General features: G+C 36.1%; 1 protein-coding gene across 1 annotated transcript; it reads right to left on the minus strand.

The window, feature by feature from the left end:
* Window positions 1–3,166: 3,166 nt before the first annotated feature.
* Window positions 3,167–157,988, minus strand: LOC131802040 (uncharacterized). Its single transcript, XM_059121385.1, has 2 exons — window positions 157,882–157,988; window positions 3,167–4,035 (listed from the first exon to the last, which is right to left on the minus strand). Exons 1-2 carry the CDS (start codon window positions 157,986–157,988, stop codon window positions 3,219–3,221), a joined length of 924 nt encoding a protein of 307 aa, XP_058977368.1. The 3' UTR covers window positions 3,167–3,218.
* Between the last annotated feature and the right edge of the window lie 121,994 nt (window positions 157,989–279,982).

The raw sequence follows: 279,982 nt of genomic DNA on the forward strand, positions 1-279,982 counted from the left end.
AATATTTAAGGAGTTATGAGCATTTTAAAATAAGCTATTTTGCCTCTTTAAGAAACTGCAATTTAAAACATGCTAAAAACCCCGAAATGTCAATATTTAAGGAGTTATGAGCATTTTAAAATAAGCTATTTTTCCTCTTTAAGAAACTGCAATTTAAAACATGCTAAAATCCCCGAAATATCAGTATTAAAGGAGTTATGAGCATTTTAAAATAAGCTATTTTGCCTCTTTAAGAAACTGCAATTTAAAACATGCTAAAAACCCCGAAATGTCAATATTTAAGGAGTTATGAGCATTTTAAAATAAGCTATTTTGCCTCTTTAAGAAACTGCAATTTAAAACATGCTAAAAACCCCGAAATGTCAATATTTAAGGAGTTATGAGCATTTTAAAATAAGCTATTTTGCCTCTTTAAGAAACTGCAATTTAAAACATGCTAAAAACCCCGAAATGTCAATATTTAAGGAGTTATGAGCATTTTAAAATAAGCTATTTTTCCTCCTTAAGAAACTGCTATTTAAAACATGCTAAAAACCCCGAAATGTCAATATTTAAGGAGTTATGAGCATTTTAAAATAAGCTATTTTTCCTCTTTAAGAAACTGCAATTTAAAACATGCTAAAATCCCCGAAATATCAGTATTAAAGGAGTTATGAGCATTTTAAAATAAGCTATTTTTCCTCCTTAAGAAACTGCTATTTAAAACATGTTAAAAACCCCGAAATGTCAATATTTAAGGAGTTATGAGCACTTTAGTATAAGCTATTTTGCCTCTTTAAGAAACTGCAATTTAAAACATGCTAAAAACCCCGAAATGTCAATATTTAAGGAGTTATGAGCATTTTAAAATAAGCTATTTTTCCTCTTTAAGAAACTGCAATTTAAAACATGCTAAAATCCCCGAAATATCAGTATTAAAGGAGTTATGAGCATTTTAAAATAAGCTATTTTCCTCCTTAAGAAACTGCTATTTAAAACATGCTAAAAACCCCGAAATGTCAATATTTAAGGAGTTATGAGCACTTTAGTATAAGCTATTTTGCCTCTTTAAGAAACTGCAATTTAAAACATGCTAAAAACCCCGAAATGTCAATATTTAAGGAGTTATGAGCATTTTAAAATAAGCTATTTTGCCTCTTTAAGAAACTGCAATTTAAAACATGCTAAAAACCCCGAAATGTCAATATTTAAGGAGTTATGAGCATTTTAAAATAAGCTATTTTTCCTCCTTAAGAAACTGCTATTTAAAACATGCTAAAAACCCCGAAATGTCAATATTTAAGGAGTTATGAGCACTTTAGTATAAGCTATTTTGCCTCTTTAAGAAACTACAATTTAAAACATGCTAAAAACCCCGAAATGTCAATATTTAAGGAGTTATGAGCATTTTAAAATAAGCTATTTTTCCTCTTTAAGAAACTGCAATTTAAAACATGCTAAAATCCCCGAAATATCAGTATTAAAGGAGTTATGAGCATTTTAAAATAAGCTATTTTTCCTCCTTAAGAAACTGCTATTTAAAACATGCTAAAAACCCCGAAATGTCAATATTTAAGGAGTTATGAGCACTTTAGTATAAGCTATTTTGCCTCTTTAAGAAACTGCAATTTAAAACATGCTAAAAACCCCGAAATGTCAATATTTAAGGAGTTATGAGCATTTTAAAATAAGCTATTTTGCCTCTTTAAGAAACTGCAATTTAAAACATGCTAAAAACCCCGAAATGTCAATATTTAAGGAGTTATGAGCATTTTAAAATAAGCTATTTTTCCTCCTTAAGAAACTGCTATTTAAAACATGCTAAAAACCCCGAAATGTCAATATTTAAGGAGTTATGAGCACTTTAGTATAAGCTATTTTGCCTCTTTAAGAAACTACAATTTAAAACATGCTAAAAACCCCGAAATGTCAATATTTAAGGAGTTATGAGCATTTTAAAATAAGCTATTTTTCCTCTTTAAGAAACTGCAATTTAAAACATGCTAAAATCCCCGAAATATCAGTATTAAAGGAGTTATGAGCATTTTAAAATAAGCTATTTTTCCTCCTTAAGGAACTGCTATTTAAAACATGCTAAAAACCCCGAAATGTCAATATTTAAGGAGTTATGAGCACTTTAGTATAAGCTATTTTGCCTCTTTAAGAAACTGCAATTTAAAACATGCTAAAAACCCCGAAATGTCAATATTTAAGGAGTTATGAGCATTTTAAAATAAGCTATTTTTCCTCTTTAAGAAACTGCAATTTAAAACATGCTAAAATCCCCGAAATATCAGTATTAAAGGAGTTATGAGCATTTTAAAATAAGCTATTTTTCCTCCTTAAGAAACTGCTATTTAAAACATGCTAAAAACCCCGAAATGTCAATATTTAAGGAGTTATGAGCACTTTAGTATAAGCTATTTTGCCTCTTTAAGAAACTGCAATTTAAAACATGCTAAAAACCCCGAAATGTCAATATTTAAGGAGTTATGAGCATTTTAAAATAAGCTATTTTGCCTCTTTAAGAAACTGCAATTTAAAACATGCTAAAAACCCCGAAATGTCAATATTTAAGGAGTTATGAGCATTTTAAAATAAGCTATTTTTCCTCCTTAAGAAACTGCTATTTAAAACATGCTAAAAACCCCGAAATATCAGTATTAAAGGAGTTATGAGCATTTTAAAATAAGCTATTTTTCCTCCTTAAGAAACTGCTATTTAAAACATGCTAAAAACCCCGAAATGTCAATATTTAAGGAGTTATGAGCATTTTAAAATAAGCTATTTTTCCTCTTTAAGAAACTGCAATTTAAAACATGCTAAAAACCCCGAAATGTCAATATTTAAGGAGTTATGAGCATTTTAAAATAACCTATTTTTCCTCTTTAAGAAACTGCAATTTAAAACATGCTAAAAACCCCGAAATGTCAATATTTAAGGAGTTGTGAGCATTTTAAAATAACCTATTTTTCCTCTTTATAAAACTGCAATTTAAAACATGCTAAAAACCCCGAAATGTCAATTTATTTATTTATTAATAATTATATTTATAAGTTAGATTACAAATATAATAAATTGTAGTAGCTCTAGCTGCTGAGGCTTTAAGCTAAAAGTAGTATATACAAATATAATAGTTTCTATAGAATAAAATTCAAACAAGTTTATAAATAGCGATGTATGGCAGTTTGTTTTATATAATATAAGAATTGAGTATACTGAATGATTACTAATTTATTTTAAATGTAATTATAAAGGTTGCTTCTTTTTAAAAAGTTTATTACTTCCACAAGTTTTGTGGTATCAAGGTTTTTTAATGTATCAATTAAATTAATATTGGGGAAAAGTGATTTTATATATTGTTTGACATGTTGACAATTTGACAGTAGGTGATTCATATCAAATGTGGTAGATTTGCAGAAAGTGCATTCCTTTTGTATGTCTTTGTTAATGATATGGTCATGCGTTGCGCTAGAATGTCCTAACCTTAGGCGAATGATTTTTATTTGGTCACGTCTTGACAGTAGTTTATTATTGTGAATATATGTTTTGATATTTGTTTTGTTATTGCTTATGGATTTATACCAGTCAGAGCAATTGTTCCATAGAGAATTTCTTTCACAGTAAAACTGTGTTTTAACAAAATTCTTGATATCTTGTAAATTTAAATTATCAGTAGTAGTAAGTGGAAAATTGAAAGCTTCCTTTGCAACTAAATCTGCGAACTCATTACCTTTTATGTTGGAGTGTCCCGGAACCCAGACTAGTAAATGTTTTTCATAGTTGATAATGTCCCTTATCAGCGATGCATAGATGTTGTTATTATTGGGATTAGCAATACAATCTAATGCTGACAAAGAGTCAGATACAATGACAAATTTACCTTTTAAATATTTGGTATAATTAATTGCCTCATAAATGGCTATTATTTCTGCGGTAAAAACGGACGAATATTCTGGCAAAATCGAATGTTTTATGATTGTATCTTCTTTTACAACACTGTAGCTGATGCCTCTTTGTGATTTTGATCCATCGGTGTATATAAATTTATATTCTCTATATTTTTCTTGTATATTGTAAAATTCATTGGAATAAATTTCGATGTTTGTATTTTCTTTGTTATACTTACAAAGAGAAAAATCTATGGGGTATGGGTAATACTGACAAAAAGATTTATTACATAATGGTGTTTTGCGGTTGTATGGTAAGTTGTATATATCGCAAAAACTTTTTATGCGTTTTAGCGATGAATTCATGTTAAAGAATCTTTTGTTTTTCACACTTTTGTTAAAAAGATTAATTACAGGAGAATTGTCATTTAGTAGTATAGCTTTGAAGAGTTTTGCTGTGGAAAGGTCTCTGTAACTTTCGATAGTATTAAGATTTGCTTCCCATAACATATTAGTTATTCTAGTTGTTCGATGCGCTCCTAGAGCAGTTCTTACAGCGGAATTAAAAATGGTTTTAATTTTATTTAAATTTGATTTTGTTGTATAACCGTATAGGAAAATACCATAATTGATTTTAGATACAATGATGGAATTAATAACAGAGATCAATGTAAATGTGTTGCATTGAAATTTTCTGTTGGATAAACATTTTATTATGTTAAGTTTATTTTGGAGAGAGAGGCATAAACTATTAATATGAGAATTCCAGAGGTATTTTTTATTGAAAGTAATGCCAAGAATTTTCAAAGTTTCTACTGGGGGTATAGAGTGATTATTATTTATAAGTTCTGGACGACAGTTTCGCTTATGGCATATGTGTAAATGTTTACATTTTTCTAGTGATAGTTGAGCACCTGAAAATTTACACCAGTAATCTATTTCTGAAAATACATGGCCAACATTGATTGTCGAAATTTTCTGCTTAGACAAGTTTCTAATTATTATGAAATCATCAGCATAGGATACAAATTTGATCTCACTCTGAGACTCTAATATTTTTGCAAGTTTGTTGTAGGAAATTAAAAATAAAACTACAGATAGTGGCGAACCTTGGGGGATTCCATTATAAAGGGATTGTGTGTCTGAAAGATAAGAGTTAACTTTAACTGTTATCTTTCTATTATGCATATAGTTCCTAACATAATTGTATATTTTTGGACCTACGCCCCATTCTTCAAGTTGGCTGAGAATAGCATGAACGCCAATCTTGTCGAATGCTTTTGAAAAATCGAGAGATATGAGGGAAATGTGTTTTTTACATTTAAGAGAGTTGTTTATGTGGTAGTCTAAGAAGATTAATGGGTCAGCAATTGACTTATCCTTTTTAAATCCAAATTGAAAAGAACTAAGAAGTTTGTTAACAGTTACAAACCACCATAATCTTTTAGCAATGATTTTATCGAGTAGTTTGGAACAACAGGTATTAAGAGATATAGGCCTATATGCCAAAACTGACGTTTTATCAGAATTGGGCTTTGGAATTGGTATTACGAGGCTGCTTTTGTATATGTGAGGAATATAGGTGTTCAGAATGTTATTATATAGCAAGACAAGACGTTCTTTTGATTTATTACCGAGGTTCTTAATCATTTGATAGTTAATTCTATCAAAACCTGGAGTTGTGCCTTTAAGTTGATTGAGAGAACATTTAAATTCAAATAGAGTTATGTCATTTTCTAGAGAGCTGGCATATTTGTTCGAAACTAGAAATCTGGGATTTTGAGAATATTCTTTCTTATGGTATTGAAATACATCAGGGAAGTTACTATCTTCAGACAAAGTAGACCAAAAAACACAGAACCGGTTTGCAATTTGTGAAGGGTCAAAAATCTTGTCACCATTAATATCCGAAAAAACCCCGAAATTTCAATATTTAAGGAGTTATGAGCATTTTAAAATAAGCTATTTTTCCTCGTTAAGAAACTGCAATTTAAAACATGCTAAAAACCCCGAAATGTCAATATTTAAGGAGTTATGAGCATTTTAAAATAAGCTATTTTTCCTCTTTAAGAAACTGCAATTTAAAACATGCTTAAAACCCCGAAATGTCAATATTTAAGGAGTTATGAGCATTTCAAAATAAGCTATTTTTCCTCTTTATAAAACTGCAATTTAAAACATGCTAAAAACCCCGAAATGTCAATATTTAAGGAGTTATGAGCATTTTAAAATAACCTATTTTTCCTCTTTATAAAACTGCAATTTAAAACATGCTAAAAACCCCGAAATGTCAATATTTAAGGAGTTATGAGCATTTTAAAATAACCTATTTTTCCTCTTTAAGAAACTGCAATTTAAAACATGCTTAAAACCCCGAAATGTCAATATTTAAGGAGTTATGAGCATTTCAAAATAAGCTATTTTTCCTCTTTAAGAAACTGCAATTTAAAACATGCTAAAAACCCCGAAATATCAATATTTAAGCAGTTATGAGCATTTTAAAATAAGCTATTTTTCCTCTTTAAGAAACTGCAATTTAAAACATGCTAAAAACCCCGAAATGTCAATATTTAAGGAGTTATGAGCATTTTAAAATAAGCTATTTTTCCTCTTTAAGAAACTGCAATTTAAAACATGCTAAAAACCCCGAAATGTCAATATTTAAGGAGTTATGAGCATTTTAAAATAAGCTATTTTTCCTCTTTAAGAAACTGCAATTTAAAACATGCTAAAAACCCCGAAATGTCAATACTTAAGGAGTTATGAGCATTTCAAAATAAGCTATTTTTCCTCTTTAAGAAACTGCAATTTAAAACATGCTAAAAACCCCGAAATATCAATATTTAAGCAGTTATGAGCATTTTAAAATAAGCTATTTTTCCTCTTTAAGAAACTGCAATTTAAAACATGCTAAAAACCCCGAAATGTCAATATTTAAGGAGTTATGAGCATTTTAAAATAACCTATTTTTCCTCTTTAAGAAACCGCAATTTAAAACATGCTAAAAACCCCGAAATGTCAATATTTAAGGAGTTATGAGCATTTCAAAATTAACTATTTTTCCTCTTTAAGAAACTGCAATTTAAAACATGCTAAAAACCCCGAAATGTCAATATTTAATGAGTTATGAGCATTTTAAAATAACCTATTTTTCCTCTTTATAAAACTGCAATTTAAAACATGCTAAAAACCCCGAAATGTCAATATTTAAGGAGTTATGAGCATTTTAAAATAACCTATTTTTCCTCTTTATAAAACTGCAATTTAAAACATGCTAAAACCCCCGAAATGTCAATATTTAAGGAGTTATGAGCATTTTAAAATAACCTATTTTTCCTCTTTATAAAACTGCAATTTAAACATGCTAAAACCCCGAAATGTCAATATTTAAGGAGTTATGAGCATTTTAAAATAACCTACTTTTCCTCTTTATAAAACTGCAATTTAAAACATGCTAAAAACCCCGAAATGTCAATATTTAAGGAGTTATGAGCATTTTAAAATAAGCTATTTTTCCTCTTTATAAAACTGCAATTTAAAACATGCTAAAAACCCCGAAATGTCAATATTTAAGGAGTTATGAGCATTTTAAAATAACCTATTTTTCCTCTTTAAGAAACTGCAATTTAAAACATGCTAAAAACCCCGAAATGTCAATATTTAAGGAGTTATGAGCATTTTAAAATAAGCTATTTTTCCTCTTTAAGAAACTGCAATTTAAAACATGCAAAAAACCCCGAAATGTCAATATTTAAGGAGTTATGAGCATTTTAAAATAAGCTATATTTCCTCTTTATAGAACTGCAATTTAAAACATGCTAAAAACCCCGAAATGTCAATATTTAAGGAGTTATAAGCATTTTTAAATAAGCTATTTTTCCTCTTTATAAAACTGCAATTTAAAACATGCTAAAAACCCCCGAACCCCGAAACTTTCAGAATAACCCCATAACATGTTCTAATTTATTTCACCCCCACATTTTCGTCCAACATTGTGCTAACATCTGTAAACTGGAGGGAGATATATGTTACGATTAAAATTTCATGAACATAAATATATTTCCAATATTATCGTATTTTAAAAGCATAAAAAAGCTATATATTCTGCCGGGAAATGCAAACCATACACTTTCTATTTGCCTTGATTTTTTGTTGCTGTTGTTGATGTGTTGCAAAGCCATTTACAAATATTTTCCAAAACTGTTTGAAACTTTTATTTAATAAAACTTAACGTGGTGTTTGTTTGTGATATCAAAAACATCGGTTACAACAGTCAATACAGCACACACACACGCATACATACATGTGCACTTTTACACAATTTTATATCCGATCACAATACAGACATAAAAGAGGTACACACATATATGGTGGCATGGAGGTTTATATTTGTGTTTAATCAATTTCCATTGAATTGGATGGCAAACTAGTTGCCTTTATTGGTGCGGGTATGTGTGTGAATGGGTGTTTGTGTGTTAGGAACGAGCTGGCGATTGTGAGTGCTGGTAGTTTGGAGGTTGAAAGTTTTTTATGGGGAATTTATGTTAAAAAATATGAGAAAATCTCTAATAATAATCATAATACTGGCAATAGTTAGTTATTGTTGTATTTCACATGCACGCACATACACTCAGAGGGGGTTCGCCTTCGCCTGCCGCTCTCTCTATATGAGCATATCAAGTGGGTGCTTTTATGTTCGGTTAGCTTCAAATAGCCGGTTTAGCAACATCGACTGGTTGTTGAATTTTTATGGCCCAAATAACATCAATTCAATCATAAAATTATTTATGCATACATACACACACACTCAAATATAAATACACAATTTAAGCCAGGACATCGAAGGGGCTTATTTCTAAAATCAGGCATGTCACTTATTCGGCCATATCTATTCGAAGTGTTATTTAAGTGGGTCCAAACTTTAATTGAATGATTATGTTAAATAGCCAGAAAAATGTTCACATCAATAATTTTTGGGGGAGAGGAAGGTTTATGTTTTTTCGTGACTACCGCATTGGAATAGAAGCGGCAATTGGCTGGGCTAAACACAATGTGGTAGCAGCAGTGGTTGTGGTGAGAGTCTCCATAAAAAGATAATAATTTAAATACCAAATTTGATATTTCATAGAGGAAATGGTTGTTTGCGTATGTTTTAACAACAGAATTATGTATTTTAGTTTAGTTCTTTTTTCGGGTATTTTAAAAAGGATTTTAGCTTATATTTTTTTTTTTTTTTTTATTATACCTGTACAGTTTTGTAGATAGGCTGAACGTACACCAGAAAACAGCCACGGTTGTCTTCTTCCTAGAATACTTAAATGATTTTGTTACATGTGTAGTCTGTTTGGGTCAGTCATAAATATTGTATTGATGATAAGGAAATGTCTCGCCCAACTAGTTGTCTTAAGGATAAAAGGTTTTATTACCCGCCATGCTGTGTGTACGTGGGGTGCATTTATTACCCCTAGCATTTATGACTGCATTGTGGGAATTTACTTTAAGGTAGAGTGTCTAGGTACAGCATGCATCCTAATGGCTGTTGAAGTATTTGTTATGTACTCTAATAAATAAGTGTATTGGTATTTGTAGTTTTAGTGATAGTTTAAAGATATGATAAAAAATAAAGTTAGTTCCCTTAGAACATTCAAAGAAACGACATCGAGCGGTTTTATTTAAAGTTTCTCCCCCTAACAAATTGGTGACCCCTAGATTTAAACACGCGCCGGAAATAGTAAAAAAAAAGTGCAGTGCAGTAGTGAAGTTAAAAATTATCGAAAAAAAAGTGCAGTGCAGTAGTCGAAAAAAAAATAATAATAATAAAAAAAAAAAATAATAAAAAAAATAATAATAAACAAAAAAAATAATAATAAACAAAAAAATAATAATAAACACAAAAAAAAGTAGCAGATTAAAGTCGGTAAGTCCAATTTTTGTTTGTTAATTGTCTTATTATTGTTAGGAAGCGATCCAAGAAAGCTTAGTTCACTCGCTGAAAAAATGGAGAGTTTAAAGACAATAGACAGACAACAAGTTTTAGGCCGTGACTTGACACTATTGTATAATGAGTTGCAGGTTTTGTTAAAAAAAACTATATGGGGAGAAAGTGTAGGACAGCGAGTGGACGAAATTTGTAAATCTTTCTTGGAATTTAGTGCCGAGTTTGAGGCAAATGACAAGGGACTCCAATCACCATCCCATGTATTGAGTAAGAACGATTACTTTACAAGTTCGTTCGTTACTCAAGTAAAGGATGTGATTGAAAAATTTGCGATACAATATCGGGAAATTAGTGGGAAGTTAGAAGAATTTAGGAATTTAAGAGGTTCCACATTAACGTTGAACCAATTTCCTGGCGCAAGTGCTCTTCCTGCTAATTCTGATACGAAGCGTTTATCTCTAATGCCGTCAAATTCGAGTAAGGGCATGGAGAATAAAGAAAACGATGCAGAAAAAAAAGCATCGCCGGAAAAAGAAATAAATTCTAATTCTAAAATTCTTGAAATTCCGGTATTTAATGGAAAAATGGAAGAATGGGAATCGTTCAGGGAATTATTCGAGCAGCTTGTACTCGATCAGCCAATAACGAAAACACAAAAAATGTGTATGTTAAAGGCGAAAGTAAGTGGCGAGGCACGTAGAAAAATATCTAAATTGCCCGCTACAGAAGAATATTTTGAAACGGCATGGAATATATTGAAGGATCATTACTCTAACAAAAGAGCTACTACTTCGATATATTTCAGATCCATCATAGATGCTCCTTACGTGTCATACAATTCACACAGTGTGAAAAAATTTGTAGACATGGTGGGGGAAAGTTTACAGGCGTTAGAAGCAACACGACTTGATGCAGAAGAAATGTATCAAGGATTCGTGTGCTATTTACTGCAGAGAAAACTGGATGAACAATTAAGAATCCAGTTTGAGCAGTCTGTAGGAGCACAGAAACAGCTTCCAAAAGTTGACGATCTAATGAAGTTTCTGAAACAAATGCAGTACTCATTAGAAGCGAGTCAACAATTCACTGGGTATTACGGTAAGCAAAAATCCGTAGACTCAACATATATAGGGGGGGATATGTCAAAAACGCTTTCACAAAATGTGAAAGAGGGGCGTTTTGACAGAAAGACGAAAGGGCAATACGGACCAAAGGAAAAATGTCCTCTTGGGTGCCCAGTGGCGCATGTGCTAAACAAATGTTCCAAATTTCGCGTCCTTCCCGTGGATAAAAAGTGGAACATTGTTGTAGAAAACAACATTTGTTCTCGATGCCTAGCTAGTGGGCATTACAAAAAAATATGCACTAGTTCTATAAATTGTAGAAGTTGTCAAGGCGAACACAACTCCTTGTTACATAAGGAGAAAGTTTGCTCTAAAAGTGCGGTCGTTAACAATAGGCATAAGGAGAATACATGCGTATTGTTAGCAACGGCTACTGTCTTGATAAAGGACAAAGAAAATAAATGGAGAACTTGTAGAGCATTATTAGACAGTGGCTCTCAAGTCTGTCTGATAACGGAAACGTTAAAAGACAAATTAGGATTAACTGGAACTAGATCTCAAATTGAAATTGAAGGTTTATCCAGGAATAAATGCCTATGCCAAGAAAAGGTAGATATACAAATGAAGTCAAGAACTTCAAAATATAATATCAATATAGAAGTGTTGGTAATACCAACCATATTGTCAAACGTGCCAGAAACTAAAGTTGTGGAAGAGAACTTTCCGCAGGGAATGACTCTAGCAGACCCCAATTACAACATACCAAATGGAATAGATATGTTGTTGGGGGCAGAAATATTTTATGACGTACTGGTGGATGGTAAGATTAAATCTGGGACTAGTATCCTAAAAAATACAAAATTAGGATGGTTAGTTAGTGGTCCGGCGGTTATCGACACATCTACCAAGGATATTAAGGTCGTAGCAACAATTCAGACGTCATGCGACGAGGAATTGCGAAAGTTTTGGGAGATTGAGGAGATCCCCAAAATGGTAAAACTTACATCAGAAGAAAAAAGATGTGAGGAATTGTTTGATAATGGCGTCAAAAGAACTCCAGATGGCAAATTTGAAGTTCGACTGCCATTCAAGCAAGGCACAGACATGTTAGGCGATTCAAAAATAGTGGCAAGGAGAAGGTTCATGGCATTGGAGAGGAAGCTGAATAAAAATAGTGAGCTTAAGATGCAATACCATGAATTCCTTAGACAGTATTTAGAGTTGGGACACATGAGCCTGGTGAGGAATCTACGTGATGTAGAAGGTGGTTATTATTTACCTCATCATTGCGTCCTCAGACCAGAGAGCTCAACAACAAAATTGAGGGTAGTGTTTGACGCATCGTGTAAGTCGTCAAAAGGGTCTTCGTTAAATGGCGTGCTCCATACTGGGCCAAGAATACAAGACGAGCTGTTTAGTATTCTGCTCAGATTTAGGAAGCACAAGTATGTGTTTTCTGCCGATATAGAAAAAATGTATCGGCAAATATGGGTTGCAGATACAGACAAGAAATTCCAATTAATATACTGGAGGTTTAATGCGAATCATGAAATTAAAACATATTCATTAAATACAGTTACCTACGGAACTGCATCTGCTCCATATTTAGCGGTAAAATGTCTGCAAAGAATAGCAGATATAAAGGAAAGGTCACATCCTTTAGAGTCACTGGTGATAAGAAGTGATTTCTACATGGATGATCTCATGACTGGTGGAGATAGTCTTCATCATGTCATACAAATGAGAAAAAATATCGCAAGAATATTGGATGAGTTTGGCATGCCACTAAGAAAATGGGGTGCAAATAATGATGCAATTTTAGAAGGAGTAGAAAAAAATAATATCGAAGAGATACTCGATATTGAAAATGGAGAACCATCGTTGAAGACACTAGGAGTCAGATGGTCTCCAGAAAGTGATGTATTTTCTCTCAAGTACAAGGCCACAGAGGATACAAGAATTTCGAAACGATCCATATTGGGTGAGATCGCGAAGTTATTTGATCCTTTAGGGCTCGTTGGTCCAGTCATAGTGACTGCGAAGATTTTGCTTCAAGATTTGTGGAAGCAGAAAATAGATTGGGATGATGAAGTTCCACAGATTATATGTACCACCTGGACGAAAATTCGGAAGGAGTTACTAGAACTCGAGAAAGTAAAGGTTAAGCGCCACATAATCTGCCAGGATCCAGAAAGAGTAGAACTGGTAGGGTTTTCTGATGCTTCTATGAGAGCATATGGTGCTGTGGTCTATTTGAGATCTATAGACAGAGAAGGGAAAATTTCGGTGCGGTTGGTAGCTTCCAAGTCGAGGGTAGCACCAATAAAAATAGTTACGCTACCAAGATTGGAACTATGTGCTTCAGTATTACTGGTAGACCTAATGACAAAGGTTAAGGAAGCCTTAAGAATGGAAGTTGACGGAGTTTACTATTGCACCGATTCAGCAATAGTTCTAAGCTGGATTAAGCTTGATCCAGGTAGGCTGCAGATATTTGTCTCCAATAGAGTGAATGAAATTCAAACCAAAAGTATGGTAGAAAATTGGAGACATGTATCGTCGGAAAAGAATCCTGCAGACTTATTATCGAGTGGCGTATTTCCAAAAGAAATAATTGGAAATTCACTTTGGTTTGAAGGCCCAGACTTCTTAAGGGAAAACTCACTCATGGCGAGGGAACCGGAACCTTTAATAGATATACCGGAAATTAAAAAGGCGGCTAAAGTTAACGTGGGGTTAAAAAAAACACCTGTGTGGGAAATGGTAAATCACCGAAATAAATTTTCGTTTTTAAGAAATGTGATGGCCTGGGTGTTGAAGTTTATCAACACAACAAGAAAGGGTTCCGCGAAGTCGTATGTGGTATATAGAAAAGAGGCGCTTCAATTAATATTGAAGGATATTCAGAAGGACTTGCTTTTCCCACGAAATATCTTGCTTAAATAAAGAAGATAAAATAGCCAAATCTTCAAAGATAAGGACATTGTGTCCATTTGTGGATGAAGCAGGAATTTTAAGGGTAGGTGGAAGACTACGAAATAGCAATTTGTCTTTTGAAGCCAAACACCCCATATTGCTGCCATACAAAAATAAGATAGTGGAATTAATGATGGAAGAATTACATCAGGAGAAGCTTCATATCGGACCTCAAGGGTTACTAGCCATATTTAGGCAACAGTTTTGGCTTCTACGTGGTAAGCAGTTGGCTAAAAAAGTGGTGAGCAAATGCTACAGATGTTTTAGGGCAGAGCCTAGGAATTTACATCAATTGATGGGTAATTTGCCTGAGGATCGAGTTATTAGAACCCGACCCTTTTTAAACACAGGGATCGACTTTTTAGGACCACTGACGATACATCACAAAATTAGAGGGAAGCGAACGGACAAAGGATATGTATGTGTGTTCGTGTGCTTTGCTACAAAAGCTGTCCACTTAGAGGTAGTATCCGATTTGACAGCGGCAGCGTTCATTGGGGCATTGAAAAGGTTTGTCGCCAGAAGAGGTTGTCCACTAAAAATTTATTCAGACAACGGAACAAATTTTGTTGGGGCTGCAAACAGTTTGCATGAAGTGTATAAGTTGTTTAAGAGTAGCAACCTTACGAAAGATATTGACAGGTTTTGCACATCAAGGGATATTGAGTGGGTTAATATTCCGGCTAGATCTCCGCATGTAGGAGGTCTGTGGGAAAGCTGCGTCAAGTCGGTAAAAAGGTATTTACATAGAGTAGCAGTTGGAACCATGACATTTGAAGAAATGTGCACGCTCATGGCACAGATAGAGTCCATTTTGAATTCTCGTCCGTTAATACCATTGTCAGACGACCCAAATGATTTCAATGTTTTGACGCCGGCCCATTTCCTGATAGGAGAAGACCTTTCAACGTTCATTGACGCAGATTCGAATAGAAGCTATCAAGGGATGCGGGGACATTGGAAAGACGTGCAGGCTAGAACAGAGGAGTTTTGGAAGAGGTGGTCCGGTGAATACTTATGCGAGCTCCAAAGAAGGTATAAGTGGGCTGACAAGTGGGAAAATATAAAACCTGGAACCCTGGTTCTATTAAAGGAAGATAACCTTCCACCCCTTTCCTGGAGGCGCGGCAGGGTCATCCGAACTATAATGGGTTCGGATGGATTGTGCCGTATGATAGACGTAAGGACAAGCAATGGAGAAACGAAAAGATCGGTCCACAATGTTTGTCCTTTTCCTATCGACGATAATGATATTGATCATGATAAAGCGGGAGCAGTCAAAACAATTCCCGTAATGAAAAATAATGGTGGCTCGGTCGAATCGGCCACATCAATTAAAGATAAGGGTAGAAAATTCAAAGCAAAAGATCTATTCTTATATATTTTATTTATGCTAACAATATGTAACCCAGTTAAGAGTCAAGTAGAGGTAACTAATTTTGAAGATAGGGCTGGCGTGTTTTTTGAGGAAGTTGTTGCTGTCGGCCTGACTAAATCATCTTGGAATATTGTGGCGCACGTGAAAATGACTGAGTATACGTCTGGGATAAAGGCGTTAGACGAAGCAGTAAAAAAATTCAACGAGGATGTGATGAGAATACCCGAAATGAAGCAGTTAAAGTGCATTCAGCGGTTGCAAGAAGCCCATGACCGCATGAGGAATCAACATGACGTTATAATGTCGTCAGCTCCAGTTCAAAGAATTAGAAGGTCGGCGGTGCCGTTTGTTGGTAGCATATTTCGCTCGCTATTTGGCTTGATGGACGAAGAGCATGCTGATGATCTGGTCAAGAGAATTACAATGGTCGAAGATAACCAAAAATCCTTGGTAGAGTTGTTAGACAATCAGACATCTCTCCAGGACATTACGACCAGAATAATAAAGGAGCAGAATCAGGCCGTGTTTACAAACATTGCAAATTTAGATGAATCTCTTGGAGAGCTGAGTAAAAAAATCGACGAGATCAACAGGAGAGAGAGAGCGTGGCTATGAAGGCGACGGAAGCGTTGTGTGCTATCCAAGATGTGGAGATCGTACAAAGAGATCTTATTGAGGCAATGGTTAATGTTCGGGGTAGCTTTCTTCATGAAATTCTTCCCGTGAAGGTCTTCAAGCAGCAGATCCAGGTCATAAAATCATCTATTGGAAGAAGATTACACCTGCCAACCGAGTCTCCGATCGAGCTAGCAAAAATTGCTGATGTGTCGACCAGAACAACTGAAGAATATATGTTGTTCAATATCCGCCTTCCTCTGATAAACACTGATCAATTTACCGCTTATGCAATACAGTCCTATCCAGTCGTACAGGACGGGTTGTCTGTTCAGTTAAAGGCTCACAGCAATTACCTATTGATAGATGAAAAGAAAACAACATTTTACGCCCTCACAGAAGACGACTTTGCCAGATGTCAAAAAATGGACAGAATGATCATATGCCAGCAATTGCATCCCATCTATAATACAAGAGAAGCCACTGAATGTGAAGTTAGGTTGTTTTTAAAACCGAACCAAATGCCTGAGAGTTGTGACTTCGCCATTACAAAGTTTCACAACTTCTGGAAGCAACTTCGAACACCCAATATGTGGGTATTCTCAGTTACGAGCGGTACCGTCACAGAAGTCAAATGTGGTGGTAAGCGACAAAATACTAGAATTCGAAATCAAGGATTACTAAGAATGCAGCCGGGTTGTACGTTAGAGACTGAAGAGATGAAGTTGTGGGCGCACGAGAATTACCGCAGTGAAGTCAACTACGTTTTTCCGCAATTCAACATTTCCGCATCCCTGCCATCTCTCACCCATCTATCTTTGAAGAATAAAATCGAAGTCTACAAATTACCTGACATTCCGCAAGTTAAACGGTTTCTGGGTTTTCCTGTTCATCTCGATACGCATCACCTAATGCACTACAGTCTCAACTTTACAACGTGCCTTTTCATCGCGGGTATCATTATTGCGCTGTACTTGGTTATCCGAAGGTTGTATCATCTATCCAGCCGTTACCTGCCGGTGTCTATCGCCCTTCCTCAAATTAGATAGGGTAGTTGTATATAAAAGTTTGATGAATGTAATTAGAAGATAGTTATGTTTATATCTGTATATTATTCTGAATAATTAAAAGAAATATATATCGGGAACTAAAGTGTAACAGATACTATTAACATATATTAGTCAAATAATCAATCTTCCAAAAATGATAATGTATAGTAACGGTTGTAAGATAAGGAATAAAGAAGATCGCTAAAATTAAAATAAATGTTAGAACTTAAGAATTTGATAAAGTCATTTTCATATTAAAACTTTCATTGTCATGGGTATATTTTTTAATATGATGTAGTTGCTCTCCATGTTATGTTGCTTTGAATTGTGTAAAATTAATATATTGACAACTAAAATAATTGGTCAAGTACTGCATTGCATATTTACAAGATACAATCTCTTATTTATAGGTTGTTGGAAAATTACAATCTTCCAAGGCCGGGAGCATGTACAGTTTTGTAGATAGGCTGAACGTACACCAGAAAACAGCCACGGTTGTCTTCTTCCTAGAATACTTAAATGATTTTGTTACATGTGTAGTCTGTTTGGGTCAGTCATAAATATTGTATTGATGATAAGGAAATGTCTCGCCCAACTAGTTGTCTTAAGGATAAAAGGTTTTATTACCCGCCATGCTGTGTGTACGTGGGGTGCATTTATTACCCCTAGCATTTATGACTGCATTGTGGGAATTTACTTTAAGGTAGAGTGTCTAGGTACAGCATGCATCCTAATGGCTGTTGAAGTATTTGTTATGTACTCTAATAAATAAGTGTATTGGTATTTGTAGTTTTAGTGATAGTTTAAAGATATGATAAAAAATAAAGTTAGTTCCCTTAGAACATTCAAAGAAACGACATCGAGCGGTTTTATTTAAAGTTTCTCCCCCTAACAATACCATTATATTATCATTATTATATAAAACAAGTTAAAAAGTATCAACCCTCAGCAATTGTTCGATTATTTAAATATATTTAGACTTCTGTTATGATTATTCGAATTGTTGACCCTCTATTGAGTGGGTTCTGGGGGAATGGGCCAATATTGCCTATTTCGTATTGGACCTAAATACAAACGACATGAATATGGGGTAACTTGGTAATAGGTTGGTAGCTTCTCTCACTTTACATGATACATGTGATAATTTTTAGAAAATGTAAACAAGTGCGTGAGGTACCAGATATAGTCGACCGAAATATTCCATTTTCATGATTGATCTAATACATATAAAAATATTGGCATTGCAAATTTACAGGAAAATCAAACATTTTTATCCAATTTTATGCGAAGTCACAAATTCCACATTCATCACAGGTTTTTGGTTAAGAGAAATATTTAGATATAGCAAGTTGTAAAGAATCGCTGAATTGTTTCGAAAAGTTATGACAGATAAAAGTATTGAAAATTGTGACCCTTTGTGGGTGAGGTACAACAGATCTGTATAAGCAAAAATGTTTGTATGTGTGAAATTTGAAGAGAGTTGGATGCTTATTTCGAATTTTTCTGATCGTTTCGTTATTCAAAATCTTAAACCCTATGTGGGGCAGGTAGCAAAATAAATGGTCCGATCTCTATCATCTTTATAATAGATCTTGTGTTGACGGAAATATTGAGATATACAAAGTCTGTAATGGAATCGGATGTTAATTTCGCTTTTTATGAGCTTCATGGTCTTGTGTTAGTAGAAATAGTGTGAAATGTAAAGAGTACCTGGTGCTTATTTCGCGTTTCATGACCTTCATGGATTTTCAAAATTTTTACCCTATGTTGGGGAGGTACCAGAAGGAACGGTCCGATCGCTACCACCTGTATAAGAGATCCTGTGTTGATGGAAATATTCAGTTGTGCCAAGTCTAAATGGAATCGGATGATAATTTCGCGTTTTATTATGGATGGTCACAATTTTGACGGGGAGGTACCAGAAGGAGTGGACCGATACATTCCATCTTAACGCAAGATCTTGAGTTTATAAGAATATTGGGATGCGTGAAATTTGAAGATAATTGGGCTCTTACATCGCATTTTATAAGACCTGTAATTATTCAAAATATTTAACCTTTGTGGAGGAAGTACGTGATGAAGTGGACCGATATTATCCATTTTTGCACCTGACAGAGAACTGAGGAAAATATTAGGATTTGCAAAGTTGGAGCAACATCGGATTATTGCTCCCTTTTCTGTGGAGAAAATATATTTTTTGAAAATCTCGACCTTTTGTGTTGGAGGTACTAGAAAGAGCAGACCTTGGGTTAATAAAAATATTTGGATTCCTGAAATTTGAAGACAATCGGATTCTTACGTCACATTTTATAAGAGTTATAATTATTAAAAAAATTGATCTTTTGTGGGGGAGGTCTTTATAGAGTGGACCGATATTGTCCATTTTCGCACCTTACCTAGACCTGACGTAAATAGTAGGATTTGCAAAGTTGGTGCAAAATGGGATTATCGTTACTCTTTCTGTACAGAAAATATATCATTTTGAAATTTTCGACATTTTGTGGGGGAGATACCAGAAGGAGTGGACAGATATTGCCCATCTCCGTACTCGATATAAGTGTACCAAAATCGGATACTCCCTTCCAGAGATGTCGTGAACACCAGCCAGCCAGAGAGGCAGGCGGACGGACACAACTAGATCGACTCCAAATATCATGAAACGGATTTGGTCCAAAGAGACGTAGGGTCTAAAACCGTTATGACGACTAGTTACTTTTTGACCGTATCAAATTATATATACCCTCTCTAGCCATATAGCTGAGGGTATAATTAAGGTCCTCTAACCATAATTCTGGTGGTAATTATCAGTCAAAAAATTTATTTGTAATGTCATATCTTCATTTTTATTAAATATCAGATCAAAAATCTTCCAAAAATTGAATTTTTCTTGGAATACAAAAATGACACATTCCTTTATGTTCTTACATATACACGTCGTCAATAAGAGTCTAGAGCTGACATGTCAAAAGACTTACAGTCCTGAGGAATTTTGTTACTTCCTTATAATTCTCTCTTGGATTTAAAATTGGCGAATATTGGAATTGTTTGTTAAATAAGACCACTAGAATAAAACTGCTTGAAAATTTGCTTTAATTTGTGACTTCAGCTAACAAAAGATACTCCATGACCTATACAATCCATTTTTTCTTCTGCTTATATTTTATACATAACAAAACCAATTCCCTTAGGCAATCCTGTGTCCTATTGCCTAACCTCATACATTCCCTTTCGATTCTTAATAACCTGCCCGAAATAAACTTCAACAAAACTTATAACTGTCAGATTTGAAATCCTTGCCTTTTCCACAAAATAACTAATTACTCTCCTGGCTAATCACATGTCAAATACCAAATTTTCGGATTAAACGACGCAGTAATATCATAACAATCTAACAAAATTAGAGATTTCAATAATATTTAATTTATTTGAAATTTTACAACAAATCTCATCCTGTTCTTCCCCATCCACTTCTGATTATTATTTTCTGCTCTTTTCCAAATAAACTTTCCTTTCAAAAGTTGAAACAATCAAAATCCAGTAGTAATGCCCTGACTTTAGGTAATTACACAAACTAAATCAGCTTAGTTTACTGAAAACTTGCCAATAAATTCAAATAGACAACCAGATATGGCTAATGCCAGTCAGAAGAAGAAGTTGTCAGAGTTTGATTCACATCCCAACTTCAAAGCCCAAACGGATGTTATCTACATGTGTGTGTGTGAGAGAACATTCAAATATTATCTAGAAATGTAGTTGGGTAATACAAAAGCTGTTAGTTTCAGTCTGTGCATGTGTTGTAATGGCCATATGTTAGTTATGCTCCAGTGGAAAGTGTTGAAACTTGTGATGCTGAGAAAAATTTTACTAAATATAACTAATGAAATTCAATATGCAATTACACATATGTAAGTGAATATACACAAACACACACACACATGCACATTTCAATTCTGTGAGTACTTGGAAATCTAGTCGTAATCATAATCATCATTGTCTATATCATGTTGAAATTGGTGGGTGTGTGTGTTTGTGTTTTAAAGTGAAATTTGAAAAATCTCCAAATATATATTATCTTCACCTTTGTGCAACAAGAAAATCCCCTAGAAATAATGATGATATAAATATGGGCAAAGTATTCCATGTCTGTATTCGTATTTCTATAAAGATTTGTGCATCTCTTTCTATGCACATGTATGATGATGCATGTGTCCTGAAAATGCTTATTTGATTTATAGGAGTTGTACTGTGAGTTTGTATACCCTACACCACAAGGTGGTCAGGGTATTATGTCTTTGTGCATTTGTTTGTAACATGGAGAAGAAAGAGAGATAGACCCATAGTTAGTCTTGAGGATCTCCATAGAATCACTTTCTGAGTCGATTTATGCATATCAGTCCGTCTGTCCATGTATTCTTGAGAACAAAATGCAGGTCGCATTTATTATCCGATTAAGATCATCATTTGTTTGGCCCAAGGACGAACCCTATTGAAATTGGAAATAATAGGTCAAAATTTAGATATAGCTCCCATACATATCTTCGTCCGATTTGCCTTTTATTGTGCACCAAACGTGTAATATCAGCCCGAATAGTATGGAATTTTGTACATACAACCAAATTAGGCCTGAAAATAAGGATGCCAAATTTGATCGAAATCGGTTCAGATATAGCTATAGCTCCCATATATATTGTTCATCCGACCTGTTATTTTTGTCCTCCGCAGACGTAATATGCACTCTGTAACAACGATATTCAGGGAAATATATCAAATACAGCTCAGAAATACCTTTGCTAAATTTTCGAGATCGAGATCGAGATCGGTTCAAATTTGGATATAGCTCCCATAAATAACTTCGTCCAATTTACCTTTTATTGTGCACCAAGTTGAATTCTCCCATAAAAACTTTTAATTGTTATGTGGAGCTCTACTAAATTAGCAAAGTGGTGTAGGGTATCATAAAGTCGGCCCTGTCCGACTTTAGGACTTCCTTTACTTGTTTAATAACTGAAGTAAGTTTACCCTACACCGACAATGGGTGTTGCATACATTGAAATGGGTTTGATTTTGAAAACATTAGAAAAAAAATGTTGAACATTTAAGGAGTTTTTAGTTTAGCAAATATGTAAAGGTTCTGGAACGATGCAGTTAAAATGTGGTGCAAGAGACTTGGAATTATTTATAAATCCCTAACGTTTTCCCCCATAGGCTTGACTTCATATTACTCAAAATCTTAGAGATTTTTGTATATGTACGAAGAAAATCAACGATATGCGATAATAAACTCAAAAGATTTGAGGAATACATGTTCCGACATTCAATAAAAAGTTTATCATTCTCGAAAATGAATTACTACATCTCAGCCAAAGTACCGCAGTGGAGCATTCGGGCAGCTTGTTACTGTTTTCTTGCAAAGGGTGACCAATTCGAACAAATCTTAACTTATTCTAAAATTTGATGCTATTTCCGACATTTTTTTCTTTCATTCAATTAAATTTAAGAATAAAAAATGTAAAAATTATGGTGTTCTGGTGTTCTCATCCTGTATACAAGACCCAGGTTGACCTTTGGAACTCGAAATTGTCCTATATTACTCCCTGAATATACGTTTTCTGTTACTGTTGAGATCTAGTAGTGTAGGGTACTATGCAATCGACCGTAATTTCTCAGAACATACATTCAAGCCCACAAAACGGGATACTTTTATCAGTCATATATTTCATTCCATTGAGGGTCAAATTTTCGAATAATCATAACAGAAAGCAAAACATGTATTTAAATAATCGATCGGGTATACATCTGTCGGTAACACCGACTGATACTTTTTAAATGTTTTTTATCAAATATTTTACAAATACAAAGAATGAGACAGGTGCTGGAGTTTACAACTTTTGGGTTCCTCGTACTCCGTCAAGTCCTTTAAGAATCCATATCTTTTAAGGCTTCAGTGCTTTGATGAGTCCGTTTCTCATGCAATAGGGGGCTGACAATTTTGTCACCGGCGATATTTTGACGAATACAACAAATAAAAAATAGAATTAAATATTTTCAAACCTAGATATTCCCTGCCTTACCCCCTGGTAAACATTACCATCGTTTTCCACTCATAAACAAACGTTGTTTTTATAAAAACAACAATAATGGGATTTTGCCTGACGATTTTGCAACAACAAAATACTATGGTATCCCAAACAAGCAAGCCAAACACTGTTCTATTTTCAATATCAATTTTCATGTAATTTTTGGGAAATAAAAAAAAATCGGTGGGTAATGTGTGTAAAAAACTGCAGCTTCCTCCTCTTTTGGTCCAACCGTTAAAAGGCTTGTAAGGGTGAGATAAAAAAAAAACTACAACAAAGTCAAACGCCATAACTTTTAAATTTCTTTCTTTTATTTTATTGAATAAAAGAAATAAACCTATCGGAAATAGCATCAAATTTTGGAATAAGTTTAGATTTGTTCGAATTGGTCACTTTTGACACGAGTTATGGCCTTCAAACGTCCAATTAAATCGTCACACGCTGTCCGAATGTTGTTCTGCGGCCTTTTGGCCCATTCCCGGCGAAGAGATTGCTTGAGGTGATTTACACTTTGGTATTTTTTTAGTGTCAACCTTGCTTTCCAAAATACTCCAGACACAACGGATTGGTATTCGCAGATTTTGGTGGCCATTGTGCGCTGGAAATGAAGCGAAAAACCTCATTTGTTACCATTCTTGGGCGGCGCGTGCTGAGTACGATGGTGCTAAGTCCTATTGGAATGTCCAAGGTCTGCGGCCAAAATGTTTGCATGCCCATAGCTTTTATACCCACCCCAGAATATTTTCGCAATAATATTCGGCATTCATGCCGATGCCACTGTCACCTTATATGAGCGGATAGCGACCATCGTCTGTTTTGGCGGTCCACACCATCACCATGGCCGGCGCTTGAGTTCTGGTGTCCAACCGAAGGTACACATTTTCAGCTGACCTCTTTGGCAAGTAAACACGATCATTTTGGTTGCTTACAAACTGCTAGAAAACGAATGTTTTCTCATCGGAAAACCTCCAAATTCGGGAGCTCACCACTTTCGGCCAAGCAAAGCAACTCTTTTGAGTCTATGTTCTTTCAAATGCGGTGTAAGTTCTTGCACTTTTTGGAATCTCAATGACTTTACCCCGAGCTCATTTTTCAATATTTTCCGAATGGAATATTGCGATATGTCCAGCTCACGAGCTACTATTTTGGTCAAGTCGCTTCTTTACTTTTCGAACCATTTCTGCTGATGTTGCTATTTTCTTCCCTCCACTTCCTTGACGTCCGGCTACGCTACCAGTATCACGGTAACGAGTGATGATACGAGACACAAAAGATTTATTCACATTTAAATGCTGGAGTGCTCTAACGATAGCCACTTGTGGTTTCCCAGCCAAATGTAAAGAAATCAGACTATCACGCTTGAATTCCATCACGTATAACTTTTTTCTGGAAAATTCTCACCAAAATGCTTTTGTGTGCTTGTAAACAATATAATGAGCTTTCACTGGAATAATTGTAACAGCTGTCGGACGAGTGGCTTAGAAATGACAGCAGTCTGAAGATGTTTGCAGTTTTTTCATTTCACCCTGAATTTATACATATCTGGTAAATGATGGTACCTGCCAATTTTTTCTCAAAGTTGGTATTTAGATATCACAAGGGATACCATTTTTTCTTTCAAATAATTGTTTATTGAGGGTAAAGTTCTCGTTTTCGGAGCCGTCGAACTTACTACTTAAAAAATAATATTAAGATAACTATGCTTGGAGGGCTGGTAAAACAACCTGTTCTAATTTTGTAAAAAGTGTACCTTAACTTTTGATTGCCAGTGTAGTAGCCTTAAACTTCTGCATAAATGCATGCAGCGTTTAGTCGACATTGTTCATATTGTTCCTTTAGGTGAATGCATAAACATGTGTTGTTGATGTTGCAGGAATCCATGTTTGTTGGTTTAGCAACACTGCACACCTAGCAAAACAGAGAGACAAACGGACAGACACACCGACAGATACCCTGTGGCATAGCCTCTGTGCTAGGTGTAACGGTGTCTAATCATATTTAATGATTATGGTTTCTAATATTGGTAGTAGTGCTGTGTCGTTGTCGTTTGCCATATTGTCGTCATCGTCGTCATCATTGGGTAAATGTTGGAGGAGAACAACACAGGAGATGCTAGCCTCCATCTGTTGTTCCTGCTGTTCACATTGTTTGTGCTATCACCTGTTTCAAGTTATCATTCTTGTGACATAAGAATATCTTCTGTGTGGAGTAAGTTTATTTGTTTAGCTAAGATTCTAATGAATCGCAGAGGAGATGAAGAAGACGAGGCGGGGCAAGTAAATGTAATATTGCAGATGATATACTTATGAATGTTTGCACGTCATTTTCAATTTGAATTATTGAATGTGGGCAATAAGTATATAAGGAAGAAAATAAGATTTTTTCTATATTCAGATAATATTCCAAGTAAAAGGTCAGACGTTTATGGAAGAGTTCTAAAACTTTCTTAAGAAGACGGTGTTTAGAGGAGTCGCTATTAAGATGTAAAGGGGTACAATGTAAAAGGTCTTAAAAATAAATAAGACCTATACAAGTTATTCAATGTATGGGAAGTCCGTTTACTAAAGTTCTGCCACCCGGATTTTATCACTCAAAGCCCTTAATAAATGTTATATTTTAACATGATGTATGGAGGACCAGCAATAAGTTTTATATCCACGTCAGACTCAATAAAAAGACCTGATAATACGCAAATGAAACGTATTCTATTCATAGAGGCCCTGTGAGATATTTTCTTCATAGAAGACCTGTGAGACTTTTTCCGTCTATAGAAGATCTGTAAGAGGGCTTCCACCGCTTTTGTCCATAGAATAGCTGTGAGGGGACATCTATTCGTAGAGGATCTGTGAGAGGTCTCCTGTTCAGAAAGGACCTGTGAGAAGTCTCTTATCCATAGAGGACCTGTGAGAGGTCTCCCATTCTTAGAGAACCTGTGAGAGGTATTTTCTTCAAATAAGACCTGTTATACTTCTTCCGGGTATAAAAGACCTGTGAAACTTCTTTCTTCTATAGAAGGCCTGTAAGCGGTCTTTCATCTGTAAAGGACCTATGAAAGCCTCCTATTCATAGAGGACCTGTAAGAGGTTTCATGTTCATATAGAACCTGTGAGATGTCATTTATGCGTAGAAGACCCTTGTGGGTCTCTCGTCCACAGAAGACATAAGAGACTGCTTCTGTCCATAGAAGAACTGTAAGGCGCCATCAACTCGAAGAGGGCCTATGAGAGATGTTCTATTCCTATTCACAGAGGACCTTCGGGAGGTCTCCTATTCATAGAAGACCTGTAAGAGGTCTCCCATCATAGAAAACCTGTGAGAAATCTCTTCTTCAAAGAAGACCTGTTATACTTCTTCCGGCTATAGAAGACCTGTTAAACTTTTTCCGTCTATAGAAGATCTGTAAGAGGTCTGTCGCCCACAGAAAACATGCGAGACTGCTTCTGTCCAAAGAATTCCTGCGAGAGGTCATTTAGAGAATCTGTGTAAGGTCTTCTAATCGGAGAAGACCTGTGAGAGGTCTCCTATTCAAAGAGACTGAGACTTCTTCCATTTATAGAAATTGGGAAAGAGGTCTTTCATCCGTAGAAGACCTTTGTGAGGTATCTCGTCCACAGAAGACCTGTGACTCCGCTCTCTATTGGTAGAGGACCTGTGAGGGGTTCCTATTTCTAGAGGATCTGTGAGAGGTCTTTCTGCTCAGAAGAACTGTGACGCTTATAGAGATCTTTATTAGGTCTTTCATCTATAGAAAAGCTTTGAGAGGTCTCTCGTCCATGGAAGACATGCGAGACTGATTCTGTCCACAGAAGACCTGTGAGGGATCCTGTGAGTGCTCTCTTAATTAAAGAGATCCTGTGATGGGTCCCCTATTCATAGATGACCTGTGAGACTTTTTCTGTCTATAACAGATATCTAAGCGGTACTTCCTTTGAGAGGACTTTCATCAACAGAAAACCTGCGAAACTTTTTTTGTCCACAGAAGAAATGTAGAAGATTTTCTATTCACCGAAGACCTGGGGGAGGTCTTTTGCCATAAAAGTTCTGAGAGGGGTCTTTTATCCAAAACAAGACTTTTGAGAAGTCTTCCACCATTAGAAGATCAGTGAAAGTTCTTCTATCAATGGAAGACCTGTAAGACGTCTTCCGTTCATAAAAGACCTGTGAGAGGCCTTTTCTACGAAAAAGGCCTATGAAAGTCATTCTGGGCATAGAAGTCCTGAGACAGGTCTAACCATAGGTCTGCATTGCAGACCTGTGAGAGCTCCTCCACCTATTGAAGATCTGTGAAAGGTATTCTATCCAAAGAAAACTTGTGAGAGATCATGCATCCCATAAAGGATCTGTAATAGGTCATATGACCATAGAAGACTTGTGACAGGTCTTCTATCCAAAGATGAGGTCTAGAAGAGGTTTTCCATCCTTAAAAGATCCATCAATAGAAGACCTCTTATATCTCTTTCAATGGAAGACCTGCAAGAGATTTGTAATCGATAGAATACCAGTAGGAGGAATTTTACCCAGAGAAGCTTTGAAGATCTTCTAACCACAAAAAAAAGCCTCTGAAATGTCTTCTATCCATGGAAAAGCTGAGGAATTTTATAAGATTTCTGAAAGCCACCCCCCCATATTTCCTCACCTCACACTCAAGTATTTCAGAATTATCATTATTTCTTTCGAAAAAAAGTTTCAAATGTGCAATGTTGCCAAAAGAAATATCACATTAACAGACAAAACAACTTAAAACTTTTTTATTTGTCTTTGTCAAAGTATTAAAAGCTTTGCTTTGAGATTTAATTTTATTCGGCGAAAAAGAAGAAAAAAAAAAACGAAAGCAGAATATCTTAAGCTTACCTACAGCCAAAAAAGAGATGAAACATATGTTCCGTCGCTGTGCCTGGCTGTTCTGCCATCTTCGCTTCAGGATTAATTTAATGACGATTTTATTTGTGTTATGCAAATAAAATTAATTACATTAAATCTTTTTGGCAATGGCAACTTTTTATTGATATTCAGTGTTGAACTTAATGGCTTAGGGGGAAAGAAACGCTCGTGTGTGTGCAGGCGAACAAGCTTATGACTGTTGGTAGGCCCCGAGACAAACAAATACGAGACGAACGAATGAACGAACGAAAGAACATTAAAATATGCTGTCAAACTTTTGACTTGAACTCATAATTTCTGCACTTGGTTGGTTGCGTTTTTGCCGAGTTTGTTGTTGTTTTTTAATTTGTATTCAGCTTTTCTGTGGAAATTGTAAACTTTTGTTTGTGTACGACGAGAGTTGGCAATTTGTTCTTTTTATTTGTTGTCACCCTCAGTGTTTTCGTTGTTGTTCTTTCATTCGTTCGAAGCGTTCGTTTGCAGTCACGTAATTGCAAAACATTTGTCGGTAAGTGTATTTATATGCGTATGTAGGTGTTTGTCTGTGTGTGTGTGAGAGAGACTTCTCTGTTGATTTTATAAAATACAAATTGTTTCCTCTGTAAAACTTTATTACGTTTTATTATTTTAATTTTTTAGCTTTTTTGTTTTGTTATTTATTTTTGTTTGCAGAATAACACTTTGTCGCCAGCGAAACGACGAGCATGTGAAACAAAGTATGAAAGTCACACATACACACACCCATACATATCACACCACGAAAATCTGCATGAACATACTTTCGAACAACAATCATAAAATGCTAATTACAACAACATGTTACATATGTATGTATGTTTGAGAAGGCTTAAAATAGGTAATTTTGGTGGCTTCATTTTTGGAATTAAGAAATTCAGTTTAATGGGATGGTGTTTATGAATGATATTGGATTGTACAATTGTAATTTAACAAGACAATAAGAGGTTGAAGTCCTTTTATCCAAAATAAGATAATAAGACTTAAGATTTAAGGTCAATGGTAAGGCGTTGATAGGAATATTTTCTTTTACTACTGGGATATTTTCTAAAAAAAAAAACAAGTTAAGTTAATCAGCCATTGTTCAATTATATATATATATATTGACTTCTGTCATGATTATTCAGACTGCTGACCCTCTATGGAGTGTGTTCTGAGGGAATGGGCCAATATTGTCTATTTCGTAGCGGACCTATATAAATACGATATAAATATTGACTTCACTTTTTACAATAATCTTTAGAAACTGTTAACAGGTGCGTGAGGTACCAGGTATAGTCGACCAAATTATTCCACTTTTATCCTTCATCTAATACATATAAAAAATTTGGTATGGGAAATAATAAACAAACAAGCCACACTGTTCTATTAATAGACAAGGCATGGTCGACGAAGGGGTTTTTGTTGTAACAGACAAAACCAACTTACATGGTTATGCTACTTCGTTCAGGTTGAACAAAAGCATAACAAGTGGAGAATGATGTAAATGTTTATAAGTGGGGTTGTAAGATTTAGAAGACTTTCCAAGAGAATTTTAGTTTTATTTAATTCTTTGGTTCCTCTTCTATTGAGCTTACGATCTCGTCACTTGGGTAAAAAATGTTTTTGTCATAGAAGTTATTTTTTAAAACACCTTCTGGGGAGAATATCTCAGACAAAAAACAAGGGAACTGATGAGGTATTCCTTGCCTTACCTTCTGGTAAACATTACCATCGTTCTCCACTAATAAACAAACGTTGTTTTTATAAAAACAACAATAAAGGGATAAAGCCTGGCCATTTTGCAACAACAAAATACTACGGTATCCCGAACAAACAAGCCACACTGTTCTGGAAATAATAATTTCCATATTCATTTCAGGTTTTCGGTTGAGATAAATATTTAGATATAGCAAGGTGTAAAAAATCGCTGACTTGTTTCGTAAATTATGACAGATAAAAGTATTGAAAATTGTGACCCTTTGTGGGTGAGGTACCAGAAGTGGCTCGAAGATACAGGGTAAGATAAAAACTGCAAACAACTTCTGACTGCTGTCATTTCATTTCATTATCGTGAAAATATTCAGGAGGGTGTATTAAAGCCTTGGGCACGCAAACATTTTGGCCGCAGACCTTGGACATTCCAACAGGACTCAGCACCACCGCACTCAGCACGTGCCACCGAAGAATGGTTACAAAATGAGGTTCCTCGCTTCATTTCCAGCGCACAATGGACACCAAAGTCTCCGGATACCAATCCGTTGGACTATTATGTTTGGAGTATTTTAGAAAGCAAGGTTGGCACCAAAAATTACCAAAGTGTCGATCACCTCAAGCAAGAGCATTGCCGGGAATGGACTAAAACTTCGCAGGGAAGGTCAGGGTGTGACGGTTTCAATGGCCGTTTGAAGGCTAAAATTCGTGCCAAAGGTGACCAATTCGAATAAATATAAAATTCTTCTAATATTTTATGGTATTTTCAACATTTTTTGTTTTCATTCAATAAAATCTTAAAAAAATGGAGTTTGGCTCCGTTGCAGTTTTTTTCCACCCTGTCTATAATCTTCATAACAGACCTTGTGTTATCAAACAAATCTTGTGTTGATGAACATATTGAGATATAGTTAGTCTGAGTGGAATCGGTTGTTAATTTCACTTCATTGACCTTCAAAATTTTGGGCCTTTGTGTGGTAGGTATCAGAAGGAGTGGCCCGGTATATCCCATCTTCACAGTAGATCTTGCGTTTGTAGAAATAATGGGATGTGTAAAATATGAAGGGAAATGGATGCTTATTTCGGATTTTATAATCGTTTTGGTTATTCAAAACTTTGACCCTTTGTGGGGGAGGTACCAGAGGGAATACTTCGACCTCTACCATCTTTATAACGAATCTTGTGTTAATAGAAATATTGAGATGTACCAAGTCTGAATGGACTGGGATGTTAATTTCGCGTTTTATGAGCTTGATGGATATGAAAAATTTCGACCGTTTGTAGGGGAGGTACCAGAAGGAGCAAAACCGATATATTCTGTCATCACAAATAAATAATAAAAATATTGCGACGTATATAATTTGGAGACAGTCGAACTCCTACATCACATTTTATGAGAGTTAAAATTATTCAAAATGTTGACCCTTTGTGAGAGACATACCAGCAGTAATGGTCCGAAATCTACCATTTTTATAACATATCCTGTGATGATGGAAATATTGATTTGTGGGGAGGTTCCGGTGGGAGTGCACCGATATATTCCATCTTCGCACCTTGGATTAATAAAAATAGTAGGATGTGTGTAATTTGTAATCGGACTCTTAAATCACATTTTTTAAAAAAGTTATAATTATTCAAACTTTTGACACTTTGTGGTGAGGTACTTGATGGAGTTTTATTATTATTTTACCGATGAACTATTTTCGCACCTGACCTTGCACTTATGCAATTATTAGAATTTATCAAGTTAGAGAAAAATCGGATTGATCTGTTTTTTCTGTGCAGTAAATTAATTTCTTTGAAAATGTTGATATTTTGTGGGGGAGGCACCAGAAGGAGTGGACCGATGTTGGCCAACTCCGAGCTCGATCTAAGTTTAACAATAATATTACGATGTACAAAGTTTGGATCAAATCGGATACTTCCTTCGAGAGTTATCGTGCGCTCAAACCAGCCAGACAGACAGACAGACAGGACGGACATCGCTAGACCGACTCCAAATGTCCTGAAACGGATTTGGTCTAAAGTGACCTAGGGTCTAGCACTGTCATTTCAATGAGGCACGTTTTAGTCTTATCAAATGACATATGCCCTCTGTAGCCATATAATTAAGGCAATGTGCTATGTTTGGTATTTATCGTGAACTTCCTTGGGAAAGGGACACAAAGGACACACGTAAAAAAATTTCGGCCAGGGTTTCTTTAGAATATCTGAAGTTATGTTAACTTCAAATTATAAACAACACAATAGCTTATTTTTATTCCTTGGCAACATTACTTACATACACCTTGCTTTACATACATTTCCTGTGCATTCATTGAATTTCTAAAAGACTTTAAAATAAAATATTAAAAAACGTTTATAAACTGTATTTTTATCCATCCCTTTCCGTCTTCTATGCATTGCCCTTTTGCTTTGGCAAGTGATCAATTCATATCACGATTCTCAACTGGCTTAATTGGCCATTGAATCTTGTAAATGTTTTACGCACTGCTTTGTATGTTATACGCCTACGAAGTGTGTGTGTATTTAGTCAATTTAAAAACAATCAGTTAAATCGCTTGTATAAACAACAACAGAACAAATAACAACAGCAGGAACGAAGCAGGAACATCGACAGAAACAACAATAACAAGCAAAGGCAATAAAATTATGCAAATGCAAAAGTAATGTATAGTTGCTATTTACATTTTTATAGAAAATTTACATAAACAAATTAAATATCAGTGCAAAGCGAGGGTGGGGAGGAGAGAGTTTTTGTTTTGTAGGGGGTGTGTGTGTTGGTGTACCCAGTTAGTATTTTTCTTTAAAAACAAACAATTTTAATAGAAAAAACAAATGTAAAAAATTAGATTTATAAATGAATGAAACTCTAAGAAAATCAATTTAGAGGCTCCAAAAAAAAAAAAAAAAAAAAAAAAAATCAAAAAATAAAGCCCAAAATTGATCCCACAAGAACATTAAATATCCCATTTAATGTTTTCAAACTTATGATATACGGGGTGAGATTTTTTTTTAAATTTTATTGAATAAAAGCAAAAAAATTCGGAACCAGCATCAAATTTTAGAATAAATTTAGATTTGGCACGAATTATGGCCTTCAAACCGTCACAAGCTGCCCGAATGTTGCTCTGCGGTATTTTGGCCCATTTCGGCGAAGCGCTTGCTGAGGTGATCGACACTTTGGTATTTTTAGTGCCAACCTTGCTTTCCAAAATACTCCGGACACAATAGTCCAACGGATTGGTATCCGGAGATTTTGGTGGCCTTTGTGCGCTGGAAATGAAGCGAGGAACCTCACTTTTGTAACCTTCTTGGGTGGCGCGTGCTGAGTGCGATAGTGCTGAGTTCTGTTGAATATTTTCGCCATAATATTGGGAATTAAGTCTAAAGTCACGGTCGATTAATGCGAGAGGATACCTACCATCAGCTTTTATGGCGGCCCACACCATCATCATGGCCGGCACTTGAGTTCGTGTGGCCAACCGAAGGCGCACATTTTCAGCTGACCTCTTTAGCAAGTAAGCACGACAAACTGCTGGACAACGAATATTTTCTCATCGGAGAAAACCAAATTCGGCAGTTCATCACTTTCGGTCAAGCGCAGCAACTCTCTAGCTGTTTTGAGTCTATTTTTTTTTCTATTGCGGTTTAAGTACTTGCACTTTTTGGAAATTCAATGGCTTTACCCCGAGCTCATTTTTCAATATTTGCCGAATGGAATATTGCGATATGTTCATCTCACGAGCCATTTTTCGGCCACTGCGACGCGGGTTTCAATCAAGTCGCTTCTGAATATTTCAAATCATTTCTACTGATGTTGCTGTTTCCTTCCGTCCACTTCCTTGACGTCTGCCTACTATATCAGTATCACGGTAACGCGCAATGGTACGAGATAGAAGAGATTTATTCACATTTAAATGCTGGAGTGCTCTAACTATGCCCACTTGCGTTTTTCTAGCCAAATGTAAATAAATCGCACTATCCCGCTTGAATTCCATCACGAATAACTTTTTTTGTGGAAAATTCTGCCCAAAATGCTTTTGTACGCTTGTAAACGATCTGTCACTGGAATAATTTTAACAGCTGTCGAACTAGTGGCTCAGAAATGACAGCAGTCTGAAGTTGGTTGCAGTTTTTTCATCACCTCTCAAAATTCGAAGTAATTCAACTTGATTATGTCAAAACATACCTCTTTTTAATGTTTTAGGACGAGGTCTTGTATGTTGCTTATTTTAGAGTAGCAAAACGTCGGTAGTAGATCGATTGCAAAAGCTATACAAAATACATGCATGATAAATCTTTTTATAGCCTAAATTTCATAGTTTCATCTCTCAAATTGACAGTTACAGTTTGCAATTGTGCCGAACGATGTTTCCTGGGACACAAGGAAATACATGTAGAATTACATATGTGATTGAAAATGTTTAAGTTTGCATTTGTGTTTGATGCGTTTGTGCTTACATCATTTGTACATCATTTTTATAGCCATTGTTGTAAGTGACAGTAAAAAATTCAACAAAATTTAATTGCAACAAAACATGTAATTGGGATAACAATTTAATAATTTTGTAACAGAACTCATGCTACGTTATTATTTTTTCTACAACCCTTTATCGATTTGCTACATTTTTTTAATGGGAGGTCAATAAGTGCTAAAACTTAAAATTTTAGATATTAGACCATTATTTTCAAGTAACTTCTAAGGTAACGCCTTGACCACTCATAGAATTCCGCACCTTTGCACAAGAATTTTGAGGTACAAATCTGGAAATTTGGACAAAATTAAAGCCAGGTGTTTAAGTCTTATAATTAAGGCGTATTATAAGTCTTCAAAGTATAAAGTATGAATAAATATTAGAAAGCATCGGTCTTTGGTGGCCATTAACATTTCGAGTACATGCATAACTTCACGCACTATAAGTCGGCGTCATTTTTACTTTATATGTCCCTTAGCTCCTTTAATATAAATTCAGAATGTAATTAGCAGAGACGCGAATCATAACGCAGTATTTTAAAATCTACATGGATGCTATTAGTTTGGAACCATTATTAATATTTTACAATATTTTTGATAGAAAGAACTTACAAATATTGTTCGCCTTCTTATTTTGGCCAACATTTTCAGATTACTTATATTTTGAAAGTATTAGTAGGTTTACAATCATATAGCTTATTATAGTCTGGACTATTGTACTATCAAACAATGTTAAATTTTGAAACCTTTTGCAATTTTTTTTCTTTTTGTACCCTCAGCCTCAGGATATATATCATTTGATACGGCTAAAACGTGAAGCATTGAAGTTATCTTTGGACCAAATCCGTTTCAGGATATTTAAAGTCGATCTAGGGGTGTCTATCCGTCCCGTCCCTTCGTATGTCTGTGCTCAAGATTGCTCTCGACGGGTGTATCCGATTTGGTTAGCCCAAACGTAGCTCATCGTCTCATTATCAAACTTAGATCAAGTTCACAGATGGACAATGTAGGTTCGCTTCTTCTGGTGCCTCTTCCACATGCATTAGCGATAGGTCAGGTGCAAAAATGGGCAATATCGGTTCACTTTATCAAGTACCTCTCCTACAAAGGGTCAACATTTTTTCTTTTTCTACCCTCAGTCATACGGCTATAGAGGATATATATAGAGAATATATATATCCGATTTGGTCCGTCCAAACGTAGTTCATCGTCACATTATCGTCAAACTTAGATCAAGTTCACAGATGGACAATACCGGTCCGGTTCTTTTGGTGTCTCCTCCACATGAATTAGTGATAGGTTAGGTGGGAAAATGGGCAATATCGGTCCACTATATCAAGTACCTCCCCTACAAAGGGTCAACATTTTTTCTTTTTCTACCCTCAGTCATACGGCTATAGAGGATATATATAGAGAATATATATATCCGATTTGGTCCGTCCAAACGTAGTTCATCGTCACATTATCGTCAAACTTAGATCAAGTTCACAGATGGACAATACCGGTCCGGTTCTTTTGGTGTCTCCTCCACATGAATTAGTGATAGGTTAGGTGGGAAAATGGGCAATATCGGTCCACTATATCAAGTACCTCCCCTACAAAGGATCAAAAATTAATTTATAACTCTTATAAAATGTGATGAAAAAGTCCGATTGTCTTCGAATTTCACACATCACAATGTTTTTATTATCCCAAGATCTGGTGTGAAGATGGAATATATATCGGCGAGTCTTTCTGATATGTCCCCCACAAAGGGTTAAAATTTTAAAAATCCATGAAGGCGAAATTATCCGATTTCATTTCAGTATTTCTATCAACAAAAATGTGTTACGAAGAAGGTCCATTCAAGGTTCAATATTTCGAATAACCAAAACGATCATAAAACCCGAAATAAGCTTTCGGTTCTCTTCATATTTCACACATCCCATTATTTGTACTAACACAAGATCTGCTGTGAAGATGGGATATATCGGTCCACTGCTTCCGGTACCTCCTGCATATAGGGTCAAAATTTTGAATATCCCTGAAGTTCATAAAACGCGAACAGTTCCATTTAGGCTTGATGCATCTCAATATTACCATCAATAAGAAATCTGTTCTAAAAAATGGAAGAGATCGGACCATTTTTTCTGGTACCTCCTCCACATAGGGTTTAAGATTTTGAAAAATAAAACGCTCAGAGAGAGCAAAATAGGCACCAAATCTCCTCAAACGCAAATATTTTTGCTAACACAAGATCTGTTGTGAAGATGGCATATATATGTAAACACCTTCTCGTACCTCACTCACAAAAGTCTGAATTTTCGTAACTCGCGAAACAAGTCAGCGTTTCCTTACAACTTGCCATATCTAAATATTTCTCTGTACCAGGATGAATATGGAACTTATGATTTCGCATAAAATTGAATACAAATGTTCGATTTTCTTGTAAGTTTTCCCATAGCAATATTTGTATCTGCATTAGATGAAGAATGAAAATGGAATACTTCGGTCGACTATATGCGCACATTTGAACATTTTCTAAAAATAATTACGTATCTCGTATTGTAGAAAGTGAAGAAAGTAATCAATATAGTCAAATTCTGACACGTCGCAATATTTTTATTATATTTATTTAGGTCCGATACGAAATGGATAATATTGGCCAATTCATTCGGAACCTATTCCATAAAGAGTTATTTAAATAATCATAACAAATATAAAAATATATTTAAATAATTGAATATTGGCTGAGGGTATACATCTGTCGGCAAAGCCGACTAATACTTTTTAACTTGTTTAGCTCTACAGACATAATCTGCTGGTATTTCCCCGTAATTGTTGAAAAAAATTGATTTTTGTCGCACATTTGCTAAGCACGCTTCACGCTCTTGGTGTGGTTGACACTCTTTGCTCCCGCTCTTAACAAACTCTGCTCGCAAGCTCCCTGCGATTAGCATGATCGAAGTTTATAGTCGGCTTCATGCCTGCTCCTCCAAACTTAATTCTTCCAAACTGAAACAACATCAATAGATCCGAGCTCACACCAACCTGATTAGGCGAAATCAATGCGAATGCTTCTTAGTCGAGAATAACTTATCCAATTTACTCTGAACCAAAAGAAACACAGACAGCGACTTGTCTTACCTCAGCCCTAGAACAAACCACTTGATATAAAAATTTTGTGAGAGTATAGCGGTAGAAGTAGAGGGCTTATAAAAAAGTGAAATCTGTCGATCTGGGAAAATGGCAGTTCCTAAAGTAGAAGTAAAGGGCTTATAAAAAAGTGAAATCTGTCGATCTAAGAAGACGACAGTTCCTAAATCAACAGAACCTGCAAAATAATAATAATAATAATGTCGATATCTTTATACGTAAAACTCCGAAAACTGTTGCGTACGCTAAAGCTCCCGGAAAAGGAAATTTTATCCAAATTTTGCGATTTGATTTTCATAAGTTTTCATTCAATCAAATCGATTTTAAATCTTGAACACTTTCTCCGCGGATCGCGTTAAAGAATTTGTCAGTCTATTACAAACAGAAAACTACAAATTAAAATGAAAAGTAATACAAATACAGCTATGCACAGTGCGTGTATTACTACAAACCTACCGGACCTGCTATGGGTGTCTGACATTTAAATAAACTAAAACAAAAACACACATATATTTGTGTTTAGGTGCGTGTGAGTACCATCCACATCTGGTAGATTCTAACCCTTGATTGTGTTGCCGTTTGCTGGTCATGATCCTTGCATTGGAACACGTATACGCCAAGAGAGGGAGATACACGCAAACGACACATAAACATATGACCTATTTCCGCAAATGTGGTGGCTCGTTGGCTAGATATGGCTGGCTGTCAGTTAACTATCACCACTACTAATGCCGAACCGAAAACCACCAAACAAACAAATAAGGCTACGCAATTACTTTGCCTACAACATCAACACGAGCCATCGACACTCTGGGCCACTCAGTCCTGCCACACAGCCATGTGTGGGGCAAATAATGAAGTAACAGCAGCAACAACAACACCAACAGTTGTGGTGTAGACCATGGATAAAGAAAACAAAACCCATCATTGAAGAAGTTGTTTGTGATGGAGAAGAAGAAAAAAAAGAGTAACGAATAAAAAAACGACAACAACAACAACATGCTCCTCATGCAAAAATGGCACGCACAGCATATGTGGTGCATCATTAAAAATAAATTTACGCTTGACATAATGGTTTGCATAGATCCTGAACGCTGAGCCATGAGCTGATGAGCAGAAGCACTAACAGAAGGAGAAGTTGAAGTTGAGTAATTCCAGTTGGAGCCATCCTCGCCTATGTACGGCAATATCAACGAACGAACCGACGAGCACTATAAAGAGGCCATCACTTTAAAATTGCTGGAAGGGTGTTGTGCTATGTGCCACAACTGCCACATAAGTGGAGGGTATCTCCTTTTCCCCCCACTTTTCGTGTTGGCATTCCTTGTGGTGTTACTATCCTACAGGTGTGATGGAGTTTTCATAGTCCTTTTTTTTTGAAATGAAAACTTTAAACAGTGGTTCGCAACGTCTCTGTCACATAGTGCATAGGTCCGTTACGATAAATTCCGAATTCAACTAAAAAAGTAACAAACCACATATTTAACATAGACGATAACAGAGCTCTGTTAACGTTAACAGAGCTACAAGAAAATTGTTATTTCTTTAAAATTAATCATTTTACATGCTTTTTATACCTTCGGCCATATGGCTACAGAGGTTATATATCATTTCATACGGCCAAAGCGTGCCTCATCGAAATACCGGTTTTAGACTCTATGTCTCTTTGAACCAAATCCGTTTTAGGACGTTTAGAGTCGCTCAGAGATGTCCGTGAGTCTGTCTGCCTAGTTGACTGGTAGGCACTATAACTCTCGAAGGGAATATTCGATTTGGTCCAATCTTCGTACATCGTAATATTACTGTCAAACTTAGATTGAACTAGAAGATTGTCAAAATCGGTTTACTCCTTGTTGTAGGTACCTCACCCCCAAAAAAGGTCAACATTTTCAAAGAAAATAATTAACCGTGTAGAACTAGAAAATATCATCTGATTTTGTTTAAACTTTGAAAATCCCAATATTTTTGCCAGTGCTGGCCGAGGTTTGAAAATGGACAAAATCGGATCACTCCATCAAGTACCTCCCCTCACAAAGCGTCAAAATTTCGAATAATTATAACTCTCATAACATTTGAAAAAAGTCCGATTGTCTACAATTTGTACACATTCAAACATTTTTATCGACGCAAGATCTGGTGTGAATGTGAAATATGTAGGACCGGAGCGGAAGGAACATATCCACCACAAAGGGGTAATTTTTTTAAATAATTATATCTCTCGTAAAATGCGTAACAGACACCCGATTCTCTTCTAATTTTACACAACCCAATATTTCTACTAACTTGTGTGAAGATCGGTCCATCCTTACTGGCACCTCTCCCACAAAGGGGCTCATAATTTTTAATAATTATATCCCTCACAGAATGCGAAATAAGCATCTGTTCCCTTCTAAAGATTTCGAGTGAAGATGGGATGCATCGGTCCATTCCTACTGGTACCTTTCCCACAAAGAGGATCAAATTTTGAATAATTATATATTTCATAAAAAGCGAAACAGGCAACCGATTCCCCTCAGATTAACTTCAGACTGCTGTCATTTCTAAGCCACTCGTCCGACAGCTGTTAGAATTATTCCAGGGATATCTCATTATATTGTTTACAAGCGTATAAAAGGATTTTGGTAAGAATTTTCCTGAAAAAAAGTTATTCGTGATGGAATTCAAGCGTGATAGGGTGATTTCTTTTTTTTTTTTTGGCGAGAAAACCACAAGTGGCTATCGCTAGAGCACTCCAGCATTTAAATGTGAATAAATCCTTTGTGTCTCGTACCATCGCTCGTTACCATGATACTGGTAGCGTAGCCCGACGTCACGGAAGTGGACGGAAGAAAACAGCAACATCAGCAGCAACATGGTCCGAAAAGTAAAGAAGCGACTTGATCGAAACCTGCATCGCAGTGGCCGAAAAATGGCCCGTGAGCTGAACATTCGGCAAATATTGCAAAATGAGCTCGGGGTAAAGCCATTGAAATTCGAGAACTTACACCGCAACAGAAAAAAATGGGCTCAAACGAGCTAAAGAGTTGCTTCGCTTGGTCGAAAGTGGTGAACTGCCGAATTTGGTTTTCTCCGATGAGAATACATTCGTTGTCCAACCGTTTGTAAACAAACAAAATGACCGTGTTTACTTGCCAAAGAGGTCAGCTGAAAATGTGCACCTTCGGTTGGCCACCAGAACTCAAGCGTCGGTCATGGTGATGGTGTGGGCCACCATAACAGCCGATGGTCGCTCTCCGCTCGTAATTCCGAATATTATCTCGAAAATATTCCAGAGGGTGTATTAAAGCTTTGGGCACGCAAACATTTTGGCCGCACACCTTGGACATTCCAACAAGACTCAGAACCATCGCACTCCGCACGCGCCACCCATTCATTCATTTCCAGCGCAAAATGGTTATAAAAATCTCCGGACACCAATCCGATAGACTATTGTGACTGGAGTACTTTGGAAAGCAAGGTTGGCACTAAAAAATAAAGTTTCGATCACCCTCATGCAAGCGCTTCGCCGGTAATGTGCCAAAATACCGCAGAGAAACATTCGAGCAGCGTGTGACGGTTTCATTGGCCTTTTGAAGGTTACAATTCGAGCCAAAGGTGACCAACTCGAACAAATCTAAAATTACTCTAAAATTTGATGCTATTTCCGACATTCAATAAAATTACAAAAAAAATAAAAATGTAAAAATAACGGCGTTTGATTTTGATGCAGTTTTTTATCTCAGCCTGTAGTCCTAATCTGGCACGTTGTAATCTTTATATCAGACTCATGGATAATCACAATCCAAGTCAATATGTATTTGAATATAAGGAAATAGCCTGGGGGTATACAACTTTCGTCAAAACCGACCGAAATGACCATATAACTCGGAACTGATATCTGTTTCCTACCTGTTTTATAATGCCAATGGATAGTACTTTCCATATTGGACAGAGAGAATTGTCCTGGAAGGCATATTGACCGATGCAGTTATCCTGTTCAAAGGATTTCTCCAGAAATTAGCATATACCTCGGAATTGATGACAGTTTCCTATCCTTCTTATTATGCCAATGGACAGTACTCTTCATGAGCTTTCCATGGTACCAGCAGAATTGTCCTGCAGGGTACTGTGGCCTGTCATCTTGTCCTGTCACATAAGTTTGTGATACGAGTTAATTGGTCTGTTTAGCCATAAGTCTTTGGAACATTTGGTAGGAAATAACCGGTAATGCTTTTAAATATCCGTTGACAGAGCTCTCTTATCTTCTATGTTAAATATGGGGTTTGTATCTTCGCTAGTTAAATTCGCAATTTATCGTAGTGCATGTGGGTTCTAGGTAATCCCTATTAATAAAAGAGTGATTGAATAAGAGGACTACATATGAAGGTCCTTCCTACATACGTGATCCATACGGTCTTCTCTTGATAGGCTGACTTCTATCGCTCTCCAATCTCAAATTTTTAGACACATCTCCCCACTGTGCTCATTTACATTCTAAAGTTTAATAGGGTTTCACAGTTTACCCAGTCACCCCTAACCACCACTCGAGTCCACGCAAGTGTTGTTGCCCGAGTGCGTATTGTTAGTGTGAATATCTACAGCTCTTTTTTTGTTTTTGTTTTTGCTATTTGAGGAAAAGGTGAGCGATGTTATTTTTAGGTTTAATAGTGGCTACGGGTAACATTTCACAGGTGTTTTATCATCGTTGTGTGTGTGTGTGTGTGTGTGTGCGTTAATATCCTAATGAGTGCAATGAGCTTACCCAACAAAAGGCCAGCCAACTAAACGTACACCGTTACCGACACCATCTTTACTTTACTTTACTGCTGCCACCACCTCCGGCTATGACAAAAATAAGGATACCACTTTAACGTTACAAATACTAACATCCGATTTCATAATGAAGCACACACACGCATACACATGTGACTGGATGCATGTATGAGTGTGGCCACCTAATACTCCATACCCTGGTAGCATTTTAAAGGGACAAAAAGTAGAGAAAAAATATCGTTGAGCAGGGATGATGGTTTGGATATTTTTTAAATTAACATAATGACAGCTCAAGCACATGCAATTACTTTGGTCGCGACGGGCCAAGTGCATGTGTGTGTGTGAATGTCTATCAATGTGTTGGATTTCCTATTGTGGATAGGAGAATTGAGAGAGTGTGTGTGTGGGTGAGTTAGTATCTGCACACGAGATTGAATGAAGTAAACTACCACATCATTGCAGAAAAAGAGAGTCGAACAACCAACCAAACCGACAAACCAAAAAGGAAACTTTATTAAAAACACATGTGTTTTTAACAAAAGGAACAAAAACAATAGGAATAACAAACAAAAACAACTAGGAAGAGTAAGGTGAATACTCATACACGTATTTAGATAGAGTCTGGTCGATCCACTATGGGGCACGCATTTATATTTTAGGATGCATAGAAAAAAATGCACTGCACATTTGTAACAGACTTATATCAGGGAAATAGAAAATATAAAGACATATCCGGTAACTCCTCCAAAAAGGGTATACATTTTGAATAATTATAACTTCTTAAGATATGATCCGGAGAATGGATATGAATATCCACACCTTCGAGTAACTTTTACACAGAATATACTGTAGAATATTCACAAGATAAATAATCCAGATGGGATAGACCGGTAAAAAATAATAAAAAAAAAAATAATAATATGTCTTGAGCAAAAATAGACAATATCGGTTAAGCTTTCTGGGCATAGAAGACTTTTGGAAGGTATTCTGTACATATACAACCTATAGAAGATACTTTGCGCATAGTGGACCTAAAGAAGGATTGCTGCACATAGAAAACCTATAAAAAGTTTAAAGACTTACAGAAGGTCTTCGCCGCACAGAAGACCTTTAAGAGGAACTTCTTGCAACAAAGTCTCCTAGAAAGTCCTCTGCCCATGGAAAACCTATAGGTCTTTCGCTCATATCAGACTTTTTAATCTTGTACGCATGGAGGAGCTATATTAGGACTTCTAGACACATATAAGAGATCCTTCGTGTAACGAAGTCTCCTAGAAAGTCCTCTGCCCATAGAAAACCTATACGTCTTTCGCCCACTCAGATTTTTAAATCTTGTGTGCAAGGAGGAGTTTTATTTGGGCTTCCACGAATTGATAACCTATTGAAAGGGTTGTATGAAGAGAAGACCCATTAACGATTTTTAAAAGGTATTCGGTACAAAGAAGGCCTTATACAGGCCTTCTTTGTATTTTGAGCATGGTGGACCTATAGAAGGTCTTCAGCGCATAAAAGACCTACGTAGACTTATGGACCGTATTCTGCGAATAAATGATATATAGACGGACTTCTGCATATAAAATACCTATATAACGATTTTCGCGTATAGAAGATTTATAGACTTATGGAAGGTCCTCTGTTCAGGGAAGTCCAATAGAAAGTTTTCTACGCATAGAGGTCTTCCGCGCATTACAGACCTTTAAAACCTTTTCAGTGCATAGAGGTCCTCTACAAAGGTTTCTTCGAATGGAGAAGCTATATTAGGACTTGTGCGCATAGAAGACCTATTGAAAGTCTTCTACGGATATAAGGCCCATGAGATTTCTTCTGTGCATGGGCAACCTGTTGAAAGTCTTCGGTACATAGGAGATGTATATAAGGTCTTCTGCGCATAGGAAACATATGGAAGGTTCTGTATGCAACAAATGGCCCTAGAAAGTCCTCAGCGCAAAAAAAAAGACAGCGCAAAATCAGACATTTAAAGTTTTCTGCGCATGGAGAACCTATATAAGGTATTTTGCGCGAAGAAGACCCATGGGAAGGTATTTTCCACATAAAAGACGTATAGAAGGTATGTTGGACATAGATGACCATTTGTAGATCTTCTGCGAATTGCAGACTTATAGAAGACCTTCTGCGCATTGAAGACCTACAGAAGGCAATCAAGACCCATAGAAAGTCCTCAGTTTTTTCGCGCATAGCATACCTATTAAGCTTCTGCACATGGAGGACCCAGAAAGTCTCTTACGACCAATAGAGGGCCTTTTTCACCTGGAAAACCTTTAGAATGTCTTCTGCGTATCGAAGACCTACAGAAGACTTTCTGCTTCTGCACATGGAGGACCCAGAAAGTCTTTTACGACCAATAGAGGGCCTTTTTCACCTGAAAAACCTTTAGAATGTCTTCTGCGTATCGAATACCTACAGAAGAGTTTCTGCGAATTTCAAACCTGTTGAGCATAAAAGACCTATAAAAGGTCTTCATCGCATATTAGACCTTTGGAAGGTCTTCTTCGCATATGGCACATATGAAAGGTCGTATAGAAGAGTTATAGAAGAACATCTCTGCATATCAGACCTTTAAAAAGTCTTGGGTGCATATCAGACCTTCTGAACATCTTCAGAACATATGTAGAAGGTCTTCAGCGTATAGGAAACTTATAGAAGGCATTATGGGCATTTAAAACTTATAGAAGGTCTTCTATATAATGTTTTCAATGTTCGGTGATTTTCTTATAGAAAACTATGAAATTTATTTTATCGACGATCTTCTGCATAGAAAACGTATTGAAATACCTCTTTGTGGCGGCCAATAAAACATCACCCATCCAAGGAAAAACTATATAGGGCTTTCTACGCGTAAAAGGTTTCTTGTTCCGTTGGAAGACCCATTCTCTACAAAGTTCGCTGAAATGAAATAATGATTATTCCCTTAATTCATCAACAAAATTTTAAAATCGCTGTGGCACGGGTTGGCCACCACCCTATGTCAATGATAATGGAATACGCTGACACCCATGTTACTGTTGATATTTGGTGTTCAAATCATATCACAATGTTAAAACTTTAATGAAGCTACAATGAAACAGAAAAAGAAACAACAACAAAATTCTGAAGTGAAAAAAGTCCTTCTCATAGCTGGTGGTGGTATTGCATTCACGCCAGCCACACTACGGATGTGTGCTGTAAAGTACATTTTGTTGTTAGTTTTAACCGCTGATATTGTTGGTGTTTTGTTGAGCTCGTGTCCGTGTCCCGGTTGTTGTTGTCTCTCTGGCGGTAATTTTATGTTAATGCTTTTCACTCTTCACCATTTGTAGCTAGAGGAGAATAACTACAGTTTTTTTCCGTTGTGGAATTTTTTTCTTTTTTGCTATTTGTTATGCCATGGAAGCCAACAGAAGAAAAAACTGCAACCAAACAAAAATCCCAAAGTAAAAAGCAGAAGAAAAAAAAAAGCAACGCAAAACACAACAGCTGCTGTAAAAAAGCAATAATTGTGTAAATTATATGTTTCACCAACACTTTGTGGGTTAATGAGTTCATTTTACGTTTTTCCTCATTATTTTTTTTTTGTTTTTGTGTTGCTTCTTTGCTTTTTATATTTTTTGTTATGTTTTCAATAAAACGCACGCTGCTCCCAGCTGCAATCGTAGGGGGGTAATAGTGTAATGGCGATATGAGCTCTGCTTGTATTATGGTTACATGTATGAGTAGCCCTGATATTGTTGTATATATGAGAGTGTTTGTTTTATTTATGCCATTTAATTAGGTGCAGATTAAAGTTAGGAAGTTAACATAAGGCAGACATAAATAATGTCTGTCACCAAAGGGTCTCCTGCACGACTTTTTCCATTCAAGCATATTAACTTCACTGATTTTTAACAAGGAAACAAGGTTATACTGTCCTCATGACAAATAAGGAAAACTGTTTTCTTAAGTTATTTCATAAGAAGAACGAAATCTCTACAAATTAAAAGAAACAAATAAAAAAGCTGTAAGTTCGGCAGGGCCGATCTTTGAATACCCTCCACCATTTGGAACGAATTTGGCATTTTTCAAAGAAGATTATCTTCAAACTTAAAAATACTGAATGTAGCCGTTAAATTGGGGTCTATACAACGACGTGGACATGCATAGGCAACTTTTGTAATAAGCCATGAAAAAAATCGGTGAATAATGTAGCTAAAATCATCAAAATAACGGCCCCTCCCTTTATATTGGATCTATACGAAGACATAGGCTGTAGCACCCATTACGAACTTCAAATAACAAATTAGAAACAAATCCGGTCAATAATATCGCTAAAATCATCAAAATACCGAATATCGGGAGGTACCGTTATATGGGGGCTATACGAAGACGTGGACCTGCACAGCTAATTTTCTGTCTTAGGCTGTGGTATCCATTTCGAACTTCAAACACCAAAATTGAAACAATTCCGGTTAATAATGTCGCTAAAATCATAAAATACCGAATATCGGGATGTACCGTTATATGGGGGCTATACCAAAATGTGGAGCTACATAGCCCATTTTCAATACCAAAAGTCATGCAGACATAATAATCATTTGAGTAAAATTTTATCAATCTACCTCATTTCGTTCGGAACCTAGAGGGATTTCCACAGACGGGTGTGGGTAGGTGTTGCAAAGGTGGAGGGTATAACAATTGCCGGAAAATGTAATCATTCACTTTGATTGAAGAGAATTTTTGAGGTATAGGCTATATGACGAATGTAGGGTAACGAACAAATATTTTAGGGTTTTTTTAAAGGAATATGATGCTGTATTTCAAGTTGGGGAATATCAGCCACTTGTGGTTTTTCGAGGAAAACTCAATAGAACCAACTTCATTCTATATTTTATAATGTCTTATAATGTATATATTCTATGAGAAATTGACTGATTTACTGACTGACTGTTTCCTCAACCCCTGGCCGAAACGGCTGAAACTTTAATCTATAAAGTAAAAGGCAGCACCCTACCGCCACCCCCCCCCCCAAAAAAAAAAAAAAAAAAACAAAAAATGTAAAAAAAATCCGTCGAAAAATACCGCTTAAATTAAAACCGTTATATTTGGGGCTATGCGTAGACGTGTACCAGCATAAGTTTTTTTTTTTGCGTCATAGGCTGTAGTGCCCACTACGAAATTCAAATTCGAAATTTAAAACCAATCGGATAAATAACGTGGATATAATCATCAAAATACCGAAAATCGGGAGGTATCGTTATATGGGGTTATACAAAAACTTGTACGCAATTTAAATCTTGTGCGCATTTTTTGTCCTAGGCTGTAGTATCCATTACGAACTTCAAATACTACCATTTAAAAATTTCCTTAAAAAGGGTAAGGAAAAGTCAAAAGAAGGGCGAGGCCGACTAAATGATACCCTACAACACTATGCATATTTAGGGGAGCTCCCGCAAGAAAAGAAATTAAAGTAGTTCAAAAGGAAAATTAAAGTAGATCATCAGCCAAATGTCCAGGATTTGGAGCAGTTATAGTTTTGTTTCAGAGGGAACTAATATATGGAAGACATTTCCAGTTCTAAATCGATTTTCTTTAAAGGATTATATTAAAAAAATATAGGTGTCGGAGCCGAGTTCCACAAAATGAAAACGTACGTCCCGAAATTCACTCCATTTGGGCTGATATTAGCCATTATTTGCATAATAAACCTGAAATCGGATTAAGGATATATATGAGAGCTATATCCAAATCTTAACCATTCTCGATAAAATTTGGCAAAGGTATTTCTGAGCTCTATGTATGATATATGGTACCAAGTATCATTGTTGTCGAATCCATATTACGAATGTGGGATTTAAACACCAAATCGGATGAAACATATATATGGGAGCTATAGCTATTCTTCTAGACTGAATTCGGTCGGATGTACTAAAATTTAGGAATTTTTGACAGATATCGGCCATTTGCTGCACAATTAACCCCAAATCTTTGAAAATATATATGGGAGCTTTATCCAAGTCCGATCTTGACAAAATTTGATGCACTTATTTCAGAGCTGTATCTGACATCTGGTACCAAAGATCATTGTTTTTGTAGGCATATTACGAATGTGAGGGACTTTAAACCCCAAATTGGATAAAACATATACAGGGTGAAATTAAAAAACTGCCAAAAATTCAAACGCCATAGTTTTCACACTTCTTCCAAACTTTATTGAATGAAAGCAAAAAAAAATGTCGGAAATAGCATCAAATTTTAGAATAAGTTTAGATTTGTTCGAATTGGTCACCTTTGCCACGAATTATGGCCTTCAACCTGCCAATGAAACCGTCATACGCTGCTCGAATGTTACTCTGCGGTATTTTTGTCCATTCCCGGCGATGCGCTTGCTTGAGGTGATTGACACTTTGGTATTTTTTATTGCCGATATTGCTTTTGAAAATACTCCAGACACAATAGTCCAACGGATTGGTATCCGGAGATTTTGGTGGCCATTGTGCGCTGAAAATGTAGCGAGGAACCTCATTTTATAACCATTCTTAGGTGGCGCATGCTGAGTGCGATGGTGATCAGTCGTGTTGGAATGTCCAAAGTCTGCCACCAAAAATGTTTGAGTGCCCAAGGCTTCAATACACCCTCCAGAATATTTTCGCGATAATATTCTGTATTTTTTTTTTCGATGCCACGGTCGGAGAGCGACCATCGGCTGTTATGGCGCCCACACCAGCACTATGGCCGGTGCTTGAGTTCTGGTGGCCAACCGAAGATGCACATTTTCAGCTGACCTTTTTGGCAAGTAAACACGATCATTTAGTTTGTTTCGCATCGGAGAAAACCAAATTCGGCAGTTCAATAATTTCGGACAAACGAAGCAACTCTATTTTCTTTCTGTTGCGGTGTAAGTTCTTACACTTTTTGGAATTTCAGTGGCTTTATTCCGAGCTCATTTTTCAATATTTGCCAAATGGAATATTGCGATATTTTCAGGCAACGAGCCATTTTCGGCCACTGCGACGCGGGTTTTGATAAAGTCGCTTTTTTACTTTTCGAACCATTTCTGCTGATGTTGCTGTTTTCTTCCGTCCACTTCCTTGACGCCGGACCAATATCACAGTAACGAGCGATGGTACGAGACACAAAAGATTTATTCACATTAAAATGCTGGAGTGCTCTAACGATAGCCACTTGGGGTTTTCCAGTCAAATTTAAAGAAATCACACTATCACGCTTGAATTCTATCACGAATTACTTTTTTTTCTGGAAAATTCTCACCAAAATGATTTTGTATGCTTGTAAACCATAGAATGAGCTGTTACTGGAATAAATTTAACAGTTGTCGGACGAGTGGCTTGGATATGACAGCAGTCTGAAGTTGGTTGCAGTTTTTTCATCTCACCCTATATTGGGTCGTATATTCCACGTTAAAGTACAGCCCTCATATAAAGGTACCTCCTAATTTTGCAGGTTTTTGCCGCAATCCCCAACTAAATTAGATGAAACTTAACAATTGGAGTTCTCGTGAGGTATGTTCTCTCCATGCAAAAAATGTTCGATTAAGTCCCTTACATATCATTGTTTTTAATAGTTGTATTGAAAGTTTATTTTTATATCCAAAATATAATGAATACACAATAGTAAAAACAACCTAATGAACAAATCTTATGCTTAAAAGTTAATAAAAGTTCAATAAGAACGCCTAACAAAATTCGGTAATATCAGGAAATTGACGTTTGGACTCAAAATCGTATTTGGTGTCATAGTGTCCTGAGCCTCTTTTTTTACCAAAAAAGCACGGAAGATTCATTACTTGTCGTACATCGTAGCATTCTTCATTAAATGCCAAAATGCCACAAGGAGCTAGTATTCGAATTTCTCAAGGACCCCTTCAATGGTTTTGTAATATGAGATAAGTAAGCGCATACTGTTGTAATTCGATGGCAATATACTGTATATGAACCAATCGTTACGGGCCAAAATTCTCGAAAATTTCAGAACCAACTGACTACAGATTCTGGCACTAGATCTAATTTGAATATCAGTAAAAGATTACAGATGTTTCACAAGAACTTCCCATAGGAGAATTTGCCATGATGAGGTCGAAATAGGACTAAGGGGAAAATGGAGAATCAATTCCAGTAACATCGTGATAAGGGAAACTGTTCTGCTTTATTATCTTTTGCCCTGAGAAAATCGTCTTCAAGGATTGAAAATTTCTAAGACGTATCACATTAACATATCCCATCTCATACATCCTTACCACACGCCATCCAAAGGCTATAGACCACATATTGGAAAAAAAGGAATAACACATATATCTCTAATGAACTCATACAACTTGTACTTTCAATTTCGAATAAAACTTTCATGTTCTTGACACTAAAAACTCTAAATGCATGAATGCACAAATGTCGGCTGTCATTTCAATTTCTAAATAAAAATTCCGAAAAAATACTTCCCTTGTTCTTTTTTCCATTAAACTCATTCAAGTGATAACCCAATTTGTGTCTGCAGTTCTGTTTGCAGATATACATTTAAATTGAATTATTTCTAGGTTATTTGTGTCTTTTAAAGAAGATCTCAATAAGAGATTCCATGCAACAGACGATTAGAGCATTGTTGAACGAAAAATCTGATACAGGAAAACTCCATAACTCTTTGACATAGCTCCTTTGTAACTTGAAATTAAGATAGTCTTTGGTGTAGACAATTGTTATTTGTGACTAGACACACATATATAGGCACATATACACACACACACAACACCACATGCACATTTCAGTTCACAACTATTAGAATTCTAATGGGAATTTAGAAAATTATTTAAACATTTTCAATTAAATTCATACCAGCAGCTGCTACTCCTGGGCTGGCTGCTGTTCTCCCTTGGCCATATTTCTTTGAAATTGCACATTTCTGTGGACGACACTTTGGATATGGATATGTAAATTTGCTGATAATTAATTTAAGAATTTCTCCAAACATCAGTACAAACACCAATACTGACTGGCTGGCAAGTGGCTCGAGTGAGAATAACAATGAAATTAGTTTCAATTTTTCAATCAAATTGAAATGTAAATTTTCCAGTTAATAAATCATCGTTTTCAATTTTACAAAATTGGCCAGCTACATAAAAATTGAAATTGTTTTCTAATTGCTGATGAATGACAGTATTTTATACGCTTTAAATGTCTTTGGCTAAGGACAGGGAAAAAAGGATATGAGCATAAATGTATGTCATTTAATGTGGTTGAATTCGAAGTTGATTAGGCATTTTTGTTGAATTTATTAAATATTCATTATACGCCCAAGTGCACTCGATTATTTGATTTTTTAGGTTACAATTCCATGGCTGTGTTGGTATCGGCTGTGAAATATTTATAGGCAATCGTATGAGGATGATTGTAATAATTTTGGGTTTATATAGAAGGGAATAAACATTTTTCCAGTTGTGCAGAGTCTAACTATTATTCAACCAAGTTAAAGAGTATCAGTCGGTTTTGCCTACAGATGTACACCCTCAGGCAATGTTCGATTATTTAAATATATTTTGAATTTTGTTATAATTATGTATATATTATTGTTGATCCTCTATGGATTAGGTTCCGAAGAAATGGCAAATACTGTCCATTTCGTATCGAACATAAACAAGTAAAATAGTATCAGTCGGTTTTTCCGACAGATGTATACCCCCAGACTTGAGTTATCATAATGCAAACCGTTGACTTGTTATGGGGTAGGTCCCGAAGAAGTTGGACAATATTGACCAATTCGTATCTGACCTAAGACTGTACTTTTTATGAGATATGTGCAAATATTTGGAAAATGTGCAAATATGCGTGAGGCAACAGATATAGCAGACCAAAGTATTTCCATTTTATACTTCATTTAATATAGATAAAAATACTGATATGTACAAACTTTGAAGAAAATCGAACATTTATATCCAATTTTATACGAAATCATAAATTCCGATAAATTACGTATTCATATCAGATTTCTGGTTAAGAGAAATATTTAGACATATCAAGTTGTAAAGAATCGCCGACTTGTTTCGCAAGTTATGACAGATATAAATATTGAAAGTTGTGACCCTTTGTGGGTGAGGTACCAGCAGAGGTTGGCAGATGCATATCATCTTCAGAACAGTTCTTGTGTTATCAAAAATGTTTGTATGAGGGGAATTTGAGCAGATGGATGGATGGATTTGCATGTTTATTTCGCTTTCTTTAAGCGTTTGGTTTTTCAAAATCCTGGGTCCTGTGTAGGGGAGAAAACAGAGGAAATGGTCTGAACTCTACCGTCTTTATAACAGATCTAGTGTTGATAGAAATATTGAGATGTATCAAGTCTAAATGGAATCGGATTTTAATTTCGCGTTTAATGAGCATCAAAATGTTGACCCTTTGTGGGGGAGGTACGAGAAGGAGCGGGCCTATATATTCCATCTTCACAGCAAATCTTGTTTTAGTAGAAATAATTGGATGTGTGATATATGAATAGAACCGGACGCTTATATCGGATTATATGATCGTTTTGGTTATTCAAAATTTGAGCCTACCAGAAGAAATTGTACGATATATTTCGTTTTTATAACAGATCTTGTGTTGATTGAAATATTCAGATGTGCCAAGTCTAAATGAAATCATATATAAATTTCGCGTTTTATGAACTTAATGAATTTTCAAAATGTTGACCTTTTGTAGGGAAGGTACCACAAGAAGTGTACCGATATATTCCATATTAGCACTAGATCTTGGGTTTATAAAAATATTGGAATGTTTGAAATTTAAAGACAATCGGATAATCGATTTGGTTATTCAGAAGGTACTGGAAGGAATGGTCCGATCTCTACCATCTTGATAACATATCTTGCGTTGATGGGAATATTGCGATGTACCACGTCTGAATTGAATCAGATGTTAATTTCGCTTTTTGTAACCTTCATGGATATAAAAATGTTGACCCTTTTGTGGGGAGGTACCAGTTGGAGTGGACCGATCTTTACATCTCTTGTGTTGATAGAAATATTGAGAAGTGCCTAGTCTGAATGGAATCGGAAATTAACTTCGCGTTTTATGAGGGAGGGCCTGTGGGGGAGGGACTTGATGGAGTGCACCGATATTTTCCATTTTCGATCCTGACCTAGCATTGATGCAAATATTTGGATTTGCAGCAAGTTGTAGCAAAATTGTATTATCCTTTCTCTTTCTGTGCAATAAAATATTTTTTTTTAATTCGACCTTTCGACCTGGGAACTTAAAGAAGGAGTGAACCGATATTGCCCATCTCCGAACTCGATTTAGGTTTGACAATAATATTACAATGGATCAAGTTTGGATAAAATCGAATACTCCCTTCGAGAGTTATTGTGCGCACCAGCTAGCAGATAGACAGACGCTCGAAAGGACATCGCCAGATCGACTCCAAATGACCTAAAACGGATTTTGTCCAAAGAGACCTAGGGCCTTAAGCCGTTATTTCGATGAGGCTCGTTTTGACCGTATCAAATGATATACACCCTCTCTAGACAAGGTAAAACCAGGCGAGACATCAAGCCTCACTAGAGTAATGTCTCAATGTATCAATCTTACGTCAGTGGGTTATACGACGCCTAGTTGACCCGAAACAACAACATCTCAGGGACAATAAACGTAGTCCCCAGCGAGATTACATTTTCGCTGTCCTCACCAAAGTCATCATCAGAGTCGCCGTCAGAGCACGGTACTCCACCGCTGTCTCCCGAAAAGCAACCTATACCGCTGCACCTTATGCCACATCTTGCTGTTCCAATTCCGGAGTGTGCACAGTGCTTTCAGTTTAATTGCATCAGACTCCGAGGTGATGATAGATGAGATTATGTAACTTATAAATCGGAGGAATATTTGAACTGCAGCGGTGCAGAAAACCAAGTTTGATAAAAATGACCTACAATGTTGTAATAGTTACAATGCATTGAGGAAGGATCGCAGCTGAAGTGGAGATGGGGGCTTAAAGTTCCTCTTCAATACATATCTATCCCGCTTCATCCGGTTTCTAGTTACCCATACATAGAATGTATGGTAGCCATCCACATCGTTCCCTAAGACGTTAGCCACCCACATGGTTTCCTAAGCCCGCTACTGAAGCCAGGTAAGGAAATCAGCTTTTGCCGCCAGGCTGTACTCCTCCTCAGCATTTGAGGGAGCATCCCAATTGCTAGCCATGAACACAGATTCCGTCCACAACATAGTACCACAATAGCATTGCACGCCATATCCATGCATGATTATCGGAGACACACTGAAAAATAGGAACATGGTCCTCAAGGCCCTAGCCGGTAGAACTTCAGTACGGAGAAGAACCTTGTTGACCTCACGCAATTTGTCCATCTGTGGTTAGCTATGCGATCCCGGTGTGGTCTAAGAATACACCTGCTACGCAGTTGAAGAACATCCAGACCTGCTGACCTGATAACTGCGACAGAGTGCCTCTTCATAACACCACTGGAACATCTACATAAGGAGGCGGAAGTCTTTCCCGTACGTCAACAAAACCATGTGCTTTCGTTGCAGTACCTGTTTGGGTGCTATCGTGGGAGTTATCCAAACCATCAACCATGGATAAAACTCCTCCAGCCAGGCGTGTCAGGAAGGATATACAAATTCTAGAGAGAGAGGCCTGAGTGGCATTCGCACAGAGGCAATCATAGATGCCATCAGCAATTACAGTATGAATCCCGTCCTCCGAGTCCACCCCCCATTCATTGTAGCTGGACGTTGAGGATGGTGCAGTCGTCTCAATTCGCACTGGCCACGAATTAATAAAGATATGTAAAACGTTTGCCCGGCGTGTGATACAAGTCCGCACAATGCTCTGCACCTCTTTTATTGCCCTGACAAATATACCCCACTCACTCCAGAAGATCTTTTGTTACAGCCCGAATTTTGAAAGCTAGAATAAAACCGGATTAGTAAAAAGCAATCAACCAATCAATGTCAATCATGTATATCTGTTAGAACAAGAGTAAAGTAGGGCCTTGATAAAGTAAAGACTACCTATTTTATAGAATGTGAAAGCAGATCAATGATTGTATATAGCATTTTAATAAAAAATCCACTTTAGGATTTTATAGCTGAAGAAAATCTGTAAAATATTTTTTTCTAAAAAAAAAAAACATTGAACGTCTTATATCAAAATTTTTTTAATTGTGGTACAAGGATTCAAAATATGTCGCTGAACAGCTTATATCTCTGTTATCATAATTCAGTCAAATGAAATTTGAATTAACTTTTAATTCATTTGAGAGCTAAACCCCAAAATTAGTAGACCTCCTTCCTTAAACTTTCCCTTTCAACCATGTTAAATATTCACTTTCTCCTTATTATTTAGCCATAAACAGTCCCCGATTACCCCTAGTGCCACACATATGACTATCATATTTTAAGTTTAAGGAGTTTCACCCACTATCGCAATTGTTCGGAAATTTGTTTACAATTTCTTTCTACTGCCACACAAAGAAGAGGAAGTCGTCGAAATACGAAGAGTTGGGGAAGACCAACACCCTTCAACCTACCATGACACAAATTTTGTGGTATATCAGGTGTGCCGGGATGTGTGTCATGGCTGTCCAACTAACCCAGAATTGGCAGCTGTTGTTTTTCACAACCAACGAACAATTTGCGCTGGCAGAGCAGCGGCCACAGCCGTAGCCACAGCAGAAGGAAAATTGGCGTTTAGTGGTGTAATTTGCCTGCCACAAATAAATATTATTTGCATTTTAGAGCAGTTTGTTTTCGTTGTTGTTGTTATTGTTGCTGCTATTTATACTAACATGCTGAATGGAGAAGTACAACGACAAAAACATAACAATTGTTCTTCAATTCTTTGGTAAACAATTTTAAATAATTCTATTTTCAAATAATTTCTAAGAATTCTTGTTGCTTTGTTGTTATTGTTTTAGAGTCTTTTGTGTTGTTATGGTCATTGATTAGAATCAATTTATGTTTTTGAAATCATGTCACTTGCATAAATTTCCTATTTAATGTGGGATAACAATTATAAGTTGGATTTTTATAAATCTATTTTAAATTATTTAGAAGTCCATAATTATTTGGATAAAAATGTTAACATAATTGCTGGCTGCTTTAAACATTTAAATATGTTTTAAAATAAATAAATCAGGAAAAATATTAAATACAGGGTGAGATCAAAAAAAAAAAATCTAACGCCACAATTTTTATATAGTTTTTTTTTAAATTTTATTGAATGAAAGCAAAAAATGTCGGAAATAGCATCAAATGTTAGAATAAGTTTAGATTTGTTCGAATTATGGCCTTCAACCGTCCAATGAAACCGTTACACGCTGCCCGAATGTTGCTCTGCGGAATTTTGGCCCATTCCCGGCGAAGCGCTTGCTTGAGGTGATCGACACTTTGTTATTTTTAAGTACCAACATTGCTTTATACATTCAGTAATCGAGATCAAATTTTAATGGGAGTCTCCGAACATGAGAAATTGCATAGCAAAATTTCATTTGTAGAGAACTTCAAGAATCATTGTATAAAAATGGGTCATGAAGGTACCTGACTGATTTCCAGTATTTTTATACCCTCAGCCATGTAGCTTGATATTTTGATACGGCCAAAACGTTCATCATCGAAATAACGGTTTTAGACCCTAGGTATTTTTGGACTAAATCCGTTTCAGGACATTTGCAGTCGATGTAACGATGTCCGACCGTCCGTCTGTCTGGCTGGTACGCACGATAACTCTCGAAGAGAGTATCCGATATAGTCCAAACGTTGCATATCGTTGTTATTATTATTAAATTTGGATCGAGTTCAGAAATGGGAAATATCGAAATGTCGAAATTTTGAAAGAAAATATTTTATCGCACAGAAAGAGAAAGGATGATCCATTTTTGTTCCAACTTTGAAAATCCTTATATTTGCATGAGTGCTAGGTCAGGTGAGAAAAGGGACAATATCGGTCCCATCAAGTACCTCCTCCACAAAGGGTCAAAATATGGAATAATTATAACTCTTATCAAATGTGATGTAAGAGTCCAACTGTCTTCAAATTTCAGAAATCTCAATATTTTTTTAAACCAAAGGTATGGCGTTTATATGGAAAATATCGGTCCACTTTTTTTGGTACCTCCCCCACAAAAAGTGGAAGTTTTCAAAAAAATATTTTCTGCACAACTTTGCAAATCCTAATATTTGCACGTATGCTAGGTAAGGTGCGAAAATAGACAATATCGTCCCACTCCCGCAAGTACCTCCCCCACAAAGGGTCAACATTTTGAATAATTATAACTCTTATAAAATGTGAAATAAGAGTCCGATTATCCTTAAATTTCACAAATCCCAAATCCCAACAAATCCCAAAGTCTGGTGTAAAGATGAAACATATCGGTCCACTCCTTCTGATACCTCCCCCGCAAAGGGACAAAATTTGAATATCCGTGAAGCTCTTAAAACGCGTCCGTTTCAATTCAAACTTGGTACATCTCAATATTTCTATCAACACAGGATCTGTTATAAAAATAGTAGATATCGCACCATTCTTTTTGGTAGCTCCCCCACATAGGGTTCAAGATATTGAAAAACATGATGAGGATTGGCTCTATCCGAAACCTAGGTATTCCCTTCCTTACCCCCTGGTAAACATTTTTCCATCTTTCCCACTAATAAGAAAACGTAGTAAGGATTAAGCCTGACTATTTTGCAAAAAAATCTGATCTAGAAAAGAGTGGTCCGATATTTCCCAACCAAAATATATCTTTTGTTAGTACTTTTTCAGATTTTCAGATTGTTACCTCAAAAAAGGTTAACATTTTAAATATTTTTTTGCATTTTCGTCCAAAAATGTTTTGTTTTATAGTTGTTGTAGCAGCTCATACATCCGTGTCCGTTCGGTGTCTATTTTCTGACTCAGTTCAATCAGGTTCTGCCTCTAAGTCCAGTCTCAAAAAGGAAGCAACCTGTATGGGTTGTGTTCATAACAAGACTGGAGTTAGGTGAGTAAGCTTGGCTGGGCAGCGAAATAGGTGCAGCGTGTCATGTGGGCCTGTGCCACATGCTGGGCAGATGTTCTGCACGTCGCCGTTAATCCGGGCCCAGTAGGAATTTAGGCGGCTGCACCATCCGGATCGTAATTGAGCCAAGACTACTCGGGTTTGTCGGGGCAGCTCTCGTTCTTCAGCTGCGACGGGAGGGGGATGGTCTCCTAGCACTCTATTCACTCTATATCCTTCAATGGCTTCTGAGACCGCATTAGAGTGAATACTATTCAGTCCCGCTTAATAGGCTTGTTGATCTAGAGGCTCTCTCTTATACCTCTGGGCGGAGGTTGCCTATCCACAAGATGGTGATTTGGATGGCTTTGTCTATAACACCCAAGCAGGTATTGCATTGACAGCATTTTGTTATGCTGTCGCACCGGTAAGACCTTCGCCTCCTCATGTAGGTGATCGACAGGTGTCATGAGAAGGCACCCTGTTGCGGTTCTAAGGGCGGCATTCTGGCAGGACTGCACATTTGTCCACTGCGTAGCACTGATGTTGGCGGACCACACCGGAGCCACATAGTTTACCACAGACCGGCCTATCGCGTTGTAAGAGGCGAACAAGGTTTCCTTATCAGCTCCCCAAGTACTGAGAGACTTGAGGACCTTGTTCCTACTTCTAATCTTGTCGCAGATAGCTGTGGTATGCGCGGACGACTTAAAAAGGCTATCGAATGTGACCCCTAATACCTTGGGGTAGTTGGTGGTCGGAATAATAGCACCATCGACCTGCACATTCAAGGATAGCCCCATCTGTTTTATCGTTGTATCTGCTGAAAATTGTTTTTTACTTTTGTAAGTGCTAGCCCAGGAGATCTTCCTATATTGGCAATTTTTCCCCGATTAATTTCAAATGATTTAATATTATTTTTCTTTGGTTCATGTTTTATGCGTTTAAGATACGCGGGCGAATCACACACTAAATTCTTGCCACAAACAAATAAGTGTTCTTACAACCACCTCAAAAACAAAAAGTTGAAATCCTTTCTTAACGAAGATCAGCGCTGCCATAACATTGTAAAATTGCCACTTGAAATTCATCGTAAAAATCGGATTTCGATGCAACTCGAAATTCAACGACTCAAGTCGGAGATGCAAGTCGCAAGTCGAGGAATATTTATTCGAAAATTTGATAAGAATGTGAAAGTGACGGTAAAGGCCCCCCCTTCTCAATTTGGTGACCTAAATTGTGAAGTATTTGTAGCTATAATTTCATAATTTGCTGGATTTTTTCCTGCAAATATTTCTGGCAGTGCCTAGAGTAATCTTAAATATTAACGCATGGGCCGACAGTGGCTGCGAAATTGTACACTTTTCAGACTCTAAAAGGAGGCAACATGACACGATATTGATCAAGTTTTAACTTTTAGATCATCCGATATATATATATATATATATATATATATATATATATATATATATATATATATATATATATATATAAATATATATATATATAAATATATATATATATATATATATATATATATATATATATATATATATATATATATATATAACGATACATGGGGCCTATACGAAGACCTGGACATGCATAGACAATTTTCTGTTACAGACTGTAGTTCCCATTACGAACTCTAAATACGTAAATTGAAAACATTCGGGTGAATAATGACGCTAAAATCATCAAAATACCGAATGTTGGGAGGTACCGTTATACAGGGGCTATACGAAGTCGTGGACCTGCACAGACAATTTTCTGTTGTAGGTTGTAGTATCTATTACGAACTTCAAATGTCAAATTTGAAAAAATTCCGGTAAATAATGTGTCTAAAATCATCAAAATACTGAATATAGGGAGGTACCGTTATATGAGGGCTATATGAAAACGTGGACCTACATGACCCATTTACTAACTTAACCTGCCTACTGGCAGGTGTGCAAAAGTTTAGCCCTCTATCTCAATTCGTTCCAAATATACCGTGATTACAGCAGACAGACGGACATCGCTAAGTCGACTTAGAATTTTACGCTGATCAAGAATATATATACTTTGTTGGGTCTGACATGAGTATTTCGAGGAGTTACAAACGGAATGACAAAGTTAATATACCCTCCATAGTATGGTGGAGGGTATAAAAAACAAACCTCACGACAGAACTATTTATGGTAACTAGAAAAGGATTGTCTTTTCTTTTCTAGTTACCATAAATTGTTGTTAACGTAATTTTCATTTGAAAAAATTCCCCTTTTTCAATTTTCAGTCCCATTTCACCATCTACTTCATAAATCTCCGACAGCTGTTGTTGCCGCTGTTAATAACTTTATTTCTTTCACAAACTTCATGCTCTTCTGCTTCGGCTTCTTTAATTCAATAATAATTAGAATAGTTTATTAAATTATTGCCATTTAGAAAATATGTCTTACTTAAACTTATTACAACCGGCTGCAGTGTGGTTGGCCTAATTGTAAAACGGTTGCTAAACCCACACTACCTCAAGCAACAACTTTGACCTTCATCTCGCCCGCCTCTCTTCCAGCGCCAACATTTGATGAATAGTTCAAAAAGTACCACACCAACAAAAACAAGAGGCAAACATTAAAGAACTACTACTCAACTCTTTGACAAAGTTCGAAAATAAATAAAAGTGTTAACTGGAAATGTAATTATATATGTGTGTGCGAGTCTGTGTGTGAAAGCATAACTAATTTAACTGACTGTGAAAATCTTTTGAGGTTTTTGCAACATTTGGTGCCACACCTCAGGGAGGCAGGTAGGCGTCTCTATAAAGTTTACCATCACGTTTGGTTTATGGCAAATGAAAATTCACTTTACTCTTTAATTATTTGAATAAATGCCTTTTTAAATGGCATTTCCCCCCTCGGTTGAGTGGGAAATGTCACATCAGTCAGGGGCGTAGTTATGTGAGTCGAGAACAATTTAATTCGACATTTATGAAAAATATTATGATTTTTGCAATATAATTTGTAGTTTTCATCTATTTAAATTTAAGAGATAGTAGATATTAATCCCTGGCAACTACGCCCATGGCAATGATAGTTTAATGGAATATTATTTCATTTCAAAGAAAACACAGATGCCTAGCTGTACTTAGTACTTCGGTTGAGACCTGATAGTGAAATGAGTAACTTTGAACTTAAATAATATTTTCAAATGTAGCAAAGTGTCAAAAATTCACATGCTTGTCTAAAAAAGTTGACAGATTTATTCATTCGTAGGTATGCAGAATGAGCACAAATTAAAATGCATTAAGTATATATTCTAAGGTTTTACCTAAATAACAAACACCCAAGTTCATCAAACAAATTTATTCAAAAAAAATCCCAAGGATCCTGAAAAAAATCGGTTTAGGATTCTTTGGAAGAGCATGTACTTAAAATGTTAGAAAAGGAAGTGCGGGAAAACAATATCACTATACGAACATAGTCGAGTTTCCCACCACAAATGATCGATAGTAATAAAGATCTATTTTAAAATAAACTTGCCAGTTTGTATTGTTACTGAATGTCGGTTACGGCTTTGGGGCAGTTTAAATCTGAAATCGGATGGAAGACGCGATTATAGAAGCAATATCTCAAACTGAACCGATTTTCTCCTCTTTTAAAAAATCTATATTTCTATGGCTAGTCAAATGCATTCCCACGTATCTTCAATGAGCGTAATTGTATCTCCATACACACACATACACACACAATCGGAAATATTGAAAAACAATGCAAATATACAGGGTGAAATAAAAAAACAGCAACAAAGTCAAACGCCATAGCTTTTTCTTTTTTAATTTTATTGGATGAAAGCAAAAAATATCGGAAATAGCATTTTGTTCGAATTGGTCACCTTTGGCACGAATTATGGCCTTCAAACGGCCAATGAAACCGTCACACGGTGCCCGGTGCGCTTGCTTGAGGTGATCGACACTTTGGTATTTTTTAGTGCCAACCTTGCTCTCCAAAATACTCCAGACACAATAGTCTAATGGATTGGTATCCGGAGATTTTGGTGGCCCTTACGCGCTGAAAATGAAGCGAGGAACCTTATTTTGTAAAAATTCTTGGGTGACGCGTGCTGAGTGCGCTGGTGCTGAGTCCTGTTTGAATGTTCAAGGTCTGCGGCCAAAATGTTTGCGTGCCAAAAATGTTCACGATAATATTTGGCATTTATTCTGATTCCACGGTCGATTAATACGAGCGGAGAGCGACCATCGCCTGTTATGGCGGCCCACACCATTAGCATTTCCGGCGCTTGAGTTCTGGTGGTCAACCGAACGTGCACATTTTCAGCCGATCTTTGGCGATTGCATCCAACTCCAGACTACTGTCATTTCTAAGCCACTCGTTCGACAGCTGTTAAAATTATTCCAGTGACAGCTACTTATATTGTTTACCAGCGTACAAAAGCATTTTGGTGAGAATTTTCCAGCAAAAAAGTTATTCGCTATGGACTTCAAGCGTGATAGTGTGATTTCTTTATATTTGGCTGGAGAACCACAAGAGGCTATCGTTAGAGCACTCCAGCATTTAAAAGAGAATAAATCTTATGTGTCTCGTACCATCGCTCATTACTGTGATACTTTTAGCGTAGCCCGACGTCAAGGAAGTGGACGGAAGAAAACAAGAACATCAGCAGAAATACTTCGAAAAGTAAAGAAGCGACTTGATCGAAACCCGAAACCGCGTCGCAGTGGCCGAAAAATGGCTCGTGAGCTGAACATATCGCAATGTTCCATTCGGCAAACACTGAAAAATGAGCTCGGGGTAAAGCCATTGAAATTCCAGAAAGTACAAGAACTTACACCGCATCAGAAAGAAAATAAACTCAAAAGAGCTAGGCCGAAAGTGGTGAACTGCCGAATTTGGCCTTCTCCGATGAGAAAACATTCGTTGTCCAGCAGTTTGTAAACAAACAAAATGATCGTGTTTACTTGTCAAAGAGGTTAGCTGAAAATGTGCACCTTCTGTTGGCCACCAGAACGCAAGCGCAGGCCATGGTGATGGTGTGGGCCGCCAGTCGCTTTCCGCTCGTATTAATCGACCGTGGCATAAGAATAAATGCCGAATATTATCGCGAAAATATTCTGGAGGGTGTATTAAAGCCTTGGGCCCGGAAACATTTTGGCCGCAGACCTTGGACATTCCAACAGGACTCAGCACCATCGCACTCATCACGTGCCACCCAAAAATTGTTACAAAATGAGGTTCCTCGCTTCATTTCCAGCGCTCAATGGGCACCAAAATCTCCGGATACAAATCCGTTGGACTATTGTGTCTGGAGTATTTTGGAAAGCAAGGTTGGCACTGAAAAATACCAAAGTGTCGATCACCTCAAGCAAGCGCTTAGCCGGGAATGGGTCAAAATACCGCAGAGCAACATTCGGTCAGCGTGTGACGGTTTCATTGGCTGTTTGAAGGCCATTATTCGTGCCAACGGTTACCAATATATCTCACCCTGTATTTAAAAAGGCATTACACATCCTCTGCTACATTTTTATACCCTCCACCATACTATGGAGGGTATATTAATTTTGTCATTCCGTTTGTAACTCCTCGAAATACTCATGTCAGACCCAACAAAGTATATATATTCTTGATCAGCGTAAAATTCTAAGTCGATTTAGCGATGTCCGTCTGTCTGTCTGTCTGTCCGTCTGTCTGTCTGTACGTCGGTCTGTTGTAATCACGCTATCTTTCGAATGAATTGAGATAGATGGCTAAAATTTTGCACACATGTTTATTTTTCCAGTAGGCAGGTTAAGCTCGTAAATGGGCCATGTAGGTCCTCGTTTCAGTATAGCTCCCATATAACGGTAACCCCCCTATATTCAGTATTTTGATGATTTTAGCGACGTTATTCGCCGGAATTGTTTCAAATTTGGTATTTGAAGTTCCAAATGGATACTACACCCTAAGATAGAAAATTGTCTGTGCAAGTCTATGTCTTCGTATAGCCCCAATATAACGGTACCTTCCTATATTCGGTATTTTGATGATTTTAGCGACATTATTAACCGGAATTGTTTAAAATTTAGTATTTGAAGTTCGTTATGGGAACTACAGTCTGTGACAGAAAATTGTCGGTGCGGGCCCAGTTTCGAATTTGAATATGGTAATGGCTTATGACAAACAATGCATATGTATGTCCACGTCGTATAGACCCCAAAAAAACGGCTAAATTCGGTATTTTTAAAATTTTAACAGAATTTTTTAAGGATTTTATTTTTTGAAAATTTCCAAATTCGTTGCAAATGGTGGAGGGTATTAAAAGGTCGGCCCGGCCGGCTTTTTAACTTGTTTAAGTTATTGAGTTACAGAGGCCCAAACGGCGACATATCGGTAATTGGGATCATCTGATGCGATACAGCCGCGATATTTCCTTCGGTTTGCACTCTATGTAAGCGTGTCGGTGGTGTCATGGCCAATAATGTAAATTTGGTCACAACAGCCGGAATAGCCGCTTCAGTGGGTCGATTAAACATATGGAAGAAGCGCGTCATGAAATGTTTTAACTGAGCAGGCATTTTTTTACCTCCTTCATAGCATGGAGGTATATTGCGTTTGTCATTCCGTTTGTAACACCTCGAAATATACATTTTAGACTCCTCAAAGTATATATATTCTTGTTCAGCATAAAATTCTATGGCGAACGAACGAACGAATTGAAGTATATTGTTAAAATTTTACTCAAATGTACATTATGTCTGCATTACTTTTGGTATTGAAAATGGGCCATGTAGGTCCACGTCTTCGTATAGCACCCATATAACGGTACCTCCCGATATTCGGTATTTTGATAATTTTAGCGACATTATTCACCGGAATCGTTTCAAATTTGGTATCTTCGTATAGCCCCCATATAACGGTACCTCCCGATACTCGGTAATTTGATGATTTTAGCGATATTATTCACCGAAATTGTTTCAAATTTGTTATTTGATGTTGGTAATGGATTTTACAGCCTATGACAGAAAATTGTCTGGGCAGGTTTACGTCATCGTATAGCCTCTATATAACTTTACCTCCCGATATTCGGTACTTTGTTGATTGTAGCGACATTAGTAACCAGAATTCTTTCAAATTTGGTATTTGATGTTCATAATGGATACTACAGCCTATGACAGAAAATTGTACCTACAATTTTCTGTCACGTTTTCATATAGCCTCTATATAACTGTAACTCACGATATTCGGTACTTTGTTGATTGCAACAACATTATTAACCGGAATTCTTCAAAATTTGTTATTTTATGCTCGCACTGGATACTACAGCCTATGACAGAAAATTGTCTGTGCGGGTCCACGTCTTCGTATAGCCCCCATATAACGGCACCTCCCAATATTCGGTATTTTGATGATTTTAGCTACAAAAAATCGGAGAATTTTTTTTAAGTTTCGCATTTGAATATTGTAATGGCTTATGACAAAAGTTGCCTACGCAGGTCCATGTCGTCGGATAGACCCTAATGTAACAGCTACATTCGGTACTTTTTAAGATTTTAACGGAACGGATCTTAAAGGATTTTATTGTTTTTGAGAATTGCCAAATTCGTTGCAATTGGTGGAGGGTATTTACTATTTACTGTTTTTGTAAGAACAAACTTATACGAAGTTGCCAGCACATGCTACCTCATACACATGTACTTTAATCTTTTCATAATTATTTTCAAGGACATTTAGATGGTTAATTTTATAACGACACAAAAAAGATAAGCGTCGAAATCACTCTACACGAATTAGGCATGTTTTTTAGCTTGTTATTAGTGAAACGTGATGAGTTTAACGAAAAGATATCACCTGTATCTGAATTCTTTTTTTCGAAGGAGTATCACCCACCTATGGACTGGGGTGAAAATGTCGACAATATATTTTCTTTATTAGAATTGTTTGTTCGTCGAATGGAAAGGCAAAAAATGTTAGCCATTTGCGTTGGCTGGCACAAGCTGTCTCTTACTTCTTTCTGTTTTTGCTCAGATCAGTTTCGTGATTCACGTGTCGCTTTCAACTTTTGTCACGGATCATAAAATATGCAATTTTTATGCCTTCGCGGTCACAGCATCGCGTACTTATTTGCATAACTCGTTTTACCCGCATTGAATATAAATTCTTCCATTTAGCTCTGTTTAGAGGTGAATTAAAGATGACTTCATTTAAGAAAAAGTTTTTAATTATTTCGCACATAAAGACAATTTGTGGCAGAATTTTGAGGATTGTAATTGTAATTAAATGGGGAAACTTGATGGTGTATATGTGATACGCGAATGGAATATTAAAAAAAGGATTGTAAAGGTTTTGGGAGGAAATAGCATAATTTGAATTTGTATTCGACTATAACTTTTATATATTGTAGTACCGACAAATGCATCCAAACTTTCTAAGATCTATAAATTTAATAAAATTTAAAATTTTCTATTTTTCTGCCATCAGTTTAAATATTTGTTGCTTCTTTTCCACAAAAAGAATAAAGAAAATTATTTCCGCAACTCCACCACCTGCCTAATTTTGGTGGGAATATTTCTTATTCTTCTTCGTTCCTATAGCCGAATCATCAACCATCAGCATCAGTTTTGCTAGTTGTGGTATTTTCACATTCGATTTCCTTGGGGAAATTAACGCCAAATATGACAGCAACAACTTCCACATATAATTTATGAAATATTTCTATCGCGCATATGAAGCCAACACAAATGCGTGCTTATGTATCGGCATATGTGCTAAGGCAAATTGGCAAAAAAAAAAAAAAAACAAAGTATCTCCTCTCGGGTGGTTCTATGAATAGCTTTAAAGCGTAACATTGAAATAGTGGCATAGGAAAAAAAGTAATTTGCATTCTTAATAGTTGACGCATTGATGATGAATTAAACGGAAATATCAGAATAAAGGATTTGAGGACATTGTTTTCCTAAATGAATCGCTTGGGCAATTTGGGTTTCTGTAAGGACGTGAAAAGATCTAGTGCGCTATTTTCTGGCTTTTGGTTATTAATTTTGGGGCTTGGAGCACATAAAGAGTAATTAAACAATCCCATGTGTAAAATAAAGAATAAAGTCTCTGAAGTTTGGATCAAATCGATTCAGATACAGCTATAGCTCCCACACATAGAGGGTAAGATAAAAAAAACTGCAACAAAGGCAAACGCCATAATTTTTACATTTCTATACCCTACAACACTACGTGTTGAGGGTATTATAAGTTTGATTGGAACAAAAATTATGTAACACCTCGAAATAATGTACGTCAAGATAAATTTAAATTTAATTAGCAAAGACAGAAACCAAGGCGATTTTTCCCCGGTTCGCAAAGGGTTAAGAGAGAAAGAGAGAGGGAGTAGTAAACCAGAGAAAAATTAAAGGGCTAAGGGCTGGGCAGAAGCCTTACAATTTGTATGGTCATCGAATAATAATTAGTGGGTGAAATAGACCATAACATTTGTGTTAAATAAAATTCAAAATGTCCATTAAACCGCGAATATTTTTAATCCCGGCGAAAATACAAATAGACGAACAGGGCAATCCTTACCGTTACGTAAATGCCGATAGTAAATATATCGGATATATATAGCGAAATATCTACAATGTATATATACAAAGGAAGGGGGTGTTAGCTAGAATGTTTATATCTCAAGAATGGCTTGACCGATTTTGACAATTTTTATAAATTCAGAATGCCCTCTTGACATAAAAGAATAAAATCTAGAAAAATCGCATAAAGAGATGCCAAACGCATGCAATTTGACTTATAATATTGAAGTATATATTTTGTAATATTTTTTCACTTTAAAAAATTGGTTGAAGTTATTATATACAGATTGTAATTATCATCCGATTCTAACGAAGGGCTAGGACTATTCTTTTTAAGGATGTTCACAATATATTTAGGTTGAAATGGACCAACAACTAAAAATGTTCCTGATTATGCAGCCATTCAAAAGGTCACAAATAGAAACCAAAGGAGACGAATTCTCGCATGAAGTTAGAGTTTAGGCCAGCGGGTAGAATGGACCACTACTTTTGTGTGAAAGAATACCAGCATTACTTACAGACGATATCCGAAATACACAAAAGGCGAACCTTTTTTATGCTGATTTCGTTGACGAATATAGCCAAATATCGTAGACAAGCACATGTTTGGGGGTTCCAATGAACCAAAAACAGAAAAATTTCCGGATCACACAATGAACAATTCTTGCATTTTGGATGGATGGATATTAAGCTGTAAATGGACCACAGCAACTAACAGCATGACGGAGTGCGTAAGTATTGGGCAAATGTCCCTGGATTTGGAGATAAGGGGGCTTCTAGCATCTAGAGCGTTGTAGGGTGTCACATGGTCGGCCCCGCACGACTGACGCCTTTGCCTATTTCTTTTTAGTTTTATTGAATGAAAGCAAAAAATGTCGGAAATAGCATCAAATTTTAGAACAAGCTTAAATTTGTTCGAATTGGTCATCCTTGGCACGAACCATGGCCTTCCAACGGCCATTTGCTCTGTGGTATTTTGGCCCATTCCCGATGAAGCGCTTGCTTGAAGTGATCGACACCTTGGTATTTTTTAGTGCCAACCTTGTTTACCAAAATACTCCGGACACAAGGGTCCACCGGATTGGTATCCGAATATTTTGATGGTCATTGCGCACTGGAAATGAAGCGAGGAACCTAATTTTGAAATCATTCTTGGGTGGCGCGTGCTGAGTGCAATGGTGCTGAGTCCTGTTCCAACAGGTCTGCGGCCAAAATGTTTGCGTGTTTTAATACAACCTCCAGAATATTTTCGGGATAATATTTGGCATTTATTCTGATGCCACGGCCGATTAATACGAGCGAAGAGCGGTCATCGGCTGTTGTGGCGGCACCATCACCATGGCCGGCGCTTGAGTTGTGGTGGCCATCCGAAGGTGTACATTCTCAGCTAACCTCTTTGGCAAGTAAACACGATCATTTTGTTTGTTTACAAACTGCTGGACAACGAATGTTTTGTCATCGGAGACGGAGAAACCCAAGTTCGGCATTTCACCGCTTTCGGCCAAGCGAGGCAACTCTTTGCTCTTTTGAGTCTATTTTCTTTTTGGTGCGGTGTAATTTCTTGCACTTTTGGAGCTCATTTTGCAATATTTCCCGAATATCTTTAGCTCACGAGCCATTTTTCGTCCACTGCGATGCGGGTTTCGATCAAGTCGCTTCTTTACTTTTCGAACCATTTCTGCTGATGTTGCAGTATTTCCGTCCACTTCCTTGACGTCGGGCTACACTACCATTATCACCGTAACGAGCGATGGTACGAGATACAAAAGATTTATTCACATTTAAATGCTGGAGTGCTCTAACGATAGCCATTTCTGGTATTAAAGCCAAATATAAAGATATCACACTATCACGCTTGAATTCCATCCCGAATAACTTTTTTTCTGGAAGATTATCACCAAAATACTTTTGTACGCTTGTAAATAATATAAGGAGCTGCCAGTGGAATAATTTTAACAGCTGTCGGACGAGTGGCTTAGAAATGACAGTAGTCTGAATTTGGTTGCAGTTTTTTTTATTTCACCGTGTATCCCATCGAAATAGCGGTTGAAGATTCTATGTTTCCTGGGCCAAAATACGTTTTAAATTATTTGACATAGATGACTGTATTCCTCTATATGATGGTATCTGCATTGATCCAAACTTGATACATCTTAATGTTTCTTCAATAGAGTCCGAAAATGGAAAATGTCGGCCCACTACTAAGGTCAATATAAAAAAAAGTAAAACATATATCAAACAAAAAGTGGAGGGGGTACATATTTTGATTGAAACTTGGCACATCGAAATTTTTGGCATAAGAAATGGATAATATGGGTCCTTCTGGTATCTCAATCAGATATTTCAACATATCTGGAAATATAAAATCTAGTATAGAAATAGTATGTGTCGGTCTATTCTTTGGATACCTTGCCCTACAGGGCAGTAAACTTTTTTTTGAAAATTTAATTTGTGAAATGATTTTCCGTTTTTTAACTCTGCGCATTCTAGGATTTCTAACGACAATAGGTTATACCCACCGCAAAAAAAAAAAAAAAAAATCGAAAAAATAAATATATCACATAGAAGTTAAAAGAGTATCCGAACGGTGAAAATTTGTAACAACATTAGACCAGGTACGAAACAAGTAAAAAAGCAGTAAGTTTGGCCGTGCCGAACTTTGAATACCCTCCAACATTTAGAACGAATCATCAAAATACCGTACATAGGGTGGTACCGTTATATCGGAGCTATACAAAGACCTGGACCTGCATAGACAATTTTCTGTCACAGGCTGTAGCTTCCATTACCAACTTCAAATACGACATCTCAAGCAAGTTCGGTGAGTATTGTACCTAAAATCATCAAAATACCGAATATAGGGAGGTACTGATATATGGGGCCTTTACGAAGACTTTGACCTACATAAACAATTTTCTGTCACAAGACTATAGTTTCCATTGCGAACTCTGAATGCGTAATTTGAAACAACTCCGGTGAATAATGACGCTAAAATCATCAAAATACCGAATATAGGGAGGTACCGTTATTTTGGGGCTATACGAAGACTTGGACCTGCACGGACAATTTTCTGTCTCAGGCTGTAGTACCCCTTTCGACCTTCAAGTGCCAAATTTGAAACAATTCCGGTGAATAATGTCGCTAAAATCTTTAAAATACCGAATATAGGGAGGTACCGTTATTTTGGGGCTATACGAAGACTTGGACCTGCACGGACAATTTTCTGTCTCAGGCTGTAGTACCCCTTTCGAACTTCAAGTGCCAAATTTGAAACAATTCCGGTGAATAATGTCGCTAAAATCTTTAAAATACCGAATATCGGGAGGTACCGTTATATGGGGGCTATATGAAAACATGGACCTACATGGCCCATTTACTAACTTAACCTGCCTACTGGCAAAATAAACATGTGTGCAAAATTTTAGACTTCTATCTCAATTCGTTCGAAAGATAGCGTGATTACAACAGACAAACAGACAGAGAGGCAGGCAGACGGATATGGCCAAATCATCTTAGAATTTTACGCTGATCAAGCATATATATATACTTTGTTGGGTCTGACATGAGTATTTCGAGGAGTTACAAACGGAATGACAAAATTAATATACCCACCATAGTATGGTGGAGGGTATAAAAAGATAAAACTACTCCACATTTTTTGTGTACCTGTGCCACAACAGGTCAAAATTATCCAAATTTGATACAAAATGATTTTACAAAATTCCACACATTTTACTAATTTCTCCACATCTTTTTAAATCTAGTGAACATTAATAAATCATAAATAACATATAAAGCGAACGAAATCCGATTTTCTCTAAAAAATTGTATCAAAAAAAATTTGACAGTTGTAAAAATGAAGAGAACATTCCTTCAGGTCACTTCTTCTTAAAGGATTAAAAGTTAGACTATTAATATCTCGTATAATTATTTTCCACTTAACATCATAATTGGGGTAGGTCAATGACTGCCAGATGGTGTATATGTCCCAAATTTATGGGGACCTAAATTTTGTAGAATGTGCTCTGAACCGAAAAATATTTAACAAGGCGAACTCAAATATAGCCTATTCGAAAACTGCAGCAAACACCATAAGTACTCAACCAAAACAAGCCATCTAAAGGAAAACACAAAGAAATTTAATTTTCATTTCTAAATATCAATAATATTTAAATACGACATTTTTCAATATTTTTGATAAATTTTCATTTTCTTGGCTATTACTTTCAAATTACTGCAACCAAAATCCAACAACATCCAATTAACTTCAATATTGCGAAACTCAGAAAAAACACAACTACACATATTTTCCTGTTTCAATCCTGGAATCTTGTCAAAAGATATAAACCAGTTTTAGCCAAATCCCCCCAAACCAAAATGCATTCTCAACGCCAATGCAATAAACCAACCACGGAAAAATGTGTCAAACGGGAATATATTTCATTTGTTTTGGTTCGAACGGCAAGGCAACAAAAGCTTTTTTTGTCACATCATTGAAGATTGAATTCGCAGCAAAGCTCTCAATCGGGTTGAGTATATAATATAGGGGATATGTGTTCAATATGATTTGAATGTGAGCGGGGCGTTGCAAAGTATATTCGTTGGTGTGTTTGTTTGTCTGTGTAGACGAACAAATGTGTCTGCTTTGAAGTCATTTGTCAAAGAGTAAACATTTCGCTGGCGATGAAGATGTTCCAGGGCACAACGACACACACACACACGCACCCATCACCTTAAGGTTTAACTCTTTCTATTTTGAACTAAGCGCAAGGTTATCTTCAATGTGAATAAGGGTAAATGTATCAAATGTAAAGGATAACAGTGGGGGAATTGGAAAGGATTTAATTCAGTCAAATTTTTGGCTACAGAAAGTATAAAAAATTGTATACGGCCAAAATGTGACAAATTGATATAACATCTTCACACAGATATTTCAAAGAATAAGATTCTAGAATCTTGAAATTTTGCAGAAATGTCAGTCTTGGGGTGTAGGCAAGTGAAAAGGATATGTTTTTGAAAATTCGTACTAAAATTAATTAAAAATCGAATACTTTGTGTTGGACAAACCGAATGACCTAGTATTCTGAAATTTGGAATGAGAGTCACAAATGGAGTGCAGGGTAGATGTATCAAACAGGTTTTGGAAATTTGAACTTTAAGGTTACGAAAAGTTCTAAAATAGTATTTAACTTCGAAAAGGGTGCCATACGGTATTATGTGAACGCATAGAGCTAAAAACTTGAAACTTAATATGAGAATGAAGATTGGAACGTAAGTTCGATACATGAAGGGGGTTTTTGAAAATATGTACTAAGTGTGCGAACTGTACAAAATGTTACTAAATTTGGAAAAGTTTAGTTTAGGGTGAACATATGAAGCTGGAATTTTGAAATTTTGTTTTGGGGTCACTGTTGGTGGGAGGTTTGTGATAAAGAGGGGGATTTGGAAATGTACCAGTACACGAAAAGTAGTAAATAGTACCACGTTTGGTACAATTTGGCTTTTGGTGAATAGATAGTGCTAGAAATCTGAAATTTGATATTAGGGTCGCTAATCATGTGCAGGCCTGACATATGGAGGTGAATTCGGAAATGAGTACTATAATTGTACTAAAAGTGCTAAATGGTACTTTATTTAGTAGAGATAAAATTCTGAAATTTGCTATTTTGAATATAGATGGTATTTGTATTTGAGGAAATACGTCCTATATTTTTTCGAAAAGTACTAAATGGAACTAAATTTGGTGAATGAACGTGAAGAGATAGAGCTGGAATCTTCAAATTTGATTTTCAGGAGTCTGTTGGTATCTTGAATTGACATATGGGTGTGGTTTTGGAAATGTGGACTAAAATTGTACGAAAAGTATTTAATAGTGCTTAATTTGGTTTGAGTGATGGGTATGAGCTAGCATTCTGATAATCAATATTGAGGTGTTTGTTGGTATCTGGAATTGAGATATGGAGGTAGTTTGGAATTCGTCCCATATTTGTACGAAAAGTACCAAATGGTACTACATTTGATATTGGTTGAAAGTATAGGGCTGGAATCCTCAAATTTGATATTGAGGTGTCTGTTGGTATCTGGAATTGAGATATGATGGTGGATTTGGAAATGTGTGCTATAATTGTACGAGAAGTACTAAAAAGTACTACTAAATTTGGTATTAGGTGAAGGTATAAAGCTTGAATCCTGAAGTTTGATATAGATGTTACTGTTAGTGTCTGTGGTTAAGAGAAGGAGCTGGTATTGGATATGCGTACTATAATTGTACTGAATCGTATTAATTTTGTATTGGATGATGGGAAAGGGCTGCAAACCTCAAATTTTATATTAAGATATCTGTTGTTACCTGGAATTGGCATATAGAGGTGGTTTGGAAATGCGTCCTCTATTTGTACGAAAAGTACTAAATGCTACTAAATTGTTTGAAGGGAGAGAGAGCTGGAATTCTGAAATTTTATTTGGATGTCACTGTTAGTATCTGTGATTCAAAATGGAGCTGGTTTAGAATATGCGTACCATATTTGTAGGAAATGGTACTAAAATTGGTATTGGGATGGAATCCCAAAATTTGGTATCTGGGATTGAGATATGGAGGTAGTTTTGGAAATGCATCCCATTTTGGGTGAAGGGATGAGGCTGGAATCCTATGGGATGAGGCTGGAATCCTATGGTACATAAGGTTGAGATATGTAGTTTATTCTGAAAGTCCGTACTCAAAGTGCGCAAAAATAAATAAATAAACTAAAAGTTACTATATTTGGTATAGAGTGAATGTAAGCAGCTGGAATCACGAAATTGTAGGTTGAAGTTTCTGTTGGTTTATGTGGTTGAGAGAAGGAATATGCGTACTATAATTGTACTAAATGGTACTACATTCGGTAATGGAAAAAATTACAGAACTGAAATCCTAAAATGTGATACTTAGGTCACTGTTGATATCTGAAATTGAGATTTCTAGACTGTTTTAAAAATGCGTTTTATAACTGTACGAAAAGTACTAAATGCCACTAAATTAAGTATTGGGTGAAGGGATAGAGCTGGAATCTTAAAATTTGGGCATATATGTACTATAATTGTAGTAAATGCTACTAAATTTGGTAATGAGGGAGACGTTGAAATAGTTTTGGACAGAAAAATTGGATGTGGTTCAATTGAGCAATGGTTTTACTTATATCCTTCTCGATAAACTTTAAAATAAAAAAAATTATTGATTTTTAGGTTTAAAAGGTAAACATTTTCCTATTATTCTTTCCGAAAAAGCAAAAACTTGAATAAAATATAGAACCTTGAAAGTCTGAAAGTTAAGATACGATGTATTAAGGTTTGATTAAAAACTATTATCAAGCTGATAAATTGGGCAGAAACTGGAGCGATTCTAAAATTGTAAAGCGGACTTTTTCCTGTCGAAGTAAAGCTATGTGCTTGTACAGATAAGCCCGATTACGGGAAAGAGAATGGCAAAATTGGAGTAAGAGGATGGACCACATGAGGTAGAATCGCGGTCATCATCTTCATCTTCGCATGAAAAAATCTTCAAATATTAGATTTTATGGGCCGTACCAAAAATTCAAATGAAATATTTCACGTATTTTCTGATTGTTTAACTTTTTGAAAACATTTCCTACTGCTCTTAAAATATTTGCCTTTGTTTCATGCAGCTATTTATTTTTATTTTTATACCCTCAGCAATAATGCTAGAGAGGGTATATATCATTTGATACGGCCAAAACATAACGGTTTTATACCCTAGGTCTCTTTGGACCAAATCAGTTTCAGGATATTTGGATACAATATAGCGATGTCCGTCCGTCTGTCTGGCCGGTGTGCACGATACCTCTCGAAGGCAGTATAAACTTAGATCTAGTTCCGAGATGGACAATATCGGTCCACTCCTTCTAGTACCTCCCAAACAAAATGTCAATACTATCAAAGAAAATAATTTACAGCAGAAAAAGAGAGAGAATAATCCGATTTTGCGAATCCTAATACCTGCGTCAATGCTAGGTCAGGTGCAAAAGTGGATAATATCAGTCAACGCCCTCAAGTACCTCCCCCACAAGGTGTAAAAATTTTGAATAACTATAACTCTTATAAAATGTGATGTAAGAGCCCGATTGTCTTCAAATTATACACTTCACAATATTTATCTTAACTTAAAGTCTGGTGGGAAAATGGCTCTCCTCCACTCCTTCTGGCACCTCCCCCACAAAGGGTCAAAATTTTGATTATTCATGAAGCTCATAAAAGTGATGTTAAAATCAGATTCCATTCAGACTTGGCGCATTCCAAAATATCAATCAACACAAGATCTGTTATTAAAATGGTAGAGATGGAACCATTGCTTCTGGTTTCTCCCCCATAGAGGGTCAACATTTTGAATAACCAAAATTATCATAACATCCGAAATAAGCATCCGGTTCTCTTCAAATTTCACACATGCCATTATTTTTACTAACATAATATCTGCTGTAATGATGAACTATATCGGACCACTCCTTCTGGTACCTGCCCCACAAAGGGTTAACATTTTGAATAACCAAAACGATCATAGCATCCGGAAATGAGCATCCGGTTTTCTCCAAATTTCACACATGCCATTATTTTTACTAACACAATATCTACTGTGAAAATGGGATATTTCTGTTACTTCCACCCCCCAAACCACAAAGGAACAAAATGTTGAAAAATAAAACGCTCAAAAAAACGAAATTTCACATATCCAAATATTTTTGCTAACGCAAGATCTGTTGTAAAGATGATATACAACTGCCAACCCTGGTCAACTAATTCGAAACCTCCCCCATAAACGGTCAAGAATGTGAATAATCATAACTCAAGGCTGGGGGTATATATCTGTCGGCTAAACCGGCTGGTACTGTTGAACTTGTTTTAATTTAAACAAGTAAAAAAAAACAAACTTTTAATACCACCCACCTTAGGGTAGAGGAAACATTAGAGCCCATTACGACCCACGTATACCACTTTTTAGACATATTCGTGGGAAAATGTGGCAAAAATCGTCAAAATGCCGAATATTGGGAGGTACCGTTGTATGGGGACTATACTAAAACGTGGACTTATACCTACAATATTTCGCAACATGAACTAGGACCCATTATGACTTACAAATACCAATTTTTAGAAAAATCCGTGAAAAAATGTGGCAAAAACCATTAAAATATCGAATATCGGAAGGTACCGTTATATGGGGGCTATACCAAATCGTGGACCCATACATGCAATGTTTCGCCACCGGAGCTGGAACCCGTTATGACCTACAAATACCATTTTTCAGACAAATCCGTGAAAAAAGTGTCGTAAATCATCAAAATACCGAATAACGGGGACTATACCAAAACGTGGACCGATATGTCTCATTTTCAATGCCAAACATCCTAGACACAATACAAATTGCTCTGCTAAATTTTGGCGCACTACGTCAAATAATGTGGGCTGTATCGTGATTTCAACAGACAGACGGACAGACAGACGGACATCGTTAAATCGCATCCATGAATCCGCATCCTGAGATTTGATGAAAAAAAATCCAACTCTATATACAAACGAATGCCTTTACCTAATTCTAATTTCCACCCACTGTGCTTTGTCTGCCCTCGTTTGCGTATGCCGTTGCCTTTGCCATCTTTGGGACAACCTGCTGCAGCATTGAAAAGGGATGCCTTTTAAAGTCTTGTTCGCATTTTTCCGCTGAAATGATTGTTATGTACTTGAAGCTGAAAGCCATCAGTTCTTGTCGCTCACTTTGCTTTCTTAATAGAATCCATTGCAATGCTCCGATGATTGAGTGTGAGGAGGGGATGGAAGGTATGATGGTGGAGGTTTGATGTCTTTGTTGTGATCATGCTGATTTGACAGATTTTATTTTATTTCATTTTTTTTTTTTTTTTTTTGTCAATGATTTGCGGTGATGAAATTGAAAGAAAAAACGAACGAACGAAAACTGAACGAAAGAAAGAAAATGTTTTGCTGCCAGCTTTGACATAGTCTTTTGGCATAAAAGTGATGTATGCAAAAGATAAATTTGAAATATCTTCACAATATTGCTCTAAACGTCACTCATTCACTCCGGTTTGATGCCCGCCTAGCAGAGGGGGGAAAACACATATATAGCTGCCTGCCATTAACATTTGGTGGTAGGATAAAACTGTAACACTGCCATTTCGCCGCTACCCCACCACGCCCTTCATATCTAATATCATGGATTGTTAGTCAGTGGAGTGTGGTCTCGTCTATGCCACTACTTCTGCTCCATTTGAGCTTCTACCACTACAACTGCTGCTGCTGCCATTGCCATTTGATGTCATCTACCAAATGCAAATTTGACATGCTTGTCACATTTTATTGAATTCAATCGATTTTAAATCGAATTGAAATGAAAATGTTTCATTTTTATTGAATTGATTTCAAAGGGAAAACTTTTGTCAAACCAACTTCACAATTGAAGGATGCCAAACTTGTGTTGATACATATATGGCAAATAGCTGTGTATATATGTATGAGTCAGGATTTTATTGATATGTGTTTGTATGTATGTGTGTCTATGTAATTTCCATAAAAAATATTTTTTCTAGGTGATTTATTCTGCAAACCACGCAAAGGGAGGGGAGATATTTGCCTTTGGCTGCCAATCCAATAACATTGAGGCAAAGAAAGAGACAATGTGAATATATTTTTTGATTTGATATTTCTCAACATTGTTTTAAGGATTGACAGTTTATTATATAATAAATCGAGGGGCAAAAGGAAGTTTTGAGAATTTCATTAACAATGTTGCCCAGAAGTCTTGCCAATATATACACAGCAAATTATTTTGTTTATTAAGTTGGCTTCTGATATTTAAAAAAAATAATATGATGTGAGGTAACATGCCAATGTAAATAGAGGGGGCAAAAATATGAAACTCATTGGTCTTGAGATTGCCAAATTAAAGAAATCATAACAATACCAATAATAACAATACAAACTAATTTTAAAAATTTAATAAATTGATCAGTGCTTAGTGTCATGCCACTGTGTTCCATACTTTTAATTTTCTTGTTTTGAAAAAAAAAACAGCTTCAAGTCTATCTCGCATTGCTAAGAGCAAGACGCTGGAATGAAACATATAGTGGTTTTTAAGGGCATAATTTTCTATACCCTCCACAAAACTTTGAACGGGATATTTACTCCGTCATTGCGTTTGTAACTCCTCGAAGTAATCACGTTAGCCTCTAGATCAGCGTAACATTATATGTCGATTAACAATGTCTGTCTATCTATCGTAAGTTCTCTATATTTCGAATGAATTGAGGTATGGCATTTGTGTATTGTATCTCGTTTCATATAGCATCTAACGGTAACTCCCGACATACATACAGGGTGAGATGAAAAAACTGCAACCAACTTCAGACTGCTGTCATTTCTACGCCACTCGTCCGACAGCTGTTAAAATTATACCAGTGACAGCTCATTATATTGTTTACAAGCACACAAAAGCATTTTGGTAAGAATTTTCCGGAAAAGTTATTCGTGATGGAATTCAAGCGTGATAGTGTGATTTCTTTATGTTTGGCTGGAAAACCACAACTGGCTATCGTTGGAGCACTCCAGCATTTAAATGTGAATAAATCTTTTGTGTCTCGTATCATCGCTCGTTGCCGTGCTGCCGTTACTGATAGCGTAGCCTGACGTCAAGGAAGTGGACGGAAGAAAACAGCAACATCAGCAGAAATGGTTGGAAAAGTAAAAGAGCGACTTGATCGCCCGGGTCTAATGGCCGAAAAATGGCTCGTGAGCTGAACTTATCGCAATATTCCATTCGGCAAATATTGAAAAATGAGCTCGGGGTAAAGCCATTGAAATTTCAAAAAGTGCAAGGACTAACACCACAAGAGAAAGAAAATAGACTCAAAAGAGGTAAAGGGTTGCTTCGCTTGGCCGAAAGTGGTGAACTGCGGAATTTGGTTTTCTCCGATGAGAAAACATTCGTTGTCTAGTAGTTTGTAAACAAACAAAATGATCGTGTTTACTTGCCAAAGAGGTCAGCTGAAAATTTGCACTTTCGGTAGGCCACCAGAACTCAAGCGCCGACCATGGTGATGGTGTGGGCCGCCATAACAGCCGATGGTCGCTCTCCCCTCGTATTAATCGACCGTGGCATCATAATAAATGCCGAATATTATCGCAAAAATATTCTAGAGGGTGTAATAAAGCCTTTGGGCACGCAAACATTCTGACCGCAGACTTGGGCATTTCAACAGGACTCAGTACCATCGCACTCAGCACGCGCCATCCAAGAAGGGTTACAAAATGAGGTTCCTCACTTCATTTCCAGCTCACAATGGCCACCAAAATCTCCAGATGCCAATTCGTTGGACTGTTGTGTCTGGAGTATTTTGGAAAGCAAGGTTGGCACTAAAAAATACCAGAGTGTCGATCACCTCAAGCAAGCGCTTCACCGGGAATGAGCCAAAATACCACAGAGCAACATTTGGGCAGCGTGTGACGGTTTCATTGCCGTTTTGAAGGCCATAATTTGTGCCTGAGGAGACCAATTCGAACAAATCCAAACTTATTCTAAAATTTGATTTGAAAATGTTAAAATTATGCCGTTTGACTTTGTTGCAGTTTTTATCTCACCCTGTAGTAGACATTTTAGGATCTCAGCTCAATTCCTTCATCCAATGCCAAATTTAGTACTTTTGTACAAATATAGAAAAAATGTCCAAAACAATCTCCATATCTCAATTCCAGATACAACTGGAGACTTCAATGCCGAATACGCGGATTTCAGACCTAACCCTTCACCCAATACCATTTAGTACTTTACGAACAAATATAGGTTGAATTTCCAAATCGCCAAATCTCAAACGCAGATACCATCTGACATCTATATCAGAATTTAATCTCTATCCCTTCTCCCAATACCGAATATAGTACCATTTAGTACTTTTTATAGACTTATAGCATACTATATATAGTACTTTTCATAAAATTGTAGTACCATTTAATACAATTTGCATGCTGTGTACAGGTTTAAAAAACCACTTTCATATATCAAATTTACTTTCTAAACCTGATGCTCATATCGAATTGTTAGCTCTATCGATTCACATAATACCGAAATGTACTACTTTAGAAGTTTAATACCATTTTTGGAATTTTTCGTAACCTTAAAGTTCTAATTTCCAAACGTTTTTTGGTACATCTATCTATTTTTAAATTCGAGTTCATTCTATTTGTCAAATACAGAGTATTTAATTTTTATTTTTAGTATATTTTAGTAATTTCGTGACCTTTTAGTACGACTTTCCATTTGCAAGAAAGAAATTCAAATCCTATATATATCGTAGGTATACTCCCCATTATATTCATATTGAATTTATATCAATTTAATTGAATTTAGATTTCGCATAAACTAATAGTCAACTGTAATGGCTCTACATATTTTATATACAAATGTTTATATATTTTAAATTTTTTAATACTAAGGCACCTTATAGTTTTTCTTTCACTTGATTACGTGGTGTAATAAATCATTTATTAACAACAAATTTCAAGGAATTCTTTATTTCTATACTTCTGTTATGTCAGCTGTTAAAATCCGATTAGCACATATTTTTCGAAAGAATACTTTTGTTTACATCGTTTGAATTTCCTACACGTTTTGGTGGAATAATAACAATTTAAAGCCTTTAGCTGTGAAAATATCAGCCCTTTATAAAATTTCGTTATTTTTCACATTAAGACAGATGTTATTTAAAAATATAATTCACAGCTGAATGGTTGATCAAATATCTAGAGTATTGGCTTAAAGCAAATTTATGTTTAGTTGAAAGTGATGTGATTACAAGGGCAAACGAAGCAGATATACAGTGGTTTAAAAGGTGGGGGAAAATGCAGCTTCCATTTCTTTCTTTTAAAAATTCAAAATAGATTTCATTTAAAGTTTGTTATATTTTTGAAAAATAGTTAAGCTACAGCGCCTTCCGTTCTACAGGTGATATATTATTAAGTAACTACCTTTAAATAAATCTACAAAGGCATATCGCCTGAAAAAATTAATTATTCTTTGGCCACCAAGAGTCAGCAAAATAGTAGTACACGGCATTTGTTTTGTTTTTCGAATTACTGACCTATTTTAACATAATCCTTTTTATAACCTCCACCATACATAGTATGGAGAGTATATTAAGTTCCTCATTCTGTTTGTAACTCATTGAAATAATCATTTTAGACCCAACAATATATATATTCTTGATCAGCGTAAAATTCTAAGATGATTTAGCCCTGTCCGTCCGTCTGTTGTAATCACGCTACAGTCAAAGCGAATTAAGATAGGAAGCTAAAATTTTGCACAGATCTCTCTTTTATCTGCAGGCAGGTCAAGTTCGAAGATTTAGCCACATTTTTCAATGCAATTGTCTGAAATTCCACATAAGGAGTTCCTTGTAAGTACTTTACCCCCTGAGAGAGAATTATCCATTTAGGTCTACGATATTGTATATCCCCCATATAACGTTACCCCCCCAAAATTCAGTATTTTCATGCCTCATTTTCCAATGGAATGGCCTGAAAATCCACACAAGGAGTTCGTTATCCCTTGGAAGAGTATGGAGTTATGGGTCCACGATATCGTATAGCCCCCATATAAGGGTATATTTATCTATATTTGTCTATTTGTCCACAATATCGCATATCCCCCATATATCGGCACCTTCCGATATTAGGTATTTTAAAGATTTTAACAGAATTTTTAATGGATTTTATTTTATTTTATTTATTTATTTTTTTTTTTTGAAAATATTCTAATTCGTTCCAAATGGTGGAGGGTATTCAAAGTTCGGCTTGACAGAACTTACTGCTTTTTACTTGTTTCAACTCTAATAGCTGCTGGTATTGAACTTCCCAATCTTCTGAGTTGTAGCTAAATCCACTTCAGCATTAAATGCAGAAGGAAGTTAGTTTTCCGTACCTTTTAAGGTTTTTATACCCTGCACCACAGTATGGAGGTTATACTAAGTTTGTCATTCTGCTTGTAACACCTCGAAATATACATTTTAAACCCCATAAAATATTACACAAATGTATATTACGTCTGCAGGACTTTTGGTATTGAAAATGGGCCATGTAGGTCCACGATTTGGTCTAGCCCCCCATATAATGGTACCTCCCTATTTCCAGTATTTTGATGATTTTTGCGACATTATTTACCGGAATCGTTTCAAATTTGGTATTTGAAGTTCGTAATTGATACTACAGCCTATGACAGGAGATTGTCTGTGCAGGTCCACGTCTTCGTGTAGCCCCCATTTAACGGTACCTCCCGATATTCGGTATTTTGATGAGTTTAGGGATATTATTCACTGAAATTGTATCAAATTTGGTATTTGATGTTCGTAATGGATACTACAACCTAAGACAGAAAATTGTCTATGCTGGTCCACGTCGTTGTACAGCCACCATGGTACCTCCCGATATGTGGTATTTCGATGATTTTAGCGACATCATTCACAGGAATTGTTTTAAATTTGGTATTTGAAGTTCGCAACAGATACTACAGCCTATGACAGAAAATTGTCTGTGCAGTTCCATGTCTTCGTATAGCCCCCATATAACGGCACCTCCCGATATTCGGTATTTTGACGATTTTAGCGACATTATGCACTGGAATTGTTTCACATTTGGTATTTGAAGCTCGCAATGGATACTACAGCCTAAGACGGAAAATTGTCTGTGCAGGTTCACGTGTTCGTATAGCCCCATATAATGGTACCTCCCGATATTTCGAATTTTGATGATTTCAATTTTGGTATTTGAAGTTTGTAATGTATACTACAGCCTATGACAGAAAATTGTCTGTGCTAAGATTTTAACAAAATTTTTAACGCATTTCATTTTTGTGAAAATTGCCAAATTCGTTTCACGTGGAAGAGCGTATTCAAAAGTTGGCTTGGCCGAACAACTACTTGTTTTTTCTGAGTAATATAATTTTTATAATTTACAAATCACTGTACTATAAGAGAAATATCTCCCCCTTCACACCCCGACTCATTAACATATCTTCTTGGATCTATGCTAGGCTAGTGTATCATACACGTGTCTATATATATTTATACATACGATTATGACAAATTTCCATTTGAAAGAGAGAATGTGAAAAATGTTTGCCGAGAATTTTGTTAGAAAGTAACAACTGTACCCCTTCCCCCGCTCTTTGTGGAATTCATCAAAATAGCTTTACATTGGCTGGTTGATGGTGGTGGCGAGGATGACGATGATAGGTTGAAATATATGAAAGTGCGACAGGCAGACAGACAGACAGACAAAAAGACAATATGAAGAACCCTCTTAAAATTAATTACCCCATAAAGTACAGTATTATTAGTTAATTATTTTTACTAACATTCCTGCATACAGCCATAATTAAATAGTTATGTAAATAAGCCTTCAGCCCCAGCCGCAACCGTTCATTAGTTACAAATATGAATGTGTAAATGTATGTGTGAATGTACGTGTGTGTGTGTATGTAGGTATTTAATTGATGCCTCTTTCGGTGCTTTTCTGTGTGTTTTAAATGCTAATGTAATGGGAGGTGAACTTCCATTAGCCGTTAATGGAACTGATGCATGTGAGACGTGTCCTAGCTGAAAGCATGTCTCTCGGTGTCCCTGAGAAGCTATCAAAAGCATACATTTTTGGTGTCATCGGTACCTTTGTACTGGGGTTTCGGTCTAGTAATTATGGTGTGGGTACAGTGTCTCAATGGCAAATTTGAGAAGATTCATAAAAAAAAATATTAGATTTTGAGTACTTACCAGTGGTTCTTTTTCTGCAAGGATTGGGGAACGCACATTGTTCGTTCTATCAAATCACCATAAGGAATACTTTGGAATGAATATAACGGCAATAACTATTCACAAACACTGTGTCAAAACATCAGCCACACGCAGAGATGTCAGTAATTGAATTGGAAAATGAAAAGGTGCCATTATTAGAGGGAATATTAATAAATTTGCAATGGAAGAAAATAAATATATTTTTTTCATAAACGACTGAAGTTTCACAAATTTTACAATTTTGTGTTAAGGTATGGTATGTAGAATGTAGCTCACACATTTGTGTCTCTTTTAATGGAGGAAGGAAAACTCCATACACAATTCATAAAAATTTAATTTGTTTAATGTATTCCAAAACATTTTAAAAATTATCAATCGGTTCTACCGACAGACGTATACCCTCCGCCAGTGTTCGAATATTTAACTATGTTCAGACTTCTGTTATGAATATTCACATTGTTGACCCTGTATGGAGTAGGTTCCGAAGAAACGGACCAAGATTAGCCATATCGTATCGGACCTAAATAAATATGAAATAAATATTCCGACGTGTCTGGTTTGGATTATATCGACTACTCTTCCCTCACTTTATGTGATAATTTTTAGAAAAGGTTAATATGTACGTCGACCGATGTATTTCATTTTCATAGTTCATATAATACCGGTCAAAATATTGGTATCGGCAAAATTAAAAGAAAATCGAACATTTCAATCCAATTTAATGGGAAATCATACATTCCATATTTATCTCAGGTTTCAGGTCGAGAGGAATATTTCAATAAAGCAAGTTGTCTGCCTAGTGCCAGACAGACAGACCTAACTTGTTTCGCAAGTTATGAAAGGCAAAAATATTGAAAATTGTGACCCATTGTGGATGAGCTACCAGAAGGGATTCTTATATATAATAATCTTTATAAGCGTACAAAAGCATTTTGGTGAGAATTTTCCAGAAAATAAGTTATTCGTGATGGAATTCAAGCGTGATAGTGTGATTTCTTTATATTTGGCTGAAAAGCCACAGGTGGCTATCGTTAGAGCACTCCTGCATTTAAATGTGAATAAATCTTTTGTATCTCGGACCATCGCTCGTTACCGAGATACTGGTAGTGTAGCCCGACGTCAAGGAAGTGGACGGAAGAAAACAGCAACATCAGCAGAAGTGGTTCGAAAAGTAAAGAAGCGACTTGATCGAAATCCGCGTCGCAGTGTCCGAAAAATGGCTCATGAGCTGAACATATCGCAATATTTTATTCGGCAAATATTGGAAATGAGCGCGTGGTAAAGAAATTACACCGCAACAGAAAGAAAAAAAGACTTAAAAGAGCTAAAGAGTTGCTTCGCTTGGCCGAAAGTGGTGAACTGCCGAATTTGATTTTCCCCGATGAGAAAACATTAGTTGAGAAAACATTAGCAGTTTGTAAACTCAAGCGCCGGCCATGATGATGGTGTGGGCCACCATAACATCCGATGGTCGCTCTCCGCTCGTATTAATCGACCGTGGCATCAGAATAAATGTCGAGTATTTTTGCCAAAATATTCTGGAGCCTTGGCCACGCAAACATTTTGGCCGCAGACCTTGGGCATTCCAACAGGACTCAGCACGCGCCACCCAAGAATGGTTACAAAATTAGGTTCCTCGCTTCATTTCCAGCTCACAATGGCCACCAAAATCTCCGGATACCAATCCGTTGGACTGTTGTGTCTGGAGTATTTTGGAATGCAAGGTTGGCACTAAAAAATACCAAGGAGTCAATCACCTCAAGCAAGCGCTTCGCCGGGAATGGGCCAAAATACTGCAGAGTAACAGTCGGGCAGCGTGTGACGGTTTCATTGGCCGTTTAAAGGCCATAATTCGTGCCAAAGGTCACCAAAAATTAAAAAAAAATGTAGAAATTATGCCGTTTGATTTTGTTGCAGTTTTTTTTATCTCACCCTGTATAATATATTTGGTTCCCCAGTATTTTGAGATTTCACAACATTTAATATAGAGCTTCGAAAGTCCATTGAGAGCTTTCCTTCAAGAACTATTGGCTTTTGAAAAGAGTCGGTCCAATTTTTATTATGAGGATAGAATCTGATTTCAAGTATTTTTTACGTTATCAGTAATATTGCCGAGGATATTCTCTACCTAAAATGCATGGATTCCAAGAAATCTTAATCCGATAATTTCAAAAAAATTACTCTAATTTAGTTTATTGTGGGATATACTTTATTAAAACGTATCTTCTACTTCTAGCTCTACTTTCATAATCTGCTGAGTTTCTCCTGTAAGTTTTTTATGTTACACAGAGTTATAGCTACTCGCCACTTGTGGCTACTTAAAATCCATATTTTGTTTCAAAAACCTCGACATATCTGTGAAATATGAATCCTCTCTTTTAAATTGCCAAACAATATTGGCCATTGTTTTATTGCCTCACTTACAATTGTTTACACCTCCTTTCAATTTTCGTGATACAATAAATTTTATTTGCGTTTATTGCTTCATTTGGTATTGTCCTTTAACCAACTGCTACTACTGCTACTTCGGTGCTTGTGGTGATTTAAAAAGCAGCAAGGACTTCCTGCATGCATGGAACAGCAAAAAAAAAAAAAACGAAAACAAAAGAAAAAAAGTATGGCCACAAAAGAAGTACTACCAACACACAACGAGAGAACAATTTCATTTTTCTTCTCACATAAATTCATTACATTTATAAAACAATAAAACGTTCAATGAAAATATAGTGAACTTGGCAATTTAACAAATAACCATAGATCTTCTTAAACGCATTTAATGGTTTTTTGGTGTAGTTGTTACTTTGTATTGTTTTTCTTTGTTGGTAGTGAGAGGTGTGATGGTACCACTCACTTCTGCTTGGCAATAGTAATGGGTTTGCCGTTATTGCCAGTTTAGTGCCAATATTTTTGCTAAAAGAGCAATAAACAACTTCCGATTTCCGCAATAGTGGATTTCGTTCTTTTTTAAATGGTAAAGAATGTTAAAGTTACACTGTACATTGTTAAAGGTACAAGGAGTCATTTTAAGTACAAACCTTAAATGCAAACATCGGTAGGAGAGGTTTAAGTATCAATTGCATGCATCTTCAAAAACTTAAATCCGAAGGCCAACATAGTCTTCTACGCTTTGTCACTTATAATGCCAAATTCTAGCAATTTTACATAGTAACACGAATTTCGCTAGAATTACCAACAATTGGCTAATAATGTCGTATTTGGTCAATTGCAACTTATATGAGTTGAGAATCTTAACAAATTGGTATACCCTGAGTTTTGTGTCTTCAGAGCGACCATATTATTTCATAAATATTAAAATAAGGTCTTCAAATTTCTCACATCCAGGTATTTTTGATAACCAAGGTGTGACGATGGAATACAGGGTGAGATAAGAAAAACTACAACAAAGTAAAAAAACCATAATTTTTACATTTTTTCTAAATTTTATGTCGGAAATAGCATCAAATTTTAGAATAAGTTTAGATTTGTTCGAATTGGTCACCTTTGACACAAATTATGACATTCCAACGGCCAATAAAACCGTCACACGCTGCCCGAATGTTGCTCTGCGGTATTTTGGTCCATTCCCGGCGAAGCGCTTGCTTGAGGTGATCGACACTTTGAAATTTTTTTAGTGCTTGCTTTCCAAAATACTCCAGACACAAAAGTCTAACGGATTGGTATCCGGAGATTTTGGTGGCCTTTGTGCGCTGGAAATGAAGCGGGGAACTTCATTTTGTGACCATTCTTGAGTGACGCGTGCTGAGTGCGACGGTGCTGAGTCCTGTTGGAATGTCCAAGATCTGCTGTTTGCATGTCCAAGGCTTTAATACACCCTCCAGAATAATTTGGCGATAATATTCGGTATTTATTCCGATGCCACGGACGATTAATACGAGCGGAGAACGACCATCGGCTGTTATGGCGGTCCACACCATCACCATGGCCAGCGCTTGAGTTCTGGTGGCCAATCGAAGGTACACATTTTCAACTGACCTCTTTGGCAAATCACCACGATCATTTTGTTTGCTTACAAACTGCTGAACAAGGAATGTTTTCTCATCGGAGTAAGCCAAATTCTGAAGTTCACCACTTTCGACCAAGCGAAGCAACTCTTTAGCTCTTTTGAGTCTATTTTCTTTCTGTTGCGGTGTAAGTTCTTGCACTTTTTGGAATTTCAATGGCTTTACCCCGAGCTCATTTTTCAATATTTCCCGAATGAAATATTACGATATGATCAGCTCAAGAACCAGTGCGACGCGGGTTTCGATCAAGTTGCTTCTTTACTTTTCGAACCATTTCTGCTGATGTTGCTGTTTTATTTCGTCCACTTCCGTGACGTCGGACTACGATACCAGTATCACGGTAACGAGCGATTGTGGGTTTCCAAGCCCAGAAAAAAATTGATGAAATAAGGAAATATTTTTTAGGGTTCTTTCTTGATATATAATGAAAACAAACATTTCTTTTCTATTACCAAATTTGTTTAAACATAGCGAAGTCTGATGAATAATATAGTTGTCTTTGGCGCCATTCTTCTAAAATCGTGCATTATCATAGAAACTTTAAGACGCCGATACACCTGTCTTATATTTGTGTAATACTTTCCAATTAACCTTCCCTTTAAATTCTTAAACCACAAAATTAGTTTTAAATTACCTCTAATTCAATTAAAATTACCTGACAATAAACTGAATATTGTTCCATGTCATACATACTTATCTATTTCTTTGGGATTTGAAATGTCTGTCAGATTTCAAATCCCAAACATTGAAACATCTCTCAACCAACTTGAGACACAACAGCCTTTGAAGCTGCCTTCAACATTTTGAACCTTAAACTCTTTGCTTTGTCAATCATGATTTTGAAAATCCAGTATTATCATTATTACAACAACAACGGCTTCTATTGCCACTTCTTCACTCCCGATAAAGATCGTGGTGGTGTGACACAGAGTTCATTGAAATGTTAGACAGCAGAAGCCCAACAAATGTGAACTGTGCGTTTGAAAGATGCCATTGTCTTACATGCCACAACAAAGTGAGTCAACGATAGCGCAACAACAACAAACATCATCTGCACGCCCCTACCCATTGCTAGAGAATGAGTCACCAACGAGAATTGCCTATTATTATTATTATTGTGGCCATGCCAAGTGAATGGAGTCTTCCAGACTCAATTGAGTTGCTGATGCATAAACAATCTAAAATCAAGTCAACAACAATGCAGTAGACATTTTCATACTCGAATACAACATATCCATATACAACAAGAAATATGTGTGGAGAGGGCAAGACAGGCAGACAGACGGCATTTGTACAAGAGAATTTTCACCATGCACCCCTATCTCCACACCCCCAACGACAGAGTCCTCAACAAGTCTTAGCTACTTACAGACGTGTTAATGATGTGCAAAATATGTTGCTTTTACTATGCAAATTCTTTGCTGCAAATAAGTAGAAGACAATTGAGCGGGGCAGGGGTGGAGGGGCAGAGTGTGAAGCTGACAAAGCAAACAATAATGACAAGTGTGACATCAATAGCAGCGGCAGACAGAAACGCTTAAGCGGCGTCGTATCTATGCAACCCCAAAAAAATAAATGACAGACAAATCTTACAAAGGCTTTAACAAACATACAGATGCCCTCTCCCACCCACATCACTGCAAAAATATTGGGAAAATTGGGTGTTATGCGAACAAAAAAACCATAAAAATTATTGGAAAAATTTTATTAGCGGTTGGAGGGAGAAAGTGTTTAAAGATGAAATATTGTATGTTCCTTTTTTATGAGTACTGAAATACAATTTTAAAAGCGTGCAGAAATAATAAAAATAATAATAATAATAATAATAATAATAATAATAATAATAATAATAATAATATAATAATAATAATAATAATAATAATAATAATAATAATAATAATAATAATAATAATAATAATAATAATAATAATAATAATAATAATAATAATAATAATAATAATAATAATAATAATAATAATAATAATAATAATAATAATAATAATAATAATAATAATAATAATAATAATAATAATAATAATAATAATAATAATAATAATAATAACAATAATAATTATAATAATAATTATAATAATAATAAGCATTTACAAGATTGAAACTTTGTTTACATAATAAGGACCATAGGTAAGGGTTAAAAATCACACAAATAATTTTAAAGAAAACCAGTAAAGAAAGGGCCATCTTTATGATACCCTACACCACTTTGCTAATTTAGTAGAACTCCACATAACAATTAAAAGTTTTTATGGGAGAATACAATCATACACGCTATGATTACAATTATAATTTAAATGCATGCAGAAATAATAATAGTAATAATAATAATAACGATCTCCATAAAATTTAGCAAAGGTATTTCTGAGCTGTATTTCACATATTTCCCCAAATATTGTTGTTACAGAGTGCATATTACGGCTGCGGAGGACAAAAATAACAAATCGGATGAACAATATATATGGGAACTATAGCTATATCTGAACCGATTTCGATCAAATTTGGCATACTTATTATCAGCCCTAATTTGGTTGTATATGCAAAATTCCATACTATTCCGGCTGATATTACACGTTTGGTGCACAATAAAAGGCAAATCCGACGAAGATATATATGGGAGCTACATCTAAATTTTTACCGATTATCTCCAATTTCAATAGGGTTCGTCCTTGGGCCAAAAAAATGATTTTTGCACAATTTCATCTGGATCGGGCAATAAATGCGAAATGTACTTTCTTCACAAAAATACGTGAACAGACGGACGGACGGACATACATATATCGACTCAGAATGTGATTCTATGCACATCATCAAAAGGAACTATGGGTCTATCTCAGACGGACGGACGGACGGACATACAGACGGACATGCATAAATCGACTCAGAATGTGATTCTATGCAGATCATCAAAAGGAACTATGGGTCTATCTTGTTTCCTTTAGCCTGTTACAAACAAATGCACAAAGACATAATACCCTAACCACCTTGTGGTGTAGGGTATAATAAATCAGAAAGTTTTTGTCGGATTGTCAAAAGATATATATAAGCAATATTTGTCTCAATTTATGAGTAAAGCACATATTTCACAGTTTTCCTGTCAAAATGCAAGTAGAAGCGTTAAATCAGGAATAGTTATCTTTTGTATCGATTTTTAAAAATCTATCTCCGTCAACTATTAAGTGCCGGTGACTTTTGAAGCTCGATTTTAAGTGTTTTTTATACCCCGAGCCATATGGCTACAGATAGTAAATAATATTTTATACGTCCAAAACGCGCATCAACGAAACAACAGCTTTAGACCCTATATTTATTTGCACCATCTATTTGCATCTATTTGCACCGTTTCAGGATATTTAAAGTCTGGCTGCTGCGCACGATAACTTTCGAAGGGAGCATCCGATTCTTGATACTTGGTACATTGTAATATTATTGTCAAAGTTAGATCTAGTTCGGAGTTAGACAACATCGGTCCACTCCTTCTGGTACCTCCCACACAAAATGTCAACATTTTCAAAGAAAATAATTTACTGCACAGAAAGAGGAAGGATAATCCGATTTTGCTCCAACTTTGCGAATCCTAATATTTGCATTAGTGCTAGGTTAGGTGCGAAAATGAACAATATCGGTATATTCCATCAAGTATGTCCCCCATAAAGGGTAAACATTTTGAATAATTATAACTCTTATAAAACATTTTGAGTAATTAAACTCTTATGATGTAAGTTTCCGATTGTCTTCAAATTTCACACATCCCAATATTTTTGCTAATCCAAAGTCTGATGTTAACATGGAATATATCGCCTCACTCTATCTGTTACCTCCCCCACAAAGGGTTAACATTTTGAACATTCATAAAGCTTATAAAACACGAAATTAGCATCTGATTCCATTCAGACTTGGCACATCTATATACTTCTATAAACACATTCATAGATGATTCATAGATGATATATATATATATATATATATATATATATATATATATATATATATATATATATATATATATATATATCTTTATACCTTGCTATATCTAAAAATTTTTCTTAACCATAAATCGATCGGAAGTAGTCGATATAGTCCAAATCTGGCACGTTGTAATATTTTTATCAGTCTTAGGTCAGATACGAATTGTTCAAAATTAGCCAACTGTTTCGGAACCTCCAACGGTTAACAGTTTGTATAATCATAACTCAATGCCGGGGGTATAATTCCGTCGGCAAAACCGACTGATACTATTTTACTTGTTTTTTATACTTGGGTAGGAAGTGCTTTTGAACTGCTTCATTCTGATCAGATAAAAATGAGAATCTTAACAAAGAATACTTGGTAACCCTGAAATGTAATCCTAAAATGTTGAATCGACAGAGTTTCCTTGATGCACACAAAGGGCCTTGGCTTGTTCGAGCATAAGTGCACAATAATAGGTTTTAACCATTTTCCACCATTGTTTTTGCATTTTTCAGGAGTTCTGGTCACTTCAAATAAAAATTGCGATCGTTTGTGGAAGAGGACTATTAAAATACGTTAATACTTTTTTATAATTTTTTTTTAATATATTATATGGAATATGTGTATTTTTGGGTAAAAATCTTTTGTTGCAGTTTTGCTTTCGTTTAGGGCGCTCTGTTATCTGGCCGATTACCCCTAATGATAAATGTCGAGTTTTATGTCTTCGTTAATTACATTTGAGAGGGGCTGAAATTTCGGCCCTCTTTCTCTTGAGTAGGGCCTTAAACGAATTATCAATGTGTGAGGGAAGATGCCAGTTTCCATTCCGACATATACCATTTCGTTCTTCGCAGCTCTCGACAGGCAACCAATATTCAGAAGAAGTATCATTGATATCTTATATTTTTTTATTTTGTCAGTCTCTTTACAATCTACTTTCCTGTAGTCCAAAGTGATATATCGCGTTAAAAATGCCTGTGTTCCTTTCCCATTTATATATGTATATGATATGTCTTGTGATAATTTATGCAGATTTCTAATATATTTCTATATCCTGTAGTCCCATGGATCGCAAGTAGTAACAATATAATGTACATCCTAAACTTCGTGAATCAGTAGGCACATTTTGCTAATTCTATCGAGCACTCACTGTATTTGAACATTATTTAAACAAGCTATTCATGCGTTAACCTGTAAGAATAGTTTCGATTAACTACCTCCTTGGCTATGTCCTTAAGATTGGAAATTGAAAAACCGACAACAACAACGACAGCAGTACTCCCTGTAACTTCGCACAACAATTTCATTTTGCCTCCAAACTGTTTATTCTCTCTTATTCTTTCTATTTCGCTCTCTTCCTCGTTTTACGGAAACATTGAAAAGTTTTTCATTTTAAGTCTAAACTAATTTTGAAGTTTTACTTCAGTTTAGCAACGAACAAGACATGCATCGAACTTTTGTATCCTCAGCTCATAATCACATCCTCATACATGCGAGTTGGTTGGAAAGTTTACTCTTAGATTTTGCTTTTCTATTTTTGCCCCACGTCTCCTCTCATTCGAAGCAGGGGTGGGGTGGGTGGTGCATCAAGCAGCACATGTGTGAGTTTTTTTTGCTCCAATCATACTCTCCATTCTCCCTCCCTCTCACTCATTCTCCCTCCCTTCTAAGTTTTTAAATTTTCCATTTTTCTTCTTGCCGGGAAATGCATGTGTTTTCACTTCAAGTACGTGCTTTATTGCAGAAAAATTCCCCATTGATTTTATGAGGAGAGCTTGATGGGTAAATGATTCAGTTCGCACAACGGCCCATTGCACTTGCATCAGGAGTATTATCAAATAAATAGTTTAATATAACCTTAAAATTATTCAATATAACATATTTGACTCTTCCTCTCTCCTAGTTTTGTGGTCCTTGTAAGCACATACAGGGTGAGATAAAAAAACCGCCACAAAGGCAAATGCCATAATTTTCACATTTTGTTTTGTATTTTGTTGAATGAAAGCAAAAAATGTCGGAAATAGCATCAAATTTTGGAATAAGTTTAGATTTGTTCGAATTGGTCACCTTTGGCACGAATTATGGCCTTCAAACGGCCACAGGCTGCCCGAACGCTGCTCTGCGGAATTTTGGCCCATTCCCGACGAAGCACTTGCTTGAGGTGATCGACACTTTGGTATTTTTAGTGCCAGGCTCAATTGTCCAACGGATTGGTATCCGGAAATTTTAGTAGCCATTGTGTCCTGGAAATTAAGCGCTGAACCTCATTTTGTAACTATTTTTGGGTGGCGCGTGCTGAGTGCGATGGTGCTGAGTCCTGTTGGAATGTCCAAGGTCCACGGCCAAAATGTTTGCATGCCCAATGCTTTAATACACCCTCCAGAATATTTTCGTGATAATATTCAGCATTTATTCTAATGCCACGGTCTATTAATACGAGGGGAGAGCGACCATCGGCTGTTATGGCGGCCCACACCATCAACATGGCAGTCGCTTGAGTTCTGGTGGCCAACTGAAGGTGCACATTTTAAGCTGACCTCTTTGGCAAGTAAACACGATCATTTTTTTGTTGTTTACAAACCGCTGGATAACGAATGTTTTCTCAATGGAGAAAACCAAATTCGGCAGTTCACCACTTTCGGCCAAGCGAAGCAACTCTTCAGCTCTTTTGAGTCTATTTTCTTTCTGTTGCGGTGTAAGTTCTTGCACTTTTTGAAATTTCAATGGCTTTACCCGGAGCTCATTTTTCAATATCTGCCGAATGGATATGTTCACGAGCCATTTTTCGGCCACTGCGACGCGGGATTCGATCAAGTCGCTTCTTTACTTTTCGAACCATTTCTGCTGACGTTGCTGTTTTCTTCCGTCCACTTCCTTGAGGTCGGGCTACGCTACCAGTATCACGGTAATGAGCAATGGGTACGAGACACAAAAGATTTATTCACATTTAAATGCTGGAGTGCTCTAACGATAGCCACTTGTGGTTTTCCAGCCAAATATAAAGAAATCACACTATCACGCTTGAATTCCATCACGAATAACTTTTTTTCTGGAAAATTCCTACCATAATGCTTTTGTACGCTTGTAAACAATATAATGAGCTGTCACTGGAATAATTTTAACAGCTGTCGGGCGAGAGGCCTAGAAATGACAGTAGTCTGAAGGTGGTTGAAGTTTTTCAATCCCACCCTGTATTTGACTTTTCCTCTCTCGTTCCTCGTTTTCTGGTCCTTGCAAAATAATTGTGAAAATAGTGTATGCATAAATCTAAGCACATATACCGCGAAAACAAATTTTCGATAATCCATCAATCATAATTTGACCTCAAAATTGTGCCCAAGGTTAATGTGTAGATTAACTGTTTTTGTTGTTCGTAAATCGGCAATATTCACATCAAGTTGATCATTAACAAAAGTAAACAAAGTTTTCCATTTTTTTTGGTTTCTGTAAATTAATTTCAAAGTAAACTTTTGTATTTTGTGTTTTTTGCTGATTTTTTTTTTTCAACATGCGCTGCGTTTTCCATCCATCCAGTGCAGCAACTTGACATTGTTGCTAAACTCGGCAGCTAAACTTTTTATAGCATCTGGTTTTTGTGTGCAAATTAGATGAGATGTTAAAAGTGTGGCAATTAAGTTCATGGTCACGCAATTTCACTACTTAACGTCTAAAATGCTAAACCAAAACGAACGAAGAGCAACAACGACAACAACACCAACAGCAACAACAGCAACATGTGTGGTAACCTAGAAAAAGCCAAACAAACATTTGTGGCCATGTCTAATGCAACAGAGTAAGCAGCCCGGCATTCGCAGCAAACAGTCTAATTGGCACCGGTGTGGCTGGCATAAATTAGAGCAATAAGCCAGGGTGTTAACAAGGTATTAGAACTTAGTTTGGTATTGTAGCGTGATTGATAACATGTTTTTGTTGCCAGACAATTTGAATGTGGTTTGGTTGGTTATTTGGGGCGTATAATTAATGTTATTTGATTCGTTAGCAATGCGCATACGTCATATAGAACACTTGTGTGGGAAAGGAGAGGAATTGCAGTAAAATGTTGTTTTACAATAATATTGCATTAAGATACCAGAATAAAGTATATCTCGACATATGATCTAATTCGACCAAACTTTCTGGTTGAGAGAAACATTTATATATTGCGAGTTGTAAAGAAAATCTGAACTTTTTCGCAAGTTATGACAGACAAAAGAATTGGAAATTGTTACCCTTTGTGGGTGAGGTACAAGAAGGGGTTGATAGGCTATATATCATCATCACTACAGATCTCGTGTTAACAAAAATGTGTTTGGTTATTCAAATGTTTGAACCTTTACTGGGGAGGTACCAGAAGGAATAATGCCATCTCTACCCTCTTTATAATAGATCTTGTGCTTATGGAAATATTGAAATGTATCAAGTCTGAATGGAATCGTATGTTATTTTTGCGTTTTATGAGCTTAATGGATACTCAAAATGTTTACCCTTTAAAGGAGTGGGCCGATATACTCTATCTTCAAACCAGACCTTGGGTTAATAAAAATGTTGTGATTTGTGTGATTTGAAGAGAACCCGATACTTATTTCGGATTTTATGATCGTTTTGGTTATTTAAAATGTTGACTCTTTGTGGGGGAGGTACCAGAAGGAATGGTCCGATCTCTACCATCTTTACAACAGATCTTGAGTTGATGGAAATATTGAGATGTGCAAAGTCTGAATGGAGTCGAATGTTAATTTCGTGTTTTATGAGCTGCATTAAATTTCAAAATATTGGCCCTTTGTGGGGGAAATACAAGAAGGGTGGACCAATATATACAATCTTCACACCAGACCTTGGGCTAGTAAAAATAGTGTGATGTGTGTAATTTGATGATAATCGGACTCTTACGTCACATTTTATAAAAGTTACAAGTAGTCCAAATTTTGACCCTTTGTGGGGGAGGTACTTGATGGAGTGGATCGACATTGTCCACTTTCGCACCTGTCCCACCACTGATGCAAATAATAGGATATACAAAATTGGAGCAAAATCAGACTATCCTTTCACTTTCTGTTCAGTAAATTATTTTCTTTGAAAATGTTGGCATTTTGTGTGGGAGCTACCAGAAGGATACCCTTCTCCGAACCCGATCTAAGCTTGACTATAACATTACGATGTACCAAGTTTGGATCAAATCGGATACTCCCTTGGAGAGTTTTCGTGCCCACCAGCCTGCCAGACGGACGGACTCCCCTAGATCGACTCCAAATTTCCTGAAACGGATTTGGTCCAAAGAGACGTAGGGTCTAAGTTGTTATTTCAATTAGGCACATTTTGTCCGTATCAACTGATAGCCATATGGCTAAGGGTATACACGGTGAGATGAAAAAACTGCAACCAATTTCAGACTGCTGTCATTTCCAAGCCACTCGTCCGACAGCTGTTAAAATTATTCCAGTGACAGCTCATTATACTGTTTTCATGCGTAGAGAAGCGCTTTGGTGAGAATTATCCAGAAAAAAGTTATTCGTGATGGAATTCAAGCGTGATAGTGTGATTTCTTTATATTTGGCTGGAAAACCACAAGTGGCCATCGTAAGGCACTCCATCATTTAAATGTCAATAAAGCTTTTGTGTCTCGTACCATCGTTCGTTACCGTGATACTGGTAGCGCAGCCTGCAACAACACTGAACAACAGCAGCAACAGCAGAAATGGTTCGAAAAGTAAAGAAGCGATTAGATCAAAACCCGCGTCACATTGGCCGAAAAATGGCTCGTGAGCTGAACATATCGCAATATTCCATTCGACAAATATTGAAAATGAGTTCGGGGTAAAGCCATTGAAATTCCAAAAAGTGCAAGAACTTACACCGAAACGGAAAGAAAAGAATTGCTTCGCTTGGCCGAAAGTGGTGAACTGCCGAATTTGGTTTTCTCCGATGAGAAAACATTCGATGTCCAGCAGTTTGTAAACAAACAAAATGATCGTGTTTACTTGCCAAAGAGATCAGCTGAAAATGTGCACCTTCGGTTGGCCACCAGAACTCAAACGCCGGCCATGGTGATTGTGTTGGCCGCCATAACAGCCGATGCTCGCTTTCAACTCGTATTAATCGACCGGATATCAGAATAAATGCCAAATATTATCGCAAAATTAATTAATGCCTTGGGCACGCAAACATCTTGGCCACAGACCTCGGACATTCCAACAGGACTCAGCACCAACGCACTCAGCACGCGCCACCCAAGAATGGTTAGGAAATGAAATTTCTCGCTTCATTTCCAGCGCACAGGGACCACCAATATTTCCAGATACCAACCCGTTGGACTATTGTGTCTGGAGTATTTTGGAAAGATAGGTTGGCACTAAAAAATACCCAAGTATACCCGGGAATGGGCCAAAATACCGCACAGCAACATTCGGGCAGGGTGTGATGGTTTCATTGGGCGTTTTGAAGGTGCCAAAGGTGACCAATTAGAACGAATCTAAATTTTGATGCTATTTCAGACATTTTTTGGTTTCATTCAAAAACATTAAAAAATGTAATGGCGTTTGACTTTGTTGCAGTTTTTTTATCTCACCCTTTGTGTTACCATTGAAGAGGAGTTTTTCAAAAAAAAAAAAAAAATAATAATATCTTGTTATTGTTGCCAATGATATTTTAAGTAACTTTTAGTACAACAAGCAAGTCTCATGTAGACAAGAACCAAATTAAGATTTTAAGTTCGCTCCGATCCCAAAATATCAATTTTGAGTACAATTTGGTATTTATGAATCGTTTTAGAACGATTTGTCTCTTATATTGAAAAATGCAACGCAACAATTTCGAACTCAAGCTCTAACAGATCTTTTATACCTTTATGTATTTTTTCTTTCGTATTCTTATTACCATTATATTTCGAAAAACGACGATCATTCTAAGTTTAACGCTTCTAACTTCCGTTTCGTTTATGCATAGATGAATTACTAAATGAGACATAATTGAAACTTTTCATACTACTTTCACTTCAGATCAAAAGCAAAGAAATTATCAATATATGGCTGCTTAAACCAACGAAAATAATGTCCATGACCCACTGAACCCATAACCCGTAGCTTAATACGATTTGTCTTTCTTTCTCTCATACTTCCCAACAGCCACATCGCACATCAATTTTAAAAGATTTTAATATCTCAGTTATTATTCTTTTAAAGTACTTCCACACAACCACAAATTGCATGCACGGGAGAGAAAAAAAAAACTTCCATCTTCTTCGCATCTTATATTTCCAAGTAGACGAATAATTAATACTTGCACACTTTTAATATTTTTAAACTAGTTTTTTTTGCAATGCTCCCTCTCAAAAAAGGAGTTTCTTTGCTTTATCTGGTTGCTCTTTAACGGCTTAATATCCGGCAAGCAACTCCACAACGTCAGCCTGCCTCTCTTCCAAGAAGAGCGAACACCACTTAACATGCATCATTACTTGCAGATGCAACTACTTAAGTGGCTGGTTGCCACATCAGCCTGATTTCCACTTTTATGGCTTCGAGAGAAAAGTGGAAAATTTAATGCGGGTGTGTGTTGTGTTGTTGTTGTTGTTGTTGCTATAGCAGGAAACACGTGTTGAAAATGTAGATGTATTTCTTTCTTTTTTGGAGGTTCAAAAATCCCATTCGATGCATTTCCGAGAAAAAGAAGCAGAAGCTATGTGCAAATTTAAAACACCTTTATTGAAGATGATGTGCATTTGCCTCAGCGCAAAGTGAATATTGCCGCAAGAAGGCAAATGTGTGCTGCCGAACCGCACATTTGCAACCACAACCCCACGAAACATAAATAATTATAATAAAAGTTGATGCAAGTTTCTTGTTGTTCTCTAAGACGTTTTTTCTCTGTAGAAGCCAAAATAATTGGTTAAGGTAGGGAGATGCTAATGCATGACGAATTTAATGCACTCTTTGCAGCGAGAAATAATATAGATAATTATTTTTTTATTGGTCCGATTCCTTAAATAGATATCTTCCAAAGGACAAACTATAAAAACCAAGAATTGCCTTTGGTGTGATAATAAAACTATGCAAAAGTAAAAAAAATCTCAGAAAAAAATCCAGTAGATTTTAAAAATAGACCTTAAAGTAGAAGACACTTTGAAGTAACCTAAAAAGGGAGGGTTGGGGAAAACACCCGAAGAATTTTTATACCAAAAACTGTAAAGATTTCAAGGAATTTTTCAAAATGCCTATCAGGTGTCTTTTATTTTTAACACTCAACGGCCAGACGAAATGGCTGAAGCTTAAATTTGGAAGTTTTGCGAAATGGTGCCTTGGTGGGTAGACATATGATAAGACTAGGATTTTTTGGAAATTCGGAATAAAAACTGAAGACTGTGTATTTCAAAAATCGGAGTGAGGTAAAATTCTGAAATTTGGAATGAGAGTTACTAATGCAGTGCGGAATAGATGATCAAAGAGTTTTGGAAATTCGAACTTTAAGACTAGGAAAAGTTCTAAAATGGTACTAAACTTCTTCAATAGTACCATTTGGATAGAACTAAAATTTGAAATTTGACATAAGAATCAAGGTTGAAAACAACTTTGATACATGAAGGTGGTTTTGTAATGTGTACTAAGTGTGCGAACTGTACTAAATTTGAAACAGTTTATGGTGAAAGGATGAAGCTGGAATTTTGAAATTTTGTATTGGGGTCCTTGTTGGTGGTTGGTTGCCAATGTGTACTGTAAGTACACGAAAAGTACTAAATAGTACCATATTAGTATTGGGTGAAAATATAGTGCAATTTGGTACAGTTTGGTTTAGCGTGAACGGATGAAGGTAGACTTTTGGTAAAGAGATGGCTTTGAAAATGTGCACTAAAATGGCACGAAAAGTACTAAATATTAATATATATTTGGTACAATTTAGTACTGGGTGAAGAAATTTGGTATTTGGGTAGGTATTCATGAGTTTGGCTTCAGATATGGAGTTTGTTTCGGAAATGTGTACCATTATTGCACGAAAAGTACTGAATGGTAATATTTGGTATTGGGTGAGGGGATATGGCTGATATCCCATGGGCCATAGAAGACCTCCAGCTCTTCTATGGGCCAGAGAAGACCTCCAGATTTTATATAGGCCAGATAAGGCCTCCAGCTCTACTATTGACCAGAGAAGACCTCCAGCTCTTCTATGGGCCATAGAAGACCTCCAGCTCTTCAGAAGACCTCCAGCTCTTCAGAAGACCTCCAGCTCTTCAGAAGACCTCCAGCTCTTCTATGGGCCATAGAAGACCTCCAGCTCTTCAGAAGACCTCCAGCTCTTCTATGGGCCATAGAAGACCTCTAGCTCTTCAGAAGACCTCCAGCTCTTCTATGGGCCATAGAAGACCTCTAGCTCTTCAGAAGACCTCCAGCTCTTCTATGGGCCATAGAAGACATCCAGCTCTTCTATGGGCCATAGAAGACCTCCATTTCTTCTATGGGCCATAGAAGACATCCAGCTCTTCTATGGGCCATAGAAGACCTCCATTTTTTCTATGGGCCATAGAAGACATCCAGCTCTTCTATGGGCCATAGAAGACCTCCATTTTTTCTATGGGCCATAGAAGACCTCCATTTCTTCTATGGGCCATAGGAGACCTCCAGCTCTTCTATGGGCCATAGAAGACCTCCATTTCTTCTATGGGCCATAGGAGACCTCCAGCTCTTCTATGGGCCAAAGAAGACCTCCAGCTCTTCTATGGGCCAAAGAAGACCTCCAGCTCTTCTATGGGCCGAAGAAGACCTCCAGCTCTTTTATGGGCCGAAGAAGACCTCCATTAGTACCATTATTGCACGAAAAGTACTGAATGGTAATATTTGGTATTGGGTGAGGGGATATGGCTGATATCCCATGGGCCATAGAAGACCTCCAGCTCTTCTATGGGCCAGAGAAGACCTCCAGATTTTATATAGGCCAGATAAGGCCTCCAGCTCTACTATTGACCAGAGAAGACCTCCAGCTCTTCTATGGGCCATAGAAGACCTCCAGCTCTTCAGAAGACCTCCAGCTCTTCTATGGGCCATAGAAGACCTCTAGCTCTTCAGAAGACCTCCAGCTCTTCTATGGGCCATAGAAGACCTCTAGCTCTTCAGAAGACCTCCAGCTCTTCTATGGGCCATAGAAGACATCCAGCTCTTCTATGGGCCATAGAAGACCTCCATTTCTTCTATGGGCCATAGAAGACATCCAGCTCTTCTATGGGCCATAGAAGACCTCCATTTTTTCTATGGGCCATAGAAGACATCCAGCTCTTCTATGGGCCATAGAAGACCTCCAGCTCTTCTATGGGCCGAAGAAGACCTCCATTTCTTCTATGGGCCATAGGAGACCTCCAGCTCTTCTATGGGCCAAAGAAGACCTCCAGCTCTTCTATGGGCCAAAGAAGACCTCCAGCTCTTCTATGGGCCGAAGAAGACCTCCAGCTCTTTTATGGGCCGAAGAAGACCTCCAGCTCTTCTATGGGCCAAAGAAGACCTCAAGCTCTTCTATGGGCCAAAGAAGACATCGAGCTCTTCTATGGGCCAAAGAAGACCTCCAGCTCTTCTATGGGCCAAAGAAGACCTCAAGCTCTTCTATGGACCAAAGAAGACCTCCAGCTCTTCTATGAGCCATAGAAAGACCTAGAGACTCAAGGTCCTTTATAGACAATAGAAGACCTCGAGGTCCTCTATAGACAATAGAAGACCTCAAGTTCCTCTATAGACAATAGAAGACCTCAAGGTTCTCTATAGACAAAAAAACCTTAAGGTCCTCTGTAGACAATATATGACCTCAAGGTCCTCTAGAGACAAAAAAGACCTTCAGCTCATCTTTAGACAATAGAAGACCTCAAGGTCCTCTATAAACAGCAGAAGACCTCAAGGTTCTCTAAAAACCTTAAGGGAAGGGATAGGGCTGGAATCCTCAAATTGCATATTGAGGTATCTGTTGGTATCTGTAGTTGAGATATGGGTGTGATTTTGGAAAGATGTGTTATAATTGATCAGTATGATGGCATTTAGATGTCAGTAAAACCGAGAGACACGTTCTAGCTTCTTATGTAAGTGTTTTTCTGTTATTTTAGATAAAAATCTAGCCCGTCTTCGACAGATCTGGTTAAGAAGAAATTGATGTTACTTTAATAGCTCTCAAAATAAATAGCTTCCTGGTCAATTGGTACCTAAAAATAGGCACTTGTCACATTCTCCACGATACAAATTGTATGCCGGTTCTTGGCTAGAATATTATTGCCACAGCTATTTTTGGAAAGTGGCTGTAGAAAAAATAATACATTTTTTTCCTTAAAGTACTTATTGTTGTTTGCTCCGTGTGAACACAATTTTTATGTGAGGGGTTATTACATATGTTGCCACTTGAGCCCTGCAACAAAAAGTCGTTAAAAAGTTACCACCTTTCTGACGCGGATGCTGCTGTGCCACCGCCGCATAACAACGCGTTAAAAACTTAAAAGGTAAACACTGTTACCCATCAACTTTACAAGCGGATGAGTGGTGCAAGCCATGCCAGCAGAACGTAAAAAAAGTAAGTCAGCGAAAGAAAAAAAAAATACATAAACAAGAATTGGAATCCTTTTCTTCACGTGGCTTCTGATGAGACTTTATGGATGGAAGTACTTGCCATGTTATTCTTAACCCGCGCACACACACACAAAGTAAAACACACACACACATGTTGTAAGGGAAATACCACTTTGTGAGTGTGTGGTATCTTCTTTTTTTTGGTTTCCATTGCCAATGGCTATATGTCTTATTTGTCGTCGTTGTAGGTTAAGTAGCCAGACAAGCTTAAAAGGAGTTTTAAGGAAGTTTTGTTTCGTTTTTGGTTTGCTTTATTTTCTGGTGGTTACCACTCCAACAATCTTCAGAATTGTTTCATTTGCTTCCTTATTGCAGCTCCGTTGCTGTTGTCGTTGTTCCCTGCGTAGACTATGGCTACAGTTATGCCAAGTGGGAGCTGGTTGAGAGTAGGAAATAAATTAGGAAATAACTTGTCCATGTCCCAATATTGCTATTTTTGTCGTTGTTGTTTTTGGTCGTTGCTTCCAATTTGACCACATGTCCCATAGCTGTGGCCTGACTCACCAACAGCATGCAGCCGTTGCAATTGAATGAAAAGCAATGGCTTGTGGAAGTTGTTTTGTCTTGTTTTTAGTTTTTTTTGGACTTTCTTTCATAGATCTATGTTGCGGTTCTATTGCTACGTTTTTTGTGAGGGAGTTCCAGAGGCCTCAATGACCTCGGAGCTCTTTGGTCAAGCAAAAACCAAAAATACGAAGAGAAAAACCAAACTTCTAAACAAGAAAAAAATAAAAGTCAACAAAATAAAAACAATTGATGACATACCATGGCTTGATGGCAGAAAAAGTAGATTGAACTCATCGGAATTTCCCCGGCCATGTACATGTGTGTAGCGAAATTTCCAATCACCATTTATCTCTTGTCTGCCGGAGGGACGTAAAAGATAGGAAAAAATTTAATTTTATGTTTTTTTTTTTCGTTATGTGAATTTTTTATAATTTTTTCTTCCGAGTTCACAATATTTAATACAAAAGCTTAGAAATATTGGCTACAAGATAAAACAATTGCACTTCGGAAAGGGAAATCTAAATAAAAAATATAACAGAACAGTGTTGGCATGTTTGTTCGGGATACCATAGTATTTTGTTATTGCAAATTGGTCTGGCTTTATTAGTGGAGAACGATGGCAGGAAATACCTAGGTTTCGGAAAGAGCCACCAATCCTCATCAGCTCCCTTGTTTTTTTGTCTGGAATATTCTCCCCAAGAGTTATTTAAAAATAACTCCGATGACAATTTTTTTTTTTACCCAAGTGACGAGATCGTAAGCTCAATAAAAATATAACACTTAACTAGTTTTACAGAAATTCTATTTTTTGGAAACAGAATCATACATGGACTTTGTACCACAGACTTGTTCACAACTATGAAGCGCGAAGAGATGAACATCATTTGTATCTTTATAAGTCTGCGTCAGATAGAAGAAATGTTTTGGTGTTTCATGTTCCCACAGTAAATCAAAACAAAGTCGAAGGTATCTATCGATTTTTCCGACAGATGTATACCCCAGCCTACGAGGTTCGTCGCTTCATTTCCAGCGCACAATGGCCACCAAAATCTCCGGATACCTATCCGTTGAACTATTGTGTCTGGAGTACTTTGGAAAACAAGTTTGGCACCAAAAAATACCAAAGTGTCGATCACCTACAACAAGCGCTTTGCCGGGAATGGGCCAAAATACCACAGATCAATATATTTTGACCAGCGGTATGAATATTCAAACTGATTCCGAAGGAGTGGGTCGATATTGTTCATTCCGTATCTGCCCTAAGTTTGATATATACAGGGTGATATGAAAAAAAGCTGCAACCAATTTCAGACTGCTGTTATTTCTAAGCCACTCGTCCGACAGCTGTTAAAATTATTCCAACGACAGCTCATTATATAGTCTACAAACGTACAAAAGCATTTTGGAGAGCATTTTCCAGCAAAAAAAGTTATTTGTGATGGAATTCAAGCGTGAAAGTGTGATTTATTCATATTTGGCTGAGAAATCACAAGTGGCTAACGTTAGAGCACTCCAGCATTTAAATGTGAATAAATCTTTTATGTCTCGTACCATCGCTCGTTGCCGTGATACTGGTATTGTAGCCCGACATCAAGGAAGTGGACGGAAGAAAACAGCAACAGCAGCAGAAATGCTTCGAATAGTAAAGAAGCGACTTCATCGAAACCCCCGTCGCAGTGGCCGAAAAATGGCTCGTGAGCTGAACATATCGCAAAATTCCATTCGGCAAATATTGAAAAATGAGCTCGGGTAAAGCCATTGAAATTCCAAAAAGTGCAAGAACTTACACAGCAAAAGAAAGAAAATAGACTCAAAAGAGCTTTCGCTTGGCCGAATAGGATGAACTGCCGAATTTGGTTTTCTCCGATGAGAAAACATTCGTTGTTCGGCAGTTTGTAAACAAACAAAATGATCGTGTTTACCTGCCAAAGAGGTCAGCTGAAAATGTGCACGTTCGTTTGGCCACCAGAACTCAAGCGCCGGCCATGGTTGTTGTTGTTGTAGCAGCTCATACATCTGTGTTCGTTGGGTTTCCATTTTCTGATTCAATTCAATCAGGTTCTGCCTCAAAGTCCAGTCTCAAAAAGGATGCAACCTGTATGGGTTGTGTCCATAACGAGACTGGAGTTAGGTGAGTAGGCTTGGCTGGGCAGCGAAATAGGTGCAGCGTGTCATGTGGGCCTGTGCCACATGCTGGGCAGATGTTCTGCACATCGCTGTTAATCCGGGTCCAGTAGGAATTTAGGCGGCAGCACCATCCGGATCGTAATTGAGCCAAAACTACTCGGGTTTGTCGGGGCTGCTCTCGTTCTTCAGCTGCGACGGGAGGGGGATGGTCTCCTGGCATAGTATTCACTCTATATCCTTCAATGGCTTCTGAGACCGCATTAGAGTGAATACTATTCAGTCCCGCTTGATAGGCCTGTTGATCTAGAGGGTCTCTCTTATACCTCTGTACCTCTCTCTCTAGATCATGAAGGTCTTTCCTAACGTGCCTGGGCGGAGGTTGCCTATCCACAAGATGGTGATTTGGATGGCTTTGTCTATAACACCCAAGCAGGTATTGCATTGACAGCATTTTGTTAGGCTGTCGCACCGGTAAGACCTTCGCCTGCCGGCCATGGTGATGGTGTTGGCCGCCATAACAGCCGATGGTCGCTCTCCACTCGACCGTGGCATCATGCCGAATATTATCGCGAAAATATGCTGGAAGTCTTGGGCACGCAAAGAATCAGGTTCCTCGTTTCATTTCCAGCGTACAATGATCACCAACATCTTCGGATACCAATCCGTTGGACTATTGTGTCTGGAGAATTTTGGGAAGCAAGATTGGCACTAAATAATACCAAAGTGTCGATCACCTCAAGCAAGCGCTTTGCCGGGAATGGACCAAAATACCGCAGAGCAACATTCGGGCAGCGTGTGACGGTTTTATTGGCCGTTTCAAGGCCATAATTCGTGCCAAAAGCGAAAAATTCGAACAAATCTAAACTTATTCTAAAATTTGATGCTATTTGTGACATTTTTTGCTTTCATTCAAAAAAAAAAAAGAAATAAAATAAAATTAAAAAAAAACAAATATATGTAAAAATTAGGGCGTTTGACTTTTTTGCAGTTTTTTTATCTCACCCTGTATTCAGTATTTTTAGTACATTTTCCGTAAAGGAATCTTTACATTACATTCTTTTAATGACTAAAATCCATGTCGAGAATTGTTACGAATATTGCTCTTGAAACACATTTTTGTACGATTTTTCAAAAACGTCCGATTCTGATGCCTCTTACCAGATTTATGATTATAACCCTAAAATCATGGAATTTAAGTCCAGAAACCACAATTTTTTAGAGCATTTTAGTACGAAATTCAATAAACCAGCCCTTACCTACCACGCCGAATTTTTTCTGGCGTAGTATTTTACAATTGTACATAAATGTAGGAAAATACTGTAATCTATGTGTATTCAAAACAATATATATTTGTGCAGGATAATGCTGCAATAATACGTTTCACATATAATTCTACAAAGATAATAAGCTGTAGTATTCCAAGAAAATGCTTGTTGCCAAAAAATTTCCACCATTATCCTTCCATTTAGTTTATTTGCATTCTCCGTCCAAGAAAATTACAACAACAACAACTCCAACTTATTTGCAATTATTTCGCCATTCTCTAAGTCGTGAGCTGTTCTTGTTCTAAATTGTCATGTCATTGAATAAAGACATTAATTTCAGAAAACAATTATTTTCCACATTAAAATGTTGTATTAAATACACAAAGTGGATGAATGGGGGGTAGGGGGGAACAAAAACAATTATTTGGCAAAATTACAGCTCATATATCTCTAAGCTGACTAGCTTCTATGGGGGCTTCACATGTTTTCCATGGAAGTAATTTTTCAAATAAATTTATGGGTCACCTAACACTTGGAAGGTTGTCCAAGATGACAAATAAAAAAGGACGAGTAAGCAACTGACACGTTCATTTAAATATATTGGCAGGAGGGTAGGAAAGGAAGGAAGTTTTTAAGTCAACCCAGAAATATGTTTACCTTAAATTTTAGTATTTCGGATTTTGGAAAAACTGTACCAGCAGTATGTTTGTAATTGTTAAAAAGACCTCTTGAAAAATGTTAAATATTTATCCCCTATGTTTGGGGTTGTGATTTGAAATTTTGATATTCAAAATACCGACGGAATTTTGGGGCATAGTCCACTTTTAATTCCAAAAATCTTAGGAATCGTATTAATGTCACAGACATATCTAAATCGAAGCTGATCATAATATTTATATATAGAGAAAATAACTAAAATTACTGATTGACGAACCTAGAATCAACGTTCAGACAAAACGGCTGTAGCTAGAATGTTGAAATTTTTGTCTTGGTACTAGGCGTGTGAAACACCAGGTCTTTGGAAATTCGTGCTAAAAGGGTAGCTGTATCAAAAGGCTTTTGGAAATTCGAACTTTAAGGTTAAGAAAAGTTCTAAAATTGTACTAAACTTCAAAAATGGTATCACATAGAGGCAAAAGCTTTAAACTTGGTATAGAAATTAATGTTGGAAGGTAGGGTTGATTTATGAAGGTGGGATTGGAAATGTGTACTAAGCGTGCGAACTGTACTAAATGGTATTATATTTGGAACAGTGTGGATGAAGCTTAGTCTAGAGCGCACAACAGGCCTATACTGGCTTAAGTGTGTGCCCAACAGGGCATGCGGCGAATTGCTTCGCCCCTTTTTTCAACCTAACCTAACCTTGGATGAAGCTGGAACTTCGAAATTTTGATACTGGAATCCTTGTTGATGCCAAGTTTATTACAAAGAGATAGTTTTGAAAGTGTGTACTACAAATGTACGAAAAGTACTAAATAGCACTATATTTAGTACAATTTGGTATTGAATGAATAGATAGTGATTGAAAGCTGAAAGTTGGTATTAGGGTCGCAGTTCATGTGTACCTCGACATACGGAGGTGGTTTCGGAAATGTATACTGATTGTATGAAAAGTAGTATTTCGTGAACAGACAAGGATAAGATTCTGAAATTTGATATTAACGTTACTAATGGTACCTGTATTTAAGATTTGCCTGTGGTTTGGAAATGCGTCCTACACTTGTACGAAAAGTACTAAATGGTACAAAATTCAGTATTGTGTGAAAGAATAAGGCTGGAATTCTCAAATTTTATATAGAGATCTCTGTTGGTATCTGGAATATGTTGTGTTGATGGAAATATTGGGATGTACCAAGTCGTGAATGGAATCGGATGGCAATTTCGCTTTTTATGAGCTTCATGGATATTCAAAATTTTGAGCCTTTGTGGGGAAGGTATCAGAAGGAGTGGACCGGTATACAACATCTTCACAACGGATCTTTTATTAGTGGAAATAATAGGATGTGTGAAATATGAAGAGAACCTGAAGTTTATTTCGGATTTTATAAACGTTTTGGTTATTTAAAACTTTGACCCTTTGTGGAGGAGGGAAATGGTCCGATCTCTACCGTTTTTTTTTTTTAATTAGACCCTGTGTTGATACAAATATTCAGATATAACAAGTCTAAATGGAATCCGATGTTAATTTCGCGCTTTATGAGCTTAATGGATATTAAAAATTTCTACCTTTTGTGGGGAGGGTACCAGAAGGAGTGGATCGATATATTCCATCTTAACACCAGACCTTGGAATGATAAAAATATAAAGATGTGTGAAATTGGAAGACAATCGTATATTTTATGAGATTTGCAATTATTCAAAATTTTGACCATTTGTGGGGGAGGTACTTGATGGAGTGGACCGATATTGTCATTTTCACACCTGACCTAGCACTGACGCAAATATAAGCATTTCCAAAGTTGGAGTAAAGTCGGATTATTGTTTCTCTAACTGTGAAAAAAATTTTTTTTTTGTTTTGAAAATTTCGACCATTTGTGGGAGAGGTACCAGAAGGAGTGGACCGATATAGTCCATCTTGTTTTAATATAAATATTGGGATGTGCGAGATTTTAAGACAATCGGATTCTTACATCTTACCTCGTACATGCCTCTACCTCTTCATACATATGCACTAATTTACATTATGCCCCATTATTATAATGTCATTATTACGGAAGAACTACGTAGTTCGTTCGGACATTACCATAATTCCTTAAATTTAATTTCAAAAAGAGTTGCCATAAATGTTCGTGTCTGTAAAAGGATGAACACGACCACCTATTTAAAATGTCATTTATATTCATCCATAGACGTAAATTCTAATGTCATTAAAGTCATTCATGTGGACCTCATACATAGCTCTGTATGTGGAACTTTTTAGGTGACAGACATTTGGCCAACAGAGAAAATAGAATAGAAATGACAGACAAACTAGGCAGCAAATGAATTCAGCCAAGTTGCCGCAGAAGGTGGAGAGAGAGCCAACAACAAGTCAAATAAATGCTCTCAACGGAATGTTTAGTAATTTGGCTCTCATTCCGACAAATGTTTATGTTTGTCATTGTTTCCATTTGCGTTTTTTTCGTCTATCTTCTTTTCTGGGCTATGCAGTTGCTTTTAATTAAATGTAATTAATTTTAAGTATTTTAATGTCACTCCAACTAATGTTTAGGCGAAAGGAACACAATATTATGGGCCTCCATATAATTCCCTATGTCATTCCGAAGTGACTGTGACACTCATACATCACCACACTGAAGAAGTATGCAATTGTTGGCATGAAATTGCTTGGCTCTTTTTACCGGTACCTAAATACCATTTTCCTGTCACAGTCACTTCGGAATGACTTCAAGTCACTTTGATAAAAGGTGTTTGATGTTCTAGTTAAAATGTAGTTAAATTTTATTTTCTGGGAATATTTGCAAAATTCGTTGTGCTTTGTTCTTCCTTTACATTCATCACTGTAATCATCATCAGCGTCGTCATTTTTGTCATCTGAAGAATGTCTTTCATTGTCTGTGAGAAATTTTTATGGATGATACAAATTATATTTAACAATGTAAAAATGTTCTTGAAAATATGGCAAATGGCCTGTCACTGGCTCATTGTATAGAACAGGACATTAAATAATTTTTAATGATCATATTCTTGCATTACTACTGATCTTGAGGAAATATTATAGCAATTGTTGTGTAAAGTGGAACAAGGAAGAATCTTTGCAAATTATAAACCCTGCCCCCACTAGGCCCGAATGGAGGAGACTATATTTTATTTGTTTGTAACAACTTGATATAGAATAGTTGATTCCCATGAAGCTTACACTTAAAGCAATAATGAGAAATAGGAAGATTCAGGAATTCATTAAAAGCTTTAGAAAATAAAACCTAGCCAAAAACAAAACCTAGTTTAGAAGAATTAAGAGAATAAGAATAAAACTATCCAAAGAAAATAAAGGGTGTTTTTTAAGCTAGATAGAACTTAAAATTGTAAAAAGTAACACAAAAAATTAAATTTTGATGGATTTATTTTTTTTATTTGTTTCAGTATACTCTGACAAATCATCATGAATAGACTCACGCTTGAACAACGCTACGAAATTATCCAAATTTACTTTGAAAATCAGGCTCTAGAGCAGTTGGCGAATGTCCCGTTGTTTCATCGCAAAATTGTGTTCAGCGATGAGGTGCATTTTCGGTTTAACGGGGTTTGTTAATAAGCAAAATTGCCGGATATGGAGTGAGACCAATCCACAAGAGACCCTACAGACTCCATTACATCCAGAAAAATGCACCGTATGGTGCGGTTTTCACGCTGGTGGCATCATCGGACCTTATTTCTTCAAAAATAAGGCCGGAGCTCGCGTTACGGTCAATGGAGATGGTTACCGCACCATGATCAATGATTTTTTGTTTAAAAATATGGATGACATTGATCCGGAGAAGATGTGGTCTCAACAGGATGGCGCTACGTGCCATACGGCGAACGCAACCATCGCTTTAATGAAATCAAAATTTGGCGATAAGTTGATTTCGAGAAGTGGACCTGTCAATTGGCCTCAAAGGTCGTGCGATTTGACACCTCTCAATTTGTTCCTCTGCACACTAGGTCAAATGACCACTTTTTCTGTGCGAAATTAGTTGCAACTGAAATATTGTACCATTTCAAACTAAAATGAAGGCAAGCGTTAAAGAAAGTGTAAAATCATTAAATTAAACAAAAAATACATGACATAACATTCATAAACCAGACTTTTCCGCCAAATTTTTTAAATAGTCATAGTGATAAATTTAGGTGCTCGTGTGGTATTAGAAGACATTTTGCAATCACTTTGATTTTTGACACAAGTTATTAACCGATTTTTTCTACCACAACTACATTTTACAATGCCAGCAGTCATCTCCCCCTCCCCCTTAAAATTAATCACATAATCACGGTCTTGAGTAAGTAATGAGAAAAGTACTATAATTTTTTTTGTTTGAAATATTTGTTTATTCTTCTTCTAAATAGCCATTTATATGTAATTCATTTTCTAAACATAAGTTAAATTGACATTTTTTAGCCTGTATCATCTTCATTGATTTCGTCGCCTGTCTCATCTTCATAAACTTATTGGGTTGGATAAAACGAAATTATCATTTCAACAACTTCAGGTGGTAGTTGCAAAGACTTTTGATGTTGAATACATCTGCTTAAATATTTTGTAGAAATCAGTGGAACTGATGTATCAGCAGCTCTGTGAAAAATATCTCGGAGACTATTAATGCGGTCATTCGTACGTGCATAATGTAATCTGTCTGATTTATACATTTTATGTCGCGATTCAGCAGCACTGTCTCCCAAAAAACCCAACGGCAAAACAGAACTATCAAATATCTCCTTTGAGGGTATAAAAACCTTATGTACAGTGTACAATTTTTGAATAAATTCAGCTGTGGCAAAGCAAAAAGTTTGAAATATCCTTTTCCTTTTTTTCGCAACTGCTTCTTTGTCTTCATCTGTTCTGATCTGCCATTTTTGTAGGTTCAGTTTGTAGCCCAAATGCAAAATATTCTCAAATACTAAATTAATACTATTCTAATATTCTACTAAATTTGTCAGCATTCTTCCCAATTTTTCGTATTTTGATGTGAAAGATTTGCAGAACAAACGCGTTTTTTTCTTTCAAGATTTTCATTGCATCTTCGGAAATATCGTCAGCACCAATTTTGTTCACGACATAGTCGACAACCTTAGCAAGATTTTCTTCTTGCGAACATTCATGCAGTCAAACTTCAAACAACTCGCCTTTTGTTATAGCATGGTAACTTAGGAAAAACGATATTTCTTGAAAAGCGCTAAAAGGTGCGGTTTATAGTAAAGTAGAATCAATTAACTACATCTTAATTGAATCATTTCTTTTTACTTTTTGTCTGCCGACAATCGCCGAAATTTGTAAAGCTTACATGAACTCGTAATTTAAAATCACTCAAACAAATTTGAGGTTATGTAAATAAGTCAGCATTTATGTTTGTAAATAAACGATATCTACACTTTTTATTAACTGGGACATAAGTACTCACTTATAATTTTGTCTTCCATTTCAAAATTTCCGTCATTTATTTCCACTGAATAAAAAACAAGCACTTGAAAATTTAGAAAATAACAGGATGCGCAAACATTCTTTCAATAACATGTTACAAGTGTAACTTTGATTGATTGCTGTCAAACGGTGTTTGACATTTTACAAAAACAAAGTGAAGTCTATGTTATTTTGGACTATTCCCTACATGGTAGCAACAATGATCAGTCTAAAATCGCCCTTGTGAAATTCGACTTTCGCACAGAAAAAGTGGTCATTTGACCTAGTGTGCTCTGGGGCTACGTGAAGTCACTGGTTTATGCTGATACTCCAGCAACAATTGACGCCTTGGAGGCCAGCATTGTTCGTGTTATTCGTGACATACTGCCAGCAGTGCTCGAAAAATTGGACGTCCAGAATGCACTTCGTGAAGAACAGCCGCGGTGCCCATATGTCCGAAATCATTTTCAAATATTAATGTCACGTATTGATTTTTTGAATAAAAAAATTTTGATTAAAGATTAATTTTTTGTGTTATTTTTTAAAATTTCAAGTTCCATCAGACTTAAAAAAAAACAACACCCTTTTACTAGTCATCTTGTGGTCAGACGGCAAAATCCACAACATTGTACTCAGAAATCCAAACTACAGAGCCTGAGAATATCTGCTTGGGATATTTTAAAATTGTTTGAGTTATGGATATTTCCATGATAGCTCCCATATTTAAACCTGATCGATCTCCATGCTTCAATGCACCGGACATAATTTTTACATTTCAGAAGGTATCTATTTTTTTATTTAAAATTTAGAGACCATTTAGGCAATATGTGAAGTGTAAAATGGGAGAATCCAATTGCTTTATACAAAAATTTATATTTTTTGAAAATTTTCCAAAAAAAATTGGCAGCGTTGCCAAATGTAACAATAAAAGGTCGTAGTAGAGCTACAAGCTGATTATAAAAGGTATTCTTCCGAATTTGTGTTTGTATTTACTATATTGAAAAATAAAAACAAAAAACGTTTAAAATTAATGGTTGGAAGAAATGCACATTGCAGAACGCGCATTAAAGATTTTAACCAGATTTGCCGTGAAATTGAAATATTGAACTGTTTTGGATCAAATTCTTGACAGAAAATCCTGGCATTTCATTCAGCTTTTGCGCTTTATGAAGAAATATGTCTTTGAATAGATTTTGACACCTTGTGGGGGAGGTACCAGAAGGAGTGGACCGGTATATCCCATATTCACATCAGCCTTTGGGAAGAGAACCAGATGCCTATTTCGGATTTCCTGATCGTTTTGGTTATTTAAAACTTTAAACCCTTATGGGGGAGGTACCAGAAGTAATGGTCCGATCTCTACTATATTTTTAAAATATCTTGTGTTTCTGGAAATATTGTTTCGATGAGGCACGTTTTGGCCGTATAAAATAATACAGGGTAAGATACAAAAACTGTAACAAAGCCATTTTAAATTGTTATATGTTTTTTATTTAAAGCAAAAAATGTCGGAAATGACATCAAATTTTAGAATAAGTTTAGATTTGTTCGAATTGGTCACCTTTGGCACGAATTATGCCTTCAAACGGCCAATGAAACCGTCACACGTTGCCCGAATGTTGCTCTGCGGTATTTTGGCCCATTCCCGCCGAAGCATTTGCTTGAGGTGATCGACACTTTGGTATTTTTTAGTGCCAACCTTGCTTTCCAAAATACTCCAGACACATGAGTCCAACGGATTGGTATCCGAAATTTTGGTGGCCATTGTGCGCTGGATATGAATCTAGGAACCTCATTTTGTAACAATTCTTGGGTGCGCTTAGTGCGATGGTGCTGAGTCCTGTTAGAATGTCCAAGGTCTGCGGCCACAATGTTTGTGTGCCCAAGGATTTAATGCACCCTCCAGAATATTTTTGCGATTATATTTGGCATTTATTCTTATGCCACGGCCGATTAATACGAACAAAGAGCAATCATCGGCTATTATGGCGACCCACATCATCACCATGGCCGGCGCTTGAGTACTGCTGGACAACGAATGTTTTCTCGTCGGAGAAAATTAAGCAACTCTTTAGTTCTTTTAAGCCTATTTTCTTTCTGTTGCGGTGTAAGTTCTTGCACTTTTTTAGAATTTCAATGGCTTTACTACGAGCTCATTTTTCAATATTTGCCGAATGGAATATTGCGATATGTTCAGCTCATGAGCCATTTTTCGGCCACTGCGTTGCGGGTTTCGATCAAGTCGCTTCATTTCTTTTCGAACCATTTCTGTTGATGTTGCTGTTTTCTTCCGTCCATTTCCTTGATGTCGGGCTGCGCTACCAGTATCACGGTAACGAGCGATGGTGAGAGACACAGACAGATTTATTCAAATTTAAATGCTGGAGTGCTTTAACGATAGCCACTTATGGTATTCCAGCCAAATAAAAAGAAATCACACTATCACGCTTGAATTCCATGACGAATAACTTTTTTCTGGAAAATTCTCACAAAAATGCGTTTGTACGTTTGCAAACCATATAATGAGCTGTCACTGAAATAATTTTAACAGCTGGCGGCCGAGTGGCTTAGAAATGACAGCATTCTGAAGTTGATTGCAGTTTTTTCATCTCACTCTGTACAATTAACAAATCTATATATATAAAAGAAAGTTGTGTTAGTTACTACGCTTATAACTTAAGAACCGCTGGACTGATTCTAACGATTCATACAAATTCGGAATTGTCTCCTGTCCGAAAAGGATAATATACAAAAAAAAAAAATCGCGTAAAAATGTGATATATTAACATTTTCATTTTGACTTTTGAAATGTACAATAGTAATGTCTTATTTTGCATGATTTTTTCCATTTTGACTTACTTTTTTCTAATGTACATTTGTAGTGTTTTTTGTATTTTATTTTTGAATTCGAATATTAATACCAATTTATTTAATTGACTTGATTTCTTGAGAACTGAAATTGATGGCGGGTTACATGGAAGTGTAGTACCGAATTATGTGGTGGCGTAACGGAATAGACGATATCGAAATAATTTAACGCGGTCACGTCAAAGTTAAAAAATAAATTAATTTTCAAAATCGCTAAAAAATCAAGAAAAAGAGATCTTATTGCAAAAACTCTCAAATCGGGAATAAATCGAAAAAAAATTTCTATGGAATCGAATTTTAAAATAATAGAACATTCTATTGACAAACTTAAGGAGGATCTTTAAACATTTGCTGTAAAAAATCAGAAAACAAGTTGAAGATTTTTTCAATTTGTTATTCTTCTTTTGTCAATTTTTTTCAATTTGTATTATCATATTGAATTCAGTGGATTTTTTGTGAACAAAATAATGATTTCTATCCTTCCAGAAATTCTTCCCAAACATTCAAGATAACTTAAATCGCTTTTGCAGGTCATGATATCGATCATAACTCACGGATACGGGTACAAACCGATTTCATATTTATATATCCAAAAAAACATTTTCAATGGAATCGAATTTTAAAGTAATAGTACATTCTATTGACAAACTTTGTAAGGAAGGATCTTAAAACATTTGCTGTAAAAAATCAGCGAAAAAGTTGAAGACTTTTTCAATTTGTTATTCTTTTTTTTGTCAATTTTTTTTTGTGAACAAAATAAAGAATAATTTTTCACTAAAAAAATTAAATAAGTGCGAAATAGGATGTTAACTGACATCTACCTTTCAACTCCAGGGCCTACATCGTGGGTTAGCTGGAAGATGCGAACACGTTTAAACAAACAAAAAATGACCGAAAAAGCTTAATGGGGCTCATTTCAAAGCGTGACAATGATCCGTCCAATGAGAGCTCAAAATGCAAAATTCTTTGGGAGAATAATAAGTAATATACCAATATTGAAATAAAAGGTGCAAAATCGTAGAGCGAATGGGACTTTTAGTAAGAAAAGGTTTTATATCCTTCCAGAAATTCTTCCCAAACATTCAAAATACCTAAAATCACTTTTACAGGTCTTTATAACGATCATAACTCATGGATAAGGGAACAAACCGATTTCATATTTATATAACCATCTATGATTTAAGTTATTTTTGGGGTCTTGGCCGGCCACTTTTTTCATTTTTTGGCCCTTATTTGACATTTTTGTTTCTAAGGGGGTAGATAACCTCTTCGCATAAAATTTGAAATTTTCAGAGTAGGGCCCACATTGGTATTGACCACATTCATCAATTGATTTGGCTAAAAAATTTTATTTATGCCACCCTGGGGTAGGGAACCATCATACAGATAATTGCCACATAGGAATTTATTTAAGTAAAGTCCCCACATTGGAGTATCCCCAAGTCCACTTTCACATCTAATGTGTGGTCAGAAAAGAAAATTTTGTATTCTATTGAATTTTTAACCCCCAAGATAATATTGGTTGGGAACGTAGATTTGGGATGTGCATCCATATGAAATAAATTGTGGAAACATGAACAAATTACAAATATAAGAAAGTAGCACGGGACCGAATATTTGTTTAATCATCATTGAATTATCCTATTATGAAAATATGGACTTTAAGGGGTCTCCAACTTACAATTTAAATGGCAAATAAAATTAATTCCCATCTTATCATTCTGCCCGCAATTATGAGGTGGATAAAACTATTTTTACTTATTTAAATCACGCGAAATGCTATGACATGCTATATTGTTCTGCTATATTTTTGATTTGGCCTCTATTTGTCATCTTGGATTATAAGGGGTAGAAGAAAGTTTTCAATGTAGGTCGATGTTTCGGAGTAGTGCCCATATAAAGAAGGTACCTCCTAATTTAACCACATTTCAAAGAATTTGGCTAATAATGCGTATTAGGGGGGTGAAAAATTTTAGAATTTTTATCCATGTTATAATACCCTCTCAAGTCCACCTTTTGGCGGACAAACAGACTGACATGGTTAGGGGGACTTATGAGGACTCTAATGCACAATCTAAGTTGCTAATGAGTTTAAAAAAGTAATTAACTTTGGCTATTCTTAAATCATTCAGCCCTCAATTATGTAGTATACAAAATACAGGAAATTCCAAATTACTGCTCATTTGACTGGAAGATTTTGCTACGATTTTTACCATATTAAAAATTAATTTGATCCCTTATATGGCGATAAGATTGATATATACTTTTTAATAGATTTGATATATACTTTTTAATAGATAGCACATCCACACAGTTGAAGCCCACGGTTTAAATATTGAAGCCCACTGGTTAAAAATGGGTACAGGTATTTTAAAACACTTTAAATCGACATGTACGTGAACACTTATATCAGTCATATCTGTGAATAATTATGCTTGGGAATATATGCATAATAGACAAAAACTACGGGCCGGCAACGCGGACCGGGCCAGCTAGTTATAAATAATAAGATTTCACATGAAACAACGTTGTTATTAAAATTTTAAAATTTTAAAAATTTCCATTTATATTTTTTTTATCTGCAAAATTTTGGGTTCCGAAAACATTTCGCAACATTTGAACAAGTCATAAACAATCAGCAATTAACTCTTTTCGTTTTTGTTGTTTAGTGCTGCATTGTAGTACCAGTAGTAGTGGTGGTAACAAAAGTTTTCCCCATTACAACAGCAACAACAACATCAACAACATTTGTATTAACTGTTAAAATTAGCAGCGACAGCAACGGCAACAGCAACATCAGAACATAAACTGCAACAACTTTTTTTAAATACCGAAATTTAGCACAGATTTTTACGTTACAACTTGACTTAGACCATTCCTATTTGTGTTTGTGTGAACGTGTGGATGTGTATGTATGTGCGTCCTGTTGTGGAAATTGCATACAAACAAATGGGGGGTACAACTACTGATTCGGATTCCGAAATCATAACAAGCTTCCAATGGACAACATAACAAGTTCGAGAGTTGCAAAACTTTCAGCAATGTTGTGCAACATTTAATTTTGAATTATGTTTTGATTTAATGTTATTTATGTTGTTGCTTAGCAGCAGAAGTAGAAGCAGTAGCAGCAAAACATGAGAGAAAACTTTATTAAAAGTCCGGAACAACTAGTACCGCAAAAAATATGTAATAACAATGAAACGCAAATAGTTTGTAAACACGACGGATTGAAGCTGTTTGACCAATGGTCACACGCTACAAATTTTGGTTGGATATAAGATACACCCAACCAAAATATGTAGCATGTGAGGAAGAGGGGTTAGGGGCAAGCAGAATGAATAACAATGGAATTCTGGGGGACGAACTACCGTGATTTTTAAAGAAATGAATTCAAAGGTTGAATACAGCTACAATTTTGGGTTTTTAAAGTACTTATATAAACAATATTCTTGAAGGACTATAAGAGCCAAAATCCTCGATGTTATCAGGACTACAAAAGTTCCTATATGGAATTTTAGGAATAAATTTTCAAGAATTATGGAACTTAAGGATGAATATTTTCTATTATATTTTTGAAAAATCTAGTTTAAACGGCTCACGCAAGGTTCGTGTATTGTTTTACCGTCGAACACCTTCAATTTGGTCTATAATTTAACCATAAATCGTCTTACAAACGAAAACGCTTTCAAATCACTATTTTTTTTTTTAAATGCGCTGTTAAGAAAGTTTATTGTGTGCTTCTTCCAATCCACGACGAAGCCTTTTTTCGGTAATATTGTCGATTTTGGAGTGAAGTTCCGCCAGAAGCATTGCAAAATCTACCAATGCATCCAAAAAACATGGCAGTTTGTTGCGATTTATGAGCTGGTGGCATCATTGCTTCGTACTTTTTTAAAAATATTGCGAATCGTAAAGTAGCACACAATTGATGATAGACAACATTGAAACAAGTATTCGTGAGATACCAGTCGAAATGTTGGATGGAGTATGCTAAAATTGGATTAAGCTGATGAACCATTTGAAGCGCAGTCGCGGTAACTACTTGTTTACATAATCCTCAGATATTAAATACATATTCAAAAATTCAAAAAAAAAAAAATCAAAATTTTTCTGAATTCTATTTCTTTAATATATTTTTTTGAAAATCTTTATTAAAGCTCTAAAAAGGACGCTTTATAATCGAGAATTTTTTCAAATATTTTTGAAGGCCTGTGGTATCTAAAAACGTGGATTTTAAAAAATATTTTGTCAAGGACTTAGACATAAAATCGTGAATTTTTATAAATATTTTTCAAGGACGTAGGAACCATAGTCGCGATTTTTAAGGATTATTACAGTTATACTTAGGATTTTTTAAGAATATTCTTCCAAGGACATTTATTGCTATATACCTGGATTTCTAAACAATATATTTTTAAGGACTACAAAAAAACTTATTAAGAATATTACTTCAAATGTTCTTAAAACCACAAACGTGGATTTTATTATGGTTATTTTAAAGGGCATAATTGTAGATGTTGTAAGAATATTTATTGGGGATCTAAAAGTCATGGCCTATATAACATAATTTATAAACGAATATTTTTTTCCAAAATAGTAAGACCTATAATCCCGGATTTTTAAAAAATAATTTTTCAGGGCTGTAAGAGCCATTATCATGTATTTTAAGGACTATAAAAACTATTTGCGAGGACTTTTTCAGAATTATGTTCGAGAACCATAAAGCCAAAATAAAAAGAATATTTTTTTAAAGACACAAAAATTTTTGCATTTATTTACAGGGTGAGATGAAAAAAACTGCAACCAAATTCATACTGCTGTCAGTTCTAAGCGCATTATATTGTTTACAAGCGTGCAGAAGCATTTTGGAGACAAAATTTATTCGTGATGGAATTAAAGCGTGATAATGTGATTTCTTTATATTTGGCTGGAAAACCACAAGTGGCTATCGTTAGAGCACTCCAGTATTTCAATGTGAATAAATATTTTGTATTTCGTACCATCGTTCGTTACCGTGATACTGGTAGCGTAGCCCGACGTCAAGGAAGTGGACGGAAGAAAACAGCAACATCAGCAGAAATGGTTGGAAAAGTACAGAAGCGACTTGATCGTAATCCATTCGGCAAATATTGAAAAATGAGTTCGGGGTAAAGCAATTGAAATTCCAAAAAGTGCAAGAACTTACACCGCAACAGAAAGAAAAAAAACTCAAAGGAGCTAAAGAATTACTTGGCTTGGCCAAAAGTGGTGTACTGCCGAATTTGGTTTTCTCCGATGAGAAAACATTCGTTGTCCAGCAGTTTATAGACAAACAAAATGAACGTGTTTACTTGCCAAAGAGGTCAACTGAAAATGTGCACCTTCGGTTGGTTACCAGAACTCAAGCGCCGACCATGGTGATGGTGTGGCCGCCGGTGGTCTCTCTCCGCCCGTGGCATCAGAGGGTGTATTAAAGCCTTGGGCACGAAACATTTCGGCCGCTGCCCTTGGACATTCCAACAGGACTCAGCACCATCTCACTCAACACGCACTACCCTAGAAAGGTTACAAAATGAGGTTCCTCGCTTCATTTACAGCGCACAATGGCCACCAAAATCTCCGAGTACCAATCCGTTGGACTATTGTGTCTGAAGTATTTTAGAAAGTAAGGTTGGAACTAAAAAACACCAAAGTGTCGATTACCTCAAGCAAGCGCTTCGCTGGGAATGGGCCAAAATAGCAAAATTCAGGCAGTGTGTGACGATTTAATATTTATCGTTTAGTTAATATTTAGACTTTTGATGTTTTCTGGGTAGAATCTTATGACAAATAAATTTGTAGAATATTTTGACAGGCTATGATAGCATTTAAAGTGAGATTTAACAATACTTTAAAAACAGGACCAAAAATACATCTTTGTTGACTCGCTTGAGGGTTAAAGTTTCTGACCAAAATAACCCTTGTATTGTCACCTACAATATTGCCGAAGGCATTATATACCTTAAAGGAAAAAATTCTAAGGAATCTTAATTCAAAAAATTTCCAAAAGTATGGAAGTGGGGGAAGTTCTTCATTTTTAAGGGAACTTTGCGGATTAAACTTTCAAATCCCCAACACACGTGTCTTCTATTTTAAGCTCTATTTTTTTATAAACTGGTGGAATTGTCCAGTAATTATTGAAAAACAAGTAAAATATAGCTACTTTCGGCCGGACCGAACTTTTAATACCCCCCACCATTTATAAGGAACTTGAAAAATTTCATAAAAATCCCTCGTAAAATAGGGCTTAAATAAAAATCGTTATGTGGTGGCTATACATACGAACACGTGGACCTGCATAAGACATTTTTTGTTAGAAACTGTATTACCGATTTCGAACTTCAAATTCCGGCGAATTTGGTATCGTTGTATTAGGGGGTATACGAAGTCATGGGCTTGTACATGTAGTAGCTGTAGTACCGGATCTTCAAAAAGGAAATTTGAGACAATTTCGGCCTATAATCTCGCTAAGGTCATCAAAATACCGAATATTGGGAGGTGCCGTTCTATAGGAGCCATACGAAACGGTGGACCGATATGGTCAATTTATGAACTTAACCTGCCTACTGGCAGAATACACATGTGTGCCTTCAATCTCAATTTATTCCAAAGATAGTGTGACGACAACAGACAGAGGGACATCACTAAATCGACTCAGAATTTTACGCTTATCCAGAATGTATGCACTTCGTAGTGTGTATCATGAGCATTTTGAGGAGTTACAAACGGGTTGACAAAGGAATAAAAATGAATTTACACGCACAGTGTAAACGTGAAGTTTCAAGAAAATTTTCAAATCTATAATCATGAATTTTTTTATGGACATTTAAATTACTATAATATTTCAGTTTCTGGAATTTTTAAGGTAACTTTTTGCATTTCATCATAGTTTTTAAAAACTAAGGACTATAACATCAATAATCACGGATTTTTCAATGACTCTCTTAGGATTTTTGAGAATTCTCCGCGCAAGATGGGATTTTGGGAATAATTTTTAAGAGATATAAAGCCAATAATCCTGGATATCAATGATTTTTCTAGAACAATATGATCTATAATCCAGCTTTCTTAAGAATATTTTATTCTAGAGCTACATACAAGCCTGGATTATTATGAAATATGGTTCGAGAACTTTAAAATCATATATTAGATATGATTCGTATATTAGATTTTTAAGCTTACCGAACACTGAAACACTTCCACCATCTGACAATAACCTGAAAAACCAATAACAAAACAAACATAAATTATTCAATTAAATTTCAAATACAATTTAAAAAAAAAAAATTAAATTCAAACTATTTCCAAAAGCTCTCTATCTCTCTCTCACAAACATTGCATGGTCAAACACGTGTTTGCGTCGCCTTTCAATGTCGGAAATTGTTCAATTTCATCGCATCGCCTTTGTTTTATTTTTCACAACTATTTTATGGTTAATTAAAAAATTGTTTTACTATCGGAGCACGTCAGTTGTGAATTAGTTGTGGGGCGCAACAAACAACAAACACACGTTTGCCAAACCAAAGAACAAAACTTTTGCCAAACACAGATACATACATTCGTCCATCCATACACACAAACACATTTATCTAAATATAATTAAAACAGACCCATTAGTCAATGGCCAGGCCAATACCAAAGTCATGTTATTGTTGCAAGTCCAGATGGGAAACGACTGCCCACACTTCGATCTCCTTCTCTAACAAAATAAAACATTTTCCAAAACTTTAAACAATAATTAATAATTGAATTTCTTCTCTCTCTTTCTCTGTGCTGTTGAAATGAGTGGTTGTTCCAAATGAAGAAAATGTGGAAAATATTAGAGAATAGAATTGAGAATTGCTTTTGGCCTACCACCAGGTCATGGATAATTTACTTGACTGGTTTTCTATTGAAACATAAAGAGTATTTAACAGAGTATTAGTTACTTTTGCAGCTGTTCGGGTGGCTACTCTTCAACAACAATAAATGTGGGCTAACGATGGAACAACTTGAGGTTGGGAATTCTAAGACAGTGGTGTTTGGATTTATTCTCAAATTAAAAAGCAATATACTTAATGATGCAAAAATTATAAAGAAGTTCCGATATGTCGTAAATGTTTCAAAACCTATAAGAATTCTACTACCCCAGTCTTATTTTCGGAAAATTAGCAACTTTTAAAATAAATGTAAGATTTAAATATTAACAAGTAAAAATATATTAGTCGGTTTTGCCGACAGATGTATACCCTCGGCCAACGTTCGATTATTTAAAAATATTGTGACTTCTGTTATGATTATAAAAATTGTTGTCCTTCTAAGGAGTAGGTTTCGAAGGAGTGGGGCAATATTGTCCATTTCGTGTCTGACCTAAATAAATATGATATAAATATTGCGACGTGTCAGGTTCGGATTATATTGATTACTTCTTTAACTTTATATGAGATATGCGATAATTTTTAGAATTTAATAGATAATTATTAATTTTCACACCTCATCTATAGAATATTGGTATGGGAAAAATTACAAAAAAAAATCGAAAATTTTGATCCAATTTTATGCGAAATTATAAAATCTATAAAGAAATTATAAAGAATCGCTGACTTGTTTAGCAATGTATGATCGATAAAATTATTGAAAATTGTAACCCTTTGTGGATGAGGTACCAGAAGGGGTTCACAGACATATGTCATATTCAGAACAGATCTTGTGTTAGCAAAAATATTTGGATGTGTTGAATTAGAACCGAGTTCGAAGCTTACTTCGCTTTCTTTGAGCGTTTTGTTTTTGTGAACCCTATGCGCGTGAGGTTCCAGAAGGAGTGCGCCGATATATCCTATCTTAACAACAGATCTTGTTTTAGTAGAAATAATGGGATGTGAGAAAATTGAAGAGAACCGGATGCTTATTTTGAATTTTATGATGGTTTTGGTTATTCAAAATGTTCACACTTTGTGCGGGAGGTACCAGAAGAAATGGTCCGATCTCAACCGTTTCTATAACAGATCTTGTGTTGATGGAAATATTGAGATGTGCCTAGTCTGAATGGAATCGGATGTTTATTTCGCGTTTTATGAGCTTCATGGGTATTCGAAATGTTGAACCTTTGTGAGGGAGGTACCAGAAAGAATGGTCTGATCTCTGCCATATTTCTAACAGATCTTGCGTTATCCAAAATGTTAAGATGTGTAAAATATAAAAAGAACCAGAAGCTGACTTCGGATTTTATGATCGTTTTCGCTATTTAAAATGTTGACCCTTTGTGGGGGATACCAGAACAATTGGTCCAATCTCTACCATTTTTATAACAGATCTTGCGTTGATGGAAATGTTGAGATGTTCCATGTCTGAATTGAATTCGATGTTAATTTCCCCTTTTATGAGCGTAGAGGTTATTCAAAAATTCGACCTTTTGTGGAGGAGGTACCAGAAGGAGTCGATCGACATATCCAATAAAAATATTGTGATGTGTGAAATATGAAGAGAACCGGAAGTTTATTTCGGATTTTATGATTATTTTGGCTTGACCCTTTGTGGGGAAGGTACCAGAAGGAATGACCCGATTTATAACAGATATTGTGTTGATGGAAATATTGTAGATGTGCCAAGTCAGAATGAAATCGGATGTTAATTACGCGTTTTATGAGCTTTATGGATATTCAAAAAATTTAACCCTATACGGGAGAGGTTAGAGAAGGAATGCGCCGTCATGTTCCATCTTGACACCAGACCTTGGGTTAATAAAAATATTGTGATGCGTGTAAATTAAAAACAATCGGAGTTATAAGAGTTATTGTTATTCAAAATTGTGGCCCTTTGTGGGGAAGGGACTTGATGGTGTTGACCGATATTGTCCATTTTCTCACCTGACCTAGCACTGATGCAAATACTAGGATTTGCAAAGTTTGAGCAAAATCGGATTATCTTTTCTCTTTCTGTGCAGTAAATTATTTTATTTGGGGGAGGTGTCAGAAGGAGTGGTTCGATATATTTTATCTTAACACCAGACCTTGGGTTAATAAAAATATTAGGGTGTGTGAAATTTGATCGAACCCTTACATCACATTTTATAAGAGTTGTTATTATTCAAAATTTTGACCCTTTATGGGGGAGGTACCAGAAGGAGACATTGTCAATTTTGGCACCTGACCTAGCACTCACGCAAATATTAGGACTTGCAAAGTTTGAGCAAAATCGGATTATCGTTTCTCCATCTGTTCAAAGAATACATTTTTTGAAAATGTCGACCTTTTGTGGGGTAGTACCAGAAGGAGTGGATCGATGTTGCCCATCTCCCAACTCGATCTAAATTTGATAAAAATATTACGATGCACCAAGTTTGGATTTTTTCAGATGACTATGATTTTGTTAAGCTCCATGCAAATTGTTTGAGATCGCCCAAGAAATTTTCGCAAAGCTCGGTTATAACCACTGTCCTCTATCATAACACAATCATAGCCGACATTCATTGAAAATTTGTTGATTTGTTTCATTTTCGATTTTTTCGCTCTCTCTTTCTCTTCTCTATTTTGAAAAGAAAAAAAAAAAAGCATAAACTTTTCTAATGAAATATGAAACACATGATTAATGATGCGGGACGAACGTGATGGCTCGTTTCAGACTCGATGGTTGGTGGTGGGCATCGAGCAAAACCAAAGAACTCAAACACAAACCCAAGCAGACACGAGTCGAGTATTATCAAACTCCACACCTCGAACCGATACTTTTACAAACAATAACCAATTACATTGAAACACTGCTGGGAACAGGAACAACAATACAGATATGATTTGATAGAAATGCCTGGTCAGGTCGAGACACACACACACAGACGTAGAGACACACACACAAACAGAAAGCACAGCGAAAACAAAAACTGGAAAAATTCAATACAAAAGAACAACCACACCACAACATCCGATTGATGCGATTTTATTTTGCCAGAATGTACCGAAAAGAAAAAACAAAAACAAACGCCAATGTATAGGAGGTTTGTATGGATGTAATTATTTAAAGAATGTCTGTTGCTATGTATCAGCGAGATGCCCGTTCTGCTGATTGGAAAGGAGAGACAGCGAGACCCAGCAAAAACAGGCAATTAATTAAAACACAATTAAATGCTATTACAAGCAAATGTACAACAAGTTCGGTATTCAATATATAGTAATCAGAAGTGAAAAAGAGAAAATGAAAAGGAAGGAAAAGCACGAGTGAAATGGCCAACAAAATTTCCATCACCAACGATGAGAGGCAACTGTTGGTCTGGTCATGCCAGAATGTTGTTGTCGTGTTTTTTTCTGTTGACGTTACAGATGATTAGCATGACGTCGAACAAATAGGCATTCATTAGGGCTCAGAGAACATTCATAAAATTCTCATAAATATTTATGGCGAAAAAAAAAAACAAAAAAAAAAAGAAAATCAATTCATTGATTCGTTTCCGTTTTCTCCAGACGTCCAGCGTTTTAATTAGCAGGAATTTGGCCATGTTGTTGTGATGACCAACGAATATTTAGCTGGAGTCCTTCCGTTCAATTATGCTGTCCTAAATTTTTAATTTGTTTGAATATTTAATTAGCAATTTATGTATTATTGGACATTCATTGTTTATTAAGATTTTATAAACGGTAATTTGAAGACTGGAGCATTTTAAACACATAGGCTGAGGATGGATTTTTTGTTAGTTGAAAAAGGTGTCTGTTAGCGGTGGGGATGTAAAATAGTTTCAAATGGTATTTTTCTAAGAGCTTGTTGATTGGAAATTTTAATAACACATGCTATTATTTGGAGGTGTTTTTGGAAATATGTACCAAATGATACTTAATTTAGGTTATAATTTAATATCACGAATCTGAAATTTGATATCGGATTTAATATGTGGAAGTGGATTTGGAAGTACTAAAATGTATTAAATTTGATATTTGAGGAAGAGAAAAAATAGAATTGGAAAATTTTGAAATTTGGGTCACTGGTGGGGTGAGGTGTACAAAAAAAAAAAAATACTAAAAGGTACTAATTTGGTACCATGACGTTTCTTTTTTAACGGAGAGAGAGAGAGAGAGAAGAGAGCTTAAATCTTGAATTTTTACATTGGAGTCAATGTTGGGAAGTATGCCAGATGTTTCAGATGTATACCCCTAGTCTTGCGTTGTAATTATTCAAAATGTTGACCCTTAATGAGGGGAAATTTCGAAGAAGTGAGTCAATATTGTCAATTTCGCATATGACCTAAGTCAGATATAAATATTACAACGTGATTTGGCCGATATGAACTATTTCCTTTACATTTTATGAAATCGGTGCACTGTTTCGCAAGTTATGAGATACAGGGTGAGATGAAAAAACTGCAACCAACTTCAGACTCTTGTCATTTCTAAGCCACTCGTCCAACAGCTGTTAAAATTATTCCAGTGACAGGTCATTACATTGTTTATAAGCGTACGAATGCATTTTGGTGAGAATTTTCCAGAAAAAATTCGGGATGGAATTCAAGCGTGATAGTCTGATTTCTTTATATTTGGCTGGAAAACCACAAGTGGCTATCGTTAGAGCACTCCAGCATTTAAATGTGAATGAATCTTTTGTGTCTCGTACCATCGCTCGTTGCCGTGCTGCCTTTACTGATAGCGTAGCCTGCCGTCAAGGAAGTGGACGGAAGAAAACAGCAACACCAGTAGAAATGGTTCGAAAAGTAAAGAAGCGACTTGATCGAAACCTGTGTCGCAGTGGTCGAAAAATATTCCATTCGGCAAATATTGAAAAATGAGATCGGGGTAAAGCCATTGACTGCATCAAGTGCAAGAACTTACACCGCAACAGAAAGAAAATAGACTCAAAAGACTTAAGAGTTGCTTCGTTTGGCCGAAAGTGGTGAACTGTCGAATTTAGTTTTCTCCGATGAGAAAACATTCGTTGTCCTGCAGTTTGTAAACAAACAATATGATCATGTTTACTTGCCAAAGAGGTCAGCTGAAAATGTGCACCTTCGGTTGACCACCAGAACTCAAGCGCCGGCCATGGTGATGATGTGGGCCGCCTTAACAGCCGGTGGTCGCTCTCCGCTCGTGTAAATCGACCGTGGCATCAGAATAAATGTCGCATATTATCGCGAAAATATTCTGGAGGGTGTGTAAAAGCCTTGGACACACAACCATATTGGCCGCAGACCTTGGACATTCGCACTCAGCACGCGCCACCCAAGAATGCTTACAAAATGAGTTTCTTCGCTTCATTTCCAGCGCACAACGGACACCAAAATTTCCGGATACCAATCCGTTGGACTATTGTGTCTGGAGTATTTTGGAAAGCAAAATACCGCAGAGCAACATTCGGGCAGCGTAGGACGGCATAATTCGTGCCAAAGGTGACCAATTCGAACAAATCTAAACTTATTCTAAAATTTGATGAGATTTTCGACATTTTTTGTTTTCATTTAATAAAATTAAAAAAAAAATTAAAGTCTCACCCTGTGTTTTACTTGATACATGGCGAGAATTTGTAAATACCTACTAAAAAGTACGGAAATTACTAAATAGCATTAACTTTGGCACTTGGGGAGAAATAGAGCTAGAAATCTGAAATTTGGAATAGAAGTCGAAATTTTTACAATATGTGCACCAGAAGTACTAAAATGCACTAAATTTGGTACAATATGGAATTATGTAAACTTATAGAGAAAAAAACCTTGAAATTAGAATTATATCAGAATCAAGTCTGAAAAATGGTGTTGATATATATATTTTGGTATATGCGGCATGCTGCTTGAAATCTCAAAGTCGCCATTAGGGTTTATGGTTGGGAGGGGTTTTTGAAAATTTGTGCTACAAAAATTGCGAAAAATACTAAATAGTACGAAATTTGGTATTTGGGAAGGGATAGAGCTGGAAATCTTAAATTGATGCGTATTGAAATTAGTCATCCAATTTATAACTTGATATAAATAAATTGTTGTATATTATTGAATACATACTTGATATAAATTCCTTATTCCGCATTTGGAATAGGGGGCACTTGCTAGTTCAAATCATAAATGCCGACTTATAGAATATTTTTTCGGATTCGACCCTAATACAAATTTCACAATTCTAACCACTATGGCAGTAGAGTTCTGGGGACCGTCAAATTATTACCAGAAATAAAAATTGTATTATTGCCCTTCCCTCCCCTCTTGAAACATTTCTCAACTTAAATATGCAAAATATCAAAAATTAAAATCAATTACATGTTTCGATAATTCTACATCAGCTGTAAAACATATGAATTATGAACAGCTGCAATGAAATAACAAAACAACAATTGTTAATTAAAACACATTAGTTATTATGGCGTCGCGCCATCTAAATTAATGTTGTCGTATCCTTGTCAACGTGTACGTTTGGGTGTGTGTGAACAGCATGTATATATGTAAAGTTATAAATTCTAAATTGAAATGTAAATACCAACATCGATGTTTTGCAAACAATTCGTTTACCGGGGAATAGGAAATTTTATTTGCCTCCTCTTTCAGCAAATTATGAGTATTTTTGAAATTTGAGTTTGACGGCAAAGAGGAAAAACATAAATCGTTGCCTGAAATTCGAAGGGGGTTACATTTGAATGATAAACAAAATGTTAGACATGATTTTGTTATTTCCCTGAATCCTCTGTGAAAATAATAACATTTTCCGAGTAATTTATTTTCATTAAAATTTTGATTATAAATTCAATTTTAGTTATGTGTGCATGTATAGGTAGGTGTGTATGTATTTGCAGTCATTCAAGGGAAATTTATGTGAGATATTAGTTGGAAATTAATTTTGCGGATACTTATACAGAGATACATGGGTTATCCCCGAGGCAACCATAGTATGTTACGTGGTGGTAAAATAATTGTAAATTGAATTCTCCTAAAAATGGTTAGCAAAAATATATATGTAAAATTTGAACATTGAATTAATATTGATTTGAAAATTTAATTTTTATTGGCATTGATAAGCGGTTCTACCTCTATTTTTTTACCGAATACTTCAACCGCTCATTATGCCGACAGACTTTTGGATAACTAATCGACATATTTTTATGAAACCTATTGTATTTAAAGATGGTTGCCTGCTTCTTTCACCTATCACATAAATAGGCAAATTGCCCTCCACAACTTTAGCGGAAGATAATAAAAAAATAAAGAAAAGGACTTTTACCGTTGGTACGAATTGGGTGTTTTGTACGTTTGCTTACACACAATCAATATCAAAATACAATACATTTGGACATTATAATGACCACATCAAATAATTCAACTAACAACCTTTATTAAGGACTTTACCATTTCCAATAGAAGTCCTCATCTCATCTCAGCACCTATAAGCCTTTTAGTACTTTTTTGTTCCTCTACAACTCTACGAACCTTTGAGTATGTATTTCGAAAAATCTCTCCATATTTAAAGCCGTCTTCAGAATGTAAACTTAAGAGCTCTGAGAGGTTGCTCTATTGTGCTGCATATTTTCTAGGATTTGATACTTTCAGCAATCTCATAAAGGGTGAATTGTTAAGAGATTTAAGAAGGAAGTTTTTCAGAACAAAATACAAAATTCAGGTAAATGCATGAAATCATTATTTGAATTTATTTAACGATAACATATCCCCGCAAAGGAAGTCCAATGGAGTTAAATCGGCTGACCTAGGCGGTACCAAACGTGAAATTAAATGTTTACCAAAAATCACGTTTTACTCATCCAATAGACACCGTCACACATTTTTATAGCTATGGCTTTTATTGGGAATTCTATAACAAAATCTTACCATTTTTTAACCTCCTTCACCCCGATTAACTCTCGTGCCAAATTTTACATTTAGAGTGCTCCATAATAGTATGGAATATTTTAGAACCTTTTAATAATTATCGTACCCTTTTAATCGGTGTTTTGCAAAATATGATAATTCTGGATGTACAGATCGTTTGAGAAGAAGTACCTTTAAGAGTACCGCTTTGTCCCCTTGAAGTATGAATTTCCTATATTCAGACTTATTTTACCCCTTTGCAGCAAGGTTGTACATTTCAGGACTTTTCGTACCTCTGAAGTACGATGTTACAAAAATACTCTCTTCTCCCGAGAAACAAAGTTACAATGCATAGAGGTGGCTGGAAGCAGCGATGCTTCTAGAATTTTTTAATAGCACTACGATCTGAGAGTACCAGGAGAGAGTTGAAGAGAAATAACTTAGAAAAGCCTCGTCCAGTGCGAACTGTGATATTATAGGCACCAATAAAAGTTGTAGGGAAAATCTTCAGGTTTGTCAGGCTTTCTGAGCTAAGCGAACATAGGCTTTAAGGGGAGATTTAGGAAACCTTTTAGCCAAGGACCCTTCACAGATTCTAGATTCAATCTCTTCCCTTTTTTTTTTTTTTTGAAATTTTGGAATTGCTATTAACTGGAATCATTGAAATTCAGGATGGTTATTTTTTCAGAACCGTTTTATACCCTCCACCATTCTATGGTGGGTATTCCGTTTGTAACTGCTCAAAGTTTTCAAAATAAATCCTACAATGTGTATATATTCTGGATCAACGTGAAATTCTAAGACGTCGCTAGATCGTCCGTTTAGTTGTTTGTCTGTCTGTCAGTCTGACTGTCTGTTGTAATCGCGCTATTTTTCGAACGCATTGAGATAGAAGGCTAAAATTTTGCATACATACAAAGTTTACCAGTAGGCAGGTTAAGTTTGTAAATGGGACCACGTCGGTCGGTCTTCGTTTTCGTATGTCCCCCATATAAAGGTACCTCCCGATATTCGGTATTTTCATGATTTTAGCGACATTATACACCGGAATTATTTCAAATTTCGCATTTCAAGTTCTTAATGGTTCTTATGACAAAAATTGTTGTATGTAGTTCCACGTCTTTGTATAGACCCCATATAACGGTACCTCCCGATATTCAGCATTTTGACGATTTCAGCAACATTATTCACCGGAATCGTTTCAAATTTCGTATTGGAAGATCTTAATGAGTACTACAACCTATGGCAAAAAATTAAGGTCAACGTTTTCGTATGTCCCCCATATAACGGTACCTCCCGATATTCGATATTTTAATGATTTTAGCGACATTATTTTCTGGAAATGCTTCAAATTTCGTATATGAAAAAAATGCGTAAGCAGGTCCACGTCTTCGTATGATCTCTATATAACGGTTTTCATTTAAGTTGTAGTTTTCAGAATTTTTTAAATTCCTTCCAAATTGTGGAGGGTATTAAAACTTGGCTGCTTTTTTACTTGATTATCCTCAAGGCCCCATATTAAAAAGGTACACCCAAGATCCTCTCAATCTGGAGGTATATTTATAAAAGGGTTGTACCAAAGCGTGGGCAAATATTGATGATTTATACATAATCAGAACTCGAAATACCCAAAATTGTCGAAATTAATTGAAAAATCAGAATAAAACGTAAAAAAATACTTGAAACTATTATCAAGAAGAGGATCGACTTTCCCCAATTTTAATACAATAACCCCTTAAAAATTTGACATAAGAACCCGAACTCTTTTTGGGAGTTTGATCTACAAGCCAAGTACTGCCAAATCCACTTGGAATTTACCAAAGTCCAGATTGGCTTTGGACAGCGAAGTTATAGAAGATCTGTCAGGGAATTCAATAGTGTTGCTAAAAATTGCAAAGGTTTTTGTATAGACCAAAATTTATGCAACTTTTTCATGGTATCTATTAAGCATATTTCTTTGGTTCTGAGACTTACATTGAAATTTGATCAAGAGTATTTCTTTTTTCCTCAAGGCCAATAAACGTGGATTTTAAAAAAATATTTTCTCAAGACCAATAAACGTGGATTTTTAAAGAATTTCTTTCTCAAGGATCTCAAGGCCAATAAACGTGGATTTTTAAAGAATTTTTTTTTTTTTTTGAAGGATCTCAAGGCCAATAAACGTGGATTTTTAAAGAATTTTTTTTTTTTTTTGAAGGATCTCAAGGCCAATAAACGTTGATTTTTAAAGAAATTTTTTCTCAAGGATCTCAAGGCAAATAAACGTGGATTTTTAAAGAATTTTTTCTCGAGGATCTCAAGGCAAATAAACGTGGATTTTTAAAGAATTTTTTTCTCAAGGATCTCAAGGCCAATAAACGTGAATTTTTAAAGAATTTCTTTCTCAAGGTTCTCAAGATCAATAAACGTGGATTTTTAAAGAATTTTTTTCTCAATGATCTCAAGGCCAATAAACGTGGATTTTTAAAGAATTTTTTCTCAAGGTTATCAAGGCCAATAAACGTGGATTTTTAAATAATTTTTTTCTCAAGGATCTCAAGGCCAATAAACGTGGATTTTTAAAGAATTTTTTTCTCAAGGATCTCAAGGCCAATAAACGTGGATTTTTAAAGAATTTTTTCTCAAGGATCTCAAGGCCAATAAACGTGGATTTTTAAAGAATTTTTTCTCAAGGATCTCAAGGCCAATAAACGTGGATTTTTAAAGAATTTTTTCTCAATGATCTCAAGGCCAATAAACATGGATTTTTAAAGAATTTTTTCTCAAGGATATTAAGGCCAATAAACGTGGATTTTTAAAGAATTTTTCTCAAGGATCTCAAGGCCAATAAACGTGGATTTTTAAAGAATTTTTTCTCAAGGATCTCAAGGCCAATAAACGTGGATTTTTAAAGAATTTTTTCTCAAGGATCTTAAGGCCAATAAACGTGGATTTTTAAAGAATTTTTTCTCAAGGACCTCAAGGCCAATAAACGTGGATTTTTAAAGAATTTTTTTCTCAAGGATCTCAAGGCCAATAAACGTGGACTTTTAAAGAATTTTTTCTCAAGGATCTCAAGGCCAATAAACGTGGATTTTTAAAGAATTTTTTCTCAAGGATCTCAAGGCCAATAAAAGAGGATTTTTAAAGAATTTTTTCTCAAGGCCAATAAAAGAGGATTTTTAAAGAATTTTTTCTCAAGGATCTCAAGGCCAATAAACGTGGATTTTTAAAGAATTTTTTCTCAAGGATCTCAAGGCCAATAAACGTGGATTTTTAAAGAATTTTTTCTCAAGGATGTCAAGGCCAAAAAAAGAGGATTTTTAAAGAATTTTTTCTCAAGGATCTCAAGGGCAAAAAAAGAGGACTTTTAATAAAATTTTCGCCTAAGGATCTCAAGGCCAATAAACGTGGATTATTAAAGAATATTTTCTCAAGGATCTCAAGGCCAAAAAAAAAGATGACTTTTAATAAAATTTTCGCCTAAGGATCTCAAGGCCAATAAACGTGGATTTTTAAAGAATTTTTTCTCAAGGTTCTCAAGGCCAATAAACGTGGATTTTTAAAGAATTTTTTTCTCAAGGATCTCAAGGCCAATAAACGTGGATTTTTAAAGAATTTTTTTCTCAAGGATCTCAAGGGCAATAAACGTGGATTTTTAAAGAATTTTTTCTCAAGGATCTTGAGATCCAATAAACGTGGATTTTTAAAAAATTTTTTCTCAAGGATCTCAAGGCCAATAAACGTGGAATTTTAAAGAATTTTTTCTCAAGGATCTCAAGGCCAATAAACGTGGATTTTTAAAGAATTTTTTCTCAAGGATCTTAAGGCCAATAAACGTGGATTTTTAAAGAATTTTTTCTCAAGGATCTCAAGGCCAATAAACGTGGATTTTTAAAGAATTTTTTCTCAAGGATCTCAAGGCCAATAAACGTGGATTTTTAAAGAATTTTTTCTCAATGATCTCAAGGCCAATAAACATGGATTTTTAAAGAATTTTTTCTCAAGGATATTAAGGCCAATAAACGTGGATTTTTAAAGAATTTTTTCTCAAGGATCTCAAGGCCAATAAACGTGGATTTTTAAAGAATTTTTTCTCAAGGATCTCAAGGCCAATAAACGTGGATTTTTAAAGAATTTTTTCTCAAGGATCTTAAGGCCAATAAACGTGGATTTTTAAAGAATTTTTTCTCAAGGACCTCAAGGCCAATAAACGTGGATTTTTAAAGAATTTTTTTCTCAAGGATCTCAAGGCCAATAAACGTGGACTTTTAAAGAATTTTTTTCTCAAGGATCTCAAGGCCAATAAACGTGGATTTTTTAAAGAATTTTTTCTCAAGGATCTCAAGGCCAATAAAAGAGGATTTTTAAAGAATTTTTTCTCAATGATCTCAAGGCCAATAAAAGAGGATTTTTAAAGAATTTTTTCTCAAGGATCTCAAGGCCAATAAACGTGGATTTTTAAAGAATTTTTTCTCAAGGATCTCAAGGCCAATAAACGTGGATTTTTAAAGAATTTTTTCTCAAGGATGTCAAGGCCAAAAAAAGAGGATTTTTAAAGAATTTTTTCTCAAGGATCTCAAGGGCAAAAAAAGAGGACTTTTAATAAAATTTTCGCCTAAGGATCTCAAGGCCAATAAACGTGGATTATTAAAGAATATTTTCTCAAGGATCTCAAGGCCAAAAAAAAAGATGACTTTTAATAAAATTTTCGCCTAAGGATCTCAAGGCCAATAAACGTGGATTTTTAAAGAATTTTTTCTCAAGGTTCTCAAGGCCAATAAACGTGGATTTTTAAAGAATTTTTTTCTCAAGGATCTCAAGGCCAATAAACGTGGATTTTTAAAGAATTTTTTTCTCAAGGATCTCAAGGGCAATAAACGTGGATTTTTAAAGAATTTTTTTCTCAAGGATCTTGAGATCCAATAAACGTGGATTTTTAAAAAATTTTTTCTCAAGGATCTCAAGGCCAATAAACGTGGAATTTTAAAGAATTTTTTCTCAAGGATCTCAAGGCCAATAAACGTGGATTTTTAAAGAATTTTTTCTCAAGGATCTTAAGGCCAATAAACGTGGATTTTTAAAGAATTTTTTCTCAAGGATCTCAAGGCCAATAAACGTGGATTTTTAAAGAATTTTTTCTCAAGGATCTCAAGGCCAATAAACGTGGATTTTTAAAGAATTTTTTCTCAAGGATCTTAAGGCCAATAAACGTGGATTTTTAAAGAATTTTTTCTCAAGGATCTCAAGGCCAATAAACGTGGATTTTTAAAGAATTTTTTCTCAAGGATCTTAAGGCCAATAAACGTGGATTTTTAAAGAATTTTTTCTCAAGGACCTCAAGGCCAATAAACGTGGATTTTTAAATAATTTTTTTCTCAAGGATCTCAAGGCCAATAAACGTGGACTTTTAAAGAATTTTTTCTCAAGGATCTTAAGGCCAATAAACGTGGATTTTTAAAGAATTTTTTCTCAAGGATGTCAAGGCCAAAAAAAGAGGATTTTTAAAGAATTTTTTCTCAAGGATGTCAAGGCCAAAAAAAGAGGACTTTTAATAAAATTTTGGCCTAAGGATCTCAAGGCCAATAAACGTGGATTTTTTAAAGAATTGTTTCTCAAGGATCTCAAGGCCAATAAACGTGGATTTTTAAAGAATTTTTTCTCAAGGATCTTAAGGCCAATAAACGTGGATTTTTAAAGAATTTTTTCTCAAGGACCTCAAGGCCAATAAACGTGGATTTTTAAAGAATTTTTTCTCAAGGCCAATAAACGTGGATTTTTAAAGAATTTTTTTCTCAAGGATCTCAAAGCCAATAAACGTGGACTTTTAAAGAATTTTTTCTCAAGGACCTCAAGGCCAATAAACGTGGATTTTTAAAGAATTTTTTCTCAAGGCCAATAAACGTGGATTTTTAAAGAATTTTTTCTCAAGGATCTCAAGGCCAATAAACGTGGACTTTTAAAGAATTTTTTCTCAAGGATCTCAAGGCCAATAAACGTGGATTTTTAAAGAATTTTTTCTCAAGGATGTCAAGGCCAAAAAAAGAGGATTTTTAAAGAATTTTTTCTCAAGGATCTCAAGGCCAATAAACGTGGATTTTTAAAGAATTTTTTCTCAAGGATGTCAAGGCCAAAAAAAGAGGATTTTTAAAGAATTTTTTCTCAAGGATCTCAAGGCCAATAAACGTGGATTTTTAAAGAATTTTTTCTCAAGGATGTCAAGGCCAAAAAAAGAGGATTTTTAAAGAATTTTTTCTCAAGGATCTCAAGGCCAAAACAAGAGGACTTTTAATAAAATTTTCGCCTAAGGATCTCAAGGCCAATAAACGTGGATTATTAAAGAATATTTTCTCAAGGATCTCAAGGCCAAAAAAAAAAAAATGACTTTTAATAAAATTTTCGCCTAAGGATCTCAAGGCCAATAAAAGAAGACTTTTAATTAATTTTTCGACTAAGGATCTCAAAGCGAATAAACGTGGATTTTTAAAGAATTTTATATCCCAAGGATCTCAAGGCCAATAAACTTGGAATTTTAAAGGTTTTTTTTTCTCAAGGATCTCAAGGCCAATAAATGTGGATTTTTTAAAGAATTCTTCTCCCAAGGATCTCAAGGCCAATAAACTTGGAATTTTAAAGAATTTTTCTCCCAAGGATCTCAAGGCCGATAAACTAGGAATTTTAAAGATTTTTTTCTCAAGGATCTCAAGGCCAATAAATGTGGATTTTTTAAAGAATTTTTTCTCAAGGATCTCAAGGCCAATAAACTAGGAATTTTAAAGATTTTTTTCTCAAGGCCAATAAATGTGGATTTTTTAAAGAATTTTTTCTCAAGGATCTCAAGGCTAATAATTTTTGATTTTTAAAGATTTTTTTTTAAGGATCTCAAGGCTAATAATTTTGGATTTTTAAAGAATTTTTTCTCAAGAAAAGAATTTTTCGCTCAAAAGCAAAAATTACGTCTAAAAATATTTTAGTTAAATAATTGCTGCTAACCACATCTAATTTTTAAATCTCCCTGTACCACACGTTTTACATTTCCAAATTTATAAATATTACCCTATTGCATTGTCTTAGAGCTAAAGAAGAACTATGGGAAATTTTGACTTAAGCGTGAAATCACTTAATGATTTTTGACTGAATGAAAGCGTGTTAAAGTAGCAGTAAGAACTATAAACTCATAATTTTCACTTATTATGTGTGTACAATTTCCAATGTAATTTTCTTATAAACCTTTAAACCTGGATAAATAGTATATTCTGATATTTGTAGTGAAAATTGTGAAAATAGAAAATTTCTCCTTTTTACACTTTTTGGCTAAAACGAAATTTAACACTGTACACCTATAACACAACTTATAAAAATCAACTTCCCTTAAACTAAAATAAGTAATGAAATTTAAATATAATAACCGCCACCAAAATAACTCTGCCATTTTCGTTCAGTTCAACTACCATCCACCTATATTCGGAAATATTACCATCTCAACATGCAGTTTTTGTTACGATCAATTACTGCTATCATGACCTGGTGCTAGCAAGCAAATGTTTCCCCACCAATAATGTACAAACTACAATTGATTGTATCTTTGGCGAGTATTTCAAGAACTCTGACATTTGGTCCCTTGACCATTTGTTCAACGAAAAAGCAAAAAACACAAAAAAAAAACTCCAGTTGTTCTAGCCAGACGAGTTGTAGTGGTAGTGTTCACACCAACGTTAACCTCAATGTTTCATCTATAGATTCGGCGTTTTGTTTTTCAATACACGTGATACTTCTCTGTTCTGTGTTTTTTTTTTCTCTCTTCCGTTCGTTTACTCTTCCAATGTTCGCAACGTTGTTGAGATAACCTAGAACGCCGCTGTAGATTGCATTGTTCCGCTCCTCGAACAGCAGTAATTCAATTTGTTCGACGGGCTAATCAAATAAAATGCGCCAAAGGTAAAGGTGATACAAATTAAATAAAACACAATACACCCGTGGGAAATACGAGGGAAAATGCTAGTAACAAAAATAGGAAACGAATATGAAATAAAAAAATGGGGAAGTAAAGGGAAAAACTTAATGGTTTTAGTAACAGCAGATATGGTGATGTGGTGTATGGATGTAGATGCTAAATTAAATTTTTAGTTGAAATTCAATTTTTGTAGAACCATAATTTAACTAAAGTTAATGTGTAAAACATGAAAAAGAATAGTTAATTTCCAGATGTTCAGTTTAATGGAAATGAGATACTCTTTGGATTTAAAATAGTGGCGACTCAATAGAACTTAAATTATTTAGTCTTTTATGGAAGACCAAAGTAGTCTAATATTTATTTTCCACTGGGCTCGTTGCCTCATCTCTTAGTATTGTTAACATTGACTTCGCCTTGGAGCTCATTGGCGTATGAGTGTTGAAATCATTCCCCATACATATAACTCATACGCCACGGGGATCTGATATACATTTTATATTTAACAAACAATTCCCCAATGTTTTGTTAACACAATTTATTTACATGGTTTCCTAATCGACCCTTATCTAAGATTTCAACACAATATTTAACTTTTTTTGTTTGTGCCTTGCCCACAAAGCATTCCATAAACTTAATTTTACGGCCGTAAAGAAAAACCTTTTTTAGATTTCGATTTCTTCTTTTTTCTAACTCGGCAAAAATGTGATATACACACACCAAAATTGTTTGTATGCCGTAAACATAAATAATATCCATAAGCATTTATTGGTTTATATGTATGTATGAGTATTATTTTTTAGGTTTTGTAGGATGTGTAAGTGTGTGTGCGATGAAAGCTAAGCATCGGTATGCCAATCTTAAAAATCGTATAAACACACAACTAACAAAGCAACAAATTTTTATGTCTTTCGCAATTATGTTGTAAGACTCAAGTAGGTGGTCGTTTCAAAAAACGGCCAACAATGAAAGAGAAATTTTGAGATTAGTTAGAACAGTGGATAAAAAGGAGATCTCATTCAGATTTTGATGGAAAAAAAATTTAGCATATCTACTCAAATGTGTATATTTTATTTCGCAAAAAAAAAATGAAGATCGAAATCATAGCCACTGGTTCCACACAAACTTCTGAGTATGACTGGTCAACTTTCTTATCACTTTCGACTCTGCCCTTGAGTTTTACAATGGTTATTATACCAAAGTAATCAGGTAAAATATGTTATTTCCATTCACTATACTTGGCATTTATTTAATTTTTTAGGAATTTTCGATCCATTTTCTGCGGCGGTATCACACGGTACCAATTTTATTTACATCTATTATTATCGAAGTAATATGTGGAAAAAATTGATTGGACAGAATGGGTTAAAAATTAATTTTTTCCCAGCGGAAGATGTGCCTCTTTAATAATGGATTTAGACCCTAGGTCTCTTTGGACAAAATCAGATTCAAGAGATTTCGAAGCAATCTAGCGGTATGTGTCTATCCATCCGTCTGGCTGGTGCGCACGATAACTCTAGAAATGAGTATCCGATTTCGTCCAATGGTACATTGATACATTATTATGAACTTTAGATCGAGCTCGGAGATTGGCAATATTGGTCTATTCGTTCTGGTACCTCCCTCACAAAAGTTCAAAACATTCACAGAAATCCTAGTCACAGAATGCTAGTTGACGTGAGAAAAACCTACTTCTTCTACATTTAGCCAAAAAGGGTCTGAATAATGATAATTCTTGTAAAATGTAAAATAAGAATCCGATTACCTTTAAATTTCGGGCATTGCAATATTTCTGCCAACTCTAGATCTTGTGAGACCGATATATATTTTTAATTTTTTTTTTTTTGTTTTACGTTATTGAATAAAAGCAAAAAAAATGTCGGAAATAACATCAAATATTAGAATAAGTTTAGATTTGTTCGAATTGGTCACCAATGGCACGAATTATGGCCTTCAAACGGCCAGTGAAACCCTCTCACGCTGCCAGAATGTTGCTCTGCGGAATTTTGGCCCATTCCCGGCGAATCGCTTACTAGAGGTGATCGACACTTTGGTATTTTTTAGCGCCAAGCATTCTTTCCAAAATACTCCAGACACAAAAGTCCAACGGAACGGAGATTTTGGTGGCCATTGTGCGCTGGAAATGAAACGAGGAACCTCATTTTGTAACCATTCTTGGGTGGCGCGTGCTGAGTGTGATTGTGCTGAGTCCTGTTGAAATGTCTAAGGTCTGCGGACAAAATGTTTGCGTGCCCAAAGCTTTAATACAGAATATGTTCGCGATAATATTCGGTATTTATTCTGACGCCACGGTCGATTAATACGAGCGGAGAGCGACCATCGGCTGTTCGGGCAGCCCACACCATCACCATGGCCGGCGCTTGAGTTCTGGTGGCCAACCGAAGGTGCACATTTTCAGCTGACCTCTTTGGCAAGTATACACGATCATTTTGTTTGTTTACAAATTTGCTGGACAACGAATGTTTTCTCATCGGAGACGGAGAAAACCAAATTCGGAAGTTCACCACATTCGGCCAAGCGAAGCAACTCCTTACCTCCTTTGAGTCTATTTTCTTTATGTTGCGCTGTAAGTTTTTGTACATTTTGGAATTTCAATATTTGCCGAATAGAATATTGCGATATGTTTAGCTCAGAATCCATTTATCGGCCATTGCGACGCGGGTTTTCGATCAAGTCACTTCTTTAATTTTCGAACCATTTCTGCTGATGTTGCTGTTTTCTTCCATCTACTGAGGCTTGACGACGGGCTACGCTACAGTATCACGGTAACGAGCGATGATACGAGATACAAAAGATTTCTTTATATTTAAGTTCGAAAGTGCTCTAACGATAGCCACTTGTGTGTTTCCAGCCAAATATAAAGAAATGACATTATCACGCTTAAATTCCATCACGAATAACTTTTTTTCTGGAAAATTCTCACCAAAATGCTTTTGTACGCTTGTAAACAATATAATGAGCTGTCACTGGAATACTGTCGGACGAGTAGTTTAGAAGTAACAGCACCCTGTATATCCTGTTACAGAGCATTTGTATATAGGTTTACGTTCATTACAACTACCATATGCATATCTGTAAATTGATTAATTCAAAAAAATTTAGTCACAGTTATAAAATGTTTTTTTCTCAAAAACAATATTTAATGTTGTAAAATTGAGGAAGAGGGTATCAAAAGATCGGACCCTTAAAGTTCGGACTTCAACCGATGAATTTTGTTACCATGCTAAACCGTGGTGATAAGAATAATGAATAAAAGTTGAGCTTAAGAAGTTTCAGTCCACTGTCCCATTTAACTATTTTCAATAGTTGCGTTTATGGTCGGTTATGCCCCTTCGGACAACCGACGATAGCAGTAAATAAAAACGTAATAGTGTCATTACCATAAAATCTAATTTACACTTGCAGCAGTCCTACAATCAGATTCACATCCTCAAATGGTCAGTAGGAAGTGACATTTTGTTAACGCACTTCCTGAAGAAAAAAGTAAAGAAAAACGATCTTCTATATGAGGCAAGTCGAAATGGAACAATAGTTGAAGTAATCACATAAAGAGATTTCCCCCTCAAAAGCATCTGACATCATGTGTATGTGGGTGAGGGGGAGGAGTATGTTGTCATTTGGTAAGGATGTTGTTGATGTTTCATTTGATGTCATTTCATTGTTGTTGCTGTTTTTCCTTTATATAGTCGATGGCATTTGAACGACATGCCATTCATATAAGGCGATAATTTCCTTTCAAGCCAAGTGCCGCCAAAAGCATTTGACGATGGAACAAAAGCCACAAACAACATATTGTAGCCATCGACATTGTCATTAGAACTTCTTTCTTAGAATTTGCTTCAAGGTTGTTGTATTCTTTTTTTTATTTTATATTAACCCCCCAAACCTATGTTCAATGGTTGTTTACTTTTTTGCTTTCATATTTGTTTTGCTTTTTGATAAAATTAAAAAAAAAAAAAAAAAAACGAGGAGCTGTGCTCCGCAAACCTGACATCAAAAGTAACGGTTGCCACGCTGACAACAGCTGTTTCTAGACATTATCGATAAGTGTCAACTTATACGCTTTGATGTCACTTAAATGTGGGTACCACACAGGGTCAAGCAGCACATTTTCGCTCAAGTAACTTTTTTCACACTTCAGTCCATTATGATGACCCCTCTCCCACAACCCTGCCATGAAGTGTTCACTCATAACTTGTCACCGTGTGGCTTGCATCCGTGGTCCTCGCTTTCCACATGATGTTGTTCTGCACAATCCTTGTTTATTGTTTATGTGTTATTTGACACTTTTTGTTGAACGCGTCCGCATGAGAGTTTGTGTGAGTGTGTACATTAAAATCTCGATTTATGCCAAAAGAAACAAGGCAAAGGAAAAATGCCAACCAATACAATAACATTGCCGCCTCCTTTTTGTTTCCAAGGACGCCGTAGATAATATTTTCTGTTAAAGCAACACATGTTGCTAGCAGCCATTATAAATCTTTAAGAGGGAAATATAACCAATGGCTGTACTAAATTAGCTTTAATGATGTCCTCAAGTAGTGCTGGGTGCAAAGGAGCCAAAGGAATCGAATGGGGGGAGGAAACGGAAATAGTTATGTGACACATATATGCTAATAAAAATGGCATAATATCGTGTGAAACTATTTATTTGGCTTTTTATTTAGGAGGGCAGAACTTTGATGTGATTTAACTGCTTTTGTGTATTTTTGTAAGGGAAGATTTGCGCCTAGAAAGCAAAAACTTCAAAAATTATGTCTTCTATAAGAAAAAATATTCTATTCTCAATTGGAAGAAATTCTGGTCTTGTGAAGGATGCCCTTCTGACCTTCTGCTCTCCTACAGGATCATATCGTCTAGTCTCGTAAGGCCTATTTACTTAACTGCCCAGCCCAAAGAACCTATGGTTTTCGATAAGCAGACCTATTGGTCTTGAATGAGAAATTACTTTGTCTTAATGAGAAGACCTTCGGTTCTTCAATGAAAGATCTTTTTCGGGGTTTCTGTTAAAAGACCTGTTTTTAGTCTTTCAAGAGAAGACCTTTTGTTGGTTTTCAATGGAGTGTAATTTTTTTTTTCTTTTTTTCGTCTTCTATGAGAAGTCCTACGGGTCTTCTATGAGAAGACCTACGAATTTTCCATGAGAAGACCATCTGGTCTATGAGAAGGTCTTCTATGAGAAGAAGACCTTCTGGTCTTCTCTGAGTAGAAGACCCTCTGGTCTTCTCTGAGAAGAAGACCTTTTGGTCTTCCCTGAAAAGAAGACCTTCTGGTCTTCCTGAAAAGAAGACCTTCTGGTCTTCAATGAGAAGAAGACCTTCTGGCCCTTTTATGAAAAAAGGCCTTCTGGTCCTCTATGAATAGAATACTTTCTGATCTTCTATAAGAAGAAGGCCTCTGGTCTTCTATGAACAGACCTTCTGGTCTTCTATGAACAGACCTTCTGGTCTTCTATGAACAGACCTTCTGGTCTTCTATGAACAGACCTTCTGGTCTTCTATGAACAGACCTTCTGGTCTTCTATGAACAGACCTTCTGGTCTTCTATGAACAGATCTTCTGGTCTTCTATGAGAAGACCTTCTGGTCTTCTATGAGAAGACCTTCTGGTCTTCTATGAGAAGACCTTCTGGTCTTCTATGAGAAGACCTTCTGGTCTTCTATGAGAAGACCTTTTGGGTCCTCTATGAGAAGACCTTTTGGGTCCTCTATGAGAAGACCTTTTAGGTCCTCTTTGAGAAGACCTTTTGGGTCCTCTATGAGAAGACCTTTTGGGTCCTCTAAGAGAAGACCTTTTGGGTCCTCTATGAGAAGACCTTCTGCTCTTCTATGACCTTCTGCTCTTCTATGACCTTCTGCTCTTCTATGACCTTCTGCTCTTCTATGAGAAGACCTTCTGCTCTTCTATGAGAAGACCTTCTGCTCTTCTATGAGAAGACCTTCTGCTCTTCTATGAGAAGACCTTCTGCTCTTCTATGAGAAGACCTTCTGCTCTTCTATGAGAAGACCTTCTGCTCTTCTATGAGAAGACCTTCTGCTCTTCTATGAGAAGACCTTCTGCTCTTCTACAAGAAGGCCCTCTGGTCTTCGACGAGAAGACCCTTTGGTCTTCGACGAGAAGACCCTTTGGTATTCTACGAGAAGACCTTCTGGTCTTCTGCGAAAAGGACTTCTGGTCTTCTACAGAAGACCTTCTGGTCTCCTACAGAAGACCTTCTGGTCTTCCACAGAAGACCTTCTTGTCTTCACGAGAAGACCTTCTTGTCTTCACGAGAAGACCTTCTGGTCTTCCATGATAAGACCTTATGCTGTTCGACGGGAAAATCTTGCGTTCTTCTCTGCAGAGAACTGTTGATCTTATGTGGAGGACCTTCCCTTTTCTGAAAAACCATCAGATCTTCTATGTAAAGACCTGTTGGATTTCTTTGGGAAGACTTACGGGACTTATAATAAGGAAACCTTTAGAGGTCATATGGGAGAGTCTCCTGGTCTTCTATAAGAACACCTTCTGGTCCCATATTTTTTTCTTTTTATCTTTTACCCCTCGACAGTATGCAGTAAAGCTTTAATTAGCTTTATTAATTTATCCCTTAAAAATATATGACTTCCCATTCAACCCATAAGACACCAGAAAACCTCCCTCCCCTCATTTTCCCATCACCCACTGAACACTTTATTGTTCAACACTTTGTAATGGTCTTAAAACAAATCACTGGCACTAAATCACACAACAGCTTTTTCTGTTTAATATGACATAAAGAATTGTCATAAAACAAGATTACAACATAACGTATAAACTGATAGATATATATTAAAGTTATAAGTACCGATGATAACAATTACTCATGGCCAAGGACCAACAAGTACCAGAGCAATAAACGAAAAGACACACACGTACTCTCCCACATACACACGTACTCTCCCACACGCACACATACTCACACTCCATTTATATGAAGTGGTATTGGTCCATATGTTTTTATGCAGTGTTAACCGTTTAATCATGGCCAACTATGACAGCACTAAAGGGTGTCAGATTAAAAACAAAATAACAACAGCAACAACTGTTTTTCAACGCAGTGTCAACAAATGTGTAACTGGTGGTGCACGACGACCCACATTGGCAGAATGCTCCAAAAAGAACATAAATGCATTATTTTTAACAGCAATGGATGGCGGACTATAAAAGAAGTAAGAGCTAAACAAGACTTGAAACAAAGAAAATACGTCATGACCGGCGAGGTGATACCTTACATAAAAGAATATCATACAAAAGTTAGCCGAGTGTATTCTACTCAATATCGTTATTTGGAAATAATGTAGTTAATAAAAAAAGTCCAATAATAATTAACATCTTCAGAGTTATAAACAATTATGTTTTATTTGACTGTAAATAAACAAATTTAAAAAAAAAATAATATATGAACGCACAATTTGCACTTTTCCTAATAAACACAGATGTGCCAAGTCTAAATGGAATCGGATGTTAATTTGGCGTTTTATGAGCTTCATGGGTACTCAAAATTTCAATATTTTGTGGGAGAGGTAGCACAAAGAGAGGACCGATGTATTCCCCCTTCACACCAGACCATGGGTTAATACAAATATTGGGATGTGTGAAATTTGAAGACAATCGGACTTTTACATCATATTTAATGCGATAGTAATTATTCAAAATTTTGACCATTTGTGGGGAGGTACTTGATGGAGTAGACCGATATTGTCCATTTTCACACCTGACCTAGTACTGACGCAAATTTTAGGATATGCAAAGTTGGAGCAGAATCGGATTATCCATTCAATTTCTGTGCAAAAAATATATTTTTTGAAAATTTCGACCTTTTGTGGAGGAGGTACCAGAAGGAGTGGACCGATATTGTACATCTTAACACCAGACCTTGGATTAATATATATATCGGGATATGTGAAATTTGAAGATAATCGGACTCTTACATCACATTTTATGAGAGTTGTAATTATTCAAAATTTTGACCATTTGTGGGGGAGGTACTTGATGGAGTGGACCGATATTGTCCATTTCCACACCTAGTACTGACGCAAATATTAGGATTTGCAAAGTTGGAGCAAAATCGGATTATCCTTTCTCTTTCTGTTCAAAAAATATATTTTTTGAAAATATCGACCTTTTGTGGGGGAGGTATCAGAAGGAGTGGACCGATATTGCCCATCTCCGAACTCGATCTAAGTTTGACAAAAATATTACGATGTAGCCAATTTGGACCAAATCGGATACTCCCTTCGAGAGTTATCGTGTGCACCAGCCAGCCAGACAGACAGACGGACGGACGGACATCGCTAGATCGACTCCAAATGTTCTGAAACGGATTTGGTCCAAAGAGACCTAGGGTCTAAAACCGTTATTTCGACTAGGCACGTTTTGGCCGTATCAAATGATATATACCCTCTGTAGCCATATGGTTGAGGGTATAAAAAGAGCCAACAATTTTAGCAACATATTTGAAAAGTTTTTTTTTTTTATTCAGTCCACTTTAAAATGGACGTCAATATCGTTTGCGCATGTGTCTATTTGTTGGAATCTCGGGAGAATTCATTATATTTTATGTGCAGCGTTGGATTTTGACAAACAAATAGTACTATGCCTCGGAATGTTGGTATCGAAAATGGACTATATAGAACAACTCCTTGCTAGCAAAGCTAATGCTAGACATACGTTTTTGATATATCTTCCAACATTATAGATCCCGTATGTTTTATATTGACGGATAAGTATAGACCTATATTATCTCAAAAGCTTTCTTAATTTCTGTAGTTATTTTGTAGTGTTATAGTATTCACTCTTAATCCCATTGCGGTTGTTTTAATAAACAAAACGTTTACTTATTATTAGTGGATAGCAAATATCTATGTTTACCAATAAAGAAGATAGGGTGGACCATGGTTTCGAACGGAACTACCAATCATCCACAGTTATTTCAGCTATTTGTGTTTGGAGTTATTTTAAAAAGTTATAAAAAACAAAATATGATAGGTCTGACTATGTTGAAAATATTTTTTTTTTAACATATCTAGCGATTCCCCTTTTACACTAGAAGTTATTAGTATTAAAATTTGTAGTTGGGGAACGGTCCTCTCCAAAATTGTTACTTTTCATCTATTTTTTGTAAATTTTACATGAAAAAATTAATGGGTCGTTTGAAGCCCCTGAAAATGGGTACTCTCCTTGGTTTTTATAAAAAAAAAAATATTAACTTTTATCTAAAAATATTAATATATAAGAGGGATGTAAATGAAAGATTGGACAAACTCCTTCTTTGAACTAGGTCGACCCGACTCGATCTAAAAAAACAACTGTACTGGGGGGGGAGATACCAGAAGAAGTGGACTGGCATTTTACCCACCTAACGCAGGTGTGATAACAATATTGCGATATTTCAATTTAAAACGTAGTCAGATGTTCCCTAGCTTTTTGTGCGAGATGCATTTTTGAGAACTTTCAAAATCAAATTATAATATTTAGAGGTATCAGAAAGGTATCCGTTTCGTTCAAAGTTTTCACATCTTAATGCCTGTAGCAGCTTTAAACCAGATGAGAAAACTTACAAAGTAGGTCCCTCTCCTTCTGTTGGAAAATTCGAGTAAAAAGGAAAGGATGGAAAAGCTGTATCAGAGAATTTAAAAACAGAAGAGTTAAAATGCAATTCAAATCCCTGACAAATAAATTAATATATAAAATAACAAATTCGTCTGTTTTTTTTTTTTTTAAATTCCGACCTCAAGCCAAACGAAAAACCAGAAGAAAATATAAATCTGGACTTATTATAGGCCTGTCCCTTCTGCTACCTCCCCTAAAAAGGTAATGTTTTCCAAATATGCAAGAAAAGTTAGCGATTTGTCTTAAAAATGGGACTTATCTTAAAAATGAGATTTTTTTATACATCCCCCATAAAGCATCAAGATTTTGTATAAGTATAACTAGCCAAGCAATTCAGCGATTTTTCTCAACATTTAATATTTCTATCAACCATAAATCTAATGTTAATATTTAATATATATATCTACTCCTTCCGGTACCTGTGCCACAGAGGGTCAAAGTGTCCGATTTCTACCAAGGTGAGCTAACGTACCAGAAGAAAGGGGCTATACTTCAATGTCGCCAGTTTCTAATAAATATAACGGGGCTCGCAGTTTGAGTCAATCGGAGTCTCCGTTGATATGATACCCATCATCCTCTATTTTTGTGGCCATAGCAATAACGACTTTAGTTTCTTATCTCTTTAGATGAAAATAATTTCAGGACAGTCGCCCGTTATCTTTTGACATATTAGGTCCAAACATGATATTGTTATCAGGACCGGATACCGAGGTAGACAAAATGGATTTACTCCTTCTGGTACCTCACAGCCAAATAGTCTATATTTCCAAAATGACACGTCTATTATTAAAAGAAAAGGACGTATCCGTAATTTTTGTATCAGACTTACGACAGGTGTGAAAAGGGAAAATGTGGATTCAAGAAAAGTAGGGAAAAATGGGACATGTAGATTCACTCCTTCTGGCACCTTTCGCACAAAAGAAAAACTTTATACTTGTATTAGACTAATGACAGGTAAAAGTGCGTATAATAGCGGCCCACACCTTCTAAGCCACACTCTCCTTATATTAACAAAAGAGGACATAACTCTCTTAAAACATGAAGAGTTGAACTTTCTCGAAATCTCAAATGTTCGGAAATTTATATAAGAATTAAATGTAAAAGATCGTCATATATTTTTTACACCTTAACAAAATATTTGTCTAAAATTCCTTTTATGATTTCTCCTTATGCTACCAATTTCTCCTGACAGGGTTCAACAACACAACATGTTATAACAAGTAAAAAAGCAGTAAATTCGGCAGGGCAGAACTTACACTATTTCGGAGGAGTTTTCAAAAACAAAAGAAAACGCCGTTGAAGAATACTACTCAAGTCCTAAAAGTATTAAATATAGAAAGTTACCGTTTTATTAGAGCCTACAAAGACATGGACCTGCATAGGCAATTTTCTGTCAAAGATGGTAGTATGGTACTACTAATAAGGAACTTCAAAAACGAAATTTTATACAATTCCGATGAATAATGTATAGGGAGGTACCGTAATATGGTCCGTGTAGCCCGGACTCGCAGACCTGTTTGAGCAATTTTTTGTCATAGGATATAGTACCCATTAGGAATTTCAAATTGCAAAGTCTAAAAAGTGTGACACAAATCATAAAAAGACCAACAATTTGGAAGTGCAGTTTTATGGAGAATAGACCTACTTTGACAGTTCTATGCAAGAATGATTCTTACATCATGGGAATATATACTTCCAAATTCCGGCAAATTTGAGTTAAATTGTGACTAAAGAACGGAACAGTTATATGAGGGCTATACCGAAACGTGGGCCTATATAGATCATTTTCAATATCAAAAGTCAGAATAAACACATTTCTTCATTTCTTTCGGAAGTTAGAGTGATTTCCGCAGATGGCCAAACATTTCTAAATCGACATAGAATTGTATGCTGATCAAGAATATATATACTTTGTGGGGTATAAAATGTATATTTCGAGGCGTTACAAACGGAATGACAAACTATAATGTAGGGTATAACATACTATGATCGAGGGTAAAAAATACGCCTAGTTTTACCAGGAAGGTAGGATCTTGGAGTGCAGAAATGTGTCTTTAGGCGGTTCACTTACGCAGATATGTGGACTGGCTTCGGAAAATTCATACCCTAACAAACGATTATTTAGTTTTAATAATTGAATATGCAATATGCCATATTTCTTGAAAGCTTGTGGCATTGAAATTTACTGCATATAAAACACTCAATTGAACTGTATAATGCCGCCAAAAATGGTGAAGTGTTCAAATATGATAGAGTTATTTATAGAAGGTATGTAGCTGTAGAATTTGTAAAACAAAACTAAATAATGCCACCTTTTTTGGTGCAAAAACAAACAAAAAACAGCTAAGCAGCTAAATAAAATATAACGACAATCTGGGATTTGGTGAACCCAACGGGAGTCACACACCGGCAAAGGTGAACGAACAAACAACCTGTAGTCATTTTGCAACAAAAGCAACAATATGTGCTCGACACAAAATAAATTTGTCTTACTTTAAAGCGGGGGGTGAGAGAGAGAGACACAAAAAAATCTACAATTTTCCAAGAGGAAAACTTTGCACTGCTCCACAAACAAACAAAGAAGTGACAGAAAAACAAGAGGAGAAGAATGATTTCTTTCTATTGCCCTGTTCCATTCCTATGGAGGGCAATGTCAAAAATGATATCTTTGAGAAGAGGAAGAAAAATATCAAACTTGGCTAAGCATCAGGAGCAACAGAGGTGCTGCTACTCGCTAGGTGACATTCAGCAGCGGAGATATAAACTGACAAAGAGAAATTGTCACACACACACAACATGCAAACATTCACACCAACAATGAGCATCATCATAATGCCTGATTACGAGTATTTTTAGTTTGAAGTACTTTTGCGAATGTTTTTGTTACAACTTCTTCCATTTTTGTGTGCTTGAAAGAAGCGATTGTCCCTCATGTTGTTGTTGCTGTTGTTGGTCCTCTTACTTTAATGTTTTGAGTTGTTAAAACTATTGTTTAGAGTTGCAAAACAACATTTGAAGAAACCAGCAAAAAAATGTTGCACTTTCTTGTCCTTGATGTGTGTGAGTGTGTGTATGTTTATTGTTGTTGTTGTTGCTGCTGTTCTTTTTATGAGTTCGTTTTCATTTCTCTTGTTCTACTCTAGTCCCCCGACGACAAAGTTATGGTGACAATTTTTCTAGTCTATCCCTTCTTTGCTGTTGCTCTTTTCCTTTTTTCTTTGGATTTCCCTTAGCTTAGCCCGCTCAGATTTTGATAAAGTTTTCCTCATTCGATGTTTGGTGTTGCTGCCTCGTTGCTCACAACTTGCCCAACACCATGTTGTTTATACATGTATGTTTCGACATAAAAACTATTTATCTTCAGCGTTTTTTTTTTGCAGTGCGGATGTGTGCATGTGTGGCGTGTGTATGTGTGTCTGATTGCACTGCTGTTTAACAAGAAACTATGCCCCAGAGGGACATGAGGGAGAAAGAAACCAAGACAAGGACATGTTTGGACAACATGTTTGCAAGAATATTTCATTTATTGTATCCACCAGTATGTAATTTGACATGTTTTTTAGTTTGTTTCTTAATTTTTTTAGTCGTCTTAGTTATGTGTGTTAATTTTTTTTTCGACGAACGAATTCTCAGAGAGAGACAGCTGAAATGTGTTTTTGGTTTGGTTGTTATTTATGGCAAGTGGGAAAGTAAAAATATTCGAGTACATTTTAAATATCCACAACATGACCGACATAAACCACTTTGGATGGCTTTCTTAATTTTTGAGTGGACAAGAAAAAAAGCAAAAGCAAAAGCTTCTTAATCGTGAATTCAGCTTGAAAGCAATGCGTTATAAAGAAAATTAAGGCAAACTTTTAATTACAAGGTTAGGCAACTCTATGACACTTAAAATTAAATTATTTCACTGAGAGAGTGTCTCCGAAAATTCCACAATCAAGAACCAAACAAAGATGGATATTTTGAGGTCGTGGACATTTACAGAATATTTTCCAGGGACCAATAGAACATAAATATTATTAAAGAATGTATTTTAAACGACCAAAACCTTAATAACTCTGAATGACGAAATTAAACGTTTTTGATAATTCCAAAATAATATATAATAAAAGCAAAGTTAATATCAAAAAATACGTTTGTTGACATTTTGAAAGATTATATAAAAAAAATAATAGCTCCTCATATTTTCCCAAATTTACTGCAAATTTTCAAAATCTCAAAAGAGTTTCAGGTTCATAGGTCAAACATTTCTAAATAGCCATGACCATATACGAAGAAAAACCAATATTTATACCCTACAACACTATGTGTTTGGGGTATTATAAGTCTGATTGGGCCAGAAATTGTGTAACACCTCGATATATTTGTTTCCCACATAGGAAAGTACATATGGATCTTCCTATCTCGCCGAGCTGAGCCGATCTAGCTATGTATGTCCGTCTGTCCATGTTAATTTGTAATCACTCTACAGGTCGCAATTATGGCCCGATCTTCACAAAAATTAGAATGGAGGTGGGGCTAGAACAAGAATAGAACCCTATTGACCAAAAACTGAAAAAAATCCTGATATTGCAGCTGCTCTACAGGTCGCAATTATAGACCAATCGAAACGGGAGTTAGTATGGGGCTAGGGCGTAGGGCTGGGCAGAAGTCTTAAAATTTTGATGGTCATCGGGTAATATTTGGTGGGTAAAATAGACTATAACATTTGTGTTAAATTAAAGTCAAATTTTCCATTAAACCGCGAATATTTTTAATCCCGGCGAAATTACAAATGGAAGAACAGGTCAATCCTGACCGTTACGTAGACGCCGATAGTAAATATATCGGATATATATATATATATATATATAGCGAAATATGGAAGATGCCAGCTAGAATGCTTATACCTCAACAATGGCTGGACCGATTTTGACAAATTTTGTCGATTCAGAATGCCCTCTTGGCATAAAAAATACCATCTAAAAAATCGCATAAAACGATGCCAATAATGATGTTAAATAGATTTTTTAGTATTTTGTGAAATTTTGTTATTTTTTCATATTTTTTATCGCATGCGTTTTTTTTTTCAATTTGACTTATAATATTGAAGTGTTTGTTTTGTAATATTTTTCACCTTACAACACAGATTGGGGATATTATATACAGATTGCAATTACGTGTGATCCTCACGAAAATTTTCAGTAGGGTAGGGTTAGGCTCAGAATGGCTAGACCTATTGTTTTTTAAGATTTCTGCAATATATGGGTGTGTAAATAGACCAAAAACAGAAAAAATTTCCTGATCACACAATTGAAGCCAATCGACACGCTTAAGAGGAGAGTTAAGGACAGGGAAGAATAGTAGCATTTTGATGACCACTGGATTATATTTAGCTATAAAATGGACCACAACAACTAACAGTACGACGGAGTGTGTAAACATTGGGCAAATGTCCCTGTTCGAAATGCTAAGGGTAATATCTTGTCAGTGCTCCGTGACATAATTTGAAAAGCGAAATCTTCCAAAATGGATTTGGATATAAAGGGAGTTCTAACATATTGTAGTGTTGTAGGGTATCACATGGTCGGCCCGAAACGACTATAGCCTTTGCTTACTTGTTTTAAATATTTTTCGCAATATTTAAAACAGGGGTAGTAAAACGATAGAGTGTTTTGGATAACTTCAGGAATCATTGATATGGTCCCTAGGGTTAACTACGATTCACCATTCGAGGTGTTATCATGAAGAAACGCTTCTAAGAAATGCCTTTGATTTTAGTTACTTAGAGTTTATTGGCCATAATTTCCAATTGATTTGTTTGAAAATGTTGTATTTTGGTTTCTTTGGAACCTTCGACTAAAGGTGTTCTATTTTTTAAAACGAATAAAACGTGGATATTATGTAAACTATTTTTCAAGGGCAATCAATAAAAGATTATACCGAACATGAGAACGATTCTTAACCTTTAACTAACGACGTGATGGTAAAAATTTTAAATTATTATTTTATTTAATTTTTTTTTTTTAATTAAGAGGGGTATTATTTGCTATCAACTCATAAAATGCGTCCCAACATTTGATCTCCACAGTGAAAGGTTAAATAACTTTTTGTAAAGACAAACAAGTAAAAAAGAAAACCGAAAACTACTACTTAATTGCAAAACGTATACAAAACGAAATACGAAATCAAATACGAAATTTGAAATAATTCCGGTAAATAATACCGCATATTGGGGCTATACGAAGTCGTGGACCTGTATACCTTCCTTAAGATCTTCCAATACGAAATTTAAAACGATTCCGGTGAATAATGTTGCTGAAATCATCAAAATACCAACTATCGGGAGGTACCTTTATATGGGAGGCTAAATGAAGACATGGACCTGCATACAAAAATGTTTGTCATAGCCTGTAGTACCCATTACGAACTTCAAATACGAAATTTGAAATAATTGTGGTAAATAATGCCACTGAAATCGTGGAAATACCGAATATCGGAAGGTACCGTTATATGGTGGCTATACGAAAACGTGGATCGACATGGCCCATTTAACGAACGTAACCTGCCTACTGGTAAACTATGCATGTGTGCAAAATTTTAGCCTTCTATCTCAATTCGTTCGAAAAATAGAGTGATTACAACAGACAGACAGACAGACGAACATCGCTAGATGGTCCTAGAATTTTACGCTGATCCAGAATATATATACTTCGTAGGATCTATTATGAATATTTCGAGGAGTTACAAACGGAATGACAAAGCTAATATACCCTCCGTAGAATGTTGGGGGGTATAAAAGTAGCACATTCTAATGTTTTTGTCAAACTTATATCAAGTTCGAAAATGGGTAATATTGGTACACTTTTTCCTTTCTGATTCCCTTGAATGAATATCTCACAGAGAGTGAATGTTATGTGGTAAAATGGCTATATCGGACAAACACTTCTGGTAGCTCCCACACAAAGGGCCTATTTGAAATAATCATAACTTTTATAACAAGTGGGATAAGAGTCCAATTGTCCTAAAATCCATCGAGCTATCTTTGTTGATAAATTAAAGTCCACGACATTTAGTCGGGAAGTTCATAGAAAATATTCTTACCATATCAACAAATATAGCGAGGATAGTTTAACGGATTTTCTTGCTTCTCATTATCTTTTTTTTTTTTTTTTGATAAAATAGTTTTTTATTTAAATATTCTTAAAAGTCTACGATTCGATTCTGATTATATTTATAAAAAACAGGTATTAACCCTGATAAAATCCAACTTTAAATCCACCGCTGCCGTAGCCTTTAAAATAAATTTTCTTTAAATTCCACGAACTTAACTAAAGTATTTAGGAAGAACGGAATCTACTAGCAAAAATATCATATGTCATCAACCAACCATAAGCCCAAGATCCAAGTCCTGTTATTACCTCATTAGTTCTATTGAGCATATACGTTATTTCAGATAACGTATGCACAGAATATCAACACCAACACCATAATTTTTCCCAATCACAATTGTCGACTTATTTCCTAACCACATTAAAAGTGTGTGAACATCCATCCCGCCATCGAGGGATTTAAATAATCCAACTAACAGAGAGGCTAAACTAAATAAAATATCCATTCAAATTTGATGGCATAGCTTGTTGCTGGCGTTCCTGCTGCTGGTGCCGCCATTGGGGGCTGGTCAAATGTATGTTAATGACTATTTGAAAATTAAAATGCACTTCAGTGGATAAGTAGGGAGTTTGGGCAGGGGCAATGTCATATAAAACGGATTTATAAACAGCGGTTTAGTTTCATTGTCACAACATGCCGTTCACCAAAAAATGCAAAAAAATGAAGATGAAAAAACAACACAACCGCCCACGGCTTGACAGCAATGGCCATTGCAACATGACAGTGGTTGGCAGATTTTGGTTGGCTGGTTAACTTATTGCCGCTGCCACTAGTCGTGTCGTCGGCCATTACTGCCATTTTTGGCCAATAACATATTTAAACGGCAACAGACGTGGTTGTGCAACAACTGCCTACTTACCACCGGTATTACCTTTAACGAGGGTGTCAACATCATTGTTTTAACCAAAACATAAAAACACACGCACACACATACATACATGTATGCAAGCTCTAACATCATGCATACATATATGGAAAATGTTATTTTGACAGTGGTTAGTGGAAATATTGAATAACTTTTCCAAATTTTAAAATTATAAATTCTAGCTGCCGATATCTATATATAGAGTAGAAAATATTGGCTGACTGACTGATTTATCAACGCCCAGGCGATACAGCTGGAGCTAGAATCGTGAAATTTCACAAGTGGGCCAATGTTGGTGGGTAGGGGTGAGATGGGGCTGTGTTTATGGAACTAGAAGTGTACTAAAAGCACTAATTTTTGTTCATCTTAGTATTATATGAGCAGATACAGCTAAAATTTTGATATTTGGTACAGAAATTAAGTTTAGGAAGTACGTATTTTTGGAACAGTGTACTATGTGTAACAACGGTACTAAATGGTATAAAATACAGTACCAGTTTAGTTTTGGTTGTACGGATTGATCTGGAAATTAAAATTATTGGTATTAGGATCTCTACTGGAGGGTGATATTAAGGTAAAGTGTTGTGTTTGGAAATGTGTTTAACAAGCGTACGAGAAGTACAAAATAGTACTAAATTTGGTATTACTTGATCGGATACTGCTTCAAATCTGAAATTTGACATTACGATCACTATAGGTGTGTAAGGCTAAGATTTGGAGATGGCTTTGTAAATACGTACTTAAAAGTACTAAGTGGTACTAAATTTGGTATTTGGATAAGGGATACAATTTATCACTTGGATTACCTTTTGTGTGGTTTGGTTCATACATGGCGGGTTATTTGGAAATACGTACTACAAAGTACGAAACGTACTAAAAAGTATTGGCGCTGTTATTTGAGGAAGGAATATAGTTTGATATCTGATTTGATTAAAGATTTTTTCGAAATCCTAACAATACGTCTGCAAAACGTACTAAAATTCACTAAATTTTGTACCATTTGGAATTATGTGAACGGAAATCTGGAAGTGAGAAAAAATTCTTGGAAATAGGGTTGTTGTAAGGAGGTGATTTTGGAAATGTGTACTAGGTATAAGGTCTGTACTAAATGGCACTAAGATTGGTACAATTTTTTAGGTGAACATAAGAAGTTAAATCTGAAATGTTGGTATTGGGGTCACTGCTGGTGGGTTAGGTTAAAGAATTCAGGTTGGAAATTCTTTCAGCAGACGTACGAAAGATACTAAATGGATATTGCTTGAAATTTTAAATTTGGCATTAGGACTAAGAATTAAAGTTGGGGTTTGAAATGTGTACTACAAGTGCTCGAAAAGTTCTATAATTGGTACAATTTAGTATTGTTTGAAGAGAAAGTGGTTGAAATCTGAAATTTGGTATAATGTTCACTGTTCATGTTTATCCTAAACATATGGAGGTGGTTTCGGAAACGTGTACCATAATTGTACGAAAGGTACTGAATGGTACTATAATTGGTATTGGATGAACTGATAGAGATAATATTCATAAATTTGATATTTATATCACTGATGGCATATGCATTTGATATTTGAAGGTGGTTTTTAAATACGTCTTATATTTGTACAAAGTACTAAATGGTACTAAATTTGGTATTGGGTAAAAGGTTCAAATTTCATATGATATGCTCTCTGTTGGTAGACAAAATTGGAGGTGATTTTAGAAATGTAGACAGTAATTGTACGAAAAGTACTAAATAGTACGAAATTTGCAATTGGGTAAAGAGATAGAGACAAAATCCTGAAATTTAATATTTAGATTACAGATGCCATCTGTGTTTGAGATTTGGTGATCGGTTGGAAATGGGTCCTATATTTGTACGAGAAGTACTAAATGGTACCATATGCTCAAATTTGATATTAAACTCACTCTTCATATCTGGAAGTGAGATATTTAGGTGGCATTGGAAATGTGGACAATAATTGTACGAAAAGTACTAAATAGTACGAAATTTGGAATACGGTGAAGGAATAGAGATAAATTCCTGAAATTTAATATTAAAATCACTGATGTGTGTGAGATTTGGCGGGGATTTTTGAAATGCGTATTTGTACAAATTGTACTAAATGTTACTAAATTTGCTATTGGATGAATAGATAGGGCTGGAATCTTCAAATTGGATATTAAGCTCACTCTTCGTATCTAGAGTTGAGATATGGAGGTGGTTTGTGAAATGTGGACAATAATTGTACTAAAAGTACAACATTTGGTATTGGGTGACGTAATAGAATTGAAATCCTGAAATTTGATAAAGATGTCACTGTTGATGTCTGTGGATAAGATTTGCATGTGGTTTAGGAAATTTGTACTATAAAAATTCGAAAAGTGTTAAGTGGTACTAAATTGCGTATCGAATGAAGAAATAGAGCTGGAATATCGATATTTAATATTGAGGCGTCTGTTGGTATCTGGATGCTGGTCCATAGTGTAATGGGTTTACTAACATGCTGCTCGGTAAACATCAAACTGAAAGATTTCAAAGAATTTTGGTAGGCATTTTTCTATTGTTCTTGCTGTGGGGGGAACACCTTGAATAATATTATGAATGAAGTATTGATTAAAAAATGATAAACTGCACAAATTGTGCATTTTGAGAACTAACTGCTAAAAAAGAAGCTAAATTCGGCCTGACCAAACTTTCAATATCCCCCACCAAATTCGCAATAAAACCGTTATATGGGAGGAAGATATAGACCTGCATTAGTAATTTCTGCGATAGGCTATAGTTTCTGGCGAATAATGACTCTAGCATCATCAATATAACGAAAAAAACTGAGATACCTCTACACGTGCGCTAAACGAATACGTGAACCTGAATAGAAAATTCCGAATATTTGCATATATTATTATATGGGGGCTATAAGAAATCGTGGGCCTACATACGCATTTTTTTTTTTTTTTTGTAATATGTTGCAGTACCCATTAAGACTTGAAAATACGAAATTAGAAACAATTCAGCTGAATAATGTCAGTAAAATCATCAAAATACCCAGTATCGGGAGGTACCGTTAAATGGGGGCCATACGAAGACGTGGCCATTAAAAGACAATTTTCTGTCATAGGTTGTAGTACCTAGAATGAACTTAAAATACGAAATTTGAAACAACTCCGCTGAATAATGTCGCTACAGTCATCAAATACCGAATATCGGGAGGTCCCGTGATTGGGGACTAAACGAAAAATGGATCGACATAGCCCATTTACGAACATAACCTTGCATAATGCATTATATTTGTAGGTTGTAGGCACGCCATTCTCTGCTTATAGCTTCAGATAGTCTATAAGCAATTCCGGACCATTAATCTGAGCCTTGAGAATTAAATTAAATCAGCGACTGTAGTTCATAATATTTTTGGTAAAATATCCAGATAACTGAAGATAAAATATTAACAATAATCAATTATTCGCAATAGTTCCTTAACGCATTCATTTTCCGGTCCACTGTATTAGATCTTGATTCAATGCACACAACAGATATTGGGTCAACGGAATAGTGGTGAATATATGCAAGTTTTGTTGTTGTTGTTTTTTTTTTTCGGCCCAGGCTTATTGTTGATAGCCAAACCACAAAAAACACGTGCCAACAATTGCCAAATAAACAGATTCGCTTGCATTCACATTCGTTTATACGTCCACAACGCACTACGAATTACAGAGCAGTCAAACGCACGCACCATTCACCTATCTACAGCTATGGCCTAGCACTCACTCACACACACACCTACTCTGTTTAACTGATTGCATGTGTCGTCAAACCCAACAACACTTGTTATCCATTGTTTTCACTGGCACCACCACCTCCGATGACCTCAAAATTTCCTCTGGTCCAAAAATTTTCCACTTCACACTTTAACCGCATCAACCGAATGGAATCTACAGTTTTGAATGTCTGCGTATTGGGTCGTCCGTCGGTTCGTTCATTGATTTGTCCGTCAATATGACATTGTTACTGGTCACAGCTATTGTCTGTTGTCATCGCTGCTGCTGCTGCTGTTTTTTTGGTGGACTCTGCTCTGTTCCATGGCATAGCAGGTGGTTTTGTTGTAATGCGGTTTTAATTATTGTCCTGGGAGATAATCATGTTCCCGAAATAGCGTCACTAAGTTTATGCCGCAAACGTTCAATAGGATTTTCCACTGGAATGCTTTTGCCGGCCGTTTTGTTTTTGGGGTTTTCCATCTGTGCCAAAATACCAGCGAGTTATTGTGGTCGCAGATTCCAATGGATGAATTATGATTTGTGTGTGGGGAGGAGGAAGAGGAAGTTGTTGAGTTATTTTAGTTTCCAATATGGAGATAATTGATGGGGTGGATGTTCTAGTTGCTGTTGTTGTTGTTGCGGCATGTATTGGCTAGGTTACAGTAATTTTGGAAATTTTTGATAAATGTTGTCGGTAATAGAGTGGAAGATAAAGGCATGTCTTTGTTGACTTTTTTTCTAAGAAAATATGCCGGAATGGATAAAGTGGGATGATAAACTTTTCTCTATGGGATATTCAAAAACGTCTAAAAATTTACAACTGCGGATGAGGATAGGGCTGCTAACTGCTATGCGATTGTAATAAGAGAAGGACCAGAGATACACCATTCAAAGTGCAAAATTGCCCCCTGTTCTTCAGATGAGAAAGTACATGATTAAGCCGTGTAAGAACTGTACTAAATTATACTTAATATGGCACAATTTGGTTTTAGGAGCACTAATGGCGCTGGAAATTTGAAAAAAATGGTATTGGGGTCACTTCTGTATAAAAAATATAAAATGATGTAAATGCGTGCAAAAATAAGAAAATTACTAAATGGCACTATATTTGACATTGGGTGTACAAATGATAATTGAAATCTGAAATTTGGCACTAAGATCAGTATTAGCGCGTAAAATTGAGATTTGCATGTGATTTTGGAAATAATTACTTAAAAAGACGAAAAATACAAAATAACATCAAGTTTGGTATTTGGGGAAGTGTAGAGGTAGAATTTCATAATTTGAAATGACGCTCTCTGAGGGAGGTATGATACAATTTTTTTTTTTTTTTTTGAATTTCCAACTATAAACTGGTCACCTTTGGCACGAATTATGGCTTCCAACGGCCAATGAATCCGTCACACGCTGCCCGAATGTTGCTCTGCGTTATTTTGGTCCATTCCCAACGAAGTGCTTGCTTGAGGTGATCGACACTTTGGTATTTCTTCGTGCCAACCTTGCTTTCCAAAATACTCTTGACACAATAGTCCAACAGATATGTATCGGGAGATTTTGGTGGCCATTGTCCTGCTGGAATGTCCAAGGTCTGCGGCCAAAATGTTTGCGTGCCAAAGGCTTTAAAACAATCTTCAGAATATTTTCGCGATAATATTCGGCATTTTTTCTGATGTCCCGTACAAAATTCAATTGACGCAAAGAATGATGCCTGCGGACAAGCCTCGTCGATTGGAATGGACCCATAGGTCCGTCGAATATGGACAACCCTGTACTGGGTTATGACACTGACACTTATGGTACTAAAAAACAAAGCACAAAATTATGCACCGGGAACAAGACCGATCGAACTAACTAGCTGGTCACCTTGGCGCGAATTATGGCTTCCAATGGCCAATAAAATCGTCACACGCTGTTCGAATGTTGCTCTGCGGTATTTTGGCCTATTCCCGGCGGAGCTGATCGACACTTTGGTATTTTTTAGTGCCAATCTTGCTTTCCAAAATACTCCAGACACAATAGTCCAACGGATTGGTATCCGGAGATTTTGGTGGCCGTTTTGCACTGGAAATAAAGCAAGGAACCTCATGTAACCATTTATGGGTGGCGCATGCTGAGTGAGATGGCGCTGAGTCCTGCTGGAATGGCCAAGGTCTGCGGCCAAAATGTTTTCGTGCCCAAAGGCTTTAATACACCCTCCAGAATATTTTCGCGATAATATTCGGCATTTATTTTGATGCCACGGTCGATTAATACGAGCGGAGAGTGATTATCCTTTTATACAGGTATCGTCTTATTGAAACCACATGTCAAGCCTTTGCATTTTGAGGACAGAAATTATGATCTTGCGGCTGTTCATTCACGTTACGATTCGCAAAATTTTTTGAAGAAGTACGACCCAATGATGCCTTCAGACCTTGAACCGCACCAAATTCAAATTTTTTCTCGATGCATTTTTAGCTTTTGCAATACTTCTGCCTTATCTTCATTTCAGAATCGACAATTATGCTTATTTACGTACCCATAGGCCAAAAAATGAACTTCGTTGCAAAATGGAAAAATCGCGCAATGATCTTCCTAAACGGAGGACTTATTTTGATAATAAACAACAAGAAAATAAGAGAAATTAGACTGACCAGAGAGCTGTTGTTCTTAAACAGCTCTGTAATAAAATTCAAAGATTTACAAGTGTTGTTCTTTTGTAAACTTTTGTTTTATTTTCTTTTGTAAACTAAACTAAGGAGGTTTGACAGTGAAGCAAAGCACGAAACGTGCGTGAGCTTCATAAACCGCTGCTACCAAAAATAAAGTATATATATTATAATATTAAAAATATTTTCCAAAATAAGCATGAAATTGGCGACATTAAAAAAATTATGTTTACTTTGTACGCCTATTGTAAATCGGAACAAAAAATATTTAATCGAATTTATTTTGAAATCAAAATCTTTTTTTAGTCCACCTTTTTCACTTATTTTTAATGTGAAGCCTATTTTATCACCCACAATACCGGAATGAAGTAATATATTTACATCTAAGCTATATGAAAATAATTCAGGTAATAAGAATCAATAAAAATATATTTCCTATTTGAAAGAAACCCATCGAATAATAAACCAATAATATCCTCATTCACACTTTATATAGACTTCTATTCTTAAGAACTTCCCACATTAAACTCTTGAACCCCAAGTCAAGCGCCAACATTGATTTAAATTCAAGAATACTTAAACTCATATATGAGGGTGGTGATAGTGGGTGTGTGTGTGTATGTGATTAAAAAACAACAACAAGAACAGTAGCATCTCTCCATTCCCGTAAACCATAAATATTTATATACAGGACTTAAAATACATACTCTAGGACGTCTATGTGGCAGTAGTAGACAATCCCTTTTTGGTACTTTAAAGACTGTGGCTGACATTTTTATTTAACGTCCTCGAAACCACTACAACAGGGAGCGAAAATTATGCGCATACCAAATCGTTTGTAAGCGAGGAAAACTCATCGTCATTGTAGATTATTATGATAACTGTTTTAGGTGAGGTGGCTGCTGCTGTTGCGGTGGCTATTGCTGCAAAAACAAAGCAACAGACGCATTTTAAAGGTGGAGATGCAAAGAAAATTATGGGTCGATTCAGAATACAATACAAAAGGAAGTTGAATACTTAACATCTACAATAAAAAATTATCGTCAATTTAGATTGATAATTTCTGCAAATTTAGCAGTTTTTCTAATGTTTATACCCTCAGACATATGGACTCTGAGGGTATATATAATTTGGCCAAAACGTACCTAATCGAAATAACGGTTTTAAACCCTAGGTCTCTTTGGGCCAAATCCGTTTCAGGACATTTGGAGTCGATCTGGCGATGTCCGTCCGTCCGTCTGTCTGCCTGGCTGCTGTGCACGATAAATCTCGAAGGGAGCAACCGATTTGGTCCAAAGTTTGTACATCGTAACATTTTTGTCAAAAATATATATTTTACTGTTCAGAAATAGATAGATTATGTGCAAACCTTTTAAGTCCCAATATCTTTGTCAATGGGACAAAATTTGGTATAATTATAACACTTATAAAAGGTGAAATAAGAGCCCGAGTATCGTTAAATCTCACACTTTCCAAAGTTTTTATTAACACAAGATCTGGTGTATAGATAAGATGGATCGGTACCTCCCCCACAACGGGTCAAAATTTTAACCATGAGCTCGTAAAAAGCGAAATAACCATTCGATTCCTTTCAAGCTCGGCATATCTCAATAATTCTATCAACATAAGATCAGATGTGAGATGGTAGATATCGGCCCTATCCTTCTGGTACCTCTCCCACAAAGAGTCAAAATCGTGAATACCCTAAACGATTATTAAACGCGAATGGAGCATCCAGTTCTTTTAAAATTACACACATTCTAATATTTGTACGAAAACAATATCTGGTGCGATAATGAAATATATAGGACCTCTCTTTACCCCTCCCACAATGGGCCAACTTTTTAAATAATCACATCTCTCATAAAATGCGAAATAAGCATTCGGCTGAATTCAAATTTCAAACATCTTGATATTTTCATTAGCACAAGATCTTGGGGTGAAGAAGGTCCACTCTTCCTGGTACCTCCCCCCACATTGAGTCAACATTTTCAACGACCATGAAGCTCGTAAAACAAGAAATGAGTATCCGATTTCTTTGAAATTCGTCACATCCCAATATTTTAATCAACACAGAATCTGTTGTGAAATCGGCCCACTCATTCTGTACTTCTCCTACAAAGGATCAAAATTTTGAACAACCAAAATGATCATAAAACCCGAACTGAGCATTCAATTCTCTTTCAATTTTACACATACCAAAATTGCTACCAAAACCATAACCAGTCAACATTTCGAATAACTCAAACCCTTATAAAATGCCAAATAATCATCCGATTCATCCTAAGCCTCACACACTCCCATATTTCCACCAACACAAAATCTGGTGTGAACATGGAATTTATGGGCCCAAGCTTTCTGGCACCTCACTCACAAGGGCCAACATTTTGAATAATTACGACCCTTATAACATGTGAACGATTTTCATCAAACTTCGCGTATTTACATTTATGTTAGCCATAGGCTTTAGAAAGATACGAAATGCACAATAATGCCCCACTCCCGCAGATCCTCCTCCATGAAGGGTCAACAATAATCACAATGCACGTCAAAATATATTTATATATACGCTTATTGGCTAAGAGTATAAATCTGTTGGCAAAACTGACTGATACTTTTTAACCGTTTTACCCTCCACTATTAGGAAAATAACGCATGTAAAAATATGTCTGTACATGCCGAAGTTCCACTATTCGAGGGGTATGCATCACTTCTGCTATTGGGAATATTCAATCCAAATTTCAAGCAATTCTGTAAAATTTAAATATCGAATATCGGCAGCATTGGGCTATAGAAAAACATTGACTTATATAGAAATTATTCAATATAAGCAGAAGAATCCATTACGAAATCCATAAACTGAATTTTAAGTAATTCCGTTAGAAAATGTGGCTTAAATCTTCAAAATACAGGATGTGGGGATGTACCTTTATATATAGCTATCTGAAAACGTGGACCTATAAAGATGGTCTTATGCTAAAGGTATAAGAATGCAATATGAACTATTGAACTTTTTTTATTTTTGAATTTTAAGCTATTCCGCTATAAACTGAGCCTAATTTTAGCAAAATACCGAGTATTGAAAGGTACAAAAGGTGGATCTATATGGACAAAATTATGCCACAGAAAGTACATCCCAATACAAACTCTAAATAACAAATTTTAAATTATTCCGTTTGAAAATGTGGGTAAAATCGCCAAAATCCCGAATATCGGGAGGTACTATCATATGGGGACTATATGAAAAAGTGGGTGTATAAAGACAAAGTTTTAACCACAGGATGTAGACTTCAATATAAACTCTACATACCGAATTCTTAACTATTACGTTACAAAGAGTGCCTACAATCGTCAAAATACTGAATATGGCGAACTTGACCTAACTGCAGACAAAAGACAGCTCTGTGCAAAACTTTAGCTCCTATCACATGCCGTTTGGGCTTTAGCGTGATTACAACAAACGGAAAGACGACAGACAGTCATAGCTAAATAGACTTCGAATTTTACGCCGACCAAGAATATATACAGGGTGAGGTAAAAAACAGTTTTTTTTAAATTTTATTGAATGGAAACAAAAAATGTCGGAAATAGCATCAAATTTTAGAATAAGTTTAGATTTGTTCGAATTGGTCACATTTGGCACGAATTATGGCCTTTAGACGGCCAATGAAACCGTCACACACTGCCCGAATGATGCTTTGCGGTATATTAAACCATTCCCGGCCAAGCGCTTGCTTGAGGTGATCGACGCATTGGTATTTTTAGTGCCAACCTTGTTTTCCAAAATAATCCAGACACAATTGTCCAACGGATTGGTATCCAAAGATTTTGGTTGCCATTGTGCGCTGGAAATGAAGCGAGGAATCTCATTTCGCAACTATTCTTGGGTGGAGCGTGTTGAGTGTGATAGTGCTGAGTCCTGCTGGAATGACCAAGGTCTGCGGCCAAAACGTTTACATGCCCAAGGCTTTAATACACCCTCCATAATATATTCGCGATAATATTCGGCATTTATTCTGATGCCACGGTCGATTAATACGAGCCGAGAGCAATCATCAGCTGTTATGGCGGCCCACACCATCACCATGGCCGGCGCTTGAGTTCTGGTGGCCAACCGAAGGTGCACATTTCACAGGACCTCTTTGGCAAATAAACACGATAATTTTGTTTGTTTACAAACTGCTGGACAACGAATGTTTTCTCATCGGAAAAAACAAATTCGACAGTTCACCACTTTCGGCCAAGCGAAGCAACGCTTTAGCTCTTTTGAGTCTATTTGCTTTCTGCTGCGGTGTTTTTCCACTTCTTGGAATTTCAATGGCTTTAACCCGAACTAATTTTTTTATAAATTTGCCGAATGGAATATTGCGATATGTTCAGCTCACGAACCATTTCTCGGCCACTGCGACGCGGGCTTCGATCAAGTCACTTCTTTACTTTTCGAACTATTTCTGCTGATGTTGCTGTTTTCTTCAGTCCACATCCTTGACGTCGGGCTACACTACCAGTATCACGGTAACGAGCGATGGTACGAGACACAAAAGATTTATTCACATTTAAATGCTGGTGTGCTCTAACGATAGCCACTTGTGGTTTTCCAGCCAAATATAAAGAAATCACACTTGAATTCCACCACGAATAACTTTTTTTGGAAAATTCTAACCAACAAAGCTTTTGTAGGCTTGTAAACAATATAATGAGTTGTCACTGCAATAATTTTAACAGTTGTCGGACGAGTGGCCTTGAAATGAAATGAGCAGTCTGAAATTGGTTGCAGTTTTTTCATCTCACCCTGTATATATAATTTGATACGGCTAAAACGTGCCTCATCGAAATTACAGTTTTAGACCCTAGATCTCTTTGGACCATGTACGCTTCAGGACATTTGGAGTCGATCTAGAGGTGTCCATCCGTCCGTGGAGGGTATACATCTGTCGAGAAATCGGACGGACACTTTTTAACTCGTTTCTTATAAATTTACTGACCAATAGCCAGTCTAGTTTGTGGAAAGTTCCAATAGATCCTTACACCTCCATCACAGCTCCTTCCAACTCATTGGCCTTCCCATTTTTCCTGAAATATCTCATATATTGTTCTTCGGAATAAAAGTAATACATAATTATTTTATTTTAAAGACTGTTTAAACTTAACACCAACATAATCCGCGTTCAACATCTGCTCGACGGTGTGGATGGAGGTGGTGGACACAATCAGCTGCTTTAGTCTCCGCCGTTACGTTACTGGGGAATATAAATAATGAGCTTATTGGCCTCACAACAAGTAAACCCACTTGGCCATTGCTGACATAGAACACCTCGACCGTTTATACGTTCGTACATATATTAGCCATGAGAGACAATGACACCGCTCATATTAAAACTGTTAATAATGTTTATGACTCTCCTCAACGTTTGTTTGTTTGTTTTTTTTTTTCTCGACGGCTTTTCATTTTGCCAATACAATACAAATACAATATGGCTATGAGGTTAAATGCCTGGCACAAACAATGAGCTTTAAATTTTTCGTCGAAAATCTATGGAGAGCGCAGCCAGCTTACCATCAAATAATGATGTCTTAAGGTTATATGCGGGTCTAACCTACCGCCAGCCATAGATGATGACGATGGTGACTGGCGAAATAACGGCGAAAAAAAATATTTATGAACATTGCTAAAGTATGAAATGCCTAAGATGATGAGGCGAGGACGCAGATGATGGGGCACTTTAGCGCGAATTGAAATGAAAACAAAACGTCAAGTGGCTTCTGAACGCCAATTTCAGCTTGGCATGGCTTGGCGTGTTGCTTCTGACAATCTGCAAAAGAAGAATGGTGGTTGCCAGTGGCAACCTCGTCATCATCGACCATAATGATAATCGCATATTTTCCAAATTTCAGCATTAATTTCCCGCACTCAATGCTAAGGTTAAAGAGCAGAACAACGTTAACATGATTTAGGTGTTTTCTTCTTTTCGGTTTTTTCCGTAGAGGGGATTGTCTGCCATATTTCATGGAGCTTTAATTTTTTTCATCCTTCTCCGTTACCCAAACCTTTTAACAGCGGGTGATGATAATAATAGCTTGCTCACCTTCATCTATTTTGGGGGAGAGTTTCAGGAAAATCTCATAAATATTCTTCAATTTGCGGATGGATATAAGGTTTCCACATGTGGGCAGAAAGACAGACTGCCGGCTCCAGATAATGGCTAATTAAAATGACACCCCATTAACTGTGCGGATGAGTATGAGATTCTGTCTGAGCTTTGGCCAACCATGGCAATAAAGCTTCATTCTTGGAGGTTTTTTTTTCACAGTGGGGGATGTGGGTAAATAATTGAGAAGGGAGTTTTAAAGGCTACAACATCAGAGCATTAAATATTTTTTTCAATGGAGTTTTTGATGACTCAAAAATTTATTTTAAAATAAATCAATCAAGCGGCACTAATGTGATCCTATTGGTTCACATTATAAAAGTCCCGGATTCAGGAAGTAATCCTAGAGTCACTTTCAAATCTAAATAATCATACAACTTAGCTGAAACCTAAAAAACTGAATAATTTTAAATGGAGGGATAACATCCTTACAATAAATTTTTGGCTTGTGATCCGTTTGCTTCTTGAGCTTGTCTGTGGCAAGACCTCAGGATATGGGTAGAGAAGCGATAGATGAAATATTTTTTTTTTTTAAATTCTTTGAAACTCTAGAAAATTTCTTAATGTTATTGATATATTGGGAATAACGTCCTCAAAGTCCACCTCCTAGCTATTGCAGTTATGAATGTCAGCAGCCAACGACTGAATGTATTAGACCTTCCGCATTTAAGGTCATTTGGAGGCGATCTAATCACTTTCAGCACTAAACCTGTGCGACTGGCTGGTGTGCAAAATAACTCTCAAATAATCCGAATATCTGGGGCTACAATTATATGGGGCTATATGAAAACTTGGACCTTTAAATAAATTATCAGCCAGACAATGTGGTGCGAACTCCAATACCAAATATGAGATAATTCTGTTTAAAATCATCAAAATACCGAATATTGGGGTGTATCGCTATATGGGAGCTTAAAAAGACGTGGATATGTAGAGGACATTTTCATAAGAGTCAGTACCTACGAACTCCGAATAACAAATTTGAAACAATTCCGGTGAAAAGTGAGACACAATTCCAGTATTTAAATGTGAATAAAACTTTTGTGTCTCGTACCATCGCTCGTTACCGTGATATGGCACCGTAGCCCGACGTCAAGGAAGTGGAAGGAAGAAAACAGCAACATCAGCAGAAATGGTTCGAAAAGTAAAGTATCGGCTTGATCGAAACCTGCGTCGCAGTGACCGAAAAATGGCTCGTGAGCTGAACATATCGCAATATTCCAATCGGCAAATTTTGAAATATGAGCTCTGAGCTCTGGGCAAAGCCTTTGAAATTCCAAAAAGTGCAAGAAAAAAACTAAAGAGGTGCTTTGCTTGGCCGAAAGTGGTGAACTGCTGAATTTGGTCTTCTCCGTTGAGAAAACATTCGTTGCCCAGCAGTTTGTAAACAAACAAAATTATAGTCTTTACTTTCCAAAGAGGTCCTGTGAAAATGTGCACCTTTGGTTGGCCACCAAAACTCAAGCGGCGGCCATGGTGAAGGCGTGGGCCGCCATAACAACCGATGGTAGCTCTCCGCTCGTATTAATCGACCGTGGCATCAGAATAAATGCCGAATATTATCGCGAAAATATTCTGAAGGGTGTAGTAAAACCTTGGACACGCAAACATTTTGGCCGCAGACCTTGGACACTCCAACAGGACTCAGCACCATCGCACTACCAGAATCTCCGAATACCAATCTGTTGGACTATTTTGTCTGAAGTATTTTGAAAAGCAAGGTTGGCACTAGAAAATACCAACGTGTCGATTACCTCAAGTAAGCGCTTCGCCGAGAATGGGCCAAAATACCGCAGACAAAAATTCCGGGAGCGTGTGACGGTTTCATTGGCCGTTTGAAGATCATAATTCGTGCCAAAGGTGACCAAGTAGAACACATCTAAATTTATTCTAAAATTTGATGCTATTTCCGACTTCTTTAGATTTCGGTGCAAAATTTGACAATTCAGGTTCTAGTTCAGTAGTTTCAATGTAGGTCCTCTTTTTGGTTAAGCATCCATATAACCTCCAGATTTGCATTTTTATTTGCCCCAATTTTAAAAAAATTGTAATTTGACATTTCACGCTATCCTTGCAACCAATACTTAATAGGGATACATATTTTATTGTAGGCCTAATTTAACGATTCCTTCCGATTTTCGGTGTGTTGGAAGTTTCAACCCGATTTCCAGCCAAATCAAACGTTGCTCATTGCGGGCTCTGAAGTTTAACATCAAATTTACTGCCTTCTCAATCAAATATGCTGCAGTTTGGGTTTTTTCTAGGTAGATAAACTCGTTCCAAATTGTAAGGATTTTAGGAATAGCTGATTTAGTCAAAAGTCGAATTTTGGCAGAGTGGAGTGTATAGACGATCTTAACACCGTTTTAACTTTTCATACGCTATTTCATTCTATGGAGGAACTCCTCGAAATACGCATGTCAGACCCAACAAAGTACATATATTTGTGATCAGCGTAATCTTAGTCGATGTAGCGACTGTCGTCTGTCCGTATGTCTCTCTATTGTAATCACGCTATTTTTGGAACGAATTGAGATACAAGGCTACAATTTGACACACATGTGTATTTTGCCAGTAGGCAGGTTAAGTTCATAAATGGGCCATGTCGGTCCACATTTTCATATAGCCTCCATATAATGGTACCTCCCAATATTGGGTATTTAGAAGGTTTCAGAGATATGTTTACCGGAATTGTTTGAAAATTGATGTTCGCAATGGGTACGAACACGTCTTCGTATAAACGTAGAGGTTTCATTTGAGAGGCATTTTTTTTATCAGATTTTTTTTTTTTTTTTTTTTTTTTTGAAAATTTGCTAGTTTTATGAGATTGGTAGAGGGTATTAAAAGCTCGATCAGACTGAACTTAGCTATTTTTTTTACTTGTTAATCATCATTTTGTAGAAATTTGGAAATATCTAGAGAAACTCTAGAATCAAAAAAAAAAGGACAATTTTAGCTTTGACGTGTATTAATCGATCCCTGAAAATTCTGAGTATAGCCGAGAATAATACTCATTACAAATAGGATAACCAATCCATTATTCTAACAAAAGTTTAAGTTTAAAAGTTTAAAAATAAAACCTCTAGAACCTAAATTATTACTTTTGCTGGTTATTAAACATTTCCTTTTTTTCATGTTTAGATACTCCTATCAAAATATTAGTTACCAGTATCCCAGTGACCCTCAAATATATTTATTTGAATGCAAGCTTTTTATTGAAACTCACACCAATGTGCCTGCCACCTGGTCGATATGGTCGATATTGTATTAACAACTTTCTTATTAACGTACACCAGTTTTGTAGTCGTATGTGAACATACCTGTCCCGTTAAGGATTATCGAGTTGTATTTTTTGTTGTTGCTGTTGTTGTTGGTGGTGCTATGTTGCCATTGTCATCACTTTTGTGAATGAACACAAAACGACATAACAACCAACAATAACACCACCATCACATCTCCTCCACCAGCAGGAGACAGAATAGTTTCCCAGCCTCAACCACCCTCCTTTTCAACGCCCTTAGATTTGTGGCAATTTTTATTGTCTGTTTGGTGCTATAGCCAAGCAGAAGGTTTCGCATTACATTTTCACCATTTATCTATTCACTGTGTGTGTGTGTGTGTGTGTGTTTGTGTGTGTGTGGTAGAGGTGGTGATGGTTCCAATGGATGTGTGAGTCTGGGTGTAGGTGTGCGTTTGGCAGACTGGTTGTTTGGTGGCATGAATGGGAGATAATAATGGTGAATGTTGGGTGTGTGTGTGGAAAACTATTTTCATGCGATAAATCTTTGACTGTTGTTTACTTGTGTTGACGTTGTGAAAATCAGCGTGAAATTCTAAGGGATTTTCTTATTTTGTTGTGCTTTTTGGTTTATTTTCTTCAACACTGGAATAGTTACTTCCTCATATTAATACAATATATGATAGAGTGGGGTACATATATGAGAAATTTCATATAAAAATTTATCTATGTCGCCGTTCGATAAATATAGAAAAATGAGCCAGGGGTAAATCCATTGAAATTCCAAAAAGTTCAAGAACTTACACCGCAACAGAGAGAAAATATACTCAAAAGAGCTAAAGTGTGGCTTCGCTTGGCCGAAAGTAGTGAACCTTCGGTTGGCCAACAGAAACAAGCGAAAATATTCTGGAGGGTGTATTAAAGCCTTGGGCAGGCAAACATTTTGGCCGCGTACCTTGGACATTCCAACAAAACTTAGCACCATAGCATTCAGCATGCGCCACCCAAGAATGGTTACAAAATGAGGTTCCTCGCTTCATTTCCAGCGTCATTTCCAGGCCACCAAAATCTCCGGATAACAATCCGTTGGACTATTGTGTCTGGAGTATTTGGGAAGCAAGGTTTGCGCTAAAAAATACCAAAGTGTAGATCACCTCAAGCAAGCGCTTCGCCGGGAATGGGCCAAAATACCGCAGAGCAACATTCGGCAGCGCGTGACAGTTTCATTGGTCGTTTGAAGGCCATAATTCGAGCCAAAGGTGACCAATGTGAACAAATCTAAACTTTTTTTAAAATTTGTTGCTATTTCCGACATTTTTTGCTTTCATTCAATAAAATTTAAAAAAAATGCAAAAATTATGGCGTTTCATTTTGTTGCAGTTTTTTTTATCTCACCCTGTATACCAATATGACAATGGAACTAGAAAACCGCACAAGGGTAAGAGGATAGATGTTCCAAGGGGTGTTTGGATATTCGAACCTAAAGGCTAAAGGCGAAAAGTTCTAAAATGCTACTAAAGTTCTAAAATGGTACCATTTGGAATTATGTGAACGGATCAAGGTAAAAAATTAAGATTGTTTTGGAAAAATGTACTAAGTGTGCGAGCAGTACTAAAAGGTACTAAATTTGGAACAGTTTGGTTAAGGGCGAACGTGTAAAGCTTGAACTTTGAAAATTTTTATTAGGGTACCTTTTGGTGATAGATTTGTCATAAAGAGGTGGTTTTGGAAAAATATACTTAACCTGGACAAAATGTACTAAATGGTACTATATTTGGTACATTTTGGTATTGGACGAAATCTAAAATTTGGTGTTAGGGTCGCAGTTCATGTGTGTTGTCTGGGTACATGGAGGTGGTTTCGGAAATGTGTACTATATTTGTGTGGAAAGTACTGACTGGTACAATATTTGTTATTTGACAAAGGGATAGAGATACAATTTTTAAATTTAATGTTTAGATTAACGATGGTATCTGTGTTTCAGATTTGGTGGTATTTTGAAAGTGAGTCCAATGTTTGTTCAAAAAGTACTAAATGTGGTACAATTTGGTTTAGCGTAAATGCATGCAGCTGGAATTTTAAAACTTTGCATTGCGGTCCCTGCTGGTGATTGGTTTGTGACAAAGGGTTGATTTTGGAAATTGGTACTACAAGTGCACGAAAAGTACTACACAATTGTATATTTGGTATAATTTGGTATTGGGTGAACAGATGGTGCTTGAAATCTGAAATTTGGTTTAGGGCCGCTGTTCATCTGTAGCCTGGACATATGGAGGTGGTTTCGGAAATGTGTGCTACTGAACGAAACTCTATTTTGTATAGGGTTAATTATGGTATCTGTGTTTGAGATTTGACGGTGATTTTGAAATTCATCCTATATTTGGAATTGAGATATGGAGGTGTTTTAGAAATGCGTCCAATATTTGTGCGAAAATTACCAACAGATACTAAATTTGCACTGTAATTGTACGAAATGTACAAAATGGTACTAAATTTAGTTTTGGGTGAAGGGAAAGAGCTGGAATCTTGAATTTTTATATAGATGTTACTGTTAGTGTCTGTTATTGAGAGATAAAGTTTTTGGATATGCCTACTATAATTGCACAAAATTTGGTAAAGGGGGAAATTACAGAGCTTAAATTTCGAAAATTGATATTGAGGATTTTCCTGGTATATGGGATTGAAAAATGGTGCCCGTTTTGTAAAAGTGTACGATAATTGTACGAAAATCACTAAATTGTAATAAATTTGGTAATGGGTGTAGACTCTATTCCTGAAATCCTAAAATTTGATATAGATGTCACTGGTGTCTGCGATTAAGGTATGGAGATGGTTTTCTGAAAGTGTAACACAACTGTACGAAAAGTACGAAATAGTACTAAATTTGCTCTTGGGTAAAACAGTAGATAAATTACTGAAATTTAATATTGGGGTCACAGTTGGTTTCTTGGGTTTACCTAGGGAGACGTTAAAATAGTTTTGGAGAGGAAAAATGGATGTGGATCCATTGCGCAATAGTTTTACTAATATCCTCCTTGGTAAACTTTAAAATGAAAGATTTTAGAAGACTTTTTGCTTATTACGTAAAAAATTTTCATTGTTCTTCTCGAAAATGGGAAAACTAGAATAAAACATCGACACTCTGAAAATTGTGCGTTTTGAGTATCAGAAAGGCCAAACACCAACTGCTGGAACGAATCTAAAATTTTAAGGTGGACTTTTCGCTGACGAATTAGAGTATATCCTTTGAATATCTCATATCTGATTGCTGATCCCAGTTAAACTGGATTTCAGCAAACTTATAAAAGCCATGTCTGCACACGAAATTTTGCACTCAGTATATTTTCCCCAAATGAACATGGGTGTGTGTGTGCGTGTCCTCCCAGCGACCATAACGAGTATATTTTATTTCATTCCAACTCTGTTATTCCTCTTACTTTCCTTCCCATATCATGTGAGTGCGGATGAAACTGCTAGCTTATATTATTAAATTGCTTTTGATAGACGAAATTAATTTGGCCAAATATTTTCGACACTGTTACCAATTTCTAGGAACTTACAATAAACCAATATCCTTCGCCCCACCACCACCACCTTCTCATATGGCTCGCTCAATTTGCCACTCGCATAAAGCTTTAAGCGAGTGAACGAGAAGATTTTCATTCAATTTCCATCAATTTTGTATTTCCCAAAGATTTAGAGACCATAAAATTAATCATAAGAAGAGTAAGAGGAAGAGAGAAAAGAAAAACAACCAAAGAAATGAAGGAGATAATTGAAAATGGGAACTAATAAAATTGGGATATAAAAACGACGAGGACACAAATTGTTGATAAGCGAGCAGACGATATGAGACAACCAAATATCAATGAATCTTTTGATTTCCTCTCTATTTTTTCGGTGCAGTCCATAAATGGTGTGGGAAGGATTAGAGGAGATTTAATTTGGAATGTATAGGAAAGGTTTTATTAAAGTACACTACGTTTTTACTTTAAAGACTCAATTATCATTACTTATGCGATTTATATGGGGTGACTGAGGACTTTTTCCAATTAAAAACCCGTAAAGAAAGTCTTAAAGTCGTGCGGGGCCGACTTTATGATACCCTACACCACTTTGCTAATTTAATGATTTATTTATTTATTATTTAATTAATGGGAGAATTCAATCATACACGCTATGATTATAATTATAATTTGAAGTTCAGCGGATTAAATATGCCGAAGCATTTATATCTTTTAAATTCGTACTTGCATAGCCCATTTGGTGCACAATTAATTTGAAATCGGATAAAGATATATATGGGAGCTATATCCAAAACTGAACCGATCTCGATGAAATTTGGCAAATATATTTCTGAGCTGTATTTGATATATTTCCCTGAATTTCGTTGTTACGCAGTGCATATTACGGCTGTGGGTAACAAATATAACAAATCGGATGAACAGTATATATGGGAGCTATAGCTATATCTGAACCGATCTTCACCAAAATTGTCATACTACCTTCTAGACTCAATTCGGTCGTGAGTGCTAAATTTCCCATTTGGGCAAATATTAGACGTTTGGTGCACAATAAAAGGTAAATCGGACGAAGTTATATATGGGAGCTATATCCAAATCTGAACCGATTTAGCAAATGTATTTCTGAGCTGTATTTGCTATATTTCCCCAAATATTGTTGTTACAGAGTGCATATTACGGCTGCGGAGGACAAAAATAACAAATCAGATGAACAATATATATGGGAGCTATAGCTATATCTAAACCGATTTCGATCAAATTTGGCATACTTATTTTCAGGTCCAATCTGATCGTACGTGCAAAATTCCATACTATTCGGACTGATATTACACGTTTGGTGCACAATGAAAGGAAAATCGGACGAAGATAAATATGGGAGCTATATCTAAATTTTGACCGATTATCTCCGATTTAAATAGGGTTCGTCCTTGGGTCGAAATGATTTGTGCAAAATTTCATCTGGATAAGGCAATAAATGCGAAATGTATTTTGTTTAAAAAAATACATGGACAGACGGACGGACGGACATGCATAAATCGACTCAGAATGTGATTCTAAGCAGATCATCAAAAGGAACTATGGGTCTATCTCGTTTCCTTTTGCCTGTTACAAACAAATGCACAAAGACATAATACCCTGACCACCTTGTGGTGTAGGGTATAAAAATACATGGTGGGGCTTCTTCCAGAGAATTCTTTGATCTTTGACATGGATCACATTTACTGTAGAATAAGAGGATTGAGTGTGGATTTTATAGGTTTAATTGTCACATCAAAGAAAAAAAAACAATGCAACATAACTTACTATTCTCATTTTAAAGTAATGAGTAACGAGAACGTGTGGACGCCTCCGACTACAAATCCGAAGATTGTGAGTTCAAGACTCAGCATCGGAAAACGAAGAAAAAAAATTTTCAAATATCACTACTTATTGATGTAATTATAGACTTCAAACAATCCGTTCAAATTCCGTTTGTAACTCATCGAAATATTAATTTAAAACCCAAAAAAGTATATATACAGGGTGAGATAAAAAACTGCAACCAACAATTCAGACTGCTGACATTTCTAAATCACCCATCTGACAGCTGTTAAAATTATTCCAGTGACAACTCATTATATTGTTTACAGGCGTACTAAAGCATTTTGTTGAGAATTTTCCAGAAAAAAAGTTATTCGTGATGGAATTCAACTGTGTGATTTTTTTATATTTGGCTGGAAAACCACAAGTGGCTATCGTTAGAGCATCCAGCATTTAAATGTGAATAAATCATTTGTGTCTCGTAACATCGCTCGTTACCGTAATAACGGTAACGTAGCCCAACGTCAAGGAACTGAACGGAAGAAAACAGCAACATCAGAAGAAATGGTTCGAAGTGGCCGAAAAATGTCTCGTGAGCTGAACATATCGTAATATTCCTTCCGGTAAATATTAAAAAATGAGCTCGGGGTAAAGCCATTGAAATTCCAAAGAGTGCAAAAACTTACACCGCAACAGAAAGAAAATGGACCCAAACGAGCTAAAGAGTTGCTTCGCTTGGCCGAAAGTGGTGAACTGCCGAATTTGGTTTTCTCCGATGAGAAAATATTCGTCGTCCTGCAGTTTGTAAACAAACGAAATGATCGTATTTACTTGCCAAAGAGGTCAGCTGAAAATGTGCACCTTCGGTTGGCCAACAGAACTCAAGCGGCGGCCATGGTGACGGTGTGGGCCGCCATAACAGCCGATGGTCGTTCTTCGCTCGTATTAAACGACCGTGAAATCAGAATAAATGCCAAATATTATCGCGAAAATATCATGGAGGTTGCAAGGAAGCCTTGGCAACGCAAACATTTTGGCCGCAGACCAACAGGACTCTCCACCATCGAACTTAGCACGCGCCACCCAAGAGTGGTTACAAAATGAGGTTCCTCGCTTCATTTCCAGCGCACAATGGCCACCAAAATCTCCGGATTCCATTCCGTTGGACTATTGTGTCTGGAATTTTTTGGAAAGCAAGGTTGGCACAAAAAAAAACAAAAGTGTCGATCACCTCAAGCAAGCGCTTCGCCAGAAATGGGCCAAAATACCGCAGAGCAACATTGGGGCAACGTATGACGGTTTCATTGGCCGTTTGAAGGCTATAATTCGTACCAAAGGTGACAAATTCGAACAAATCTAAACTTATTCTAAAAGTTGATGATATTTCCAACATTTTTTGCTTTCATTCAATAAATCAAAAAAAATGTAAAAATTATGGCGTTTGACTTTGTTGCAGTTTTTATCTCACCCTGTATATATGTTTATGACTATCTCAAATAAAGAGGAGGAAATAGTTGATATAGTCCAAACATGTCACGTCGCAATACTTATATCGCAATTTGGCCATATGCGAAATGGAAAATATTGACCCACTCCTTCCGTACAATTCCAATAAACGGTATCCTTTTTAAATAATCAAGCCTAAATATTTTTCACCATTAGAGCTATAAAACAAATCTGGAAAAATAAATTTTTGGAAATATTAATTTGGAAACTCTAGTTTGATGTCGAATATTAACCTTTTTTTTGGTTAATTCATCTCTTATATACAAAATTTAGTGCCTTCACAAGTTCAGGTCAAGAAAAGAAACATAACTTTAAGGGTTCATAAATAATACTGGACTATCCAGCAATTCAAAATAAAATATTAGGACTCCTGAAAACCTCGCCTAGTTTTGAGAAGCCTCAATATTTTATATGACGACTAAAAACATCGATCTCATATAGTATACATAAACACTTACCAAATAATATGTGTCTGTGCTTTTGTGGTCAGGATAAAGAAAAAATCTCCGCAATACATCAACATGAAGAGGTGTTGGCTTACATACTTTTGTAAGGAGGACTGATGATTTTACACATTTAGCACTGCAAAAAACGAAAGGTTTTATTAAATAAGATATCAAATTTAAGTGTCAAGCAAAGTATACTAAAAATCTTATAAAATACAGTTTCAACTTTAGAATGCATCTTAAGCAGTTTTAAGCCTTTTACAGAAAAAGGAAAATGCTATTTTCCCTATTTAAGATTTCCCCCTAGAATTGGAATTCTTCTACCCAACACAGAATCTATGATCTGGAGGAAATTGTTAAATGCGATTTCTGCACATTCCTGAAGTTTGCTTAGGTATGTGAAGTTTCGAATCGATTTAAAACGCTTCATTGAATATCAAAGCAATTGCATTTGAATATCTGTTGCACTGCCACCAAAGAGTAAAATCCTCCTTTGTTTTATGTGCCACACATCACACACACTCACACCTACGCACACATGTACCCCTTACAATGGGAAAAGCTCGTTTACTACTTAAGCAGAACTTTAAAAAAGACATTGCTAGGGTTTCTTTTTTTTTGTTACTTCCTCGCATTCGTTCCATATGCTAAAAGGCATTGTTGATGTTGACGACATGCATACGCATGCACATTCAGGCTACGACATTTGTATGTGCCACCACCAGACAGCCATTTGGTTATAACTTGACTTTAAGTACTTCCTGTTCCTGGTGCTGATATGGCTGTCTGTTGTGGAGGAACAATTGTTTCACATGTGTGAGTATGTATGCGAGTAAGTGAAAGTGTGTGTGTTTTGAATCTATTCCTGGCATTTGTGGCACACAGCGTATACGAATGTCTCTTTTCGGAACGATGGCTACAACCAATGACTCCAAGAAACAGCAACTCGCACAAATATGCGCGCATTGATGTTTATTCAAATTCGATTTCGATAATAAATTTTAGATTTACATTTGCCTTTGCATTGCCATTAAACTGATAAGGGTCTGAAAAGGGTAGTGGTTTTCATGTCGATTGTAAGCACAAACAAACAACACACCCAGTTTTCTTTACGAATTCAAATATGTACATGTATTAGTTTTGAAGTTTAAAATTTAGTAAGGATTCGTAGGAGGTTTTGAAGGAATTTCAAGAGCACTTTGGTCGTTACTAGAATATTTTCAAAAATTAAGAAGGCTATGTTGGCCAGAGTGGTTCCATAAGCAAATGGCTCCACAAAGTTATTTTACTTTTTTTTGTAAAATAGTCAGGTTTAATCCCATAATAGAGGGGTAAGACTCTTTCCGAAACCTAGGTATTTCCTGACTTAACCCCCGGTAAACATTACCATCTTTCTTCACTAATAAACAAACGTTGTTTTTATAAAAACAATAATAATGGAATAAAGCCTGACTATTCTACAAAAAAATAATACTACGGTACCCGAACAAACATGCCAATACGGTTCTGTATACCCTCTCTAGCCAAATGGGTGAGGGTATAAAGGGTGAGAAGAAAAAACTACAACCAACTTGAAAACGCTGTCATTTGTAAACCACTCGTCCGACAGCTGTTAATATTATTCCAGTGACAGCTCATTATATTGTTTACGAGCGTACAAATGCATTTTGGTGAGAATTTTCAGAAAATGAGTTATTCGTGATGGAATTCAAGCGTGATAGTGCGATTTCTTTATATTTGGCTGGAAAATCACAACTGGATATCGTTAGAGCACTCCAGCATTTAAATGTGAATAAATCTTCTCGTACCATCGCTCGTTATCTTGATACAGGTAGCGTAGCGCGATTTCAAGGAAGCGGAGGGAAGATCGAATCCCGCGTCGCAGTGGCCGAAAAATGGCTCGTGAGCTGAACATATCGCAATATTCCATTCGGCAAATATTGAAAAATGAGCTCGGGGTAAAGCCATTGAAATTCCAAAAAGGGCAAGAACTTACACCGCAACAGAAAGAAAATAGACTCAAAGGAGCTAAAGAGGCCGAATTTGATTTTCTCCGATGAGAAAACATTCATTGTACAGCAGTTTGTAAACAAATAAAATTATCGTGTTTACTTGTCAAAGAGGTCAGAAAATGTGCACTTTCGGCCACCAGAACTCAAACGCCGCTCATATTAATGGTGTGGGCCGCCATAACAGCCGATGGTCACTCTCCGCTCGTATAAATCGACCCTGGCATCAGAATGGCGAATATTATCTCGAAAATATTCTGGAGGGTGCATTAAAGTCTTGGGCACGCAAACATTTTGGCCGCAGACCTGGGACGTTCCAACTGGACTCAGCACCATCGCACTCAGGACACGCCACCCAAGATTAGTTACAAAATGAGGTTCCCCGCTTCATTTCCAGCGCACAATGGCCACCAAAATCCCCGGATACCAATCCGTTGGACTATTGCGTCTGGAGTATTTTAGAAAGCAAGGTTGGCGCACTAAAAAATACCAAAGTGTCCAACACCTCAAGTAAGCTCTTCGCCGGGAATGGGCCAAAATACCGCAGAGCAACATTCGGGCAGCGTGTCACAGTTCTATAGGCCGTTTGAAGGCCATAGTTAATGCCAAAGGTGTTCTAAAATTTAATACTATTTCCCCCATTTTTAGCTTTCATTCGACGAAATTAAAAAATAAATGTAAAAATGATGGCGTCTGACTTTGTTGCAGTATTTTTATCTCACCCTGTTTATCAGTCATGAAATGTGAAATAAGCACCTGATCTTTTTCAAATTCTACACATCCCAATTTTTTTAGTAACGAAAGATCTGGTGTGAAGGTAGGAACTTCCCCCACAAAGAAATTAAAAATTTGAATAACAAAACGCTTATAAACGCGAAATATGCATCTGATTCATTTAAAACTTCATACATTTCAATATTTCTTATAATACAAGATCTGTGCATCTGATTCATTTTATACATTTCAATATCTACAAGTACAAGATCTGTTGTGAAGATAGTTAATGTCGCCCCACACCTTCTGGTACATCCCCCATAATGTGGTCAACATTTTGAATGATTATATAGATCAGAAAATGCAAAATGAAAATTTGGTTCCTTCCAAACTTCGCACATTGCAACCATATTTACAGTGGCGCAAAATCTGGTGTACAACTGATAGATATTGGCCCACCCCTTCTGGTACTATCCCCACAAAGGGTCAAAACATTTCCAATACTTATATCATTTATAACCTGCGAGACAAGTCAACAATTCTTCTCAAACTTGTTATTTCTCCCTCTTAAAAATCTTCCTCAACCAAAGGTCTGATGTGAATAAGGAAATTATCGGCCAACTCCTTCGGACCCCCATAAATGGTAACAATTTACATTTTGCATACTTCAGATTTTTTATCGGTAATAGACAAATTGGAATCATATAAAATCAATGAAGTTGTCGATGTCTGACACGTTGTAATATTAATATCAGATTTAGTCAGATACGAAATAGACAATATTGGCCCACACCTTCGGAACCCATAAAGGGTCAACAGCTTGAACAAATATAATGCAAGGCTAAGTGCATACATCTATTGGCAAAACCGAGCTGATACAAAAATTCTCAAAAATATTCAAAATGTTGGTCATTTGTGGAAAGTGGTCCAAAAATGTACGCGCCTTTATGGTTCATCTTTGAAGATTATTTGGTTCCAAGTTTGGGTCTTGCACAAAATTTGTGCTTGGGTGTCTGTTTTTGCAATATTTTTATTTGGAGTGAAGGCAGGTAAGAGAGAGACTTATTCTACGAAGTTCATTTGGCAAAAAATATCGAGAGGCAAAAAAAAGTGGAACGCCGTATGCATTTTGAGAGTTTTATGACAGATCGGGCCCATTTTCGCTCTCAAATTTAATTATAATCCGCTTTTTTTTAATTTTTACCCTTTTTCTGGGACGTACTCAAAATAAAAACAAGTAAGCAAAGGCTATAGTCGTGCGGAACCGACTATGTTATACCCTACAACACTACAATATGTTAGAAGCCCCTTATGTCCAAATCCATATTGGAAAATTTCGCTTTTAAAATTAGGATTTTGACTAGGTACATTTGCCCAATATTTATGCACTCCGTCGTGCTGTTAGTTGTTGCGGCCCATTTTACACCTAAATATAATACAATGGTCATCCAAAATGCTAGAATTCTTCCCTGCCAATTGTGTGATCGGAAAAACCTTTCTTTTTTTGATTAATTTTAACCCCTAAATATTTTGCAACCATCTCCAAAAGCAAGAAGCCCCTCTGTACCTCCAAATTTAGACTCGTCTATATGATTTGCTTATCTACGATATTTGGCTATATTCGACAACGAAATCAGCATAAAAAAGACAGAAGTTCGCCTTTTGTGTATTTCGGATATGGCCTGTAAGTAATGCTGGTATTTTTTCACACAAAATTAGTGGTCCATTCTACCCGCTGTCCTAAACTCTAAATTTATGCGAGATTTCGTGTCCTTTGGTTTCTATTTGTGACCTTTATAACGCCTGCAAAATCAGGAACATTTTTAGTTGTTGGTACAACTAAGCGTTTCAACAAAATCGGTCCTGCCATTCTTGAGATATAAGCATTTTAGATAACATCCTCTTCCTTTGTATATATGTATTGTACATATTTTGCTATATATAACCGATATATTTACTATCGGCATCTACGTAACGGTCAGAATTGACCTGTTCGTCTATTTGTAATTTCGCCGGGATTAAAAATATTTGCAGTTTAATGGAAAATTTGACTTTAACACAAATGTCATGGCCTTTTTCACCCACTAAATATTACCCGATGACCATAAAAATTGGAAGAATTTTGCCCAGCCCTAAGATCTAGCTCCATCCAAACTTTCGCGTCGATTGGTCTATAATTGCGACCTGTAGAGCAGCTAAAAATCAGGACATTTTTCAGTTTTTGGTCCATTTCAACCCCTAGATATCATACGATCATCTCTAAAAGCAATAGGGTTCTATTCTGGCCCTATCCCCTCATTCATTCTAAATTTCGTGAAGATCGGGCCACAATTGCGACCTGTAGAGTGATTACAAATTAACATGGACAGACGGACGGACGGACATACATAGCTAGATCGACTCAGCTCGGCGAGATAGGAAGACCCATATATACTTTCCTATGTGGGAAACCAATATTTCGAGGTGTTACATAATTTTTGTCCCAATCAAACTTATAATACCCCCAACACATAGTGTTGTAGGGTATGAAAAACTTAGAAATACAATTTATGAGATTTTTGGTTATTCAAAAATTAGACTTTATGTTGTGGAGGTGGGTGTTTTATTTTTGTTTGGAAGAAATATTAAAAATAAATATTTGTATGAAATTAGGAATCCCAAATCTAGTTATATTTCCGTCACTTTTCATGAGTAGTATTTCTGGATGAACAAAAGCATAAATGTCTCCCACATAAGCACCGGCAATTCTCCCCCTATGTTAGACTTGTGCACTTGAATCAATTTCACGACAAATGAATGTTTCGATTAAATTTGAAGACAATATAATGTAATACACTCCCGATATAACACTTTAACCCCTCTCCACCCCCACCAAACAAAGGTATGCGTGTAAATAAACAGGTATTATTGCCGCTATCGGTGTGCGTATGCAAACATGCAAGATAGTAGTGGTAAATTGTTGTTGTAATTTATTTCAAGCATCGACATGTTTACCCCATTACATTATTTTGTGGCAGTAATGAAGCGTGTCAACATTCCGACATGTCGAAAATCGGTTTTCATTACGATTTGTGTGATACACGCACGAACATGCAAACATTCATAGTCTCATAGACATAAACCTAAACATTTGTTGATAAATAGATAAGACTGGAACACTCCCTCTGTACATATCTTCCTTTGTCCTTTTCAAGTGTTCTACGATTTGAATATTTGTTTGATTTGATGTTAAATTAGATTCGTAGAATACATAATTTGAGACAATGACATTCATTCATTTCTCACAACGTGGGAGAATGTGGGTCAAAAGAGGGGAGCGTTTGGTTGAAAGGCGCATTTTGATACCCTTTGGTAGCTAAGGTATACTTGTCTAAAATAAAAATGTAAATGTACGAAAATAGAATCAATAAAGCAAAAGGGGAGACAGTAGCGATAGTGACCATGAACTACGACTTGTTTGAGATTGATAAATGTGACTAAAAACATTATTGTCAAAAAAACAAAAAAAAAAAAAAAAAAAAAAAAAACACAATAATAAGTTTGCAGAGATGCTTTCCATTTTTTTAATTTATTCCCCATCACATAATTAAATGAAAACTGAAGTTAAAATTATTTGCATTTAAATCGTCTCTAAGGCAATCGCATAAATCTTTAAAATATGCAGATGAATAATTTTACTCACAATTGTTATCTAGAGGGAGTATAAATTATTTGATACGGCCAAAACGGGCCTAATCGAAATAACGGTTTTAGACCATAGGTTTCCCAGATCCATTTCAGGACACCTATATGACTGGCGCGTACGAGAACTCTCGAAGGGAGCATTCCATTTGGTCCAAACTTGGTACATCCTAATATTATTATCAAACTTATATCGAGTTCGGGGATGCGCAACATCGGCCCTCTCCTTCCGGTACCTCCACCCAAAAGGTCGAAATTTTCAAAACATTATTTTACTGCACAGAAGGAGAAAGGATAATCCGATTTTACTTTAACTTTTCAAATCCTAATATTTGCATCAGTGCTAGGTCAGGTGAGAAAATGGACAATATCGGTCCTCTCCATGAAGTACCTCCCCCACAAAGGTTCAAAATTTTGAATAATTATAACTCTTACAAAATGTGATGTAAGAGTCCGATTGTCATCAAATTACACACATCGCAACATTTTTATTAACCCAAGGTCTGGCGTGAAGATGGGATTTATTAGCCCACTCCAACTGGTACTTCCGCCACAAAATGGTCATTTTAAATATCCAAGAAGCTAAAAAAACCCAAAGTTAACACACGATTCCATTCAGACTTGCAACATATCAATATTTCTCTCAACACAAGATCTGATATGAAGATGGTAGAGATCGGACCATTTCCTCTGGTACCTCCTCCACAAATTGTCAAAGTTTTGAAAAAAAAAAAACAAAGCGATTATAAAATCCGGTATAAGCATCCGGCTACCTTCATGTTTGTGAAGATGAGATATATTGGTCCACTCCTTCTGGTACCTTCCTTTAAACGCCAAATTAATATCCGATCCAATTCAGACATCTCAATATTTCTATCAACTACCTGTTCTAAAGATAGCACATATCGGGCCATTCCTTCTGGTACCTCCCCCGCGAAGGGTCAAAGTTTTGAATAACCAAAACGATTATAAAATCCGAAAAATGCATTATTTCCGATCTGATGTGAAGAAAGGATATATAGGTCCACTCTTCTGATACCTCCCCCACAAAGGTTCAAAATTTTGAACATCCATGAAGTTCATAGAACTGGGTAGATCTCAATATTTCCACCAACACAAGATCTGTTACAAAGATGGTAGAGATCGGAACATTTTTACTGGTACTTCCCCATATAGAGAATAGATTTTAGAAGCGCTCAAAGAAAGCGAAATAAGCATTCTGAGGCTTCTATATAAAGACGTGAACCTGCATAGTCAAATTTTGTTATAAGCCATTACAATATTCAAATAAGAAACTTGAAAAAATCCGGTGAATAATGTAGCTAAAATCATCAAAATACCGAATTTAGGGAGGTACCGTGATATCAGTACTCTACGAAGACCTCGACTTGGATCTGTAAAGAAAAATTTCTGTCATAGGCTATAGTACCTATTAGCAACTTCAAATACGAAATTTCGGTGAATATTGTAGCTAAAACCGTCAAAATACCGTATAGAGGGAGGTACTGATATATGAGGCCTATAGGAAGACCTGAACCTGCATAGAAAATTTTGTCATGGACTGTAATTTCCACTACGATATCTAAATACGAAATTTGAAATGATTCCGGTAAATAATGTCGCTAAAATCATCAAAATACCGAATATTGGGAGGTACCATCATATGGAGGCTATACGAAGACGTGGGCCTGCATAAACAATTTTTTGTCATAGGTTCTAGCACCTATTAGGAATTCTAAATACGAAATTTGAAACATCTCCGGTGAATAATGTCCCTAAAATCGTCAAAATATTGAATATCGGGAGGTAAAGTTATGTGAGGGATATACAATATCGCGAACCCATATAGAAATTTTTTCTCAGGCGGTAAATTGCTTAGAAAAAAATTCTAGTATGTTTTTTTTAGACCATTCCCTTGAAAAACTACCGAATAATATTGGGGGGTACCGTTATATGGAGACTAAACGATATCGTGAGCCGATATAGCACATCTTCGAACTTGACCTGTCTGCAGACAAAAGATTGATCTGTGCAAAATTAGATTCCTGTCTTTATTCGTTTTGACTCTATTTTTACGCTGATCAAGAATATATACCTAGACATTGTTATGTCTAAAATTATTATTTCGATGAGTTACAAGCGGAATAACGAATTCTTTGGAACGTACTCCATCGAGGGTCAACAATTTGAATAATCATAACTGAAGTCAAAATATATTTAAATAATCTAACATTGGCTGAGTGTATATATCTGTCGGCAAAATCAACTTGTTCAATATCACAATTATAAACAATTGAATGACATGACCCAGTAAAAATCGTGGGTCAGTAGGTTGATTTGTAATTAGTTACGACTTGTAAGCTTTTGTTAGGAAATTAATTATTATTTATATGAGTTTTTTCAAGGACCATTGATTTTACGACCTTCATATATGTTACGCTGGAAGAGAAGTCGTTTTTATTGCAACTGTTTGATAACTAGAATATGACGCCTTGAGATTTGAATTATCAACAAATCAAAATTAATTGAATTCTTCACGACGATATTCTGACCAATTTAACTATCTCCAATTAACATTTTAATGAATTCCTTTTTTTATTGTCAACATGCCATAAAAACAAAGCTCCCATTCATCAAAGTTAATTCCGCACTGATTGTAGTCTAAAACATTTAAATCTTCAGCCATCCAATCATACAACTCTATCTATGATGCAATACAAGCATACGAGTATATCTACATAAGCTTACGAGTATATCATCAAATGTTTTATTCCCTTTCTTCCTTATTCACATGGATTTTCATTTTTGTGTTCGAGTGCTGCTAAATATTACTCGGCCGTCATCAGAAAAAAGTTATCCTTCCGTTTCAGTTTCAATTTCTTTTTTTTTTTTTTTTTCATTTACACTCAACACCCAGCAAAAATTTATACATTTTTGTGATTCGCCGTATCCATTCAATTCAATTTACGCGTTAAATTCAATTTGATGCGGATGATTTCAATGCTCGGAACACCAAACCAGACCAGACCAGGAACACCACCAAGCGATTCAATGGAAAATTCAATGCAAATTTAACAAAGCCAAAAAATGGAATGGAGAGCAAGAAAAAAACGTAAACTTTACATAAAATCTAGCCATGAATAGAAATGAAACTTAAATCCAAATCGATTTGCCATGGAAAAAATACAACAGACCAGAACATCAATTGAGAGAGAGAACGATATCGAGAAGAAACCCCATGGAAATATGAATCTGTTTATCGTAACTAAAATATTTGTGTTGTAACTATTTCCAAAGATGAATTCGTGTGCAAATAGTTAACTTGAATTAGGGAATACTTCGATCAGATAGGGTGGATTTCCCAAAAAAGGAAAGCAACGGAATCTACTGATATCAACGATAAAAGAAAAATAACACGAATAAGCAGAGATGAAAAAATAGCAGAATCTCAAAAATAAATTATTTTAAAAACAAATTAAGTGTATTCTTATTGTGAACAGAAAACAGATATTGAAAAAGTTGAAAAGTATCAGTCAGTCAGTCCTCAACCTATGTCAGTATATGAAGCTATTGTTTAAAATGTTGACCCTATACGGAGGAGATGCCAAAGGAGTGAACCAATATTATCCACTACTCTCTTTCTCTTTGTGGGGGAGTTATGAGAAGGGCCGAACTTTGAATACGGAACGAATATGGCAATTTTCCAAATAAATAAAATCTATTAAAAATTCTTCTAAAATTTAAAAAAAAAAAAACGAATATTAGGGTCTATACGACGACGTGGACCTGCATAGGCAACTTTTGACATAAGCCATTACAATATTCAAACACGAAATTTGAAAAATAAAATCGGTGAATAATCTAGCTAAAATCATCAAAATTCCGAATATCGGGAGGTATCATTATATGGATGATATACTATAACGTGGTCCCACGCAAAAAATTTTCTGTCATAGGCTCTAGTATTCCTGACGAACTTTAAATACCAAATTTGAAACAATTCCGGTGAATAATGTTCCTAAAATCATCAAAATACCGAATATCGGGAGGTACCGTTATGTGGAGGCTATACAAAGACGTGGATCTGCACAAACAATTTTCAGTCTTAGGCTGCAGTATCCATTTCGAACTTCAAATAGCAAATTTGAAACAATTCCGGCGAATAATGTCGCTAAGATCATAAAAATACCGAAAATAGGGAGGAACCATTTTATGGGGACCATAAATCCAAAACGTGGATCTACATGGCCCATTTTTAATACCAAAAGCCCTGTAGACATAATATACATTTGATTAAAATTTTATCAACCTACTTAATTTTGTTCGGAAGCTGCAGTAGTTTCCATAGGCGAGGGGGTTTAAATGTATATTTCTAGGTGTTACAAACGGAATGACAAACTATGGTGGTATGGTACCAGAGAAGTGATCCGGTATATCCCATATTTACGCCGAATCTTGTGTTAGTAAAAATATTAGGATGTGTGATATTTGAATAGAATCGGATGCTTATTTCGCGTTTTATGGACATTATGATTATTCAAAATGCCGACCCTTTATGGAAGAGGTATTTGATAGAGTGGACCCATATATTCAATCTTCACACCAGATCTTGTGTTAATAGAAATATTGGGATGTGCGGAATTAAAAGAGAATCTGACTCTTATTTCAAATTTTATAATTATATAAATATTATATTTTTCCAAATGTTTATCCTTTGTGGGTAGATACTAGATAGAGTGGGCCGATATTGTTCATTTTTGCACCTGACCTTGAGAACATTTTGGGATTTCCAAAGTTTGTACAAAATCGAGTGATCTTTTCTCTCTCAAAAAGGTATATTAATTTCTGTCAAATGTTGACCTTTTGTATGGAGGTACCAGAAGATGTTCTCTATCTCCGAACTCGATTTAAGTTTGACAATAATATTACGATGTACCAAGTTTGGATAAGATCGGATACTTCCCTTCGAGAGTTATCGTGCGAACCAGCTAGCCAGCCAGGAAGTCAGTCGGACGGACGGACATCCCTAGATCGACTCCAAAATGTCGTGAAACGAAGACGTGGTACTACATATACAATTTTTTGCCATAGGCTGTATTACCCATTACGAATTTTAACTACGAGATTTGAAACAATTCTGGCAAATCTGCTAAAATCCCCTCTGCTCTGCTATAGATACATCCCTCCAGCTCCATAATGAACTCCCTTCAGCTCTTCTTAACAGACTTCCTTCAAAATATCTATGAAGACCGGCCTTAGATCGTCTAGGATTACTCCCATCAACACAGGAGAGTTATTTAAGAATTCTCTTAAGCATTTTTCTTTCATTACTTTGCTCATCAATGATGTAGATAGACTCTTCTCATAAAAAAGATCTCAGTCTAAAGAGATCCCCTTCAGCAGATTTGGGGTATTTGTCTCCAGCTCTTCTATTCACACTCTCTTAAACTAGGAGTCTCCATCCACAACTCGTCCATTCTGCTCATGTCTAGGTCAAATTTGCACTTAGATTATGTCAATGGAGGCGAGGAGACAGTGCGTTAACTTCTTGTGTATGGTTAGAGTTATATAAAGGCCCTAAACGGGACTTGGCCTGAGAACCGACATCCCTTTTGGTGTTTTGATCTACAAACCGACTGCTACGAATTTACTAGAAATTTTAAACACCCTGATTCACCGATTCCCTGTTGCACAGTGAACATTTAAGAAATTCAGAATAAATGACATTTAATTAAAAAAATAGTAATATGGGAGATTTTGACTCAGAATAGTTGGATAGATTGTTGGTATATTCTGAGATTTCTAGTGTAGAATACTTTTTCTTTTAACAATATTTGCCTTAAGCGAAATTACAGAGATGAAAAAACTGCAACCAATTTCAGACTGCTGTCATTTCTAACCCACTTGTCCGACAGCTGTTAAAATTATTCCAGTGACAGCTCATTACATTGTTTACAAGCGTACAAAAGCATTTTGGTGAGAATTTTCTAGAAAAAAAGTTATTCGTGATGGAACTCAAGCGTGATAGTGTGATTTCTCTATATTTGGCTGGAAAACTACAAGTGGCTATCGTTAGGGCACTCCAGCGTTTAAATGTGAATAAATCATTTGTGTCTCGTACCATCGCCCGTTACCGTGATGCAACGTCAGGGAAGTGGACGGAGGAAAACAGTAACATCAACAAAATGGCTACTTGATCGAAACCCGCGTCGCAGTGGCCGAAATATGACTCGTGAGCTGAACATATAGCAAAATCCCATTCGCAATTATTGAAAAATAGCCAAAGAGTTACTTCTCTTGGCCGAAAGTGGTGAACTGCCGAATTTGGTTTTCTTCGACGAGAAAACATTCATTTTCCAACAGTTTGTAAACAAACAAAATGATCGTGTTTACTTGTCAAAGAGGTCAGCTGAAAATTTGCATCTTCGGTTGGGCACCAGAACTCAAGCGCCGGCCATGGTGATGGTGTGGATCGCCATAACAGCCGATGGTCGCTCTCAGTTCCTATTAATCGACCGTGGCATCAGAATAAATGCCGAATATTATAGCGAAAATATTCTATAGTGTGTATTAAAGCCTTGGGCACGCAAACATTTGGGCCGCAGACCTTGGACATTTTAACAGGACTCAGCGCAATCGCACTCGGCACGCGCCAACCAAGAATGCTTACAAAATGAGGTTCCTCGCTTCATTTCCAGCGCACAATGGCCACCAAAATCTCCGGATACCAGTCCGTTGGACTATTGTGTCTAGAGTATTTTGGAAAGCAAGGCTGGCACTAAAAAATGCGAAAGTGTCGATCATCTCAAGCAAGCGCTGGGAATGGCCAAAATACCGCAGAGCAACATTCGGACAGCGTGACGGTTTCATTGGCCTTTTGAAGGTCATACTTCGTGCCAAAGGTGACCAATTCGAAAAAATCTAAATTTATTCTAAAATTTGATGCTATTTCCGACATTTTTTGCTTTCATTCAATAAAATTTAAAAACAAATGTAAAAATTATGGCGTTTGGCTTTGTTTATGTATCAACTCAAAAAAAAGCCGAAGAAGAATCAATGAAGATATAGTTCATGTTTTCTCGTGTAGAAGTATAATTTTATGACACATAGTATTGTAAGATATTTTGACATGCTACGATCCCATTTAGGGGGGGATTTTAACCATAGCTTGAAAATTAACCAAAAATATACTCTTTGTTACTAGCATGAGGGACACAATTTTAAACCAAAACAATCCTGTTATAATATCAGTTCATATTCCTAAAATATGCCGATTTCTAGAAATCGTAGACTTTCAAAAAATTTGGAAAAAAAAGAAAAAAAACTTTGCTACTACGTTCATAATCTACGGACTATTCCCGTAATTATGGGAAAATATTGAATTTTGTTGCACTGTGTAATCAAAAATATCTTTCAAATTCGATAACCGAAATTTTCACAAATATATATTTAGGGTCACGGTTTAGATATTCTTACGTTATATATATATATATATATATATATATATATATATATATATATATATATATATATATATATATATATATACATATATATATATATATATATATATATATATATATATATATATATATATATATATATTTTTTTTTTTTTTTTTTTTTTTATGTTTAGGAAAGCCTGTATGCATAATGGATGAAACTCGCTTATGATTAAATCCGTGATGTTTCCATGTAAAATCGATAGAATAATGATGTCGAAACTGACATAAATAAACAGCGGAAACCAGTTCACCTAAAATAAAATCAATAATCATCTGCAGCCTTTTTAGCATACTGTAATTTATCGATTAAAAAAAAAGAATTTCTTGCCTTACATTTCAAATAATTTTTAAATTCAGTTTCTTTTATTCTTTCTCTCCTCCTTTCGTAAAATGATCCCACCAGCAGCCAAAAAAAAAAAGAAAACGAAATATTCAATTGTAATTTTTTGTCATCTTCGCTAATTAAACGACATTTATTTTTGTGGCATTTGTGGTTTCTGTTGTAAAGGGCTTTTGGCATTATTATTATCCGCGGCCATAAAACGAGCAGTCAACTTAGCGGAATGGTATTTGTGGCAAATGAAATAAAGGAAGGATTACATTTGTTAAGTGGGAAGTTAAATCTTGGCGGTATTTTCTTTTTTTTTTTAATTGCCTATATCTGCTTATGGGAATTTTCCAGTTTTATCGATGGGCTCACTAAAGTGGTAATGGGAAATAAAGAAAAACTCTTTTTCAGAGGAAAAAAATGTTTGAAGGAATGACTAGTGGAATTTTTCCAATTAAATTGTGTAATTCCTTTTGAAAAGTGGCACTTACATCATAAATATTGAACCCAATTTAACATTTAATCCATCTCATCCTCCCTCCTCCATGGCAAATTGGCAATAAATTTCATGTAAATTCCAAGTTAATTCTACACCAAAGTTTATTTGATACCCCTTTCATAAAATTTTTATGTTGAGGCATTTGCTTCGATGAGATGCGAGAGTGTTGTTACTCTGTAATCTCTTGTTCTGGTGTGTTGAATAAAGGCGTATGATCATTGTCCATTATTTATACGCCACCAATGTCATTGAGGTACGGGCCTTTCGGGCGGGCGTATGATTATTGGCCATTACTTATACGCCATCACTGTCATTAAGGCTCAGGCCTTTCATTTTCGTTTTGATGCCTGAAATTTGAGAGCGAAAACCATTTAATCAATACAAATGATTGTTGTTCAGTTTTTTTTTTTGGATTTGTTCGATTGCATTTTTACAAATCTTTTATACATCCAAATTGTTATTCAATAAATCCGTTTTTATAGTCAAATCCATTGTTAACTTTAAAAACTTTATTTAGGTCAATAAAAACCAACTTTGTTTTCTTTGGCCTGGCATTTGCCCCGCACTTTGTCGTTTAATCTTCATTTCATCAATTTGACTGCCACTACCAAACCTCCTCTTCCGCCTGCCCCACCATACTATGGAGGTAGGTCACCGTGTATCAATGCTATCGATTTTGTTTTGGTGTTCCGCAAAAGTTCAGGTAAAAAACAACCACCAACCAAGCACGCAGTCAGTTAGCATAGAATGAAAATATTTTGCATTTTTACGAGGCACGGCTGCTGTTCTCCCAAACAACTTTTAGTATTATTTGCTCTTAGAAAATGTGTTCATGGTTGGGTTTTCCTTTCGTTGTTGCCGCCTCGTTCGACATCAACTTGGATTCGACATGAAAATTGCATTGTCAGCATATGTAAGTTTATTTGCGACAACAATTTAAAACACTGTCAACTTTTTTTCATTGTTGTTGCTGCCGTAGCTGCAATCGGCAACAACACTTTGACAACAAAAGCCAGACAGAAATGATTCTTATCCTCCACCGACGGTATTGCTTTTTTTATCAAAATTGAAGAAATAAAATTCCTGTGTGCGTTTCCAGCAAAAAGAAAAAAAAAATAAGAAACGGAATGAGGCAAAATGAGGTTTTCCAATTTATTTTAACAGGGAAAACTTCTTTTAATGGGATTCCGTTTTTAGCGAAATAAAAACAACGTCACCACCACCACCGCCACATTTAAGTTCAAATCAAATTTACGACAGATATTCATGTAAGGTAAATTATAGTTTTCGATAAAATGATTGAGTACGATTTTTATTATGCTGAATACCCAGCAAAAATGTAGAAACTAAGCATTTCATTAGTGGTTAAACTTCATAAGAAGAGGTGGGGTCGGGCAAATATTTGAAAATATTATTATTATTCTTCCTAGCCAGACGTTTGCATCAGCGCGTGCATATTTAACAGTGATAAGAAAAATCTACAATGTGGTCTCTAAAGGAATTCAACACAGATTTTGCGTTTTTTTTTGACTATTCAAAATTTTAACCGGTTGTGGGGGAGGTACCAGAAAGAGTGCACCGGTATATTCCATCTAAAATTTATATCTTGTGTTGACAGAAATATTGAGATGTGCCAAGTTTAAAAAGGAATCGGATTCTGATTTCAGGTTTTTCATGGTTATTGTGGGGGACGTACCCATACTATTTGATACATGTCTAAAGAATTAGATGCATTTTTCCTTGAAATTAATTGCTGTTTGGCATGGTTCTCATGAGAATATACATAGTCCCGCCCACGCCAAAAACTTACACTGCTTTAAAACTATTATCGATTGCATGTAATGGTATATCCTGATTTTCGGCATTTAGAATTTTTTAGCAACAATTAAAAACTGAATTTCCATGTGGTTGACATTTTGAGGGCTCATAAAATAAAAAATCGCTCCACGAGCCTGTTTTAACCTCGTTTTTTATTTTTAGTGAGTACAACAAATTCTTGTAAAATATATCGAATAAATATCCAGGTTTTGCATTGAAACGGCAGCCTCCATATTCAGTAATGTGACGGGGAAATCCTTCCAATCATTTTGCCTACACAAATTACTACATAATATTCTGGCGGACATAAATACTCTTTGCAGTTGGACCGTTGTAACAACAACAGACAGCATCAACTCATCACCACCATTGGAGGGGATGTGAAGATGTAATGCTTTAGTGACAACTAAAATTTAGGTAAAAAAGTTACTCCGGCCAAGAATAAAAGAAAAGGCGATGGCAGCATCAAGACTGGCAGTGTAAGAGAGGCAACGGGTGTACATACGGTAAATTCTAAATTTAAAAATTAACCTTCCTCAGAGTATATATACGGGTCTGAATCCAAGTCATGAATCCTTCAATCCCTATAGTATCCTTAGAATACTTGGCTATTCCTGCCGATCCTGATTGAGTACTTTTAAAGTCCGCAGACGTAGGCTGGCATATCCTTGTAGTAATATCGACACTAATATGTACTCTTCAAGGTCTCACGCTTAAAATCCATACGGAACTCTTGTATAAGCCGTCCTGAATCCTGGGGAACAGGACGTAAATCTTTTGTGTCTCGTACTATCGCTTGTTACCGTGTTACTGGTAGCGTAGCCCGACGTCAAGGAAGTGGATGGTAGAAAACAGCCACATCAGCAGAAATGGTTCGAAAAGTAAAGAAGCGACTTGATCAAAAACCGTGTCACAGCGGCCGAAAAATTGCTCTTGAGCTATACATATCGCAATATTCCATTCGGCAAATGGCAAATATTGAAAAATGAGCCATTGAAATTTCAAAAAGTGCAAGAACTCACACCGCAACAGAAAGAAAATAGACTCAAAAGAGCTAAAGAGTTGCTTCGTTTGGCCAAAAGTTGTGAACTGCCGAATTTGGTTTTCTCCGATGAGAAAACATTCGTTAACAAACAAAATGATCGTGTTTACTTGCCAAAGAGGTTAGCTGAAAAGCCAACCACCAGAACTCAAGCGCCGGCCATGGTGATAGTGTGGACCGCCATAACAGAACAAATACCGAATATTTATGCAAAAATATTCTGGAGTGTGTATGAAAGCCTTGGGCGCGCAAACATTTTGGCCGCAGATCTTGGACATTTCAACAGGACTCAGGACAAAATGAGGTTCCTCGCCTCCTTCCAAAATCTCCGGATACCGATTCGTTGGACTATTGTGTCTGAAGTATTTTGGAAAGCAAAGTTGGCACTAAAAAATACCAACGTGACGATCATCTCAACCAAAATACCACAGAGCAACATTCGGGCATGTGTTGGTTTCATTGGCCGTTTGAAGGCCATAATTCGTACCAAAGGTTACCATTCGAACAAATCTAAACTTATTCTAAAATTGTTTGCTATTACCGACATTTTTTGCTTTTATATATTATGGCGTTTGACTTTGTTGCAGTTTTTTTTTATCTCACCCTGTATATTTATAATAGAGGAAAATGTTTGTACGACTGTGTGTTTTATTTGTAATTTATGGACTCGAAAACCGCTAAACAGATTTTCCTGAAAATTTCCAAGTATGCTACAATATCGCCTGGAATTTTTGAAATTCCATTTGGAACTGGAGATATGGCATCAGAATCGGAGGTACCTCCCAAAAATTTATACTTTATATGCACATATCTATTGATAGATTACAGTTACAGTCTCCAAATTTGGACTGCGTAACGGAATTTGGAACAAAAATAAATTTGACAAATTATATTGAAATCGGTTCAGATTTGAATATAGCTCCCACATATATTTTCACCGATTTCGTTTATTTGATGCACCAAAGGCGACACGTATGTCCGATTCCAATGAAATTTGGCATGAGTGACTAAATTTGGTACAAAAACCAGTAAAAAATATTAAGTTCGGTCGGGCCAAACTTTTAATACCCTCCACCTTAGGGTAAAGGAAACATTAAAAGAAATGTGGCAAAACTATTAAAATGCCGAATATCGGGAGGTATCGTTATATGGGAGCTATTCCAAATTGTGGACCTACACATGCAATGTTTCGCCAAAGGAGCTGGAACCCATTATGACCTACAAATACCAATTTTCAGACAAATACGTGAAAAAATGTGGCAAAAATCGTCAAATTACCGAATATCGGGAGGTACCGTTATATGGGGGCTATACCAAAACGTGGACCTATAATTACAATGACTCGCCACACGAACTGGGACCCATTTTGATCTACAACTACCAATTTTCAGAGAAATTCGTGAAAAAATGTGTCGAAAATCATCAAAATACCGAATATTGCGAGGTACCGATTTTACATATTTGATGCACCCAACGCGATATATATGTCCGATTCCAATAAAATTCAGAATGTGTGACGGAATTTGGTTACAATAATAAATTTGGAGATTTGGATATAGCTTCCATATATATACTCGGCCGATTTCACATATTTGATGCAACAAACACTGTACTTCCATGTTCAATGATATATGGAAGGTGTAACCGAATTTGATGTAAAAGTAAATTTTGTCAAATTATATTGAAATCGGTACAGATTGGGATATGGTTTTATTAAGAAGCATTGTCCCACAATGCCTTTGCAATGGCATTAAGCTAACAGTAAAAAAATACTAAAACTAAAATTGCTTTTCTCATGGTCATTATGGTCATATATTCCCGAACGAAATGGTGGTCTGATACGTCGTTAACTTTCTCTCGACCTTCAAAGAACATATTTTAACACCAGTCAACGTGGAATTTGTACAGGGCTGATCTCTTCTATTGAAAATTCCATATCTCCTGCATTATTTTTCAATCCAAAGTCAATACATTTATTATTATATATATTCTGTCTGCAATTGCCTTGTCGCTTTTCGAAACTTACTCTATAACTTCATATGGTTGACGATAATAATGCCTTCTATTTTACATCACCAAAAGTTATACCTTCGCCCCGGAAATGTATAAAGAATTAATGCTATTTTTCTTGCTACTCTCAAAAGTATTGAACAACTCAGGAAGCTGTTTCAACACTTTCCATGCTTTTGGCATAAATTACAAAAGTTCAAAGCGCGATACCCAGCAATTGACCTTTGACGCGCCAGCCAATTTTGCCCCAAACCATGGTGTTCGACCGAGCAACCGACCGCTAACTTCTTGCGTTCAAACCATAAGTTGCCTGCCTGGCTTGGTTTGGTTAATTTTTAGCCTTGCCGCAAAAGTTTGAAAAGTTTAAATGTTTCCATCTTGATTGCCACCTTAAGCTTTATTCATTAAGAATTCAACGTTGTGTGGAGTAGTCTATGATTACAATTGTGGGAATGGATGTAGATGTGTGTGTGGGTGTGTGTCTTCATTCGTGTTCGTGTGTGCACTCGTGTGAGTCTGGGTTTTTGGGCTGCTTGTTTAGTTCCTGTTTCCGTTGTTGACTTGTCAAAAATGTAAAGTAACTCCAAGTGTGTGAGATGGTATGCTACATCCCTCCTCCTGCTAATATCCCCTAACCCCCTCTGAATGTTGCCTGTTCATGTGTGTGCTTCTGTATTCCTATAGTTTCATTGGAGTTTTGTGATAACGAGATGTTTCCCTCGAAGCTATAACGCGTTTTTAGTTTCCACCACCAATTAAGTCATTAGAGTTAACAACCGTTTTGGCATTAGAGCCGGGTCGCCAGTTAGCCAACCAGCCAGCCAGCTAGTTAGCTGTGAAGTGTGGGTTTCAATTCTCGGAATGAAGTTTGCATGTTTTAGTTCGTTGGCTTGTGAACATGATTCTTTTTGCTACCGTCGTTTTTTTTTTCTCATGTCGTAGACTAGCAATGCTACAGTTAATATTTTTCAAATGAAACTGTTCATTTTTATCCATTTAAATTGGCCCAGACGAAAAAAAACAGGACGAAAATGAAGTGAGACTGTTTTTTTTTTTTCATCACAATACTCCAGAGAATGATAATAGGTCTGGCTGAGTGAACAACAACAACAAAAACAATAAAAAGAAAACACTAAACGTTTAACTGCAAAATTGTAGACTAATTTACAATGATTAGATTGTTGGTATTCATGATGGTGGCTGCAGGGTCGAAACTAGCAATTTACTGGTCCCTAATAACAGGCTGTTCTTCCGTCATACTTATTCGACATTAATTTGCAAATCCACACCCTTACCACTGCTCCCCTGGTTAGGGAGTCAAGTGTGAAATCAAGGCATACAAATTTAATAAATGTCCTGACATTTGAACAACCGAAATAAAACTTGTTTCGTTGTTTCCGGTAACTAATTTACATTTACAAGGCAATTGTCGTCTTCATTCGCATCGAATGGGGAAAGGGAGATGTGATAGGATTAGAAAACATTCCGTTGTGACATTGAAAATTACATGCTGATTTAATTATAGGAACTACAATTGTTATTATAGCAGGGGAACAAAATGTAGAAAAACAGCAAATATATGAAAAGGGGAGGTAAAACCAACAAACATCGAATTGGTAGCGTTTTTGTACCTTTAATACATTCAACAGCAATAAACAGAAGATCTTTCGAAGGGTTTTATCTTCAATCTATCCCAACAACTTTAGGCATTACTTCAATATCTGCATTACCGGTAAGCATAAAAATAAAGAGTTACTGTAAAAGGCAAAATAACTTACTTTTACAACACGAAGTAATAAGTTACAGAGGCACAAGTCAATGGCTGGAAACTTTAAAAAATAAGAAAATACAAAGAGTTCCCCGATGCAATGATATGTGCCACTTTTTGCACTACTAGTAATGGCTACCACTCTATGTATTACCAGTGTCCCAAAATTAATGATACCTACATATAGTGTACATTACTAATGAGCTAAAAATAATAAGACATTCTTATGAATACAGGATAAGAAGAAAAAACTGCAACCAACTTCAGACTGCTGTCATTTCTAAGCCACTCGTCCGACAGCTGTTAAAATTATTGCAGTGACAGTTCATTATATTGTCTACAAGCGTTCAAAAGCATTTTGGTGAGAATTTTCCAGAAAAAAAAATTATTCGTGATGGAATTCAAGCATGATAGAGTGATTTCTCTATATTTGACTGGAAAACCACAAGTGGCTATTGTTAGAGCACTCCGGCATTTAAATGTGAATAAATACTTTGTGTCTCGTACCATCGCTGGTTACCGTGATACTGGGCTAATAAAATGATGAATGATAAAATGAAGGATGTGTGAAATTTGAAGACAATCGGACTCTTCCAGTATATTTTTTGAGAGTTGGAATTATTCAAAATTCTGACCATTTGTGGGGGAGGTACTTGAAGGAGTGAACCGATATTGTCCATTTTTACACCTAACGTAGAACTGATGCAAATATTAGGATTTGTAAAGTGAGAGCAAAATCGGATTATCCTTTCTCTTTTTGTGCAAAAAATATATATTTTTGCAAATTTCGACCTTTTGTGGGGGAGGTACCAGAAGGAGTGGACCGATATTGCTCATCTTAACACCAGACCTTGGATTAATATAAATATTTGGATGTGTGAAATTTGAAGACAATCGGACTCTTACATCACATTTTATGAGAGTTGTAATTATTCAAAATTTTGTGGGGGAGGTACTTTATACAGTTTACCGATATGGTCCATTTTCACACCTGACCTAGCACTGACGCAAATATTAGGATTTGCAAAGTTGGAGCAAAATTAGATTATTCTTTCACTTTCTGTGCAAAAAATATATTTTTTGAAAATTTCGACCGTTTGTGGGGGAGGCATTAGAAGGAGTTGGCCGATATTGTCCATCTCCGGACTCGATCCAAGTTTGACAAAAATATTACGATGTGCCAAGTTTGGACCAAATCGGATACCCCCTTCGAGAGTTATCGTGCGCACCAGACAGACAGACAGACAGATAGACGGACGGACGAACGGACGGACATCGCTAGATCGACTCCAAATGTTCTGAAACGGATTTGGTCCAAAGAGACCTAGGGTCATAAACCGTTGTTTCGACTAGGCACGTTTTGACCGTATCAAATGATATATACCCTCTGTAGCCATATGGCTGAGGGTATAATGAGTTCCAGAAGGCATTGAAATACCAAAAAGTGCAAGAACTTACACCGCAAAAGAAAGAAAATAGTTTCAAAAAAGCTAAAGAGTTGCTTTGCTTTGCCGAATTTGGTTTTCTCCGATGAAAAAAATTCGTTGTGCAGCAGATTGTAAACAAACAAAGTTATCGTGTTCACTTGCCAAGCGCCGGCCATGGTGATGATGTGGGCCGCCATAACAGCCTATGGTCGCTCTCCGCTCGTATTAATTATCGCGAAAATATTCTGGAGGGTGTATTAAAGCTTTGGGCACGCAAGCATTTTGGCCGCAGACCTTGGATATTCCAACAGGACTCAGCACTCAAACTCATCGCACTCAGCACGCGCCACCCTGGAGTGGTTACAAAATGAGGTTCCTCGATTCATTTCCAGCGCACAATGGCCACCAAAATCTCCGGATACCAATCCGTTGGACTATTGTGTCTGGAGTATTTTGGAAAGCAAGGTTGGCACTAAAAAATACCAAAGTGTCGATCACTTCAAGCAAGCGCTTCATCGGGAATGGTCCAAAATACCGCAGAGCAACATTTGGGCAGCGTGTGACGGTTTCATTGGCCGTTTGAAGGCCATAATTCGTATCAAAGATGATCATTTCGAACGAATATAAACTTATTCTAAAATTTGATGCTATTTTCGACAATTTTGCTTTAATTCAAAAAAATTAAAAAAAAAAATTAAAAATTGTGGCGTTTGACTTTGGTGCAGTTTTTTAGGTATTATTTATTTTTTATTATTTTTTGGAATGAGTAAAAGACATTAATAATCAAAATTCTAATAAAAGCAAAATTATTCCAATTTCTCTTCACATTTCAGGTATTTTATTATTTGTTCTTACATTAGATCGCATGTAAAGTTGAGAAATGCAGATTCAATGATTATGGATCGTCCCCCAAAAAGGATACAGATCTGAGGAGAGCCTACTTACACACTCTAACTTGTTTTGTATAAAAAGTAGTAGTAGTAGAGATTAATTCATCCATTATAATCCATAACAGAACCCCTTTTCTTTAATCATTAGTCGTAATTGAATGTCAATTCATAAGGACTCTAATTGAAGGTTTTCAATGGTATTGGAATCCTTTTCTCTCCTATAATGAGCCATCGATGACAGCCTGCTGCGTCGAGACAGATAATACACCACCCATCTTATGATTTTAATGTAATTTCAAATTGAATACCGACATTCTTCAATTGATATAATTGAATGGAAAATTTTCCTTAATTCATTTCCGTGAAAAAAAGGAGAAAATGCTCCATGCTCCTCTAATAGTGGGCCTTTCATAAAGCCCTTGATTATTGTAGGAAATGAAAGGAAAAACTTCGTTTTTTCATGTAATTGAACATGGCCTGATCCCTTTTCTAGGAGGTTCACTTGTTTTTTTTTTTTTTTTTTTTTTTTTTTTTGGATTTGTTGTTGCCTTTCAACAACAACAACGTCGTCATCATCATCATTCATGAAAGACCATTTCTAATCGATTTGTCGTTGTCGTCGTCATCGTCCTCAAAGCCTCTTAGTCAATGCCACCACCTTGATGGCGATTACCGTTTTCTGTGTGTGTGAGTGTTTTTTTTTTATTTTTCCCAACGATGATGCTTTACAAATTCAAGAGCGTGGCATAGCCATTATGGGTTCAACGGTACGCTAGAATCCTTAGTTAGTAGAAGTGGTAGCAAGTGAATGGATGGCTTTGTAATACGAAAGTCAACCAACCAACCAGCCTCTCGAGAGACATGACATAACGGGAAGCAACAATTTTGCTCCTAAACGTAAAAATGATAGGCGAATCGAGATAGAGAGTCAGGTAGGTTTTTACTCAGTATTATGTAAAAATTATTCTCCATTTAGCAAAAAATACCGTTGTAGAAACCCCGTTTCTTTACCTTCTCATTCAGCCGTTTACAAACGGTTGAATTCAAAAAAAAAAAAAAAAAAAACATGTTATGATGTACACACCGTTCGACACATATTGCTTTTCTATATCTTCGATTAATTTTAAGGCAACAAGTCATCAATCCTGTATTAAATATACTCGACGCAGCCAACACAACAAGGAATGGAATAAAAAGGCTCGAATAGAAAGAAAATCAATAACGAAAATGGAGCAAAAAGATCAGATTGAAAACTATCAATTATGTTCAAGAGTTCGAATACGTCTATCTTAACAGCATGTTCAGGATATTATGATTTAATGAAAGAGGACAGGAAAAGCAAGTAATAAAGTAAACATCAATCAGGATACAATAAGGAAAACGAATTGAGGAGAATGGAACGCAGGAAACAAGAAATTTAGATATCATTCATGAGGCGAGTTATATTCAAATCAATCATTCTACAGAGATTCAATAAATTATCAGTTCTTAAAGCTTATGACCTCAAACCTAAGCGATTCGAGAGAAACGAAACAAAGGTAACCATAGATCTTAGTGCGTCTACGGCGAAAATAAACGATGCAATCTAAAACATTAGAAGATCTTCAAAACGAACAAGGCGAGAGCCTCTGGACAAAATTGTAGTCAAGTTGGTAGATCTTGCAACAAGCTAGTTCAGAATCAGGACCTCACAATTTTAGATAATTGGAAAATGTTTTGGTCACCAAACGCATTTTTGTGCGATAACAACCATTCAGCTCCATAAATCTTCTAGAACTGAGAATGTAACAAGAAAAAAACTGTAAGTTCAGCCCTCCACCATTTGGAACGAATTTGCAAATTCTCAAAAACAATAAAATCTGTTAAAAGTTCTGTTAAAATCTTAAAAATACTGAATGTAGCTATTTTATTCGAGTCTATACGACGACATGGACCTGCATAGGTAACTTTTTTCATAAGCCATTACAATCTTCAAATACAAAACTTAAAAAAAATCGGCGAATAATGTAGCCAAAATCATTAAAATACCGAATATGGGGAGGTACCGTAATATGGGGCCTATACGAAGACGTGGACCTGCACAGACAACTTTCTCTCATAGGCTGTAGTATCCATTACGAACTTCAAATACCAAATTTGAAACAATTCCGGTGAATAATATCGCTAAAATCAACAAAGTACCGAATATCGGGAGGTACCGTTATATGGGGGCTATACGAAGACGTGAACCTTCACAGACAATTTTCTGTCATAGGCTGTAGTATCTATTAGGAACTTCAAATACCAAATTTCAAACAATCCCAAATCGGTGAATAATGTAGCTAAAATCATCAAAATACCGAATATCGAGAAGTACCGTTATATGGAGGCTATACGAAGACGTGGACCTGCACAGACAACTTTATCTCATAGGCTGTAGTATCCATTACGAACTTCAGATACTAAATTTGAAATAATTCTGGTGAATAATATCGTTAAAATCATCAAAAAAACGAATATCGGGAGGTACCGTTATATGGGGGCTATACGAAGACGTGGACCTGCACAGACAGTTTTCTGCCTTAGGCTGTAGTATCCCTTACGACCTTCAAATACCTAATTTGAAACAATTCCGATAAATAATTTAGCTAAAATCATCAAAATACCGTATATCGGGAGGTACCGTTATATAGGGGCTATATGAAGACGTGGAACTGAACAGACAATTTTCTGTCTTAGGCTGTAGTATCCATTTCGATCTTCAAATACCAAATTTGAAACAATTCCGGTGAATAATCGCTAAAATCATCAAAATACCGTATATCAGGAGGTACCGTTATATGGGGGCTATACCAAAACGTGGACCTATATTTCAATACCAAAAGTCCTGCAGACATAATATACATTTGAGTAAAATTTTATCAACCTACTTCATATCGTTCGGAAGCTAGAGTGATTTCCACAGATGGACAGACGGATAGACGGACGGACATCGCTAAATCGACATAGAATTTTATGCTGATCAAGAATATATATACTTTGTGGGGTCTAGAATGTATATTTCGAGGTGTTACAAACGGAATGACAAACTTAATATACCCTCCATACTATGGTGGAGTATATAAAAACAATTAAGTTGAAACCCTTAAAGGAAATGGTTATAGCTGGTTCAAGGTTTTTAGTCGCGCCTAATCCGTAAAAGAGAAGGGTAAGGAGAACGAAATGTTACATGTGATCAAAATCGAGTACTTGTTTCACATCTAGAAGGAATACGCCCCATATTCATTCTAGATCTAAGGTATATAGCATTTGAAGTGGCCAAAATATACCTCATCGAAATAACGGTTTTGAACCACAAGTATCTTGGGAACAAATCCATTTCAGGACATTTGGAGTCGATCTGGGGGGTGTCCGTCTGTCTGGCTGGCTGGTGCACATGATAACTCTCGAAGGGAGTATCCGATTTTGTGCAAACTTGGCACATCGTAATATTATTGTCAATCTTATATCGAGATGAGTAACATCGGTTGACTCCTTCTGGAACCTCCCCCACATAAGGTCAACATTTTTTAAGAAACAAATTTACCTCATAGAAAAATACAGGATCATTCGAAATAAGAATCTGATTATCTTCAAATTGTATACATCCAAATTTTATACATCCCATGAAGGTCGTAAAACGCAAAATGAGCATCCAATTCCAGTCAAACTCGGCACATCTCAATATAACTATCAACACAAATTCTATTGTGAATGCGGTAGATATAGGCCCACCCCTTGTGGTACCTTCTCCACAAAGGGTTAACATTTTGAATAACCGGAATTACATTAAAATGGGAATTGAGCATACAATTCCCATAAAATGCGAAATAAGCATCCGGCTCTTTCTAAGCTTCAGACATTCCAATATTTCAACTTACACAAAATCTGGTGTGAAGATGGAATATATCGGCTCACTATTTCTGGTACCTTCCCTACAAAGGGCCACAAAAAACGTAAAACAAATCAACGATTCTTTTCATACTTGATTTATCTAAATATTTCTCTCAACCAGAGTTCTGATAGGAATATGAAATTTATCGACCCAATCCTTCATGTTTCTCCCTCACAAGGGGACAACATTTTGAATAATTATAATCCTTATAACATGCGAAACAAGTCAGCGATTTTCATCAAACTTGCTATATCTCAATATTACTGTTAACCATAGATCCAATAGATATTTCGGTCCACTCCTTCAGCAGTGGGATTCTCTAACGAGTTTTTTCGCTACCGACTTACCGAATGCTTATGATTTCAGTAATTACAAAAAAAAATAAGTTCTACCTATAGCAACAGTTCTGTTAACTTTAATTAGACATATCATTCATAATTTTGCGATTAAATTTTGCTGATATTTGTCGGTAACTCAACCTGCAATACTTTGGCCAACTGTATCTGGTGCATGGCGGACGTTGGAAAATTTTGCAAAAATTATCACATATTTTATATAAAGTACGGGTAGTAGTCGATATCAGCCAAATCTGGTGTATTGCAATATTTATATCAGACTTAGGTCAAATGACGAAATGGAACCTCCCCCATAAAAGTTCAAAAGCTTGTATAATCATAACACCTATCATTATATATATGAGCAACTTTCAAAATATTCATCCCATGTTCGGGTGGAGGAAGTTATCAGAAGGATCAAACCGTTTTCGTCTATTCTATCGTCTGATCGAAGACTAGGTGATTCAAATGTCAAGATGTGCCAAATTTGAAGGTAATCAATTACCTCGAACTCGATTTATGTTTGGTAAAAATATTACAATGTACCAAATTTGGACTAAATCGGATATTTTCGTCGATAGTAACTGTGAGGTCATGTAAACTGACAGATGGGGGGACATCGTCCCCAAATGTCCTAAAACGCATTCCGTCCAAAGAGACCAATTATTTCATGAGGTCAAAATGGCTCCGATCAAAATAAAAGTCTAAAATAACTCAGCATATTATAATATTTTAATGAAATTTAGATGGAGTTCGAAGAAATGCGGCCAGTACCTTCCGAACCCATGGGACATTTCAGACGTTTTACATAGTTTTCAAAAGAAATTTGCATCAGTATATTTGTTAAAAAGTTATTCATGTATTTTTCATGTTTTCCATAACCTAAGAAATATTTTGCAATATTTGACTAAGCTACTCAGAATTCACACTAATTTAGTTCTCAAATATAGATGTTGCCTCAAATTCCAATCAATCTCCGCCCCCCCATCTATCTCCCCCGCCAGCAGTTAACAATGTTTATTGTCTCTCTCTTCTTTTTTTTCAGCGATATTGAGATACGCGTAATTGGTTTCACTTTAAAATTTCAGTTCGATTTAATTGAATTTTGTTTGACAACAAACGAACTTTGTTGCAACAAATTTAGTTGTAGAGCATTTATGTTTAGTGTTTCGCACGAAAAGAAAGATAACAACATCAGCTGCTGCAGCAACAACAACAAACAAAAACTCTCTCCAATTTTCATGTGAATATTACTTACGCGAGTGGCCTGCAGAGTTCAGCAGTGCATGTAAAAGCGCGTTACTATCCAATTACACGAATATTCTGTTGCACCCGAAACAACTTTCAATTAAAATCGCACAAAAACACAAAGTTTTTCTAGAGTGGACCGACCAACCGACCGACCAAGCCAAGTTAATTGATATAAATTCATATTACTTTATTGTTGACAAAAAACCAACTACCCGTATCGGGTTTTGTATAAAACGAGGAAAAAATGGGATATATTTAGTGTGGTTGCGAAGACCAATTTAGGCGCTACAATTTCATGGCATTGGACGTATATACCATTACATATGCCGAAACAAGAAGAATCATGTGTAGTTGTTTCTCTTGGAATGATCAGATGAGCAAATGGACAATCTAGGTCCAGTCCTTCTGATACCTCCCAACAAATGGATAAAAAAGATTGACATATACTTGAAATTTAATCAGAATTACAAAACACTTTGTGATTTTTTGAGAAAGTTACAAACCAAACGAAAAACTAATAATACCCTCCATTCTATATGGAAAGTAAAAAATAACAAAACAAAGAGTGAAAAAATCTATTGGTTAAAAGTTACTTTTAAATTATTTGCCACGAGAGGGCTTTGTAACCCTTTCATCGCTGTGTTGTATGGCATAAATCGTTGGTATTTTATTACGTTTTGTATCTAAAATAGAGAAACGTTTTTTTATACCCTGTATCATATGGAGGGTATATTAAGTTCGTCATTTCGTTTTTAACTCATCGAAAAAATAATTTTAGACATAACAAAGTATATATATATTCTTGATCAGCCTAAAATTCTAAGACGATTTAGCCCTGTACGTCCATCCGTCTGTTGTAATCACGCTGGAGTCAAAACGTATTAAGATAGACAGCGAAAAATTTGCACAGTTCAGACTTTTGTCTGCAGGCAAGTCAAGTTCGAAAATGGGCTATATCGGTCCACGGTACCCCCGATATCCGGTATTTTGATGATTGTAGCCAAATTTTTTAATGGAATTGTCTGAAAATCCACACAAGGAGTTTCCTCTGAGTACTTTACTCCCTAGAAGCGAATTGTCTGTATAGGTTTCGTATACCCCCATACTACGTACCCCCTATATTCGGGGCACCACGCATACCAGTTTGGAGCCTATCAGCTACGGCACACGATAACATTTTGCTGATACTAATTACATGGAATGTGTGCAAACGCATACAGATGTGGAATTGATCCTTGCCGCAGAATTTCACCAAGTATTTCTTGCAGCTAATACGGCCTACTTCCAAGGCTTCGAATGGGACACCACGTGCACGTACAAGGGGAAGTCTTCTACGCCAGCCATCTTTCTGCCCAAATCGAAGATTGGGTACACTACGACAGAGACGAGATTTTGGGTATGGCTTGTTTTTACAGTAACGATAACATCTCGCTGGACGGTGACCCATTTTTTACTCCGCCAGAAAAAGAATGGAATTATCTGAACCTCTATACAAGTAGTTTTTTTGTGAGTACTTTATGCTCTGGAGGAGATTTGTCTATACAGGTCTACAATATCGTCTATCCGTCTGGGGAAATCACTTCTAGCTTTAAAACTAGATTTTCCGTAAATTGGCAGCATATGTTCCCATTATGTAAGAAACATCCTTGCATGGAACTGTCATTGTAGGTCTGACTTTACTACCAACTAACTTTACCACAAAATATACGGTATTTTGATGATTTGTGTCACTCTTTTCACGGGAAATGTCCCAAATTTGAGGTTCCTAATGGGTACTACATACCATGACAGAAAATTGCACATATGTATAGGTCCACATCTTCGTATAGCCCCATATAATTTCACCAGAATTATATTAAATTTAGTATTTAAAGTTCCTAATGGGTACTAAGCCTATGAGAGAAAATTGTATGTATTTTTTTGTCCATATATTCTGTATTTTGATGATTTAAACGACTTTATTCACCTGATATGTCTCAAATTTCGCATTCAAAGGTCCTAATGGGCACTACAGCCTATGAAACAAACTTCATATACAGGCCTAGATGTTCAGATAGATCCCATAGAACGCTACCTCAAAATATTCGGTAATATGATGATTTTAACGTCATTATTCTCTCTAGCTAGAGAGGCTTTATAACATTTGAAACGACCAAAACGTGCATCATCGAAAAAACGGTTTTAAACCCTAGGTCTTTTTGGACCAAGTCCGTTTCAGGAAATTTGTAGTTGATCTAGCGATGTCCGTCGTCCGTCCGTCTGTATGGCTGGTGCGCACGATAATTCTCGAAAGGAGTATCCGATTTAGTCGGTGGTGTGTTGGTCTATCAATACAAGATCTGTTATAAAGATGGTAGAGTTTGGACCCTTAATTCTGATACCTCCTCCATAAAGGGTCAACGTTTTGAATTGCCAAAACGATTCTATCCGAAATTACCAAAACGAATATATCCGAAATAAGCATCCGGTTTTTTTATTTTTCAAACATTCCATTATTTCGAGTAATAAAAGATTTGCCCTGAAGAGGGAATATAACGGTCCACTCTTTGTGGTATCTTCTCCATAAAGGATCGAAATTTTAAATATCCATGAAGCTCATAAAACGCGAAATCAACATCCGATCCCATTTAGACTTGGTACATCTTAATATTTCCATCAACACAAGACCTGTTATAAAAATTGTAGAGATTGGAACATTTTTCTGTTACCTTCATACGTTATGATGTTGAAAAACAAAGAAAGCGAAAATAGCATCCAACTCTCTTCAAATTTCACACATACAAACATTTTTCCTAACACAAGATGTGTTGTGAAGATGATATATATCTGAAATATATCCCCTTCTTGTACCTGACACACAAAGGGTCACAATTTTCAATACTTTTATTTGTCATCACTTGCGAAACAAGTCAGCGATTCTTTACAACTTGATATATCTAAATATTTCTCTCAACCAAAAACCTGAGATGAATATGGAATTTGTGACTTCTCATGAAATTGGATATAAATATTGGATTTTCTTGTAATTTTACCCATGCCAATATTTTTATCTGGATTAGATGAAAGAAGTAGTCGATATAGTCCAAACCTGGCACGTCGCAATATGGACAATATTGGCCCATTCCTTCGGAACCTATTCCATATAGGGTCATTAATTTGAATAATCATAACAAAAGTTATAATCTAACATTGACTGAGGGTATACATCTGTCGGCAAAACCGACTTATACTTATTAATTCTTTTTTTTTTTTAATTTTCAAATTTCTTCCAAGTGGTGAAGGGTATTCAAAGTTCCAAATTACTGCTTTTTAATTGTTTTTCATCTTTCCGTACTGTTTGAGATATTGTTATCTATAACTAGGGAATAAGAGATATTTGATCCCCTATTAATTGAGATTTACTGGCAGTGTTAGGGTTTATCATTATTGTGTTGTGTTAATTATACTGTAACACAAAGTTGTCGTCAAATTCTAGGGAGTGGAAAATTATATTTTGACTATGCACGACGATTTTTCGAGTAAAAAGGATTTTTTCACGAAAGGAAAATTTCCTTTCCCCCAAAAAATTCGGTTCCCAGTGATATTTACATTCGATATATTTATCATATTGTACGAAATCGAATTTACTTAAAACTCCCTTATCCCTTATCAAATACCAAATTTTCTGTAATGTCTGATATTAAATAATTTAATGCTAATTGCAAAACGAAAAAAACTTAATTTAACATTTAAAAATGTAATAATTTCCATAAATTATTTTCCCTTAAGTATATAACACATACACATCCACAGCAACACCAACACAAGCCGTCTCCTAATGAAACATATATGTGTGTTCTCTGCGAATGCTTGTAGGGAAGCAAAAACAATTGTGACATTTTATTTCTGTGCAACGAGCAATGCAATGAGCTGTTCAACCATTTCCAGCTCCGACCAAAAGCAACAAATGTGGAAAATGTTTGAAAAGTTATAACGTCATCCTTTAAATAAAACGATTATTTGTATAACCCGTAGGCAACAATGACAACGACATTTACCAACACCGGTACATTCATACAGACATACACGCATGTGTTTGTACACTGCACTCTCCAGTGCTAAACAACAATGTTTAACAACAAATGAATGTTTTCTTTGTTGGTTAGTGTGTGTATGTGTGTCTCTATGTCCCCGCACAGAATGTGTGTCATGTGCCAACATATGTTTGCAAACAAATGGGAAACAATAAAATATTTGTAACCAAATCCACCTAATGTTATAATACCAACCTCACTGACATTGCAATTTTGTATTGTGATAAGGGAAGTACAAACAAAGGTGCATGTATCTGCTGAAACGGCCAGGTCAAGGGAAATTAAGTCGTGATCTAAAAAAGTTGATCTTTCGTATATATTCGAACAGAATTGCAATCTTCACATGCAGCTGACATCTTCTTCATCTCGTACATGAGACATTTGGTTCACAAATAGAATATAAGAGCTTTTGATCTCTTGGTTAAGAAGGATACACCTTCGATTCTCACCTTATAATCTTCTAAAGTAAAAGATCCTCTGGTCTTCTACGATAGAAAACCTTGTGGTCTTGCTTGTAGTCTTCTATAGTAGAAGACCTTGAGGTTTTCTATTGTAGAAGACCTTGAGGTTTTCTATTGTAGAAGACCTTGTGGTCTTCTATTGTAGAAGTCCTTGCGGTCTTCTATTGTAGAAGTCCTTGTGGTCTTCTATTGTTGAAGGCCCTGTGGTCTTCTATTGTAGAATACTTCGTGGTCTTCCACTTTAAAAGACCTTGTGGCCTTATATTGTAGAAGACCTAGTGGTCTTCTATTACAGAAAACCACAAGGTCTTCTTTTGTATAAGGCCTTGTGGCCTTCTGTTGTAAAAGACCTTGTGGTATTCTATTGTAGAAGTCCTTATCTGGTGGTAGACGATCTTGTGGTCTTCTATTGCAGGAGACCTTGTGGTATTCTATTGCAGAAGACCTTGTGGTCTTCTATTGCAGGAAACCTTGTGGTCTTCTGTAGGAGAAGACCTTGTGGTCTTCAATAGTAAAATGCCATGCATTCTTCTATAGTAGAAGTCTTTGTGGATTTCTATAGTAGAAGACCTTGCAGTTCTCTATTGTGGAAGACTTTGTGGTGTTCTATTGTATACGACCTTGTACAGGATAAGAAGAAAAAACTACAACCAACTTCAGACTGCTGTAATTTCTAAGCACTCATCCGACAGCTGTTAAAATTATTACAGTGACAGCTCATTATATTGTTAACAAGCGTACAAAAGCATTTTGTTGAGAATTTCCAGAAAACAGGTTATTCGTGATGGAATTCAAGCGTGATAGTGTGATTTCTTTATATTTGGCTGGAAAACCACAAGTGGCTATCGTTAGAGCACTTCAGCAGTTAAATGTGAATAAATCTTTTGTGTCTCGTACCATCGCTCGTTATCGTGATACTGGTAGCGTATCACGACGTCAAGGAAGTGGACGAAAGGAAACAACATCAGCAGAAATTGTTTGAAAAGTAAAGAAGCGACTTGAAAATCCTTGAAACCGACTTGAAAAAAACCTGAAAACGAAACCCGCGTCGCAAACATATTGCAATATTCTACTCGTCAAATATTGAAAAATGAGCTCTGGGTAAAGCCAATAAAATTCCAAAAAGTGCAATAACTTACACCGCAACATAAAGAAAATAGACTCAAAAGAGTTAAAGAGTTGCTTCGCTTGGTCAAAAGTGGTGAACTGTCGAATTTGGTTTACTCCGATGAGAAAACATTCGTTGTCCAGTAGTTTGTAAACAAACAAAATGATCGCGAAAATATTCTGGAGGGTGTATTCAAGCCTTGGGCAAGCAAACATTTTGGCAGCATACCTTGGGCATTCCAACAAGACTCAGCACCATCGAACGCGCCACCCAAGAATGGTTACAAAATGAGGGTCCTCGCTTTATTTCCAGCGCACAATGGATACCAATCCGTTGGACTATTCTGCCTGGAGTATTTTGGAAAGCAAGGTTGGCACTAAAAAATACCAAAGTGTCAATCACCTCAAACAAGCGCTTCGCCGGGAATGGGCAAAAATACCGCAGAGCAACATTCGGGCAGCATGTGACGGTTTCATTGGCCGTTTGAAGGCCATAATTCGTGACAAAGGTGACCAATTCGAACAAATCTAAACTTATTCTAAAATTTAATGGTATTTTCGACATTTTTGTTTTCATTCAGTAAAATAAAAAAAAAAAAACAAGTAAGCAAAGGCTATAGTCGTCCGGGGCCGACCATGTGATACCCTACAACACTACAATATGTTCGATATATTCTTATATCCAAATCCATTTTGGAAGATTTTGAAATAATATCAAAGAGCGCTGCCCAGATGTTACCCTTAGATTTTGACCCGGAGAATTTGGTTAATATTAACGCACTCCGTCGTGTTGTATTCAAAACAATTACACACGCAAGTTGTGGTTTATTTTGTAGTTAAAAATAATTCAATAGTCATCCAAAATGTTAGACTTCTTCCCTGTCCTTAACTCTCTCCTAATACGAAATTCCGTGTCGATTAGTTTTCAATTGTGGTCTATAGAGCGAATACAAAGTTAGAAAAATTTTAATTATTTTAGTCCATTTGAACCCCTAAATGTACATCTTAAGAACAATAGGTTTTAATTCTGACCCTAACGCTACCCCATGCAATTTCGTGAGGATCGGACGATAATTGCGACACGCATATAATACCCTCAAATCGTAGTGTTGAGACGTGTAAAAATTTAGAAAATTTTGAATTCAAAATTGTATGTCAAATTGAAAAAATCGCATGCGATAAGAAATATGACAAAAATTGGAAAAAAAGGACTAAAAGACATTCACTCATTTATTGGTATATTTTTGCGCGATTTTCTTAGATTTTATCATTTTCTGGCAAGAGACCATTCCAAATTAATGGGAATTGTTAAAATCGGCACAGCGGTTCTTGATTTATAAGCGGAATAAATAAGATCAATTCTTTTACATATGTACTGTATCTATTTTGCTATATATCCGATTTCTTGGCTTTTAGCATCACTTTAATGGTCAGGAGTGACTTTTTAATGTATTTGTGATTTGGTTGGAGTTAAATATATTCGCTGTTTAGTGGAAATTTCCCTATTTCCATACATAAAAGTTCGGGTCTATTTTTTCCGCTAAATACTGTCCGCTCAAATTGGTAGGCTTCTGCCCAGTCTTAATCTCTATCTCCATGTATATTTCCGCGTCGGTTGGTTCATAACTGTGGCCTATAGAGCGACTTCAAAATCAGGAAAATTTTCTGTTTTTAGTCCATTTCAACCCCTGAATATTTGGCAATCAACTCCAAAAACAATAGGGTTCTATTCTGACCCTAACCCCACCTCCATTTTCAATTTCGTGAGGATCGGGCCATAATTGTAACCTGTAGCTTGAATACAAATTAACATGAACAGACGGACATACATAGCTAGATCGACTCAGCTCGGCGAGATAGGAAGATCCATATATACTCTCCAATGTGGGAAACCCATATTTCGAGGTGTAACATAATTTTTGACCCAATCAAACTTATAATACCCCCAACACATAGTGTTGTAGGGTATAAATATGGGGTTTGACTTTGTTGCAGTTTTTTATCTCGTGCTGTAGAAGTCCTTATGATCTTCAATCATAGAAGATTTCATAGTATTCTCCGGTAGAAGACCGAAAGGTTCATCTTTTTATTCATATTTTGAAGGAACCCTCATGATCATCCCTCATGAAGATCTCCAGGTAGTTTGATGAAGAAAAATAGAGAATACTAGAATAAAAGGCTTATAGATCTTCTCCCGAAGGGAATATAATGACTTTCCCTCAAGAAAGGTATCTTTGACCTCTTCCAGATATCCACTTGTCTTCTCTCAAAATTGGCCCCTTTGTCTTGTTTTAAGGTAGTCCTTTATTTTATTTTTTTTTTTTCACAAATAAGCATTAGTGGACTTTTCTGAAATAAGACTCGTGTATCTCCTCAGAAAGAATGTTGTTTGAGCTTCCTTCTGGAGAATATTTTTTTTATTTTCTCTCAAAAAGGAGTCTGGGTCTTTTAATCTTCTCGCAATTAAGACCTCTTGGTCTTGTCTTAAAAAAACCTATTTTTCTTTCAAAGAAGACACATCGGTCTTTTCTCTCGAAGAATATTTCTTAGTCTTCTGCCAATGCAGGTCGTCTTCTATTAAAATAACGTCTTGTTCTCTGGAGCTATTGTCGGGGAGGAGCTCTTGGTCCTCTTTAAAAAAATATCTGTTAGTCAATTCCAGAAGAAGTCCTCATATATATAATAATATTATTTTATTAAAAAAAGACTTGTGTCCCTCCTTGTCTTTGTCTTTCACAAAACCCCCAAAAATTCGAAATTTGATCTTCACCTTTCCTTCCTTTCAACTGTTGAACACAAATACTACCAGCACCATAGGTAGAACGCACATTTTGCTCGAGTGTGTGCGCCACTTGATGTTGCAAGTTAATGTGAAGGCACACAAAAAATGCATTTGCATCTACATCTAAATGTGCAATATGTAATTAAACTTAAATGATGTTCTATTTTACATGCAATCATTTTAGCTTGGTTTAATATTAAGTGTTTAATAATTGATGATGTTGTTTTGTCCCATTTACGTTTCATCCGTTTCGTTTCCCCCTCCCTATCGCCCTGCCATTCACCGGCTGACTAGGTCACACCTCTGTAATGCATCCTCATATCACTATGCCAGCGGCATCAACAATTCGTAAGCATTGTAGTTGGAGTATGTGTGCAAGTGCATTTGTGTGTGTGTGTTCGATGGTTGATGACGTTGTCACAATGCAATGTCATACCTTGGCGAACTACTAATGTTGTATCCTCTCTGATATCCGTCGTCGGCGAGCAGGAGGATATATCGAGGGAAAATTGCACTTGTAACCATTCCGTTCATATATTTATGCAATTTCTGCTGTTGCTGTTTCAGTTTAAGCTTTGTGCTTTTGTTGTTGGTTGGTTGTTGTTTGTTTGTGTTGTAATAAATGAAGCTCTATTGTGGGTTCCTATTACACACACACACATACACAGATACACGCACCCACAGATGTTATTAACTGTAATAGCTAAAGAACAGCAGTGACGGCAGGAATATTAACAATGATCACAAGTACATGAGCGACAAAAGCGAACACATGTAAGTGTGTGCGCGTGTATGTGTGCGGAGATTTAAAATGAGATGGTAATGATGGCACGTGTGTCTGTGTGTGTGCGTGTGTGTAATGGTGGCATGATTCAGTTAATCAGCCAGTTAATGCCAGGATACAACATTGTGTGGGTATTTATGAGTTTTATTTGTATTCGAAAACACGTAAACAAGTTCCAACGTTTATTCCATATTCCTGGGCCACAAGCTCGTATACAAACACACTCACACCCTCATTTTCATACACATCCGCTCTCTCACACACACACTCATATTCGCCACTTGGAAAATGTGTTAATTATATTTTATTTAGAGATTAATGTCTCTAATGTGTTTACATGTGTTCCATTCTATTATCGTTGTCATGAATTATAGAAACTAATAAAGTTTCTGCCATCATCCTCTCACACTCCACTCCCTCAAGCCACCTCTCCCTTCTACGCAAATAGTAGGTAAACAATTTTAGATGTATTACATAATTAATAAAATATTTATTTTGTCACTCTATTGTTTGTCTGAAGTGCTGTCACTTCAACATTTAAATAATGCTCAGGGTGATAAAAATTGAATCGGAAATGACTTTTAAGGTGAAATCAATTAAAATCCAATGAACTTGTGCAAACATCTGGGTGAGTGTGTATGTGTGTGTGTGTCCGTATATTTGCCATAAATGCTAATCAAATATCGATGCAAATTAATTGACCTACAATTGTGATTGTGGGTTTAAAGGTGTATTGGATGTGACACAGGCACGTTGGTTATGGAAATTAGTTGGAAAAATGAATGAAAAGTGAAAAGCGGTAAAATTTGAATCAGATGTGTTTTAGGTCTGCAGGTTTTTGGTAAATTGGTACACGTTTTGCTGTAGCCCCCATATAACTGCGAAGGCAGATTTGAGAACTTTTGGTGGTTTTAGTTACAATTTAAACTCGAATTTACTGTAAAATGACAACTTATGTTCTTACTTAGTATGTGGGAAACATCCTGGCATAGAACAGTCCATATAAGTCCAAGTTTTGCCTGACCTCATATAACTTATTTCCTGATATTCGATATTTGAGGATTTGTGCTACAGTTTTAAGCGGATTTTTTTTTCCAATTTGGTATTTGAAGTTCGGAATGAGTACTCTCTTATATGACATGAAAAATTTCAAGTACACATCCACGCCTTCGGTGCCGGTATTTTGATGACTTTAGCTACATTTTCCAACGTAATTATTTCAAACTTTTTATTTATAGTTCGTAATATGTGCCGCTTTTTCCGAAAAATTATTTTTTTACATTGGTTCTCGTTTTCGTATAGCACCCATATAACGTTACGCTCCTATATTCGGTATTTTAATAATTTTAGATAAATTTTCAACACCCTTTTTCAGACAGGAATTCAGGAAAAATTCAGGACTTATTAAAATTATGGCGTCATTTTCACCGGTCCTTGTTTGGAATATTAGTTTCTAAAGGTGTAGGCTAATGTTTTGGAAGAGCGCCATATTCTAATTTTCTCGACTCTGATTTCCAGGGCCTTGAGGGTAGAAAACTAAGCTACTTTGGGGGTAGAAAACCACGTAGCAGAAAATTTAATCATAGATATATACAACGGCACCACCCAGGTCCACGTTCATGTAATCCAAACGCCTGTATCATTCCGCAGGACGTAAAGGACTAAACTACTGCAATTATCTGACCAAATTTTAAAAAGACTGAAAATGGATTACGTCTTTCTAGGATTTAGAGCCATACGGATACATAGGGATACATACCAAATTTGTTTCAGGATATTTGAGATAACTCTCAATGTGACTACCTGATTCGATCCAAACTTCGTACATCATATTCAATATTAGCAAACTTAGATCGACTTAGATGGGTAACATAACCTCAAATCCAAAAAAACTCAAAACTATAACTTAGATCGACTTAGATGGGTAACATAACCTCAAATCCAAAAAAACTCAAAACTATAACTCTTACAAAATGTTAAATAAGAGTCCGAAATTTCACACATCCCAATGTTTTTATTAACACAATATCTGGTGTGAAGATGGTATACATCGGTCAAGTCCTTCTGGTACCTACAAAGAACTTCTTGTGTGGATTTCCAGACTATTCCATTGAAAAGTATCGGGGGGTATCGTGGGCCTATATAGAAAATTCTCTTTCAGGGGGTAAATTTCTCCCTGAGAACTCCTTATGTAGAATTTCAGACATGCCATTGAAAAATGTGACTAAAATCATCAAAATACCAAATATCGCGGGACATCATTGTATGGGAGCTATACGATAAAGTACTAACAGAAAATTCCTTGTGTGACACTTCAGACAATTCCATTAAAAAATGTGACCACAATCGTCAAAGTACCGAATATCGGAGGTACACAGGGTAAGATAAAAAACTGCAACAAGTCAAACGCCATAATTTTCACATTCATGACATGAAAAATTTCGGAAATAGCATCAAATCTTAGAATAAGATTTGTTCGAATTGGCCACCTTTAGTACAAATTATGGACTCAAACGGCCAATGAAACCGTCACACGCTGCCCGAATGTTGCTCTGCAGTATTTTGGCCCATTGAGGTGATCGACACTTTGGTATTTTTAGTACCAATCTTTTGCTTTCCAAAATACTCCAGACACGATAGTCCAACATATTGGTATCCGGAGATTTTCGTGGCCATTGTGCGCTGGAAATGAAGCGAGGAACCTAAATTTGTAAACCTTCTTGAGGGGCGCGTACTGAGTGCGATGGTGCTGAGTCCGTTGGAATGGTCTGCGGCCAAAATGCCAAAAGATCTTTTGAGTCTATTTTCTTTCCGTTACGGTGTAAGTTCTTGCTCTTTTTGGAATTTCAATGGCTTTACCCCGAGCTCATTTTTCAATATTTGCCGAATGGAATATTGCGATATTTGCATTTCACGAGCCATTTTTCAGCCACTGCGACGCGGGTTCCGATCAAACGAACCAAACCATTTCTGCTGATTTTGCTGTTTTGTTCCGTCCACTTCCCTGACGTCGGGCTACGCTACCAGTATCACGGTAACAAGCGATGGTAAGAGTCACAAAAGATTTATTCACATTTAAATGCTGGAATGCTCTAACGATAGTTACTTGTGGATTTGCAGCCAGATATAAAGAAATATATTTTTTTTTCTGGAAAATTCTCACCAAATGCTTTTGTACGCTTGTAAACAATATAATGAGTTGTCACTGGAATAATTTTAACAGCTGTCAGATGGGTGATTTAGAAATGTCAGCAGTCTGAATTGTTGGTTGCAGTTTTTTATCTCACCCTGTATATATACTTTTTTGGGTTTTAAATTAATATTTCGATGAGTTACAAACGGAATTTGAACGGATTGTTTAAAGTCTATCATTACATCAATAAGTAGTGATATTTGAAAATTTTTTTCTTCGTATTCCGATGCTGAGTCTTGAACTCACAATCTTCGGATTTGTAGTCGGAGGCGTCCACACGTTCTCGTTACTCATTACTTTAAAATGAGAATAGTAAGTTATGTTGCATTGTTTTTTTTTGTGTTTATGTAACATAGAAGGCGTTATGTGTTCATTATCTTTTAATGAGATATTTGACTCATAAAGCTCTCAAGTTTTTGCTGGGCATAAATAATAAATATTGAAATAATAATACATCTGGCAATAAGCAATACATCAGTCCTAAACAAATCATACAACTCCAAACAAACCCGAGAGGAAATGGGAATTATTTGTCTTGAGCTGATTGCATACACGGAAACATATTAAAGAACGACTACATTCTAAAACACCGTATTTGCAAATAATTGTAGGAATTTGAAATTGTTATTACCATATAAGTCATGAGTCATCAAACTGAAACTTTTTTTGTTAAGTTCTGACGTTTTTTACATCCTATTATTTTGAAAACATTTTATACACGTTACATATTTTCTTTGATGTGACAATTAAACCTATAAAATCCACACTCAATCCTCTTATTCTACAGTAAATGTGATCCATGTCAAAGATCAAAGAATTCTCTGGAAGAAGCCCCACCATGTATTTTTATACCCTACACCACAAGGTGGTCAGGGTATTATGTCTTTGTGCATTTGTTTGTAACAGGCAAAAGGAAACGAGATAGACCCATAGTTCCTTTTGATGATCTGCTTAGAATCACATTCTGAGTCGATTTATGCATGTCCGTCCGTCCGTCTGTCCATGTATTTTTTTAAACAAAATACATTTCGCATTTATTGCCTTATCCAGATGAAATTTTGCACAAATCATTTCGACCCAAGGGCGAACCCTATTTAAATCGGAGATAATCGGTCAAAATTTAGATATAGCTCCCATATATATCTTCGTCCGATTTGCCTTTTATTGTGCTCCAAGCGTGTAATATCAGTCCGAATAGTATGGAGATTTGCACGTACGATCAGATTGCACTTGAAAATAAGTATACCAAATTTGATCGAAATCGGTTCAGATATAGCTATAGCTCCCATATATATTGTTCATCCGATTTGTTATTTTTGTCCTCCGCAGCCGTAATATGCACTCCGTAACAACAATATCTGTGGAAATATATCAAATACAGCTCAGAAATACATTTGCTAAATTGCATCGAGATCGATTCAGATTTGGATTAATCTCCTATATATAACTTCGTCCGATTTACCTTTTATTGTGCACCAAACGTCTAATATTTGCCCAAATGGGATGAAATTTGGCACATACGACCGAATTTAGTCTAGAAGGTAGTATGCCAAATTTGGTAAAGATCGGTTCAGATATAGTTATAGCTCCCATATATATTGTTCATCCGATTTATTGTATTTGTTACCCACAGCCGTAATATGCTCTCCGTAACAACGATATTCAGGGAAAGATATCAAATACAGCTCAGAAATATCCTTGCCAAATTTTATCGAGATCGGTTCAGATTTGAAAAGTGTTCCCATATATAGTTTTATCCGATTTCAAATTAATTGTGCACTAAATGGATACAATTCCGAATTTAAAAGATACAAATGCTACGGCATATTTAGTCCTTTGAATTTTAAATTATAATTATAATCATAGCGTGTATGATTGAATTCTCCCATAGAAACTTTTAATTGTTATGCGAAGCTCTATTAAATTAGCAAAGTGGTGTAGGTTATCATAAAGTCGGTCCCGCTCGACTTTAAGACTTTCTTTACTGGTTTTATATTTAAATAAAATTCTGAAACGTTTAAATCATTAAACCTTCGAAACTTTAATTCTATAAAAAAATACTGACACTGGCTAACTCTGAATAGCAACGTCATCGCACCGTTCCATAGCAAGAAATGTCATAACCCTTGACAAAAGACTTTAGTCATAAATGTCACTTATGCTTTGTAGCAACTTTTTATGTTTAGGCATTACCATTTTTCATTTCGTTTCATTTTATTTTGCTTTGCATGCCTTTGATATCGCAGCACCATGCAAAGCTAGTTGAGTGACGGACTGGCTGCCAACTTTTTTCATAAAATAGACTAGAACAACAAAACAGCGAAAATTGAAAGGGTGAGAAATACATAAATAAGCGACGCAAAAAAAAAAAAACACAGCAGCGACGACGAAAACAATAATAAAACTCAAAACTCGCAGACATGCTTTGAACAACAGAAAAAGAACTGCTGCAGTTAGCCTGCAGTCAAAATGCTAATACTGGAAGAAACTTGTCATAAGACGAACTTTAACGTGAAAAGTACTCTATAAGGAATGGAACTTTTTTTATTGGGGCCAAAGGGGGGATGATGGACATAATATATGAGATGAATGAAGTTTTTTTCGAAAAATCGTCTTCACATCTAGAGGGGTTGTATAAGAACATGTTTAAAAGGTCTTTCGAATAGTTTCTCCCTTTTTTACATATTGTTTTTGAAGGTTCCACCCTATTATCTATTATCTATTTGCATGAACACTACCCAAAACAGCAACAAAAAATTCTGCATTTCAACAGGCATATGGTCCTTACTATAATAACGACGACCAAGTTAACATTGTCATTATGTAGGCTTAATGGGCCTTCTTTTTCTAGTTAGCCTACCAACCTGGCTGGTATGATGGCGAAGTGCTGTTAAGTTATAGACTGCATGTTGTTCCGTAATGTGTATGTTCGGGAATATGATTTACGAAATGTAAGTGTGACTATTAGCGCTTATTGAGGCAGTGTTCTGGTAGCTATGCCCCGTAAGCAGCAATAAGTTTTGGTAGGTAAGGAAATACATAATGTTTTTACATGAAGGGACTAGTTTTAAGAGATTGTATAGAAAGCGACTTTGAGAAGACTTTGAGACCTCTCTCGTAGTTTAATCGTACAAGGTGGCGCAAAAGTAATCCTCCTATCAGAAAATGCTATAAATTTTACTATTGGTCCCTAATGTCAGTTCTGTTTTGACATTTTTGTGGAAAGCACATTGGAAATACACTTTAATAAACAATGTTACACCACACTGCTCCAGAACGCGGAGCAGTGTGGCGACCAATAATCGGTCGGTGACTTTGGCATAACGTTGCAGATTTCCTGGCCATCCAACGCCTACTGATGAAACACTACGACGTTTAGCCGCCTCGAAGAGATACTGCCAGGCGTGACAGACCCCGGAGTATCTGTTCTGCAGAGAATATTGCTGCTGTAGCCGAGAATGTCATGGAAGCTCCGTCGACATCGACAGACGACGTGCCACGCAAATGAATACCAGTCAACGGTCTTTACAGAGAATTATGGTACAAGATTTAAAGATGTTTCCGCACAAAGTCAAAATGGGGCATCAGCTCTTTCCTGCTGACCATCAGCCACGTCTAACATACGCTCAAGCCATCCTTAATCACCATTAAGAAGATGTGATTTTTCATCAAAAATGAATGATGGGAGATCAATTTTAGCGGGTACGTAAATAAGCAAAATGTGTGCTTCTTGGAGCCATTAAACCCGTTTAAAGTCACGGTATGGTGTGCTGTTTTCGATGGAGGAGTCATCGGACCTTTTTTCTTCGAATACGTCGCGGGCCAAACGGTTACTGTGAATGGTAGGCGCTACCAAGCATTGATCAACGACTTCTTTTTGTCGCAACTTGATAAGTTGAGATTGGAAAACATGTGGTTCCAACAGGACGGTGCAACGGCACACACTGCACGTGCCACAATCGATATGCTGGAGGATGCATTTCCCGGGCAACTAATCTATATTATTTTTTTTTTCAATTAACACCTTGTGCACCAACACAAAATACAAGTGGTTTCTATCTTTGCTATTATATTTTAAAATTTATCTTCACGGGCATTGGAATACCGTAGTTATTTTGTTGTTACAAAACAGTTCCATAATTGTTTTTTTTTTTTATAAATTTTATAAATTTGTCCTAGGACTTTCAGAGGATAGATCTTCATTTGATGGGATATTTTGTCACGAACCTTGGGAAAGAATTTTTCAGCGACTAGATTTTTTTAAGGTTTTTCCTAATTATGTTTTTTTGCAGTATAGCTGCGCTTGAAGGCTGCTTTAAAGACTCTCAGATTTAAAAAAAATGACGACTCTTTACACAACACTAATAGCTTTATATGTATTTTGTAAGGACTAAAATCGTTTTTTACAGACATGAGTAAATGCCTATTAAAATTTTTCTCAAGAACATTCAGAATTTCACTCTTACAATTTCTAAGCTTTAATATCATAACTAGGCATATGGATTTTAAGTGTTTTTCTTTGAAGAACCAACAGAATTTTCCTCGTGAGTTTTTTAAGGATTTTAAAAAGAATATTGAGGCTATATCCGTGGATTTTGTACAATTTCTTCAATAATTTTTAAGATGATTATAAAGATCATTTAAAACAACCTTTGTAGACTTTTTAATGAATATCCCATCTCTATGATTTTTAAGATTCAGAATTATGCTCTGTGTTCTATCAGAGCTCCTTTCGCATTTTTTTTTTTTCAAAAAATTCACAAGAATTGTTAGAGCAACGCTTTAAAAATGATTTTTGGGGCAATTCAAATTAAAATTATTTACAAAGACTTTCTAGTGCACTCTTGTGAATGTTATAAAAAATTCGCATTAGCCTGAGCCATTAGGGATTTGATATCCTAAAAGAGTTGTGCTTCATTATGTCCCAAATATCAATAATTTCTGGTTACGTTTCATAAAGCTTTGTATATTAAAATATCCTCCTGACAAGGTTTCTACGGTAGTATGCATATCTTTTGGACCTTCAATAGCCTCACACAACATTAGCATACCCATGCAAACTGCTGCAAGCCTTAGCTTACATTGTGAATTAAATATTTTCCTTAAGGTCGTTATTAACCCGTAGCATGCAATTTCGAATCATGCTAGAGTTTGTCATAATTCAGAAATAAAGAAACAACTGTCTGTGTGAGTGTGTGTTTAATGTGGAATAATGTAAATCACAAAGAGAGACCCTTAACAAGGAGAACAGCAATCGTTTTTAAAACGATTCCATTTAATTTGTGTAAACAAGCTTGCAGCTCTACTGTCATAATGCAAACGCGGAATACTTTATGGCAATTCGAGCGACAACGGCAATGCAACAATTATCCACTGTTTTATGTTGTAGTTTGCGTAAAGAGTCGGGTATTATGGATCGAGCGCAATATTTTGTCCGTTGACCATTTTTTATGTTACCTAGCCTGGTCTCCTTTTATTAGCGACATTTGGCTTTTAAGCTCCCTGCAATAGCTATTGCAGCCCGACATGAGATGTGAAAATATAAAGACCCGCAACAGCTTTCCACTGGACAAAATGTATACAATCAGTAGCCGTTAAGTATGGGTCTTGTTATTTGCTAACGCGAACATTGCTTGACTAAAATGTTCAAATCACGAAATTTCGAAATCGACCGGCATGTATTAGCCGGTCGAAATATGTTTTTAAATTAACGGTTCTATAACGATTTGTCAATGAATTATTAAAAAATGTTACAGCACGCAAACGATTAACATGTCAATGTTTAATTAAAGTGAATGCGCTTTTATGGCTGTCCTTTACAAAAATGGGTTATTCAAGGTTATGGGTCGTTATACAGCATGTGCCTAATTAAAAATGATTTCAACACTTTTCTTAAGACAAGATTCTTTGAAGGCAGAATACAAAATTGAAAGTCAAACGCCATAATTTTATTTTTTAATTCTATTGAATAAAAGCAAAAAATGACGGAAATAACATCAAATTTTAGGATAAGTTTATATCTGTTCGAATTGGCCACCTTTCGCACGAATTATGGCCTTCAGACCGCCAATGAAATCGTCACACACTTCCCGAATGATGCTCATCCCCGGCGAAGCGCTTGCTTGAGGTGATCGACACTTTGGTATTTTTTAGTCCCAACCTTGCTTTCCAAAATACTCCAGACACAATAGTCCAACGGATTGGTATCCGGAGAATTTGATGGCTAATGTGCGCTGGAAATGAAACGAGGAACCTCATTTTGTAACCATTATTGGGTTGCGTGTGTTGAGTCCTGTTGGAATGTCCAAGGTCTGAGTCTTTTATGGCGGCCAACACCATCACCATGGCCGGCGCTTGAGATCTGGTGGCACATTTTCAGCTGGCCTCTGTGGAAAGTAAACACGATCACTTTGTGTGTTAACTGCTGGACAACGAATGTTTTCTCATCATTCGGCAGTGCAACTGCAACCAACTTTAGACTGCTGTCATTCCTAAGCCACTCGTCCGACAACTGTTAAAATTTTTCCAGTGACAGCTCATTATATTGTTTACAAGCGTGCAAAAACATTTTGGTGAAAATTTTCCCGAAAAAAAGTTATTCGTGATGGAATTCAAGCGTGATAGTGTGATTTATTTATTTATATTGTGGCTATAGTTAGAGCACTCCAGCAGAAGTATATATCAGAATAAATGCCGAATATTATCGCTATAATATTCTGGAGGATGTATTAAAACCTTGGGCACGCAAACATTTTGGCCGCAGACCTTGGACATTCCAACAGGACTCAGCACCATCGCACTCAGCACGCCCCAACCAAAAATGGTTACAAACTGAGGTTCCTCGCTTCATTTTCAGCGCACAATGGCTACCGAAATATCCGGATACCAATCCGTTGAACTATTATGTCTGGAGTATTTTGGAAAGCAAGGTTGGCCTTAAAAAATACCAAAGTGTCGATCACCCCAAGCAAGCGCATCGCCAGGAATGAGCCAAAATACCGCAGAGCAACATTCGGGCAGCGTGTGACGGTTTCATTGGCCCTTTGAAGGCAATAATTTGTGCCAAATGTGACCAATTCAAACAAATCTAAACTTATTCTAAAATTTAATGCTATTTCCGACATTTTTTGCTTTCATTCAATAAAATTAAAAAAAAAGGAAAAATTATGGCGTTTGACTTTGTTGCAGTTTTTTATCACACCCTGTATATGATAGCTATACCTACAATGTTGTGGTCCACACTTAGCATACTTTATCCTAGGTTGAACATAAATCTGAAGCAATATCGTTAAAAAATTTCGTATCCATTTCTATATCGGATATTTTGTTCGGAATTTCACCAGGATTTGGAGATTAAAAAAACTCAGAATCTGACCTTTTCGCACATTACAAACAACTGCATATAAACATAGAGTTGAATACAAAAATAAATCTTATTTTATTAAAAATAAGCCGGTTCATATACGACCATATTCCTACGGACTGCGGCCGGGCACTCTAATACTCAATCATCGGTCTTCTTTACTATATTTATTTGGAGAATTAATGTCGATCCGTATATATTCTACTAAATTTGTTTGAATTCGACTCATTTCTTAAAACCCTTCACATACATTTACTATTAATTCCAAATCCTGTCTAACAATTTCAATAGCATTTAATTTTAAAGTAAAAAGTCCTCAATTATTCAAACTACCAAATTGTCGAATTGAAAATAGGTCATTTTCGGTATACTTTATATCTATTTACAAAATAGGTCCATTATCCTTTTCCGGGTGCAATAGTGGTAACCACAATAATAGCATTGACATTATTACCATCCAAATCATTAGTATCATCTGCATCATTCATGTCATCATCAAGAGCAGTAGCTGGAGCCGGAGCACCAGCACCAGTCTCATCGTTGTCTTCATCAACAACATCGTCATCAATGACATCATTGTTGTCAGCTGTAGAAGCAATAATTTATTTTCAGTTATGTGAAATGTGAATGCATTTAAGTGAGGCATGCGGCCCAATATCCCCCGAAAATTTCTACCGTACATGTGCACTTTACATCCTGCTGTTTATCAGAGAGCCTAGCTGGATGACTGCTTGGCATTACACATAATGCTATACAAAGTTAATTGGTGTGTGTTACTATGCTTCTCCCCCTGTCCAAACCCTGACTTCATGCAACTTTGTTTGGGCCAATTGCCGCTTGGTGCTGCTAAGAGAGCGAGAGCTGCTCCATATCTATCTGTTTTGTTGTGACAGGATAAATTGCTGCTCGAAACATGAGTAAAGTATGACAGGCATTGGCTGAATATGTGATGCATTCACATTGTGTTCAATGAATGAGTTTTACAGAGTGCGTGTGCATGTGAGTATCTGTACGAGTGTGTGTGCGTGGGATCCTGAAGTGTAATCACTGGTGCACAACTTTATTCATTTACATTTCAATTGAAGCCTCTGTGTGAGCGATGACTCTGTTGTATTTGCTTAAGTGTAGACTATGTGCCGTGCCGTGTCCCAGCCTACGTTTGAGACTACGAAATGGAGTTATGACAACAATGCAATTCCGTTGTATTGGAAAAGCGAGTGGGGGAAATTGTTTGATGTTGTGTCTTTTTTTTCCTGGGTCCCTTTTTTAATTGAAAATTACCGCAGTAATATTTTGGCCTAGTCAGCCGCCATCGATGGCAGGACATCACAAAAACCGGAATAACAAACGTTTCGCCGATTGACAAAGATAGAGCGACAAAAGAAACGTTTAATGAACTATAACATTGATAATGTCCTACTTTCCTCTGGAAAATTCGGTCATTTGTCACTAATTGGATATGTAATGTGGAATCGCTCACAGATAGTATCATAAAAGGGTGGGGGACATTTTTGCTTTTGGTTTTGGGAGAAGTTTAAAGGGGGTTTTTTGTTAAAATTGCAATTATTCAAGGAGATTACATTTTAAGTAGACGCTGAACTAAAAACACCAAAATTTTACAAAATGTTGTTCGATAGCCCAAAACTTCAGTAAGTGAGAACGATTAAAGAGAGTAGTTTTAGCAGTTGACTCAGTAAAATGTATCCAGTAACATCAAGTGATTGAAAAACGTGTGTATTAATGCATATGCAATAATGTTTAAACATTTCAGACAATATATTACTTATTTGAATTATTTTTCAGATTATAGTAATTAAATATTTCAGATTATAGTAAATAAATATTATTGTAATTAAATGTTATTCAAACGGCCAATGAAACCGTCACCCGCTGCACGAATGTTGCTCTGCGGTGTTTTGGCCCATTCCCGGCGAAGTGCTTGCTTGAGGTGATCGACACTTTGGTATTTTTTAGTGCCAACCTTGCTTTCCAAAATACTCCAGACACAATAGTCCAAAGGATTGGTATCTGGCGATTTTGGTGGTCATTGTATGCTGGAAATGAAGCGAGGAACCTCATGGTTACAAACCATTCTTGGGTGGAGCGTGGTGAGTGCGATGGTGCTGAGTCCTGTTGAAATGTCCAAGGTCTGCGGCCAAAATGTTTGCGAGCCCAAGACTTTAATAACCCTCCACAATATTTTCGCGATAATATTCGGCATTTCTTCTGATGCCATCGATTAATATGAGCGGGGTGCGACCATCAGCGGTTGTAGCGGCATACACCATCACCATGACCGGCGCTTGAGATCTGGTATCCCATCAGCTGACCTCTTTAGCAAATAAACGCGATCATTTTGTTTCTTGACAAACTGCTGCTATCAGTATCACGGTAACGAGCGATGGTACGAGACACAAAAGATTTATTCACATTTAAATGCTGGAGTGCTCTAACAATAGCCACTTGTGGTTTTCTAGCCAAATATAAAGAAATCACACTATCACGCTTGAATTCCATCACGAATAACTTTTTTTCTAAAAAATTCTTACCAAAATGCTTTTGTACGCTTGTAAACAATATAATGAGCTGTCACTGGAATAAGCTTAGAAATGACAACAGTCTGAAGTTGGTTGCAGTTTTTTTCATCTCACCCTGTATTTGTTCACAGAATACCAAGTGGTATCAAGTTTAGTACAAGTTTATTAGAATTATAGAATTTCAAAAAAAAGCTGTAGCACATTTACGCCCCATTAGCGAATTCTGACCAATCCGTTACGCCAGCATAATGCATTTAATTTTTAGTGCCTTTGAGTCAACTTAAACTAAATTTAGTTGGAATTTCCACAAACCAAGCCTTATCTCACCCCTACACACCAACATTAAACTACATCCAAAATTTCAAGATTCTAGCTTCACAACCTACCGAGTTTTTTATTGGCCTTTTGAGAGAAAGCACCGGACCTCTATCCCGATTCTCACCAATTTCAATAGTGCTCGCCCTTGCAAAATTTCATCTCAATCGGATAATAAATGCGACCATCACTTTGTTCCCAAGAATATATGGACAGACGGACGGACTGACATGCATAAATCGCCTCAGAAAGTAATTCTATGAAGATCCTTAAAAGTAATCAATGTTACAAACAAATACCCTTACCACTATGTGGTGTAGGGTATAATCAGTACTTGCCGGGTCAAACTTTGAATACCCTCCACCATTTGGAAGGAATTTGCAAATTTTCGGAAAAATTTCGTTAAAAAATACTGCTAAAATTGAAAAAAATACCGAAGATGTAGACAGGCAAATTTTCATAGATCATTACGATATTCAAATACGAAATTTAAAAAAAATGCAGATAAAAAGTGTGGCTAAAATCATCAAAATACGTTCTATAGGGAGGTACCGTTATATGGGGTCCATACGAAGACTTTGACCTGCATATGCAATTTTCTGTGATAGGCTGTAGTAACCATTGAACTTCGAATACGAACTTTAATACAAATCCGGTGAAAATAATGTCGCTAAAAACATGAAAATACTGAATATATCGAGATACTGTTACTACTATCGCAGACCGTAGTACCCATTAAGAACTTTAAATTCCAAATTGGGAACATTTAGGCTGAAAAGTGCGACACAAATCATGAAAATACCGAATATCCAGAGGTAAAATTACATATGGGGACTTTACCAAAAATTAGACTTGTGTTGACTGTTCCATGCAAGGAAGTTTCCTATATAATGGTAATACACTTAAAAAAAACTTAAAGCTGTCGGTACTGTTATACCAAAATGTGGACCTATATAACACATTCTTAATGGTCCTGCAGATCTCAAACACATCTGAATAAAAATTTAGGAACCTACTTCATTTCGTTATGAAGCTAGAGTGATTTCCACAGACGGACGTACATGGCTGAATCGACATAGAATTTCATGCTGATCAAGAATATATATACTTTGTGGTGTCTACGAGTAATATTAATAGGTGTTAAAAACGGAATGACAATTGCCGATTTTTTAGGATTAAAAATCCGTTTTATTTAATCACACCTACATTTTCAGACTTTGATTGCAATGAAAGGAATATTCGTAGAAAAAAATTGTTATTCTGTTACGAATTGATTAACCGAGAATTCTACATTCTTTCATTTTAATTAGAGGGAGTGTGTAAACACACCCCTCCGAGCACCACAATTCCCCTAATGACAGCTTTTAGAAACTAGTGATAGATCTCCCTCTTATACCACTAAAATGAATGTTTTCATACACCCACAATGGGGCACAACATTGACCAAAAACATTCGTCAATGAGCTTTAAACATGAACAGCAACACATTTCGGGGAACCGAAACAAAATCGATTTCTATAACACAACAAAAACAAAATATCCTTTCAAAATATCTTCATTCATTTGGGTTTGTAGTGGGTTGCCGTTTATAGCCATAAACAACGTCATTTATGGCATTCAGTAATTTTTCGTCATAAACAAATTTCCTCTTACAAGAAAATAAACAATAATCACAATAATCATAAAAATACAAATTTCACATTTACACGAAAACAATACTCGGGGAAAGAACAAAAGCCAAACAGCACACAGAAAAAGAACAGCAATTGTGCTTTCGTGTCAATAATGTGGGACAACAAAACACCACCACCTTCTAACACCTTTGGTTCTAATAACACCCCAACACTATTTGAATCACCCATTGTTTTGATCTATGTTTGCATCCACCTGATTTTGCAACACCTACACCACCCACCCATTTGTAACACCACTTCAACAGGCAAACGCCATGCACCCACATTCAAAAATCAATCGCCTTCTGCTACTATTTTGGGAAAAGTTTACCATTTACCTACCCATCCGAAATTGAGTGCAAAATGTTTGTAAAATACAACTTTATTGCCATCATTTAGTTTCGGTAATAACAACATTTGGTTATTCCAACCAAAAAAACTCAAACACAAACATCACTGAAGTTCTATTCCACAAAATGTTGACAGCAGCAGCTAACAAAACCACAAACAAATAAATCATGACAAGCACCACTGATTGTTGTTTGGCCATAATGAATGTTATATTAGAAAATTACTTCATCAATAATTTGGAAGTTTGTTGTGCACTGGTGAATTGGAAGAGGAAGTGAAATGTTTATGTAAATGCCATGAATATTTATTGGAATATGTAATTTTTGCAATGATTTATAATTTAATAAGCGCAAATGGTGGTAAGTTTGGTTTGGGGCGAAGTTTATTTTTAACCTCCCCTTATGATGGTAATTAAATACGAATGACCAATTTGGAAAACTCATGGGAGTTAATCAAACTATTTAAATAAAGTTATTATTATGACTCAAACCTTCGTTGAAAAAAACTTCTTGAAAACATCAAACAATAATTATAGAGGAAGATGTAGAAAACGCGTATGAAATGTCACCAGATTGGGATTAGGACCAATCCAATAAATACATCGGAAATAATGTAGCTTTTACAATAAAAAAAAGGTAAAAAAAGCGTTAAGTTCGCGCAAGATTAACATTTAATACCCTCCACCATGAAAAAAATAAATGTAAATCAATCATTACAGACTACAAATACCGAATTTTAAACAAATCAATTAGAAAATTCGCCCAAAATCGTTAAAATATCAAATCTCGGAAGGTATCGTTATGGGCTATAGTGAAACGAAGAGGTATATAGACAATGTTCTGCCAACGGAGGTAGAAACCATTGCAATCTCTAAACTTCAAGTTTGAATAGCTATAGCTCCCATATGATACCTATATCATTATATCGTCACAATAGGAAAACGTAGACTGGTATATGATGCTCGTGGCCTTGGAGCATCATGAATAGTTCCGTCAACTATATATCATATAGTTTAATACCCTAGACAAATTTGGAAAAATTTGCCCTTTTTTTAAAGACCTATGTCAAATAATATGGTCTGTATTCTGATTTCAATAGTCAGAAGGACATACATCAGTAAATCGAATATATTATATACTTTATGGGTTCTGCGACGAAAATTTGGTTTTACAAACGGAATGGCAAATTTATCATACCCTCCTTTCCATGACATATCTCAGTTAATAAGTTATACCTGTGAAGTAGAAATTGTTATGTCATTGCAAAACATGATACAAAAACTTGTAAGTATAGGACTAAAGACGGGCGGCACAAATATGTAATACCCTACACAACTATGCATATTTTGCAGTTTTATATTTGTGAGAAGAACCATTATTATCAAGCTTTGGGGGGGTGTCTTAAATATCAAATTGGATAAAACATTTATATGTGAGCAATAGCTATACCTAAGCCGAATATTGAATAAAACTGGCAAACTTGCTTCAATGCTAAATTCTTCGCATAGGCCACCTACCAACCAACTTTGATTAATATGAAACACCATTATCACCACCAGAATCAAAAGAGCTAGTCTGTAGGCCAAACTAATTAACTGCAAAGTATCATCACAATTGGACAACTTATGCTATTTTGCTTAAAAAATTCATGGACAGACGGACGGACATGCATAACTCGCTTCAGAGTTGGATTCTATGGAGGTCATCAAAAGAAGCTAAGAGTCTATTTCGTGTACTTCTGCATTTTAAAAAGAAATATAATGCAGAGGGTTGGGGGAGATACAGATCTTAGTCATATAAGAATTTAATTCATATTAGAATTTGGATACAGGGGCCAATATAAGTTGGATTCGTAATAGTCTAGTAACATATGACATATAAGTAGATTATGCCAGAAATATATTACAAAAATTTTTGCTTCCTAATGTGTAAAATAAATGCCAAATTTCGCAAGTATGTCACTTTTATTTCCTGTGGTGCAATCTGTATATTGATTTTCTTAATAAAACTAGATATTACAGCGGATCTGGACAATACACTTGCTAGTTATAGCAGGGGGTATATGACAGAGAGTTGCAATAACAAAATTCTCACATAGTCTTAATTATCCTATACGATCATATAAGAATCAGCCGTTGAATAGTATGCCTCATATTTTACTCAAAGAAAAGTAACTATCATATACATTACAAACCCTTTAACACGGTGCGACGTGGTTAATACAAACATTTTAAAATATATGCAAATCTTTTCTATGCCTCCGGCGGCTTGCAACTAAATACAAATAGGCAAATCTTGTACTTACCCTGATGAAATTTTATACTGACTTCAGGCGTTGACTCAAATTAATTAACCAAATTATATTATTTGCGTAATCTTCGGGAAGAATTTGACCGATCGCCGATTTTGCCTGGGACCCGGCCCCATGAAAACGCAATTTAATTTCTAACACATAACGCGACCGACCGAAATTATTTTCTCTGGACGTTTTTGAGACCACCCAAACAGCTTCTATATATGTTCCATGTCAGCCGGATGATATGGAGTGGGCCAACTTGTGTTCCAATCGCCCAAGGATTGCCAAGAATGGTATAACTACTAGATCAAAACAAACACGTTACATTTAACAAATTATGGGTTGCACATCTATTGAATACGTTAAAAATGCTATTAATATAAGTTCCTGTCAAAGATTAACAATTACTTACATAACTCTTCCAAAGGCTGCCGGCATTTGCACAGAAGCTGCACTGTTGGATATCTTTGAACACCATTTGACATTATTTTACATCCAATACATGGGGAATTCAATATATTCGGAATTTCAATAGAGTTTTCCACAATATTTGTCTTTAAAATATAAATTTTACTGAAATTATACCGAAAAAGCTACGACGAAGAAAAAAGGAAGTGGGAAAATTGAATTCTAACCGGCCAAGGACTGTCAAGAATGGTAGCGCTACTAGAACGACACCAACACGTGATCTTTAATGTGTATTCCGTTGAAAATCTATCGAAAACGTTAAAAATGCTGTTAATATGTGTTTTTTCCTATATTAAATCTACTTACATAACTCTTCCAACTGCTGCCGACATTTGCACAGAAGCTGCCCAACAATGCAGCTAACTTTGAACACTATTTGACATTATTTCACGTTTAAATTATGGGTAATTCAATAAATACGCAATTTCCATGGAGTTTTCAACAATAATTTACTTTAAAACATAAATTTTACACAAATTTTACCGAAAAGACTACGGCGAAGAAAAAAGGACGCTTTCAAATCACGAATTAAATGTCAACTGAAGTAAAATGATAAACAAAAGCTCAGTTGTATTTTCTGTCAACGTGTTGAGTATTAAAAACTCCGATATGCTCAGCTCTCATTAAAAACTGCAATTCATTATATGCCATCTATCAGAAATTAGCTGAGATATGTAATAACATTGAAAAACTGCATTGTTTGAAGCTCATAAAGTGTTGCATATCCTAGGGCTAATGTTTTAGTACTCAATGTGTGACAGCTTTTCAATTGCTCAGTTTGATAAACTCTCACTTCAGTTGACATTTCATATTTATTTGAGGGAGTGTTTGCAACGTAAAAACATAATATTTTTCGTTTTGTTAAAATAAATGTAATATTGGTGCGAATAGAATGAATAAAACTGAAAAGTTTATACAATTCAGTGTAACGTGAAGAGATACCAATATGTGTAGTGAAGAAGTGGAAGAAATATTAATTATGCATAAAGTGCACGCGGGAATTTCTTGCCTAGTTACTCTCAATGCTTGGGAAGACTCAATTATTTTTAATGGGGCTGTTTCATTGGATCTCAGGGATTGCAAAGTATACTGTACCAAAAATGTGTCCGCGTCCAAGTCTGTGGCCAAAAAATCATCTCCCGAGCTAAGCTGCTGTTTCCGAAAGACAGGTAAACTAATTTCATAATCTGACGTTGTGTCTTTATAATCTAGATCTTATTTTATTAAATAGGTAAGCTGATCAATCAATTAAATTAAGTGATGAAACTATGATTATTTTTGTAATGGATCATGGAATTAAATCGAAGTGGTAGTTTCTTATACACGCCAACTTTATGGAAGGAATAATAATTTTCATTCCAATAAGCAAGGACTACTGCCTAAGATTCTAAGTGTCATACATAACAATTTTGTAATGACCAAAAAAAAGTACCAGGTGGATAAGGAACGATACCAAGGCCTTAGAATATATTTTATTTGATAAGTTCAAGTTCAATTGAACATTTGGATCCAGCTGGAAATCATTACATCAAACTAAGTGCAATCGTCAGGAACTGTTTAAAGAGCTTATATCAAAATGTGGACAGACGTGATAAGATATTTTATAACCTCTCAAAAAAATCTTTCGTGTGCCATCTAAAAAGGTAATGTATGATATTTTGTAAATATCGCGTTAAATTTGCCATTCCCTTTGTAAAATCTCATATTCGTCTGGGACGATGGAAAGTATACATTGCTGATCTGCATTAAATTATAATTCGAAATAGGTATGCCACTTTTCAAAGTGAATAAATATATAAGCCACAATGTTCTGTATAGAGCATTGAATGATAAGTTATTGGCAACGGACTAAAACTCCCGATGTTGAAGTTTAGTAACCATATCTTGGTACCTTCAAAATTACGCAAATTTGTTGTGCTTAGTGTTTCGAATTTCAACCTGGCAAAATCGTCAGTATAGTTTTACTATTTTACACATCCTCAGATTAGAATGATTTTAATAGTTTTGCATACAATTTAGTTCGTATTTGTCTTTTCTGGTTCTTAGAGAATATCAACCTTTCTTGCAGAATTTTTTCGGTGAACGTCCATTATATAGCAAAAGTATTTCGTATGTTTTAGATCCAATTGACCACAGAATTGCCTGTAAAGTGCCATTTTGGGTTCTCATTGAATTTCGACATAAACAACGACGCTTATAGAAATGCATACCACAAATTTAGCTTTTCGTGTTTAATGTCAAAAAAATGTTCTTTACTGCAACGATCATTTTTCGTCTTCTTGCTGAAGTGACCACAATTTGGTATTGTTGAAAACTTAAAAAATAAAACATGTAGTTGGGGACCTCTTTGTATATCCCTGGCGCCAACAACCATTTTTAGCAGTTTTGAAGGCCCTGGACACACCTTCCTGCCAAAGTTCTTTGCAAAAATTGATAAGACAGATACAGGTTTGGGAATGGGTTTATGTGGCAGTATCCCCCAATTATAGGTATTGGAAAAGAATTGGTACGATTTTTTTAATTTTGGGTTCGTAATCAGTGGAAAACTGCTTGGTAAAAATATACAGTATTTAAAGGTATTGTCGCATTGAATTTTTTTAGGGATTTGAAGGACCGATTAAACCAAAATTCAAATTTTGACATGGTGAAGAGGCACTTGGACCAAATGTTAGTCATTATGTATGGAATTATTGCATAGGAAAAAATTGAAATATATTTAAATTATTTTTAATGCTGAAATGTCAAATCTATTAACAACTGTTAGAACTGAGGCCTCAGAATTGTACTTAGGACTCTTAAAAGGGAACTAATTTCGCATTTTATCAGCGCTTTTTTATTCAAAATGGTGACCTTAGTAGATAAAGTATTGAAAGGAGTGGGTATTGGCTATTATCCGGTAGGATTTCAGTGAGTTACGGATATAGCGATGTGTAAAATTTGGACGATGTATCTGATTAGATCGAGTTCGGAGATGGGCAATATCTTTCCACTTCTTCTATTTGCAAAAGGTCATTTGTTTAAATGTTGAAAAATCCTAATATTTGAATCAGTGATAGGTCAGGTACGAAAATTGACAATATTGTCAGGTGCGAAAATCGAAAATTGGTCATTCACATCCGATCTATTTTTAAGGGAAATATTAAGATATACCAGGTTCGAATGGAATCGCTGACTTGTTTCACAAATTATCAGATATTTAAGTATTTAAAATTGTGATCGTTTATGGGGGAAGTACCACAATCCTATCTATCAACTTCACACCATATCCCGTGTTAGTAGAAATAGTGAGATGTGTGAATTTGAAAAGAATCGGACTCTTATCTCGCTTTTTTAGGGCGTTTTGTTTTTAAAAAAATGGATCCGTCTATCTATCCTTTATCCGTCTCATCTTCACACCAAAATATATTGGGATGTGTGAAATTTTAAGAGAGTCAGATGCTTATTTCACATTTTATGAGAGATATAATGATTCAAAATCTTGACCCGTTATGTGGGAGTTACCAGAAGGTGTGGTCCGATTTCTACCATCTTTTTAACAAATCTTCTGTTGTTGGAATCGGATGTTAATTTCCCGTTTAGTGGGGTAGGTATCGGAAGGAAGGGGCCCATATATCCCATCTTCACTGCAGATCTTGTTTTACTAGAAATATGGGGATGTGTGTAATATGAAGAGAACCGGATGCTTATTTTGGATTTTATGATCATTTTGGTAATTCAGAACTTTGACCCTTTGTGGGGGAGGTATCAGAAGGAATGGTCCAATCTCTACCATCTTTATAACAGATCTTTTGTTGATGGACATATTAAGTCTGTGCCAATTCTGATTATTTGTGAGGGAGGTACCAGAAGGAGTGAGCAGATATATTTTATCTTCACGCCAGACCTTGGGTTAACAATAATATTGTGGTGTGTGTAATTTGAGGTGTGTCGGACTCTTACATCACATTTTATAAGAGTTATAATTATTCAAAATTTTGACCCTTTGTGGTTGACGTACTTGATGGAGCGGATCGATATTTTCATGATCGCACCTGACCTAGCAGTGATGTAAATTTGTATTCCCAAAGTTGGAGCAAAATCAAATTATCCTTTCACTTTCTGTCGTATCAAATGATATATACCCTCCCTAGCCATATGACTGAGGGTGTTAAAACCGAGTCATATTTTCTGAGGAGAGAAAATGTTAGGCTATACGGTGGTGGATGCTTGATATGCTTTTGATGTAAATTAGTATTCCCAAAGTTGGAGCAAAATCAAATTATCCTTTCACTTTCTGTCGTATCAAATGATATCCATATGGCTGAGGGTATTAAAACCGAGTCATATTTTTGAGAAGAGAACATGTTAGGCTATACGGTGGGATGCTTGATAAGCTTTTGTTGGCGAAAAAAAATTACTTGACTTTGGACCAAAGTGCAAAACTACGACCCAAAGGAAAAAATGAAATATTTTCTTTTTTTTCTTTTAAAATTCCTAAATTTTCCCACTCTTGATTTATTGACCCATGTTTCTTAATCCTGAAGGACATGTGATTTACCAAGAACACTAGGGCGTATGATTGATGTAGTATCCTTTTTAAAATACTAATACGAAGTAGTGTACATTCTATTGTATTCAATACTCGCAAAACATTCGGTTTGAAACTTACCTGAAAAAAACACATCAATAATATCAATCAAAATTGGGTCATTGATATGTAATCAGTTTTAAAAATAGTATCAAATTAGATTCATTTTTTATCGGATGTTCCAAAAATAAATTAGCTCTACAATTTATAAAACCAATTGTAAATGACTTCAGGTATCAGATTCATATTTTGCAGTTCCATTTACTGCTACTATTAATTCCATGCCATACCATTTTATGTCATTTATGAATGCTAACAATTTTCTCCTTAACCCCACTTTTTCGCACATCTCTTGCCAGATAAGGGCGTGGATTTAGTTTCATTTACAACAGACCTCAGACGTTGAACAGCGAACAGATTAAAGAGTTTTGCTTAAATAACGCAAATTATTATAAATTTCACACTCGACCTCATTTTTTCGGTGCGGGAATTTTTCGTGGGTCACAACATTTTTCAGTTGTATCTCATAACACAAACATGAAATAAGGGCAATCATGGTTGTGCTGTTACCTTACCACATCTTGTGTGTTTGTTTTTGCGGGGACCTACAGTCTAAAAGGAATATATGTGAATTCTTGTTTCATTTGTAACACTTGAAAAAAAATAATACAAGCCACACCTTAATCAGTACTACTCTTCTAATGCTGACATAAAATTGAAGGTTTGAGATGTAAGCATGCATTTACGTGCTTAGAATTAATTAAAAATTTATTGAAATATCCATCTTAGCTCTATTAAAATCAAAAGATCGACCTTTAAAAGAGAATGCAGCTATCAACTGGTTCTTTCTTTAATGAGCGAAGGCTCTTCGTGTATTAAAACTGCACAATCGTCGGCGTAGGGTATGTTTTATTCAACCAGCCCAAATTCACCTTACATTTTACACAATTTTTTTTTTGTTGGAAATGGTGGTTTGTCCACCAAATCTCGTGAAGCAGCAGCAGTAGTTCTGGCAATATAATAGTCGCGCATGTAACATTTTGTTATCATGATGTACTTCTTCATGCTTTCTTATGCCTTGTTCTTGGGACCCTCAAACACTCACACACACACGCACGCGAACACACTCACTCTCGAGCACACACAACTCAATTCACGTGGAAAATGGCACGAAGCAGGACTACCATACTAAGCTCTGTCAGATATTAAATAACGTCGACAGACGTGCTCCACAAATTGTGTGCAATTGTAAACATTAAGTGACCGACCACCACTTCGTCCGTCCGCCATGCTATGCCATGCCATGCTTACACCGTACACCAACAGCACTCTGTATGTGATGCTGATGTTGATCCTGATACAAACCTGACCATTGTGGCTGCAATTGCTGCATCATTGGGGGTATTTGAAGATGGCCGTGCCATGGTGTAACAATATCTCTTTACCACCTTCGCCACTTGAATTACGTAAATTGAACAATATTTTTTATTTTATTACCAAAGTAAAGATGGTTGATGCAGCACAAGGAGGGTGCGGGAGAGACGGGAAGGGGAATATTGGTTTTTGTGGTCGCAGTCTGAGGAAATGCCTTGGGTGTTTGCCCAGCCCAACCAGCGCAGAGCATTTTGAGTTTGGAGAGCAAAGATTGGAATGGACACACGTACTTTATGAACTCTGAGAACAGTGTTTTGGAATTTTTATACTTTTTTGAAGATCATTGGTGGTCATTTTTTAATACCATGAGAGCTTTGCGCTCCTCAGGTAAAATATATTATCCTGAAAGTTTTATACAGTTTTAGATTGTTTCGAAAGCTCATTTGTATAACGTAGACCATTCTATGGAGGTTATATTAGCTTTGTCATTCCGTTTGTAACTCCTCGAAATATTCAGAATAGACCATACAAAGTATAAATTCTAAGACGATCTATCAATGTCCGTCTGTCTGTCTCTCCATACTTCATCTAATACAGATAAAAGATAATAGTATGGACAAAATTACAAGAAAATCGAACATTTATATCCAATTATATGCGAAATCAAAAATCGCTGACTTGCTGACAGATAAAAGTATTGAAAATTGTGACCCTTTGTGGGTGAGGTACCTGAAGGAGTTCGCAGATATATATCATCTTTACAACAGATCTTGTGGGATGTTTATTTTGGATCAAAAAAATATTGTAATGCTTGTAATTTGAAGACAATCGGACTCTAGCATCACATTTTATTAGAGTTATAATTATTCAAAATTTGTCCTTTTGTAGGGGAGGTAATTGATAGAGTGGACCGATATTGTCCATTTTTTTGCCTGACCATTAGTGCTAGGTCAAGTGCGAAAATGGACAATATTAGGATGTAAAGTGTTCGAGCAATCCTTTTTCTTTCTGTGCAGTATTTTTTTGCAAATTTCGACTTTTTTTAGGTGAAGGTACAAGAGGGAGGGGATCGATATGGCCCATTTCCAAACTCGATCTAACTTTGATAATAATATTTCGATGTACCAAATTTGGATAAAATTGGATACGCACCAGCCAGACAGACAGACAGACGGGCGGACATCGCTAGATCGACTCCAAATGTCCTGAGACGGATTTGGTCCAAACACCTAGGGTTTAAAACCGTTATTTCGATGAGGCACGTTTTGGCCGTATCAAAATATATATACTCTCTCTAGCTATATTGCTGGGAGTATACATAGAAGACAAGTGTATCAGCGTTAAAAAACGTCAAAAATCCATGCTTAAGGTGCTTTAAAAGTTCAATAAATATCAAAGCTTAAATCTATCAAAAATTCATTAAAAACTGAAGCATAAAGTGCCCTAAAAATTTATTACCAAATACAAGCTTAAATTTCCAAAAAAAAAAAAAATCATTAAAATCCATAAAATCTAAATACAATCTAAAAATCATAAAAATCATGACAAAAAGTTCTCTAAAAATCGCCATAAATTTTTCTCTAAAAATTCAATAAATATTCACTCTAAAATTTATTACTCTCTTAATATTTATTACAAGTTGGTTAAAATATCCTCTAAAAATCAATGCCTAAAAGTCTCAAAAAATCGATATAAAATCCATTCAAAAATTTCTTAAAAATTCACGCTTAAATCCTCTAAAAATCCATGCTTAAAAGTCTCATAAATTCTTCGAACTTTTTTATAAATCTTCTCTTAAAATTTTCTAATTTTATTAGAAAATATATATTTTTTTAAATCTTTGCTTAAAATCTTTTATTTTTTTTAGAAGTTTTCTAATATTTTCTCAGAAAATCTTCTATTAAAGTTTATTAAAAATCCGCGTATTAGTAATCTAAAAGTCCATGCTTAAAAGTCTCACAAAATCCATTAACAATCATCTAAAAATTTATTTTAAAAAAGCAGGCTTCAATCTTCTTAATCTCTTTATCACTCTACGCTTGTGGCCTCTAACAAAATTAAAAATCCACATACAATAAACATTCACTCCTCTGAAATCTTCTAAATTTGCACCAAAAATCCTCGCTTGAACGTGTGTCCCTTAAAATATAGACGTTAGGTCCTTTCGAAAATTCTTGCTATTACCCCTCAAAAATTCAATTTAATTGACCCTTTTATTCCTAGAAAATTCCATTTAATATTCACTCTGATTTATAGGTAGATTCCATATCCACGTCCCTTTAAAATCCTCGCTATATTTCTCAAAAATCCATTTTATATTCCTAAAAAACACCCTCATTGGTAAAAAATGCATTATGTCTCTCAAATAATCCATGTTAATAGCCCTCTTTAAATCGATGATGATATTCCTTAATAATAACGTATTAGTCGCGTAACAATGCACTCTATTGCCCTCTAAAAATTCCAAAAAGTCAACGTTTTTAAAACCTACTTTTACAGCCCTCCTAAGTTTAATTTAAGTTTACGTTTATATTACTCTAAAAATCCATGGTGATTACCTTCTACAATTCCATAAATCTTCATCCTTGTATCCGTTTAAAACATCCACGCAGATAACTCACCAAAATTCAAGCTCTAGGCCTCTAAAAGTAAATGAAAAATAATTTGAAAATCCGCACCTAAATTACCGCTTATCTAAAAGTCCCAGCTTATAGTCTTCTGAATCCTCTTTTTCTCAGCTGTAAATGGTGTCGTAGTATATTTCGGGACCCAATTTTCATTGGCATTTTTAAAGTTTTAGCCATAGTTTTCAATCAAATTTCCTATAATATTAAGAATCCCGATTCCAATAGCATCGAGAAAAAGCTACTGTGCCATGCCATAACTTTCTTTACAATTTCTTCCATTTACATTTTCAAGATTACCACCAAAGAAAATGGTGGCCGGGTGTGGGGTCGAAGCCGTGGCATTTTGTTAGCCAATGCGCGTATGTCCAGCAAACGGGTAGGGGAGTGGGGTACGAGTATATGAAGCATTAAAGTCGAGTTCAAAGGTCTTGTTGTAATAAAAATTGAACACAGTCCATTAAGATTTGTCGTACCTGAGTGCGCACATAATCTAGAGATTTTGTGGCATTGTAATGGGTGACCCTTTCTGGCCCCCATGGTGAACTGCTTTAACTTGCAAACAATGGTCGGTCGGTGGGTCGTTCGTCCGGCACTGGGCTGAGAACATTTCTTGCCATTAAATTTACTGTCGCGTATTTGGCGATGATGGTGGGCTCTTTAATGATATTGATGTGGTTCTGTGTCCATTTGATAACATCGCCATCATCAGTATCTTCATCTTCATAGACATTGTTGTCTCCACCCCCTCCGCCACCCAGCTCAAAGTGCGGTGCATTGAAAAAATCCTTTTAAAAAATAACAACAAAAATAGTATTAAGTAATGACAACACAATCGCTGGCCGATGTGCGTGGCATGATAGGGCCGTCTTTGCAAGGATTCACTTTTGTGTATGTGCCTTTGTGTATTGCCTTAAGATCTATCTACCTGACCCTTTTTCCGGAGTATATTTTAGCCCTTTAGTATGCAGTGCACTTAGTGTCTTCTCCACGCTCGGCTCTTCTGCTTTAAAGCAATTTGTTGTTAAATGGCTTACATTTGTCGTTAACAAAATGTTTTCATACAAATAATATCCCCATTGAGATTCTCCGTTTTTTGGGAAATGCCATACCTTTTCCTAGCTCACTGGCTGGCTGACTGCCACTGAGCCGTTAGCGTATAATGACATAGGTCAAAGAGTAGCAATGCCGGTGTGGGTGTGCTTTGCAGAGACAGCCTATATTTCGGATGAGCAGAGTATGTTTTATGGTTTTGCTTTGTTGTCTTCTTCTGAGGTTATCTGTTTTACTATCCGCTCCCTGGTTGTGTTGTTGGCCCTTTTTATTTCGTTATTTAATTTTAAACGTGGTTGGGTTATCAATAGCAGCAAAATGCTAGCAATTTATTGTTATGTTACTGACAAGATGCAGAGGTTTTTTCCTTTTTTTTGGAGGAAGAAGAGTTGCTGTAATGATCGAAAGGGAGATAAGAAATTAGTTGAGCGCCAGTGATATGAGCGAATGATAAAATCGATGATTTTCAATAATAGGTAATAATGTTCAGATTCTTGTTAGTTATGGAAACGAATTATTTTAAATGTATCGTACAGTGGTTCAAAGTGCTATGAAGAGGTATGAAATATGTGAGGATATGACTATTTATTTGTCTGAGAATACGACCGAATAACTTATGAAAGATACCTTTGTATATAGGCTATATAGATAACCTACCTTATTTTTTTACATTTTATGGAGTATTCTGATCGTGAAAGTAATATAGATAAGTGCTCTGTTGCCGAACCTGTAAGAATCCCCTATTTTGAACATTTTCTGCGATATCATAAAGGAAATTCTGCTAACGTAGTAATTTTTTAAGACTCTTGTAGGTTTAAAAGTAGAGCAAGCCTTGAAAACACATCAAACCGTGTGGTAAGGCCATAAGCGTATTCCTTGGGCTAACAGATAAAAAATTAAAAATCATTGAAAAAAGAAGATAGTTGTTAAAGGCCACATAACATAAGCCCCAAAATGAATTTTGGGCGCTGCGACTACGTAAATTTCGATTAATAGGCCTGAATCAAAATTGAGGCTTATTTCGGCCAAAACGGCGGTAATAATGCCCAAAGAATTAGATACAACACCAACAAATCTGTATGTCTGACACGCACGATAATTCTCGAATGGAGTATCCGATTCTGTAAAAATTATACACATCCAAATATTTTTCTCAAACATAGATCAGGTTCAATGATAAGTAATATCGGCCCCCTCCTTATCTTTCTGGTAACCCTACAAATGTTGAAAATTTACAGATAGCAGAAAGCGAATCGAGTATCCTATTACGTTCATGTTTGGAAAATCGGAAGATGTTAGATTAGATGTAGGTTTGATGGGCAAATAGTAAATTTGGGCTACTTTTTTTGGGAATCTCTTATAAAATGCGAAATGAATCACCAATTTTTATCAAACTTTGCACATTCAAATAAGTCTATTAGAACTATTTCAAGAGCGAAGATGGACCATTTATCTCTTCTCTCCTCCCAATAATAAACCTTACGGAGTATACAATTTGTAAAGACACGTTTCCCGTCTCCAGCTGTGGTATATACATGAGTTAGCTGCAGGGTTCGTCACAAAAAATGTATAATTACAGAAACTAAGAGGGAAGAGAAAATCAGATGCCAGGTAAAATATTGATGTCAGGGATCGAAATTATACCAGTTCTTGAAGTAAGTTTACTACGCGTCCATATGACCATGAAAACCTTTTTTTTTTCTTACTGTATCTCATTACTGCTTCCCCTTTTTCAGACCTCTCCATTCAAAAAAAAGTCCATTCTGTCAATAGGCTTCAGTTTGGGAAAACGAGAAGTAGAAATTTCCACCTCACCATTTTTCTGGTACCTCCCCTCAAAGAGTAAAAATTATTATTTATATTTAATTTAAGCGCAGTGTCCGATTTTCTATGGTGGAGTGACCCGGCCATGTATGTCTACATTTTAATATAGTCCCCATATAACTGTACCGCCAGTTCGAAGATGTTTTGGCGGTTCTACTCATATTTTTCAAAAGTATTTGTTCTAAATTGAAAATTTCTGTTTCCCATATACAGGGTGAGATAAAAAAACTGCAACAAAGTCAATCGCCATAATTTTTAAATTTTATTGAATGAAAGCAAAAAATGTCGGAAATAACATCAAATTTTAAAATAAGTTTAGATTTGTTCGAATTGGTCACCTTTGGCACAAATTATGGCCTTAAAATCGCCAATGAAACCGATACACGCTGCCTGAATGTTGCTCTGCCGTATTTTGGTCTATTCCTTGCGAAGCTCTTGCTTAAGGTGATCGACACTTTTTTTTGATATTTTTTAGTGCCAACCTTGCTTGGAAATGAAGCGGGGAACCTCAATTTGTAACCATTCTTGGGTGGCGCGTGCTGAGTGCGATAGTGCTGAGTCCGGTTGGAATGTCCAAGGTCTGCGGCCAAAATGTTTGCATGCCCAAGGCTTTAATACAGCCTCCGAATATTTTCGCGATAATATTGGGCATTTATTCTGATGTCACGGTCGATTAATACGGGCGGAAAGCGACCATCGGCTGTTGTGGCGGCCCACACCATCACCATGGCCGGCGCTGACCTCTTTGGCAAGTAAACACGATCATCTTGTTTGTTTACAAACTGCTGGACAACGAATGTTTTCTCATCGGAGAAAACCAAATTCGGCAGTTCACAACTTTCGGCCAATCGAAGCAACTAATTAGCTCTTTTGAGTCTATTTTCTTTCTGGTGCGGTGTAAGTTCTTGCACTTTTTGGAATTTCAATGTCATTACCCCGAAATCATGTTTCAATATTTGCCGAATGGGAGATTGCGATATGTTCAGCTCACGAGCCATGTTTCGGACACTGCGACACGGGTTTCAATTAAGTCGCTTCTTTACTTTTCGAACCATTTCTGCTACCAGTATCACGGTAATGGGCGATGGTAAGAGACACTAAAGATTTACTCACATTTAAATGCTTCAGTGCCCTAACGATAGCCACTTGTGGTTTCCCAGCCAAATATAAAGAAATCGCACTATCGCGTTTGAATTCCATCACGAATAACTTTTTTCTGGAAAATTCCCAACAAAATGCTTTTGTACGCTTGTAATCAATTTAATGAGCTGTCACTGGAATAATTTTAACAGCTGTCGGACGAGAGGCTTGGAAATGATAGCAGTCTGAAGTTGGTTGCAGTTTTTTCATCTCACGCTGTGTATCTGTCTGAGTTGAGTGAGAGTTTTGATTATTTGCAATGTTGACCTTCTGAAGGTAAGGGAACAGAAGGAGTCGACAGATGTTAGACAGATGTTGTCCAAAGAGACAGATTTTTTTAAAGCTGTTATTTCGATGCAGCACATTTCAAAGTTATCATTATTTCATCAGTTATTACTTGAGTTCATAATGAGTAGGTCATTATCTCGTAAAAGTGGTAGTCTTAAAGGTTCGTGCATATTACTCATATGATCATAATTTAACGAACTTGTCTATAAATAAGGTTCAAAGTTGAAGGTGCAAAAAGTCTGTCCAGAATAAACGTAACGCTTTCTTACTCCTTATTTGCTAGTTTTTAATTTAATTCAGTCCCTAATATAATTCGTAGACCTGCATTATTGTTATATTTTCACCTGTATCCGAAATTATTTCTTTAGCAATAACAATGCAGATACATTTATTTTAAACCACGCTATGAAAAGTTTCTAAAAATAATTTCAAAATTATTTTGAATTACTTAATTTTTGTTGCAAAACAAAGTGCACCAATGTCACATTGTTTGTATCATCGCCGCGAAACAAAAATCAATATCTCCATGCACAACACACACACGCACGCACGCAGCCAATGTTCATCCATTGTGAAAACTCAATTTTTGAGTCTTAATAAAAATTACACACTACGCTCGCGATGTGCTTTGAGGGGTTTTTGACTTACAAAGGCTCCAATTTCAACAGCAACAACAGTTTAGAGTTGACAAAGTTCCATGTTTCGGAAACTAATGCTAATGATAATGATGACACTGATGTAGTGGCTGATGATGTTGATGTCGTTACTGTTGCATTTTGGAGTTGAAGCTGGAAGTTGGAACTGCTGGAGTGCTAACGCTATTGCTGCTGCTGCCGCTGATGATGACGCACAGCTGCATGAATTCCATTCCAACGAAGTTAGAATAACCAATGGGAATAGTTAGACATACTTAAATACCGACATACATACATATGTATGTACGAACATACCATCATCATGCGAACAAATATTGTGGCTTTTATAGTCATTGTGCAGCATGATTATAAATACAAAGCTTTTCTGACACATTTCCTCTAAAAAAAGTTTTGCTGTTCGAGTAAAAACGCTGTAACGCCGCACACACGTTCACAAGTCATTTGTTAAATTTTCACAGGTGGAGGTCAGTGAACAATTCGTGAGTTTTATAGAGGGTACTTATCATTTCATAAGACCAAAACGTACCTCATTGTAATAACCATTTTAGACCATAGGTCCGTTTAAGAACACATCCGTTTAAGAACATTTGGAGTCGATCTAGAGGTATTCGTCTGTCTGTCTGGCTGGTGCGCAGGATAACTCTCAAAGGGAGTATACGATTTCTTCAAACTTGGTATATGGTAATATTATTGTCAAAGTTAGATCGAGTTCGGAAATGGGCAAAAGATCAAAAATTTAAAGAAAATATCGATCCACTCCATTACATACCTCCTACATACAGGGTCAAAATTTTGAATAATTATAACTCTTATAAAATACGAAATAAACATCCGATTTTCTTAAAATTTCACACACCCAAATATTTTTACTAACACCTACTGGCACCTTCCCCAAAAAGGGTCAACATTTTGAATAATTATATCTCTTATAATTTGCGAAAGAAGCATCCGATTCTCTTCAAATTTTACACATCCCAATATTTTTATCAACACATACAGGGTGTGTACAAAATACTTTGTACATACTTTTGAGTGCGGTTGAGGCGCTGGGAAAAACTAGCAATAAACAATCAATATTCAAAAATTACATATTTCCCAGCCGCCATAAAATACCACATGTGAACAATTCGGTGATCTTGTGCGCTGACGCATACGATAATGTGTCAGATAATAAAGGTTATGACCCACACGCACAGATATCGATGCGCTCAGTAGATGCACAAGATCACTTGAATGAAATGTAAAGCAGCCCTGCAATGTTCTCCATTCAATATTAGAATAGATAAGAACAATTGTGTGGCTGCGACTAGGTTAAGTTAGATTAGTTTCAGTAGTACGTAAGGAACAAATATTTTAAATAAAAATAGAATTGAATCAACAGCCAAACCGTTCGGTTGGTTTTCTCTTCTCATTCAGGGTGAGATGAAAAAACTGCAACTAACTTCAGACTGCAGTCTTCCACTCGTACGATAGCTATTAAAATTATTCCAGTGACAGCTCTTTATATTATTTACAAGCGTCCAAAGCATTTTGGTGAGAACTTTCCAGAACAAAAATTATTCGTGATGGAATTCAAGCGTGATAGTATGATTTTTTTATATTTGGCTGGAAAACCCCAAGTGGCTATCGTTAGAGCACTCCATTTAAATGTGAATAAATCTTTTGTGTCTCGTACCATCGCTCATTACCGTGATACTGGTAGCGTAGCCCGACGTCAAGGAAGTGGACGAAAGAAAACATCAGCAGAAATGGTTCGAAAAGTAAAGAAGCGACTTGATCGAACCCGGGTCACAGTGGCCGATAAATGGTTCGTGAGCTGAAAATATCGCAATATTCCATTCGGCAAATATTGAAAATTGAGCTCGGGGTAAACCCATTGAAATTCCAAAAAGTGCAAGAACTTACACCGCAACAGAAAGAAAATAGACTTAAAAGAGCTAAAGAGTTGCTTTCTCCGACGAGAAAACATTCGTTGTCCAGCAGTTTGTAAACAAACAAAATGATCGTGTTTACTTGGCAAAGAGGTCAGCTGAAAATGGGAACCTGCGGTGGGCCACCAGAACCGGCCAGCACCGGCCATGGTGCCATAACAGCCGATGGTCGCTCTTCGATCTTGGCATCAGAAAAAATGCCGAATATTATCGCGAAAATATTCGGGAGGGTCTATTAAAGCCTTGGATACGCAAACATTTTCGCTGTAGACCTTGGACTTTCCAACAGGACTCAGCACCATCCCACTCAGCACGCGCCACCCAAGAATGGTTACAAAATGAGGTTCCTCGCTTCATTCCCAGCGCACAATGGCCTCCAAAATCTCTGGATGCCAATCCGTTGTGTCTGGAGTATTTTGGAAAGCAAGGTTGGCACTAAAAAATACCAAAGTGTCGATAACCTCAAGCGAGCGCTTCGCTTAGGCCAAAATACAGCAGAGCAACATTTAGGCAGCGTGTGAAGGTTTCATTGGCCATCTGAAGGCCATAATTCGTGCCAAAGGTGACCAATTCGAACAAATCTAAACTTATTCTAAAATTTGATGCTATTTCCGACATTTTTGCTTTTATTCAATAAAATTTAAAACAAAATGTTAAAAATATGGCGTTTGTATACATAGCTACTCCAGATCCTGAACATTTTGAGAAAGATAAGTACAGATGGCTACCAATGAAATTTGTCAAAATTTGGTCGATTACCAGACATTAGCCTCGAAAAAGGTACTTATTGCAAAAGAGGGTAACCACGCTATTATTTTAGCAGGGACGTATCATACGACGAAATGAATTGTTATTGGTATAGGGTTAGAATTTTTTTTTCAAATTTTGAGTCTATTTTACAAAGTACTTTCAAATACCTTCGCTTTTCAACAACCTTTGGCTGTAGCTTTGCCCCAAACATTAACCCATAGCCATCTACTTATGTAGCACTTATGACACCGAAGAATGCAAGACGCAAATGCTATAGCACACACACAGACACATAAAACCAGCTTTAATGTCAAAAAGTCAACGAAAATTAACAAAAGTTTTGCCTTATGTACCAAAGCTGTTGTGGCGTTCAAGTACTGACTGACTGACTGGTTGGCTTACTATCCATTCGTAGTTGTAGTTCTAACCATGCAAAGCTCACAACAATTAAAAATGCACAGCCACATTAAAATTTCAGACGCTCACACACACACACCCAATCACACTTGGCGCCACATATAAATCCAAAGCAGCAGCAGCTAACGTTTCAACTATCCCAACTAAACTAACGAACGAACAAACGAATGAACAAATTTAAAACCTACACTCCAACTTAAATATCCTTAGGCCAAATTCTGTCTGTTTGTGTGCGAGCGTGTGTGTTCGAGTGTGTGTGTTGCAAGTCTAAAACAATCTCTGAAGCAAAATGCAGCAAAACACTCTGCCTCATTAGAGTCTTTAGCAGAAATTGTAAGAAAATTATGCCAAGCTACCATAAATGACTTTAAGAACTTCCCCCCGCAAACAACGGGGGGGAGGAAGTTGCACTCACTCAAGTACGCAACCGACGAACCATCCAACACATGCAAACATAGACAAAACCGGATCACAAACACACCCACACTGAGACACGCTCGCACTCATTATGATGCCGGCAACACTGAACTGCACTGAACTAAAAACTTCATCTTTAGTTTTGCAGCGTTCAAAACGACAAATGTCACAAGCATTTTCAACTTTTGCCGCTTTCTATTTGCAGCTATGCAGAAAAGGACGTAAAATTTTCGCGTAAATTTAACTTTTAAAGTGCAGTTTGCTTTTTCCATTCATTTACACATTCACTTCTCGCCATTACAACATCTGAACTTGCCAAATATTTACTTACACTCTGGTCGAGAAGATGGTCGAGAGGTTGAAGAGGTGCCATTTTTTATCATTGTCCATGGAGTAGATGTTTTAATAACCATTTTCTTGGTAATACCTTGAAATACTCAGTAAAAGTTATGTATTTTTGATAACTTATGTCTTTCGTGATCAAAATCAAAATAGTTTAGAATTTAAAACGAATATACTTTGAGGAGCATTTCCATAGTTTCCACGGAAATTCCAATTCCAAATTTTTATACCCTACACAACATAGTGGTAAGGGTATTATGTCTTTGTGCATTTGTTTGTAACATGAAAAGGAAGCGAGATAGACCCATAGTTACTTTTGAGAATCTCCATAGAATCATTTTCTGAGTTGATTTATGCATGTCAGTCCGTCTGTCCGTCCGTCTGTCCATGTATTCTTGTGAACAAAATGCAGGTCGCATTTATTATCCGATTGAGATGAAATTTAGCACATATAATTTGTTTGGCCCATATAAATGTTCGTCCGATTTGCCTTTTATTGTGCACCAAACGTGTAATATCAGCCCGAATAGTATAGAATTTTGCACATACAACCAAATTAGGCCTAAAAATAAGTATGACAAATTTGATCGAAATCGGTACAGATATAGCTATAGCTCCCATATATATTGTTCATCCGATTTGTAGTATTTGTTACCTACAGCTGTAATATGCACTCCGTAACAATGATATTCAGGGAAATATATCAAATTAGGCCTGAAAATAAGTATGCCAAATTTGATCGAAATCGATTCAGATAAAGCTATAGCTCACATATATATGGTTCATCCGATTTGTTATTTTTGTCCTCCGCAGCCGTAATATGCACTCTGTAACAACGATATTCAGGGAAATATATCAAATACAGCTCAGAATCGGTTCAGATTTGGATATAGCTATCTTTATCTGATTTCAAATTAATTTTGCACCAAATGGGCAATACAAGTCCGAATTTAAAAGATACAAATGCTTCAGCATATTTAGTCCTTTGAACTTTAAATTACAATTATAATCATAGCGTGTATGATTGAATTATCCCATTAAAATTTTTTTTGTTATGCGGAGCTCTACTAAATTAGCAAAGTGGTGTAGGGTATCATAAAGTCGGCCCCGCCCGACTTAAGGACTTTCTTTACTGGTTCTATTTTGACAATTATCAGTTTGACAATTATATGCCCGAAAAAAAGTAAAAAATGTTAACCAATATAGAGGGAGACGAAAAACTGCAACCAAATTCATACTGCTGTTATTTCTAAGCCACTCGTCCGACAGCTGTTAAAATTATTCCAGTAACAGCTTATTATAATGTGTACAAGCATTCAAAAGCATTTTGGTGAGAATTTTCCAGAAAAAAAGTTATTCGTGATGTAACTCAATCGTGATGGTGTGATTTGTTTATAGTTGGCTGGAAAACCACAAGTGGCTATCTGCTCTAAGTCCAGCATTTAAATGTGAATAAATCTTTTGTGTCTCGTACCATCGCTCGTTACCGTGATACTGGTAGCGTAGCTCGACGTCAAGGAAGTGGAATGAAAAAAAAAAAACAGAAACATCAGCAGAAATGGTTCAAAAAGTAAGGAATCGACTTGATCGAAACTCGCGTCGCAGTGGCCGAAAAATGGCTCGTGAGCTGAACACATCGCAATATTCCATTCGGCAAATATTGAAAGATGAACTCGGGGTAAAGCCATTGAAATTCCAAAAAGTGCAAGAACTTACACGCAACAGAAAGAAAATAGACTCAAAAGAGCTACAGAATTGCTTCGCTTGGCCGAAAGTGGTGAACTGCCGAATTTGGTTTTCTCCGATGAGAAAACATTCGTTGTCCAGCAGATTGTAAGCAATCAAAATGGTCGTGTTTATTTGCCAAAGAGGTTAGCTGAAAATTTGTACCTTCCGTTGGCCACCAGGACTCAAGCGCCGGCCATGGTGGTGGTGTGGGCCGCTATTACAGCCGATGGTCGCTCCCTGCTCGAATTGATCGACCGTGGCATCAGAATATATGCCGAATATTATCGCAAAAATTATCTGGAAGATGTATTTAAGCCTTGGGCACGCAAACATTCCAACAGGGCTCAGCACCATCGCACTCAGCACGGTTACAAAATGAGGTTCCTCGCTTCATTTCCAAAATCTCTGGATACCAATCCGTTGGACTATTGTGTCTGGAGTATTTTGGAAAACAAGGTTTGCACTAAAAAATACCAAAGTGTCGATCACTTCAAGCAAGCGCTTCGCCGGGAATGGGCCAAAACACCGCAGAGAAACATTCGGGCAGCGTGTGACTGTTTCATTGGCCGTTTGAAGGCCATAATTCCTGCCAAAGGTGACCAATTCGAACAAATCTATTCTAAAATGTTATACTATTTCCGAGATTTTTTGCTCTTATTCAATAAAATTTAAAAATGTTGGAAAATTATGGCGTTTTACTTTGTTGCAGTTGTTTATCTCACCCTGTAGTACTATTTAGTACTCTACGCGCACTTGTAGTACCCCTTCTTTATACAAACTTACCACCAACGGAGGCACCAATAGAAAAAGGTTGATAGCTAAAAATAGGCTGATAGCTAGGAATATTTTTGCAGTCTATTGGAACCAGCGTTCGAAAACAAACAGAATGGTACTGTACCGTAGTGCTCTGTACCGTTCCGAGGTGGAGCGGTATACTAAGATAATGTACCGTACCGGAGCACAACACTTAAATATTTTAGTGATACTATACCGGAGCACAATGAGAATCGTACTGTATTTTTTAATGCTCCGGTTGCGGAACACTACGTTTTTTAGTGCTCCGACTGCGGTACACTACGATTTTTTAGCGCTCCGACTGCGGTACACTACGATCATCGTTGTGTTCCGGTACAGTATCACTAAAATATTTTTTAGTGGTAGGGTACCGGTACACTACCGCTAAAATTTTTTTAGTGATACTGTACCGTTACAATACACTATGTTAGTGTACTGTTTATTTTCGAACGCTGATTGGAACTATTCGTTCGCCAATGAATCTGACTACATCCGCGCAACGCTGTCATTTCTTGAGCTCTCTCGACCGTATAAATTTTCCAAAATATATATTACCAAATAATGGGGCTGTTAATTACATTTTGGCACCAGAAACTGCTTTTAAACAGCCTACTGACATACTGAACGTGATTTTCTAGGTTGGTAGGTGCTGGCAGGTCTAGGGTCTCCATAAGGACCCAGTTCAGTTGTAATTGATGATAGGAATTCGATGTATCCTAAGAAACGTTTGCAATTGGGGATGCTAGTGTGGATATTCAGGGGGTAGACAATTTGTGGATAATCGGGAACTATAATGTGAAACAAAAACACAAACTTGGCCAAAATAGTAAATTACTACGCGTTTTTTGTTTTGCTGCATTAATCAGCTATTAAATAATAAATAAATATCTAGAAATACCCTCATTAATTAAAGCAACGGAAAATTCCTCGTCATCCAATGAAAAAATCGGACATATATTATTTTTAACACAACTTTAGACCACAAATTTTCCTTGTGTTTTAAATCACAAAAATTACGCTTAATTATTTATAACAATACTAATTTAATTTTCAAGGTCTTTGTTGTGTTGCTCCTTAAATATGCAAATATTGTGATAACCCTTTGAAATCTCACTTCCTTGTCGTACACTGTACCTTCGTTAACTCGGAACAGTAAGATTTCTGTTTTATTAATTCCCTTCCTTTGAAGAAAAATCGGGGAATAATAAAAATAAAATCTTCAAAACTCCCAGCCAACTCTCTTCAAAATGTAAAAATGATATTTAAGCAAAGAACAAAAAGAAGAAGAAGAAGAAGCAGAATAATCATAGAAATATGGCGGGTTTTAAAAGAAATGTTTCTTTTTGTTCTTCATCTTCTTCTTCTTTTTATACTTTTTGAAGAAAAATATCAAAGAACACAAAATGAGGACCCCATAATAGTCTACTGAAAAGTAGAAGAAAGTTGGGGAACAAAAATCGTCAAAAATAAAAAAAAAAAAAAAAACGAGAAAAGAAGTGAAAAGTGTAAAATTAATTGTGAAAACTTTTCGTACTTTTCGTTCATTATTAAAATAACGTTAATGTTGTTGCCACAACTGCTAATGCCACTGCCATTGCCACCACATGGCCATGCCACACGATGCCAAGCTCCGGCATGCCACGACGTCACATCAGTCAGCGTCATTTTTAAATTGCTGCTTCATTTTCAGTGGAAATTGGGCGTGGAACCCAGTGAGTGGGTGAACAAGTGACCGACTCAGAGTCTGAGCTCTTCATTTCTCTCTCTATCTCTTCCTCTCTGACCACAATTGCAATTCACAAGCAGATACACACTCGCACACCCACACTTGGCGAATTGTACAAGACATAATTAAGAACCATGGCATTAATTAACATAAATATAATGCTTGACCATGGGAATTTTTTAATACGAATAAATTGTTCAAAAGTTAAAGCACAACAAAAACAATAACAATGGAAACATAAATGAAAATAACAACAACGATAACAAAAAACTCTGCTAATAAAGTAAATATCATTGCGCACAGTGGTACATAAAAAAGTTTGTTTTATTCAAGACATTGTCTGTTTTAAAAATATGTCGAACAATAAAACCATATATTAACTTAAATGTTTCAAACTTCTTCTCACACCACAGCAGTTCTTTTTGCAGAACATGAAAATAAAAACTTTGGAGATTAAATGCCGACAAAAAATATCATTACCAAATAAGGGGTTATTGAGTACATTTTGGCAACAGTAACTACTTACAAAGAGTCATCCTAATCCTCTATATGTTATACAAAAAAGTGACCGCCATATCATCAACGAAAAGTCCACTTCACAATTTTAGATTCGTTCCAACAGTTCGCGTCAGGCCTTTTTAGTTCTCAAAATGCACAATTGGTTCAGTTTGATGATATTTTATATATTTAATACATCGAAATAAATTTACAGTCTAGCAAGGTTTAATATAATATTAATTTTTTTCTTTTTCGTAAAGAATAACAGAAAAATGTTTACTCTTTACACATAAAAGTCTTTAAAATCTTCCATTTTGCTGTTTACCGAGGGGGGTAGTAGCAAAACCATTGCACAATGGACCCACATCCAAATTTTCTGACTAAAACAATTTCTACGTCTCCACATATAAACCGGAGAAACCAACAGACCTAACAATTTTTTTTAATTTCAGCTTTATACCTTTACCAAATTTTGGTAAAATTTAGTACGCGTACCCAAACAATGCACATTTCTTCATCCTCGACACCAACAGTGAACAAATTTAGAACGCATTTGCAAAACCACCACCAGATACCAACAGAGACTTCAATATCAATTTTCAGAATTTCACGATCACTCAATACCAAATTTAGTGCCATTTGGTACTTTTCGTATAGTTTTAGTGGTCATTGTACTTTCCGAACAACTATAGTAAGCATTTCCAAAAACACCTCCATATCTCAATCCCAGATACCAACAGAGACCTCAATATCAAATTTCGTGGTTCTCTTTAACCAATACCAAATTTATTGCCACTTAGTACTTTTCGAGCAATTATAGTACACATTTCCGAAACCACATCTATATCTTAACCACAGACACCTATAGTAACATCAATGTCAAATTTTAGGATATCATCTCTATTCCTTCTATAAATACTAAAAAAAATAATTTTCAGTACTTTTCGTACAAATATAGTACACATTTCTGAAACCACCTCTATATCTCAATCCCAAATAACAGCAGAGACCGCAATATAAAATTTTAGCGTTCCAGCCCTATTCCTTCACTCAATACCAAATTTGGTACCATTTGGTACTTTTCGAACAAATATAGGACGCATTTCCAAACCACCGCCAAACCTCAAACGCGACTGCCATCTGTAATCTAATTATCAAAATTTTGAGATTTATCTATCTCCTTCGCCCAATCCCAAATATAGTACCATTTTGTACTTTTCGTACATTTATAATACACATTACCGATACCACCTAATTGTGCCCAGGCTACACATGAGCAGCGACCCTTATAACAAATTCCAGATTTCAAGCACTATTTCTCTTCTCCCAATACCAAATTGTAACAAAAATAGTACTATTTAGTACTCTTCGTGCACTTATAGTACACATTTTCAAAATCACCTCTATTACAAGCCTACCACCACAGGGACTCCAATACAAAATTTCAAAACTGCAGCTTCATCCATTCACCCTAAACCAAACTGATCTAAATTTAGTACCATTTAGTAAAGTGTGCACACTTAGTACACATATCCAGAACCGCCTTCATATATCAAACCTACTTTCCAACATTGATTCTTATACCCAATTTTAAGTTTATAGCTCTATCCGTTCACAAGATACCATATGGTACCATTTCAGAAATTTAGTACCATTTTAGAACGTTTCGTTACCTTTAAGTCAAAATTTCCAATAACCCTTTGGTGTAGCTATCCTGCACTCCATCAGTAATTCTCATTCCTAATTTTAGAGTCGCAGTTATATCGGTTCATAAAAATTTCAATTTTTACCAAATTTAATACCATTCAGTACACATAAGTACGAATTTCCAAAGCTTCCCACACACTCCAATCCTACACTACCACAATAATCCCTATTCCAAATCTTAAGATTCCACCCCTGTTGGTTCGCCCAAATACAAATGCACTCCTACACTCCGATATTAATCTTATTTCCAATTTGCAGGAAATATTGGTTCACCCAAATCAAAATTGTACCAAATTTAGTACCTTTTAGTAGACTTAAGCACAAATTTTCATAACTACCTACATCATACCGTCCAATGGATATCTCATTTTCAAATTTCTGAATTCCAACCCAAAATTAACTTCTACCAAATTTAGTACCATTTAGTACATATAAGTACAAATTATCAAAACCTCCTACATTCCTCAGTCTTACAATGAAATAATCTACTTACTTCTAAATTTCACAATTTAAGCCCTCTTGGTTCAACCAAATCGAAATTGTGCCAAAGTTAGTACCATTTAGTACTTTTCGTGCACATAGGTACACATAGGTAACTTCCTCCATATCACAATCCTACACTCCACTAGTAAAGTTAATTTCAAATTTCAGCATTTCAGCTCTATACGTTCCTCCAAATTTGAATTGTACTAAATTTAGTACCGCTTAGTACTTTTCGTATACATGAGAAGATATCGACTCTAGTCCTCAACCTTGACTCTTTCTCCAAGTTTTTAGTTCTAACCATTGACATGATACGAAATGGTTCCAAATGTAGTACATCTTAGTACTTTTCGTACATTTATAGTCCGAATTTCCAAAATAACCATTTGGTAGACCCATCATCCGTCCGTCAGTGACCCTGATTTCAAATTTAAGAGTTCTAGCTCTATTGCTTCCTCAAATTCAAAGGGTACCATTTTTAGTACCTTTTAATTATTTTCGTACCGTTCTAGTACGAATTTCCAAAAAATAGTCCTATCTTAACCCTTTGACCAAAAATTTCAAGATTTTAGCTTCAGCCGTTTCGTTTGGGCATTGATTTTCATTCAGTCAGTTATTTCCGTACTCCTTTTATACCCTCCACCATTCTACGAAAGGTATGTTAATTTTGCCACTCCGTTTCTAAATCCTCGAAATATCCTTGATCAGGGTAAAATTCTAAATAAAATTTAGCAATGTTTGTCTGTCTTTCTGTTGTCATCACGCTATCTTTGGATCAAATTGAGATGGAAGAAAAATTTAGCCCACATGAGTATTTTGGCAGTAGGCAGAACGAGTCCACATCATAGTATAACCCCCATATAACGATACCTCCCGATATTCTGTATTTTGATAATTTTAGCGATATTATTGACCAAAATTGTTTCAAATTTCGTATTAGAAGTTCGTAATGGGTATTACAACCTATTATGGAAAATTGTCTATGTAGGTCCATGTCTTCGCATAACACCCATATAACGCTTTTCATTTGGGCTGTATTTTTCTACGGATATTTTTTTAGTAAATTTTCAAAGTTTCTTCCAAATAGTGGAGTTTATTAAAAGTTCGGCCCGGTCGAACTTAGCTGCGTTTTTACTTCATTTCATCTATGTATAAATAGAGAAGACCTAGAGGTCTTCATTGAGAAGACTTAGAGGAAGAAGACCTGAGGTCTTTGTAGAGAACACCTTGACGTCTTCATAGAAAAGACCTGAGGTCTTCATAGAGAAGACCTAGATGTCTTCATAGAAAAGACCTGAGGGCTTCCTAGAAAAGACCTGATGTCTTCCTAGAGAAGACGTGAGGTCTTCATAGGGAAGACCTGAGGTCTTCATAGGAAAGGCCAGAGGTCTTCATAGGAAAGACCTGAGGTCTTCATACATAAAACCTAAGAAGACCTGAGATCTTCATAGAGAAGACTTGAGATCTTCATGGAGAAAAACTGAAAGTCTTTATATGGTAGACCTGAGGTCTTCATAGAAGCCCATAAATAAATCTATGAATCCTGACCCTCATTTCTTACTCCCCCATTTGTCCACTGTTCCCAGCAAATGAAACACTTATGACTGGGATATCTTAATGAATCCGTTACAGCTAATTGGACATTAGAATATTTCAAAGTGAACATCGCATCCAACAGAATGCCTGGGAGATGGATATTGAAATGCTTTCAATTAACAAATTGTGATTGTTGTTGTTGCTGCTGCTACTTTTTTTCTGCTTTATTTTTCTATTATCCGACCAATGATTTATTTGTGTGCACATAAATATTATTGCAATTTGTAATTACAATCGTAACAAAACATCCATTTCATTTCCATTATAATCAATGCGTTCCATCAGCAGCAACAATACAGCTTCGATATCCAAACGGCCAGCTCCTCCTTCTTTCCATTGGTTGATGGCCAAACAGTATTCAAGGTTAAATGATATCTATTAAAATGGCATGGCGAGAGGAAAACGAAAAACACCCACACACACACACACAGTCACACAAAAAGATAATGAAATTAAGAGAAAATAAATTAATACCACAGAATGGTCGCGTAGCATCAGCCAAAAGAAAAAGTCAAACAACAACGGCAACAGCAACTGCAAAAAAATAATCGCCTTTTTGGGATCCACACAAAATACCCGCAACAAACAAAGTTCTTAACAGCGAATGTGGAAATTTAATTGCGGTGCATGCATAAGTCGCTCTTCATCATCATTACTGTTGCGGATTGCTGAAAGTATCTGTGAACCACAACATGTACCGTTCGTTGCGCTTGGAAATGAGTGAATGGATGGATGGAGGGGGATAGATGGTTGGAGGATGGGATGGAGTGAGGGAATGCATAAAGAGTTGGCGAACAAGCCACTGCAATGGACCACCTACACATAGCCAATCCACCCCTCTCCGCCCCCACACTCCTACATGACCAGTTGTTGCAGGCTAGCATGCGATGTAAATGAGTATCCCCTTTGCTGCTGACAGCATTTACAGTGCGGATGATGTGCATAAATTTCACGAGTTTCCATTGTATTATGGACACGGGATGAGTGTTTCGATATGTGGGCGGGGTGTGTTCAAAGTTTTGGGAACACGATGGAGAGTCATTGCAAATAGTATGCTACTCCCATGTTCGAGGGTAGATGGAACTTTGGCAGCACACTTCGTGCATCCTTTTTGGCTTTGCAAATCGAACGACAGGCATTGCTGCTAAACGACCACATAGACTAGTTCTGCCACAACTTTAGCAAGAACATCATCATCAATGTCATAAGTGGCACAGCACTGTTCTCCTCAACGTCAAACGCCAATAACCAGCCATCCAGCCAACCAATCGACCAACCAATCTACTCTTCGGCCATGCTTACAACATCAAAGTCATTATTTCAACGTAGTGCAGAAGACATGGCCGATATTCTGGCAAACAAACGGATTTCCATGTTTCTACTGGAACGGTTGTCAATGTTTAACGCGCAACCAATTACGGCGTTTTTACACGGGTGGCTCCGCCACCACCATCACCAGCACCAGCGCCAATGCCATCCATCGAGCTACAATGGCAAAACATAATTTCCGTTCAAAAGGCAGCTCATTGTGGAATGCAAGGGCTTCTGAGAGTCGTTGCAGATTGGACATTGCAGTATTGTGGGCCATCATAAAAAGAGATTAAATGTTTAAAGGAGGATAATTTGAGACTCCCGCCAAAGCTGCCACCAAATTTTGTCATTTGATTTTTCAATTTTCTTTTTGCAGAAGGAATGTTTAGTTTCGTTATTGATGGGGCCATGTAGGTCTATGTTTACATATAGCCCCCATATAACGGTACCGCCGGATATACGGTATTTTGATGATTTTAGCGACATTATTCACCGGAATTGTTTCAAATTTGGTATTTGAAGTTCGAAATGGAAACTACAGTCTGTGACAGAAAATTGTCTATGCAGGTCCAGGTCTTCGTATAGGCCCCATATACCTGTACCTCCCTATATTCGGTATTTTGACGAGTTTAAGTACAATACTCACCGAAATTGTTTGAAATGTCGTATTTGAAGTTCGTAATGGATGCTACAGCCTACGACAGAAAATTGTCTTTGCTGGTCCAGGTCTTCGCACAGCTCCGATATAATGGTACCTCCCTATACACGATATTTTGATGAGTTTAGCTATATTATTCACGGTTTCAAGTCAAGTTCCGAATTTGAATTTTCTAATGACTTATAAACACCAATATAACGGCTATATTCGGTATTTTTAAAATTCAAACAGATTTTTTTAAGGATTTTAATTCCAAATAGATGGTATTCAAAGTTCAGCCCGGCCGAACTTACTTGGAATGCCCCCTCCTTCAAGCAATTTAGATTTTCTTTTCATACATCGACGTAGTGTAACTCATCTCTAAGAACAAGTTTTTATTCTTATTCTGACTCTAAATCAATTAGAAATTTCGTGAGGATCATACAGGGTGAGACAAAAAAAAAAAACGGCAACAAAGTCAAACGCCATAATTTTTACATATTTTTTTAATAATCTTGAATGAAAGCAAAAAATGTCAGAAATATCATCAAATTTTAGAATAAGCTTAGATTTGTTCGAATTGGCCACCTTTGGCACGAATTATGGCCTTCAAATGGCTAATGAAACCATCACACGCTGCCCGAATGTTGCTCTGCGGTATTTTGATCCATTGGTCCCGGCTTAGCGCTTGCTTGAGGTGATCGCCACTTTAGTATTTTTTAGTGCTAACCTTGTTTTCCAAAATACTCCAGACTCAATAGTCCAACGGATTGGTGTCCGGAGATTTTGGTGTCCATTGTGCGCTGGAAATGAGGCGAGGATCCTTCACATTTGTAAGCATTGTTGGGTGGCGCGTGCTAAGTGCAATGGTGCTAAGTCCTGTTGGAATGTCCAAGGTCTGCGGCCAAAATGTGTGCGTGCCCAAGGCTTTAATACACCCTCCAGAATATTTTCGCGATAATATTCTGTATTTATTTTGATGCCACGGTCGATTAATACGAGCGGAGAACGACCGTCGGCTGTTATGGCGGCCCACACCATCACCATGGCCGGCGCTTGAGACCTGGTGGCCAACCGAAGGTGCACATTGTCAGCAGACCTCTTTTGCAAGAAAACACGATCATTTTGTTTGATTACAAACTGCTGGACAACGAATATTTTCTCATCGGAGACGGAGAAAACCAAATTCGGCAGTTCACCACTTTCGGCCAAGCGAAGCAAGTCTTTAGGTATTTTAAGTCTATTTTCTTTCTGTTGCGGTGTAAGTTCTTGCACTTTTTGCAATTTCAATGTAATTGCCCCGAGCTTATTTTTCAATATTTGCTGAATGGGATATTGCGATATGTTCAGCTCAAGAGCCATTTTTCGGCCACAGCGACGGAAGTTTAGATCAAGTCGCTTTTTTACTTTTCGAATCATTTCTGCTGATGTTGCTGTTTTTTTCCGTCCACTTCCTTGCTACCAGTATCACGGTAACGAGCGAGCGAAAGATTTATTCACATTTAAATGCTGGAGTGCTCTAACGATAGCCACTTGTGATTTTCCAGCCAAAAATAAATAAATCACACTATCGCACTTGAATTTCATCACGAATAGTTTGAAGTTGGTTGCAGTTTTTTCATCTCAGCCTGTAATGTATAAATTTTCAATTTAAAGGTCATATGTTTATTTCCGAGAAAATTATTTTCTTTACTAAAGGATTTCTTATATGTTTTGGTTCATTTCATACTTAAGATTATACCACGGAGGCCAGCAAAAGTATTATTTCATGGTCCTGAGACCCTGAAAAATTTCGTGTAAATTGCAAAAAAAAGTACGACCTTGCTTTGTCCTAAACTGCAACTCCATGTTAGTTTCGATTGACCTATATTTATGAGCTATAGAGAATTTGTACAATTGGGGATATTGTCTGTTTTTGGTCCATTTCAACCACAATTTCTTCGTTGAAAAACTCTGTAAAAAAATTCTTGACGATTAGTTGATAATTGCCACCTGTGATTACAAATGAAGATGGAGAGGCGGATGGACACTCATAGATAGATCGACTCTGCTCGGGAGACAATCTTATATCGATAATACTGCAGAGTGGGTCTAGGTACGACTACTATTTCGAGGTGTTACAAATTTTTTGGTCCAATCAAACTAATAATACCCCCACAAGGTAGTACTGTAGGGCATAAAAATGTATTATGGGTTTGGTACCAACATCCTGACGTGTCAATTTGTCCAGCCACCTTCACACACTTCCCTCCCTTTAACAGAGAGCCATTCATGCTACCAATGTCATCGATGATGTTAATTTTTTCGTTTTGCACCAACGATGTGGTGGGGTCACTCTGTTGAGTTATTTGTTAAATATTTTTGAATGTTATTTAATAATGACAAGTGGTAAAAATATCGTTGGATTCACATTTCATGGTTGGCTGTCTTCATCATCGTCATCGGCATCAGCAGCAGCATCATCAGTAAAACGACAGCGACAACATGGCCAACATAACCAGCCTCGGCCGCAGTTTCCACAACAACCGCTGCTCACCAGCCAACCAACATCAGCTTCGATTCAATTCGATATTCAATAATATTGATATTATAAAGGATAATGACATTTTTACAACGGTTTGTGTCCGGCATGGTTTTGGATTCAGTGAAAATTTCATCAACAATTTCATTCAATTTGTTTAAATCTCCGGCAACCATGACGGCATATTTTTATTTTCATGGGTCAAATGATTTCTTCAAATGAACGTTCATGAATGCCTGCGACAGCAATGCAGTCACCCCTCATTCTGGGTGGGGAAGGGCAGAGGAACATTGTTCGCAATCAAATTGAAAATTATCAACAAGAAAATAATGATTGCTTTCGATTAATTTCAATCATTTGGAAATGTAATATTCATGTTTTTGTTTCGCTTCATTCATTGTTGGCCATGGCATTTTCGAACAAGGACTAGGGTCAAAAAGAGGTCTACCATTTCGTTGACTTAATTAAAATTATTATTTAATATAAATCTGGGCAGAAATTGTAACAAATTGGAATGGAGAGAATGTTGGGTCTATGGGAGGTAGTAGAAACGTACATTTCAAAAAGTGTACAGAGTGAGATGATAAAACTGCAACCAACTTCAGACTACTGTCATTTCTAAGCCACTCGTCCGACAGCTGTTAAAATTATTCCAGTGACAGCCCATTACATTGTTTACAAGCGTACAAAAGCATTTTGGTGAGAATTTTCCAGAAAAAAAATTCATGCGTGATGGTGTGATTTCTTTATATTTGGCTAGAAAACCACAAGTGGCCCTCGTTATAGCACTTCACTTTCAATGTGAATAAATCTACTGGTAGCGTAGCCCGACGTCAAGGAAGTGGACGGAAGAAAACAGCAACTTCAGCAGAAATGGTTCGAAAAGAAATGAAGCGACTTGATAGAAACCCGCGTCGCAGTGGCCGAAAAATGGCTCGTGAGCTGAACATATCGCACTTTTCCATTGGCAAATATTGAAAAACGACCTCGGGATAAAGCCATTGAAATTCCAAAAAGTGCAAGAACTGAATAAAGAACAAAGAGGTCAAGAGGTTGGCCACCAGAACTCAAGCGCCGGCCATGTTAATGGTGTGGGCCGCCATAACAGCGGATGGTCGCTCTCCTCTCGTATTAATCGACCGTGGCATCAGAATAAATGTCGAATGTTATCGCGAAAATATTCTGGGGGGTATATTTAAACCTTGGGTACGCAAACATTTGGCCGCAGACCTTGGACATTCCAACAGGTCTCAGCACCATGTCACTCACGGTTACAAATTGAGGTTCCTCTCTTTTTTTCCAGCGCACAATGGCCACCAATACCGTTGGACCTTTGTGTATCGAGTATTTTGGAAAGCAAGGTTGGCACAAAAAAATATGAAAGTGTCGATCACTTCAAGCAAGCGCTTCACCGGGAATGGGCCAAAATACCGCAGAGCAAAATTCGGGCAGCTTGTGACGTTTCATTGGCCGTTTGAAGGCTTTAATTCGTGCCAAAGGTGACCAATTCGAATAAATCTAAATCTAAAAATTTCTTCTATACTCGATTTTCATACTCCGAACTTTGGAGCACGTATTTTTGCCCCATAATGTGGATACAACCCCTTACCTTTCCCTTGAAACTTCGCAGTAGAAAAGATAGGACCTTGTAAAGTAATTTTCTCGTCGGCTATGTTAAGGTCATCTGTATCCAGGGTCTCCATAAGGACCCACTAAACCTTTTGAAATAATAAAAGTGGATTTCTTCCTTTCCTGGGGGTGAAAATCGGGTGTTTTATTGACTTTTAATACTAAATTATAATCTACTCGGATAAATATGGAAAATAGGATGGCGAATGGACTTCAACGGTGTTCGAGAATTAAACATAGCGTTGTTTAATTGATGATAGGGAATTCGTGAACGACTCCTCGGCAGTCGGAAACAATGATATTGGGTTGTTCGAAATCGGGTGGTTGATGTGATTAGCTGGGGATTGGTGAGATATTCGGGTCGTCTACAGTGGTTAGGTGGTTGGATGGTTATGGTTTATAACTACCTCTACTCCACTAGCAATATTTGTATGGTATGATTCAAAACAGCATGCCTAAACTCTTGCGGAACAGCGTGATCGGAAGCTCCTGCGGAACGTCGAGCCTAAACTCCTGCGGAACATTGAATCGAGCCTCTGTGTAAATAAATTAACGCCCCTCAACTTAATAACAGCTAGTCTTGGAAAAGATATTCCCAACTAACGCTTTTGTTAGTCGGAGGACGGCAAATGATGCAATAATCACGAGTTACCCTTTAGTTTAGTATCGCTATAGTGATATGTGACCGGCCCTACCGAGTCAATGAGAAATCTTAGCCCTATGCTGTGAACTGCATACCACCGAAAACTAACTTGTTCACTACGCGCCCAACGAATGCGGTGGTTGTTGACTGGTGCTGTTATCGTCGTACGTCTTGCTCCGGTCGTTGTTCTTGTTACCATTGTGCGGTCCTTTCTTTGTACAAATGTATGTGATGGAATTCTCACGTTACAGCCTAGCCCAGGCATTGATATTATGTTTAGGATGTTTTGTCTTGAATATGGAATATATCGATCTAAGTTTGAACTTGGTTTTTGGAGGATAATGTTTTGGTCAAATAATTTATTTAAATTTTTGTACAAATGTTTGAACTCAGAAAATAGAAACTTCCATATACTTATTTAAACCCATGAAATAATTTTCAAATACACCAATCATATCATATGGTGTTGTGAATAAAATCACAACAAAACTCCAAAAAATCTGACGTTACACAGAGACAACAAAGAACATTGGAACAGAATTTCTTCTGCTATGACTTCATAACTAGCTGTCAGCCCAAAGACAGCTGAGTGGCATCACTTTTAACTTGTCGTTTGTGTTGCCACTACCAGACAGACAGACTTAGAAACAGACAAGTAGGCGCAATAGGTAACAAAAAAATTCAAACACCAGTAGAACATTCGAATGCAAAGAAGCATATTCACACCACCATCATATGAAGTCATCCCATGTATCGAGAAGGTATTCCTTGTCGTTATCATGCTCCTCGTCATGTGAAAGTGAACACAAATGCCAAGCTGCTAAATGAATGAATGCGAGAATGTCGGGTGAATGCGAACTGAAATGAATGGCATGGCATCGCATCGCATACATGTTGGATTTTCATTGCTTCGGGAAGCAGCAAAACAAAGGCAAAACGAAGCGAAGCACCAGCGAACATTTAAAACTGTATACCAACAAGTCTGCACAGCGGTGTGCGTGTGTGAATGGATGGATGGGAAAACCTGAAGAAGCTTTATGTTAAGAAAATGGGTAGGCCGCATTTGGTAAATTTAAAAGCAAAAATCCATTTGTTTTCCAGCGAAGTTGGCTGACTTAAACGGATTTAAAATGTAACATAAGCTTATACAGATGCGATTCATAGAGGGTGGGCACCTGCCCCTGATTTGAAAAATGAACTATCGAATTTGGTTTTGTTATTTGTTCACATAAACAAATAAAATCTTCATTTGAACCCCTAAGAAACTGTTGGTAAAAAATTATGATTTAAAAGAAAGTGATGGAAATTAAGTGATTTTGAAGTTAGTTACTTCTATTTCATGGTGGTTAATATAATTGTTCTTATTATAAAAGTCAACAAGTTAAAATTTATGAGTCGGTTTCCTCCCAGATTTATACCCTCAGATATCATCCTTCGAATTAAATATGTTGAGACCTGCGTTATGATTATTAAAACTGTAGACTCTTTATGTGGGTCGTTCTGACAAAGGAACGTCTAACACAAATTTCCAATTTTACGGAAATTATTGTTATTAAAAAATTTAACCTTTTATGGGGAGGTACGGGAAGGAGTGAGCCGATAAATTCCATATTGTCATTAGATCTATGGTTGAGATCAGATATATTAAGTTTGAAAAGAATCGCTGAATTGTTGCACATGTTATGAGGGATAAAGGTATTGAAATTTGTAACCCTTTGGGGAGAGGCATCAGAAGACATGGACCGACAGATATTGGTAAAACACCAAATTTTTCGCTAGATAAAATATGATGTATGATGTTTGGAATGAATCGGATGCTTATTTCGTATAAAAAATTTAGTTATTCAATGTTGTAACCCCTGTGTGTGGGGGGGGGGGGGTGTACCGGAAGGAGCTGACCGAGTTTGAAAGGAATCGGATGCTTATTTCGCGTTTTTAGAGCTTCATGTTTTTTTTTTTTTTTTGAATCGTTGAAGGAGTTGTACTTTCTGTTGGTTCTTTATACCAGATCTTGTGTTGTGGAAAATATTGAGATGTACCAAATTTGAAGACAATCTGAGTTATATTTCAAATTTTATAACAATTATAATTATTTCAAATATTAACCCTTTGTGGGGAGTTACTTAAAGGAATGAACCGATATTGTGCACCTGGAATAACACTGTTAGGAGTATTAGGATCTGCAAAGTTTGCACAAAATTGGATTATTTTGATAACAATATTTGGCAGACAGACGGAAGGACGTACGGACAGACGCCTCAAAAATCGTGAAACGGTCCAAAGAGACCTAGGTAGGGTCTCTGAGATATAGGGCTTAGGGTATAAAAATTATTAACCACACTCTGAAACCGCGACTTGATATCCAGAAGAAACATTTCATATCTAGCAAACTGTTTAGAATTTTGATCTCCTATCTGAGACAAAGTTAAAGCTGTTATCTATTGAAGTCTTAGGTATATTTTCGTATTTGATGATTATCAGCATCCGAAAAAAATGTTAAAATATTTTACCTTTGACAATTTTGGTCATTTTATGTTGATAATTTTGTTTTTTATGACAATGCCTATAACTTAACGGTTATGGCCTCTTCCTTTTTTTGATACAAAGGCCCAAACTTTTGAGGCACAACATTATAGGCAATATTCGAAGAGATACGCATATGTATTTCAGTGTGAATAATATGTTATGTAATTTTGTAATCTGGCAATATTCTTTTACTTTAGTCTTAGGCTAGAAAATTTTTTTGTACTCAAATAAAACTAAAATGTTATTGTAGTTTTTCTTTCTTGAAGATTTAATCAGTTTTTGGATCTCTATCATGTATTACATTATTGCAAATCTTGACAGAAGAAAATCACAGACTTTTCTACAAAAATCACACAATATACCGAGATTATCAACAATGGACTGATTCTAACATCATTTTACCCTTTATTTTTTCTTATCTATTTTGTGTTTCTGTTCTAATTCATGATTTTTTTGGGTTTCCTTTTCAACTCAAAACCTCTTTTAGTGAATAATCTTCCGGCCGACCCCATCTCTAATGTTATTTTTTGATTGCCTTTTATTCGTTTTACATCAATAAAAAATAAATGGATCTTAAACAGTGTTTCGATGACATAAAATATATGAGATTCATGATAATACAACAAAGAAATTCACATTTTTCCCAAACCCGCCATAGCTCACGTATGGGGTTTCGAACATGAGGTACAGTCATATAAATAAATATTTTTGATAAATATTAAAATTTTTAACATTTCAAGTTCCAAAAAAGTGTATATATTTTTATAAAATTTAACAAATCGAAATAAAAAATTTCAAATTTCTAAATTGAACAGTATATTATGAAATTGGGTACTTTTATTAGGATTTTTTTGAAATTCCCATTTTTTAAAAAGCACACAACAGTCCGCGATTTTTGGTCAGAGAAAAATTTCTCGAAAGTTCTCGACCATTTGTGCCTGAAAAATATTTAAAAAAAATCCAAGATTTATTTTGCAGCTTTAACGAAGTTGGGAATTCTTTGGAAATATCTTGAAAATCCACAATAATTCAGGACTTTTTTCATGAAATTCATAATTTTTGTCCAATTTATATGACAAATAATTACCAAAAAACTTAGAAGCTCTGAAATATTTTGGAAAGCTGCGAAGTTTAAAAAAAATGTTTAAATTGTTTACGGTTTTTGACCAAATTTTTCTCAGCATTGCTTCTGACGCCTGAAGGTAATATGAAATTCGTTTAAAGCAGAAGGCATATATTCTTCCCTACAAGTAAAAATTTGCTTTTATACCCACAGCCATATGGCTACAGAGGACAATATCGGTCTACTCCACCAAATACCTCCAAAGTAACAAAACAATTGTAAAATACGAAATATGCACCCGCTTCTCTTCATTTCTCACACATCGCATTATTTCTACATCGCGTTATTTCTACACAAAATCTGCTGTTAAGATGGGATATATCGGTCCACTCCTTCTGGTACCTCGCCTACAAAAGGACATAATTTGAGCGAGTCCGATATTATTATTATTTTTTTTTAATTTTATTGAATGAAAGCAAAAAATGTCGGAAATAGCATCAAATTTTGGAATAAATTTAGATTTGTTCGAATTGGTCACCTTTGGCACGAATTATGGTCTTCAAACGGCCAATGGAACCGTCACACGCTGCACGAATGTTGCTCTCCAGCATTTTGGAACATTACCGGCGAAGCGTTTGCTTGTGGTGATCGACACTTTGGTATTTTTTAGTGCCAACCTTGCTTTCCAAAATACTCCAGATGCAATAGTCCAACGGAATGGTATCCGGAGATTTTAATGGCCATTGTGCGCTGGAAATGAAGCGAGGAACCACATTTTGAAACCATTCTTGGGTGGCGACTGCTGAATGCGATGGTGCTGACTCCTGTTGGAATGTCCAAAGTCTGCGGCCAAAATGTTTGCGTGCCCAAGGCTTTAATATACGACCCTGAATATTTTCGCGATAATATTCGGCATTTATTCTGATGCCACTGTCGATTAAGACCGACCATCGGCTGTTATGGCGGCCCACACCATCATCATAGCCGGCGCTTGAGTACTTGTGGCCAACCGAAGGTGTACATTTTCAGCTGACCTCTTTGGCAAGTAAACGCGATCATTTTGTTTACAAACTGCTGGACAACGAATCGGACAAAACCAAATTCGAAAGTTCACCACTTTCGGCCAAGCGAAGTAACTCTTTAGCTCCTTTGAATCTATTTTCTTTCTGTTGTGGTGTAAGTTCCAGCAGTTTTTGGAATTCCAATGGCTTTATCCCGAGCTTATTTTTCAATATTTGCCGAATGGAATATTGCGATATGTTCAGCTCACGAGCCATTTTTCGGCCACTGCGACGCGGGTTTCGATCAAGTCGCTTCTTTACTTTTCGAACCATTTCTTCTGATGTTCCTGTTTTCTTCCGTTTACTTCCTTGACGTCGGGCTACACTACCAATATCACGGTAACGAGCGATAGTACGAGCGATAGTACGAGCCACATATGCTCCGTCGGGTGCAATTGGTTAACACTATTAAAGAAGCCTACAACAGCTATACTCGGAGTAGTAAAATTAAACCTATAACTTATCAGTACTACTTTTCGATCAATAACTCGTTCAGAATATCGGACATATTCTCATTGCGTTTTATTTATTTATTTTTTTTTTTTTGAGAATACTTCATTTCTTTGTTCCTCTATATAGAATCATCCTTCAATATATATCTTCCTTCTTACTTAGAAAAAGGGCAAACACTTTACATTCTGTTAAGAGATATCAATTGGAAATTTTCTAAAACAACAAAATACCAAATTTCGGGAGGATCGATTTCGCTACTTTCGTTTTTTTATAAATATTACTCCAACCTAATCTAATTGCAAATAATATTTTGTCCCATCAACATCTAAGAGTACTGTGCCGAAGCTACACTGGCATATACAGTCACAAACAATGCAAACAATAATAACGAAAAGACATTCATCATTATTCGAACAAATACACATCTCTATAGATTTTTCACATGGATTCACACACTCTGACAAACACACACACAGATACTCACATTGACACAGAGAATACAATTTTGTGGTCATGCTTTCTGTGTTTTGTTTTGGTTTTTATTCATTGCATTTATTCATACCCGTCCATCCATCCATTCATTCTTTCGTTCGTTCATTCATTCATTGTCTTTGTTGGCCGATTCTTGTTGCTGAATCCTTTTTCTTTTTTACGTTTGCTTTTTTGTTTTTGGTTATTTGTTGTCTCGTTGGATTTTCATTGTGTGACAGTTATCCTGACATATTTAACATTTAACTGCAGGGTGCACAAAGACAAATAAGCTCCACCACACAGATGAACACACACACGGGCACACAAAGGAACTCACTTTCACACATAAATGTTTATGGGTTGTCGAAGTTTGTTTGTGTTGTTTTATTTTGTTTCGTTTTTTATTGTATATTCTTCTTTTTTGGTCTTTAGTCCGGCGGCTTTCCTCCATTCTTTGATATGAATTGTTTCTTTGATTTTTGCCATTTCAATGCTGTTGCTTTTTTTATTGGCCAAAGAAACTGTAAAACAACAGGCAACTGGTTCAACAAAAAATTGCAAGCAAAAAAATCTATTTGACTCTGTTTGGAGATTTTGATTGCAACTATGTGATGATTAATAGTTTTGGAAAAACTGTTAACTTTTTTGTGTGCTGTCCATAATTGTTGTTGCTTTCCTTGGCTTCAGGGACGGAGCCAATCGTGTACTTTATTTATGAGAATCTGCTCTGGAAAAAAAACATGCATTAATCAAATGGCAAAGTGATATTGACCAGAATTGTGATAAAGGACAACACATTGTTACCGCTTGAAAGCCAACAAGCTATGAGGGGAACAACGATGACCAGTATTGGTATTTTGAGGTTGAATACTGAGGTTTATGAATGTAGTATGTTACCTCGCAAGGTATTAGACTTAAAAGAGCCCAATGTGCAAGTTATAATTTACTTTACAGCAACATCCGCAAATATTAGTAGCGAAAAACATATTTGCTGTATTTTCATAATTTTGAGCGGAAAAACAAGTGGAAGTGTATACTGTCAAAATTACCTGAAAAGAATTACATAGTAATCATTCAAAATTAAAACACTAGGCAATCAGAAAATGGCAAATAGTTAGTTTTTTAATCGGGCAATTGTTTTTCAGGAGAAAGCCATTGGATGTCGTTTGTGTTGTAAGAATTGCAAAATAATCGATTCTTTAAGGTTCCTGAACAAACCTACTTTTTCAGGGCTGCAGACTTGGAATCTGACTGTCCCAATTTTTACCGTTATTATTCAGTATCTTGAACTACAATAATATGGGTTGATATGTCCATACCATATGGAAAGTGGAGGACTTCGTTCGCTTTACATGCGATTTATCTTTTTTGTAACTGGTGCCAGAAAGAATTCATTCATTTTAGGTAAATAGTGTTTTCGCCAATGTTACTGACAAAATATAGGAATTATTTCTTGTAAACCACATTAACCTTCTGTAGAGCCATTAAAGGAACCCTTAGGTCATATTCTTAAAAAATAAAATTTTACTTTAGGCCTCAGAATAAAAACATGTTTTAGAGTTTATGTCGCACTCCATCGCTACAGTTCCAGAAAACATGATTTTTGGGGGGAATATCAAAAGCATAAACATTCTACGTAAACTTTCATCATAAGTCGCCAAAAAAATGAAAATCTATATTTTAATTTTGTTTAAAGATAAGTAAACATGGATTTTTTAAAGAATATGTTTCAAGGACCATCAGATATAATACCGGTCCATTTCTTGTGGTACCTCTTTCAAAAAGCTTTAGCATTTTTTCATAGCATTTATAAATTGAAAAATAAGAGTCGGATCATATGCAAATTTCACACATTCCAATGCTAAAAAAAACTCTATATCATTTATGAAGATAGGATGAACGGACCACTCTTTCTAGTACATCCCCTACAAAAGATCAAATTTGAATGAAACTAAGTATCCGATTCTCTTCGAATTAGCCACATCCTGGTCAATGAGCCCCAGTCTAGCAGACCACTGCTTCTGGTACCTCCGACTCAAATAGTCACTATTTTGAATAACTATAACTCTTATAACAAGAGATTTACACTAAACTTGGAATATCTCAATATTTCTACCAACAATAAATTTAATGGGTTATCACAGGTATCCCAACCAACCAAAAAGTCAAAAATTGTAACAAGTATTATCTTTATAAAAATAAAAATAATTCACCAATATTTATTTTTACTTCAAACAATGCTATACCAACATTAGATCCAATTAGTATATCCTGTATACCACAAAAATTGTCAACATGTTGAATAATTTCAAATCTCATTTCATCTCATAGAATGCGAAAATATTACCCAGTTCTAATCCAAGTTCAAATTACAATATTTGATCAAAAATTAATGTTGGTGTAACGACGGGAAATGTAGGTCCATCTGGTATATATATAAAGATCGAAAAATTGACCGATACTTTTTAATTTATTTTTGTTCCGGAGGAGGAGGTCTATTTTTATTTCCTACACCACATAGTATTAAGGGTATTATATCTTTGTGCATTTGTTTGTAATATGGAGAAGGAAGCGAGGTAGATCCATAGTTACTTTTGAGGATCTTCATAGAATCACTTTCTATGAGTGAATTTCGGGACGTACGTTTCCATTTTGTGGAACTCAGCTCCGATATGTATTTTTTTCAATATAATCCTTCTTGAAGTGATATCATGCACTCTATAGTAATGTTATTTGGTATAAAAAATTAAAATGTTTCCGTCAGATTTAGTGAAAATCGATTCAGAATTGGATGTGCCTCCCATATATTAGTTTTATCTGAAAGCCAAATATAACTTCTCTAAAGCTCAGTCACTGAAATAAATTAAAAAAAAAAACTTAAAACTGTGTTTCAGTTCCTCAAAATATTAGTTATCTTAGTTCCCACACTAAAATCATATCAAAGTATGCAATTCAAAAATAAGCACTATTTTACTATGCCATTTGTGCTCTTGATGCTTTGATGAGATTATCACAAAATTAAATAATTTTATTGGACTTAAAAGTCCACAAAAATTATTTCGAATTATTAAAGATAACTAGAGCAATATATGATCATTATTTTGGTAATGTGAGATTAAGAAAGGTATATTTAATGAAATCATGTTTATATTTAATTCTGAAGCACTGATGAAATATAGGAGCAAATTTCAGAAAGTGATCGATTAAATTAATTATCGTATCTGAAATGTCTCAGTATAGTGTCAGATAGAAATTAAGCTATACTAAAATATTTATGTAAATATTGTTGTAAAAGGCAGATGACGCAAGGAAATTTTCAGAATTTTATACCAGAATGTACTGAATATAAGTAAAAAATGAAATGTTTTTGGCCGGGCCGAAATTTCTGTACCCTCTAACATGTCATATATTTTCCTAGTATATACAATTAGTTACCCTTTTAAAAGCGAAATATCAGTCTGTTTATTTATTTGAATATTTGCAATATAATCAAATTTCCGAAAATTAGAAGGAACCATTAAATAAAATGACATTTTATTTGTTTGAAAACTATGACATAAGCCTTAAGTAAGAAGAAAACTATGAGCTTACTATCTCGACAAGTTTTTTTTGTCATAGGAGAATATCCCAGACAAAAACATGGGAACTGTGGAGGATTGGTGGTTCTTTCCAAAGCAAAGGTATTTCCTGCCTTACCCCCTGGTAAACTTTACCATCTTTCTACACTAATAAACAAACGTGGTTTTAATAAAAAAAAAACTATAATGGGATTAAGCCTGACTATTTAGCAACAACAAAATATCACGGTATCCCGAAAAAACATGCCAACACAGCTCCAAAAAAATATTTTTTAGTACGGTTAAGAGGTTTTTATTAAATACTCAGTCAATCAATATTTTTAGCAAACACATCTTAATTATTTTAACTAATTAAGTATTGCAAACAAATACTCGCCAATATTAAATTACTCAAATGGTTTTGTTTGGCCAAAAAAGTGTTGTAATAAAATATCTGTTAGATTGCTTTTTCGTGCATGACGACGTAGTGGTGTGGGGTTTC

This window comes from Musca domestica, unplaced genomic scaffold (genome assembly GCF_030504385.1).
Source record: "Musca domestica strain aabys unplaced genomic scaffold, Musca_domestica.polishedcontigs.V.1.1 19, whole genome shotgun sequence".
Taxonomy (NCBI): domain Eukaryota; kingdom Metazoa; phylum Arthropoda; class Insecta; order Diptera; family Muscidae; genus Musca; species Musca domestica.

What these genes read in the sequence shown, in the direction of transcription:
- LOC131802040 (XM_059121385.1), bottom strand. Translation starts at nt 157,988, where the DNA reads ATGGCAGTAATGGCCGACGACACGACTAGTGGCAGCGGCAATAAGTTA. An exon ending in ATGGCCATTGCTGTCAAGCC is followed by an intron (nt 4,036 to 157,881) that starts GTGGGCGGTTGT and finishes AGAAAAATATAG; the next exon opens with AGAATATAAATTTATATACA.